Genomic DNA, 269,226 nt, shown 5'->3' on the forward strand with positions numbered 1-269,226 from the left:
TGCTGGAAGCAGGATTGGCCACGCCCCCCTCCCCCAGGATTAATTAATCACCATTGGGCGTTTCCACTAATTGCACTCATTTGCAGGCCTTCGAGGAGGCTCCAAAAATTAAAAAAAGAAATGAAAGACTTGCATTTATACAGCGTCTTTCAAAAAGCTTTACAGCCAATTAATTACTTTTTGAAGTGTAGTCACTGTTGTAATGCTGGAATTTATATTGTAATTTCAAAACAAATCATTTGTATCTGGTTTGCAAATAGCCATATAAACACTGACCAGATTACATCAGACGTTTCACTGTTGGTGGTCTAAATAATGCACGAGCCAAATTTGTGCTCAGCAAGCACCCACAAACAACAATGTGATAATAACCAGATAATCTGTTTTTAGTGATGTTGGTTGTGAGATAAATATTGGCTAATACACCAGAGATTATGGGGCCAAGTTTTGGCCTGAGTTGCTCCTATTTTTTTGGAGCAACTGGTTTAGAATGGAGTATCTTAGAAATTGCAATTCTCGGCATTTAGTTTGCTCCAGTTCTAGTCAGTTAGAACAGTTTCAGTTTGGAACAGATCTTTTTTTAAAGGGGGCGTGTCCGGCCACTTACGCCCGTTTTGAAAGTTTAGGTAGTGAAAATTTATCCAAACTAACTTAGAATGGAGTAAGTGTAGATTTTTGTACGCTCAGAAAAACTTTCTCTACACTTAGAAAATCAGGCGTAGGTTACAAATCAGGCGTAGGGAATGGGGGTGGGGGGGGTGTTTAAAGGGAAGTTTACAACCATTAAACACTTCAGTTTTACAAAAAGAGCCATCATCAATAATAAATGATAAATACATCATTAAATCAACCAATAAATCAATCAAAAAAAATTAATAAAAAATAATTTTTCTTTAAAAAAAATCAATAAATAAAAAATTTTTTACTTACTGACTGCAGCACCGGGAGTCCTCCAACAGCGTGCTGGGACACCCTCCCCCCCCATGTGTCTCTGTCTGTCTGTGTGTGTCTCTCTCACTCTCTGTCTGTCAGTGTCTGTGTTTCTGACAGCGAGGGGGGGAGGGGGAGGGGAGGAGGGGGGAGAGGAGGTGGGTGGAGAGGGGGCTGAGTGAGGGGAGAGTGGGGGTGAGTGGGGGGAGGGTAGGATGAGAAGGGAGGGAGGGGAGGGTGAGAAGGGAGGGAGGGGAGGGTGAGAAGGGAGGGAGGGGAGGGTGAGAAGGGGGGGAGAGAAGGTGGGGCAGGGAGAGAGAGAGAGAGAAGGGAGAGAGAGAGAGAGAAAAAAAGAAAGGAGAGGGAGGCTGAACGGGCCGGGCCCAAGACTTCGAGCTTAGACTTACCGGATTGACAGGTAGGTGGCGTCGGGTCCGGGGTCCGGGGGGGGGGTCGTCAGCGCGGGTCTGTCGGTCAGTCGGGGGGGGGTGGAGTCGGTCGGTCGGTCGGTCGGTGGGGGGGGGGGGGCGGAGGTCGGTCGGGGGTGGGGGGGCGGGAGATCGGGAGCGGAGGTCGGTCGGCGGGGGGACGGTTGGGACCGGAGGTCGGGTCGGGTGGTGAGTGGGGAGCGGAAGTCAAGTCGAGTCGGGTCCCGGTCCGGAGGAAGCAGGAGCTGGCCGTGGGAGGCAGCCTTATACACGCAGCCCCAGTGAGGCCATTCGGCCAGGGCTAGGGGCTGCGTGCTTCGGGCCCCTCCCACACAGTTTTGGGCGCCTGGAGCTACTGCACATGCGCGCCCACTGTAGCGCGCCTGTGCAGAGGTCCCGGCACTGTTTTCAGCGCAGGGACCTGGCTCCGCCCCCCCCCACAGCTTGTGCTGCGCCGCGCCCAGCTCCAGAGGGCCTGCGGGGAGCAGGAGAATAGGTAAGTTTTTTTTAGGCGCACTTTGTGGCAAGAAAAATGGGCATCCAGGTCGGGGCTGCGCCGTTCTAGGCGCGGCCCGAAACTTGGGCCCAATGTTTCTGCTCTTCTTTGAAATAATGCACTAGGATCTTTTACATCCACCTGAGAGAGCAGAAGCAACCTCAATTTAACGTCACATCTGAAAGTCAGTACCTCAGATAGTACCGCACTCCCTCAGTAGTACAATGGAGTGTCAGCCTAGATTTTTGTGCTCAAGTTCCTGGAGTGGGACTTGATCCCACAACATTCTGACTCAAAGGTGAGGGTGCTACTAACTGAGCTACGGTTGACATTTAAGCTGGATCTTATGGGTGCAAAGACGCTAAAAAGTATGGGATTGAATTTGCGGCTCCCCACGGGTATGTACCGGGTGCGCACACACCCATAGGGGCCCACAAGTTCTGGGTTTAGGCATGCACTGCGCATGCGCTTAAACCCAGAACTTGCAATCTGTCAATAATCCTCTTGACAGATCATATGAATCTGAAAGAAAGGGACCTTCGCTGGCGGAGAGTTGGGCTATTTGCCCAACTTCTGTCCAGCAAATGTCCTTGAAATTCTTACTCCTGGTAAAAGCAGGCATAACAGTTTTAAAAAATAGAAAAATAAAATGTTATCACTCATTTATACATTAAAAACCCTGTCCATTAAAGTAAGTTTATTTTTAACTCCGATAAAACATAATTTTTTTTCTCCAAAAAATAAATATTTGTTTAAAATATTTAATTAAATGGCATTTTAATGAATTATAAATATGTCATTTTTTTTCATTTATTTCATGTGTTCGTGTATTTTTTAAGTGATTCCCATTCATACTTATAGGGAATTCCGTACAAATGGAATCCCATAAATATGAATGGGGATTCCCTTCAGGGCCCCAAATATTCAAGCCCAGGAGACGCAACACCTGTCCTTTTACCTCCCTCCTTCCCACTATCCAGGGCCTCAAACACTCCTTCCAGGTGAAACAACTTGTACTTTTTTCAATTTAGTGTACTGTATTTGCTGCTCACGATGTGGTCTCCTCTACACTGGGGAGACCAAGCACAGATTTGGTGACTGCTTTGCGGAACACCTCTGTTCAGTCTGTAATTGTGACTCTCAGCTTTCGGTCACCTGTCACTTTAATTCTCCGCTCCACTCCCACTCCGACATCTCTGTCCTTGGACTCCTGCACTGTTCTAGTGAAGCTCAACGCAAGATCAAAGAACAGCACCTCATCTTTCGTTGAGGCACTTTACAGCCTTTTGGACTCAACATCGAGTTCAACAATTTCAGAGCGTAACCACTGCCAATCTTTGGCTCCTTCCCTCCCCTACCCCTCGAGCATTTATATATTTTTTCTCTTTGTCTCCAATGGCAGCTGTTCATTATTCCGCCATTCACACCCTATCTAGACAAACCTTTTTCTAACTCCGTCCATTACCATTTCAATTCGGCCCACCATCCCTTTTGTCTCTGGACTCTCCTGCCTATCGCAGACCTTCCCTTTTGTTCTTTCTTCCCCTCCCTCTTTCAGTGCTTCTTAAGAATCTGTTCTTTTCGAACATTCGCCAGTTCTGACAAAGGATCGTCGACCCGAAACGTTAACTCTGTTTTTTTCTCCACAGATGCTGCCAGACCCGTTGAGATTTCCAGCATTTTCTGTTTTTATTTCAGATTCCAGCATCCGCAGTATTTTGCTTTTGCTCTTCTTTTATTGGTTGGGCCAGCCCACACGGTCCCAGTGGGGCTTGCGAACCCACATGCGCCGCTGGGATACGTGGGCCTCTACGCACATAGAGGCCCAGGAGCGCAAAGTTATGAACCTCTCGAACCACCAGGTAAATTTGTAGATTTTATTTGAAGGCCGGAGGCATCCGCCTGCAGGAAGCCTCTGACCGCAATTTCTACCCCGATGTTTCAAAAGCTTTTAAATGTGATTTATGTTTTAATTTACTACGATACTGACTAATGTACCCCAATATAATTAGAAAATAGTTTTTTTCTAAGTGTATTTCAGTAAAAATAAGGTTACTCAGAGGTGGTGGATTGAAACTGTGATTAAAAATGCTTATCTCCTATTTTCACCTGTTTTAATCGAACTTTGCCAAGTTACCCCTTTTAAATATTTGACGGAAATTTTTTTACAACAAATTTTTTTTTAAAAATTCCATTCTAAAACGCTGCCCGGTTACTCTGGTTCATGGCAGGTTTGGTGGTATGCAAATTAGTTTGAGGGGGAACTTGGGTGGGGGGGGGCGGGGTGGGATAGGGGGAAACTTCTCAAAATGGACACAATTTGTGTCGGAATCAGCAATTGTGGCCAAAGCAGAAACTCTACCCCAACCTATATTTTCAATTACTTTGGTTCGGGAAAGCAAAGTAAGAAAGCCATGCCTTCGAGTCATCTTGATTAATCCTTGCCACTGGACCATAATCTAGCTCTGTCAAGCCCGTGTGGTGGCTGGTGTGCAACGGCCACCAAATGTTAAAAAAATCTACCCACAGGCATCTTTCCCACTTCAACATGTAGTTCGGGACCTGGAATATTAGGTCCTTCATTGAAACACCTGTGAACTCATCCCTTTTTGGCGTGGAAGCAAGTCATCCTTGATACGAGGGACTGCCTATGATGGCCTACTCCTGCTCCTATTTCTTATGTTCTTATGATGATGATGATGATATCCTACAGACAAATCAGAAAATCTGCTCCCAAATGAATGCATGCTCTCAAGTTAAATAGGATACAGGTGACTGCAGGAAATGTCTAAGTAGTGTCAGGATAGCTGAAAGGAGATCTCTTACAATAGGAAGTTACAATGTACTGCTGAGGGAAAATAATCTTACTGAGAATCTGCAGATCTGTAAAAATTTTCTTTAAGCAACTTTGTTCGGTAAAACATCCAGAGACTTGAACACAAAATCAAGTCTGATACTCCAGTGTAGTACTGAGAGTGCTGCTCTGTCGGAGGTGCCATCTTTAGGATGAGACATTAAACTGAGGCCCCGTCTGCTCTCTGAGGTGGGTGTAAAAAAATCCCATGGCACTATTTCAAAGAAGAGCAGGGGAGTTTGCTCCTCTGGCCAATGTTTATCCCTCAGCCAACACCACTAAAACAGCTCATCTGGTCATTGTCACATTGCTGTTTGTGGAACCTTGCTGTGCATAAATTAGCTGCCGCGTTTCCAACAATGCAAAAGTGACAAAAAATTTTTTTTAAGTTCTTCATTGGACCTGCTGAGATCATGAAAGTTGCTCTATAAATCCACGTCTTTTCTTTATGTTAGTAAATTGTCTTTATTCAGCACACCTCAGACACAAATATTGACGTATAATAATTCTAAGAGCGAATCAATTATTAACTAATACATCACACTCACAAAGTCATCTTTTGTTTCTTAAATTTTAATAAAGATAAAAAGTCACAAAACCAGCCATTTAGAATTGATCTAAACACCAGTCAACCCTCAGCATGAACTTTATTACATGAAGAAAGGGTGCCAAATGGTTTCCTTCTGTTGAATGAGCACTCTGGTGTCCTTGTAATTTGTATCTGTAAGTAGCAGTTACCCTAGCACATAGCACATTTCTCCTACAGTCAAAGGTTTCACATGGTTGAACAACAAATCAACTTCCAAGTCTGTTTGGCTCATCGCATAGTGTAATATATAATTACAAAGACGTACCCTAACTTGTGTTCCAAACCTCAATGACAACAACAATAGCTTATATTTAGCACCTTTAGCATAATAAATCCAAGGCGTTTCACAGGATTGCTATTAAAGAAATAAAATTTGACACTGAGCCATATAATGAGATGTTAGGACAGATGACATAAGAACATAAGAAATAGGAACAGGAATAGGCCATCTGGCCCCTCGAGCCTGTTCTGCCATTTAATAGGATCATGACTGATCTGATCATGGACTCAGCTCCACTTCTCTGCCCGCTCCCCATAACCCTTTATTCCCTTATCGCTCAAAAATCTGTCTATCTCTGCCTTAAATATATTCAATGATCCAGCCTCCAAAGCTCTCTGGGGCAGAGAATTCCATAGAGAAGAAATTCCTCCACATCTCAGTTTTAAATGGGCGGCCCCTTATTCTGAGACTATGCCCCCTAGTTCTAGTTTCCCCTATGAGTGAAAATATCCTCTCTGCATCCACCTTGTCGAGACCCCTCATTATCTTATATGTTTCGATAAAATCACCTCTCATCCTTCTGAGCTCCAATGAGTACAGGCCCAACCTACTCAACCTATCTTCATACGTCAACCCCCTCATCTCCGGAATCAACCTAGTGAATCTTCTCTGAATTGCCTCCAATGCAAGTATATGCTTCCTTAAATACAGAGACCAAAACTGAACGCAGTACTCTCGGTGTGGCCTCACCAATACCCTGCCCAGTTGTAGCAGGACTTCTCTGCTTTTATACTCCATCCCCCTTGCAAAAAAGGCCATCATTCCATTTGCCTTTCTGATTACTTGCTGTACCTGAATACTAACTTTTTGTGTTTCATTCAAAAGAACCCCCAAGTCTCTCTGTACTGCAGCACTTTGCAACTGTTCTCCATTTAAATAGTAATTTGCTTTTCTATTTGTTCTGCCAAAGTGGATAACCTCACATTTTCCCACATTATACACCATCTGCCAAATTTTTGGCCACTCACTTAGCCTGTCTATATCCCTTTGCAGATTTTTTGTGTCCTCCTCATAATTTGCTTTCCCGCCCATCTTTGTATCATCAGCAAACTTAACTACATTGCACTCGGTTCCTTCATCCATGTCAATAATATAGATTATGACCAAAGGCTAGGTCAAATAGGTAGGTTTTAAGGAGAGTCTTAAAGGAGGAAGATAGATACAGAGATGGAGAGATTTAGGGTGGGGATTCCAGAGCTTAGGACCTAGGCTGTTGAAGGCACATCCACCAATGGTGGAGCATTTAAAATTGGGTATGTTCAAAAAGCCAGAATAGGCAGAGTGCAGAGGTCTAGGGAGACTATAGGGCTGGAGGAGATTACAGAGATAAGGAGGGGCGAGGCTATTGAGAGATTTGAAAACAAGGATGAGAATTTTAAAATCAAGGCTTTGCTTAACTGGGAGCCAATGTAAGTCAGCGAGCACAGGGGAAATGGGTGATTGGGACTTGGTGCGAGTTCACACGCAGGCAGCAGAGTTTTGGATCACTTCAAGTTTATGGAAGGTAGAACTAGGGAGGCCGCCCAGGAGTCCATTGGAATAGTTGAGTCTTGAGGTGATAAATACATGAACGGGCGTTTCAATAGCAGATAAGTTGAGGTAAGGGTGGAGACGGGCGATATTACAAAGGTGGAAGTGAGCAGTCAGTGATACAATGGATATGAGGTAGGAAGTTCAATTTGTGATCATCATTATCCTCTAACCACAGATTTTGCTTCTTTATCCATTTCCCCCATTCGGCATGGGCTCGACGGGCCGAATGGCCTTCTTCCATGCTTTAACCAATCTATGATTCTAAGGACCAGCTGCTCAAATAGCTCCTCAAACATACAATTGCAGAACAATAACTCGACCAGTTATTTCAGCACATGTGGCTTAAAGACTATGGGGGCTTAATTCCATAGCCACTGAAAACGGGTGCAGGGATTGTGGTGCGCGATTAACACGCATCGATTACTGCTGATGCAGGAAGCACGCAAACTTCGTGCTGCCTGTTAATTGAAATGATTACAGCGTTGAGGCAGCGTTAAATGTGCTATTGAGTGGCTGAGCACCTCAGCAGGGGGCCCAAGTCCGTGCGAGGTTAACACCACTTAAAGCTAGCCTGCACTACTTAGAGCCAGCCTGCACCTCTTAAGGCAGAGGTGCATTCTGACCAGAGCAGGTGCTTAAAGTGGCTGGGGAAGAGAGTCTGACCTGCAAGAACACTGATTAATGGTGCAACAGGGGAGAGAATGTATTCCAAGGTTCTCAAACGCTGCACTGGAGGTCTTGTTAGAGGAGGTGGACAGGATGAGAGAGGTCCTCTATCCACAGGAGGTTAGGAGGTCCTCCAGATAAACTCTGCCAAGGCAGTGACAGCAGGTAGCTGTGGCGGTCAATGCCAGAAATCAAGCCCCGAGGACCTGGATCCAGTGCCACAAAAAGTTCAATGACCTCACACGAGTGGTCAAGGTGAGTGAATTCATCTTCAAATGCCATATCCAACCAACTGTACCACTAGCCTCACACATTCCTCAATGCACCACACCCCCATCACTTACGTACCAACACTCTCTATCAAACAGGACTCGTACCTCACATTCATAGCTTCATCTCACGCTCACACACTTAGCACTGCTGGAAGCTTCTCACCACATCGCACAGCTTGCACGCACTGTTAGTTATTCAACCATAACACATCACCCAAACATATTGCACCAGACTCACAGATGCACTTCCCTCTCTCTTGCAGAACAAGTTGATGCATAACCGACAGCAGCAGGAGGTAACCGGCGGGGCTCAGGCACAGCTGCATGACCTTACGCCGATGGAGGAAACGGTGGTCGCCAACATTGGAGCGGCCACCGCTGAGCCCGTGGCCAGTGGTGGGGTCGAAACAATCGAAGATGACTATCTTCATACATAATCCTCCTTCTCATATCCCATTTTCCCTTCATCTCACAATTTCTTCTGATTTGCAAGCTCTAGATAGTGTAAGCATGCACCTCTTGCTTTCTCCCCTCCCTTGTGCCTTTCTCCTTTCAGATAGCCAAGAAATGCAACCTGGCCAGGCAGTGGTGGAGGAGCAAGAACTGGAATAGTAAAAAGGATGAAGTGATGAAGACACAGCACCATCACTCGATTTCACACGAGCAGCCACCAGCTCAGATACTGAAACTCCTCATACTTTAGAGGATAGATTAGATGTGAGATCTGCACATGGTGAGACACCGAGCACAAGTGACCTGCAGCCAGGGCAAGCGGCAAGTGTAGCGCAGGTGCCAGCTCCCCAGAGGCTGAGGTCACACATTTGTTCTGCTGCAGAGGAGTCAGATGAGGACTTAGATGAGAAGGCCTGCAGAAGAAGGCTGATGGGTATGCACAATGAAATGCTTGGTGCATTGGCAAGCCTGACAGAAAGCCTGAGTGCAATGTCAAGGAGCATGGAGGCGTCTGACACAAACCTTGCACAGGGCTTTGCACAGAGCTTGGAACCTATCTTTTCCAGCATGGAAGTGATGGCCAACTCCATTAGTACATTTGTGGACCCGACCAGGCTGCAGCGTCTGCTGGCCGATGTCTCAGCTTGCATTGCAGCACAAGCAGAAGCCACCCAACGTCTGGGTGCTGCAGTGAAAGCTCAGGCTGCTGTCATCGTGGCTGCGTTTACCAGTGTTCAAATGGGCTTTCAGGGTGTCACAGCATTCAGCAATCTGCCCTCCCACAGATTTCCTAGGATTCCTGAGGCACCGCCCCAGGGAATTGGCAGTGGTTACGTGGAGCACAAACCTGCTATCCTCTTTCAGGATGACAGCATTCGTCCTCATACCCCTGCCACTCCGCCAGTGCCCTTGCTTTTTCCTGTCAGCCAGCCAGCTCAGACTGTTGCAGTTCATACCGAGATGGTGCAGCCTGAAGCTGGGCCTTCTAGGCCTAGAGCTGCACGAGGTCATCCTGCAAGACCATCTGCAGCCTCCCCCAATGAAAGTCAGCAGCCTTCCATCAGCCACGCTGCAGTCACTGGGGTAGCACTGCATAGGAGCACTAGGACAGGCAAAGGCATACTGAAGACAGGCACTAAGGTGATTAGTTTATGTTTGTATGCAATATGGCAGGCTTTCATTTATAAATTTGGTTTGGACTGTTTATTTTGTGGTATTTTTGCATTGTGGCCAAATGGACTCTGTGATGGTTGGAGACAGAGGGTGGGACTATTGGTGAATGCGGTATTGGCGTTGCGTTTACTGGTATTGCAGCCGGATGAGTCAGTCACGGCCAGCAAGGGTGTGTCTGGGTTGCCTCCTCCCTTCCTTCTCCTCTCCCTCCACCTCTTCCTGTTCCTCAGCTAGTGACCATACAGCTTGTGGCAAGAGCTGTGGCCTCATGATGGCGAGGTTGTAGAGCATGCAGCAGACCACCATGAATCTCAACCCGCTCTGCCAAGGATTGCAGGGCTCTTCCAGAGTGCTCCAGGCCATGGAAGTGTTGTTTCAGTATGCCAATGCTCTGCTCGATGATATTTTGTGTGGCAGCATGGCTTTCATTGTATGAATGCTGGTCACGTGTGCACGGGTTGTGCACCAGAGTCATGTGTCATATTGTTAGCGGATAGCCCTTTGTCGCCCAGTAACCACCCTCTGGTTTGTTGTGTCATGGCGCAGTGGACTGCTGCAGAATGAAGGCATCATGACTGCTGCCAGGATACCGGGCATTTGCCTGCATGATACTCTGAGTATGGTCGTACACCAGCTGGAAGTTGAGGGAGTGGAATCCCTTTCGGTTGTGGTACATCTCAGAGTTTACAAGCGGCGCCCATAAAGTCATGTGCGTGCAGTCAATGGCACCCTGCACCATGGGGAAGCCAGCAATCCTCACAAAGCTGCCTGTTCCCTCCGTCAGCTGCTCTCTGGGTAGAGAGAAGGAAATGTATTCGGCTCTCTTCAAGTACAGAGCATTGGTTACTGCCCTTATGCAACAGTGCATGGCAAATTGTGTTAGTGGTTGCAGTCCTTTCAATTAGGTTTAAGTATTTGGAAATGAAATGGCAAATGAAAAATACAATCAGAAAAAAAAATGTAAGTTGTTAACCTCTGGTGACTGGACAGTTCCTTGACAGGTGACAGGGGATGAGAGTGAGAGGCGGTGACTGTTCAGACTATCTTGATCAGTGACATGAGTGACCACAGAACTTTAGTCTAAGCTTCAGGACATTTATTTTCCAATACAAAAAAAAACTACGATGAACTCCCTGATGGTTCATTTGGAAGCAAACTCCAATCCCACTAGTATGACTGACAGCAAAAATATCCAGGAATAAAGTGAAGCAATCTTTGCTCATATATATATATATATACATATTTGCCATTGTCATAACAATGCTCACAGCTGTTCCGATAACTGGATTAAACCAAGATCATAGAGTTGTGTTTAAAAGGAAATGTCTTCCTATTTTTATTACAGAAAGAGGAAGAAAGAATGAGAGTCAGAGTGAAAAAAAATGAATGAGTAAAAGCAATAGAGAGAAAAAAAGAGTAGAAATACAGAGAGGGAAGAGAGCAGAGTAGGGATTGGTAAAGGAGTGAAGTGCAAATCAACTGGTTTTATTAATGTGTCATAATGATGCAGCGTGCCTACAAGAGCTATCATCACAAATATTCTGATCCCAAGACTGCAGACGATAGAGGGAAGACCACTGAATGGAAACAAAATCATATATAACAAACTTTAGTGTGCTTTAGCATGAGCTGTGGGCATTGTTTTAGCATTTTACTCTAGAGAACCTACCACAATTATCCAATAAAGTTCTGTCTTCATTTTAATACCCATATATTAAGATTCCCAAAAATGAAGAGTGATGTTAGCACCTATTCCAATAGGAATATGGATTTACTTATTTGGCTTGAATAAGAAGGTGCTCTGGTTGGGGCAAGGTTCAAGTGTGCGGCAGATGGCGCTGTAGAAATGTCATGCACACAAACCTAACTCCCCTTCCAAGTGCAACGTACCTTCGGACAGCTTCGTAGCTTTGCATAGATCGTATCAACGGCGCTTCCGGATCAAGTTTTAAAAAAAAGACATTTCAGCCAACTTCCTCATGCAGTTAAATTGCGGAACATGCAAGAAGATAGTTTTGTATCCATGAAAAACCCACTGCTTGTGGCCGTGTTCGTATGTGTGATGTGATCGCAGAGGTAATTCTATCGTTTCTTGCACCCATCCCCCTTGCAAAAAGTTTACACATGATTGTCATTTTCCTCACGTTAATCTGCACTGTGCTCTGTTGTGTGTTTTACATTCAAGACGCGGCAGTGGAGAGGGAGCTGGACGCGAATCTCGTTTCCTTCAACCTTGTTTGAGTTGTTAAAGCTTAAAATAAAAAGGACGAGAGAGAGAGAGAAACATGTCTTGGAATAGAGACGGGTTGGATTCCATGTCGGAGCCGGAGAAGAGTCAGCTGAAAAGGACTTTGGAGCTGGGCGCTGTTATGACCGTCTTTAGCTTGAAAAAGTCTCAACCGGAGAGGAGGACGTTGCAGGTGATCATGGAAACCCAGCAACTGTCCTGGAACAGGACCGCGGACAAGATCGAGGGTGTCCGTGAGTATCTCATCCAGGCTTTGATGCGGCTCAGTAAATCATGCGGGACTCCCGCCTGTCAGTTTCAGGGTTACTGTAAGTTATTCAACCACGAGTCATCATTCAGTGCTCTGAATTAATTACAGTGGGCCTCTTCAAAGACCAACTGCATATTTCTTATTAGATCCTTACCATTTAGTCGTCATGGTTAAATGTGCCACTTAAAAACAATTCACCATTAATTGCGACTGATCAAAGAAAGCACTTAAAATGCAACCCCTTTCAGAGACCTTGAAGAATTCGCTAGTTCAGATAGATATCCTCTTAATAGGTTTCTTGTTTGGAGGCCGGGTCCAACTCTATGTGTACTGCAAGCTTTGCTAGCTGGAGCGATGGGAGCTAGAGACACATAAAACATTGGCTTTCAAACTCTGCATCTCAAGGAGTCTGAGACAGGTATAGCCACATATAAAGAGCTGGGATGGGGATGGGGGTGGGAGTGGGTGATTTGTGTTATCAGGGCAATTTGGGAATTTGGAATATGGAGGAACGAGGACATACCCATGCCAGAAAAGAATGGAGCTGGACATAGACTTCCTCCCCCCCCCCCAAAAATAGTTGCATCTATGGTTTGCCAGGCGATCTTTGGGGGCCGTGAGGTCATTAGATTTCTCAGTCTTTTTCTGTAGTTACTTGTCTATTATTTGTTGTGTATTAATAAAACCCATTTATTGCAATGATATAATTGTTTTGCGTTGGTCGCTGACTCTTGTCTTTTAGAAATTAATATTTGTAGGTAGCCTCCCCAGAAAAATTTGACAGCAACTTATTTGGAAACAATATGCTGATTTGAACCTGGCTGCAAAAATTAGAATTCTTTGAAAAGGAACACATTTCAAATGTAATTCCTCTGGTGGGTCACCAGTGAATAGTAACGTTAATTTGGCAGTACTCCACCCTGTCATTACAATTACTGTTATATAGGAAAATTCTATGGAAGCCTGCCCATGTAAAACTCCTAGTTTAAAAAAAATTCATTCATGGGATGTGGGCGTTGCTGGGAAGGCCAGCATTTATTGCCTGTCCCTAATTGACCTTCAGAAGGTTAGTGGTGAACCGCCTTCTTCAACCGCTGCAGTCCGTGTGGTGACGGTACACAGTGCTGTTGGGGAAGGAGTGCCAGGATTTTGACCCAGTGCTGTTTACCATCAACATATTGAAGGAGAGACCTCAATACAGTCCAAAATGATTAAAACCAGTGAACTGAATGACAATCATATGCTCCATATTAAAGCTCAAACTCTGTAGCATCTTGTAAACTTTTAAGCAACAGAGCTGCATGAGAGTTGGGTGAATCTGCTAAACGGAGTGACTTGCTAAACATACTGACAACGGGAATTTGGTGCAGAGGAGGAAGGAGGTGCTTAGTGATTTAAACCAAGGGGCAACAGCAAACAACAAGTAGATAAATAATCAGAGTAATGAATTAGATCTAGCGGTATAAAATTAACTAACATTAAACAGATCTGATTTGCATTAAATAAAAATCTGGCGCACGTGAACAATTAAAGGAGTAAGGGGATAGTAACTATAAATATATAGAAACATAGAAAATAGGTGCAGGAGTAGGCCATTCGGCCCTTCGAGCCTGCACCACCATTCAATGAGATCATGGCTGAACATTCACTTCAGTACCCCTTTCCTGCTTTCTCTCCATACCCACTGAACCATTTAGCCGTAAGGGCCATATCCAACTCCCTCTTGAATATATCCAACGAACTGGCATCAACAACTCTCTGCGGTAGAGAATTCCACAGGTTAACAACTCTCTGAGTGAAGAAGTTTCTCCTCATCTCAGTCCTAAATGGCTTACCCCTATCCTTAGACTGTGACCCCTGGTTCTGGACTTCCCCAACATCGGGAACATTCTTCCTGCATCTAACCTGTCCAGTCCCGTCAAAATCTTATATGTTTCTATGAGATCCCCTCTCATTCTTCTAAACTCCAGTGAATACAGGCCCAGTCGATCCAGTCTCTCCTCCTATGTCAGTCCTGCCATGCTGGGAATCAGTCTGGTGAACCTTCGCTGCACTCCCTCAATAGCAAGAACGTCCTTCCTCAGATTAGGAGACCAAAACTGTATACAATATTCCAGGTGAGGCCTCACCAAGGCTTTATACAACTGCAGTAAGACCTCCCTGCTCGGATACTCATATATAAAACATAGGAGATACATAAAATGTAAGTAGTTGAACTTTTAAGCAAAATGATGGGACAGCTGAGACCCATTGCCTGCAATTCCTGTGCCGTGTGGAAACTCCAGGTCACTTTATGTGTCCTGAATAACCACGAGTGCAGGAATTGCCTCCAGTTGCTCAAAGCGGCTGGAGTTACTGCAGGTAATACGGGAGACTGAGAATTTCCTGGAGTGCACGTTCCAGGAGGTGGTCACCCCTCAGTGACAGATAGTTCAGGAGGATGATAAGTGGGTGAACATCCAGCAAGGTAGGAAGAGGCAGGCAGGGCAGGCATCCTTCAGGTGTGTGGAACTCTCAAACTGGTTTTCAGTGCTGAATACTAGTGAGGGTCACAACATCTGGTGATGGGGGGGGTGGGGCACAGTCTAGAGCACATCCACGGCACTGTGGGGGCACAGCAAAGTGTAGAAATGCAGAGGGTTATATGGGATTCGATAGTCGGGTGGATAGACAGGCGTTTCTGCAACTGCTGACGTGAGTCTCGCATGGTATGTGCCTCCCTGATGCCAGGGTAAAGGATATCACTGAACAGTTGCAGAACATTCTGTGGGGGAAGGGGAATAGCCAGAAGTCACAGTCCATGTTGGAACCAATGACTTGAGCAAGGAAAGGGTTGAGGTCCTATTAACAAGAGTTTCAGGAGTTAAGGAGGAAGTTAAAGAGCAGGTCCTCAAAGGTAGTAATCTTAGGATTATGCCCAGTGCCATGTTCTAGTGAATTTAGCAGCTGTAAAATGAGACAGGTTACTGCGTGACTGGAGAAATGGCGCAGGAGGGAGGGCTTCAGATTCCTGGGGCATTGGGATCAGTTCTGAGGCAGGAGGGAACTGCACAAGATGGACGGGTTGTAACTCAACAAGGCTGGGACCAATGTCCTCATGGGGAGGTTAATTAGTCATGTGGGGGTGGGTTTAAACTAATTTGGCAGTGGGAACGGGACCAGGATGAAGCATTAGAGAGGAGATACAAGCTGCACAGAGGACTGGGGGAGACAAGCAACATTCGAATAAAGGATAGTTCAGAAATAGGAGACATCGGACAAGGGAGAAATGCGAGGCGGACTAAGATGGGTTTAGAGTGCATGTGTAGAAGTGCACGGAGTGCGGTAAATAAGATTGGTGAGCTGCAGGGACAAGTAGCCACATGGGATTATAATAAAGTGGCAATAACAGAGCCTTGCCTCAAACAAGGGGAGGAATCGGCACTTAATGTTCCTGGCTACGTTGGATTCAGGAAAGATTGGGAAGGAAAACCAGGAGGGGATGGCAGTATTGATCAAAGACACTGTCACAGCACTAGAAATCGCTGATGTACTTGACGGTTCAAAGACAGATTCTATTTGGTAAAAATTAACGAACAATAGAGGACCTATTACGATGCTGGGTGTGCACTACAGGCCACCAAATAGTGGGAAGGAGACAGGAGCAAATGTGTTGGCAAATTGCAGAAACATGCAAGAACCTTAGAGTAGTGATAATGGAGGACTTCAATGATCCTAATATAGTTTGGAAAAATAACAGCATATAGGGCAAAGAAGGGGATGAATTCCTGTAATGTGTACAACTGGACTTTCTTGATTAGCATGTTTCCAGCCCAAGGGAAGGAAGCAGTGCTGGATATGGTCCTGGGGAATGAAGTGGAGCATGTTTCAGTGGGAGATCCTTTGGGGAACAGTGATCACAATATCATTAGGTGTGGAGTAGTTAAGGAAAAGGACAAGGAAAAATCAAATGTGAAAATACTCAACTGGAGGCGGGCTCATTTCAGTGAGTTGAAAAGGGCTGTGACCCAGGTGGGTTGGAATCACAGACTGGGAGGTGAAACAGTAAATGAGCAATGGGGGCTATCGAAGAGGAGATAGTTCAGGTACAGACTAGACACTTTCCCATGAGAGGGAAAAGAAGGACTAAAGATATAGAAATTAAAATGAAACAAAAAAAGAAGGCTTATGATAAATGTAAAGTTCATAACTTAGTAGAGAGCCAAGCTGAATGCAAAAAGTACAGGGGAGAACTGAGAAAGGAAATAAGAGGGGCAAAGCGAGAGTATAAGAATAGGTTAGTGGGTAACATAAAAGGGAACCCAAAAGTCTTTTATAAGCATATAAATAGTAAAAGAGTAATCGAAGGAAGAGCAGGCCCGATTAGGGACCAGATAGGAGATCTTCTTGTGGAGGTAAAGGACATGACTGAGGTATTAAATGAGTACTTTGTATCTGTCTTCACGGGCAGCATCCTGTTCTTTAATGTCATAGTAAAGGAGAAGGTAGTAGAGAAATTGGCTAAAATAAAAATAGATAAAGAGGAGGTACTTAAAAGATTGGCAGTGCTCAAATTAGAAAAGTCACCCAGTCTAGATGGAATGCAGCATAGGTTGCTAAGGGAAGTAAGAGTGGAAATTGCAGAGGATCTGGTCACAAACTTCCAATCCTCCTTGGATATGGGAGTGGTGTCAGAGAACTGGAGGATTGCAACTGTTGCAACCCTGTTCAAAAAAGGGTGGAGGATAAACCCGGTAACTACAGGCCAGTCAGCCTAATGTTGGGTGGAGAAACTTTTAAAGACATTAATATGGGACAAAATTAATTGGCACTTGGAAAAATATGGGTTAATAAAGGAAAGTCAGCATGGATTTTTGCATGCTTAACGCCCACTTAATGTCTATTTTACTGCTGAAATGACGTATAACGCCAATATATCGCCCATTTAGCCACAGAATGGAAACTGACAGACATTTTTCGGAAACTTATCGCTGAGTATTACTTTCCCCATGTACGTAACGCCGGGAAAAAATAATACCGCCCGCCCAATTTTTTGGGGCGGAATCATCAGAATGGGAGAAATCAACGCCCATAATATCGGCCAGCGTTACTTTCCGCACGGAATTAATGGCGAGATTCAATAATACCGCCCGCCCACTTTTTTTTGTTGTAAAGATCATTTGCCAAAACTAGTGGCCATGAGATCACCCAGTGTCACTTTCACCAGCTCGCACACATAGCGCCCACAATATCGCTCGTCCAAAAAACTGCCCGGAAAAAATGGAACTAATCACAGCGTTCTGGACGCCATGTTCTACATCACATGTCGCATCATTTAAAAGGCTGCTCAGCTTCAAACTCGGGGGAGTTCGGATGTACTCTGGAGGTCGTTGGAGTTGATGTGAACATCTGTACAAACATCTTGACCATACTGTGATCGATTGGAATTTAATAGGTGTCTTCGTCGGGACATTCATTGTTTGTGACCAATCGGTGGAAAACAGATAGCTATTGCAATGGAGCCTGTCCTTTTTCACTCTCTCTTGATGACCAGTTACATGCTGCAGACTCGAGATGGCTCCACAGCATTATGTGCCCAATGTAAGACGTGCCAGACTGATGAGGAGGACCAGACGTTACACCCCCTGCAAGTACAGGGACAAGTGGTCTTATCTCGACTTGCCCGACACCACCTGCCTTTGGAGACTGCGCTTCCACAAAGAGGTTATCACTGAGGTATGCCAACTCATAAGGGCAGATCTGCAGCCTGCCAGCACCATCAGTACTGCACTGTCTGTCGAGGTCAAAATCACCGCGGCACTGTCGTTCTATGCCCCGGGTTCTTTTCAGGCCACAGCTGGTGACATTTGCGGACTGTCTCAGTATGCCACACATTGTTGCATTAGACAGGTTGCTGAAGCCTTGTATGCATGCAGGATGGATTTGATCAGCTTCCCTATGACCAGGGAGGCACAGAGTGAGAGGGCTCTAGGATTCTCCAGAATTGCAAACTTCCCCAAGATGCAGGGAGCAATAGACTGTACACACATCGCGATGCGGGCACCTTTTCAGGATGCAGAAGTTTTCAGGAGCCACAAGGTATTCCACTCCCTAAAGGTGCAACTCGTTTGTTGACCACCAGCAAATTATCATGGCAGTGAATGCTAAATTTCCAGGCAGCATCCATGATGCTCACATCCTGCGTGAGAGCACTGTATCTGACTTGTTTAACAATCAGCCACAAGGTCAATGCTGGATGCTTGGTGACAAAGGTTATTGCCTTGCCACCTGGCTGATGACCCCGCTGTGTGACACCCACGCCGAAGCCAAGAGGCGATACAACGAGAGCCACAGAGCCACTTGCAATATCGTGGAGAAAACCATTGGGGTGCTTAAGCAGCGCTTTAGATACCTGGAACACTCAGGAGGCAACCTGCAATACCACCCTGAGCAGGTAGCTCAATTCGTGGTGGTGTGCTCCATGCTGCACAACTTGGCTATCAGGAGGAAACAAGAATTGCCTGATGAGTCTGACAGTGCACCTCACCAGAGAGAGGAAGAGGAGGACGAGGAGGCGGATGTTGACACCGGTCCAGACAATCAGGCTGACGCTGAAGCCATGCCCCCGCTCCCCTGTAGACTGCATGAAAGGGCCCGTGGTGGCATGATAGCTGCAAGAGCCTTATGTCAGGAGCTCATCAATGAACGCTTTGCCTGAAAGAACGTTGGTATTATTTACAAGGCTGACACACTTCTGGGTGTGCAGGTCATACATCAATGGTGGGCATCACCTTGGTGACAGTTAAAGTTTAAGTTGATTTAAGTTAAGTGCAATTTGATAAGGAATCACCAGCGTGCAACGGTGCAGCTATCTGAGCCAATGCGCAACAAGGTTTTGTTAAATAAAAAACATTTAAACCGAACATTAGTCTGAAATCATCAATATTTCTGTACAAACCAACCCCCCCCTCCCCCCGCTTCTCCTCCCCACCTCTACCCCTTCCCCTTCCCCTCCTGACTCCAAGCCTCCTGGCCGAGGAGCTCCTCAGGTGATGCTTCATTGGGGGAGGTGATGACGGCAGAACCGCTGCTTTGATGGATACGGGAGAGGCTGTCCCGAGGTGGGAACGTGCTCCGAGCCAGAAGCAAATTTTGCTCCTGGCTCTCGTGTGGTTGTCAATGGGGGTGCGGCACCTTGGGGTGCAGTGCCGCGCTCCGGGACCACCAGGAGCCCTCTGCCACCAGTGTTCCTGGCTACCAGCTCCAGGGCCTCCACCATCCCTTCCATGTTATATCTTATTTGTTGGACAAAAACTCGGTGCCAACTATATTCTTGGTAGGCTTTTTGCTGCTGGTGAATCTCCCTCGTGCCTCCCACAACAGCCAAACAAGCACACGCCACAGCCACACATGCCTTCAGTCCCTCTCAGCTCCCTCTCTCTATCTGTCGCCTCTTCTGCGCATGTCATAACCCTTGATCTCCTGAATCGTGAGAATCGAGCGTTGCTATGCCTTTGCTAAGGATGGCGACACTTTGTGGCAGAAGATCAGCGAGATTTAACGCTACCGCCCATTTCATATCGCTCGTGGTAATGCCCAATTTCAAAAATGGAGATGAGGTGCTTTGAGAATGGGTGAGAAGCCGGCAATCTGAAAACCCATTTTTACCGCCCACGCCGGAAATAACGGCCATTTTTGGGCAATATGCACAAAAGTGTAAAATCTAGCCCATTGAGTACAAAAGCAAGGAGATTATGCTAAACCTTTGTAAAGCACGAGTTAGGCCCGAGCTGGGGTATTGTGTCCAATTCTAGGCAGCACACCTTAGGATGGATGTCAAGGCCTTGGCAAGGATATTTACAAGAATGGTACCAGGGATGAAAAACTTCAGTTTCCTGGAGAGACTAGAGAAACTGGGGCTGTTCTCCTTGGAGCAGAGAAGGTAATTGGAGCTTTGACAGAGGTGTTAAAAATCATGAAGGGTTTGATAGAGTAAATAAAGAGAAACTGTTTCCATTGGCAGAAGGGTTGGTAACCAGAGGATATAGATTTAAGGTAATTGGCAAAAGAACCGGAGGTAACATAAGGAAAACCAAGTTACGCAGCGAGTTGTTATGATCTGCAATGCACTGCCTGAAAGGGCGGTGGAAGCAGATTCAATAATAACTTTCAAAAGGGAATTGGATAAATACTTGAAGTGGAAATATTTGCAGGGAAAGAGCAGGGAAGCGGGACTAATTGGAGAGCTCATTTAAAGAGCCGGCACAGACCAGTGGGCCAAATGGCCTCCTTCTGTGCTTGTATAATAAAAAAAATTGATTTGCTATCAGCATTTCTTCACGATTTTAAAAAGTCTACACAGAATACTATTGGTAGTTACACAATGCTTCTCCTGCCTTTGGAACTCTTTTTCTTCCAGATGGTTATTATTCCAGTATGGGTTAAACTTGTGTTATGTGCAATAGTTGATTTGGAGCTTTTCGGCATGAAATAACTGATTTTCCGATGACACATGTCTGATATCCAGGACAAAGTAATGAGGTTGATATCAGCCGCAAAAAAAGGGAAATGATTGCTGAGAGAGAGGCCTCTGACTGATGATGACCTATCACTCAGCACCTTGTAGGGGTGAGTAAGTCTCACAAACGGTATCCCTCTTTCTCCAAGCTCCTTAGATGAGGATCTAGGTTAAGCAGTTGATGACGAATATGTCTGGTACACTGCATGGTAGTTGGACACCTACAAGATGGCTTGCATGCCATGTGCTGTCTTGCTTAGATCCTTCTATCATGTTCTTCCATACAATTAATGAAGCAATTATGTGATGAGGTGGAAGGTACTCGAAAGTGTTATGTGTCTTCGTCGGGACATTCATTGTTTGTGACCAATCGGTGGAAAACAGATAGCTATTGCAATGGAGCCTGTCCTTTTTCACTCTCTCTTGATGACCAGTTACATGCTGCAGACTCGAGATGGCTCCACAGCATTATGTGCCCAATGTAAGACGTGCCAGACTGATGAGGAGGACCAGACGTTACACCCCCTGCAAGTACAGGGACAAGTGGTCTTATCTCGACTTGCCCGACACCACCTGCCTTTGGAGACTGCGCTTCCACAAAGAGGTTATCACTGAGGTATGCCAACTCATAAGGGCAGATCTGCAGCCTGCCAGCACCATCAGTACTGCACTGTCTGTCGAGGTCAAAATCACCGCGGCACTGTCGTTCTATGCCCCGGGTTCTTTTCAGGCCACAGCTGGTGACATTTGCGGACTGTCTCAGCATGCCACACATTGTTGCATTAGACAGGTTGCTGAAGCCTTGTATGCATGCAGGATGGATTTGATCAGCTTCCCTATGACCAGGGAGGCACAGAGTGAGAGGGCTCTAGGATTCTCCAGAATTGCAAACTTCCCCAAGATGCAGGGAGCAATAGACTGTACGCACATCGCGATGCGGGCACCTTTTCAGGATGCAGAAGTTTTCAGGAGCCACAAGGTATTCCACTCCCTAAAGGTGCAACTCGTTTGTTGACCACCAGCAAATTATCATGGCAGTGAATGCTAAATTTCCAGGCAGCATCCATGATGCTCACATCCTGCGTGAGAGCACTGTATCTGACTTGTTTAACAATCAGCCACAAGGTCAATGCTGGATGCTTGGTGACAAAGGTTATTGCCTCGCCACCTGGCTGATGACCCCGCTGTGTGACACCCACGCCGAAGCCAAGAGGCGATACAACGAGAGCCACAGAGCCACTTGCAATATCGTGGAGAAAACCATTGGGGTGCTTAAGCAGCGCTTTAGATACCTGGAACACTCAGGAGGCAACCTCCAATACCACCCTGAGCAGGTAGCTCAATTCGTGGTGGTGTGCTCCATGCTGCACAACTTGGCTATCAGGAGGAAACAAGAATTGCCTGATGAGTCTGACAGTGCACCTCACCAGAGAGAGGAAGAGGAGGACGAGGAGGCGGATGTTGACACCGGTCCAGACAATCAGGCTGACGCTGAAGCCATGCCCCCGCTCCCCTGTAGACTGCATGAAAGGGCCCGTGGTGGCATGATAGCTGCAAGAGCCTTATGTCAGGAGCTCATCAATGAACGCTTTGCCTGAAAGAACGTTGGTATTATTTACAAGGCTGACACACTTCTGGGTGTGCAGGTCATACATCAATGGTGGGCATCACCTTGGTGACAGTTAAAGTTTAAGTTGATTTAAGTTAAGTGCAATTTGATAAGGAATCACCAGCGTGCAACGGTGCAGCTATCTGAGCCAATGCGCAACAAGGTTTTGTTAAATAAAAAACATTTAAACCGAACATTAGTCTGAAATCATCAATATTTCTGTACAAACCAACCCCCCCCTCCCCCCGCTTCTCCTCCCCACCTCTACCCCTTCCCCTTCCCCTCCTGACTCCAAGCCGCCTGGCCGAGGAGCTCCTCCGGTGATGCTTCATTGGGGGAGGTGATGACGGCAGAACCGCTGCTTTGATGGATACGGGAGAGGCTGTCCCGAGGTGGGAACGTGCTCCGAGCCAGAAGCAAATTTTGCTCCTGGCTCTCGTGTGGTTGTCAATGGGGGTGCGGCACCTTGGGGTGCAGTGCCGCGCTCCGGGACCACCAGGAGCCCTCTGCCACCAGTGTTCCTGGCTACCAGCTCCAGGGCCTCCACCATCCCTTCCATGTTATATCTTATTTGTTGGACAAAAACTCGGTGCCAACTATATTCTTGGTAGGCTTTTTGCTGCTGGTGAATCTCCCTCGTGCCTCCCACAACAGCCAAACAAGCACACGCCACAGCCACACATGCCTTCAGTCCCTCTCAGCTCCCTCTCTCTATCTGTCGCCTCTTCTGCGCATGTCATAACCCTTGATCTCCTGAATCGTGAGAATCGAGCGTTGCTATGCCTTTGCTAAGGATGGCGACACTTTGTGGCAGAAGATCAGCGAGATTTAACGCTACCGCCCATTTCATATCGCTCGTGGTAATGCCCAATTTCAAAAATGGAGACGAGGTGCTTTGAGAATGGGTGAGAAGCCGGCAATCTGAAAACCCATTTTTACCGCCCACGCCGGAAATAACGGCCATTTTTGGGCAATATGCACAAAAGTGTAAAATCTAGCCCATTGAGTACAAAAGCAAGGAGATTATGCTAAACCTTTGTAAAGCACGAGTTAGGCCCGAGCTGGGGTATTGTGTCCAATTCTAGGCAGCACACCTTAGGATGGATGTCAAGGCCTTGGCAAGGATATTTACAAGAATGGTACCAGGGATGAAAAACTTCAGTTTCCTGGAGAGACTAGAGAAACTGGGGCTGTTCTCCTTGGAGCAGAGAAGGTAATTGGAGCTTTGACAGAGGTGTTAAAAATCATGAAGGGTTTGATAGAGTAAATAAAGAGAAACTGTTTCCATTGGCAGAAGGGTTGGTAACCAGAGGATATAGATTTAAGGTAATTGGCAAAAGAACCGGAGGTAACATAAGGAAAACCAAGTTACGCAGCGAGTTGTTATGATCTGCAATGCACTGCCTGAAAGGGCGGTGGAAGCAGATTCAATAATAACTTTCAAAAGGGAATTGGATAAATACTTGAAGTGGAAATATTTGCAGGGAAAGAGCAGGGAAGCGGGACTAATTGGAGAGCTCATTTAAAGAGCCGGCACAGACCAGTGGGCCAAATGGCCTCCTTCTGTGCTTGTATAATAAAAAAAATTGATTTGCTATCAGCATTTCTTCACGATTTTAAAAAGTCTACACAGAATACTATTGGTAGTTACACAATGCTTCTCCTGCCTTTGGAACTCTTTTTCTTCCAGATGGTTATTATTCCAGTATGGGTTAAACTTGTGTTATGTGCAATAGTTGATTTGGAGCTTTTCGGCATGAAATAACTGATTTTCCGATGACACATGTCTGATATCCAGGACAAAGTAATGAGGTTGATATCAGCCGCCAAAAATGGGAAATGATTGCTGAGAGAGAGGCCTCTGACTGATGATGACCTATCACTCAGCACCTTGTAGGGGTGAGTAAGTCTCACAAACGGTATCCCTCTTTCTCCAAGCTCCTTAGATGAGGATCTAGGTTAAGCAGTTGATGACGAATATGTCTGGTACACTGCATGGTAGTTGGACACCTACAAGATGGCTTGCATGCCATGTGCTGTCTTGCTTAGATCCTTCTATCATGTTCTTCCATACAATTAATGAAGCAATTATGTGATGAGGTGGAAGGTACTCGAAAGTGTTATGTGGAGGCTAGCTATGTGTATTTATCCAGCCTTCTGAGCCTACCTTGATTGGGTAGTTTGGAGGCAAGCAGCTGCTACTGAAGCTATGCACCTTTAGCTGGTGGAACCTTCATTTGATAGGTACAATATGTCTCAATACTGTGGCTATTTTACAGTAAGTTGTACTTCTGTACTTCAGTGCCACTTTGGAGGACTTATAGGTGAAGAAAGAAAGAACTTGCATTTATTTAAATATTCCAAAGCATTTTAAAGGCAATGACATTTGAAGTGCAGGCACTGTTATTGAGGAAAATGCAGCAGACAATTTGTGCACAGCAAGGTCCTACAAACAGCAGTGAGATACTTTATTGGTTAATCTGTTTTGGTTGAGGGATAACAACAGGAGGACTTCCTTGATCTTTTTCGAATAGTTGCACGAGATCTTTTACATCCACCTTAGCAGGCAGATGGGCCTTTGGTTTAATGTGGCATCTGATATACGGTATTTCTGACAATGCAGCACTCACTCAGTGCTGCATTGAAGTGTCAGTGTAGATTTTGTGCTCAGATTCTGGAGTGTGCCTCTGACAGTGCTATCACTGAGGCAGGCGAATACTGTACTTCTTTATTTATATAGTTGGAATTCGTTTATGTTTCATTGTGGTCATATTTGGTGGGAATGGAGCATTCTTACAGCAGCAACAACTTGCATTTATTTATTAAGAGCCACATAAGAGGATATGTAAATATTGGAGCAAATATACTCGGCCCATCAAATTCTGTACAATTTTATGGATGCACGTACAGATCATCCCAAACACATCGTGGAACAGTGAGGCAGATCACACATATCACTTCGAGCGGGGAGTTCGTGAGGCGGTCTATAAAAGGCCCGACATCGAGGAGGCAGTGGGACTTCGAGCGGGGAGTTCGTGAGGCGGTCTATAAAAGGCCCGACATCGAGGAGGCAGCGAGACGTCGAGCGGGGAGTTCGTGAGGTGGCCGGTAAAAGGCCCGACATTGAGGCGGCAGCGGGACTTCGAGCGGGGAGTTCGTGAGGCGGCCTGTAAAGGGCCCGATATTGAGGCGGCAGCGAGACTTCGAGTGGGGAGTTCGTGAGGTGGCCTGTAAAAGGCCCGACATTGAGGCGGCCTACTGGTGCAACTGCAGAGGCAGAAGGTAAACAAAGAAGTAGAAAGAAATCGAAAGGTGACATCACAGCCAAGGAGGTAAGTGATTGGCTGGTGATTGGTGAGTAGTTTTTCTTTTTCTTTTCCTTTATCAGTAGGTAACCTTTGTCATTGTTGTTGCCAATTAAGTTAATTTAAGGGTTAAGTCATGGCAGGAGAGCTCGGATATGTGTTATGCTCCTCCTGTACTATGTGGGAAGTCAGGGACGCTTCCAGTGTCCCTGACGACTACATGTGCGGGAAGTGTATCTGGCTGCAGCTCCTGACCGACCGCGTTGCGACACTGGAGCTGCGGGTAGATTCACTCTGGAGCACCCACGGTGCTGAGAATGTCGTGAATAGCTCATTTAGTGAGTTGGCCACACCGCAGGGAAAGGTTACACAGGCAGATGGCAAATGGGTGACCAACAGGAAGAGCAGTGGAAGGAAGGTAGTGCAGGGGTCCACTGTGGCCATCCCCCTGTAAAACAGATACACTGCTTTGGGTACTGTTGAGGGGGATGACTCGTAAGAGGAGAGCAGCAGCAGCCAAGTTCATGGCACCGTGGGTGGCTCTGCTGCACAGGTGGGCAGGAAAAAGAGTGGGAGAGCGATAGTGGTAGGGGATTCTATTGTAAGGGAATAGATAGGCATTTCTGCGGCCGCAATTGAGACTCCAGGATGGTATATTGCCTCCCTGGTGCAAGGGTCAAGGATGTCTCAGAGCGGCTGCAGGGCATTTTGAAGGGGGAGGGTGAACAGCCAGCTGTCGTGGTGCTTATAGATACCAACGATATAGGTAAAAAACGGGATGAGGTCTTACATGCAGTATTTAGGGAGCTAGGAGTTAAATTAAAAAGTAGGGCCTCAAAGGTAGTAATCTCAGGATTGCTACCAGTGCCACATGCTAGTCAGAGTAGGAATCGCAGGATAGCTCAAAAGAATACGTGGCTTGAGGAGTGGTGCAGAAGGGAGGGATTCAAATTCCTGGGACATTGGAACTGGTTCTGGGGGAGGTAGGACCAGTACAAACCAGACGGTCTGAACTTGGGCAGGACCGGAACCAATGTCCTAGGGGGAGTGTTTGCTAGTGCTGTTGGGGACAGGTTAAACTAATATGGCAGGGCGTTGGGAACCTATGCAGGGAGACAGAGGTAAGTAAAATGGGGGCAGAAGCAAAAGATAGAAAGAAGAAAGGTAAAATTGGAGGGCAGAGAAATCCAAGGCAAAAATCAAAAAGGTCCATATTACAGCAAAACTCTAAAGGGGCAAAGTGCATTAAAAAGACAAGTCTGAAGGCTCTGTGCCTCAATGCGAGGAGTATTCGTAATAAGGTGGACGAATTAACTGCACAGGCAGCAATTAATGAACATGATATAATTGGCATCACAGAGATAGGGCTACAGGTTGACCAAGGCTGGGAACTCAACATTCAGGGGTATTCAGCATTCAGGAAGGAAGGAAGGGACAGTAGTAGTGATGTTGGGGAGGGTATCAAACAGGAAATTAGGGGTGCATGCAATAAAGGTGCAGCAGTTATAATGGGTGACTTTAATATGCACATAGATTGGGCGAGCCAAACTGGAAGCAATACGGTGGAGGAGGATTTCCTGGAGTGCATAAGGGATGGTTTTCTAGACCAATATGTCGAGGAATCAACTAGGGGGGAGGCCATCTTAGACTGGGTGTTGTGTAATGAGAGAGGATTAATTAGCAATCTCATTGTGCGAGGCCCCTTGGGGAAGAGTGACCATAATATGGTGGAATTCTGCATTAGGATGGAGAATGAAACAGTTAATTCAGAGACCATGGTGCAGAACTTAAAGAAGGGTAACTTTGAAGGTATGAGGCGTGAATTGGCTAGGATAAATTGGCGAATGATACTTAAGGGGTTGACTGTGGATGGGCAATGGCAGACATTTAGAGACCACATGGATGAACTACAACAATTGTACATTCCTGTCTGGCGTAAAAATAAAAAAGGGAAGGTGGCTCAACCGTGGCTATCAAGGGAAATCAGGGATAGTATTAAAGCCAAGGAAGTGGCATATAAATTGGCCAGAAATAGCAGCAAACCCGGGGACTGGGAGAAATTTAAAACTCAGCAGAGGAGGACAAACGGTTTGATTAGGGCAGGGAAAATGGAGTACGAGAAGAAGCTTGCAGGGAACATCAAGGCTGATTGCAAAAGTTTCTATAGGTATGTAAAGAGAAAAAGGTTAGTAAAGACAAACGTAGGTCCCCTGCAGTCAGAATCAGGGGAAGTCATAACGCGGAACAAAGAAATGGCAGACCAATTGATCAAGTACTTTGGTTCGGTATTCACTAAGGAGGACACAAACAACCTTCCGGATATAAAAGGGGTCAGAGGGTCGAGTAAGGAGGAGGAACTGAGGGAAATCTTTATTAGTCGGGAAATTGTGTTGAGGAAATTGATGGGATTGAAGGCCGATAAATCCCCAGGGCCTGATGGACTGCATCCCAGAGTACTTAAGGAGGTGGCCTTGGAAATAGCGGATGCATTGACAGTCATTTTCCAACATTCCATTGACTCTGGATCAGTTCCTATCGAGTGGAGGGTAGCCATTGTAACCCCACTTTTTAAAAAAGGAAGGAGAGAGAAAACAGGTAATTATAGACCGGTCAGCCTGACCTCAGTAGTGGGTAAAATGATGGAATCAATTATTAAGGATGTCATAGCAGTGCATTTGGAAAATGGTGACATGATAGGTCCAAGTCAACATGGATTTGTGAAAGGGAAATCATGCTTGACAAACCTCCTGGAATTTTTTGAGGATGTTTCCAGTAAAGTGGACAAGGGAGAACCAGTTGATGTGGTAAATTTGGACTTTCAGAAGGCTTTCGACAAGGTCCCACACAAGAGATTAATGTGCAAAGTTAAAGCACATGGGATTAGGGGTAGTGTGCTGACGTGGATTGAGAACTGGTTGTCAGACAGGAAGCAAAGAGTAGGAGTGAATGGGTACTTTGCAGAATGGCAGGCAGTGACTAGTGGGGTACCGCAAGGTTCTGTGCTGGGGCCCCAGCTGTTTACATTGTACATTAATGATTTAGACGAGGGGATTAAATGTAGTATCTCCAAATTTGCGGATGACACTAAGTTGGGTGGCAGTGTGAGCTGCGAGGAGGATGCTATGAGGCTGCAGAGTGACTTGGATAGGTTAGGTGAGTGGGCAAATGCATGGCAGATGAAGTATAATGTGGATAAATGTGAGGTTATCCACTTTGGGGGTAAAAACAGAGAGACAGACTATTATCTGAATGGTGACAGATTAGGAAAAGGGGAGGTGCAACGAGACCTGGGTGTCATGGTACATCAGTCATTGAAGGTTGGCATGCAGGTACAGCAGGCGGTTAAGAAAGCAAATGGCATGTTGGCCTTCATAGCGAGGGGATTTGAGTACAGGGGCAGGGAGGTGTTACTACAGTTGTACAGGGCCTTGGTGAGGCCACACCTGGAGTATTGTGTACAGTTTTGGTCTCCTAACTTGAGGAAGGACATTCTTGCTATTGAAGGAGTGCAGCAAAGGTTCACCAGACTGATTCCCGGGATGGTGGGACTGACCTATCAAGAAAGACTGGATCAACTGGGCTTGTATTCACTGGAGTTCAGAAGAATGAGAGGGGACCTCAATAGAAACGTTTAAAATTCTGACGGGTTTAGACAGGTTAGATGCAGGAAGGATGTTCCCAATGTTGGGGAAGTTCAGAACCAGGGGTCACAGTCTAAGGATAAGGGGTAAGCCATTTAGGACCGAGATGGGGAGAAACTTCTTCACCCAGAGAATGGTGAACCTGTGGAATTCTCTACCACAGAAAGTAGTTGAGGCCAATTCACTAAATATATTCAAAAGGGAGTTAGATGAAGTCCTTACTACTCGGGATCAAGGGGTATGGCGAGAAAGCAGGAAGGGGTACTGAAGTTGCATGTTCAGCCATGAACTCATTGAATGGCGGTGCAGGCTAGAAGGGCTGAATGGCCTACTCCTGCACCTATTTTCTATGTTTCTATGTTTCTATGATAGACAGGAACAAAAAGGAGGTGGGGTAGCGTTGCTGGTTAAAGAGGAAATTAACGCAAAAATAAGGAAGGACATTAGCTTGGGTGATGTGCAATTTGTATGGGTGGAGCTGCGGAATATCAAGGTGCAGAAAACACTGGTGGGAGTTGTGGACAGACCACCAAACAGTAGTAGTGAGATTGGGGACAGCATCAAACAAGAAATTAGGGATGCATGCAATAAAGGTATAGCAGTTATCATGGGCGACTTTACATATACATTGGGCTAACCAGACTGGTAGCAATACGGTGAAGGAGGATTTCCTGGAGTGTATTAGGGATGGTTTTCTAGACCAATGTGTCGAGGAACCAACTAGAGGGCTGGCCATCCTAGACTGGGTGATGTGTAATGAGAAAGGACTAATTAGCAATCTTGTTGTGCGAGGCCCCTTGGGGAAGAGTGATCATAATATGGTAGATTTCTTTATTAAGATGGAGAGTAACACAGTTAATTCAGAGACTAGGGTCCTGAACTTAAGGAAAGGTGACTTTGCTGGTATGAGACGTGAATTGGCTAGAATAGACTGGCAAATGATACTTAAAGGATTGACGGTGGATAGGCAATGGAAAACATTTAAGGATCACATGGATGTGCTTCAACAATTGTACATCCCTGCCTGGAGTTAAAATAAAATGGGAAAGGTGGCTCAACTCTGGCTAGCAAGAGAAATTAAGAATAGTGTTAAATCCAAGGAAGAGGTATATAAATTTTCCAGAAAAAGCAGCAAACCTGAGGACAGGGAAAAATTTAGAATTCAGCAGAGGAGGATAAAGGGTTTAATTAGTAGGGGAAAAAAGAGTATGAGAGGAAGCTTGCCAGGAACATAAAAACTGACTTGCAAAAGCTTCTATAGATATGCGAAGAGAAAAAGATTAGTGAAGACAAACATAGGTCCCTTGCAGTCAGATTCAGATGAATTTATAATGGGGAACAAAGAAATGGCAGATCAGTTGAACAAATACTTTGGTTCTGTCTTCACGAAGGAAGACACAAATAGCCTTCTGGAAATATTAGGGGACCGAGGGTCTAGTGAGAAGGAGGAACTGAAGGACATCCTTATTAGGTGGGAAATTGTGTTAGAGAAATTGATGGGATTGAAGGCCGATAAATCCCTGGGGCCTGATAGTCTGCATCCCAGAGTACTTAAGGAAGTGGCCCTAGAAATAGTGGATGCATTGGTGATCATTTTCCAACAGTCTATCGACTCTGGATCTGTTCCTATGGACTGAAGGGTAGCTAATGTAACACCACTTTTTAAAAAAGGAGGGAGAGAGAAAATGGGGAATTATAGATCGGTTAGCCTGAAATCAGTAGTGGGGAAAATGTCAGAATCAATTATTAAAGATGAAATCACAGCGCATTTGGAAAGCAGTGACAGGATCGGTCCAAGACAAATCTCCTAGAATTTTTTGAGGATGTAACTAGTAAAGTGGACAAGGGAGAACCAGTGGATGTGGTGTATTTGGACTTTCTAAAGGCTTTTGACAAGGTCCCACATAAGAGATTGATGTGCAAAATTAAAGCGCATGGTATTGGGGGTAATGTACTGACGTGGATAGAGAACTGGTTGGCAGACAGGAAACAGAGTCAGGATAAATGGGTCCTTTTCAGAATGGCAGGCAGTGACTAGTGGGGTGCCGTAGGGCTCAGTGCTGGGACCCCAGCTCTTTACAATATACATTAATGATTTAGATGAAGGAATTGAGTGTAATAGCTCCAAGTTTGCAGATGACATTAAACTGGGTGGCGGTGTGAGCTGTGAAGAGGACGCTAAGAGGCTGCAGGTTGACTTGGACAAGTTAGGTGAATGGACAAATGCATGGCAAATGCAGTATAATGTGGATAAATGTGAGCTTATCCACTTTGGGGGCAAAAACATGAAGGCAGAATGTTATCTGTATGGCGGCAGATTAGGAAAAGGGCAGGTGCAATGAGACATGGGAGTCATGGTACATCAGTCATTGAAAGTTGCCATGCAGGTACAGCAGGCGGTGAAGAAGGCAAATGGTATGTTGGCCTTCATAGCTAGGGGATTTGAGTATAGGAGCAGGGAGGTCTTACTGCAGTTGTACAGGGCCTTGGTGAGGCCTCACCTGGAATATTGTATTCAGTTTTGGTCTCCTAATCTGAGGAAGGACATTCTTGCTATTGAGGGAGCGCAGCGAAGGTTCACTAGACTGATTCCCAGGATGGTTGGACTGACATGAGGAGAGACTGGATCATTTGGGCCTGTATTCACTGGAGTTTAGAAGGATGAGAGGGGTTCTTATAGAAACATATAAAATTCTGACGGGACTGGACAGGTTAGATGCAGAAAGAATATTTCCGATGTTGGGGAAGTCCAGAACCAGGGGACACAGTCTAAGGATAAGTGGTAAGCCATTTAGTACTGAGATGAGGAGAAATTTCTTCACTCAGAGCGTTGTTAACCTGAGGAATTCCCTATCGCAGAGAGTTGTTGTTGCCAGTTCATTGGATATATTCAAGAGGGAGTTAGATATGGCTCTTACAGCTAAAGGGATCAAGGAGTATGGAGAGAAAGCAGGAAAGGGGTACTGAGGGAATGATCAGCCATGATCTTATTGAATGGTAGTGCAGGCTCGAAGGGCCGAATGGCCGACTTCTGCACCTATTTTCTATGTTTCTATCATTGAATAATATATTGTGGGTTGTACATAATGGAAAATGTTGCAGTGCAGTTGGCTCCACAGGGTGCCAGGGGGAAATTATATATTGTATGAGTTTCATTCATTTTGTTGCAGTGCAGTGAAGGGCGGCCGAGATAGTTATAGTGCTATCTGATTTCCAGGAAAATCCAAGACCCTTTTGGTTTAAAAAATATTGTAGAACAAAATATACTACTTGTTTCATGGTTCAGACTCTGCATGCACCCTCAAGTGCATCATGGACATGTTTTAATATTACGTAAACAGATGGAGGACAATAGTGCACATTTGAATAGGTTCAAAATGTGCTAATAATAATTTGCTTTCATACAGATGTTTAGTGGAAATTAGCATATATTTTCCACAACATCATACATTGATCCTTTATAAAAGTCGTTTCCCTTTCTCAGTTAGTAAGTTGCACTTGCCCACTTCTTTTGCTCTACCTGAGCCACGTGCATATTGCTTTGAATTAGAACCATGAAACAAGTAGTATATTTTGTTCTACAATATTTTTTAAACCAAAAGGGTCTTGGATTTTCCTGGAAATCAGATAGCACTATAACTATCTCGGCCGCCCTTCACTGCACTGCAACAAAATGAATGAAACTCATACAATATATAACCATTTGAGTATGGTATCATAGTGGTTATGTTACTGGTCCAGTAATCCAGAGGCCTGTTCCAATAAGCCTGAAAGGTGAGTTCAAATCCCACCATGGCAGTTGGGGAATTTAAATAACTCTGGAATAAAAAGCTTGTATCAGTAATGGTGAGCATGATTGTTGTAAAAACCCACCTGATTCACTAATGTCCTTTAGGGCAGGAAACCTCTCATCCTCTGGCTTATATGTAACTCCAGACCCACAGTTGACTCTTAACTGCCCTCTGGAAACCATCTCAAGGAAAATTGGGGATGGGCAATAAATGCTGGCCTTGCCAGCGATGCCCACATCCCAGGATCGAATAAAAACAATATGCCAGAAGTTTGCTTCTTGCCTACCCATATGCTGGGAGGTTGGTTCAGCCTCTCTCTGGAGAAGTACCTGGCCTCTTTATATTGGCTTATAAACTCATCCTGTCAGGAATCATTGGGAGGAACTACATAATTGTCTATGGGTACCAACACATCACATCAGAGGGCTACGTTGGCTCCAAAGTCTTGAAGGCTGCATTTAAAATCTCTTGACAGGGTATTTATCACATTCCATACAAGTCGCTGAGCAGAGGTTTTGTGATTTGTACAGTTCATTGTTAACGATTATGTTTATTTACAATGCCTTTTGTTGCGAGGTAAACACTGATGTCCGTCTTCTCATTCATTATTCCCATTAGATGAGTTTTTTTTTTAAATAGAGATTGTCTTCCTGAAACAAGTGTTTAGCAAATCTTTAATTGTATTAGTAAAGCAAGGATTGAAAACTCTCTTATATGGTTCAGAACTACTAATTCCTGGTTGATTTCTTGTTTTGTTTCTATGATTGAAGAGCCTCACTGTAACAATGAGTTCATAAGTTTTCATTCATGGTGGAAACATCTTGAAGTAGTTCATCTTTTTAATCAAGCGTAGATTATTCCTGGTGTTTCAAACCAGAAAAATAATCAAACTGCATATAACTGTGTAACTGGGTACGAAAAAATCTGTCTGGTGGGGTATTTGATTTGTAGGCTACGTGGGAAAATATTGGCCCAGAAATTCCTCTGGGGGTCTTTCCGCGGGCAATTGCCTCCTCTCTGGAGATTTTTTACGAAAGTCCCTGGTGGCCGAGGAGGCGCCCTGGATTCCGGTGGGGAGGCCTTCTCTTTCTGCGCTGTGAAGCGCGCTCCCGTCCCATGCAGAACATGCAGTCACATGTGACTGCTCAGCCAATCAGCTAAGTATTTCACAGATTCCCATTAATGGCACTGACACGTGCGTATCTACGAGTTCTAAGTGCTATTAATGGGAACAAAACAAAACACAAAAAATAATAAAAAATAAAAAACAGACCACACATATTTAAAATTAATTGTAATTAAAGTTATTATGTCTTATAAAAATAAAATATTTTCCCGATTTTTAAAAAGTTTTTAAAATTATGGTTACAAATAAACTTACTGTCGAGGGTTTTTAATAATAAACTATGTGTTTATAATTTAATTTTATTGTGTTTTTGTATGTTTTAAAACACTTGCGCCTGTAAAAGTAGGCTATATGCCTGCTTTTTCAGGCGCAAGATTTTTGAGGACATCTGCTGGACAAGATATGCGTAATACCTGTAATCCTACCCAAGAAATGTCCTCGCTTCAGCTCCACAGATCGGAAAAGCCGGTTTTCAGCACATGCGCAATGATTGCGCGCTGAAAACCAGCTTTTCCGATGCCTTCCCGGGTCCGTAGAAACTTCGTTCGGACCCGGGACATCGGAATTTCTACCCCATTGTTAAATAACTTCTGTTCCAGTAGTATCATATTTCAGACTAGCTTCAATTGATTTTCCTGAGCAAGTGATTATCAAACCGAATTTGACACCGAGCCACATAGGGAGATACTAAGATATGTGAAGTTATCCTTATGTGGCTCGGTCTCACATTTTGCTAATTGCTCCTGTGAAGTGCCTTGGAGTGTTTTACAAAGTTAAAGGTGCTATATAAATGCAAGTTGCCGTTGTTGTAGTATGTCCATTCCACTTCAAAATTTGTTCATAAAATCTAACGATTATAGCAAGTTTTTGAAGTCAACCACAGCAGCAAAGCAACTTTGAATCAGCTTTACTTAACTTACAGGAGTGAAATTAGCCTTCGGCAGAACACAAAATGAATGTTAATGAATCGGCAGCCCCTTTTACTTCAAAAATAAATTAAAGACTTACATTTCTATAGCGCCTTTCACGACCACAGACGTCTCAAAGCGCTTTACCACCACTGTTGTATTGTGGGAAACACGGCAGCCAATTGCATATAGCAAGCTCCCACAAACAGTGATGTGATAATGACCAGATAATCTTGTTAAGTTGATTGAGGGATAAATATTGGCCAGGACACCGAGGATAACTCCCCTGCTCTTCTTCAAAATAGTGCCATTGGATCTTGTACGTCCACCTGAGAGAGCAGACGGGGCCTCGGTTTAACATCCCATCTGAAAGACGACATCTCTGACTGTGCAGCACTCCCTCAGCACTGCACTGGAGAGTCAGCCTAGATTTAGGTGCTCCAGTCCCTGGAGTAGGACTTGAACCCACAACCTTCTGACTCTATGGAAAAGAGAATTGGCAGGGTGTAAAACAAACTGAAAATTCAGTATCAATCGTTGTGCTCTCCTGCACAAGACCAATTTCACCGCCACAGTCCTGCTCCAAAACAGTAAAACTTACTGAAATTTTCACAGATTCCCTTGGTAACGCTCTTAGTTTGAACTTTCATCTGTGTGGTCAAAGTTTATACGTGAAATTGGATATTTCGCAGAGTATTACACTGCCTGGTGAAACAAAAATTGACCAAAGAGCCGAGCTATCAAATAACAATAACATCCATTCTCTGCTTTGAAACCTGAACAGAGACAAAAGAATATTAAAAGATATATTTCACAATTTATTTTTATTGCACCACATTCTCAAGCAATTAGAGATGGACAATAAATGTCGGCTTTGCCAGTGACGCCCACAACCCGTGAACGAATAAATAAATTTAAAAATTAAAAAAACAGTCAATCAAAACTATAGTTCAAAGGCACCCATTACTTCTGGTACAAAGAATGGTCGCTTTCTCCCTGGTGGGCTGACCAGTTGTATTAATGGAAGCCATTTGTGATACTTATTAATTCACCTTGACTCATCCTGCTTTGAAGTGGCACTTATACATGAACGTGTAGTTCATCCAAAATAGAGACAAGGACAGATGTTTGAGAAATTACTCATGGCAAGTATGAGTTCTCACAACAAATACAGAATAATTTGTGATAATTTACTAATACGTTGACGTGCTTTACTAATACTTTAATAAGGTCTCTGCAAGGAGGGACATGAATTATATAGCATTGATGCTTGTCAGAGTATCATAGAGGGCAATGGTATTGATGTCAACAATGAGCTCTTCGGTCTAATTAACAGATCTCTTTTTATTAACAATTGACATATTTGTCATCCCTTATGGAATCATATTTCCAGAGAATCCAAAAAAGCTGGACATGTATTAAAATTCTTCAGTTAAAATCTTCAACATATGTTAATGGGTAGGAGGAAAGAAAGAGGATAATACTGAAATAACAAACTTTTAAATCCATATAGTGAAATCCAATAATGTCCTGACTTCAAAAGCATCCAAAAATGTTGGTCGATGTCTCTATTTTCCAATCTAAGAATGATCTTCAGCACTTGAAGGAGTTCTTCCATCTTGACAGGGATTTTGATATTTAGTGAGTGAGATTCCCACTGAGCATGTGTGTCAGCCGTGGCTCAGTGGGTAGCACACTCGCCTCTGAAGTTGTGGGTTCAAGTCCCACTCCAGGGACTTGCAACACATAAATCTAGGCTGACCCTCTAATGCAGTGCTGAGGGTGTGCTGCACTGTTGAAGGTGCTGTCTTTCGGATGAGATGTTAAACTGAGGCCACGTCTGCACTCTCTGGTGGTCCCATGGCACTACAGGTGCAGCATCGCGAATTCGGAGTTCTGGACTCCGGACCGATCGGTGGCAGGGTCGTCCGGAATCCATAAAATGTTCCGGAATCTGGACCTGCCGACCTCCGGGTCCCATCGCTGTCCGACCTCTGGCCTCACCCCGCTAACCTCGCCGCTTCCCTTACCTCGGGGCATCCTCGGCGGGGCCCGCCCGAACACCTCCTCGGTGGGACCGGCCCGCCCGACAACAACCTCAGCAGAGGCCCACTGACAACCTCCTTGGCGGGGCTCGCCCGACGACATCCTTGGCAGGGCCGGCCTGTCCGATGACATACTTAGCGGGGCCTGACCGACAATGACATCCTTGGTGGAGCAGGACAGACAGCCTGAACGGCTGTTTGGCGGGAATCCCCACCTCCCTCCCCTGCCCTACCCTTTCTGACGTTCTGAAATCCAGAAATACCTGAACCCGAACCTGGGCTCAGGTGTTTCTGGATTCCTGACGTCGGAAAACAAATCAAAAATCTGAAAAAGTCCGGAATCCAGAAAGGCCTCGGTCCCGAGGTTTCTGGATTTTAGGCGCTGCACCTATATTTCAAAGAAGAGCAGGGGAGTTATCCCTGGTGTCCTGGCCAATATTTATCCCTCAATCAACATAACAAAAACAGATTATCTGGTCATGGTCATGTTGCTGTTTGTGGGAGCTTGCTGTGCGCAAAATAGCTGCCACGTTTCCCACATTACAACAGTGACTACACTCCAAAAGTACTTTTTTGGCTGTAAAGCGCTTTGAGACGACCGGTAGTTGTGAAAGGTGCTATATAAATGTAAGTCTTTTATATCTTATGAAAATTCCTGCCGAGATTCACCAAGATCTTTCAAGGAAAAAACAGTACGGTACCATAAAATATGTGTGCAGATAACGTGATGGATTATCTGTGGCCAGTGGGATTTTCAGGATCGAGGGCAAGTGCTTATTGCCAACACAGTGCTGCCGTGGATTGTCCCATCAAGTTAAAAAATGTTTGGCTGCCCAACCTTATTTGAGCTTGAGGAAAAGTGCATGTCTATAAAGTCAGCTAATTGAGGTACAAGCATGCAAAGGTTCTGGATCGTTTGTGCCTGTTTATCCAGGCCTATTAAAGGTCTGTTAATAGCACTCATTGCTCAACATTTAATTATCTCTGCAGTCAACCTATGTAAAGTGTTCTTTGGCTGGAGGTGAGTTAGTATTCATAGAATCATAGAATAGTACAGCACAGAAGGAGGCCATTCGGCCCATCGAGTCTGTGCCGGCTCTTTCGAAGAACAATCTAGTTTGTCCAACTCCCCGCTCTTTCCCTATATCCCTGCAAATTTTCTCCTTCATGTATTTATCCAATTCCCTTTTGAAGGCTACTACTGGCTCTGTATCCAGCACCCTATCAGGCAGTGGATTCCAAATCCTAACCATTCATTGCGTAAAAAAGTTTTTCCTCACGTTGCCTCTGGTTCTTTTGCCAATCACCTTAAATCTGTATCCTCTCGTTATCGACCCTTCTGCCATTGGAAACAGTTTCTCTTTATTTACTCTTATCTAAACCCTTCATAATTTTAAACAGCTCTATCAAATCTCCTTTTAGCCTTCTCTGCTCCAACAACCCCCAGCTTCTGTAGACTATCCACTGTAATCCCTCATCCCTGGAAGCGTTCTAGTAAATCTCTTCACGTCCTTCCAAAAATGAGGTGCCCAGAATTAGTCACAATACTGCAGCTGGGGTCAAACGAATGTTTTATATGCGTATTCTGCAAAAGGAGAGAACAGTTGGTTTGTGCAAGCACTGGATCGTCCTATTCCTTATTGAGCAGTAGACTTCCCCAATAAACATCACAGTTTTCCAGTATCCTTGCTTGCTTTATGGTTCACTTGCCAGGCTCTTTGTGGCACTCATTCCATGTCTCTTTCAGGTGACAGAAGATTCACTCGATACATAGTTATTGATTTTGTGGGCTCAATGTCTCACCCTTTGTACTTGTGAGCTTGTCTAACCATTAGAATTCATTATGCTACATTCAGCCCATAATACATTTATCTGTTCCGGGATGTGGGCGTCGCTGGCAAGGCCAGCATTTATTGCCCATCCCTAATTTCCCTTGAAAAGGTGGTGGTGAGCCGCTTTCTTGAGCCGCTGCAGTCCGTGGCCTATTCCGGCACCTATTTTCTATGTTTCTATGTTTCTATGTGTGGTGAGGAACTCCCATAGTGCAGTTAGGGAGGGTGTTCCAGGATTTTGATCCAGCGACGATGAAGGAACAGTGATATATTTCCAAGTAAGTATAGTGTGCAACTTGGAAGGGAATTTGCAGGTGATGGTGCTCCCATGCACCTATTGCCCTTGTCCTACTAGGTGGTAGAGGTCGCGGGTTTGGGAGGTGCTGTCGAAGAAGCCTTGGCGAGTTGCTGCAGTGCATCTTGTAGATGGTACACACTGCAGCCACAGTGCGCCGGTGGTGGAGGGAGTGAATGTTGATGGTGGTGGATGGAGTACCAATCAAGTGGGTTGTTTTGTCCTGGATGGTGTCGAGCTTCTTGAGTGTTGGAGCTGCACTCATCCAGGTAAGTGGAGAGTATTCCATCACACTCCTGACTTCAACATACTTGATCTCTTCAGTTATTTTCTAGCTCTCCAGTCTACCTATATGTGTGATCTGCTATGTTTTATATTTGGGGAAGAGAAGAAAGGGAAGAGGCTGAACTGTTCGAGCCTATTGTGAACGAGAAGAATAAGAACATTGAACGTGCTGTGTAGTGCCAACAGGGTGCTTGGTGCACATGAATTCCAGGGCCAACTGAATTTTGTAGCAATGTACTGAGCGAAAACTGGGCTGGTACAATGCTGGGAGAGTGCTTGGCAAGCAGCAGTCAGGGACATGAGGAACATATGGTGCATTTGGCATTGGCTCCATCATAATATTAGGCAGTCCCTCGCATTGTGGATGACCCGCTTCCACACCAAAAAGGGATGAGTTCACAGGTGTTTCAATGAGGGACATGACATTCTAGGTCTCGAACTATATATTGAAGGGTGGAAGATGCCTGTGCATGGATTCTTTTATCGTGAGGTGGGTCTATCAATAACTGTTAGAAAGGCAGGATATATCAAAGTGGTGACTTACCCTTAAGATGATTGGGTAAAGCAAAGAACTGTAAGAGAACAAAGGCTGATGACATATAGAACATAGAAACATAGACATCTACAGCGCAGAAGGAGGCCATTTCAACCCATCGTGTCCGTGCCGGCCGACAAAGAGCCACACGGCCCTCGGTCAGCAGCCCTGAAGGTTACATATAAACCAATGGCAGAAAGGTAAAGAGCATCTGGCCTAACCAGTTCGCTTCACACAACTGCACTGAAACATTCTACACTCCACCCCAACCGGAGCTATGTGATCTCCTGGGGGAGGCAAAAACCAGATTAAAAAACCAAGGCCAATTGGGGGAAAAAAAATCTGGGAAAATTCTTCTCCGACCCATCCAGGCGATCGAAACTAATTCAGGAGATCACTCTGGCCGTATTCGATTCCCTGCAGTACCTACCATCGTATCTGCGCCAGCCAACTAGCGGTTATCCAGTCTAATTCCACTTACCAGCTCTAGGTCCGTAACCCTGCAGGTTACAGCACTTCAAGGGTCCATCCAAGTATCTTTTAAATGTGATGAAGGTTTCTGCATCCACCACTCTTCCAGGCAGTGAGTTCCAGACCCCCACAACCCTCTGCGTGAAGAAGCTTTCCCTCAAATCCCCTCTGAATCTTCCACCAACCACATTAAAACTGTGCCCCCTCGTAATTGACCCCTCCACCAAGGGAAATAGGCCCTTGCTATCCACTATATCCAGGCCCCTCAAAATTTTATACACTTCAATGAGGTTTCCTCTCAGCCTCTTCTGTTCCAAAGAGAATAAACCCAGCCTATCCAATCTGTCCTCATAGCTCAGATTCTCCATTCCTCGTAAATCTCCACTGCACCCTCTCCAGTGCAATCACGTCCTTCCTATAATACAGCGACCAGAACTACATGCAGTATTCCAGCTGTGGCCTAACCAGAGTATTGTACAATTTAAGCATAACCTCCCTGTTCTTGAATTCTATACCTCGGCCACAAAAGGCAAGCATTCCGTATGCCTTGTTAACCACCTTATCCACCTGGCCTGCTACTTTCAGGGGTCTGTGGACAAGCACTTCAAGGTCCCTTTGTTCATCTACACTATTAAGTGGCCTACCTTTTAATGTGTATACCCTTTCCTTATTAGTCCTCCCCAAGTGCATTACCTCACACTTCTCCGAATTAAATTCCATTTTCCACTGTTCTGCCCACCTGGCCAGTAGATTGATATCCTCCTGCAGTCCATGACTTTCCTCTTCATTATCAACCAATTTTAATGTCATCTGCAAACTTCTAATTATACCCCCTATATTCATATCTAGATCATTCATGTATACCACAAAAAGCAAGAGGCCCTGTACTGAGCCCTGTGGAACCCCACTGGAAACATCCTTCCAGTCACAAAAACATCCATCAACCATTACCCTTTGCTTCCTACCTCCTAAGCCAATTTTGGATCCAACTTGCCACTTTGCCCTGGATCCCATGGGCTTTTACCGTCGTGACCAGTCTGCCATGTGGGACCTTATCAAAAGCTTTGCTAAAGTCCATATACACTACATTGTACGCACTACCCTCATCGACCCTCCTGGTTACCTCCTCCAAAAATTCAATCAGGTTAGTCAAACACGATATTACCTTAACAAATCCGTGCTGACTTGTCCCTAATTAATCCTTGCCTTTCTAAATGTAAATTGATCCTGTCCTTCAGGGTTTTTTCCAATATATTTCCCACCACTGAGGTTAGGCTGACAGGCCTGTAATTACTCGACCTATCCCTTTTTCCATTCTTAAACAAGGGTACCACATTAGCAGTCCTCCAGCACCATGCCCAAATCCAAAGCTCAACAGCCTGGGATGCATTTCATCCAGGCCTGGGGACTTATCCACTTTCAAAGCTGCCAAACTCCCCACATCTCTTCTCCCACTATGTTTATTTCATCCAGAATTTCACACTCCTCCTCGATAGCAGTATCTGCATTGCCCCTTTCCTTTGTGAAAACAGACACAAAGAATTCATTAAGAACCATACCCACATCTTCCGCCTCCACCCTCATGGTCTCTTATCGGCCCTACTCTATCTTTAGTTATCCTCTTGCTCTTAACATATTTATAGAATAGCTTTGGATTTTCCTTCATTTTACTTGCCAATAATTTTTCATGCTCTCTCTTAACATTCCTAATATTCTTTTTTATTTTGCCTCTAAACTTTCTATATTCCTCCAGAGATTCTACATATATTTAGAAGTACTTGATATTTGTAATTGCAGGTTTAATTTGTGCATAGCAAATTTGTTTAGTATTATGTAACCCAAACAGAGCCTGCAGAATATGCTGACTTGTACTGCATTTATATCTCAGTGCCTATCTATTTACTTATTTTAAAAAAAGCTTTTGCATTATGATAGAAACGTTGACCCTGATTTTTACAGGGAGGGTATTGTGTGGGCGGGACGGGTGCACATGAGCCTGGCAGTGGGTCACTCAGCTGGGCAGGTCAGGGTCATGGAGTCCCTGCCATTAAGATCATTTCAATATAACTTCCCAGATTCAATATCTGGCCAGCGGGCGGCAGCAGGAATCTGGTCGCAGGAGGGAGGAGGGGGTTCCAGGGCAATCATCGTGTGAAATCGGGGAGGGCTGGGGATTCCTTCATGGTGTGCGATTGGTGGGAAGCTAGGGAGGCGCAAGGACCCCTTAAGGCCTAGTGCGGGAGGGGGGCTAAAGGATATTTTTGAAGCTTACCTTGGCCTGCAACTCTTCACAGCCTGGGCGCCAGGGGGTACTTTTGGAATTATTTCGCGTGTCGGAGGCATACTCCAGAGATACGCCTCTGACCGCGATTTCTAGGTCATTATTGGGGCAGAGTTCCATTCCCACCACTTGCGTCCCACACCTTGATGATCTCAAAATATAGGGGTAGATTGTACAATTTAGCATTCGTAGCACAGTGCTTCATGTGGCAGGGGTGCAGACTGGAATTGGGAAACATGCAGGGAGTGTTGATCTAAATGCCTGTGTTCCTAATTTATGCACTTGGTGCACAAAGCTCTGGGCTGGGGTAGTTAATCCATACAATCTACCTCAGAAGTGAATTGCCTGGGCCTTCAGAACTGGATTGCTGTCGTTTGGGGGCAGCATCTCGCCCATGCACCACAGTTTGAACACTCCTGCTCTACGGAAACTAGACCTGGCCTGTGGGGTTGTGTCGAGACAAAAGCAAATAAGGTGAACATTTGAAGGTGAATTATCAAGTTCCCTTTTGTGACATAATGCCAGTTTTCCCACTAAGAAACAAGTATATTGACAATTGGGCAGGTTATTTTCACTGCAATATCTAAAGGACAACACTGACATAATTTCCAGAGGAATTCTGTGTTATTTGATCTTGGGGCCTGATTCCAATTAGCAGCCAGCAGCCGTGCATTGGTTTGCTTCGCTCAGTTTAAGAGCTAAGCCAATTTAAGACAGCTGCACACTTATTATAATTATGACCCTGAACTGGGGGCAGTGAACCACAGAAAGATTATGGGAAAGAAACCTAAAAATTCAAATAGTTTCTGAAATATTCAGCAGTAGATGTAGATCACAGTATGACAACACGTCAGAGTACCTTAATGCATATACATGATTATTGCACATTGAATGAATATTAGCTGTTAGCGTCTTTTTGATTGAAAGCCCCTCCCCCCACATTTCCTTTGCTGCAATAATTTGCTGTGTGTGTTAGTGCTGCTTTTTTATATTCACATTTACAATGTTGGCATACAACATTGTCTAGTTTGAAGGAAAATGTGATTGAAGTTTTCATAGTTTCTGTTATACATGTTAGCAATCACTAACACTTGTTTGAAATCTGTAACTCTGCTGTTCAGTGGTAGCTTGTAATTTTAATTGGAAAAAGTCAGCAAATGTGAAACAGCAGAAGTGGAGGTTCAGTGGGTTAACACATTATTCATTCGCACCTCCGAGGAGCCGGGTTTGAATCCAGCCACAGAGTAATGTGACCAATGCCTCTGCCAGCTAAATAGGTTTACTGTCAACATCTGAACCCATTTCTGAATGAGCATGGATGCACAGCAAAGAAAAGACAACTGTCCGTAATGCAAACTAATTGCACTAAATTAGCAATCTCACTCAAAGACTGCAAAGATGGTTGGTATGGAAATATCACTGGCATTTTTCTGAGGTTTGGGTCAGGGCAGTGTCGAAGGAGCTTTATACTCTGGCCCGGATTTTGCAGTCAGCAGCGAACGGACAGTGCTCGCTCTTCATTACGCTTACAGCTGCCCACAGACCTTCCATAGGCTTTTGAGCGGCAACTTGCAGTCATTGAGCATCAGAAACGGTGCAGCACCCTCTACAGTGGGTCTGGAACATAGAAACATAGAAAATAGGTGCAGGAGTAGGCCATTCGGCCCTTCGAGCCTGCACCACCATTCAATATGATCATGGCTGATCATGCAACTTCAGTACCCCATTCCTGCTTTCTCTCCATACCCCTTGATCCCTTTAGTCGTAAGGGCCACATCTAACTCCCTTTTGAATATATCTAACGAACTGGCCTCAACAACTTTCTGTGGTAGAGAATTCCACAGGTTCACCACTCTCTGGGTGAAGAAGTTCCTCCTCATCTCGGTCCTAAATGGCTTACCCCTTATTCTTAGACTGTGACCCCTGGTTCTGGACTTCCCCAACATTGGGAACATTCTTCCTGCATCTAACCTGTCGAAACCCATCAGAATTTTAAACGTTTCTATGAGGTCCCCTCTCATTCTTCTGAACTCCAGTGAATACAAGCCTAGTTGATCCAGTCTTTCTTGATATGTCAGTCCTGCCATCCCGGGAATCAGTCTGGTGAACCTTCGCTGCACTCCCTCAATAGCAAGAATGTCCTTCCTCAGGTTAGGAGACCAAAACTGTACACAATACTCCAGGTATGGCCTCACCAATGCCCTATACAACTGTAGCAACACCTCCCTGCCCCTGTACTCAAATCCCCTCGCTATGAAGGCCAACATGCCATTTGCTTTCTTAACCGTCTGTTGTACCTGCATGCCAACCTTCAATGACTGATGTACCATGACACCCAGGTCTCATTGCACCTCCCCTTTTCCTAATCTGTCACCATTCAGATAATAGTCTGTCTCTCTGTTTTTACCACCAAAGTGGATAACCTCACATTTATCCACATTATACTTCATCTGCCATGCATTTGCCCACTCACCTAACCTATCCAAGTCGCTCTGCAGCCTCATAGCATCCTCCTCGCAGCTCACACTGCCACCTAACTTAGTGTCATCCACAAATTTGGAGATACTACATTTAATCCCCTCGTCTAAATCATTAATGTACAGTGTAAACAGCTGGGGCCCCAGCACAGAACCTTGCGGTACCCCACTAGTCACCGCCTGCCATTCTGAAAAGTACCCATTTACTCCTACTCTTTGCTTCCTGTCTGCCAACCAGTTCTCTATCCATGTCAATACATTACCCCCAATACCATGTGCTTTAATTTTGCACACCAATCTCTTGTGTGGGACCTTGTCAAAAGCCTTTTGAAAGTCCAAATACACCACATCCACTGGTTCTCCCTTGTCCACTGTACTAGTTACATCCTCAAAAAATTCTGGAAGATTTGTCAAGCATGATTTCCCTTTCATAAATCCATGCTGACTTGGACCGATCCTGTCACTGCTTTCCAAATGCGCTGCTATTTCATCTTTAATAATTGATTCCAACACTTTTCCCACCACCGATGTCAGGCTAACCGGTCTGTAATTCGGTTTTCTCTCCCTCCTTTTTTAAAAAGTGGGGTTACATTAGCTACCCTCCAATCCATCAGAACTGATGCAGAGTCTATAGAATGTTGGAAAATTACCACCAATGCATCCACTATTTCTAAGCACAACCTTATTAAATGGTGAAGCAGGCTCGAGGGGCCAGCTGGCCTACTCCTGCTCCTATTTCTTATGTTCTTATGTTCACCTTGTTGAGCACAAAAAAGACACAAATGGAGGTTATAAAATGAGGAGGATGAAGCAACACAACGTCAAAGACAAGATTGAGGAAATGAGAAATGGGGTTGAGTTCTTCTGTTATTGGGATTTGCAGTTTCTAAGGGCTCAATTTTGGCCAAGCCCGGTTTTTAGCGCACTTACCGGAGTTGCGCCGCTTATGTACGTTCCCAGATGCGCCGAAAATAAATGTTGGAATTTTGACCGCTGTCTGGCCTCTCCACTGCAGTCTCGCAGCTTGGCCAGTCGTTCTGCGCTGGAAAATGTGCCGGGACGTCTGCACATGCGCAGTGGTGCTTCGTGATGTCTGCGCATGCGCAGTAGCGCTGCGATTCTGCAACAACAGTCCCAATTTGTGAACATACCCTGTCAGTTTGAGAATGTGGCGATGTTCTTCCTCCCTCCCGTCAGCCTTGTGCTATTTCTCCCCACACTGCCACTATTTTGCCATCTCGTTGGCGCTAAATTTACATCATTCCCTCTCTTCGAATCTGTGTTGCTGGGCTCCTTTAGGTAAAATTCTCAATCTCATAAATTCTGCCTCCTTTGTTGGGTTAGGGGCGGGCAGGAGAACTAATAGAAATAAGGAGCACTATTAGTTCTCCTGCCTGCCCCTAGCCCAGGCCGAGTGGCCTTCCGGTGCGTTGTCCCGCCTCTAGCCCAGGCCAAGTAGCCTTCTGGTGCGTTGTCCCGCCCCTAGCCCAGGCCGAGTGGCCTTCTGGTGCGTTGTCCCGCCCCTAGCCCAGGCCGAGTGGCCTCCCGGTGCGTTGTCCCGCCTCTAGCCCAGGCCAAGTAGCCTTCTGGTGCGTTGTCCCGCCCCTAGCCCAGGCCGAGTGGCCTTCCGGTGCGTTGTCCTGCCCCTAGCCCAGGCCGAGTAGCCTCCTGATGCGTTGTCCCGCCCCCTAGCCCAGGCCAAGTGACCTCCCGCACCGGCCGCTGCCTTCCCGGGCCAAGTGCAGAAAGGTGAATTGCAGTTTGAAGATGAAGGTAGGACTTCAATTTTTTATTTCTTATAGAATTGTTAGTAGTTCTTGTTTGCAAACATTGCTAAGGATAAGGCTTGGTTGGTTTAGGTGCAGGTCCTCTCCGCTTCCCTTCACGCCCCTATCCCAGGCCGAATGGCCTCCGATGTACCTACCTGCGCCGATTTCTTTAACTCTCTGCAAGGGTTTTCTCAAGTGGCCACATACGCTGGCCTAAGTAGAAATGGAGTAACTATTAGCTGGCCAAAGTTGCCTAAATGGGCAGAACTGGCGTAGGTGGCTGGTAACGCCCCCTTTTGAGAAAAAAAACTAACCTTAAAAAAAGTAATGAAGTGAGTTACACACATCATTTACTAACAATGGTGCCATTGAACATTTTGTTCTGTATTCTGCAGGCCGAAGTGCAAATTGATTGGGGAAACTGGGAATTTTTAAGTTACGCCAGAAAAAGCAGGTTACTCCAAAAAAAACGGAGCAACTACTGGCCAAAATTGAGCCCTAAATCTCAAGGGTCCCACGTCAAAATCATGCAGCTGCAGTGAATGGTAAATCCACTTTAGATAGTAGGTATTGTGTTCCTAACACAGTGAGGCTGCACACAGGGAGGTTAACGTAACAGTGACCTCAGTCTTTAATAAAACACTCCAGAGTGAGGAACAGGCCTTAGGGGCTGGCTTATATACAGTGCTCCCAAGGGATGCTGGGATCCCTTGGGACTTCAGGGGATGAGCTCCCTGGTGGTGGAACATGGGAGTGCATGCTTTTTACACAACATCACTACCCGCCCCACCAAGTCAAAGTGAAAACTATTTATAAGGTGAGGCGATCGGGAGCCTTTCTTTCCCTGGTGGACCGCCTTGGTACAAATGTCTGTTCTGGTGTGTTGGCTGTGCCCTCGCTGGGCTGGCATGTTGTTGGCTCTGCAGGGCTGCTAGGTGAGCCTGGCCTTGCTGGGCTGTTGGGCGTGATGGGTTCGATTTCCTGGTCCGGCGTGGTGTCGTTGATCCTTTGGGTGTGTGTTGTGGGCTCGAAAAAGGTGATGTCTGCTGTGGGTTGTTCAGGGCAGCCTGTGAACCGCAGCCTCGTTTGGTCCAGATACTTTCTGCAAATTTATCCATTGTCTAGTTCGATTACAAACACCCTATTCCTTTCTTTAGCTATCACCGTGCCCGCGATCCACTTGGGACCATGTCCATAGTTTAGCACATACACAGGGTCATTCAGATCAATTTCCCGTGACACAGTGGCGCGACCATCGTTTACATTTTGTTGCTGCCGCCTGTTCTCTACCTGATCATGTAGGTTGGGGTGAACCAGCGAGAGTCTGGTTTTAAATGTCCTTTTCATGAGTAGCTCAGCCGGGGGCACCCCTGTGAGCGAGTGGGGTCTCTGAGCAGTACTCGGGACAGGCGGGTTTGGAATGAGCCTTCTGTGACTCGTTTAAGGCTCTGTTTGATGGTTTGTACAGTCCGCTCTGCCTGCCCATTGGAGGCTGGTTCTGACATGTTTGATCCCATTGCGGGTCATGAATTCTTTAAATTCAGCACTGGTGAAACATGGCCCGTTGTCACTGACCAGTATGTCAGGCAGGCCGTGGGTGGCAAACATGGCCCTCAGGCTTTCAATGGTGGCGATGGCAGTGTTTCCCGACATTATTTCACATTCAATCTATTTTGAAAAAGTATCCACCACCACCAGGAACATTTTACCGAGAAACGGGCCCGCATAGTCGACATGGATCCTCGACCATGGTCTGGAGGGCCAGGACCACAAACTTAGTGGTGCCTCTCTTGGTGCGTTGCTCAACTGAGCACATACGCTGCATTGCCGTGCACAGGACTCTAAGTCAGAGTCGATACCGGGCCACCACACGTGGGATCTGGCTATCGCTTTCATCATTACTATACCCGGCTGTGTGCTGTGGAGATCCAAGATGAACATCTCCCTGCCCTTTTTTGGTAGCACTACGCAGTTACCCCACAACAGGCAGTCTGCCTGAATGGACAGCTCGTCCTTTCGTCGCTGGAACGGCTTGATTGGCTCTGGCATTTCAATGGGGATGCTGGCCCAGCTCCCATGCCGTACACAGTTTTTTACTAGGGACAGCAGAGGATCTTGGCTGGTCCAAGTCCTAATCTGGTGGGCCGTGACAGGTGATTTATCATTTTCAAACACTTCCATGACCATCAACAAGTCTGCGGGCTGCGCCACTATCAACAAGTTTGCAGGCTGTGCCATTTCCACCCCCGTGGTGGGCAATGGTAGCTGACTGAGAGCATCCGCACAGCTCTCGGTGCCTGGTCTGTGGCGGATGGTATAGTTATACGCTGATAGCGCGAGTGCCCACCTTTGTATGCGGGCTGAGGCATTAGTATTTATCCCCTTGTTTTCAGCGAACAGGGATGTGAGGAACTTGTGATCGGTTTCCAGCTCAAATTTGAGGCCAAACAGGTACTGATGCGTTTTCTTTACCCCGAACACACACGCTAATGCCGCTTTCTCAATCATGCTGTAGGCCCTCTCAGCCTTAGACAAGCTCCTGGAAGCATAGGCGACAGGTTGCAACTTCCCCGCAACGTTAGCTTGTTGTAATACACACCCGACTCCGTACGACGACGCGTCACATGCTAGCACAAGTCTTTTACACAGGTTATACAATACAAGAAGCTTGTTGGAGCATAAAATGTTTCTGGCTTTCAAAAGCAATTATTTGTTTTCTTCCCCATATCCAGTTCTCACCTTTGCGCAATAACACATGTAGGGGCTCTAAAAGGGTGCTTAGCCCCGGTAGGAAGTTACCAAAATAGTTGAGGAGTCCCAGGAACAACCGCAGCTTCGTGACATTCTGTGGCCTGGGCGCGTTCCTGATAACATCTGTCTTGGCATCTGTGGGCCGAATGGCGTCCGTCGCGATCTTTCTCCCCAAAAACTCCACTCCGGTTGCCATGAAGATGCATTTCGACCTCTTCCGCCGCAGCCCTACGCAATCCAGTCGCTGGAGGACCTCCTCCAGGTTTTATAGGTGCTCGACAGTGTCCCGACCCGTGACCAATATGTCGTCCTGAAAGACCACCGTGTGTGGTACCGGCTTGAGTAGGCTCTCCATGTTTCTCTGGAAGATCGCTGCAACTGACTGAATTCCAAACGGGCATCTGTTGTAGATGAACAGTCCCTTGTGCGTGTTGATGCAGGTGAGGCCCTTCAAAGACTCCTCTAGCTCCTGCATCATGTAGGCCGAAGTCAGGTCAAGCTTGGTGAACGTCTTGCCTCCTGCCAGTGTTGCAAATAGGTCGTCTGCCTTCGGTAGCAGGTATTAGCCCTGTAGCGAGAAATGATTAGTAGTTACTTTATAATCGCCGCATATTCTGACCGTGCCATCACTTTTGAGTACTGGAACAATCGGGCTGGCCCACTCACTGAATTCCACTGGGGGAGATGATGCTCTTGCGTTGCAGCCTGTCCAGCTCGATTTCCACTCTCTCCCTCATCATGTGAGGTACCGCTCGCGCCTTGTGGTGAATGGGTCGTGCCTCTGGGACCAAGTGGATCTGTACCTTTGCCCCGGAAAAGTTTCCAATGCCTGGCTCAAAAAGGGAAGGAAATTTGTTAAGAACCTGGGTACATGAGGCCTCATCGACATGTGATTGCACTCGGATGTCATCCCAGTTCCAGCAGATTTTGCCCAGCCAGCTCCTTCCAAGCAGTGTGGGGCCATCGCCCGGGACAATCCAGAGTGGCAGTTCATGCACCGTGCCCTTGTAGATGATCTTGACCATGGCACTACCCAGGACAGTGATAAGATCTTTGGTGTACGTTCTCAGTTTCATGTGGATGGGGCTCAGGGCTAGTCTGAAAGCCTTGTTGCACCACAGTCTCTCAAACATCTTTTTACTCATGATGGATTGGTTAGTGCCAGTGTTCAGTTCCATGGCTATGGGTAAGCCATTCAATTTTAAGTTCAGCATTATAAGTGGACATTTCGTCGAAAATGTGTGCACCCCATGTATTTCAGCATCTGCCTCCTCTCTCTGAAGCTCGAAATTGCTTTGATCCACCATGGACCGATCTTCCTCTGCCACGTGGTGGTTAGCAGGTTTTGCAGAGCTTGCAGCTCATTTGCAAGCTCATTGGAGGTGCCCCATTGTTCCACAGCTTTTGCAAACATACCCTTTTGAAACAGCATGAATAGGCTGAATGGAAGCCTCCACAATGCCAACATGGTGTGAATTGCCTTGCATTCATCCTTTGTTGGGGACTCTGAGTCATCTGGGTCACCTGAGGCCTGCTGGCAGTTGCAGACTCGTGGGTTCTGCCCTGTACATTTCTGCTCGCAAACACAGTTCCATTTAATTTATGAACTTTGCTAGCACTTGTGTGCTGAGAGATTTGTTTGGTGTTATCATTGGTGGACATAAACGCCTGTGCTATCGCAATGGCCTTACTGAGGGTCGGTGTCTCTACAGTCAAAAGTTTTCGTAGGATGGTCTCGTGGCCAATGCCCAGTACAAAAAAGTCTTTGAGCATTTGCTCCAGGTAGCCATCAAACTCACATTGTCCGGCAAGTCGCCTTAGCTCTTCAGATCGCTGGCACGTGTAGAACCGATACCTCGCCATCAGCACGCTCTCCCTCGGGTTAAGATGCTCCCAAACCAGTGTACACAGCTCCTCATACGACTTATCTGTGGGTTTCACTGGAGCCAGAAGATTCTTCATGAGGCTGTAGGTCGGTGCCCCGCAGACTGTGAGGAGGACCGCTCTCATTTTTGCAGTGCTTCCTTCTCCGTCCAGCTCGTTGGCTACAAAGTACTGGACATAGCCATTGGACATAGGCTTCCCAGTCCTCACCCTCCTCCAGGATGCCCACAGTTTGCTGCATCTTTGCGTTGGATTTGTATTCTCATCGCCAGTTATTGTGTTCCTAACGCAGATGAGGCTGCACACAGGGAGGTTAAAGTAACAGTGACCTCAGTCTTTAATAAGACACTCCAGAGTGAGAAACAGGCCTTAGGGGCCAGCTTATATACAGTGCTCCCAAGGGATGCTAGGACCCCTTGGGACTTCAGGGGATGAGCTCCCTGGTGGTGGAACATGGGAGTGCATGCTTTACAGATACACAACAGTCGGAAATGTGTATCCCAAGCAAGATGAGTGACTTTATTTTAGAAATCAGACTGCAGGTTAAAATACGTTTCTCAGTAATGCTGAGTGTAAAAGTCGTATACGTATCAGGCCACAATTTCCTCAATTATCATAATTTTTAAATATATATATATATTTAAGATTTATAACATATCTTAAAAGACTGATGCTGTGTTCTTACTAAGCTCCTGTTAGAATGAACCATTCTGTCTGTACCGCAGCTAAATACAGGAGAAGCCTGTTTATTGAGGTGATACCCTGTATTACTTGGGCCAGCACACATCATTTACTAACAATGGTGCCATTGAACATTTTGTTCTGTATTCTGCAGGCCGCAGTGCACGTTGACAAAAATGATAATGTGCAATTCCTGTTAAAAGAACAAAACTTGGTGTGTAGCCTGAATTCCTGTTGCAGGCCGGTAGTGCATGTGAACACACTCCTGATGGTTACGAGGGAAAGGTTTACACTGCTATTTGCTGCGTCATGAACTGTCCTCCAGCAGATCTTGCACAGGTCTCTTCATGACTGCAACTATCTGGCAGTTACACAGTCATTTCAAGATGTCATGATCATCTGATTGAGTGCTCAGTTATATTGTAAACTAGCATAATGGAGCGCTGTAAAATCTATTTGATCCTCTCAAATGTTTAATTGTTTTGTGCTTATCGAGGTGAGGGATGTTATTCCTGGGGATTTGAACATTCTCAGTATCAAGCACTCCTATATCAGATAATGCACAGTAAAACTACCCGACCCCAACAATGGGCCTTAGCCCCAATCTCAGAAGAGCTATTTAACCAGTATGTAATTCTTGTCATTTACCATGGCAACTATCCCAAGGCTTGTCTCACTGACATTGCCAATTAATGCCAAATTAGGGTCATTTTTGTGCGAAAGACCATACCCACCAGGAACTGGACTGAGACTGCCCAAACTCATTTCATATAGGATCAGATAGGGGAAACTTTCATCGCATCATTCTGGACTGGATTTCACCCCAGATGGGTCCCAGAGGTGAATGGTCAATGGCTAAGTCACTGTACCACCCAGTTCATTCTCTGATACTTTAATATGGTGATATTTTTGTACAGGCATCTACTTTTTAAATAGAACTTCTTCTTAAACTGAAATTGCCCATAACAGAAAGACAAAGTTACACTTTGCAGATGGTAAACTATCCTTAATCAATTTGCAATTAAGTACATTGCAGTGATTTGTTAGGTAATCGATGGACAGCTAATAGAGGACATTTCTAGACACAATATATGCTTTTGATTTTAGATGACAAATTAGCTTAATTTCCTTTTCTCCAAGTTGGCACGTAATAGGCATGCTACATCACTGCAGGTACATTGCAGACAATTCGTGATTCTGATCATAGAATCTTACAGCACAGAAGGAGGACATTCAGCCTATCTACCAGATGTTTCACCATTCAACAACAATAACAGCCATTGAAGGCAAAGGCAGCAGACCAAATACAAGTGCAGACCGAGGTCAAGCAAAACTTTGTCATCATACCAACACTCTTCTCAATCTTCGTCGCTGCAATGCTTTAACAAGCTCCTCACTGGAGTGGAGTTAATCTACAGGACAAGCGGGAAATTGTTCAACGTCCGTCGCCTCCAGTCCAGATCCAAGGTTGTTCCAACTCTGTCATTATATTACAGACGACGTTTGTGCACACTCGGAGACCGAACTCCAAACCATCGTCGATCACCTTCACTGAAGCATACGAGAGTCTGGGCCTTACACTAAACATCCGTAAGACAAAGGTTTTCTACCAACCTGCCCCCGCCACACAGTACTGTTCACCGATTATCAAGATCCATGACGAGACCTTCGACAATGTGGACCACTTCCCATAACTTGGGAACCTACTATCAGTAAGGACAGACATCGATGACGAAGTCCAACACCTCCTTCAGTGTGCCAGTGCAGCCTTCAGTCACCTGAGGAGAAGAGTGTTCAAGGACCAGGATCTCAAACCTGGCACCAAGTTCATGGTCTACAGAGCAACAGTAGTGATACCCGCCCTCCTATACGCTTCAGAGACATGGACTATGTACATGGAGTAGTCTCCTCAAAGCACTAGAGAAGTACCACCAACGCTGCCTCAGCAAAATCCTGCAAATTCACTGGCAGGATAGGCGCACCAACGTCCGTGTTCTCTCTCAGGCCACGCTTGATCAGCTCCGATGGAGGGGCCACGTTGTCCACATGCCCGATGCTAGACTCCCGAAATCAGCACTCTACTCCGAGCTATGTCACGGCAAGCGAGCCCCAGGAGGGCAGAGAAAACGCTTCAAGGACACTCTCAAAGCCTCCTTGAACAATTCCCCACCGACTCTTGGGAATCCCTGGTCCAAGATCGCTCAAAGCGAAGGAGAAGCATTTGAGAAGGCACCGAACACTTTGAATCTCTTCGGCGGGAGCACATGAAAGTAAATACAAACAACAGAAGGAGCGTACGACAAATCAAGCACCCTCCGCCCCCCCTCCCCGTCCCTCCAACCACCATCTGCCTCACCTGTGACAGAGACTGTAGATCCCGCATTGGTCTCAACTTAGAATTCATTTTAGTGTGGAAGTAAGTCATCTTTGACTCCTTATGACTGCCTAAGAAGAGAAGGATTTACTGCATTCTGGACTATTTTTATGCTGGATATATTCACTTCATGTGCAGTCTTCTGCTTGAACTTTTTACCTCTGGCTTGGTCTTTGGAGAGCACTACTGGATCAGCTCTACTCAATTTTTTTAAAAAAAGAGAGCACATGGCAGGCCAGTTGAAACATCCTGCCTGGTCTCTGGGGGCCACTGTCAAATCAGGTCTTGAATATTATAATTCAAAAATGCATCGAGAAAATCCAATGGGTCAAATTCAGTCTGTGGAGACTTCAGATTGGCAGGCTGCACTTGAAATAAAAACAATACCGTTCATCAATGAAACCATAGAGATTTTTAGTGCCGTAGACACAAACAGGAAAAATCCTATACAGAAAGAGGCCATTATGACAGTGCCAGCGCTTCAACTGGAGCTATGAGGGAAAACTTTTTTTACACAGCAAGTGGTTAGGATCTGGAATGCACGGCCCGAAAAGGTGGTGGAACAGATTCAATCATGACTTTCAAAAGGGAATTGGATAAATAACTGAAGAAAAAAAAAATTACAGTGCTGCAGGAAAAGGGCGGAGAGTGGGACTAGCTGAAGTGCTCTTGCAGAGAGTCGGCGCGGGCTTGATGGGCCGAGTGGCCTCCTTCTGTGATTCTCCTTCTGGCCATTCTATGACTTACCCAAATCTCATTTCCCTGCTGGTTCCCAATATCCACATTCCATTTATTTTCCCTTTTCCATTCCTGAAGCTCCTGAGCCACGCTGCGATTCAGTCAAACATACTGTTCGATCTTCAATATCTCAGCCAGGTAGTCATTGTTTATGTCTGAATGTGCACAGTGAGTTTCAGCGGCTTATTTGACTATCGGAGCAACACAGCCAAGACTAACTTTGGTTTCAGGAATCTAGAAGCGGTTCTAACGAGTTGCTGGATAACAATTGGGAGTGGAAGCTCTGGTTCAGTTCCAAACCACCAAGCAGCAGCGGGGCCTTGTTAAAATTCCCCCTTTTATGCCTTTCACCCCATTAATTTACTTGGCTTGGAACACAAAATATTCAATGGCCTTCTTGCACTGCCGCTGAATTCAAGTGGCTGGTTTACTGTGCAGCATCTCACTATTCATAGACAAAGCTCTACAAATTAGAGTTTTATTAACTGATTACTGACAACCACAATATTGGATGTTATCTTTCACAGGAAGTGTGAATGGTCAGGCTGCAGTGTCAGTTTATTTAGGGCCAGAGCACCAGGGAATCCTCAAAATAACTTGTGCTGTTAATGGCCTTGTGGCAGGTTCATTTCAAAGTGGGATATATGTATCTCGTTGATCTCATTGAAGAGGGTAGGCAGAGCAGCCTGCAATTCTTATTCTACAAAATAAACTGAAAAAATGTAACCCAAATTATATCAGTTAAACAAAATATTGCAGTAGGCATAAGCAAATGTTTTCATTTCATGTCTGATATAATTATACATAATTTACAATAGTATTTAATTGACATTGGTTTTGCTCACTCTGATAGTAACCAAGAAACAATGGCCTGGATTTGGTGGAGTTTACGACCGTAAAACTGTCAGTACTCGCCATCATTACCCCCTTGAAACTGACCCTAACTTCAGGATTTAGCGCACACACAGATAAACGTGGAAATTCTAAAGTTGTGGTCAGTCATTCCCTGCTCCGTCACAGACTGCGCTGTGGAACTCCCCAGAGCTGGCAATCCATTCAAATCATTTGAACTGACGAAACCTTCGCCTTTTATGATGGAATGTCACTGTTAATAACCCAGTTACACTTTTTAAAGGGGTTTTTAACAGCGTTCTGACTGCTGAACAACTGTTCTGGCCCTGAAAATCTAATTTTATATTTGTGGAATGTCAAATTTTTAATGTCAAATGATTAAGAATTACAAGTTTGAAAATATATATATTTTTAAGTTTGTTTATGATATTTCAGCTTCTACCTTAATCATTTGTGTATGTCCCAATCTTTACTTTGCTCTCTGTAAAATGTATTAAAAGTAAATTATAATCGGTGCATGTTGCTTCCTGGTTTGCTGTCTGTGAAAATTCTACAGTGTGATTGGCTGCTTCGCCAGCTTGTTGACATCACTGGTCAAACTACAGTCGGGAAAGCTGAAATTGATGTCACAGAGATCACTGGATCTTTGTGGCAGATTTCTTCCACGTCACCAGCAATGGCTGTTGCTTCGCTGCTGACTGCAAATTCCAGATCTGTAGATTAACCAGGTGATTGTAGTTTGAGATCTCAATTGACAGGGATATGCCGTTACTGGAGTTCATGTTCAATGTAGACAACCCAGTGAGGTGTTAAGAGGGCATTGACTTTTTCCTTGCTATTTCTTCCAATGTCACACCATTTCATTCTCTTCTTCCCCTGCTCTACTCCTCTCTTGAAGATATTGGCCCAGAAATCCCGGTCGGCTGCTTCCCGCGGGCGATCGGGTAAAAAAACTTTTAAAAAATGCGCACTTACCTGAGGCTGCTGCACCACGCGAATTCCCGGTCCTGAGGACTCCACTGACTGCACGTCGGGACGTGCGCAGGACTGGAGCTTCAGTAACATGGCTCTGGGCAGCCAATCAGGTAAAGTATGTTCTCATTCAAAATAATAGGAACTCCATAAGTTGGAGTTCCCATTATTATGAATGAGAAACAGTCCCCAAACATACAAAATATTTAGTAAAAAATAGAAAAAATACACTACAAATTTAATATTAATTTAAATTAAAGTTATTTATGTATTATTAAAAAATATACCTTTTTTGATTTTAAAAAAAAGTTTTTAAATTATGCTTTAAAATAAATTTAATGTAGTGGGCAGGGTTTAAAAAAATAAAATGTGTTTTTTAAATGTTATTTTTTATGTTTTAAATGTGTTAAAACTCTTACACCTCTAAAAGTAGGCTATGCGTCTGCTTTTATCAGGCGCAAGAGTTTTCAGGACATTTGCTGGGCAAGATATGGATAAATACCGCAATCTTGCCCATGCAAATGTCCTGGCTGACGAGATATGGAAGATCTGTCAAACTCCAGCTTGACAGATTGGAAAAGCAGGTTTTCAGCGCATGCGCATTGTACATGCTCCACGCTGACATGCAAGCTGTGTTCCTGACCAACGGATCCACCACAGACCCAATCCACATCCAGACCAGGGTCCAGCAGGGCTGCGTCATCGTGCCAACCCTCTTCTTGATCTTCCACGCTGCAATGCTCCACCTCACGCTCAACAAGCTCCCTGCTGGAGTGGAACTAAACGATAGAACCAGTGGGAAACTGTTCAACCTTCGTCGCCTCCGGGCTAGATTCAAGACCGTCCCATCCTCTGTCGTCGAACTACAGTATGCGGATGACGCTTGCGTGTGCGCACATTCAGAGGCTGAACTCCAACCATCATCAACATCTTCACCGAGGCGTACGAAAGCATGGGCCTTACACTAAGCATCTGCAACCAAAGGTCCTCCACCAACCTGACCCGCCACACACTGGTCATCAAAATCCATGGCGTGGCCTTGGACAACGTGGACCACTTTCCATACCTCGGGAGCCTACTATCAGCAAGGGCAGACATCAATGATGAGGTCCAACACCGCCTCCAGTGTGCCAGCGCAGGCTTTGGCCACCTGAGGAAGAGAGTGTTCGAAGATCAGGCTCTCAAATCTGGCAACAAGCTTTTCTGGTCTACAGGGCTGTAGAGATACCCACCCTCCTGTATGGTTCAGAGAAGTGGGCCATATACACCTCAAATCGCTGGAGAAATATCACCAACAATGTCTCCGCAAGATCCTGCAAATCCCCTGAGAGGATAGACCCACCACTTTGCTGGAGTTCTTCGAAAATGTAACGAACAGGGTGGATAAAGGGGAACCAGTGGATGTGGTGTATTTGGATTTCCAGAAGGCATTTGACAAGGTGCCACATAAAAGGTTACTGCACAAGATAAAAGTTCACGGGGTTGGGGTTAATATATTAGCATGGATTGAGGATAGGCTATATAACAAAAAATAGAGAGTCGGGATAAATGGTTCATTCTCTGGTTGGCAACCAGTAACTAGTGGGGTGCCGCAGGGATCAGTGCTGGGACCCCAACTATTTACAATTTATATTAACGACTTGGAAGAAGAGATTGAGTGTAACGTAGTCAAGTTTGCTGATGATACAAAGATGGGAGGAAAAGCAATGTGTGAGGAGGACACAAAAAATTTGCAAAAGGACATAGACAGACTAAGTGAGTGGGCAAAAATTTGGCAGATGGAGTATAATGTTGGAAAGTGTGAGGTCATGCACTTTGGCAGAAAAAATCAAAGAGCAAGTTATTATTTAAATGGAGAAAGATTTCAAAGTGCCGCAGTACAGCGGGACCTGGGAGTACTTGTGCATGAAAGACAAAAGGATAGTATGCAGATATAGCAAGTGATCAGGAAGGCCAATGGTATCTTGGACTTTATTGCAAAGGGGATGGAGTATAAAAGCAGGGAAGTCTTGCTACAGCTATTGGTGAGGCCACACCTGAAATACTGTGTGCAGTTTGGTTTCCATATTTAAGAAAGGATATACTTGCTTTGGAGGCAGTTCAGAGAAGGTTCACTAGGTTGATTCTGGGGATGAGGGGGTTGACTAATGAGGAAGGTTGAGTAGGTTGGGGCCTCTACTCATTGGAATTCAGAAGAATGAGAGGTGATCTTATTGAAACGTATAAGATTATCATGGGGGCTTGACATAGTGGATGCAGAGAGGATGTTTCCACCGATGGAGACTAGAACTAGAGGACATGATCTTAGAATAAGGGGCTGCCCATTTAAAACAGAGATGAGGAGAAATTTCTTCTCTCAGAGGGTTGTAAATCTGTGAAATTCGCTGCCTCAGAGAGCTGTGGAAGCTGGGACATTGAATAAATTTAAAACAGAAATAGACAGTTTCTTAATCGATAAGGGGTTATGGGGAGCGGGCGGGGAAGTGGAGCTGAGTCCATGATCAGATCAGCCATGATCTTATTGAATGGCGGAGCAGGCTCGAGGGGCTGTATGGCCTACTCCTGTTCCTATTTCTTATGTTCTTACATTAATGTCAGTGTTCTCGATCAGGCCAACATCCCCAGCATCGACACACTGACCACACTCGACCACCTCCGTTGGGCGGGCCACATTGTCCGCATGCCTGATACAAGACTCCCAAAGCAAGCGCTCTACTCGGAACTTCTACATGGCAAGCGAGCCCCAGGTGGGCAGAGGAAACGTTTCAAGGAGTCCCTCATAGCCTCCTTGATAAAATGCAACATCCCCACCGACACCTGGGAATCCCTGGCCAAAGACCACCCTAAGTGGGGGAAGAGTATCCGGGAGGGCACTGAGCACCTCGAGTCTCATCGCCAAGAGCATGCAGAAAGCAAGCGCAGGCAGCGGAAAGAGCGTGCGGCAAACCAGACTTCCCACCTACCCTTTTCTTCAACGACTGTCTGTCCCACCTGTGACAGAGACTGTAATTCCCGTATTGGACTGTTCAGTCGCCTGAGAACTCACTTTTAGAATGGAAGCAAGTCTTCCTCGATTTCGAGGGACTGCCTACGCTGAAAACCGGCTATTGCGATGCCTTCCTGGGTCCGTAGACACTTAGTACGGACCCGGGAGGCTGGAATTTCTACCCCATTGACTCCTTGCTGTCCCATAGGTGCTGAATGCAGGTTAGTACCTCTCCTGAGCAGTGAGCCAAGACCAGGAGAATCTGCAAGGTATTCACTAGGTCACAAGATATTTAAAGATGAGGAAGGCCATTTGGCCCTTTTGACTTCATCCATCCGAAAAAACCTTTACATTTTCCCCGTTGCGACAGCCAATTGTTTCATTAATGAATTCAGGGTTTTCATCTCCATTTCTCTATCCATGTTGTTCCATGTTATGATCGCTCTCTGTGTAACAACCTTCTGATATCAGTCCCAAATTTACCTTTTTTTTTTTCTAGTTTGAACCTGTGTCCCCTTGACCTAGTCTACCAACTTTGTTTGAAGTAATTTTCTGCATTTAACTGTTCTATACTGTTTACTATTTTGCATACCTCAATAAGGTCACCTCTCAAATGCCTGCGGTGTTATCTCCTCCAATCTTGACCCGACATCTGCACTCTCACGCTTACAGTTTTTGAATGATATAAATTTCTTATCCTAATGATAATGATCTCCTGATGATAATTGCAAAGAACACACAAAACCTCTTTCTTGCCCTCCCCTTCCCTCTCTCCTACCTATGATCCTAGTATTGTGCCTCAGACCCTCCATGTAAATGTTGTTGGAATGTTATGCATGCAGTAGTAATGGAAAAACCCACACGACCCAACTACATGATATTCTATTTTACCACATTCTATCCCAACAGAGAGAAATTTAACAGTGTGTTGCTAACTTCTTACCAACAAAACTAAAAATGGCTGCTGTGGCATTTGGAGGGCAAAGATGGGCATAACTGCAGAGAATTTAAAATATCAGCCATAAGTCATCTCTTCTTGTGATAGGTAAATTGTTATTGGGAGGGAAAGGATTCACTTTCAATTAACTTTAAATGAAAAGCTAGCATCTAACTACACTAATAGTAAAAGATAGCAAGACACTTCCACATTGTTTCAGAATTGTAACTTTTAGAAAAAATCTACAAGGTTTACCAAAAGATACAATTAAGTAGGTTTTGTCAAATCATAAATAGAATTTACAACAGAAAAACAGGCTGTTTGGCCCAACTGGTCTATGCCGGCATTTATACTCCATACAAACCTCCTCCTACCCCTCTTCATCCAACCCTATCAACATAACCTACTATTCCTCGCTCCCTCATGGGCTCATCTAGCTTTCCCTTAAATGCATCTGCGCTGTTTACCTGAACTATTCCTTGTGGTAGCACATGCCACATTCTTGCCATTCATTTGATAAAGAAGTTTTTCTTGAATTCCCTATTTGATTTATTAGTGACTATCTTATACTTATGACCTCTAATTTTGGATACCCCCATGTGGAAACATTTTCTTTACAGCTACACTATCAAACCCTTTTATGATCTTAAAGACCTTTATCGGACCACCCATTAACCTTCTCTTTTCTAGGAAAAGAGCCACAGCCTCTTTAGCCTTTCCTGATGAGTTTATCCCCTCAGTTCTGGTATCATCATTGTGAATCCTTTTTACTTATGGAGACCAGAACAGTGCACAGTACTCCGAGTGTAGTCTAACCAAATTTCTATACAAGTTTAACACAATTTCTCTGCTTTTCAATTCTGCCCTTCTAGAAATGAGCCCCAGTGCCTTTGCTTTTTTATGGCCTTTTTATGACGTCGCTACTTTTGGTGATTATGTATTTGTACCCCTAGATCCCTTTGCTCCTTTACCACATTTAAATTCTTATTATACAGTATGTAGCCTCTTTATTCTTCCTATCAAAATGCACCATCTCACACATCTATATTGAAATTAATTTGCCAATTATATGCTCATTCTGCAAGTTTATTAATATCTTTCTGTATTTTGTCGCAGTCCTCCTTTGTATTAACTATATCCCACAAATTGGTGTCATCTGCAAATTGTGAAATTGTACTTCCAACTCATGAGTCCAAATCATGAATGTAAATTGTGAACCACAGTGGTCCAGGCACCGATCCCCGTGGAACACCACTTCCCACCTTTTGCCAGTCTGAGTAGCTACTTTTAACCCCTACTCTCTGTTTTCTGTTTTGTAGCCAGCTTGCTATCCATTCTGCTACCCATCCCCTAACTCCATATGTTCTGACCTTAGATATAAGTCTATTATGTGGTGCCTTATCGAACACCTTTTGAAAATCCAAATATATTACATCTACTACATTTCCTTTGTCTACTCTCTGTTACTTCTTCAAAGAATTCAATAAGATTGGTCAAGCATCACCTTCCCTATTGAAATCCATCCTCACTGCTCGTTATTATATCATCAGTTTCTAGATGTTTTGCTATGACATCTTTGCATTAAAATTCCATTATCTTTCCTATCACCACTATTAAATAGAGAAATAACATTAGCTGTCCACCAGTCTTCTATTCCCTTTTCTAATAACTTCATATATATATGTAATATTGCCTCTGCTATCTCTACCCTAATTTATTTTAATATGTGTGGATGCAATCCATCCAGACCAAGGGTTTTAACCTGATAAGGGTCCTGAGAATGTTTTCTGATTTTTTAATTTTATGTTTTCTGTAAAAAAATATTTTTTGTGTTTTTCCCCCCTCATAGGCCCAATCCGCAGTAATTAATGCCCATTTTGTTTAAGAACCGTCCAATTGGCCCAATATTCCATTTTCCGCCGAGAATTGGGATGTAAGATCCATTTTTTTTCGCCGGGTGGATTTGTTTCCTTTTTTGTAGAATTTTTCGCCAGTGGCAATCTTAAAATCTTAGTGGTAATTTGGACGGCAATCTGACGCTGGCGGATTTTTGGGAAATTCTAGCCCAAAGTAACTATTCAATATTTCTGCCATTTCACTGTCATAACCTGAGTTTATCTTGTGCATCCGTTAATGGCCCTATGTACAGTAGACACCAAGTCGCTGGAGAAATACCACCAGCGATGTCTCCGCAAGATCTTACAAATCCCCTAGGAGGACAGACGCACAAACATTAGCGTTCTCGTCCAGGCCAACATCCCCAGCATTGAAGCACTGACCACATTTGATCAGCTCCGCTGGACAGGCCACATAGTTCGCATGCCAGACACGAGATTCCCAAAGCAAGCGCTCCACTCGGAACTCGTCCACGGCAAACGAGCCAAAGGCGGGCAGAGGAAACGTTACAAGGACACCCTCAAAGCCTCTCTGATAAAGTGCGACATCCCCACTGACTCCCGAGAGTCCCTGGCCAAAGACCGCCCTACATGGAGGAAGTGCATCCGGGAGGGGGCTGAGCTCCTTGAGTATTGTCGCCGAGAGCATACAGAAATCAAGTGCAGGCAGCAGAAGGAGCGTGCGGCAAACCAGGCTCCCTGCCCACCCTTTCCTTCAACCACTATCTGTCCCTCCTGTGACAGAGACTATGGTTCCCGTATTGGACTGTACAACCACCTAAGAACTCATGCTAAGAGTGGAAGCAAGTCTTCCTCGATTCCAAGGGACTGCCTATGATGATGATGATGATAATGCTATCCCTATCCTGATTTGTCTTTTGTTATTTGTATGTCTGTGGAAAACTTTACTATTTCATTTTATATTCCTCGATAATTTGATCTTGGTCAGATTAATGCTTAAAGATATGGACTGAAAAAGATTTTTTGAAACAACATTTAATTAAATTAGTCTTGTATCAGTAAAAGGAAGTTAGTTTTATAGTTTAAAAGCAGTGGTATGTTTTGTACTTAGTCTGTGATGGAGGTTGTGGAATTTAGTTACAAATTAACAAAGCAGTGAGAAATGTAGACTAGCAACTTTTTCACATCAGATTAAATACTTCTCAGCAGCTGTCCTCCCAGTCAGATGTGTATAAAATGCATTTTCATAGATGTACTCCATGTAAAGGCTTCTACTGTCAGCCCTTCCAAAACAGGAAAGTAGGGAATTGTTGGATTGTGTGGTAAGCTTACTGGCCAACTCATTGCAGAGGTACTAAACGATCAATCTGAACAATCTGTCTTTTCATGCATTACATCCTGCACGAGCCTCCAACTGCATGTATAAAATGTCCGCGTAAATCTTGTAAAATAGATTTTTGCTTACTTGGTGAGCAACTTTTCCAGTTCAGTAATGAACACTTAAAGGGGCACTGTCCCTCAAACTGTCTAAATGAAAACATTTTTGGCAGACCTCTGTTTGAGGAGAGAGAAAAGTCAGAGCCACAGGCAACATTTTTTTATGAAAAAGTTGTTTTTTACTGAAAAGACTGTAAGATAGCCACCATTTTTCACAGTTGATGTTTTTTACCCTGAGCTTCAGTTTAAGTGGCATCATTTGAATTTAATAAGTACTAGTGGATCTCCTGTGGCATTACTCAAAGTAAGTTGTTGGGAGTGCTTTTCTTATCTTTCTCTCTCATCTATATGTTGGTGTTACTTCTTTTATCTGCTGTTCTGCTTTCCTTCTTTCTCTCTTTTTCTTTCTCTCTCTCTCTCTCTCTCTCTTTCTCTCGCTCTCGCTCTCTCCATCTCGTGTTCCGATTCTCTCTGTGCAATCTTCCAGTTTTATCTGTGTTTTCTTCTGCCATTTTGGGCAGGAATTGGCAGGCATCAGGGCATTGATGCGCAGAGATAAAATGGTTACACTGTTTACTGATACACTCCTGTGCACCATATCACACTTTGCAGTACACTGATTACTGATATGCCTTCCCTTTGTCACTCATACCACATTCTTCATTTACTTCCCTTGACCCCAACTGCTTCAGTTTATCAACCGCCATTTACTGAGAGTTTGAGGTATGGACTGCCTTCTCTAACCATACCTCTTTGCCTCTTGTGCTCTCATGGGGCCCAAGTTTGCCCCGACGCTTAGAACGGCGCATCTCTGTGAGGTGCACTGACTTTCTGGAACAAAAAGGCGCCTAACACTTACCGAGGAATTCTCCCCGCTCCTCCGGACGTCTTCGAGCTCGGCGTAGCACACCACATCCAATTGGGGGTGGAGCCAGGTCACGGCGATGAAAACAGTGCCGGGACCTCTGCACATGCACGCTAGAGTGTGTGCGCATGTGCAGTAGTTCCTCGCCCCCACAAACTCTGCAGGCTGTGTTATGGGAGGGGCCCGAAGCACGCCGCCTCTAGCCCTGGCTGAATGGGCTCCCTAGAGAAGGAGCTAGGTAAGAAGTGACTCCAGGCAGTGGGATAGAAAATCGAGCAGCAAGGGAGCGATCAGGGCAGCTGATCACTCTCACTCTCACTCTACTCACTCTCACTTTCACTCACTCTCACTCTCATTCTGTCTCACTCTCACTATCACTCACTCTCACTCTCACTCCAGTTGCATTGTGAAATTTTCCTGCGAATATCACGATACACGCATTCAAACAAACAACTGGATGGTTTTATAATGGCCTCAGACACACCTCCCCAGATGTCGGGCGGGTAGGCCTCCCCCTCCCCTCCTCCTCCCCCCCTCTTCTCCCCCCTTTCCCCTCCCTTCCACCCCTCTTCACCTCCCTTCCCCTTTCCCTCCCTCCCCCCCATCTCCCCCTCCCACACCCCCTTTCCCCCCCACCCCTTCACTGATGCCACGTTGAGCCTAGCCTCCCGGTATGCGTCTTACCGTCCCTAGCCCTGGCCAAATGGGCTCCCTCATCGGCAGAAAGGTAGTACTTCTATTTTTTAATTTGTTATTGATTGATTGATTGCTTATTACTTTGGTCTTGGTGCTTTAGGTATAGGGTTCCTTCTATTTATTTATTTGTTATTGAATGCTTATTTTTGTGCTTTGTTTAGTCTTTAGTGCTTTAAATGTACTTATGCTTCTTTAATGTTGTTGTGAATGTGTTTAGTGCTTTGGAAAATCCTCTAACTTCCCTTCCCTTCCCCCGCCCCATCTCTGGCTAACTGCGCTGATTTCTTAAGTCTCCACAAGGTTTTTCTGAGCGTACAAAAGTGGACACATACGCTGGCCTAAGTTAGTTTGGAGTGACTTTTCGCTGGCTAAACTTGCTTAAATGGCCAAACCAGGCCTAAGTGGCTGGTAACGTCCCCCTTTGAAAAAAAAACTGAACTAAAAAGAAACTGAACTAACTCACACACCGCCCTATGACTTCAATGGAAAGTAAAATCGATAGTGTTGTTAAACAGCACAAAGAACACAAATGGCAGGAGATGCAATGGTTGTGATAGACTGAGTCCCAAGATACCAGTTAGTAGGAAAGTGTGTGGGCAGTCTGTCAGCAATAGGAGCCAACAGAATGCAATTCTATCGGGGGAGGGGGGGCGGAGGGGAATAGGAGGATGCCCCAAGGTTTGTGATGGCAGGAGAGGATGTGCTTCAGTGGCCTAAGGCTGGGTAAGTGAAGCATGAAGCCTTTCTATCTCTAGCCCTGATTTGAACTGGTGGCAAGGGGCAAGTGATAGGGGGCTTAGTTTAAGAATAGGGGGTCGCCCATTTAGAGCTGAGATAAGGAGAAATTTCTTCTCTACCCCAGGGAGCTGTAGAGGCTGGGTCATTGAATATATTTAAGATGACAGATTTTTGAACGATAAAGGAGTGAAGGGTTATAGGGAGCAGGCAGGGAATTGGAGCTGAGCCCAAGATCATCTCCTCATCTCCGTCTTAAATGGACAACACCTTATTCTGAAACTATGCCCCCTAGTTCTAGATTCCCCCACGAGGGGAAACATTCTCTCAGCATCTACTATGTTAAGCCCCCTAAGAATCCTATATGTTTCATTCTTCTAAACTCCAATGAATATAGGCCCAACCTGCTTAACCTTTCCTCATAAGACAACCCCTTCATCTCCGGAATCAACCTAGTGAACCTTCTCTGAACTGTCTGCAATGCAAGTATATCCCGGCTTAAATAAGGAGACCAAAACTGTATGCAGTACTCTAGTTGTGGTCTTGCAAATGCCTGTACAGTTGTAGCAGGACTTCCCTACTTTTATACTCCATCCCCCTTGCAATAAAGACCAACATTCCATTTGCCTTCCTAATTACTTGCTGTACCTGCATGATAACTTTTTGTGTTTTATGTACAAGGACACCCAGATCTCTCTGTACCACAGCATTCTGTAGTCTCTCTATATATTTAAATAATATTTTGCTTTTGTACTCCTCCTACCAAAGTGGATAACCTCACATTTCCCCACATTATACTCCATCTGCCAAATTTTTGCCCACTCAGTTAACCTATCTATATCCCTTTGCAGACTCTTTGTGTCCTCCTCACAACTTGCTTTCCCACCTATCTTTGTATCGTCAGCAAATTTGGCTACAGTACACTCGGTCCCTTCATCCAAGTCATTAATATAGATTGTAAATAGTTGAGGCCCCAGCACTGATCCCTGCGGCACCCCACTAGTTACAGTTTGCCAACCTGAATAGGACCCATTTATCCCGACTCTCTGTTTTCTGTTCGTTAGCCAATCCTCTATCCATACTAATATATTGCCCCCAACCCCGTGAACTTTTATCTTGAGCAGTAACCTTTTATGTGGCACCTTATCAAATGCCTTTTGGAGATCTAAATACACTACATCTCCTGGTTCCCCTTTATCCACCCTGCTCGTTACATCCTCAAAGAACTGTAATAAATTTGTGAAACATGATTTCCCTTTCATAAAACTACGTTGACTCTGTTTGATTGTGTCATGATTTTCTAAATGTCCTGCTACTACTCCCTTATTAATGGATTCCAGCATTTTCCCAATGACAGATGTTAGGCTAACTGACCTATAGTTTCCTGCTTTCTGTCTTTTGCCTTTCTTGAATAGGGGGTGTTACACTTACAGTTTTCCAATCCGCTGGGACCTTTCCAGAATCTAGGGAATTTTGGAAGATTGCAATCAATGCATCCCCTTTCTCTGCAGCCACTTCTTTTAAGACCCTAGGATGCAGGCCATCAAGTCCAGGGGACTAGTCAGCCTTTAGTCCCATTAGTTTGCCGAGTGAAAGTGATTGTTTTCAGTTTCTCCCTCCCATTTACCCCTTGATTATCTACTAATATTGGGATGCTTTTAGTGCCTTCTACTGTGAAGACAGAAACAAAATTCTCGTTCAAAGTCTCTGCCATTTCCTTGTTTCCCATTATTAATTCCCCAGTCTCATTCTCTAATGGACCAATGTTTACTTTAGCTACTCTCTTCCTTTTTATATCAAAATTGTCTGTTTTTATATTTCTTGCTAGTTTACTCCCATCTATATTCTCCCTCTTTATTATTTTTTTAATCATGGTTTCTTAAAAATTACCAATCTTCTGGTCTACCATTAATCTTCACAACATTGTATGCCTTCTCTTTCAATGTGATACCATCCTTAACTTCCTTAATTAGCCAGTGATGGTTCATTCTTTTCATAGTCTTTCTTTCTCACTTGAATATATCTTTGTTGAGAGTTATGAAATATCTCCTTAAATGACTGCCACTACTTATCTACCGTCTTACCTTTTAATCTATTTTTCCAGTCTACTTTGTCTTCATACCTTTGCAATTGCCTTATTTAAGTTTAAGACACTAGTTTCAGACCCAAGTTTCTTACCGTCAAACTGAATGTAAAATTGTATCATGTTATGATCTCTCTTCCCTAGAAGATCCTTTACTTTGAGATCCTAAATTAATCCTTTCTCATTACATATTACCAGATCTAAAATAGCCTGTTCCCTGGTTGGTTCCACAACATATTGTTCTGAGAAATCATCCCAAATACACTCTATGTTCTTGTCCTCAAGGCTACCTTTGTCAATTTGATTTGTTCAGTCCATATGAAGATTAAAATTGCCCATGATTATTGCAGTACCATTCTTACAAGCCCCCATTATTTCTTTATTTATACTCTGTCCTACAATGTATCTACTGTTAGGGGGCCTATAGACTACTCCAAAGAGTGACTTATTTCCCTTGCTATTTTTTATCTCCACCCAAACTGACTCTACATCTTGATCTGCCGAGCCAAGATCATTTCTCACTGCTGCACTGATCTCATCCCTTATCAACAGAGCTATCCCATCTCCTTTTCCTTCCTGCCTATCCTTCCAAAATGTTAAATACCCCTGAATATTCAGTTCCCAGCCTTGGTCACCTTGCAACCACGTCTCTGTAATAGCTATCAGATCATACCCATTTATTTCTATTTGTGCCGTCAATTTATCTATCTTGTTACGAATGCTCTGTGCATTCAGATAAAGAGCCTTTAATGTTGTCCTTTTACCATTTTCCCTACATTGACCCTATTTGCTGGAGCGCTTTATGCTTGTACACTCTGTCCCTTCCTGTCGCACTCCGGTTATCATTACCCATATCGCTACCCTACACTATTGCCTTGTCCTTTCTCTTTAAATTTCTAAATTCCCCCCCCCCCCCATTATTTAGTTTAAAGCCCTATCTACAGCCCTAGTAAATCATCCTAGTGCCTCACCCCTCCCTATCTCTCTAATCGCCTCCAGCCCCACAACCCCCCCAAGATGTCTGCATTCCTCTAATTCTGCCCTCCTGAGCATCCCTGATTGTAATCGCTCAACCGTTGGTGGACATGCCTTTTGTTGCCTAGGCCCCAGGCTCTGGAACTCCCTAAACCTCTCCGCCTCTCTACCTCTCTTTCCTCCTTCAAAACGCTCCTTAAAACATACCTCTTTGACGAAGGTTTTGGGTCACCTGTGCTAATTTCTACTTGCACAGCTCGGTGTCAAATTTTATGGGTATAACACTCCTTTGAAGTGCGGTGGGACATTTCACTTTTTTAAAGGTGCTTTATAAGTACAAGTTGTTGTAGTTATGCGATTCGCCAGATAGTGTCTGGAGACCACTTTGAGCTGAATAACACCAGGATGACACACTGGTGGTTACAGTTGATGGTATCACACAAGAAGAACATTGGCAGATTGAAGTGTTACTAGTTTAAGCACTTTTTTTCTTCAATAGCCTGGTGACAATGCTGCTGATCTGACGATTGATGTGAGTAGGATGTTCTTGATGTGACAAAGGCTTGCAGTTGATGTCACTGGAGGGCGGCAGTTTACCGGCCTCCCTACTCCCTCCACTAACAGGTGAAGGATCCAGGCCCAACCCTCAGTTAACATGCCTTAGTACATTTATAGATCAAAGGAACAAAACCAATTGAAGAATAAACCCTTCAAACCACAAGAAAATAATGTATACTCTCTTCTCCAACAATCACTGTGGAGTTTAGGCACAGATAACACCTGTATTCTGATAATGGAGCTAGTTTTAAAACAATGGCTCTATTTGGGTTTCTCTTTTTGCAGTTACTCATCCATTACTGTTCCAATAAACAGAAGGTTCTTGGGTCAGTCTGACATTTTTTTAAGTTTTTAAAGTGAGTGTAGGCACAGCTTCGAGGTTTCATTTGTGATTTCAGTGGGTGGCATTCTGTCTGGGCGGGGTCCTCGGTGTGAGAGAAAATAAATAAAGTGCTACTGGAACTAATTAAAGGGGAACCATATTCATCTCAATTGCCACACAATCCGAAACATTACAAAGGGAGCTATCTGTCGACAGACTTGTGCTGCTCAGTCACTCTTGTGTTTTGCTGTTTGAAATTGCTGATCGTTGGGAGACCAGCACACAGGCACCATTTGGTGCTGAATTTCTTCTGTAATGAATTTGTGAAGTTCTACTTTTAAAAACATCATGAATGTAAAGGGCTGCCTTTAGCATCTAGTCCCTGTTTGTGATGGTATTTGAGTGGAGCTTAGTGTCCATGCAAGTTAGTTCCAAATGTCTGCTCCTAGGCTACTTCTAATCATCGCTCTTAACACATAAACCAAAGGAGCAATACATGAGATACCAGAAGATTTACAGGTTATTTCATTTATAGCACTTGTACTTGTATGGCGCAGCGCAAGTTATTTAGAACACTGTTGCCCAATAGAAACAGCTGTCTTGTTACAGATATGGCTGTGGTGACACCGTTTTAGCCACATGCAGAAATTTCGTAGAAAATGCCTTGCATATGCTCACACGATGCAGGTAAATGTACTTTATGTGTATATTTACTTAACCAACATCTACCACCATTCAATAACCAAGAAAGTGAAGTGCTCACAATGATCAAAAACATATGGACTATCTGCTTTTTATCATCCCATTTTACCAGGAAACGCACGATAGGATTACATGTATATGCCATGTGAATATGAGTATTGAGATCATATGCCCAAAGAGGTTGCGTATTACTTATTTTGCTTACTAATCAGAAATGTAGTTAATCCTACCTGGATTCCCAATTAGCCACATGTGGCTAGTGGCTAAGATATTGGACAACACTGGTTTAGTACAGACTAATTGGTACAGCACTGTTTCATCTGCTACAAATGGCTTTCCATTACTTCATGTCAAGTGTGACATTGGGGGGCAGTGGGGGGGGAGGGGGGCTGGGGGTGCGGCAGTGATGATGTGGGAATCAAAATCATGAGAATTAGCAGTGGAGATGCCTCAGGAACTAAAATATGGAATCTAGGCACCCGAGATGCCAAAAGCCAGAGAAATCATTGCCTCGTGGGGAAAAATTATGCACACATCATTGATGTGATCCTGTTTGACAAACCACCAATGCATGCATTATATTTAATGCATTATGCCTGGACAGATACAAAAACAGAAAACACTGGAGATACTCAGCAGGTCAGACAGCATCTGCGGAGAAAACACAAGTCAGTTGATATTTTGGGTATAAACCCATCCTCAGAACTGAACATTTCAGATTTTCAGCATCTGCGGTATCTTGCTTTTTTGGGGCAACAGCAATTTGATTTACTCAATTAACCAGACCAACCATGTTCACTGTAAGTGGAGTGCCTAGTGTAAATCAGAAAAATATGTTTCCCCATTAAAAAGAATTCTGACATCATCATCCAACAGAGTGGAAAATTGTCATAATTGAAGGAAAAAGTAATCCAATGTAAAGTACTCCATCTTTTGACATGAAAAATAAATAAATATTTTTAAAATCTTCAATAAGGGTAAGAGCTTTATTTTAAATGGTTCGTGCCTTCACTTGTCTCCTCCCTTAAGTACTCAAATAGATAAACACTGGAGTGTTCACTGGTAGACTAGATTAGACAGTGCAGCCTTCTGATTCTGTGCTGATTTAAAAGCAAAGCTTATTTTATTGTTCCAGATTAAGGAGGTCTGTCCTCGGATCTCCAGTTGAATTTGTGCTAATAGTTCTTCAGCATACACTTCCTTTTGTATTCGTCTTGTGGTTTGTATACCTGGTTACATAATAAAACAGTAGCACTGAAAATATGCATGCATATAGACAATTGTATGATTAGCAGAGAATCTGCATCAAAGTGCATCTCCGTGATGAACTTTGCCAAAACAATTAGATCTCAATTCAATCTTTTTTTATTGAAGTTCATATCGATGAAATATTAGTGGCACAATATGTATTTCAAACCGCTTAGAATAATTTCTATCTATTTTATTAACCAGACTGTTTGCAACTTCGGCGTCTTATTTGATTCCGAGCTGAGCTTCTGACCCCATTTCCTCTCCATCACATTACTTGCACTTCCGTAACATCACTGATCACCGCCCCTGCTTTGGCAGTCTGCTGCTGAAACTCCCATCCATACCTTTGTCACCTCCAGCCTGGGGTATTCCAAAGCTCTCCTGGCCAGCCTCCTGGTTCCCCAATGCCTCAAATTGATCATTCTGACCCTTGTGTTTGAATGCCTTCTTAGCCTCACCCCTCCCTACCTCTGTAACCTTCTCCAGACCTACAAACTTTTGAGCGCTCTGCATTCCTCCAACTCTGGTCTCTTGTGCCTCCTGAAATCCCTTTGCCTCACCCTTGACAGTGGTGCCCTACACTCTGGAATTCCCTCCCGGAACCTTTCCGTCTCTTCACCTCCCTCTCCTTCTTTCAGACCCTCCGTAAACCCCACCTCTTTTGACCGAGTTTTTGGTCATCCCTACCATCTCCTTTTTTGGGCTCAGCATCGATTTTTGTCTGATTATACTTTTGTGAAGTGCCTTGGGACATTTTCTTGCTGTCAAAGGTGCTAATCAAATGTAAGTCATTGTTCTTGTAATGTGACATACCTGAAATATGAGTTGATTTTATACGTTAAGTGATAGGGGATTCAATTGTAAGGGGAATAGATAGACGTTTATGCGGCCGCAACCGAGACTCCAGGATGGTATGTTGCCTCCCTGGTGCAAGGGTCAAGGATGTCTTGGAGCATTCTGAAAAGGGAAGGTGAATAGCCAGTTGTTGTGGTGCATATGGGTACCAATAATATAGGTAAAAAACAGGATGAGGTCCTACGAGACAACTTTAGGGAGCTAGGAGCTAAATTAAAAAGTAGGACCTCAAAAGTAGTAATCTCAGGATTACTACCAGTGCCATGTGCTAGCCATAGTAGGAATCGCAGGATAGCTCAGATGAATACGTGGCTTGAGGAGTGGTGCAGAAGGGAGGGATTCAAATTCCTGGGACATTGGAACCGGTTCTGGGGGAGGTGGGACCAGTACAAACCGAACGGTCTGCACCTGGACAGGACCGGAACCAATGACCTAGGGTGAGTGTTTGCTAGTGCTGTTGGGGAGGAGCTAAACTAATATGGCAGGGGGATGGGAACCTATGCAGGGAGACAGAGAGAAGTAGAATGGGGACAGAAGCAAAAGATAGAAAGAAGAAAAGTAAAAGTGGAGGGCAGAGAAACCTAAGGCAAAAAGCAAAAAGGGTCAGATTACAGCAAAATTCTAAAGGGGCAAAGAGTGTTAGAAGGACAACCCTGAAGACTCTGTGCCTCAATGCGAGAAGTATTCGGAATAAGGTGGACGAATTAACTGCGCAGATAGCAGTTAACGGGTATAATGTAATTGGCATCACAGAGACATGGCTCCAGGGTGACCAAGGCTGGGAAATCAACATCCAGGGGTATTCAACATTTAGGAAGGATAGACAGAAAGGAAAAGGAGGTGGGGTGGCATTGCTAGTTAAAGAGGAAATTAATGCAGTAGAAGAAAGGACATTAGCTTGGATGATGTGGAATCGGTATGGGTGGAGCTAGGGAATACCAAGAGGCAGAAAGCGCTAGTGTACAGACCACCAAACAGTAGTAGTAAGTTTGGAGTCAGCATCAAACAAGGAATTAGGGATGTGTGCAATAAAGGTACAGCAGTTATCATGGGTGACTTTAATCTACATATTGATTGGGCTAACCAAACTGGTAGCAATGCGGTGGAGGAGGATTTCCTGGAGTGTATTAGGGATGGTTTTCGAGACCAATATGTCGGGGAACCAACTAGGGAGCTGGCCATCCTAGACTGGGTGATGTGTAATGAGAAAGGACTAATTAGCAATCTTGTTGTGTGAGGCCCCTTGGGGAAGAGTGACCATAACATGGTAGAATTCTTTATTAAGATGGTGAGTGACACAGTTAATTCAGAAACTAGGGTCCTGAACTTAAGGAAAGGTAACTTCGATGGTTTGAGGCGTGAATTGGCTAGAATAGACTGGCAAATGATACTTAAAGGTTGATGGTAGATAGGCAATGGCAAACATTTAAAGATCACATGGATGAACTTCAGCAAATGTACATCCCTGTCTGGAGTAAAAATAAAACTGGGAAGGTGGTTCAACCGTGGCTAACAAGGAAAATTAAGGATAGTGTTAAATCCAAGGAAGAGGCATATAAATTGGCCAGAAAAAGCAACAAACCTGAGGACTGGGAGAAATTTAGAATTCAGCAGAGGAGGACAAAGGGTTTGATTAAGAGGGGGAAAATAGAGTACGAGAAGAAGCTTGCCGGGAACATAAAAACTGACTGCAAAAGCTTCTATAGATATGTGAAGAGAAAAAGATTAGTGAAAACAAATGTAGGTCCCTTGCTGTCGGATTCAGGTGAATTTATAATGGGGAACAAAGAAATGGCAGACCAATTGAACAAATACTTTGGTTCTGTCTTCACGAAGGAAGACACAAATAACCTTCTGGAAGTACTAGGGGACCGAGGGTCTAGTGAGCAGGAGGAACTGAAGAATATCCTTATTAGGCGGGAAATTGTGTTAAGGAAATTGATGGGATTGAAGGCCGATAAATCACCAGGGCCTGATAGTCTGCACCCCAGAGTACTTAAGAAAGTGGCCCTAGAAATAGTGGATGCATTGGTGATCATTTTCCAACAGTCTATCGACTCTGGATCAGTTCCTATGACTGGAGGGTAGCTAATGTAACACTACTTTTTAAAAAGGGAGGGAGAGAGAAAGTGGGTAATTATCAACCGGTTAGCCTGACGTCAGTAGTGGGGAAAATGTTGGAATCAGTTATTAAAGATGAAATAGCAGCGCATTTGGAAAGCAGTGACAGGATCAGTCCAAGTCAGCATGGATTTATGAAGGGGAAATCATGCTTGACAAATCTGCTAGAATTTTTTGAGGATGTAACTTGTAGAGTGGACAAGGGAGAACCAGTGGATGTGGTGTATTTGGACTTTCAAAAGCCTTTTGACAAGGTCCCACACAAGAGATTGGTGTGCAAAATCAAAGCACATGGTATTGGGGGTAAAATACTGACATGGATAGAGAACTGGTTGGCAGACAGGAAGCAGAGAGTCGGGATAAAAGGGTCCTTTTCAAAATGGCAGGCAGTGACTTATGGAGTGCCGCAGGGCTCAGTGCTGGGACCCCAGCTCTTTACAATATACATCAATGATTTGGATGAAGGAATTGAGTGCAATATCTCCAAGTTTGCAGATGACACTAAACTGGGTGTTGGTGTGAGCGGTGAGGGGGACGCTAGGAGGCTGCAGGGTGACTTGGACAGGTTAGGTGAGTGAGTAAATGCATGACAGATGCAGTATAATGTGGATAAATGTGAGGTTATCCACTTTGGGGGCAAAAACGCAAAGACAGAATATTGTCTGAATGTCGGCAGATTAGGAAAAGGGGAGGTGCAACGAGACCTGGGTGTCATGGTTCATCAGTTATTGAAAGTTGGCATACAGGTACAGCAGGCGGTGAAGAAGGCAAATGGTATATTGGCCTTCATAGCTAGGGGATTTGAGTATAGGAGCAGGGAGGTCTTACTGCAGTTGTACAGGGCTTTGGTGAGGGTTCACCTGGAATATTGTGTTCAGTTTTGGTCTCCTAATCTGAGGAAGGACGTTCTTGCTATTGAGGGAGTGCAGTGAAGGTTCACCAGACTGATTCCCGGGATGGCTGGACTGACATAAGAGGAGAGACTGGATCAACTGGGCCTTTATACATTGGAGTTTAGAAGGATGAGAGGGGATCTCATAGAAACATATAAGATTTTGACGGGACGGGACAGGTGAGATGCGGGTAGAATGTTCCCGATGTTGGGGAAGTCCAGAACCAGGGGACACAGTCTTAGGATAAGGGGTAGGCCACTTAAGACTGAGATGAGGAGAAACTTCTTCACTCAGAGAGTTGTTAACCTGTGGAATTCCCTGCCGCAGAGAGTTGTTGATGCCAGTTCATTGGATATATTCAAGAGGGATAAGGGGATCAAGGGGTATGGAGAGAAAGCAGGAAAGGGGTACTGAAGGAATGATCAGCCATGATCTTATTGAATGGCGGTGCAGGCTCGAAGGGTCGAATGGCCTACTCCTGCACCTGTTTTCTATGTTTCTATGTTTCTATGCACTCCAGGTGCAGAGCTTCACACAGCAGGGCTGTATATTGGGAATTCAGGTACAGAAGTAATGGAAACTGTCTGATTGTGCATTAGCTGACTGAAAATTAAGTTGACTCCGTTATCAATGTATGATCCTCCCCATCCGATCTTTCTCTGTGCGCTGCTGCAACACACCCAAGTGCAATAATGGGAAAATTTGCCTCCATATTTTTTATATTTCTTTATTACAATACAGGCCAACCAGTGGTATATACAAAGCTGTAGATCATAGCTATGTAAAAAGGGTGTTTTTGAGTTAATTTTCTTTACGAATGTGGGGGCAGGCGGACAGATAGAATTAAAGTGTTATCATTCTATGTTCAGATAGTGAAGCTTTCAGAGCCAAAGCTTTTGTCAGCTTCTTTCCCAAATAAATCAACATTTCGCATTTCATATTCTGAGAGGTTTATGGCCGTAGGATTCACCACCTAATCCATTCATGTGTGAGTTTTGCCTTTGAGCTTCAGAGCACTAAGATAGAGGGATTGATGAGATGCTCAAGATTTCAAGATATATTCTCCCCTTTCCCATTTCCTGATTTCCTCACAACACATACTGGGGTCGAAATTCACGGTCCCGATAAGGCCCGTTACCGCCATTTTTGCGGCGGCCATGCGGCGAAATAAAGCGGCCGCCGCATTGCAGTCGATTGGTCGCCACGACCCAAATTCAGGTCGGGGTTTTTTCGGCCTGTCCCCATCTCCGCCTCGCTACTGCCGACCGCCGCAAGCTCGTCATCAAAGCGCGCACCCACCGCTCTCCCGTACCTATATCGCAATCTGCCCGAAATTTATCTCTAAAAATCCACGATCCGCCGCGCGGTACCCCCGACAGCTTTCTTTGTCGGTACACCTGGTTTCGTGTGTGTGCGGCACGGCAGCCCTTCAAGGGCCGCGCGCACTGTCGCGGTTGACATGTTTGTTTTTCGCCAGCCAACTTCCCGATCGGCTGGACAATTATTGCCTCGGGTTCGGCTGGGCTGCCAATAGGGTGACAGACCGCTGGCCTGGACGAAATCACCCCCCCTCTGGTGGCCCAGTGGCCGAACCTACAAGTTCGCTGGTTCTCGCCCCTTTAAATAAGAGGAGCGACGTGGTGACGCACACGCACAATGACGTCATCACCGCTCCACCGCTGACTTGGTTCCGCCCCAACTTCCGCCTCTCACAAACACTTACCGTCCCACTTCTGACCCCATTATGACCGGCTTACGGTCCGATGCGAAAAAACTTCAAAGTGAAGAAAATCGATCGGAAGCCCACTTCATCGCACCCGCCGGTAAAATCTTCAAAAAAAGGTAGGTGCACCAGCTGAATTTCGGCCCCACTATCTATGAACAGATGAAGCTTTCCCAGGCTCAGTGAATCATAGAATCATAGAATGATACAGCACAGATGGAGGCCATTCGGCCCATCGTGCCTGTGCCAGCTCTTTGAAAGAGCTATCCAATTAGTCCAATTCCCATGCCCTTTCCCCATAGCCCTGCAGTTTTTCCCCCTTCAATTCCATTTTGAAAGTTAATATTGAATTTGCTTCCACCACCCTTTCACGCAGTGCATTCCAGATCATAACAACTCGCTGTGTAAAAGAATTGTTCCTTATCTTGCTTCTAGTTCTTTTGTCAATGACCTGCAACCTGTGGTACTCTGGTTACTGACCCTTCTGCCACTGGAAACAGTTTCTCTATCAAAATCCTTCATGATTTTGAACACCTCTATCAAACCTCCAATTAACCTGCTCTGCTGTAAGGAGAACCACCCAGTTTCTCCAGTCTCTCCATGTAACTGAAGTCCCCTATCCCTGGTAATCATTACAGTAAATCTTCTCTAAGGCCTTGACATCCTACCTAAAGTTTGGTGCCCAGAACTGGACACAGTACTCCAGTTGGGGCCTAATCAATGATTTACAAAGGGTTTACCATAACTTCCTTACTTTTGTACTCTATGCCTCTGTTTGTTTATAAAGCAAAGCATCCCATATGTTTTTTTTATAACAGCCTTCTCAACTTATCCTGTCACCTTCAAAGATTTGTGTGCGTACACCCAGGTCTTTCTGTTCCTGCACTCTCTTTAAAATTGTACCATTTAGTTTATATTGCCTCTCCTCATTCTTCCTACCAAAATGCAATACTTGACATTTCTCTGCATTAAATGTCATCTGCCAAGTGTCTGCCCATTTCACCAGTTTGTCTATGTCTTCCTGAAGTCTGTTACTAGCCTCTTCATTGTTTACTATATTTTCAAGCTACTATGAAACCAGCTGTTGGGAGTCATGCAGCAGCAGAGTTGTCCATGATGATTTACCTGCTCTTGCTGCCACATGTGACCAACAAAGCACCACCAGATAGTCAGTTGAATATTATAATCTGCCAACAACAGCAATAACTGAAAATGGAATACACAATGGGTATATGCAGTGTTCCCTCTAATTTGTTTTTGGACTGCGCATGCGTGTTCTTTTCCATTTAAAAGCCAGTGATCCAGTGGCGTTGGACCTCCAGAGCTGCGCAGCTTGAAGGGAACATTGGGTATATGTATTTACAGTGCAATGCAGTAGTCCCTGCCAAGAAGAAAATCAAAGCCCCTGTCCCCATGCTGTGGGACAGAACTGTTTTCCTCTGTTTGTATCCGATGGCCATATGAGAAAGTCCAAGGTCAGCTACAGCATGGATTAGCTGCAAGATAACATATCTATAATTTTGTGCCAATAATATAGCTTAACCACAACTTCTGAGAATGATCATCCACTATACGACACCTGCATTTCTCATACCAGTCATCCTTGTAACCTCTTTGAGTTGGATTGCCAAATAATTGAAATTAGTATTAAAATGTTGGCAGTCTTTTGCTGTAAACTCCTTCCACTACGAATTGGACTGAAATTTCTTCAATTCATTTGCTTTAGCGTGCTCATGCCACTTTTATTGGTGAAGTGTTATCTGATCATTAGTCCCCTGGGGAGGAAATTCTGTCCTGTTGGACAGATTGTGGTAGAGTAGCCTTTATCATCAGGATAGGACCCTACCAAGTGGACAATATGTTTGCAAAAATAATTTTTGGTTTGGCAATATAGATTCCTGAAAATGCTGCCGCTCAGTAATTCTACAATAAGGCTCCATCTTATCAAAGCAATACACTTGAGTTTCAACCTCGATGTGTGAAGTAATAGCAGATTATTCATCTGTACCATTGATTATTAGTCCTTATGGAATACAAAGGGATTTATGTTTCCTTAAATAGATGCACCGATAGCTGATTGAGATAAAAGAAAAGGGGGGATTTCAGTTTAGAAACTGTTAAGAAAGCTCCCAATAGTTAAGGGAATGTGCAAACAACAAATTCTTTCTCTGTGCCTCCAGAATGTGCGGCGGGAATTTCCTCATGAATTCTCCCAATTGGCCACGTAACATTGCCGGAAGATTACCAGAAGCTCCATTTACAGCGGCCGATCGGGAGAATTCCTGAAGAAGTTCCTGGTGACCAATGTTCCCTGTAAGATGCCCTTTGTTCTGTGCGGCCTGTTTCTTTAAATGTGCGGTCCCTTTAAATTTCTGCCCATGCCCGGTACTTACAGTGTAAAAGCCGGTGAGCAGCCTGGGCATCGGAAGTACATCTGGTGCGGTTCGAGCGCGGGATATAGCTGAGCCATAATGTTTTGTCCCCAATATGCCAGGATGCAGCATTGGGAATCTGCAGGGGAACATTTGCTCATTAAATTGATGAATATTGGTGCTAGAGAATGAATCATTTGTCTCTGTTTTCACCCAGTTTCAGTATGCGACAATGCAAGGACAACTACATCATTGATTAGCTGTAGGATAAAGCTTCCAAAATGTTGTCCTACTAATATATCTTAAGTGAGGCCTCTTAAAAATCACCAACCATTCTAATAATGCAATACTTGCTTTTCTTTTCCCTGTGGCCGCTTTGAGTTGGCTTGCCAAGTAAGTGCAATTAGCACGAAAGTGTTGGCAGTTTTTGAATCTTCTTGAACTCAATTGTCTTAGGGTGTCTCGTATTAATTTGATGGTACTGAGCTGCTTTCGAAATGAGTTCTAGACATTCTCAGTTTGGCTCTCCTACTGGTTTCACCACCAGGAAGGAGAAAACAGTGTCCAGGAAACGTGACCACCAACACCACCCCGAATGCCTCTTGTCTGCCGCAGGTCCTACTGGTGTCATCCGTCCTGCAATTGAAGCAGTTTTTGGAGAACTTAGCTGTGCTGTAGCTCCTCTGTCTGACAGAATGAAACTGGCTGAGTTTCTTTTTCTGTGTGTAACCGTGCGTACGTGCATGTTACTTAGTGGCACATGTCCAGTTGAAAAAGTTTATCACCGGACAATTTTATTCTGTTTCATAGCAAAAGAAACAGCTGCAAAGACTGCTTCAAACTGTAGTAGGAGCAAAAAAAAAGATTGTGGTCGACTTAGGAGCAGAAGAATTTTAAAAAGAATAAAGAGAAATGAGTGTAAGAGCCTCCCCTAATAGCTCGATCGGTCAGTGCACCATATGGTGTGGTTCAGAAGTTTAGAAGCTAAAAGCATCTCTGTCAAGATCCTTGCACTTTGTAGAATTAGCTGAGAGTGATGTCCTTACTGTAACTAGGTTGGTAACACATTTGAATTAACTAACTCTTGAGCACACCCAGTTTCCAGCGCTCCACCGTTGGAGCTCTAGAATTCTCTCCCTAAGCCTCTCTGCCTTTCCACCTCTCTCTCCTACTTTAACTCTCTCCTTAAAACCTACCTCTTTTGACCAAGCTTTTAGTCACCTATCCTGTTTTCGTGGTTCGGTGTTATATTTTGCCTGATCACGCTCCTATAAAGCGCCTCCAGATGTTTCACCATGTTAAAGGCATTATATAAGTGCAAGTGGTTGTATCTGGTGACCACTGTTAGATTATGCACATGCATCAACAGTGAGTGAAGATTAGCTGCGATACTTCCTCATGGTCAAGTTACTTGCCAAAAATGACTGGGCGCACTCATGGCACGGTATCAATGAACCTGCGCACAAGCATAAATCACTGCCTTCAAGAAAGGGAGGAAATAATGACAGAAGTTGAACCAGGAACAATGTATCCTTTTTGGGTGTGAAAGGATAATAAAACCTTAATTGTGGATTTAAAACACCACCACAAAGTATGGAAATGAGGCGAGCTTTACAAGCGATGAATGATAAAATGTGCGTAACGACTCACTGCATCCAAAGGTAGCAAATGATCAATATTTTCCATTTTCTTGCTAGACTGATTGATGCGTGTTCCGTTGTTCTGCTCTTCTCATTATCTTCTGGAACATTCACCTTTTGGACAAGTGACGTTTCTGGAGGTGGGCAGGAGTATTGTGATGGAAAACATTGATTTCCCTGAAACTGACAAAAAGCAATTTCCGCCCTCAAAGAGTTAACAGAAGTTGAAGTCGGTAGAGGAAGTGTGGTGGCTTTGTGTGCAGGTGTGATGTACGGACCGTAGATAACTGCACTCAACGCGTTTGAAACCAAAAAGGGAGGGCGTGCGTGCCTTCTGATGCAAATCATATGCAAATCAAAGATGAATTGGGCAGCCTGTAAGGAGTTTATTCTGGTGGCCCAGCAGCAGGAAGTGTGTCATATATTCTTACTGATGTCAACTTTACAGAGATTCTTCCATTGATCGGTTATGATGCATACTTACCAAGAGACAAAAGACCCAAGATCTTAGACATAGGTTGAAAATTATCTTGGTTCTCAGAATTATTGTTTGCCTCCGTATGTAAAAGTTGTTTTTGTACAGCACTGAAATGACCCTAAAGAGAATCACAAATGTCACCCTCTGTGACCGTGACCATATTGCATTATCCCTCCTCAAGCTCTGTGCAGCCTTTGAGGCATTTGACCAGACCATCCTCCTCCAATGCCTTTCCTCCATTGTCTTACCTATCGGATTGTAGCCAGAGCTTCTCCAACAATGGTTTCTCTTCTCGCTCTCGCACCTTTGCCTCCAGAGTCCCTCAAGGATCTGTAGTTGGCCCCCTCCTCTTCCTCACCTACATGCTGCTAATTGGTGACAACATCCTCGGATATGGGGTCAGCTTCAACATGTACACTGACGACACCCAACTCTACACCTCTCAACCCGTCCACAGTTCTGTGTTGTCAGGCTACTTGTCTGATATCCAGTCTTGGATGAGCTGTAATTTCTTCAATTTAAACATTGGGAAGATCTAGCCCGTCGTCTTTGATCCCACCATAAACTCGGTACCCTCGCCCTGATTTCATTAGCAATTGTCCTGTGCTGAACCAGACTGTTTGCAATCTCAGCATCCTATTCCATCCCGAACTGAGCCTCTGACCCCATATCCTCTCAAATTTAATAAGATCACCTACTTCCAATTCCATAATATTGTCTGCCTCAGCCCATCTGCCGCTGAAACCCTCATCTATGTTTTGGTCAGCTCCTTACTCGGCTATTCAATGCCCTCCTGACCACGTTACCATTCTCTGCCCTCCGTAAACTTCAACTCATCCAGAATCCTGCTGACTGTCCTATCCCACTCACACATCACCCCAGTTCTTCCTGACCTACTTGGTCCCCCAGCACCTCAGATATAAAATTATCCTCCTGTATTAATCACTTCATGGCCTTGTCCTCCAGCCCAACAATCGCTCCCGTCGATCTCACCATTCCTCTGACTCTGGCCTCTTGTGCAACGCTCTGCCTTCACCCCGCTTTGGAGTCTGTGCCTTCAGCTGTCTCGGGCCCATGCTTTGGAATTCCTTTAAGCCTCTCCACCTCTCACTTTTCCTTTAAGACCCCCCTTAAAACTCACCTGTTTGACCCAGATTTGGTCACCCCCTCCAGTGTCTCCTCCTTTTCTCAGCATCCTTTTTTGTCGAACTCTGCAAGTTGTTACAGTTGATTGCTCTGTGAAGCACCTTTGGGACATTTTCCTACACCCTATATAAACACAAATTGTTGTTGAACGTTGATATTTTAATTTTTGTTTGTTTGACTTATGTCAATGTTGTGGATTTTTGTTAAATACTTACTGCGTTCATCTCTTAATCACTTTAAATCTGGCATTCTTGTTCGGTCACCTTCAGTGTCACTTTCCACCAGTCAGTGAACCATAACAAATTACTAATGGTGAGCTGTGGAGGCTGGGTCATTGAATATATTTAAGGCAGAGATAAACAGATTTTTGAGCAATAAGGGAATAAAGGGTTATGGGGAGCGGGCAGGGAAGTGGAGCTGAGTCCATGAACAGATGAGCCATGATCTTATTAAATGGCGGAGCAGGCTCGAGGGGCCAAATGGCCTACTCCTGCTCCTATTTCTTATGTACTTATGTGCACTACGGTGTCCCTACATGGCAAGTTAATTCATTCATAGTCTCGTCACCATTGTGCTAATTTTAAGATAGCTTTACGTCATCAACACGTTCGGATACCATCAGTGAATGTAATGGAGATATCAGCAGTAAACCTGGAGGCTGCAAACACTCTAAAATTCGAGAAACTAATTTTCAGAATGTTATTTTTAAATGGGTTGAGAAGAATTATTATTGGACAATAAATATATTAACGTTGTGAACTGTATGTTTGACCCAGTAGTATAAAGAATAAATTGCTTGCCTCTTCACTAATGATCATGGTTTATAGCCTCAGGGTAGTACATCCCTCAAATTCACATTCGTTTTACTAGTTCTTTGATCATAGAGGTTAACAGAAAAGCAAATTGTTTTGGTAGTGAGAGTAGGAAGATGTGAGAGATGAGCAAGGTTGAGGAGGCATTGTGTGGTTGGAGACACTGTGTGGGAGAGTAGTTTAAGCATTTTCAAAATAAAAAGTAACTAAAATTAACCAGGAGGCTCATTATAAATGGAGCGCTTGATATAGATTTATTGTAAAGCTTTTAGTGGGCTGTTTTAATGTTTTAATGAGGAACCCAGTAGTATTTTCAAATATGATTGCTAGTACTCTCGTAGAGAAATTGCATTCAAGCACTGTTGAATCATGGCTCCAAATACTGGAATTATATTTCCATGACTTGGTGCCATGAGATAAGCTATAGGGCCCAAGTTTCCACACAGTCACGACCTGGACACCCGTTTCTCGCGCCACAAAGTGCGCCTAAAAAAACCCTCGGTATTCTCCACCTCCCTGCAGGTTCTCTGGCCCAAGGCGCAGCCAGCACGAGCTGTGGGGGGGCGGAGCCAGGTCCCTGCGCTGAAAACAGTGCCGGGACCTCTGCACATGCGCGCTACAGTGGGCACGCAAGTGCAGTAGCTCCAGGCGCCGAACTGTGTGGGAGGGGCCCGAAGCACGCAGCCCTTAGCCCTGGCCGAATGGCCTCACTGGGGCTGCGTGAATAAGGCTCCTCCCACGGCCAGCTCCTGCTTCCCCCCCCTACCCGACCAGACCCGACACCCGCTCCCCGCCCCCCCCCCCTGCCTCCGGACCAGACCCGACACCCGCTCTCCCCCTGCCTCCGGACCAGACCCGACACCCGCTCCCCGCCCCCCCCCCCTGCCTCCGCTCCCCCCCCCCCCCCCCGACTGGACCCGACCCGCGCTCCTGTTCCCGCTCCGCCCTCCCCCCCGACTGGACCCGACCCGACCCGAGCTCCTGTTCCCGCTCCCCGCCTCCCCGACTGGACCCGACCCGACCCGCGCTCCCGCCCCCCCAACCCGACTCCCGCTCCCGGACTGGATCCGACCTGACCTCCCCCCTCCCCCCCCCTCCTCTCTCCCTCCCTCCCCTCCTCTCTCTCTCCCTCCCTCCCTCTCTCTCTCTCCCTCCCCCCTCTCTCCCTCCCCCCTTCTCTCTCTCCCTCTCTCTCTCTTCCCCCCCCCCCACCCCCCCCGAACCGAACCGAACCTCCCCGACCCAACCCAACCCAACGCCACCTACCTGTAAATCTGGTGCTGGGGACGTGTACCTGCCCGAAGTCTCGGGCCGGCCCGTTCAGCCTTCGGTCCCGAAAGGCCTGCCTGAAGCACTTTCACACAGGTAGGAAGATGGTTTATTTAATCTTTTCTTTGCTTATAAATGTTTATTCAGGTTGGATTTATTTGTATAATATTTGTATAAGTATAAATAAGGATTTATTATAGAATTTAATGACTTCCCTTCCGCCCCCCACCCCCCCCCCCACCTCGTTCTGGACGCCTAATTTGTAACCTGCGCCTGATTTTTTAATGTGTAGAACAGGTTTTTTCAGTTCTACAAAAATCTTCACTTGCTCCATTCTACTTTAGTTTGGAGTACGTTTTCACTGTGGAAACTTTCAAATCAGGCGTCAGTGGCCGGACAAGCCCCCTTTTGAAGAAAAAATTCTGTTCCAAAGTAGAACTGTTCTACCTGACTAAAACTGCAGAAAAAAAAATGTGGAGAATTGCGATTTCTAAGATAGTCCGTTCTCCACCAGTTGCTCCTAAACATCAGGTGCAAATCATGTGGAAACTTGGGCCCATAATATGGTAATCAATAATATAGTAATCAGTAAAGCATGTTAGATCTGCAAGGCCCGATACAGTGAGCTTACAATCTTGCCCTTGCCATGCGATGGAGTTGCTGAGTGAAGGTCAGGTGTTTAAACAAAATTAATGCACAAAATTTGTGCTCCTGTCTTTATATAGTAACCTAAGTGGGACACTATAGGACAGGCAATGGGAGATCACACTTATACCACACAGGAGGAAGCCCTTCATAATTTGCTAGTGACTCCGCAACTATCCTTTTCCCTAGAATATACATGTGTCGAAAAAGGTGCAGAGACAAGCAACAAGATTGGTTGTTGTAAAGGGGTTGATCTATAAGGAAAGATGAGAGAAGCTTAAGCTGTATGGCTTATGAGAGAAAGTTAGGGAACTGAGACATGTAGGGGGTAGTTTTCCACACTGGTTCCCCTGCTTGTCTACCATTACTTCGGCAGAAGATCTGTGGAAGCCCCAGAGAAGTGGCATAAAGTATTAAATGGTATAAAGATGGGATGAACTGAGAATATTATTTTCAGAACAATTAAACCAGTCAAAGTAGAGGACATAATTTTTTTACTTAGTGAAAAGTAAATCTAAAGCAGGTCTCAGAAAATGTTTTTCTTCACTCGAAGGGTTATAAATGTTTGTAATGGTGTTCCAGGTAATTTAATCGAATCAAAGATATCAGGCCTGAAATCCGGGTCGGAGGCTTCTTTCGGACGAGCGCCTCTGACCCGAGAATTTTTGCAAAATTACCTGGTCCCGGAGATGCCTGCGATTCCGGTGGGGAGGCCTTCCCTTCCCGTGCTTCGGAGCATGCTCCCGTCCTCGAGGTTCGAACGCAGCAGGTGCAGTCACGTCACGTGTGACTGCTCAACAAATCAGGTACAGCATACTCATTAATAGTAACGAGAACTCCATATCTATGCGTTCTCATTGCTAGTAATGAGGAAAAAAAACAAACACACTGAACACAACATAAAAAAAAAAATTTTAAACTCACATAATTAAAATTAATTGAATTAAAGTTAATAAATGTGTTAGAAAAAAAACTTCTTCCGATTTAAAAAAAAAAGTTTGGGCATTATTGGTGAAAAGGGTTTCTAACATAAAATGTGTTTTTAAATTTTATTATTATATGTTTTAAAACACACTGCTATCGAAACATAGAGACATAGAAATTTACAGCGCAGAAGGAGGCCATTTCGGCCCATTATGTCTGCGTCAGCCGACAAAGAGTCACATGGCCCTCGGTCAGCAGCCCTGAAGGTTACATATAAACCTATGAACAATGAACAATGGCAGACAGATAAAGAGCATCTGACCCAACCAGTCTGCCCCATCATCATAGGCAGTCCCTCGGAATCGAGGAAGACTTGCTTCCACTCTTAGCATGAGTTCTTAGGTGACTGTACAGTCCAATACGAGAACCACAGTCTCTGAGGGAAAGGGTGGGCAGGGAACCTGGTTTGCCACCACGCTCCTTCTGCTGCCTGCGCTTGATTTCTGCATGCTCTCGCCGACGATACTCGAGCTCAGCGCCCTCCCGAATGCACTTCCTCCACTTAGGGCGGTCTATGGCCAGGGACTCCCAGGTGTCAGTGGGGGTGTCGCAGTTTATCAAGGAGGTTTTGAGGGTGTCCTTGTAATGTTTCCTCTGCCCGTCTTTGGCTCATTTGCTGTGGGCGAGTTCCGAGTAGAGCGCTTGCTTTGGGAGTCTCATGTCTGGCATGCGAACTATGTGGCCTGCCCAGCGGAGCTGATCAAGTGTAGTCAGTGCTTCAATGCTGGGGATGTTGGCCTGGACGAGGACGCTAATGTTTGTGCGTCTGTCCTCCCAGGAGATTTGCAGGATCTTGCGGAGATCTCCAACGACTTGAGGTGTCGACTCGTAAAAGATCCTCTCGGAATGAGTGATCACAATATGGTTGAATTTGTAATACAGATTGAGGATGAGGAAGTTGTGTCAGAAACGAGCGTACTATGCTTAAACAAAGGGGACTACAGTGGAATGAGGGCAGAGTTGGCTAAAGTAGACTGGAAACAAGGACTAAACGGTGGCACAATTGAGGAACAGTGGAGGACTTTTAAGGAGCTCTTTCATAATGCGCAACAAAAATATATTCCAGTGAAAAAGAAGGGCGACAAGAGAAGAGATAACCAGCCGTGGATAACCAAGGAAATAAAGGAAAGTATCAAATCAAAGACCAATGCGTATAAGGTGGCCAAGGTTAGTGGGAAACTAGAGGATTGGGAAAACTTTAAGCAACAGCAAAGAATGACTAAAAAAGCAATAAAGAAAGGGAAGATAGATTACGAAGGTAAACTTGCGCAAAAAATAAAAACAGATAGTAAAAGCTTTTACAGATATATAAAACGGAAAAGAGTGACTAAAGTAAATGTTGGTCCCTTAGAAGATGAAAAGGGGGCTTTAATAATGGGAAATGTGGAAATGGCTGAGACCTTAAACAATTATTTTGCTTCCGTCTTCACAGTGGAAGACACAAAAACCATGCCAAAAATTGCTGGTCATAGGAACGTGGGAAGGGAGGACCTTGAGATGATCACTATCACTAGGGAGGTAGTGCTGGACAGACTAATGGGACTGAAGGTAGACAAGTCCCCTGGTCCTGATGAAATGCATCCCAGGGTATTAAAAGAGATGGCGGAAGTTATAGCAGATGCATTTGTTATAATCTACCAAAATTCTCTGGACTCTGGGGAGGTACCAGCGGATTGGAGAGCAGCTAATGTAACGCCTCTGTTTAAAAAAGGGGGCAGGCAAAAGGCAGGTAACAATAGGCCAGTTAGTTTAACATCTGTAGTGGGGAAAATGCTTGAAACTATCATTAAGGAAGAAATAGCGGGACATCTGGATCGGAATAGTGCAATCAAGCAGACGCAGCATGGATTCATGAAAGGGAAATCATGTTTAACTAACTTACTGGAATTCTTTGAGGATATAACGAGCATGGTGGATAGAGGTGTACCGATGGATGTGGTTTTTTTAGATTTCCAAAAGGCATTCGATAAGGTGCCACACAAAAGGTTACTGCAGAAGATAAAGGTACGCGGAGTCAGAGGAAATGTATTAGCATGGATAGAGAATTGGCTGGCGAACAGAAAGCAGAGAGTCGGGATAAATGGGTCCTTTTCCGGTTGGAAATCAGTGGTTAGTGGTGTGCCACAGGGATCAGTACTGGGACCACAACTGTTTACAATATACATAGATGACCTGGAAGAGGGGACAGAGTGTAGTGCAACTAAATTTGCAGATGACACTAAGATTAGTGGGAAAGCGGGTTGTGTAGAGGACTCAGAGAGGCTGCAAGGAGATTTGGATAGGTTAAGCAAATGGGCTACGGTTTGGCAGATGGAATACAATGTCGGAAAGTGTGAGGTCATCCACCTTGGGAAAAAAAACAGTAAAAGGGAATATTATTTGAATGGGGAGAAATTACAACATGCTGTGGTGCAGAGGGACCTGGGGGTCCTTGTGCATGAAACTCTTTTGAGTTTACCTGCAAAACATAAAAACATTAAACGGTGCCACCCGACCTGGGTGACACTCCAGACATTTACAAGGCCCTTTTTTTTCCCCCCCTTTTTTTTTTGTGTTTTTCTTTTTTTGGTTTTTTTTTTGGGCACTAAAATCACAATTTTTCCCCAGTGCCCCCTATAAAAGGGAAGGGGACACTAAAAGCACCGGCAATTAAAACAAATTCAACTTTAAAATGTAAAATCAAATTAAAATTTGGTTGCCGGGCGTGATGATGCACTCCAGTCCCTCCGGTGCCCACCTCTCGCGGAAGGCCGCGAGCGTACCGGTGGACACCGCGTGCTCCATCTCCAAGGACACCCTGGACCGGATGTAAGAGCGGAAGAGAGGCAGGCAGTCAGGTTGAACGACCCCCTCGACCGCCCGCTGCCTGGACCGGCTGATGGCACCCTTGGCCGTGCCCAGGAGCAGTCCTACGAGGAGGCCTTCGGACCTACCCGCTCCCCTCCGCACAGGGTGCCCAAAGATCAGGAGAGTGGGACTGAAGTGCAGCCAGAATTTCAGGAGCAGCCCCTTCAAATAGTGGAACAGGGGCTGCAACCTTGTGCACTCCATAAAAACATGGAACACGGACTCCTCCAGACCGCAGAAATTGCAGGCGGCCTGGGAGTCCGTGAACCGGCTTAAAAATTTGTTGCACGGCACTGCTCCGTGCACCACCCCCCAGGCCAAGTCCCCGATGAATAGTGGGAGGACCCCTGCGTAGAGTGCCCTTCCTTGTGCATGAATCCCAAAAGGTTAGTTTGCAGGTGCTGCAGGTAATCAGGAAGGCAAATGGAATGTTGGCCTTCATTGCGAAAGGGATGGAGTACAAAAGCAGGGAGGTGTTGCTGCAACTGTATAAGGTATTGGTAAGGCCGCACCTGGAGTACTGCGTGCAGTTTTGGTCACCTTACTTAAGGAAGGATATACTAGCTTTGGAAGGGGTACAAAGACGATTCACTAGGCTGATTCGAGAAATGAGGGGTTACCTTATGATGATAGATTGAGTAGACTGGGTCTTTACTCCTTGGAGTTCAGAAGGATGAGGGGTGATCTTATAGAAACATTTAAAATCATGAAAGGGATAGACAAGATAGAGGCAGAGAGGTTGTTTCCATTGGTGGGGGAGACTAGAACTAGGGGGCACAGCCTCAAAATACGGAGGAGCCAATTTAAAACCGAGTTGAGAAAGAATTTCTTCTCCCAGAGGGTTGTGAATCTGTGGAATTCTCTGCCCAAGGAAGCAGTTGAGGCTGGCTCATTGAATGTTTTCAAGTCAAAGATAGATAGATTTTTAAGCAATAAGGGAATTAAGGGTTACGGGGTGAGGGCGGGTAAGTGGAGCTGAGTCCACGACCAGATCAGCCATGATCTTATTGAATGGCGGAGCAGGCTCGAGGGGCTAGATGGCCTACTCCTGTTCCTAATTCTTATGTTCTTATGTTCTACTGTACATGGTCCACGTCTCTGAGCCATACAGGAGGGCGCAGCTCTCGGTCAGCAGCCCTGAAGGTTACATATAAACCTACGAACAATGAACAATGGCAAACAGATAAAGAGCATCCAATCCAACCAGTCCGCCCCACACAACTGTGATAGCCCATGTATCGCAACATTGTAAACGCCACCCCACCCGGAGCCATGCGATCTCCTGGGAGGGGCAAAAAAACAGATAAAAACCCAGGCCAATTGGGGGGAAAAAATCTGGGAAAATTCCTTTCCGACCCATCCAGGCAATCGAAACTAGTCCAGAAGATCACTCTGGCCATATTAGATTCCATAATGTACTTACCATCGTGTCTGCGCCAGCCAACAAGAGGTTATCCAGTCTAATCCCACTTACCAGCTCTCGGTCCATAACCCTGCAGGATATGACACTTCAAGTGCACATCCAAGCACCTTTCAAATGTGGTGAGGGTTTCTGCCTCCACCACCCTTCCAGGCAGTGAGTTCCAGACCCACACAACCCTCTGCGTGAAGAAGCTTCCCCTCAAATCCACTCTAAACCTTCCATCAACCACCTTAAACCTATTCCCCCTCGTAATTGACCTCTCCACCAAGGAAAATAAACCCTTGCTATCCACTATATCCAGGCCCCTCAAAATTTTATACACCTCAATGAGGTCTCCTCACCCTCCTCTGTTCCAAGGAGAACAGACCCAGCCTATCCAATCTGTCCTCACAGCTAAGATTTTCCATTCCAGGCAGCATCTTCGTAAATCTCCTCTGCACCCTCTCCAGTGCAATCATGTCCTTTAATACAGTGGCCTTATCAGAGTACAATTTAAGCATAATCTCCCTGCTCTTGTATTCTATGCCTCGGCCAGTAAAGGCAAGCATTCCATATGCCTTCGTAACCAGCTTATCCACCTGGCCTGCTACTTTCAGGGATCTGTGGACACGCACTCCAGGGTCCCTTTGTTCATCTACGCTTCTCAGTGGCCTACCATTTAATGTGAATACCTTTTCTTATTAGCCCTCCCCAAGTGCATTACCTCACACTTCTTCGAATTAAATTCCATTTGCCACCTGACCAGTAGATTCATATCCTCCTGCAGACCATGACTTTCCTCTTCATTATTAACCACACAGCCAATTTTAGTGTCATCTGCAAACATTTTACATAGCCCCTATATTCAAATCTAGATCATTGATGTATACCACAAAAAGCAAGGTACCGAGTATTGAGCCCTGCGGAACCCCACTGGAAACATCCTTCCAGTCACAAAAACATCCATCAACCATTATCCTTTGCTTCCTACCTCTAAGCCAATTTTGGATCCAACCTGCCACTTTTACCTTCGTGACCAGTTTGCCATGTGGGACTTTATCAAAAGCTTTGCTAAAATCCATATACACGACATCGTACACACTACCCTCATCGACCCTCCTGGTTACCTCCTCGAAAAATTAAATCAGGTTAGTCAGACACTATCTTCCCATAACAACTCCATGCTGACCGTCCCTGATTAATACTTGCCTTTCTAAATGTAGATTTATTCTGTCCTTGAAGATTTTTTCCAATAATTTTCCAATAATTAACCACTGAGGTTAGGCTGGCAGGCCTGTAATTACTCGGGTACCACATTAGCAGTCCTCCAGTCCTCCGGCACCATGCCTGAATCCAAAGGGGACTGGAAAATTATGGTCAAAGCCTCTGCTATTTCCTCTCTTGCTTTGCTCAACAGCCTGGGATGCATTTCATCCGGGCCTGGGGACTTATCCACTTTCAAAGCTGCCAAACCCCCCCAATACCTCCTCTCACTATGTCTATTTTGTCCAGAATTTCACACTCCTTCTTGATAGCAGTATCTGCGTTGCCCCTTTCCTTCATGAAAACAAACGTAAAGTATTCATTAAGAACCATACCAACATCTTCCACCTCCACACACAGATTACCCCCATGGTCGTCAATCGACCCTATCCTTTCTTTAGTTATCCTCTTGCTCTTAATATATTTATAGAACATCTTTGGGTTTCCTTGATTTTACTTGCCAAGAATTTTTCATGCTCTCTCTTAGCATTCCTAATATCCTTTTTAATTTCATCTCTGAACTTCTTATATTCCTCCAGAGATTCTGTAGTATTTAGCCATCAGTATATGACATATGCTTCCTTTTTTTTCTTTATCCTCTCCTGTAAATCCCGAGACATCCAGGGGGCTCTAGAATTGTTATTCCCACCCTTTTTCTTTAAGGGCACATGTTTGGCCTGAGCCTTCTGGATCTCCTTCTTGAATGACTCCCACTGTTCCGACATTGATTTACCTTCAAGTAGCTGTTTCCAGTCCACTGTGGCCAAATCACTTCTCAACTTAGCAATGTTAGCTTTTCCTCATTTTGGGGTTTTTATTCCCAGTCTATCCTTGTCCTTATCGATAATCACCTTGAATCTGACTGAATTATGGTCACTGGCACACAAGTGCTCGCCCCTTGCACCTGCCCAGCTTCATTCCCCAAAACTAAATCCAGAACCGCCCCCTCCCGTGTTGGGCTTGTTACATACTGACTAAAAAAGTTCTCTTGAATGCATTTTAGGAATTCTGCACCCTCGATACCCTTCACACTATATTTGTCCCAATCAATATTAGGATAATTGTAATCCCCTACTATTACTACCCTATGGTTTTTGGACTTCACAGCAATTTGCCGACATATTTGCTCCTCTAGCTCCCTCCCACTGTTTGGGGGTTTATAATACATGCCCAGCAGTGTGATTGTCCCTATTTTATTTTACCAGGCGCAAGTGTTTTAAGGACATTCCAGGGGCAAGAGATGGGCAAATAGTGCAATCTTGCCCAAGCGAATGTCCTTACAGCTGAGATGCGGAGGATCTGTCAAGCCAGAACTTGACAGATCGGAAAAGCTGTTTTTTGCCGTATGCGCATCGCGCGCCGAAAACCAGCTTTTGCGATGCCTCCCTGGGTCTGTACATACTCCATACGGATGCGGGGAGGCTGGAATTTCAGGCCCATTGGGGAGTTTGAATTCAGGTCATAAACTCATCACAGAATTTACAGCACCAAAAGGGATACAATTTTCTTACCCTTTCCTCTGAAATTCCTCAATCTGCTAGTTTAGCAAAGCAAGGTTCTGCTAGTTTAGCGAGGTGCCAACCTGGGGAATCTGCAACACAGGACTACACGCATGCCAAAAATCGGAAGCAGCATGCTATAGACAAGGCTCAGCCATCCCACAACCAATGGATCAGATTAAAACTCGATACTCCTGCCACATCCAGTCATGAATGGTGGTGGGCCATTAATTAACTAACGGGAGGAATAGGCTCCATGAATATCCCCATCCTCAATGACGGTAGAGCTCAGCACGTGAGTGCAAAAGACAAGGCTGATGTGTTTACAACCATCTTCAGCCAGAAGTGCCGAGTGGATGATTCTCCTTCTGAGGTCCTCATCATCACAGAAGCCAGTCTTCAGCCAATTGCATTCACTCCACATGGTATCAAGAAACGGCTGAGCGCACTGAATACAGCAAAGTCTATGGGCCCCAACAACATCCCAGCTGTCGTGCTGAAGACTTGTGCTCCAGAATTAGCGGTTCCTCTGGATAGCTATTCTAGTACAGCTACAACACTGGCATCTATCTGATAATGTGGAAAACTGCCCAGGTATGTCCTGTCCACAAAAAGCAGGACAAATTCAATCCGGCCAATTGCCGCGCATCAGTCTACTCTCAATCATCAGCAAAGTGATGGAAGATGTTGTCAACAGTGCTATCAAGCAGCACTTACTCACCAATAACCTGCTCTCCGATGCCCAGTTCCGCTAGGACCACTCGGGTCCAGACCTCATTACAGCCTTGGTCCAAACATGGACAAAAGAGCTGAAGTCAATGGGAATTGGGGAAATTTCTCCACTGGCTGGAATCATACCTAGTGCAAAGGAAGATGGTTGTAGCTTTTGGACTCCAATCATCACAGCCCCAGGACATCGCTGCAGGAGTTCCTCAGGGCAGTGTCCAAGGCCCAACCAGCTTCAACTGCTTCATCAATGATCTTCCCTCCATCATAAGGTCAGAGTGGGGATGTTTGCTAATGACTGCACAGTGTTCAGTGCCATTCGCAACTCTTCAGATAATAAAGTCATCCATGCTCACATGCAGCAAGACCTGGACGACTTTCAGGCTTGGGCTGATAAGTGGCAAATAACATTCACGCCACACAAGTGCCAGACAATGACTATCTCCAACAAGCGAGAGTCTAACTACCTCCCCTTGACATTCAACGGCATTACCATTGCCGAATCCCCCACCATCAATCTAGTGTCTCTACACTATTATAAAGTCACACGAGGCATATCAAGGTCACTCATGACCTGCACCTTTATTCCCAGGTCCAAGGAGTGCTGAGCCTGCGTGCAATCTCCCTTTAAGTACCTGGCTGACCAGGTGAGGCGTGTCTCCCACAAGTTCACCCCCTGTGGTCAAGGTGTGTATTTCGCAGTTGTATACAGTGTACAGTGTTATTACATATTGGTTACAGTTATGTGAAGGTTACAAACATGACAATCAACATCCTAGGGGTTACCATTGACTAGAAACTTAACGGGACCAGCCACATAAATACTGTGGCAACTAGAGCAGGTCAGAGGCTGCGTATTCTGTGGCAAGTGTCTCACTTCCTGACTCGCCAAAGCTTTTCCACAATCTACAATGCACAAGTCAGGAGTGTGATGGAATATTCTCCACGTGCCTGGATGAGTGCAGCTCCAAAAACACTCAAGAAGCTCGACACTATCCAGGACAAAGCAGCCCGCTTGATTGGCAACCATCCACCACCTTAAACATTCACTCCCTCCATCGTCGACGTACCATGTCTGCAGTGTGTACCATCTACAAGATGCACTGCAGCAACTCGCCAAGACTTCTTCGGCAGCACCTCCCAAACCTGCGACCTCTACCACATAGAAGGACAAGAGAAGCAGGTGCATGCGAATACCATCACCTCCACGTTCCCCTCCAAGTCACATACCAACCTAATTTGAAAGTATATCACCCTTCATCATCACTGGGTCATAATCCTGAAACTTCCACCCTAACAGGTAGGAGTACCTTCACCACAAGGACTGCAGCGGTTCAAGAAGGCGACTCACCTCGATCTTCTCGAGGGCAATTAGGGATGGGCAATAAATGCTGGCTTTTCCAGCGACGCTCACATCCCATAAACGAATAAAAAAATATATTTTTAAATCAACCTATTTAAAATAAAATGAATATGTTCATTACTAACATCATGCACTCGTCTAGTCTAAAACTATTGGTTTGTAAGTTTTTGAGGGAGTCAAAAGTAAACTGGTGACGTCACTGAGCCGTTATGATTCTTGTCACAGTTTAGGGGTCACACTTAGATATTGTTATTATAAATAATATCAAGATCTTCAGCAATTCTTGAACATACAGTACTATGAACAGGCAAAAATATATTTTTTTAAACTGATGTTGCTTGAAGTTTTGTAAATCATTAGATTCTATCTTCCCTGCTCAAGTTTTGGCCCCAGACACTAGCTTTTTGGTTTTATGAGATCATAAATTCACATTAAACTAGTTAAATGTTATTTTTTTGCTATAGGCTTCATTTTTACAGCAGCTTAAGTAATGCAGCCCTGTATTTGTGTTGCACGACAAATATCTCCGAAAGGAAGGCTGACCTGATAACTAGCGTTTATGGTAACCTCATGTCGTTTGACTGACCATGATATACTCTCTTCATTACTCTTCTACTACACTTCAAACAGAAAGTTAGTTGTTGCTGTTTTGTGAGTTCACTCTGTTGGATTTGCTCATAAATGTGATAAATATTTAAACCTAGGCTTGCGTATTGCTAGTCTGATCATTTGTTTTGTTACCTTTGTTATAATGCATTAAGCAAAATATGTGTCAGAGGGACCCAACTGAGGGAAATAATATTGAGGAAAAGAGATAACACAGATCAAAATATAGGTGCAAAAGATCAAAAATAGTGAGTATTTTCTTTTTATATAAATCTATACAAACTAGATTTCATATATAAATGTGTGTTATCGTTTGGTGTTTCAACTTAGCAGACCTTATTTGGGCAAGCTATCCCAACTTTCAGAGCTACTTGACTGAGGAGTTAATGGCTGAAGGTTTCACTTTGAGGGTGGGGAGAAGAACTGTCAGGAATAATCCTACTTCTCAGGAATGTGCAGCTCGCTGACCTATCTACATGTACTAATGGGGAGCAAGGGGTTAATTCCGCTGATAAATTGGTTTGCCTACCCCTTGGTACATTTTAAGAACATAAGAAATAAGAGCAGGAGTAGGCCCTATGGCCTATCGAGCCTACTCGATCATAACTGATCATCCACCGTAACTCCACTTTCCCGCCCGATCTCCATATCCTTTGATTCTCCTGGATTCAAATCTATCTATCTCAGCCTTGAATATATTCAGAGACTCAGCATCCACAGCACTCTGGGGCAGAGAATTCCAAAGATTCACAACATTCTGAGTGAAGAAATTCCTCTGCATCTCTGTCTTAAATGGCCGACTTCTTATCCTGAGACTGACCCCTAGTTCTAGACACTCCAGCCAGGGGAAACAACCTCTCAGCATCTACCCTGTCAATCCCCTTCAGAATCTTACACTATTTTGCACTACGGCTGAGAATAACCTGAAGATTCAAAGATCGTCTGCAGGTGTTGTGGTGCCTTTGTTTAACAGAGGATCTGTCACCTGCTGTAATTAGAGACGGGAATGTCTGGCCTAGTGGATAATTCCAGGTTAGGTTGCAACTTAAAGCAGCTGAAATTTCTTAGCTGTTACCCTTATCCTTCATCTCAGATAACTTTGGAACACGCAACAAGAAGAACTTATATTATAAAGCGTCTTTAACTGTAAAATGTCCCACAGGAGCATAATCAGACAAAATCAAATTGACACCGCTAACCTTCACCTATTAAGGAAATGGCTCCAGGCTTGTCAAAGGAGTGTTGTTCAATTTGAAACAAAATTTAGCTGCGAAAAAAAGAACCAATCTTTACTACTTAAAACATTTAAAAACAGGAGAATTGCGAGGTGGGTGACCAGTTTTCTAGTGTTTTTCTACTATTGGCCTGAAGACTAGGAGCTAGATCATTATATCTGGAGTCCCCATTACTATTGGGTTAAATAACTATCAAGTGGTACACTTACCAGCAACAAAGAATGTCCAGGCCATTGCTGTATTTATTGCACAGAAGTCTCCATGAGATTGTAATTCTGTTTTTTTGATTTAAGAAATTAAAAATTGATTTATGTGGTGCTCAGCTGCATGAATGCAAGCATTTTGCTGAGTCTGCTGTAGTTTTAAGCTATAACATTCTTATAAAATAATGAAAGACAGTTTTTTTTAAATTAAGCATCACAATATTCAGATGCACTTTGCTAAACAGTGCTGCAGCTTAGCAGATGTTCAGCAAGGCCTGGGATCATTGCTGGGAACCCCTCACGTTTCACAGCCCCAAAACATGTGCAATACCATAAAGTTTAGATGATTTAAAAAATAAGAACCCATGAGAGAATGTTGCTGTTTTTTGTGTTAATCTCAGCTTTTAATGCTTGAATGAGTGGCTTTTGGCCTAGAAAGTCCCTGAAGGCCCAGCGTGCGGTATGTGTCTTGTGAGAAAATTCAGATGAAAACTTACAGAATTGAGCTGTGTTGAACTGTGATAAATTTTTCATTTTAAAACTTAGAAGTTCTTACTTCGCACATGGTTTAACACTTGTCGTCAAACTATAAATGACACCAGAGCCATTATTTCAGAAGATTTTTGATGCAGCAATGGTCACAAGGATACGCTCTAACTTCCTACTTCTTGCACAATGAAAAGAAATGCGCCTCACTGCAACTAAAGTGCAAATGCAGTAATGGGGAAATTCATTTCAAAATTCAAATTATTTTGGCTAGCCACAACTAATTTTTTAAACTGTACAATCCTTTCCCATCACAATATTGTCATCTTAATTATAAATTAACCTTTTTTAGGTCTACTACTAAAAAGTAGTGGGGGGAATAGATTGGCTTAGTTGCCTGAAAATGCGCCTTCTTTGGGAATGGTGAACCTAAAAGATCCCATGGCACTCTTTCAAAGAAGATCAGTGGAATTCTCCCGGTGACCTGGCGAATATTTATCCCTCAAACAACATCATTAAAATTAAAATAAATATAATCTGGTCATTATCACAGTTCTGTTTGTGGGAGCTTGCTGTGCACAAATTGTATTACAAGAGTGACTACACTTCAGAAGTACTTCATTGGCTGTAACATGCTTTGGGATGTTGTGAAGTTGTGAAAGGCGCTACAGAACAGCAATTTCATTCTTTTTTTCACCTGTAAATAATGGGAGTTCCTATATGGTGGTGAGCACCTCTTTTTGGATCAGAAGTTTGTGGGTGTAAGCACAGGTGGAAAAAAGTTCCACTGATGGTGACACGGTTAAATAAATAAATGCCCCACAAATAACAATACCCTCATCCAATTTACATGGAAATACAGAAAGCAACCATTCTGCTGTCTAATTTTTCAGGATTAATATTTAATTCACAATACTTAAAGTACATTTATATTGCAGAACCACAGTTCTGTATTTAAACTGTATTTGTTTCCATATGGCTGCATGTAGGGTTAGGCTTCTGTTTCTTTCACTCTTGCCCTAGTTCCATCTGTTGATCTAGTCCTGTAAATTGTGGGAGTATCTACAGAGCACATCAGTGAAGTGGTTTAAGCAATCTGCAAGTCAAATGAATCAAGAATGGTCCTGAAAACTGATACCAGGCCAGTCTTGTTATGCCAGTAATGTAATTGAAAATGCCATTGAGTACTTAACTCTCAGGGCGAAATTGACCCGCGCACCGATTGAAGGCGATAACCTTCCAGGACCGGGACTTTCAGCGCCCGGAGCGGAAGCCCCTCAAAGGAAGCGGAGTGCTATCTCCGGCACTCCGCTTCCTGTAGGGGCGGGCCCTGGGGCGCTACCGCGGCACTCAGTCAAGCGCTACCCAGATGCTCTGTGTAGCGCTGACGTGATACAACGCCCCACCCCTTCGATTAAAGGGGAGGGCCACTGCGTACTCTGCAGGCCCTTTGATGGCCGTCACTGGGCCACCAGGGCAGCAGGAGACCGGACCAGCAACATTTAATCACCGCCCCGAGAGCAAATGTCCGCCAGCCTCACGGCTCGTGGGACAAATTCCCCCGTGTTGTGTTGATGGGTCGGAGGGGCGGTGAGGGGGTCGCCGTGCACGGTGATGACATCATCGCCGGTTACGTGGCAGCCCGGGGCACTAACCACCAAGGCAGCGCCTCCGAAACCTCCCGTGCAATTTCCCAGGGAGCGGTAGCGCCACCCTCCCCCAGGCAAAAACTACCTTGCGCCCCATTAGTGCCCACGGGGAGGTGCTAACGGGACTATAAAAAGGGGCAATTCTGCTCCCTCTATGTATAAGGTTTGAATTTTTATACGGTTTGAAGAGTTCGGGACTCAACGGGCTGGATTTTCTGGTCCTCTGCGCTCTGGGTTTCGCCCCGGAGCGGCGTGAAAGGCGACGTTCAGGTCTCCTGCACCCCACCACGATCCTCCGGTCGGGTTTTGCGGCGGCACTGAGCAGCACCGCCGGGAAGAGCTGCGCCGGGCGTGCAACGCCTCTCGGTGCGACACCGGCAGGAGTTTGCACTTTTGCCTGATCCGGAAGTGTGCTCTCAATGACCGCCTGGGAAATCAGTGTGGTCCAGTAGAGCTGGCAACGCAAAAGAAGGTATAATACTCCAAAGGTAAGTGTAAGTGTTGGTTCTTTTAATTTTTTTAACTATGTGTGTTGTGGTGGCTTGGGCAATGTTTTGGTAATGTTTTTGTGTTTTCTTTTTTAAAAGGACCCCCGCCCGCCCCCACCCCCCCAGGTTTCTCTCGGAGTGCACACGGCCTGGAACTTTAGCTCAGGAGTTTCCCATCCTTGCGCCACAAAAAGTATACAACGCCTCCCTTAGCGCTGCGCCCCCTGTCGCAGGGCCCAGATGCCGAAACTTCCTCACTAAAGCGCAAACTATTCCCGGCCGGTAACTTTCCTGTCCCGCCTCCGTTTTCGCCCTGAAAACAGAAAAGCCTAAAGTCCAGCACATTGACTTCTGAATCTGAAAATAATTTAGGAAGGTGTTGCTTTGCGAAAAATCCACTGGTTTTGCTAATTCACGTTGGGATCGATTTTTGTCTTCATTGTCTGCAATGGAATGAAAGCCAGGTAGATTTTGCAAAGGGCATGAAATTCTCTCTGCCAGCATACTGCCCAGGCAGTGAAGGTGAATATGTTGTCTGATTACATTCCTGTGACGTGCCTTGGGACATTTTACTACATACCCCAAGAGATACTTTTTAAAAAAGGAGGGAGAGAGAAAACAGGGAATTATAGGCCGGTCAGCCTGACATCGGTAGTGGGTAAAATGATGGAATCAATTATTAAGGATGTCATAGCAGCGCATTTGGAAAGAGGGGACATGATAGGTCCAAGTCAGCATGGATTTGTGAAAGGGAAATCACGCTTGACAAATCTCCTGGAATTTTTTGAGGAAGTTTCCAGTAGAGTGGACAAGGGAGAACCAGTTGATATGGTGTATTTGGACTTTCAGAAGGCTTTCGACAATGTCCCACACAAGAGATTAATGTGCAAAGTTAAAGCACATGGGATTGGGGGTAGTGTGCTGATGTGGATTGAGAACTGGTTGGCAGACAGGAAGCAAAGAGTAGGAGTAAATGGGTACTTTTCAGAATGGCAGGCAGTGACTAGTGGGGTACCACAAGGTTCTGTTCCGGGGCCCCAGCTGTTTACATTGTACATTAATGATTTAGACGAGGGGATTAAATTTAGTATCTCCAAATTTGCGGATGACACTAATTTGGGTGGCAGTGTGAGCTGCGAGGAGGATGCTATGAGGCTGCAGAGTGACTTGGATAGGTTAGGTGAGTGGGCAAATGCATGGCAGATGAAGTATAATGTGGATAAATGTGAGGTTATCCACTTTGGTGGTAAAAACAGAGAGACAGACTATTATCTGAATGATGACAGATTAGGAAAAGGGGAGGTGCAACGAGACCTGGGTGTCATGGTACATCAGTCATTGAAGGTTGGCATGCAGGTACAGCAGGCGGTTAAGAAAGCAAATGGCATGTTGGCCTTCATAGCGAGGGGATTTGAGTGCAGGGGCAGGGAGGTGTTGCTACAGTTGTACAGGGCCTTGGTGAGGCCACATCTGGAGTATTGTGTATAGTTTTGGTCTCCTAACTTGAGGAAGGACATTCTTGCTATTGAGGGAGTGCAGCGAAGGTTCACCAGACTGATTCCCGGGATGGCGGGACTGACATATCAAGAAAGACTGGATCAACTGGGCTTGTATTCACTGGAGTTCAGAAGAATGAGAGGGGATCTCATAGAAACATTTAAAATTCTGACGGGTTTAGACAGGTTCGATGCAGGAAGAATGTTCCCAATGTTGGAAGTCCAGAACCAGGGGTCACAGTCTAAGGATAAGGGGTAAGCCATTTTGAACAGAGATGAGGAGAAACTTCTTCACCCAGAGAGTGGTGAACCTGTGGAATTCTCTACCACAGAAAGTTGTTGAGACCAATTCACTAAATATATTCAAAAAGGAGTTAGATGTAGTCCTTACTTCTAGGGGGATCAAGGGGTATGGCGAGAAAGCAGGAATGGGGTACTGAAGTTGCATGTTCAGCCATGAACTTATTGAATGGCGGTGCAGGCTCGAAGGGCCGAATGGCCTACTCCTGCACCTATTTTCTATGTTTCTATATCCCAGGAGAAAGAACAGGTGGACATGATGAGATTAGTAATGAGATAAGAACATATAAAATAAAAAGATGGGGATACATTAAATAAACTCTCAAACTCAGAGGATAAAACCCCTGGCCCGGATGGATTGTATCCACGCATTTTAAAAGAATCTAAGGATTTGATAGCAGAGGCATTACTTCACATATTTAACAAATCATTAAAAAAACGTGTAGTGCCAGAGGACTGGCGGATAGCTAAGGTAATACTTATATTTAATAACAGGCATAGAACATGTCCAGGGAATTATAGACTAGTCAGCTTAACATCGGTGGTAGGAAAAATAATGGAATCCCTACTAAAGGAGAAAATAGAAGAACATCTAGAAACCAAAAATATAATAATGAATAGTCAGCATGGATTTCAAAAGGGAAAGCCTTGCTTGACCAATCTCATTGAATTTTTTTGAAGAGGTAACAGAGAGAAGGTCTTCGATCATGTACCCCATAATAGACTGATGAACAAGGTCAGAAAATGCAGAGTCGGTGGACAAGTAGCAGAATGGATAGCTAGCTGGCTTCAAGACAGAAAGCAGAGAGTAGGGATAAAAGGTAGTTATTCACAATGGCAGAAGATGGGTAGTGGTGTTTCACAAGGATCAGTGCTGGGAACATGTTGTTCACAATTTATATTAACAATTTAGACTTTGGAATCAAAAACACAATTTTTAAATTTATGGATGACATCAAATTGGGGGGGGGGGATAATCAATACTGAGGAGGACTGCAACAAATTACAGGAGGACATTAATAAACTTGCAGAATGGACATATAATTGGCAAATGACGTTCAAGACAGATAAATGTGAGGTATTGCATTTTGGTAGGAAGGTCACTTTTTACTTGGAGGGTGCGAGTCTAGGTGGAGTAGAGGAACTAAGGGACCTCGGAGTACAAATACACAAATCACTCAAAGTAGCAACGCAGGTTAGCAAGGCTGTAAAAAAAGCAAACCAAGCACTGGGGTTTATTTCTAGAGGTATAGAATTGAAAAGTAGGGAAGTGATGCTAAACCTATATCGAACCTTGTTTCAACTACATTTAGAGTACAGCTCACAGTTCTGGCCGCCATATTATAAAAAGGATATAGAGGCACTGGAGAGGGTACAGAGAAGATTTACGAGAATGATACCAGAAATGCGAGGGTATACATATCAGGAAAGGATGAACAGGCTGGGTTTCTTTTCCCTTGAAAAAAGAAGGCTGAGGGGTGACCTAATAGAGGTCTTTAAAATTATGAAAGGTTTTGATAGAGTGGATATAGCGAGAATGTTTCCACTTGTGGGGAAGAGCATAACTAGAGGCCATCAATAATCAATATAAGATAGTCACCAAGAAATCCAATAGGGAATTCAGAAGAAACTTCTTTATCCAGAGAGTGGTGAGAACGTGGAACTCGCTACCACAGGGAGTGATTGAAGCGAATAGTATAGATGCATTTAAGGGGAGGCTAGACAAGCATACGAGGGAGAAGAGAATAGAGGGTTATGCTGATAGATTTAGATGAGGAAAGACGGGAGAAGGCTCAAGTGGAGCATAAACGCCGGCATGGACTGGTTGGGCCGAATGGCCTGTTTCTGTGCCGTATGTAATCCTATGTAAAGGCACTGTATAAAGGCAAGTTTTTGTTGTTTTTGTGCTTTGGTGGTTCACAAGATCTGCAACAGAGTCCTTGCTAGGACTCCAACAATTTTCACCAGATAGCACTGATGCTTTAAAAAAAATACTGAATACCCCAAGAGCAACACAACTGTGAAACTGACTGAACTCCTGCCAAACCATAGAAGCCTGTACAGCTCTGCTGTGACCTCAGATACTGTTGCGAAAGCTTAAGCAAGCAGACCCTGTTCACATTGTCCACAAGCAGTTTGTACAGCGCATTGGCCGCAATCTGACCACAAAGACAAGTTTCTTTTTAAAAAGCATAATTTTACTGTTTGAAAACCTATGGCACTCTTAAAGCCACATTGTGATTACTGAATCATCTGCCTCTTGAATTTCGATGGTACAGTACTTTTCAAATATTTTAAAAACATGCATTATGAAAATTGTGATTAGTCTACACCAGGAGGCTATACGCTACAGTGCCGCCAGTTTGTGTATTTAACGGTACTTGCATATTAGTGTGTTTTTGATCTGGTTTTGGGAGATTGACCTCTGTGAGCCACTCTCCTCTGTTAATTATTTATCTGCCGCTGCTGCCTGGAAGCTGTTGAAGGCTGCTGTGAAATCTGGAGACCGTTCCAATGTGCGGGGACATATGGTTGTCATGCCGTGCTTGCTCCAGGTCACGAAGATCAAGGCACGACAGGCCTGGACAGCATATCAAAGTAAAACGGCCCACAAGAGTTTACTTCAAAGCAAGAAAAAGACGCTTGACCAGCTTTCCCAGCTCCTCAGGGTGCACGTTGCCTTTGTCGCGACCATTGAGCTGGTTCTGGGTGTCAGCAGGTCTGCATCAGGATGTTATTTTGCATCATGAGGCAAACTCTCGAGGACCACCTCAGTATTTTTCTTTCAACCAAACTTTTCAAAACTCACACACTCAGTTGAAAAATCTGAAAGAAACAGCATGCAGCCTCATTAAATTAATAAATGTTTTACCAGATTTTTTTGAAATTTCATCAATATTAATTCTGCTTTAAGCAATTGGTTGTTTTTGTGCAAAGGTACTTGAGGTTTCAGGTATCTATAGGAAGCAATGTGCTACATCGGGAGAGATGGATAACAGCAGCTGATCTGATAGCGCCTGTTTTACACTTTCGCCCAAAGTCAAAATGGCCTCCTTTGTCTTTCAGATTCTTTCACGTCCTCCCTAATTCCAAAACTTCCCTCAAAATGCTATTTTTTAATAACTTAGACTTCAGGTCCACTGAAAGCACTCTCACATTATCCTCTCTGGCATCATCCAAGGCTCTGAGGATTTACTTTTTCTGGTAAGCATTTTTACATATGATCGTTGGATAGACATTTTTTGAAAAAAAGAATGGAGCACTTCAGTCGTAATTCCGAAGAAAACTTATCACTTTCTACTTCATAATCTCATTTGGTGCCTCTTTCTTCTCATAATCGACCATGAACTGTTACAGGTTTTCAGTGACTATAATGATTTGAATTCTGGAAATAAAACCTTTGTCATAAATTCCATATTCTCATGTCATGAGCTCTTTTTTCCCCCCTCCACTAGAAGGAAGTAAATTTGTTATAAAAGAATCATTGTTGTTTCCATTCAGGAAGTGTAACAGTGCCAGAGTTCATTTCTACTGAGATCAGGTCTGGGTCCCCTCATTCCACATTGGAATGGTGTGGTAAGATTAAAGAAGTGTGTTTAAAGAAGGGAGGAAAAAGTTGAAGACTGTAAAGGATTCTTATTATCTTCAGTTTAGCTGTTTTATCCTGTGGTCAGCATAACAGACTTGCTGACTTATGAGAAAATGAAGCAGTAATAGGCCATAATATGTAACAAAAACAAAGTGCATTTATATAGTGCTTTTAACGTAGCAAAACGTCCTAAGGCGTTTAACAAGTGCATGGTCAATAAAAACATTTTTGACACCGAGCCACAGAAGCAGAGACAGGTGTAACGTCCTAAATCCGTAACTCCGAAAACCAGAATTGTCCAAAAACCGGACATTTTGCACATAGCTGATGGTGTCGTCCGGAATCGGGAATTATTGTCCGAAAACCATTTTTTAGGCAAAACCCAAAATCAAGTTTGAAATCCGGAATCCTCGACCGAATCCGTTCCAGATTTCAGGGTTGGCCGGATACGGACCTCGCCGCACAAAGCCCGGCAGGGATTCAGTCGAGGATTCCGGATTTCAGACTTGATTTTCTTGTCTGAAATCCGGAAAAATTTAAAAACCCGAGGATTCCGGATTTCAGAGATTGTACCTGTATCAGGTGACCAAACATTTGGTCGAAGAGGTAGGTTTTAAGGAGTATCTTAAAGGAGGAGGGAGAGATAGAGAGGCGGAGAGGTTTAGGGAGGGAATTCCAGATCCTAGGGCCAAGGCAGCGAATAGCACGGCCACCAATGGTGGAGCGATTAAAATCAAGGATGCGCAAGAGGCCAGAATTGGAAGAGCGCAGAGATCTCAAAGGCTTGTAGAGCTGGAGGAGGTTAGAGAGATGGGGGTGGGAGGGAGGGGGTGGGGGGGCGCACGATCACGGAGGGATTTGTAAACAAGGATGAGCTTTTTAAAATTGAGGTGTTGTTGGACCAAGAGCCAATGTAGGTCAGTAAGCACAGGGGTAATGGGTGAATGAGACTTGGTGCGAGTTAAGATACAGGCAGCAGAGTTTTGGATGAGCACAAGTTTAGGTAGGGTGGAAAATGGACGGCCAGTCAGGAGGGTGTGTAGAAAGCAAATAATGGCTGGAAATTCATTATTAATGATGATAATTCCTAATTGCTCTGGGGCACACCCACATTATTGGAATGGGTCCCCAACCCTGTCAGATTCTGCTGGATTAAATATTTTGCACACTGTCCCTACACAACTAGAACCTTGTACAGGGACCATTGCTACACGTTGGAAAGGAAAGCCTTGTGGGGCTGCTGCTCAAATTTAAAGGGAAGTGGCCATATATAGAAAGAAAGACTTGCATTTATATAGCACCTTTCACGACCACCGGTCGTCCCTAAGCAATTTGCAGCCAATGAAGGGGCAGTGTAGTAACTGTTCTCTTAAAGGGGAGGGATGCTCGGGCCGGCTCCATGGCGCCCACTGGGTCACCAGGGAGGGTTTCGGCCAAGCCAGCGGCCCAAGTCGATCCGACAATTGAATTAAGATTGTGGCCGTGGCCCTCCCGCAATATCCCCCGTGGGGCGCAAAGGGGTCGGCGCGGCGCGACAAGGGGTCGACGCCCACGGTCATGACGTCATCGCCCTGTGCGCTGCCGCCCGGGATGCGGCAACTATGGAGCGCGGATCAAAGACGATTTTTGCCTGCAGCATTCCGGGGGCAATTCCGGCTGGGTTGCTTCTGCCGCCAGTACCCGCGCAAAGCCTTTATCGTCCCAGTAGTGCCGGCCAGATGTCCTAATGGGCTTTGCGCAAAGGAGCAATTTCGGCCCCTTGGTATTTAATCAATGGCTGCCTTTCATCTGTAATTAATCTTATGATTATTTAAACACCTGTAACACTGCAATCTCCCACTTTCAAGAGTAAACATAGATATTGGCCTGTTATCAGTATAATGTAGTCTTTATTCTCGTGTTCAAGACACATGAATCACACAGGCATGACGGAATTGTGTAACGTTTCTTATGTGAAACAAATCCAGAAATACAGATTTGATATTTTTGTTCAATTGGGGCAGATCTTGATTTTGTCCGATGGTTTAAAGCGGGTGGTAGCGAGTAGGCAGCCCGTTTTACATCTTGTATCATTGAAGTTAATGGAAATAAAAATCGTGTGAGATGTGAAATGGGCTGCCAACTCACTGTCACCCACTGTACTCTAGTGCACAAAGTCAAGATGTAATTAATTTTAATATTTTAAAACATAAAAGAACCAACAATGACATGAATTTGAATATTTCCTAAATGTTGAACTTTGAGACACTTTACTTGTAGAAGGAGGTCTGCAATGTTAAATCCTGTCGATAAGGATTTGCTCGCTGATTGTACCTTTCATATTACTGAAGGATTGTTTGTGGTATCAATGGTTGTGCTGGTATTTTCCCCAGGTGTATCATATCATTTTTAGCTTCGCTGGTGTGAAATACCAAAATGGGGGAGTGTGAAAATACCATTAAAGCTCATAAAATAAAGTCTTCACTATTTCCTACACTTCAAAAAATACTTCATTTGGCTGTAAAGGTCCTGAGGTCGTGAAAGGCGCTATATAAATGCAAGTCCCTTTTTAAACTAATTCGAAATTATTTGATTCTGTTTTTTTTCCGCCACTAAGTGCTTGCTTTTCCTGTGTTATTTACGTTGCTTGACCCAAGGCTCACCACCACATTCTTGGCAACTAAGGATGTGCAATAAATGCCAGCCTTGCCAGCAATGCCCACATCCCGAGAAATAATTTTTTTAAAATACTGAATAATTGAGCTTTTTAGAGTAAACAATGAAGTTTGTACTACCAGGAGTCGACTAAAAGGTGATTCTCCAATAAATGTTGAAATATGGAGAGAGTGTCGACTGACTTTCGCCCTTTGAGACCTGCAGCCTTCTTGAACCATTTCCAAACGGTACAAGATCAAAGTATCTCACTTTCCTCATACACTGGAAGACAGAAATATTTGGAATTTTTACCACATTCTCGCTGCACTGCATGAATTCTCGATGACTTTCGTACAGAACATTCTGAAATAAAGTGATATTCCATACTAAAGTCTACAAAACTGAAGCACAAATCTGAATTGAGACAATCTGGATTTGATCCAAGTTGATCCAACTTAAGATCAATTGGGATCATCTCTGACTTGGGTATGCCTGTCTCTTAATAAAAATGGCAGTGCACATGTGTAGAGGGATGATGAATTCTTCTGTGAAGCTACGCTGGCTTCAGGCGGGAGTCCGCGTTGGGAAATTTAAATGAAGCTCCGAAGTTAAAATCTCCTGGGCCTCGGGCTACGAGAAGTGATTGGATCATCACTCACCTTGGCCCCTGCACTTATGTGCTACATCAAAATTGGGGCTATCATTTTTAATTTTATTATAAAAAAGAATAACTGGAAGAAGTATTTAGGGGCACCAGTATCTGGAACTTCTTTCTTAAACCTCTCTGCCTTTCCCCTTTTCAGCTACTCCAAACCCATCTTTTTGGCCAAGCTTTGGTCCAGTGTATAATCTCAACAACAACAACAACAACTTGTACTTATATAGCACCTTTAACATAGTAAAACGTCCCAAGGCGCTTCACAGGAGTGTTACCAAACAGAATTGGACAGCGAGCCGCATAAGGAGTTATTAGGACAGGAGTTAGGTTTTAAGGAATGTCTTAAAGGAGAAAAGAGAGTTGGAGAGGTTTAGGGAGGGAATTCCAGAGCTTAGGGCCTAGGCAGCTGAAGGCATGGCTAGCAATGGTAGAGCGATGAAATTCGTGGATACGCTAAAGGGCAGAAATGGAGAAACGCAGAGATCTCGAAGAGTTGTAGACCTGGAGGAGGTTACAGAGATGGGGTGGGGCAAGGCCATGGAAGGATTTGAAAACCAGGATAAGAGTTTTTAAATTGAGGTGTTGCTGACAGCAAGCACAGGGAGAATGGGTGAACGGGGTTCGTCATCCATTCACCTTTCTCCATTGTGAGGCACCTTGGGAAATCTTTCTGTGAAAGCCGCGATATGTTAGATGTTGTTCTGTCAGATTGTACTAACTGTCTTCTTCTTTCTGCTATGGATGTTAATGTGTTAATATTATTGATTGGTGCCAATAAGCAGAAGATGCCTTTCCATTGGTACTCGACTAGACTGGTTAAAAAGGGTCTTTTAAAAAAGATATTTCTATCATTTGGAAAAGACATTTATCAATGTTGACATGTTTTTAGGTTTTGAGACTTACACTCCGAGAGCTTTTAGGGAAGTTACATCACAGGCCTCAAACAGGTCGTGAACACTCTCCTATCAAGATAAGCATCAACTTCCTTCCGACTTGGACGATAATAAAAGTTGAGTGCAATTTATATAAATAATTGACCAATTGTTGTTATATTAGACCCATTTCCACCATTTAATTAAAGAGGATAAGGGAGAAGCACTTAGGTTTGGCAGAGGATAACGAAACATTAAATATAATACTGCTTTGAATTTTACTTCCCCTATTATAAAAGTCAGCAGTATGGTTTTGCAGAACCTTGGCCTTGTTGGTAGTGGCTTATTTTTAATTACTAGAAGCATGACAAGGTCTTTAAGTATTGAATGATTACCAAGCGGGTTCTGGCATCCTAGTTGTCTGCACACGTTTATCCAAATGCTTGTCACTAGAGTTGATGAAAATACTTTTACACAGGGCAGAAGAAAGCTGTGCTGGGAGCCTGGTTGTGTGCACGGACAAATGGCGTTGATACTGAAATATCTGATGGTCATGCATTTTTGTCTACAGCCAGCAGTATGATAAGCTTTGCTGTTCTCTCATGGCTGCTCGTGTAAAAGTGTTTTTTTTCTCTTCCAATTTCCTCTGCCCCCCCCCGCCCCTCCGAAGGTGATGACTGTTTCACTGTGGTACAGTTCTGTGGTCGCCATCTGGTACCTCACTCAAGGGGCCTTTATAACTTATCACTTTATAGTAATGAATAGTGCGAACCCTGCCCAGTTCCTCAGTTAAGGGTGCTGCAGCCATTTGTAATGTCCTGTCTCTACCCTGACTGAGATCTGCTAACTAAGCCCAGCCCAGGCAGTGATCCTGGTCTGTGTGACTTAAAGACAAAGATTTATCTTCCGAGGCATTTGGGAATGCTTTAGAGGTGTATTTCCGACATAAACTTTAAAATAAAACCCTGAGTCCTCTCCACTCTCCTTCCTTCCACCCTTCTTCCAAATCCTTGGCTAGTTCCTTGTGTTATTTCATAATTAATGACTGGATAAAGAAATCTAGACCTCTAACTTATAAACATAGTTCTTGCAACAGCCTGCACCCTCGGTATGAAGCGCATGCACAATGATGGTTTACATGAGCACAGATCTCTGATGTGGCTTTCTATCTGGATAAATATAGAGCAGAGCCGCACAGATACATCAAAAATTGCATCATGTGACTAAACACAAGGTTTGAGAATATTTAAAGCAAATATGAGCTTTTAAAATTTACATAGAGAATCTAAGTGGAGTTAATAGCTGTAAACATTTGCAACATGGGACTACAGTTGTACATCCCCGTCTGGAGTAAAAATAAAACAGGGAAGGTGGCTCAACCGTGGCTAACAAGAGAAATTAAGGATAGTGTTAGATCCAAGGAAGAGTGTTGTAGGCATTAGGCACCTGCTGAATATATCAAAACACTAGGCATTAGGCACCTGCTGAATATATCTAAACTCATATAAGTTTAAAGTGGCCACATATAAAATGGCTGCCCAAGCATGATGGGAACCCCGTTAGTCAAGTAATGAACTGGGCTGACCGAGCAATGACCCTGTGAGGCCCACTACCAGGAATGCCTTGCTTACAAGATAATTATAACGAACCATTATAGTACACTGGTATAATCAGTGACTTCACACAGCCGAACCCCGAGGAACAGAGATAAGGGGAGAACCTGCCTCACATAATGAGGTCATTAATCAGCCCGAGCTGACAAAAACCGAACGAGGTATCAGGGGAGTTCTATTGGGTTAAAGAAACCTATATGTAATCTATAATCGTTATGATTGGATTGTGTCCAGCCGAAGTGGGCTGAGTAACTGTAAAGAACTATTGTAAAACATATAAATATCGATGAGTTTCTTTGTTCGTTGGGGAGAAGTGCCTGGATCCAGTCCTGAGGCTTCCTCCCCGCTAGCGAAAATAAAAGTCACATTGGCGTTGGAACCGACTCTGAGTATAGAGTGATTCTTCCGAGAAAACATTCACGCTAACAGAGAGGCATATAAATTGGCCAGAAAAAGCAGCAAACCAGAGGACTGGGAGAAATTTAGAATTCAGCAGAGGAGGACAAAGGGTTTAATTAGGAGGGGGAAAATAGAGTACGAGAGGAAGCTTGCTGGGAACATAAAAACTGACAGTCAAAGCTTCTATAGATGTGTGAAGAGAAAAAGAGTCGTGAAGACAAACATAGGTCCCTTGCCGTCGGACTCGGGTGAATTTATAATGGGGAACAAAGAAATGGAAGACCAATTGAACAAATACTTTGGTTCTGTCTTCACGAAGGAAGACACAAATAACCTTATGGATGTACCAGGGGACCGAGGATCTAGTGAGAAGGAGAAATTGAAGGATATCCTAATTAGGCGGGAAATTGTGTTGGGGAAATTGATGGGATTGGAGGCCAATAAGTCCCTGGGGCCTGATTGTCTGCATCCCAGAGTATTAAGGGAGTGGCTCTAGAAATAGTAGATGCATTGGTGATCATTTTCCAACAGTCTATCGACTCTGCATCAGTTCCTATGGACTGGAGGGTAGCTAATGTAACACCACTTTTTAAAAAAGGAAGGAGTAAGAAAACGGGTTATTATAGACCAGTTAGCCTGACATCCGTAGTGGGGAAAATGTTGGAATCAATTATTAAGGATGAAATAGCAGCGCATTTGGAAAGCAGTGACAGAATCGGTCCAAGTCAGCATGGATTTATGAAAGGGAAATCATGCTTGACAAATTTTTTGAGGATGTAACTATTAGAGTGGACAAGGGAGAACCAGTGGATGTGGTGTATTTGGACTTTCAAAAGGCTTTTGACAAGGTCACACACAAAATCAAAGCATATGGTATTGGGGGTAATGTACTGGCGTCGATAGAGAATTGGTTGGCAGACAGGAAGCAGAGAGTCGGGATAAACGGGTCCTTTTCGGAATGGGAGTCATTGACTATTGGAGTGCCGCAGGGCTCAGTGCTGGGACCCCAACTCTTTACAATATACATCAATGATTTGGATGAAGGAATTGAGTGTAATACCTCCAAGTTTGCAGATGACACTAAACTGGGTGGCAGTGTGAGCTGTGAGGAGGATGCTAAGAGGCTGCAGGGTGACTTGGACAGGTTAGGTGAGTGGGCAAATGCATGGCAGATGCAGTATAATACAGATAAATGTGTGGTTATCCACTTTGGTGGCAAAAACACGAAGGCAGAATATTATCTGAATGGTGGCAGATTAGGAAAAGGAGAGGTGCAACGAGACCTGGGTGTCATGGTTCATCAGTCATTGAAAGTTGGCATGCAGGTACAGCAGGCGGTGAAGAAGGCAAATGGCATGTTGGCCTTCATAGCTAGGGGATTTGAGTATAGGAGCAGGGAGGTCTTACTGCAATTGTACAGGGCCTTGGTGAGGCCTCACCTGGAATATTGTGTTCAGTTTTGGTCTCCTAATCTGAGGAAGGACGTTCTTGCTATTGAGGGAGTGCAGCGAAGATTCACCAGACTGATTCCAGGGATGACTGGACTGACATATGAGGAGAGAGTGGATAAACTGGGCCTTTATACACTGGAGTTTAGAAGGATGAGAGGGGATCTCATAGAAACGTATAAGATTCTGACGGGACGGGACAGGTTAGATGCGGGAAGATTGTTCCCGTTGTTGGGGAAGTCCAGAACCAGGGGACACAGTCTTAGGATAAGGGGTAGGCCATTTAGGACTGAGATGAGGAGAAACATCTTCACTCAGAGAGTTGTTAACCTGTGGAATTCCTTGCCGCAGAGAGTTGTTGATGCCAGTTCATTGGATGTATTCAAGAGGGAGTTAGATATGGCCCTTACGGCTAAAGGGATCAAGGGGTATGGAGAGAAAGTGGGAAAGGGGTACTGAGGTGAAGGATTAGCCATGATCTTATTGAATGGTGGCGCAGGCTCGAAGGGCCGAATGGCCGACTCCTGCACCTATTTTCTATGTTTCTATGTTTCTACAGTATTTGTGTTCTCATCTGAATTGGATTTGTTTGTCTTATTTGTTACTAATGTACACAGTGCATAGTTATTTAGAGATTCTTAGCTCTGTTATACCTTGCCATCCTTTAGTAGCCTATCTAAACACTAATGTTGCTGCTTCATATCTGTTATTAGTCGGCTTTTCCATATAGTGCAGCCTGATAGTGCTATCCCTTCTGAGGGACATAACCTCCATTTTGGAGCTATCTGCTGGCTATTACCGCATCTGATTTTTGCTTTTGAAAGCACGAGAAAGATTACATTTATTGATAAAGCACATTTTGGTGTGCAGCAAATGTCGCACAGACTTAACTAAACACCTTGACAGATTTCATCCTAAGTTTATTACACTTCCGCATAGATTCTAATACCTCTTGTAGTATAATGGAGTTTGGATGACCTAATTAGAATATGACTAGTTTATAGCTGCTCCAAAAGCAGTGACTTTGCAGGTTTTTCCCGAGGACTGTAGGCTCAATCTTTACATAATTTGATAATAGTTTTCACTAGTCCTGAGAGAATTGTAAATGCAAAGACAGACCAAAAATATTAGCATGTTGCCACCAATTGGATATGGAAGAATACTTTCACATCTAATTGCAAAACAGACAAGGAGAGTTAGAATGATCAGAAGTCACTACAATTCTAGTAAATTAAAAGTCCTTGAAGTTAACATTGTAAACATACCGCATTACCATAACAAATATAAAACAAGGAAAGCTCTTCCAGAACCCATCCCTTTGTGCGTGTCTCTGTTTCGACCATGTATTTTGGTGGTGTGCATGGTATGCAATGTTAATGACACTTGTATTCAATTTAAGAAGCTGGCGTGCACATGTTTGCTGCCTTTGGGCATTTGCCTTGACTGTAGTGAATACTGTGCAATTTACAGAGAATTCTTCCAGTTCCAGATGCATCCACCCCACAGGTTGTAATATTTTGTTTGATTTTTACTTTTTTCGTGCATATGTTTCAATTTATTTTACTTATTGTTAGTTTATCAAGTCCCATCTCTATGGCGTTCAGTCTGGTTGCCACTCTGTCACCATGCCCACCCTCATCACATTTGACTGCTGTTAAAGCGTACTATGCCTCCACTGTTTATATCCAACATCTTTCACCTTGTGTACTACTATTAGCTTGGCCTTGGGCATTTAATTAACTTTTATTCAATAGCACTGGTCTTTATTCCCAATTTCCGTACTAGCCTCCATTTCCATGTATAGTTTACTGTTCTGTCTCTCAATGCAACAGTGGCTTCGTGAACCTTGTTGTGTTTTTCTCCATGAAGCAGTCTGGCCAGCTCTTTGGTCTTCCATGCCTGCAGGACCCTCTTCTTGCCTAATTGTCGTCTCCGCCAGATCCGCAAAGTGGTTCCTACTGTTCAGTTTTAATAGGACAGTAGGACTTGGTTCATTGTGGGAGATGGAGAGCTCCCCAGACAACTGAGCCTCATGAAAGATCCTGGTAAGCCTGTCAGAATGGTTATAATGCATAGGTTATCTCCTTGTGCACTTTGCCTGCTGATATTTCCTCTTCACATTGTCTTTATTGTTCCCTCTACTGGGGCTTCCATTCCAACCTTTCTATCCTTGTTAACTTGTTTAATATCTAATGATCAAAAGAAGCCTTTGTAAGTGTTTTTGATGATTCGTTATACATATCCTGATAATATTTCTTGAAAGCTTTGTTACATCCACTTTAAATTCTTTGCTGTTTCCCCAGTTTTTCTAATCTATATTGAATATATTCAAAAGACGTTTGTCCTAAATATGTCATAGTTGTCCTCTTCAATGCAGTTATATTATTCCTCCTCTAATTTTGACTTTCCCACCCATCCTCATCTTGTTTATCTTTGGAGCAAAATATATATCCACTTCCTTGGTTGCTGGCACTTTAAGAAATAGGGGCAGGAGTGGGCCATTTGGCCTGCTCTGCCATTCAGTAAGAGCATGGCTGATCTACCTCAACTCCACTTTCTCGCCCTATCCCCATATCCCTTGATTCCCTTAGTATTCAAAAATCTATTGACCTTCACCATGGAATCAAAAAGTTGTGGGTTCAGGGATACTCCAGAACTTGAGAACATAATCTAGGCTAACACTGAGTGCTGCACTCTCACTTAAGCTGAGGCCCCAGCTGCCTATTCATGTAAAAACATAATAGATTCTATGGCACTATTGAAAAAAGACTGGGAATGTTCTATCCAACATTCATCCCTCAACCAGCACAACCAGAAAGATTAAGATCGTTTATCTCATTTGTTGTTTGGAGGACCTTCCTGTGCACAAATTGACTGTCATATTTGCTTGCAAAACAACAACAACTGCACTTCAAAAGTAATTTATTATCTGTGAAGTGTTTTGAGACATCCGGTGGTCATGAAAGGCGCTATATGAATCCAAGTCTTTCTTTCTTCACTCTTCAATAGGTGGCAATTTGCTGGCTGGACCTATCTGATCAATCTAATAGACCATGAGATACCAGATTCCAATCTCCATCTCTCCCATGGGCATCCATTCTTCCTGAATCCTTCCATTGCACTATTCAACTAGATCTACAACCCTGGGTGGTTCACATTCACACCATGTACAATTTCTCTCTACAGTCCTGCAAGAGGAACTGAGTCTTTGGTTCCTTCTCTCCTGAAATATTTTTGCCAGCAGTTTCCTCCACTTTTTAAAAAAGATAGTTCTTCTTGTCATTCTAACAATGCATTCCATAACATACAATAACAGTCAATAAAAAGGAACAAGCCTTTTATATTCTATTCCACACAGTTTGAAACATCATCATCATAGGCAGTCCCTCAGAATCGAGGAAGACTTGCTTCTACTCTAAAAGTGAGTTCTCAGGTGACTGTACAGTCCAGAAGGTTGGCATGATGACGCAGCCCTGCTTGTCCCCGGTCCGGACGTGGATTGGGTCTGAGTTGGTGGAATTCACTTTTAGAGTGGAAGCAAGTATTCCTCGATGTTGAGGGACTGCCTATGATGAACAGTCTAATACGGGAACTACAGTCTCTGTCACAGGTGGGAGGAAAGGGTGGGTGGGGAGTCTGGTTTGCCGCACGCTCCTTCCACTGCCTGTGCTTGCTTTCTGCATGCTCTCGGCGACGAGACTCGAGATGCTCAGCATCCTCCCGAATGCTTTTCCTCCACTTAGGGCGGTCTTTGGCCAGGGACTCCCAGGTGTCAGTGGGGATGTTGCACTTAATCAAGGAGTCCTTGAAACATTTCCTCTGCCCACTTGGGGCTCACTTGCTTTGGCAGTCTTGTGTCCACGGCGCGGCCCTGGACAACGTGGACCACTTTCCATACCTAGGGAGCCTATTATCAGCAAGGGCAGACATTGACAACGAGGTTCAACACCACCTCCAGTGTGCCAGCGCAGCCTTCGGCCGCCTGAGGAAGAGAGTGTTTGAAGATCAGGCCCTCAAATCTGGCACCAAGCCTATGGTTTACAGGGTTGTGGTGATACCCGCCCTCTTGTATGGCTCGGAGACGTGGACCATATATAGTAGATACCTCAAATCGCTGGAAAAATACCAACAACGATGTCTCCGCAAGATCCTGCAAATCCCCGGGAGGACAGACGCATCAACGTCAGTGTTCTCGATCAGGCCATCATCCTCAGCATCGAAGCACTGACCACACTCGACCAGCTCTGTTGGGTGGGCCACATTGTTCGCAGTCTGAAACAATAAGGTCTTCAGGATGCAGACCAGGCACAATGATGTGAACAATCTGTAATGGCTACAAGTTTTGAGGTGCTGGGTTAAGTAAGGACAGAAATTGAAACATTAGTGGTCCCACCAATTCCCCAGCTAGTTGGATATAAATTATAGCCTCATTATCCCAATGCCAGTGTTATACTTGGCTAGTGTTTTTAAGAATCCATTGAAGTGTCCATTTCATAAGATTCATTTTTTTTTTTGCAAGGCATCTCCATTTTAATCAGGATCACTGTATCAGTTGCGTTTACTTGATCCTGCTGTAAGCTGTTCTCAAGTTCATCCTCCATGTAATCTAATTCCATCTATCTCTTGCTAACACATTACCTGAAGGTGAGCTATTTCACAGTCCATCTGCTCCAAGTGATCCCCAGTCTATTATTCTGATTATTGGTGTGCAAAACCCTTGCATTTCAAATGAGCACCCAATATAAGCAGTGTATTTCTTCATTGCCCCTTACTCATCTTGCGAATAGTTTGAGCACTTGTGCCCTTTGTCAACTCTCTTGATCATTGTTCAGTTCTCTAAGCATGTGCAATATCTTGTAAGTCGCCATCAGCTCAGGTACTAGTATTCCCAAAGTACCCTTTCTCCTGTGTGTCTCCACCACCCTCTCTCCCCTCCCCGTGGCTTGTCTACACTTAGGGGGCGAAATTGACCCTTTTTATAGCCCCATTTGCACCTCCCGGGAAAGTAAGACACTTTGCGCCCCGGAAGAGAGGGTGCGCTACTGCCTCCCGGGAAATTGCCCGGGAGTTTGCGGAAACTCTGCCGCGGTAACGCTGCGACACGCGGTTAGCGCCCCGAGCCGCCGTGCGATTGGTGATGACTTGGCTGTGCGCAGCGACGCCTTACCGCACCGCGCCGACCATTTAACGCCCTGCAGGGTGAATTGTCCACAGGCCGTGAGGTTGTTGTGAGCGAATATCAACGCCAGTGTCGCAGGTCGCTGCCGTTGACATTCGGGTTGGCTCAACGATGACGGCCCTAACGATGACGCATGCTGCTCTGGTGGCCCAGTGGATACCATCGGAGGCCTTGCAGAGTGCGCAGTGGTCATCCCCTTTAATCGAAGGGAAGGGGCATTGAAGCGTGTCAGCACTATGCGGAGCGTCTGCGTAGTGCTTCCTTCAGCCCCCCAGTAGCGCCCCGGTTACTGCCCCTAAAGAAAGTGGAGTGCACGAGATTGCACTCCGCTTCCTTTGAGAGGCGGTAAGGGCAATTCAGCGTCGGGGGCGCGACTTCTGCGCCGGGCAAAAAAAGTCCCACTCTCGAAGCTTACCGCCTCCAATTGGGGCACAGGACAATTTTGCTCCCTTAATCTCTCCCAGCAATCTATTTTAGCTTAAATTTTGGGTCTTCTTTCCCTCTCTTACTGCTTTCCAGATTGTACTGCACTGCTTATCCCAGCAAAGATGCCATTTATTAATAAAATGTACATTATAAAAAGATGTGGAAAATAAAATTGATAAATATGTTCCTGGTACAGACTTGCAGTTCACTTTGGAATATAAATCATATCCTCCGGGTCATCACAATCTACCCCCCATTTAATCAACTGCAAATTACTTACTGTCGATGATTCTCACTGGCATGCACACGAACGTTAGAGTTGACTTTAGGACACTACGATGAAGTGAGTCCTGGACTTTAACTTTAAGCACATGAGTCTTATTTGGCATCGAAAGAACAAATTTGAGTTCCTCAAAAGATATTTTTTTAACTGACCTGAAAAACTGGGACAATAAAATAGCTGTAACAATCTAACCGTAACATACAGTCGATCTATTAGCATCAATTTCAGAACAACATATATTTGAAAGGAGAGTGATCTCATTTAAAAGTGAAACCCATTGTCAGTATGTACAACTGGTGAAAAATATTCTTTCATTCTACCCTACTGGAGTGGTTGACAAATGACACTTCAGAACAAAGTCTTAAAATACATCATTTAAAACAGAAACAATAACCCTGCCCCCCCCCCCCACAAAAAGGACATGGGAATTAATTTGCATCTGTATCCATCACATTGGAGATTTAGCAGGCCAGCGTTTGCACAAATATATAAAGTGCAAAAGTTTAACACGCTGAGAAAGGTTGAAACGTTTGAGAGTGAAATGCAGTTGGATTGTGGGTCACCCGGCTGGTGATCGCCCTGTGGGCGTCATTAAATAGTACATATGAGGATAGATTTTACAACAACAACAACTTATATTTAACGAGCGCCTTTAACGTCCCAAGGCGCTTCACAGGAGTATTATGAGATAAACATTTTTACACCGAGCCGCATAAGTAGAAATACAAGGCCCAAAATTCCACATGGACTTTTTTTTAGCGCAGTTGTAGAGCTACGTCCGATTTTTTTTTTGTGGCCCAACTGCACCAAAAAAAAGTTCCAAGTTTCGCCGGCATAACCTTTCATTTTGGAGCGACGCAGATTGTCCTCAATCTCTGTGGGTGAAAAACTGCGGTTGCCAGGGGTAACGAGGGACACTGAATTTATCTTGTAGTGTCGTTGCTGATTTTTCTCTCTCCAAAAACTTCTATTTTCATTACAGGTGTAAGCATACAAGATCCTAATTTTTTTAAATTGATTTTTCTCTTTGTAAAATCAACCATGACCCCGTGATGGCTTTCTCAACCCCTCCCCTCCTCCCTCCTACACCCACACCCACAGCCGGTGTCTGCCGCTTCTATCCAGCCTGCCTGGTGCCATGTCTTCAGCTCCGCTGAAATAATGGCTTCTTTTCTCCATTGATTTTCTCTTCTCTGCGCCAATTTTCTTAAGTGTAGGTAAGGTTTTTCAGAACAGTGCACTGCGTCGTTTTAGTAAAAAGTCCTACTTGGCGAAACTTGCTCAAATGGCCAGAAGTGGCGCACCAGGCAGGTTCCGCCCCAGTGATGTCAAAAAATCGGGAACAAAAAAATCGGACGTACCTGCTTTAGAATGGCGCAGAAACTTTGGCGAAACTTGCAAATTTTAGTCTACTCCTAAAAAAGAAAGCGTAGGCCAAAAAAAGGCGCAGAATGGTGGCGAAAATTCAGCCCTAACAATAAGGGGCATCTTGAAGGAGGACAGAGAAGTAGAGAGGTGGAGAGGTTTAGGCTGGGAATTTCAGAGCTGAGGGCCTAGGTAGAAGGCACGGCCACCAATGGCTAATCAGGGATACTCAAGAGGGCAGAATTAGAGGAGTGCAGACATCTTGGGAGTTGTGGGGCTGGAGGAGATTAAAGAGATAGGGAGGGACGAGACCATGGAGGGATTTGAAAAAAAGGATGAGAATTTTGAAATCGAGGCGTGGCTTAACCGGAAGCCAATGTAGGTCAGCTAGCACAGGGGTGATGGGTGAGTGGGACTTGGTGCGAGTTAGGACATGGGAAGTCGAGTTTTGGATCACCCCTTGTTTGTGGGTAGAATGTGGAAGGCCAGCCAGGAGTGCATTGGAATAGTCAAGTCTAGAGGTAACAAAGGCATGGACATGGGCTTCAGCTGCGGATGAGCTGAGGCAAGGGCGGAGACGGGCGATGTTACGGAGGTGGAAATAGACGGTCTTAGTTATGCTGTGGATATGTGGTTGAAAGCTCATTTCACAGTCAAATATGACACCAAGGTTGCGAACAGTGTAGTTCAGCCTCAGACAGATATTAGGGAGAGGGATGGAGTCAGCTAAGGAACGGAGTTTGTGGCGGGGACTGAAAACAATGGCTTTGGTCGTCCCAATATTCAATTGGAGACAATTTCTGCTCCTCCAGATGTCGGACAAGCAATCTGATTTTTAAAAGGAAAGTAAACTTGCGTTTGTATCTTTCATGTCAGCCAGTGACTCAGTGCGTAGCACCCTTGCCACCGAGTCAAAAGGTTGTGGGTTGAAGTCCCACTCCAGAGACTTGAGCACAATAGATTAGGATAATACTCCAGTGCAGTGCTAAGGGAGTGCTGCACTGTCGGAGGTGCAGTCTTTCAGATGAGATGTTAAACCGAGGCCTCGTCTGCTCTCTCAGGTGGACGTAAAAAAATCAAATGGTATTATTTAGAAGAAGAGCAGGGGAGTTATCCCCGGTGTCCAGGCCAATATTTAACCCCCAATCAGCATCATTAAAAGAGATTATCTGGTCATTATTACGGTGCTGTTTGTGAGAGCTTGCTGTGCACAAATTAGGTGCTGCCTTTGCTAAATTACATCAGTGACTACACTTCAAAAGTACTTTATTGGCTGTAAAGCGCTTTGGGACATCCTGAGGTAGTGAAAGGTGCTATATAAATGCAAGTCCTTTCTTTACCTCACAACAGTTGGAATGAGCTTTGAACCACATCAGTGCATTCTGAGCATGCACAGTTTGTAGACATTTCCTGCAGGCAATCAGTGCATTTTGAGCATGTGCAATTCTTCAGAATTTACCAACCTGCAATCTTTGCAGTCACAGGAGCTGAAGGATGAACGGATGTGACCACCTCATCCTGTGAGAATGTGAGAGTTTCTTTGCTTTTTCCAAAAGACTTTGAAAAGAAGTAGAGATTGAATTCTTATGAATTCGGTGGACAGCAGCACCTGTGATTGTGACCATTGGAAAATAAAACAAAGGGATTGTTTGCAAAGGATGGATTGCTGGTAAAAATAAAAATCTATTTTAATCTTGTGGCCCTTCGGAACCACTTTTGAGGCTTAAGGAATTTAAAAAATATATTTATATAAACTTAGAAACAATGGAAACAATGGACCTTTGAGTGTTTTATGAACATTTTGATTTGTTTCTGGAGATTTATGCTCATTAGAGATTGTATAAGTCAACATATTCACTCACCATCATGCACTAAACGTTTTGCTTCTGTATTCCTGACACAGGCCCAGGGTTCACATTCGGAAGTATCCCCGTCCCCGCCCCCCCTCCCCCCGATGCACCCCCCCCCTTCACCAATCCTCTAGCACATGATTTTCTGTCTGTTAATTTTAGCAAGCAGAAAATTTATCCTTGAAAGCCTTGAGTCAGGAATGTAAAGACAAAACCCATCTAATAATGGGGTAAGTGGTGGGGATTTTTGAGGCAGCAAAAGGGTCAATAGTCGGGTTGGGGGAGGGGGTTAGCAGACAGTATTATGGTGGAGCAGGGGGATCTGATGGTTTGAAAGGAGCCAATGACGATGACTATTCTCCTCAGTCCTCCTCCGTCACAGGGCAGCTTGACCCTGTTCCTATCCAAAGCTACTAAATCCCAGCAACCCTCAGTACTACTAGCTCTGGTTTCCCAGTGCTCCAAAAACCCTAGCCCCTGTTCTCCTGGACTCCAAGACAGCCTTCCCCAAACTTCTCCCTCGCCACTCCCATATCCTGGTACCCCATCAGTAAGTTGCACCCAAAATTGCACCTGAAGTTGCCCCCAAATTTCCAATGTCAAGTTACACCCAAGTTTTGTGGACGGAGATAGGTTCGGACGGAAGGTTTGATGGACGGACGTAAAAGATCGAGGAGACTTGGGCGTATTGTAGTCATGCGAGTAACTCACTTACGCCCAAAATTCGTCGATCTTTTAAACCACGTAATTGATTTGAGCCCAGATTACGCGGATCTCTGGCCGAAAATGTGGAGGGAACACTTGGCCCAAAAACGTACTCCACATCTCGTGCTACATGTGAGTAACTGCACAAGAGATTTGCTAGTACTTTAGAAATGTCTACACAGCACACTGAAAACAGTGGATTGTCCAGTCCTAAACCTCATGAGTGGGAATTTCGCTCTGTGCCCAGCCGGGTCTTTATTTGACCCCTGTCTAGTTATGATCTGATCTTGGCAAAACTCTACTTCTCATTATATTTTTCAGTATGAAGAAACACCTTGTACCACCCTCTCTTTAAAATGTATTGACTCCAGACACCAACAAATATGCAGAAGCCTAGCTTTTGCTGAACAGCAGACCTCAGCTCCATATTTGCTTCCATGGACAGCCTTGACTGAAAACTGACTCTCTAGCTCCCTCTGTGATGTAAAACCTGAGCTACAGAATCCATAGAGCGCCAGAGGACAATATTTTGATGTCTAACTTTTTTCAGCTCCTGGTTTTCAGAAATACTTTTTTTTTCACATGAAGCGATTGTGCACCATTTCCTGATCTCAGGGAAAATGCTTTAGTTTTGTATGAGCAGTTCTAGAATGCAGTCTTGACAAAAATTGTTGGCCGAGACAGTCGATGGCGCTTGTCCGTTTTACAAGCGCAAAACGGCCGCCAAAGCATCCATTATGGGGGGGCAACATACGTTCCCTCATTCCGTGTCAGAAGTGCGTCACCCGCCATATTGGTAAAGGCTCCTCGTAGGCGTGCAGGGACCGTACCCGAAATAGTCATTAGGCCCTTTGTGTGTGTAAATAGAGGGCCTAATGCATGTTTGAGGCTCCCTTTGCAAAATTTGTTTGCGACTGACCGCTTCATGCATGTGTATGCTGCAGTCAATATTCTCAGGCACTGGTCAGCCTTAAAGGAAGCACTGAAAGCTGCCTTCAAAAAGGAATGTTTTAATTTTATTACTTGCCTTATTGTGGAGTCGAGAGGAGCAGGATTTTGGGCACGATCCAATTTCTAATCCGTTGAGTCAATATTTTATTGAAAGCTGTGTTGATTTAAATTTTGTCAGCTCCTCATAATGTAAGCCAAGGTTATCCAAGAGACTGACATATATCAGCAAATATTTTACGTGCCACTGTGAAAGCATCCATGGCTCTTGTTATTTGCATAGACGTATGGATAGGTGATCTTTCATTCATTGCAGTGTGTCATTTCTCCATTATATGGTGATACATTAAAATAGTGTTTGTCTTTCTTCAGTTATTTTGTGATTTAATCCACAGCCAGTCCCTGAGTTCTCATTTTAAGTGCCAGTGATTGTTGTAATGTCTATTGTATTCTTGGAATGGACATTTTGGGAAAGTTCACACTTTACACTCACCTTTTGATCGTCTGATAGTCACATCCTCCAAAACCAAAAGTGAAGTCTAGGGGCTGGATTTTACGCTAGTTTGCGCCTCGTTTAGCGACACAGCGGGGTGGCAAATGGTATTTCAGGGTGTCAAATGGGGCGTCCAGGAGATTGCGCCCGGGCGGAACTTTTGGCATTGGTTTTGCGGTGGCGTTAAAAGTTACCGCCCCGCCCGACCTCCGTTTAGACCATGATGATGATGTAAATCGTCGTACAACGCTGTGCTAGCGCCCCAGACAGAACTTTCAGACCTAACGCCTGATTTAACGTCCGGCCGAAGAACCGACAAGAAAAAGCTGGCGTTCCCATGCTGCAGCAGGCGCTGTAGCGGCATCTTTGAAATGAAGTCGGACCATCTCATATCGGAGTTGTCACACACTGTGAATTAACTCTTTGACAGCCAGGTCGCAAGGGCACAGTACGCATGGCAAGTGGAATTTAGAGTTCCCAATGAGCAGGGACTGCCAGACTGAGGGGGCTATAGGCTGTGAGCGATTTGCTTGAACGGGGAAGGGGAGGTTTGAGCGAAGCCTCGTGACTCAATGCCACCACTTACTCTGCAAATGACACACAAGACAACAATGGTTAAGATGAAGGAAATATTTTATCAAAAATGTAATGGTATCACCCCCGCACCCCCCCGCCCACAACATAGCCCACATAATTTAATGGATACACACATATAAAAACTCAGGTCTGTATCCTGCAGTTAACAACATATATTGAAAAATAACAACTGCATCCTGCAGTGGACAATATGCAGCATTGATTAACAAGGCATACTGCAGTGCTCTACATTCTTGGGATAACCTACTGCTTGTGGCTAATGCTTTTATCTCCCCTTCCCCTCATCCCCCGCCCATGCCTGCTGTTCCTCAATGTGGTGTCAGAGCATGCAGCAAGGCTGCTAGAGGGCTGCTGTCTTGGGGACTGAGACAATGGAGACAGCGCCTGAGGATGCACTGGACCAGCTCCTGGCCTGGAAGGCCCGGCTTCCGACTGGGTCAACTCTTCCTCGGCCTTACCAGTCACAGGTAATTTGGGTGTCAACCATTAGTGCTTGGTTGGGGAGTGAGTGGTGGGAGATGGAATGCTGTCATTCTGAGGAATGCCAGCACCTCCCATCTCCCTGGAGCCACTCTGTCGTCGATGGGGCTGGGCCTTAGCAACTGGAGCACAATGTAAAAGAACACCTTGCTGGCCTGCTTCAGCACTGTCACTACCCCATGGGACAGTGGGCAACACAGAGAGTATGGAGGCAAACGTGGACTGCATCACTTGCTCAAGCTGAAGCAGAGCTTGTGCCTGTGATGCGCCTGAGTCTGTGACGTGCTCAAGGGCATGTGCCACACTCTCTGGAACTCCACTGTCACTGCTCGGGGCCACCAGCCTCTGTGTGTGGGCAATGATGGCCTCGCTGGACTCACGGCTCGCAGCGAAAATCTGCGACCCTACCTCCGTAACTCTCACAGTGAGCTTGTCGATGCTCATGGGGATCCGTCCCAATGCAGCAATGATCCCAAGGTGCATCACTGTGGTTTCCCTGGACATTGCCACCAGGTCCAGTTCTAGGTCTGCCTGTCTGTCGATTTTGCCGACTCACCCTCCGGAGAGCTGGCCTGCGAGATTCCACCCCAGCACTGTGTTGCTGCATGCCACTGGGCCCAGGAGCCTCCGAGTCCTCAAACCCCGGGAACGCAGCCTCGTCCCCAGATGAACTCCGTCCCGATGGGACATCAGGTGGGCTGGGATGTTCCGCCGGAGCTGTCTCATCCATTTCCTCGTCCTCTAAACCATGATCTGACATGGTGGGGTCCCTCAAGGGATGCTGCGCCTCTGGCTGGTCATCTGGAAGTAGAAAGCAACAAACGAGTGGTTAGCAGCAGGGGAGGGGGCAGGGTGACCTGAGGAAGGTGGAATAGCACAGGCTCATTTGAAGGACCGCCGCTATTCCATTATATGTCTCAATGCAGTGTTTGAGTCACGCGATCCATTTGTTTACCCTCCGTATCCGAGGGGGGGCTTAGCAACTCCATCGGCAACTGTCCGACCTGTGACTCCGATAAGGCTGACACTCTCTCCTCCACATCAGTCAGAGTAAGTGTTTGGGACGGACCCCCGCCTGTCCTCAGTTGCTCTCCGGTTGTGGGAGTGCTTCGACTGAAAAGATAAAAATGTGAATGGTTAAAAAAGAGTCCATCTGCTGTTGTGGCACAGATGGCCTCCAAAGTAGTTTAGGCCATACTGTGTGAATGTTCTAGGGGCCTCTGTTTAATGCGCTTGGGTCTTGAATGTGTTTCGTCAGGAGGTTATCGAAATCTACAGGCATCTAACATGAGGGGTGTAAGAGATGTTTCAGAAAGCGATAGGAGCAGTTGCAGTGTATTGCGATGGACGATGTTAATTATGTGCATAGATCATTCAACGCAAATAGGGTGCCGAAGTAAGCCTTCCTTTCTGTTATGCATTGTGGGAGGCAACCCACAGAGTGTTGAGAAGCACAAAAAGCCTGAGAACAATCCCATAGTGTCTCCGATTTAGTCATGGAGGGTGATGGGTGAGTGAGATTTGGTGTGATATATCGGGTAAAGGTAGCACAGTTTTGGACAAACTGGAGTTTATGGAGCTGGAGGCTGGATGGTCAGCTAGGAGAGCACTGGAGTAATCAAGTGCAGACAGGGCAAAGGCAAGTATAAGAGATAATGGGATATATTTCTTGAGAGGGGAAGAATATGGTAAGAAGGCATTTTTGTGTGGCTGGTCTATTGAAAATAGATTGTATGTTTTTCTACTGAAAATTCATTTTTTTATACTCAAGAAACTAAATAATTTGATGCCGCAGTGCACGGTGCCAGGGGGTGATGAGAAGCAGGTTCACGCCTGCTATTGTTTCACATGGAAGGCTCCCAATCTTATCTGTGCCAAGTTGTGGTTAGGGTTCTGCTTGGATGGAGGGAGAGAAGGAGAAAGAAACTCCAAGGTAGCGGGCGCGTAATCCTGGACTTACCTTGAGCTCTTCCTCACGGCTGCATCATGAAAGGCTTCGGCGATGGCTTCAGAGCAGATCCTGTGCAACATTTAATGGTTTCTTAGTATTTCAGCACAATACAAAAGCAAAATAATGCGGGTGCTGGAAATGTGAAATAAAACCAGTAAATGCTCAGCAGGTCAGGCAGCACCTGTGGAGAGAGAAACCGAGTTAACCTTTCGGGTCTGTGACCTTTCGTCAGAACTGGAAGAAGTTGGAGATGTAACAGATTTTAAGCAAGTGCAGGGTCAGGAAAAGGGGGGAGAGGAGGAAAGAACAAACGGGAAGGTCTGTGATCGGCTGGAAGGCAGAAGAGATTAAAAGACAAAAGGGATGATGGTGCAAGGCAAAAGGAGATGGTCATGGGACAATTAAAGAAACAAAATATGAGTCTAGAAGAGGTGTAACTGAGAATGGCTGAATCATCAACAGATGCCATGTCAAAAAAATAGGGGCGGGGTTATGTTCCGAAATTGTTGAACTCGATATGGAGTCCAGAAGGCTGTAAAGTGCCTTAATGAAAGATGAGGTGCTGTTCCTCGAACTTACACTGAGCTTCGTTGAAACAGTGGAGGAGACTGAGGACGGAGAGGTCAGAGTGGGAGTGGAGCGGAGGATTAAAGTGACAGGCAAAATCCAATTCCGCATTTCAGCATTTTAGGTGTGATATTACATGGGTTTTTCTAAATTCCTTAAAAGGGGCAACTTGCAGGGCTATGGGGATAGCTCTTTTAAAGAACCAGCACAGGCATGTTGGGCCGAAGAGCCTCTGGTGCTTTTTGATTCTATGATTCTATTCTAAATTAAATGCATCTGGGAACACATGCACATCCATTGGGGAGCATTGTAACAGTTTGTATTTTCTAGTCTGACCTCAGCAAGAGCAGTGTCAAAAGTGGAGTGGTGGATCCACATCATACAAGAATGGGACTAGACTCAATGCGCTCAATAGGTTCCCGGTGGGAAATCCTTCTGGCCTGTGTCATTGTTGAATCTACTGGATTAACTGAGATTTGCTGGGCTCTATTTGTGATTTAAAACCTACCACACAGCAAGGCACACAGCATTAAATATGTATTTCTATACTTTTGTAGTGACAAAAGCTTTGCAACAGTCCCTTACAAATTCTGACTTCCAAGAGCCCATGATGCTTTTTCGCTCTCTAACATTTGCTATTAAAATTCCCCATGATTTGCACAACGGTGAAAGTTTGAAGGTCCACATTAGTGTGAGAGACAAAAGAGTGAATAAATTTGCATTATTGCAGGGCTGCATGTAATATCCTTTCACAGTAGCCCAACTTCTTTTGCATAGGACTCCTACGGTTGTCTGAATTCCGTAAATGTTTTTTTTACAAATTGTAGCCAGTCGGTGGACGATCTTTATAAGTCTCAAAAACAGTTTTGTTTCTCCCCCACTTCCCCCTCCCCCCTCCCCCCATTTCTTTCCCGTTTTTTTTTGCATATCTCTGATGGTCTTTGTTGGTGTAGCACCAGTGTTTATATATTTATCTGTATGCCTCAGATTCAGAAGGGAGCCAACTAATGCGTTATTTTCATCTCATCAAAGTGCAAATTTACAACGCTGCTGGGTGTGACGGGAAAGCAGTTTGGGGGCACCGCACTGCTGTGTGTCTGTGTCGCTCTGTGTCTGTGTCGCTCTGTGTCACTGTGTGTCTGTGTCGCTGTGTGTCGCTGTGTGTCTGTGTCGCTCTGTGTCGCTGTGTGTCTGTGTCGCTGTGTGTCTGTGCGTCTGTGTCGCTGTGCGTCTGTCTGTGTCGCTGTGTGTCTGTGTCGCTGTGTGTCTGTGCGTCTGTGTCGCTGTGCGTGTGTCTGTGTCGCTGTGTCGCTGTGTCGCTGTGTCGCTGTGTCGCTGTGTCGCTGTGTGTCTGTGTCGCTGTGTCGCTGTGTCGCTGTGTGTCTGTCTGTGTCGCTGTGTGTCTGTGTCGCTGTGTGTCTGTGCGTCTGTGTCGCTGTGCGTCTGTCTGTATAGCTGTGTGTCTGTCGCTGTGTGTCTGTGTCGCTGTGTGTCTGTGTGTCTGCGTCGCTGTGTGTCTGCGTCGCTGTGTGTCTGCGTCGCTGTGTCGCTGTCGCTGTGTCGCTGTGTGTCTGCGTCGCTGTGTGTCTGCGTCGCTGTGTGTCTGCGTCGCTGTGTGTCTGTGTCGCTGTGTGTCTATGTGTCTGCGTCGCTGTGTGTCTGCGTCGCTGTGTGTCTGTGTCGCTGTGTGTCTGTCGCTGTGTCGCTGTGTGTCTGCGTCGCTGTGTGTCTGCGTCGCTGTGTGTCTGTGCCACGGACTTTGTGCTTTTGGGGGAGAAGGACCATAGCAATCACCCGCTCTCTCGCTGTAACTTTGGCGGAAAAATCCTGAGGAAACTGCAGAAACAGCCATTGGTATTGTTTCTCCCGGGGTTCCACCAATCTGCAGCCTAAATTACAGCGGGAGAAACCCACTGCAATCCCAGTCCGTAAAGCGGCAATCAATGGAAAGGACATTCGGGCGGGTCGTTTGCTGCCAAAATGCAACTTTTTATAAGGAAAATTAAATTTGAATGTTAATAGAAACTGCCTGTCTACCTTTCTTACTATTTGTATCTTTCTTTCTCTTTCTCTCTCTCTGTCTCTCTATGCCCCCCTCGATCTCATACGTTTAATAAATTAGAATCCCTTGGGGCAATATTCATCGGCTGAGTGATAACCTGGAGGAACAGATCACCCGCCCACTAGAGCACCCTTCCCCTCCGCCCCCCAATTGTAATCACTGGGTTCCCGGGTTAGACACGGGTAAATGACTCACTCTGTCAGGTTAATGCCCAGGTAGCAGTTCAAAATGACTCCCTTAGCTTCACAGTTGTACACTTTTAGAGTTGGTCTTTTCTAACTGTCAACAGAGGACAGATAATTAGTCGGAAATGAAGTAACATGAAGGACAACACACTGGGATAATTTTAACCCTCAAAAACAGATGGGTTGGGTGAGAAGAATAAAATTTTTAAAATTCAAACCCAATCCCAACCCGCCCACTTCTGGTTTTAACGGGCAGGTGATCAATCCACTCTCGGGGCAGTAAAACCTTTTAAGGAGGCCGTGTGCCTCCATTTTTACATACTTTTTAATTTTTACCCAACCCGGCCTCAAAATCTGTCAGGTTAAAGGAGGAAAGAAGGGCCGGATCCAAAAGATATGTGCCCTGGCACCGCTGCTCATGGCCCAGGAGAATCAGGAGTGTTTCCTCCAGGCCCAACAAGCTTACCTTCTTCCCTCCCTGCTCTCGGCTGACCATCCCTCCTCCACGATCTCCCCCTGACCTCCGACCCCCCCCCCATCTCCCTCCAATTTGCTAGCGCCCATTTTACACCATCATGCAAAGTCAAAATCTACCCCAATGCGTGCCAAAAAGGAAGTCAAGTGGTGCAGACAAGAAGTGTGTACAAACAGAAGATTTTTCATATGTTAAAGATGATCTACAGAGTAACATATTTAACAAGAAGTAGATAAAAGTATCAATATGATAAATTAAGCAACAGGTTTATGTCTACACAAGTATTTTGCTTCCCTTGTGCCCCAGATATAAATATTCATGAAGCGAGTGATCTTCCTGAAGGATCACTGTTGCCTTAGTAAAGTGTTTACCCCAGCCATTGCCATGTCTATGTCCCGAACAGTGACGCCAGGGTAGCACCTGACAGTAATGCCGTAAATTGCCGTATTATGCAAAACAAAAATTAAGATTGCAAAGTGAGCACCTCTGCGCTCACTAGCCTGCGGTTCATCCTCAATTCCGAGGGACTGCTTAAGAAGAGAAGTGGTTAACTATTGCCACCATCATTTAGAAAGCTTTTGCTGCTACAGATGCATCTGGTGCAGCCGAGATGGCAGAGTTTTCAGAGTAGGCGCGTCCAGGAACTGAAACTCTTCAAGTGGCAAAGGAAGTAAAGGAGGGAAGAGAAAGTAGAGGGAGCTAGAGCTGTAACAAGAAAGAAGAGTCAAATTTACAGATGATACAAAACCAGGGAACAGTCAAGTCTGACAAGACAGCCAAGGGACTGCAGTAAGACTAGACTTATAATTGTGAAGCAGTTGGAGTAATCTCCACAATTTTATGACAGGATAGAGATCCAGTGAGCACTCTGTTAATTCCATTGAGATGGCAGTTAATTAATTAGCTTGCCGTCAACTCTTGAAAATACTTAGTTTTAACTAAGCTGAATTATGTAACCTTAAAAGGTAATGCATAATGGTTAAAATATCATAAATTCCCTTTTCTTTTTAAAATGTGTGCATTCAAGTCATCATCATCATAGGCAGTCCCTCGAAGCGAGGATGACTTGCTTCCACGCCAAAAAGAGATGAGTTCACAGGTGTTTCAATGATGGACCTAATATTCCAGATCCCGAACTACATGTTGAAGGGTGTAAGATGCGTGTGCGTGGATTTTTTTAATGTGTGGTGGCCGTTGCACACCAGCCACCACACGGGCTTGACAGAGCGAGGTCTTGGTCCAGTGGCAAGGATTACCCAAGACGAACTGGAGACCAGCTCTGCTGCATGGACCGAGCGTGCACACATTTTAGGCTGGCCCGTGCTGCCCTCGCTTCTTCTGGGCCTCAGACTCACACCTCTCCTAGGCCCCGGTCACTTCCTTCTACAAACTCTTGCCGCTCCTTCGCCCCTCCTGCTGTGCCTGCCCGCACTGCAATCAGCGACCTGACTTCGCAGCCGTTGCCCTCCTGCAGTCACTCGCTGCTCCGTCTGATGGCCCTGGCCTGCTGATGGTCTTGCAGGCCGGGACTGTGCCGATTTCCGTGTCGGGCCGCCGCACCCTGCTCCCTCTAATGCAGCCTTTCAATCACAGTAAATCCTCTTCAGTTCACGATTTAAAAGGGGAAAGGAATTTATGATATTTTAAATTCAACCATCATGTATACATGTATTGTCAGCTGTGGCTCGGTGGGTAGCACTCTCAGCTCTGAGTCAGAAGGTTGTGGGTTCAAGTGCCACTCCAGGGACTTGAGCACAAAAATCAAGGCTGACGCTCCCAGTGCAGTGCTGAGGGAGCGCTGCACTGTCGGAGGTGCTGTTAAACCATGCCTCGTCTGCCCTCTCAGGTGGACATAAAAGATCCCATGGCATTATTTCGAAGAAGAGCAGGGGAGCTATCCCCTGTGTCCTGGCCAATATTTATCCCTCAATCAACCCAACAAAATAGATTATCTGATCATTATCAATATGCTGTTTGTGAGAGCTTGCTGTGCGCAAATTGGCTGCCATGTTTCCCACATTACAACAGTGACTACACTCCAAAAGTATTTCATTGGTTGTAAAGTGCTTTGAGATGTCCGGTGTTTGTGAAAGGTGCTATATAAATGCAAGTCTTTCTTCTTTTCATTCGTCTTCCGTCCCCACTGAAAGCTCATGAAACTTGTCCAGTAAGAAAGGGAGTTCAAATAACAAGTGAATCTGAGGTTTGAAGTGATGTACTCTGTAGAGGAAATCAGAGTCTTGTAAATTATTTCAACTGTTAATAATTGTCTACAGTTCTGTAATCTTCCACTAAAATGGGTGATATTGAAACTTTGTTTAGTCACCCCTCTGCAATATTCCTGAAGTAATACAGGTAGTGTGATTGCTCCTTTAAGAAGACTCATGGTGCTCCAGCGGTTACTTGACTTCATTGAGAAATTGTCTTTGGTTCGCAGCATGAGTTGACATGAGCCTCAGGCATTGTAAATCATTGATCATCTCGGCACAACTAGCAGCTCCATTGCCCAGTTTTTCAGGATGACAGTCGATGTGCTTGTCTTTCACTGTTTGTTCCGATCTCTTCACATACCAATTCTTGACGATTCAGGTTTGTCTGAATAAATGATTGAAAGTGACAAGTCTTGAAGTAAGGTAGAACTCAGGAGACTGAAATTAACTTTGCCCGAGGCACTGGTTCTTAAGTTTTTCATAGCAAATAGGTTTTGGCTGAATACCTTTATTGTTTCTCTGTACATTTTCTAAACTTGGGAAAGGAGAGAGGCTGAGACACGAGCTCACAGGCATTGAATGGACAGCTATTAATAACATGCTTTCACCAGACAATTGACCGTTCCTTCCAGTATTTTTTGTTGCTCCCTGCTTGCTATGAATTGTCTATCTAGAGGCCCAACCAATTGAGAATGTAGCACACAAAGCATCACAAGTGTGGCAGATGAATCTGAAAGTACTTTTACATTATCATGGCCTGTGAGAGAGCAATGCAAAAATTATGCAATGATTTGGCCACCAATTGGCCTGGAAAGAAAGGGAGGCCGAAGTTTGGGGGTGGTAACCGAGGTGAGGTGGAACTTCCTGCGCCAGGCGCGGGCATCCCGCCCCGGCAGCTAAATTGGGCTTACCGCCCCCGAGAGGAAGTGGAGTGCAATGTCGCGCACTTCACTTCTTCTCAGGCACGGGACTGGGGCGCTAACTACGGCAATGTTCCAGCGCTACTCAGAGAGTCGTGAAGTGGGGGCTGAGGACCCTCCCCTTCCGTTCATGCTGCGGACTCTGCATCAGGGAGAAGGGGCCACCACTTCACCACCAGGGAGCGGGGTGCCGTGGCAACAGCCGGGCACAGAAGCAGAGTGCCGGGCTGCAACATCACGGCATGGACCCTGCCAATTCGACAAGGCAAGGCCGCGACCGGTAAGTCGTCCATTTTTGAAAAATTGCGCGTCACACCTCCCCTTTAATTTTCGCCCTGTGAGCGGAGTGCGGCCCGGTTTGAGACCAGCGAAGCTGGCGCGGGCATTGTGAGCAGCGGCTTCACCGAATCGCTCCGGGGTGAAAACGTGTCGCTGCGCTGTGACAAGGGCCAGGGAACCAACCCGCTCCCAGAGGGCCGGTTGCCAATTCAACTATTTTAATGAGGCTGGAAGCCTGTGATTTAAACTGCTTCGCAGGTATAGCTGTGGCCGGCTGCATTTCGCAGACCTCGGGGAAACCTGGCTGCTGAAGGGAGGCGAAGGCAGCATTGGGGAGAAGTTAAGTGTCTTTACATCATTGCTTGTGGGCCCGGAGGAGCAGGAGTTCTTCCCCATGTCCTCCCAAGCTCCCAGCCCCACCCCACCCCCATGCAAAGACCGCCTGGAGTCGGGTATCTGACACCGCCAATCCCCTGGGATTGGACCCCCTCGCGTCGGGGTATGGACCCACCACCAACGCTCCCTGTAGCAGCGACAGGCACCTTACCTGGGGCTGCAGCCTGTTCCGGAGCTCTGCACCCGACTGGAAGCCAATCCCGTCGATCAGGCTGACTTCCGGTCAGGGAGCCTACAGGGATAAAACCCTGCTCGCTGTGGAGCCAAAACTCCCCAGCTTGCAGGGAAACATGGACTTTTGTGTTTTTCCAACTGTGACTGCGCCCCCACACCCACTGTTGCAACCCACCCCTGTCAAGATCGGGGCCTCTGTTTCTTCAAATTAAAATCAGAGTCATGGGCCTTGCCACTTGTGTTGAACCAATCCGGTGATTAATGTGGACATGCATCGTGACCAAATTTTACGCCATGACACAAGCACACTAACACAACACTGGGGTTGAAAGTCATATGTCTGCACTGATGCTAGGCCTTTGGCGATTGCCATATTTATCTTTAGTGAGCTGTCGCCTACAGAAGGCCTCCATGTCAGCCGTCAACAGGCCTTGAGTGACTCGAGGACTGGTGGCTGACCTGTGACTATCCGGATGTGAATCCTCTGTTGTTACACTACCCAGCTTCCTTTGGTTATTTCACAGCGCTACTATTGAACATTACTGGGTTATTTGTGCTAGATTCATCTGAGTGAGTATGTATTGCTGATTCCCAGCAAGGACAACTGCCATTTATATAGTACATTTAACATGGGCATGAAGAAAACGGATGCTTTGCCAAGAAATAAGTGATTAGAGGGGTGACCTTGGTCAAAGAAGTGGATTACAAGAGGGAGTTAAAGGAGGAGAGAGGTGAGGAGGTGGAGAGCTTTAGGGAGGGTTTCCAGAATTTGGGACTGAGGCAACTGAAGGATGTGCTGCCAGTGGTGAGGTGGGTTGTGGGGGGGGGGGGGGGGGAATGCAGTCAGAAGGGCATAGACTTTCAGGGAGGGTGGAGTGTAGGGCTGGCGAGGTTATGGATTTAGGGAGAAGTGAGGCAGTAGAAAGATTTGAAGACAAAGGTGAGAATCTTAAAGTTGAAGCACTGTGGGATTGGGAGCCAGTATAAGTCAGTGAGACTGGGGGTGATGGGCGAGCGGGACTTGGTGTAGAGTAAGATAGAAGCAGCAGAATTATGGATGAGCTAAATACTGCATTAATGATTACGTAGTAACACACATTCAAATCTAGTCCATAATCTCACCTTCACCCTTCCCATCCCATTAACAATGCTGTAAGATTCCCATGATAATTGCTGTTTTCAGATTTGGGACTAATCTCCAATACTCCAGTGAGGGGAATGTTGATAGGAAAATGTTAGCAATTTATAGGATGATGTTTAGGCCAATCCAGTAGTAACTTTAATGGTTCGGCCATATACAGTCATTCACAAGTCTTTTCATTAGTACTGTGTGAACTGTACCATAGTGGTAATGTTACTTTACTAGTAATTCTGAGGCCTGGACTAATGATCCAGAGACGTAAGTTCAAATCCCACCACGGCAGCTGGGGAATTTAAATTCAATTAAATAAATCTGGAATAAAAAGCCAATAACAGAAATGGTAACCATGAAGCTACCGGATTGTTGTAAAGACCCATCTGGTTCACTAATGTCCTTCAAGGAGCTCTGCCGTCCTTACCTGGTCTGGCCTATATGTGACTCCAGACCCACAGCAATGTGGTTGACTCTTTAAAATGGCCTAGCAAGCCACTCAAGGGCAATTAGGGATGGGCAATAAATGCTGGCCTTGCCAGCGACGCCCACATCCCAGGAATGAAAGGTTTCAAGTTTTGACCAGTAAATAAAAATTGCTTCAAAGAAACAAATGCTTGTGTCCCAGCCTGGAGAAAAGGCGGAAATGATACAGAACACATCATTATTTGAGTAATACAGACAGGAGAGGTTGTGCTGTAAACCAAACTGTGTTTCCCCAAACTGCAGAGACTGAGCATGTAGGACCAATAACAGGTTTACATGCCTTTAAGGCAAAAAGAAATGAATGCCCTCCCTCACTCCATCCTACTTCTATAAGGAAGTACACAGCCTCACAGTTGTGACTTTTGTGGCACAAACCACTTCCTTGTGCTCTTCCTAGTACAGTACTTCAAGCGTTCATTTCTTATCTGCTTGCTGCAACTTGCAAGCTTTATTTTAGCAGCATTTTTTTTCGATGTTTATTACAATGCTTATGTGAGCAAAACCAATCGAACTTGAAATGAGTTTGCAACTTTTTCATGTGCATGTCAACGGGCATTGGGGTACCTGTTACCATTAGGATGGTAGCCAATGAAGTCTTTGGGCCCATGTTCTTCCTTTTCGGCCTAAAATTATTTTGCAACTTGCAGCGTGCAAATGTTTCATCAGGGCCCAGACTTCATGAAAACAAACCTGTGGTTAGATTTACCATGTGGCAGAAATAAGAGGACCAAGATATTAAAGCACAAGGTGATTTCGGATGCCTTCGATGCAATGGCATAATGAACCCTACTCACATGTGATGGCCAGTAATAATACAGACCGTTCAGGTAAAACCATCTGTACCTTTAATTAAGCGTAGCTTTTTTGTTCTGCTTGATTTGTGTTGACAGATAAACACTTTGGGGAAGAAATTCGGCTGTTTAGCAGCACCACCATTAGCTCCAGAGAGGGGCACTAAGGGCCCGCTAAACACCTCCCACCCGAACGGCGCGCTGTCAGCTCCTGCCGCAGACCTCAGTGAAGGTGTAGTGGCGGCGCTGACAGATTACGCTGCGCTCACTAGCTCCGCCCACTCGGTGACATCACTGAGTGTGCAATGCCCCCGTAGTCCCGCGTTTGCTAAATTGACTCTGTTTTGCCTGCGGTAGCGCCTGACGCTGAGACCGGGTGGGGAAAGCAGTCGGTTCAGCGACGATCCCGGGATGGTATCATCCGGAGAGCAAGGTAAGTTTTTAAACTTCAGTTTATTTGTTGAGTAGTGGGGAAGTGTGGGTGCAGTTCATTGAAATTTTCACCAAGATTTTTTGTTTCATCCTCTGGCGCTATCCTAGCGCCAAAATATTGAGTAGGCCTCCTGTGCTATCACTCTGCTAGCGCCCAAAGAGGAGTGTGGAACGCTTCTCTTGGTGCTCCACTCTCCTCTTGGGGCGATACAACTGAATACCACATTGTGAGGTGGCAGACATCGCCCGGCACTAAAGGTAGCGCCCCGGCACTGTCACCGCCTCAAAGCGGGCGATACCGAATTTCTAGCTTTATGAATTTAAAGAAAGAATTTGCATTTATATAGTGCCTTTCATGAACTTTGGGGTCTCCCAAATGCTTTACTAATATATCGGCATCCGAGCACTCAAAGAGAAGGTTTGCTGGAAAACCTAAAAACTTTTTTATAAATTGCAACGTGAGTAATTTACACATCAGGAACACCAAACAAAAATAGCCATTGGGGTGAAGTACCAGTGGGCATTTGGTGCCTGTTGTACTATACCCCAACAAAGGTTTTCTTCATTGACATCCATCTTCTGGCCCACTGAAAAGCTGAAAAGAAAATGGAGGGAGGCATAACGCTGGGCCCAAGTCAGGTAAATACTTCAGAAATGGGCGGTTCTGATCTCAGAGATAAATGGCGGTAGTGGGCTTGAAAAAAAACGTTCTCTTTGAAATTAGTGCTGGGAGGGAATTTTCCACTATTTCTAGGGGTCCAATGTGGGCGGGCACTTTGCAGCAACGCTGGCGGTCATGGTCGGCCAAAATTACCGCCGGCGATAATTGGGAGGTGAAACGGGCGCTACAGGGCACTATTTCACAAAACGGGCGCTAACTGGGTGTTAAATCGGCGATCAGAAGGGAAATTCTAGCCCACGCCAGAACTTCAGTGTGTGAGTCCAGTTAATATAAGCAGGCTTTTCAATTGGAGCGACATCTTGGTCATGCTTCATCCTATCGTTGTTCAACAAAGTCAGGGGTCAGAACCTTCGCTGATTTACAGCACCTTACCACCCCCTGACCTCAACACCACCTTCCCTCCCTCGTCATGTCTTGATAGCTGGCGTGAATTCAGAGACACACTCAACTCAGACGCTCCCAATCGAAACATTATTCAAAAAATAAACCCAATTGGATTGCAGATGTTTCGCGTCTGTTTGAATGGAGTAAATGACCAGTACCTGTGTAACATGCCGAGAGGCTGATTTTGTGGGTGGTAGGGTAATGTATTCTGTAAAATATATAACACCACTCAGGAAGAAGCCATTGGAGTCATGCCTTCTGAGCTATTCATTGCTGACCATGAATTATTTCTGGGAAATTTTCTCCCCTCCGCCCCCCCCCCCCCCCCCCCCTTTACTGATGCTGGCTGTAGCGAGACCGCGGAGGGGGGAGAGGTTGTGTCCACGCAATGGGGCCTCATCCAAGTCACTGTATGTACAGAACGACCTTGGCGGGGGGGGGGGAGGGAGAAGGGTGTCAGTCACTGGGTGTATAAGGAGACCTGAGGGGAGAGAGCGGGGTGGGGGGAAAGGGTATCAGTCACTAGGTGTACATCCAAGAAACCATTCTTCGCGTGACTTGACAGTGTGGTCGTGACAACTGTAATGTATACACCTGTGAGAATGCTCACAGGTTGGTTGAGTTACTGCATTGTGAGTGGCTTACCCAGTCACGTGATGTTCACAAGACTCAAGAAACCCCGTCAGTTGAGTCTAGGTCATCCAAGATAAGGCATGAGTTTGCAAAGGACACCGTCAATCACACATTTAAAGTTGTCTTTCCTAAAAGTTGTCAAATGGGATATATTTTCCCCTTCCCAGTAGTGAGTGAGACACAATACAAGAATGGTTTAGTTGAATAAAATTTTATATAAAACTTGTAATTTGTATTAAACATTAACAATGTAATAAAATTAAAAAGTTTATGAATACAAATTTTGGCAACAAAAAACATTATGATGAACAACAACAACAACAACATCAACATCAACAGCAGTATAAACATGACTGAAAACACCCTGCAGCCTCTCACAATTCTACCAACGGCCACCTTTCCCAACAGCTTTCCTCCCCAATCCTCCCTGACCCTTGGCCCTGACCCCCTCCTCCTCCTCCCGCTAACAATACCCCTGGTCCTGCCCACATCAGGACCAGTACCTCGTGCACCAGCAGAGCACTTGGAGCGTGACTGCTGAGGGGGTGGAGGGTGGGGGGGGGGCGACAATGGCAGCACTATGGTTGGGGGTTCTGGAGGAGCTGGAGGTGTTGAGGACCCATCGTCAAAGTTGGAAGAAACTAGTTCCTCCCGACGATCAGGTGCTGTCGCCGTTGGTGGTATGGCACCTTGGGGTGCAGTGCCATATCCCACGACCGTCGATTGCCGTATAGCATTGACATTGGCGGTCCGGGTGTTCTCTCTCACCGCTGCAATCAGCTCCGCCATGTCCTCCGATTGACGGCTGCTAAAGCCGCAATATTTTCGGACAAGCCAGCAATGGCCTGGAGGAGCTCTCGAATCAAGTCGATACTCATCCTGGACAGTCCCACCATGTCCAGGCTAGCATCTGCCTGTCGTGCAGCGTTCCCACTTTGGCAGATCAGCCGCCGTGGATTCACCATGGAGGTCGGTGTGCGCCGTTGCAGTCCACTTGGTCCCGCTCCCTCAGGCCGGAATCCAAGAAAGTTGGATTCCGACAAGGAACCAGTGGCCGCAGGTAGAAAGGACCCTTGAAGTCCTACCACCCCTCCCTCCTCATACACCACCACTGTTACAACACTTTAAGGAGTATTCTCCTGCAGCACCATCTCCTCCATCTCCTCCACCACCATCCCTTCAGTTGGTCTTACCTGCAATGACTCCTCTCTGGGAGGGGCAGGTGGCTCCGCCTGTGCAACTGTAAAAACATAACATTAATGGTTGGCAACGGGGAGGGGTCAGAGGTAACATCAGAGCAATTCACTTTGCGCAGGCTTATGTGGAGAAACAAATATTTTTTACTGAGAATCATTACGTGAAAGTATCATAAGCAAAGTATAGAGAAAGTACATGACAGGACATAAAACTTCAGTCCCAAACAGTTTGGTTTCCAAGTGGCACAGTGTGATCAACCAAAAAATCATGTCACAACTAACAACATTTCTTGCTGCCAGCATTACATTACATTCTACATTATATTGCCATAAGATTAAATTACATGACCTTAGTACAGACCAGGGATTATGCAAACTTGCCCTCTGGGAGAACTGGTTCGGCACCAACACACGTGGCAATGCGATCATACACCCCCATCAGGGCTGCAGCTAGTTCCTCGAGGTCCGTGAGAGGAATAGTCTTCGGCGGACCACCGCCCATTTTGCGAAGCTCCACCCTATTGCCGGCTAGTTTTTTCGGCAAGGGTGACAAAAAATATGTGTGAACTAATTTGACAACTACTAATACCGAACACACACACACACACACATACATTATATATATATATAGATACGCATCCCCAATTAACCGTCCCCCAGTCTTTTTGTCAATGAGTGCACGATTTAAGTATTGTTAGCATCCAAATGTTGCATGATGAACACATGCAAATACAGAACACTAACACAATGAGATCGATGATGGAAAATAAAAAGGGCAGCAAGCTTTACAACATAATAAAACATGGCACTGCTTAAGATTAAATCGTCAATGCATGATAAAAGTTAGTACTTACTCTCGCAGACCCAACGATGTCATTCCACCGTTTGCGGCACTGGTTCGGCCCCTGCATCACGGGCACGACGGAGGACACTGCCTCAGCGATCTCTCGCCATAACCGCTGATACATGGACGGTGACGATTCCCCTCACCCACCCCGTGTTAACTCGTTCCAACGGGCCTCCACTTCGTCCACCAATGACTCCTGGGCTTCCTCTGAGAAACGGGTGGCCCTTTTCCTGCCACCTAACGCCCTCTCGACCTCCAGGGCTTAATTTTCCATTTTGTTGATATTTATTTATATATATATATATATTTGAATTTAATTAAATATTTGTTATTATTATTACTATTATTTTTTAAGATTTTAAGATCTATTATTATAATAATAGTTATATTATTAATGATATTATTTTATATTATATTAATTGTAAATATACTGAATATAATCAATGTACTCCTCAAAACGCCTCACAAATCCACTCACAGCTCTTCTCTCACTGACCTCAACCAACCTCTGCAGCTTCGAGATGTGCAGTGCTGTCCTACTCTTCTCTGTGCATGTGCAGGGTCACCCTTGACCCCAAAATCGCGGGAGAATGACTGCGCATGCGCAGAGAAGGTTTTCCGGATGTTTTCAGCAGTGGTTCAGTTTCCCTTACTAAAGGTAAGGAGATCGCCGACTTTTCTCCCGTTCTCGCTGCCCGCTCGAGTCCGCTATCGCTCGGCTTCGCCACCGCCGACATCGAGGACCCAAAAACCACGGGAGCGCCCACCGGTGGTATTCCAGCGGTTAAAAAGGTGCCAACGCCAGAATACCACTAAGGATCCGGTGCCAGGAATCGGAGTGGAAATTCTAGCCACTGGTGGTAGTTCTGAAGTGGAATCGCGGTTGTAAAGTAGGAAATGTTGTAGCGAAATTGCAAGCTCCCACAAACAGCAATGAAATAAATGACCAAATCATGTTTTAGGTATTCATTTGACGGATAAAATGTTATCCAGGAAACTGGGAGAACCCTGCCTCTGTTCTTTGAATAGTGCCGTGGGATCTTCTATATCCACCTGAGAAGGGAGACAGAGCCTCAGCTTAATGTCTCATCCAAAAGATGGTGCCTCCAACAGTACAGCACTTCCTTAGTACTGCACCGAGTTGTCAGCCGAGATTATTGCTTAAGTCTTTAGTTTGGAGCCTGAACTCACAACCTTCTGACTTAGAAATGAGAATGCTACAACTGAACCAAGGCAGACGCCGTTATTCTCAGAACATTGGAGGCAATTTTAACGTCGCCCGGATCGATGGGAATGGGGTGGATACACAGATAAAATTGTCTTCGAAAATGTACCGCCCAGTCCCGTTCCACTCCCCCCGCCACCACAGGCGTTTTATAGGTGGCTGAGATGCCCCCCTGACTCAGGCAGGAATCTCATTAATACATGCAAACCGGATTGGACAGAATTGGACACCAGGTCAGGCCAGGTTTGAGATCAAATTCAATGGCCCCTACGGTTAAAAATCTCAACAACCCTCTATCCAGGCTAGTACGTGAAGAATGATTGCTTGATCGTGGTTGCACAGGTTTGCCACTACACATGGAACCTTACCCAGGAGCTGCAGCAAAATGCACAAAAATAATTGAAGCCCAACTGTTAGAGCATCTGTTGCATTGCATTGCTTTTTTGTGTAAAAAGACAGTATGGTCTGATATGTCCTTACTATATAGTATAAATGCACACGAGGCCCATACTTGAGAGAAGGTCACTCTGTGACCAGTAACCTTTATTAGCCAGCACTGAAGTGATGAAGGTGGGTGGAGCTTCCCTTTTATACCTGAAAGTCCAGGTTAGGAGAGTCTCCCACAAGTTCACCACCTAGTGGTCAATGTTCTCACAGTGTACAACTTAGGTCAGTTTATACATGGGTTACAATGATAGTTGAATACATGACATCACCTCCCCCCCAAAGTCTTATTGGGATCACAGGTTAATCTCTCTGGTGGTTTATGCTCCCTTGTAGAGCGCCTGAGTTGGGGCTCCGGTTGTTGGGTGCTGGCCTGAGTGTCTGCTGTTTGTGGTGCCCCAGGCCAGTCCGGACTGCCCACAGTGACTGGGCTCTCCTCCACTTGGTTCCGGTGTTCGGTCACCTGTGGTGGAGTAAACTCTACGTCGTGTTCTTCCTCTGCTTCTTCTATGGGGTTGCTGAACCTCCTTTTAGTTTGATCCACGTGTTTGCGGCAGATTTGTCCATTGGTAAGTTTAACGACCAAAACCCTATTCCCCTCTTTGGCAATCACAGTGCCTGCAAGCCATTTGGGCCCTGCAGCCTAATTAAGGACAAAAACAGGGTCATTGACATCAATACATCGCGCCCTCGCATTCCTGTCATGGTCGTCACATTGTGACTGACGTCTGCTCTCAACAATTTCTTTCATAGTAGAGTAACCTGATTTTGAGCGTCCTTTTCATTAGCAGCTCTGCGGGTGGAACCCCTGTGAGCGAGTGTGGTCGGGATCTATTGGCCAACAGGAGGTGTGATAAGCAGCTTTGTAGGGAACCCCCTTGGATTCTGAGCATCCCGTTTGATTATCTGTACTGCTCGTTCCGCCTGGCCGTTTGAGTCCGGCTTGAATGGTGCCGTTCTGACATGGTTGATTCCATTGCCTGCCATGAAGTCCTGGAATTCAGTGCTTGTGAAGCACGGGCCATTGTTGCTGACCAAGACATCCGGTAGACCATGGGCGGCGAGCATTGCCCGTAGACTTTCTACCATGGCAGAGGATGTGCTTGAATTTAAAATGGCACACTCAATCCATTTGGAATAGGCGTCTACTACAACCAAAAACATTTTTCCCATGAAAGGACCTGCGTAGTCCACATGGATGCGTGACCATGGCTTGGCGGGCCATGAACAGGGGCTAAGGGGGCTTCCCTGGGTGCGTTGCCCAGCTGAGCACACGTGTTGCACCTGTGAACCAAAAGGTCCAGGTCTGCATCTATCCCTGGCCACCAAACGTGTGACCTGGCAATTGCCTTCATCATGACAATGCCCGGGTGCTTATTGTGAAGTTCTCTGATAAACACCTCTCTGCCCATCTGGGGCATGACTACTCGGTTTCCCCACAGTAGGCAATCGGCCTGAATTGAGAGTTCATCCTTGCGCCTATGAAACGGCTTAAATTCCTCAGGGCATGCCCCGTACGTGGCTGCCCAGTCCCCATTCAGGACTCACTTCTTAACTAAAGACAGCAGCGGGTCTTTATTTGTCCAGACTTTAATCTGACGGGCTATCACGGGCATAAGCTACTGGCTGCAACTGACCATTGGCATTCACATGCTGCAACATAGACCCGACCCCATAGGACGATGCATCGCATGTTAAAACAAGTTTCTTACACAGGTCATATAACGTTAACAGTTTGTTGGAGCATAACAAATTGCGTGCTCTATCAAAAGCCCTTTCCTGTCTGTCCCCCCCAGGTCGTTTGCCGCATTTGAGCCAAGATTTTTGTCATACATCATTCTGGCCTCTTCCTCCCCTGATATAAATGTCTGGGCTATCATAGCCGCCGTTTCCAAGGTCAAGTCTTTGGTCTCAATCAGTTTCCTGAAAACCCCAGCGTGCCCGATGCCCTCAATAAAAAGGTCTCGCAGCATCTCCGCTCTGCATGCATCTGGGAACTTACATAGGCTCGCCAGTCGCCGGAGATCTGCCACGAAGTCTGGAACACTTTGCCCTTCTCACCGCCGGTTCATGTAAAACCGGTGTCTCCCCATGTGCATGCTGCTCGCCGGTTTAAGGTGTTCCCCGACCAACTTACTGAGCTCTTCGAATGTCTTGTCCGCCGGCTTCTCTGGCGCTGGAAGGTCCTTCATCTGGGAGTACGTTCTGGATCCACAAACCGTCAGGAGATGAGCCCTGCGTTTGTCGGCCGAATCCTGTCCCAACCATTCCTTAGTGACAAAACTTTGCTGTAGTCTCTCAATAAAGTCGTCCCAATCATCACCAACACAGTACCTTTCTTCTGTGCTGCTAGTGGCCATGCTTGCGTGGTTTAAATCCCAGTTTCTCGTCGCCAATGATATGTCCTTATTATACAGTACAGATGCACACGAGGCCCATACTTGAGAGAAGGTCACTCTGTGACCAGTTACCTTTATTACCAAGTCCTCAAGTGATGAAGGTGGGTGGAGCTTCCCCTTTTATACCTGAAAGTCCAGGTTAGGAGTGTCTCCCACAAGTTCACCCCCTTGTGGTCAATGTTCTCACAGTGTACAACTTAGGTCAGCTTATACATGGGTTACAATGATAGTTGAATACAAGACATGGTCATTTCCAAACATGTTGTCCTTTGGTGTGAAGAATTTGCAGTATTGGATTCATGGCTAGATTAGCTAATATTTTTGCTTTTCAACAACAAAAGCTTGCATTTATGTTGCACCTTTAAGATGGAAAATGAGGATGTTTCCCCTGGCTGTGGAGTCCAGAACCAGGGTGGTCACAGTCTCAGAATAAGGAGTCGGCTAGTTATCACTAATTTAAGGAGAAATGTCTTTACTTAGAGTGGTGAATCTTTGGAATTCTCTATCCCGGAGGGCTGTGGAGGCTCAGTCATTGAGTATATTCAGAGATCGATGGATTTTTGAATATTAAGGGAATCAAGGGAAAAAAGGAAAAGAGTGGCTGGAGTAAATGTTGGTCCCTTAGAGGACAAGACCAGGGAATTAGTAATGGGGAACATGGAGATGGCAGAAACTCTGAACAAATTTTTTGTATCGGTCTTTACTGTAGAGGACACTAACAACATTCCAACAGTGGATAGTCAAGGGGTTAGGAACTTAACACAATCACAATCACTAAGGAGTTGGTACTCAGTAAGATAATGGGACTAAAGGCTGATAAATCCCCTGGATCTGATGGCTTGCATCCTCGGGTCTTAAGAGAAGTAGCAGCATGGATTGTGGATGCATTGGTTGTAATTTACCAAAATTCCCTGGATTCTGGGGAGATCCCAGCAGATTGGAAAACTGCAAATGTAACGCCCCTATTTAAAAAAGGAGGCAGACAAAAAGCAGGAAACTATAGACCGGTTAGCCTAACATCTGTAGTTGGGAAAATGTTGGAGAGCATTATTAAAGAAGCAGCAGCAGGACATTTGGAAAAGCATAATTCGGTCAGGCAGAGTCAGCATGGATTTATGAAGGGGAAGTCACGTTTGACAAATTTGCTAGAATTCTTTGAGGATATAAGGAAGAGGGTGGATAAGGGAGAGCCAGTGGATGTGGTATATTTGGACTTCCAGAAGGCATTTGACAAGGTGCCACATAAAAGGTTACTGCACAAGATAAAAGTTCACGGGGTTGGGGGTAATATATTAGCATGGATAGAGGATTGGCTAACAAACAGAAAACAGAGATGAGGGATAAATGGTTCATTCTCGGGTTGGCAATCAATAACCAGTGGGGTGTTGCAGGGATCCCAACTATTTACAATCTATATTAACGACTTGGAAGAAGGGACTGAGTGTAATGTAGCCAAGTTTGCTGATGATACAAAGATGGGAGGAAAAGCAATGTGTGAGGAGGACACACAAAATCTGCAAAAGGACATAGACAGGCTAAGTGAGTGGGCAAAAATTTGGCAGATGGAATATAATGTGGGAAAGTGTGAGGTCATGCGCTTTGGCAGAAAAAAAACAAAGAGCAAGTTATTATTTAAATGGAGAAAGATTGCAAAGTGCTGCAGTACAGCAGGACCCGGGGATATTTGTGCATGAAATATGTTTCTAAACACAAAAGGTTAGTATGCAGGTACTGCAAGTGATCAGGAAGGCCAATGGAATCTTGGCCTTTATTGCAAAGCGAATGGAGTACAAAAGCAGGGAAGTCTTGCTATAGTTGTACAGGGTATTGTTGAGGCCACATCTAGAATACTATGTGCAGTTTTGGTTTCCATAATTATGAAAGGATATACTTGCTTTGGAGGCAGTTCAGAGAAGGTTCATAAGGTTGATTCCAGATATGAGGGGGTTGACTTATGAGGAAAGGTTGAGTAGGTTGGGCCTCTACTCATTGGAATTCAGAAGAATGAGAGGTGATCTTATCGGAACGTATAGGATTACGAGGGGGCTTGACGGGATGGATGCAGAGAGATGTTTCCACTGATAGGGGAGACTAGAACTAGAGGGCATAACCTTAGATAAGGGGCCGCCCATTTAAAACTGAGATGAGGAGAAATTTCTTCTCTCAGAGGGTTGTAAATCTGTGTAATTCACTGCCTCAGAGAGCTGTGGAAGCTGGGACATTGAATAAATTTAAGACAGAAATAGACAGTTTCTTAAACGATAAGGGAATAAGGGGTTATGGAGAGCGGGCAAGGAAATGGACCGAAGTCCATGATCTGATCAGCCATGATCGTATTGAATGGCAGAGCAGGCTCGAGGGGCCGTATGGCCGACTCCTGCTCCTATTTCTTATGTTCTTATGTTATTATATAGGGATAGGGCAGGAAAGTGGAGTTGAGATAGAAGATCAGCCAGGATCTTATTGAATGGTGGAGCATGTTCGAGGGGCTGAATGGTCTACTCCAGCTTCTATTTCTTATGTTCTTAAAAATGCCCAAGACATTTCACAGAGACATAAAAGACAAAACAATAGATGCCATGTCAAAAAAAGGACCTATTAGTGTGACCAAACGTTTGGTCGGAAAGGTAGGTTTTCTTGGGAGTCTTACATGAGGAGAGCCAGAGAGGTTTCGGGATTGAAACCTTGGGGCCCATGCAGTTGAAGGCTGGCATTGGTGGGGGGAAAGGCGAGTCAGAGCAGAATTGTCAAGGTAAGCTAAGTTTCACTTTTCCCATTGCATTGTACGTGCAGTTGGGTGGTTCTGTTGGTTTGGATTTGGCTGCAATTTGAATTGTATTCCACTGGCGGATGTTTGTTCAGTTCGATTTGAATAGCAGTGAACCCTGAAACACAGGGAAGACCTATCATTACCTTGCCACACCAAAATAGTTATTTGTAATCTGACTTTCAGACTTGGTTCGCTATTGTGCACCGATTAAACCAGCAGAGTTTAGAGAGAGCTGCTTACGTCAGAAATTTGCATATGTTTGTTTAATAAATATAACTTGTAAATTTTATGCCGATCATCCTTTATACTATTATGGGTGTTGGGGACTTAACACGACCACGTCGCAGGGTTTATTTTACTGCAGCACAGTGGCCAATGACGGCTTGCAATTACCATGAAATCAAAGATGCAGCATTATATTTGCCTCTGTTGTACGTGTAAGGTGCCATTGTGTTAAATAGATAGGGGCATTCAAATGTAAAATAGTTCATGTATTCCAAATGAAAGTATTTTAAAGAAATTCAAAATAGTGTAATCCAGACAATTTTGGATTTGTAATTCTCTTCTTATCCTATCTCCAGGTGGTCGCAATACTTAAGATGCTAGAAAGTGATGGTTATAGTGGTTGGGATTCCCTGATGACAGGAGACAGTTTTTTCAGTAGTTGGCAGAATACAACAGAAGTTATGATGCAAGTCCTCATTCCACATCACATGCCAGGAAGATACAGTTTTACAGAAATATTTCTCACTGTGGGATGAGGGGAATGGGAGAATTGCTCTGGTTGCTGTATATATCAAAGTCGTAAAGATGTACTTTTCAAATATATTTAATATTAATTTGCAGGGCAACAGGGAAAGATAGTGAGACTAATTGGAAAGCTCTACCAAAGATGGGCATGGTATACATGCATGATGGGCCGAATGGCCTCCTTCTGTATTGTATCATTTATGATTCCATGTTGCCATTTGCAGAGACTAGAGAATTTCTTTCCCCCATGTGTTACTGAATTTAAACAGGTGTTGTATATTTATACTGTATAATATTATATTTTCAGGTCTGTAAGTTTTAACGTTTTAACTCTAGCTTACAATGGACCCCTTCCTTTTGAAGCAGGTAACATAGGATGACAATATGATTCCTTGATGAGGTCCCATATTCCTGGATATAAAAGAAGTCTGAGATCTCAACCGATGTAAACATAATCAGCAGACTCAGAATCCAGCAGAATTCTGTAGCACTAGATAATAGGACTTGTGTTCTTATCAATGAGCATGCCTTCCCCACAAAAGAGACAGGCTCGCATAGTTATAGAAAATGTGGTCATTCTACATAGGGAGGGAGAGAAAAACAGTGGGTATCTTCTTGTGGCCAATTACACAACTGCAGAGATCAAAGCCTGGGAGAAAGACACAACTCTGAGCCTCTTGTTCAGGAAATGGCACATTGTATAGAGGAACTTAAAACAAAACACATTTTAGTAGGGGAAAAACATTAGTAGAATGTTTGTGAAAGCCTAACATAAGCACCAGGTACAAATATAAACATAGCATTCAATAAATTTTGAAAAATAAACCCTCTAAATTAAGATTAAAACAATACTGTCTGCTTAATGGAAATCCTTGTTCTCTTTATTCAAATGATTCATGAGTGTGTTAGTCAAATATCATTGTTTTTCTTCAGCGTGCTATCTGTCATTAAAAACAGTAAGCAAACCCTATCAATGAATGGCAAAGTCCCTTTCACATGTATTTATCTTCGCTGACCCTTTTTCACTACTGTTGCATTTTATGTTCTCTTGAGTATCCTGGGAGCTATGAAATGTTATCCGCCATAAGTCAGTATACAGTACCTCATATAAATATTTTGTTTGCTTTTAGTTGATTTACAAGAGATCAAAGAACTCCGTCTTGGGAAAAACGCGAAGGACTTTGAGCAGATTTCAAAAGATCAGAAAGACAAATATAGCAATGATGTCTGCTTCACAGTGTTCTACGGTTCTGAGTTCGTGCTCAACAATCTCAGTTTGGCAGGTGGGTGCTACAACTGGTACAGAACAATCCCCAGTCCGGTCTACATTCCTGTGTTCTGGGTCAATGCACTTACCAGAAACTTGAATACACTCTCTATTTTGAAGATTAAATTTGAATTGTCATCAACGCATGCTGCCAGGAAGAGCAGAAACTTCTGAATTAAGGACATGGCAACAATTTGGAAGGGAGATATTATCCAAAATGATAGCAATCCTGAGGAAATCTAACATGATTTTTCAAAAAATATGCAATTTCACTGATGTGACTGTATGCATCTGGAGCACTGCATCGTATCAGGAGTACTGCATTCAGTTCTGGCCACCACACCACAAGAACAATATATTGGCTTTGGAAGGGGTGCAGAGCAGATTCACCAGAAAGATACCGGGGATAAAATGGTTAAATTTTGAGGAGAGGTTGCATAGACTGGTCTTATATTCCCTTGGGTGTAGAAGATTAAGGGGTGATCAACTTGAGGTGTTTAAGATGATTAAAGGATTTGATAGGGCAGAAAGAGAGAAACGATTTCCTCTGGTGAGGGAGTCCAGAACAAGGGGGCATAACCTTAAAATGAGAGCCAGACCGTTCAGAGGTGATCTTAGGAAACAGTTCTTCACACAAAGGGTAGTGGAAATCTGGAATTCTCTTCTCCCCAAAAGCTGCTCAGGCTAGGTCAATTGAAATTTTCAAAACTAAGATAGATTTTTCATTAGGTAAGGGATATGAAACCAATGCGGGTAACTGAAGTTAAGATTAAGATCAGCCATGACCTAATTGAATAGCAGAACTGGCTCTAAGAGATGAATGGCCTACTCTTGTTTCCTATGATCTAGATTGCAAATTTGAAGCTGGAAAGGATGGCACAATGGGTTAGCACACTTTCACCTTTAAGCTCCTGTAAGGAAACAGGGCAAGTGCCTTTATTAAATGCTAAAACCTTTGTCCAACTATCAAAGTCTACAGAACCTTAGCTGCTGTGGTTGTGGATGTATTTGATGTCCATTGGGGAGGCAACGTCCCGGCAGCGGCGTGCCCTGTGGTTAGCACCCTGGGCCAGCATGCAACTGGCGATGACGTCATCGCCATGCGCCCCAACCCCTCACTACCCCACACCGACGCCTTTCCCCGCCGCGGGGTAAATTTCCCCCTTCGGGCCGCAAAGCTGACGGACATCCACCACCAGGGCCCTCCTTAAAAGGGAGGCCTTTAGCGCCCCTGGCCGCCATCTTTATTCGTCCTGGCCCCAGAAGCTTACCGCCCCCAATCGGAGCAAGGGGCGATCTCTAGCCCATTATCTCTCGAAGAAACTGTACTAGAATCCCAAGTCCCCAGAGAATGACAGAAATGGAGTATATTCACATCAGGGAACACAATAATCTATTTCCTAGATTAAATGGATCTTTGCTGCTGCATCACTTTATCATTCCATATTATTTTTTTCAGGTGAAATTTTACTGTGCCTGGTTTGAATCAATTCTTTTTAAACACTTTGGCAAGCTTTATAATGTCTTATTGGTGCTTGGAAATTGTCCAGTTTTATTAGCCGATTTCATTGCAATTTAAAGTGTATCCAGGTAAACACTTTGGAGGAGAGCGACAGAGAAATGGGTGAAATTGATTGGTGAGGCCTACAGCCGCCTCACTGGCCTGACCTACACTTCCATTCCCCCTGCCCCTTCCAGGGTGCTCCATCCCCGTCTGTCACCTGCAAATAGTGGCAGAGAGAGCGGGGCCCAGGTTCCTGGCCCGTTTCCTTTCCTTCTGCCCCTAATCCTATCGATCACCAGGTAAACCATGGTGCTAGGCCTAGGGTAGTGGCGGGAATGGCCCAAATGCAGCAAATGGAAGGAGAGGGTCTTGTGGCAGCCTTCTCTCCCTCCAACTCTCCATGTTGCCGTCTGTGGATGACCCAGTTTAGGCTTCAGGGCTCCGTAGCCCCTTTAAGATGGTTTTAGGCCCAGCATGCAACATCACCTATATCCTCTTTGAGGCCGATGGCAGGTTTCTGCTTATTCACAGGAATCCTGCCGGGAGCCGACCATGAATACATAATGACCCCTGACTCTGGATACTTGGCCGAGGTTGGGTCAGCAGATGCTAGTCCCAACCTGACCCTGTGGGAGAAGCCTTGGGAAAATCCAGCCCTTTTACTCCACAGTTAAGCTACAGTGGACCTCTCAATGATACCACACAATCTCTGATGTGGTATAAACTATTTGTGGTTCCCCAGTAAGAAAAGAAAGAACTTGCATTTATATATCACCTTCATAACCTCATGATGTCCCAAAGTGCTTCACTGCCAATTAAGTACTTTTAAGGTACAGTAATGCAGGAAAACACAGCACCTGATTTGTGCACAGCAATATCCCACAAACCGCAATGAGATAAATGACCAGATTATCTGTTTTAGTGATGTTGGTTGTTATTGAAAAAATATATAAAGCACCCTGCTATAAAGCTTGCATTCTTAATAACAGTTTACAGTTTTGGAAGATACCATCATAAAAGATTCCATTGTTCATTGCTGTATATGTTGTTTTTACAATAGTTCCTATCCTGTATCTGTAAGTGAACTGGCTGACTGACTGACAATGCATGAATGAAGGTTTCACAACTGGTTTCTATTCTTGCAGCTAATTCAAAAGAAGAAGCTTCCAAATGGTTAAAGGGACTGGAAATTCTGTACAAAGAGGCTCAAAATGCACTGACCCCATTACTAATAGAAAGGTAGAGGAACGCAAGACCGTCTTTATCCATTCTGCAATTAGTTGTTGTATACAAAGAAATTTGAAAAAATACTGAACGTGCGAATGATATTTAAGTAAACAATTAGTGTGTTGGAGGCTGCTCTTCTCTCACAAAACATTACAGATTGTTTTTTTTTAAATTAACATCAATCATGTTAGAGCATCTCAATGAACTATTCTTAAATATTGTGAAGAGTTCTCGGAAATGGTGAAAGTAATCAATTGTTGTTCGACATTCACCACTTCAAACTGCAGTTAGTTCACATGTTCTCTCGATATTAATGAGTCGCTAGAACTTCATCTCGAGAACTTACGGCATCATTGGGCTTCAATTGTCACCTTGTGATTTGCTGACAGAAGTCTCTTGGTGAAAGTGTAGCAATGTATCTGTGACCTTGTTACATTCTCATGTTTTCTACGGTTTACAGCTGGCTGAGAAAGCAGTTTTATTCGGTGGACTGGACAAGAAGAAATAGGTAAGACTCACTGAATTTATGTACTACTTTAACCACGGTGTTGATATGGCTGGTCCAGTTAAGCTTCCAGCCAGTGGTGTTCCCTAGATGTTGATGGTGGGAGATGATGATGACGTTGAAGACCAGGGTGAGGTAGGATTTCTCTTGTTCGAGATGGTCCTTACCTGTCACTTGCTGGTCATGACTGTTACCTGCCACTTGTCAGCTGCAGACTGGATGTTATCCAGATCCTGCTGTAGACTGGCATGGGCTGCTTCATTGTGGAATTGTCATCAAATAGCCCCATTCCTGAATGTATGACAGAGGGGGAAGGAAGGTCCTTGATGAAGCAGCTGAAGATGGTTAGACTGAAAACGACTCCATGAGGACCTCCTGGCATTGCAATGATTGGCCTCTGACAATTAGAAGCATCTTCTTTTGTGTCACGTATGATTCCAGCCAGTGGCGGATTTTCCCTTTGATCCCCATTGGACTCAGTTGTTCTAGGAATCCTTGGTTTTATACTCAGTCGAATGGTGCCTTGATGTCCAGGGCAAGTACCGTCACCTCTCCTCTGGCATTCAGCTCTCGCATCCATATCTAGATGAAGGCTCTGATGAAGTTTGGAGCTGAGTGGTTCTGGTAACATCTAAGCATCAGTAAGCAGATTTTTAGTGGGTAGGTGTTTATTAATGGCACTGATGTTGACTCCTTCCATCACTTTACTGATAGCTAGAGTTCGTTCTCAGGCCAACATCCCCAGCATTGAGGCATTGACCACACTCAACTAGCTCCAGTTGGCGGGCATATAGTCCACATGCCCGATGCTAGACTCCCAAAACAAGCACTCTACTCCGAGCCACAGTACGGCAGGCGAGCCCCAGGAGGGCAGAGAAAACACTTCAAGGACACCCTCAAAGCCTCCTTGAAAAAATACAACATCCCCACCGACTCTCGGGAATCTTTGGCCCAAGACCACTCAAAGTGGAGGAGGAGCATCCGAGAAGGCGCTGAACACTTCGAGTCTCTTCGCCGGGAGCACTCGGAAACCAAGCACAAAAAGTGGAAGGAGCGCTCGGCAACCCAAGCACCCCACCCACCCATCCCTTCAACCACCATCTGCCCCATCTGTGACAGAGACTGTAGATCCTGCATTGGTCTCATCAGTCACCTTAGAACTCATTTAGTGTGGAATTAAGCCATCCTCGACTCCGGGGGTCTGCCTAAGAAGAAGAAGAAGGATAGCTAGGGGAAGTTGATTGGCCAGACTAGATTTATCCTGAATTTTGGGGATAGAGCACACCTTGGAAATGTTCCACATTGTCAGGTAAATCAGAGCTGTACTGGAACAGTGTGGCCAGGGAACTGTCTAGTTCTGGTGCACTATCTCCAGCACTACCGCCAGGATGTCACTGGAGGCCATAGCCTTCGCTGTGTTCAGTGCACTCAAGATCTGGCTATTCAATTGTTATCAATTTAGGATCATACCTTACACAGCGAGTTATTGTGAGCTGGAATGCGTTGCCTGAAAGGGTGATGGAAGCAGATTCAATGGTAACTTTCAAAAGAGAATTGGATAAAGACTTGAAGGGGAGGAAATTGCAGGGTTCTGGTAAAAGAGCAGGGGAGTGGGACTAATTGGATAGCTCCTTCAAAGATAGGACACTGGAACGAAGGGCCAAATGGCCCCCTTCTGTGATGTATGATTCTAGGTCGTGGCCCACGTAAAGATGCCGAGAAGCTGTTTCCCCTGACTGGAGAATCTAGAACGAGGGGTCATAGGGGGAAAAATTGAGTACCGCCAGGCACAGAAATCTCACCTTGCACAAGAAATTGGGGCTACCGCCCCCAAAAGAAAGTGGAGCACAAAATAAAGTGCTCCACTTCCTTTCTGGGGGGGTAGTAGGGCGGACGGGTCGGGAGCGGGGCGCAGCGCTACGCACAGGGCCATGTAGCGCTGCCGCATTGGATTAAAGGGAAGGGCCCAAGCTGCAACCTCTGCATTATGAAAAGGGTCCTCCCTGGACCACCAGGGAGCGGGGGTGCCGTGCCAACAGCCCGGCACAGAAGCAGAGTGCCAGGCTGGCCGATTGCGGCACAAACCCCGCGTTCAAAGCGCTGACGGGCGCACCAATAATTCGGACCTTTTTCTTTAAAACACTACACCTCCCCTTTAACTATCGCCCCGCGAGCTGCTGGCCACCATGGTACGTGTTGCTGTCATCGCCCAGCTCCGCTTCAGGGAGCGATTCCCAATTTAGGGTCCGGGGCACTAACGGGGCGCTGTGCGCGCTGATGACGTCGTCAGTACCAGCGGAGTGTGGCGTTACGGGTTACTGCCGCCGCTCAACTCCCACGGAATTTAGCGGGAATCGTTAGTGGCGTTGTTTGCGCATCGTTAACGCCCCCCAGGAGGCACAAATGACTCAAATTTCTAGGCCACTGTCTCAGGATAAGGGGTCAGTCATTTAGGACAGAGATGAGGAGAAGTTTCTTCACACAGAGGGTTGTTAATCTTTGGAATTCTCTACCCCAGAGGGCTGTGGATGCTCAGTCGTTGAGTGTATTCAAGACTGAGATGGATAGATTTTGGGGCACTAAAGGAATCAAGGCATATGGGGATAGGGCTGTAAAGTGGAGTTGATGTAGAAGATCAGCCATGATCTTATTGATTGGTAGAGCAGGCCCGAGGAGCCATATGGCCTACACCTGCTCTTACTTCTTATGTTCTTGTGCGTTATAGATACTGATACGTGTTGTGGAAAGTGATGTGATTGGTGAAAGGTACAGTGCCTGAAACAGGCCAGCTTCTTCAACTCTTACCCAAATAAAGTTAAATCAGAAAATGCTGTGGAGACACAGCAGCTTCATCAGTATCTGTAAAGAGATGATAGGTGAACATTTTAGTTGTAGAATCTTCAGTTATGTCATTATGAGGTACTGAAGCTGTATGAAACAGCTTCTGCTAATCTGATTGACTCAAATTCTGTTCTGATGAATTTATATATATATATATATATATATGTATGTAATAAGAATTTGAGAGTTGCAGTTAACTATTAATACGTATGCTGTTGAATAAGAATTCTGGATACTTTGGACTTGTATATGAAGATGTCTAAAATTCTAAAAGTTTTCTTGTTTTTAACTTGCTATGTTTACATGGCATGACATAAGATGTAACTTTTTTTTTAATCACTTGTGATATACTTTAACAGGAAGAAGCAGTTTTAAATATTTGGATCAGCAAATGTGATGGTGCGGGCACATAGGAAATAGGGCAAATTCAAAATATTTGCCTCTGCTTTTTGAGCGTAAAATTAATGTCGGTAGTCCAAATTTCCTGTGCTCGTGCTCCACTAGCAGAGTCAACCATTCCAGTCAACCATTACACACCCATTCCTACTTCTGGTGGCACAAAAAGCGGCAGGGGCCTGGTGTAAAGAGGTCCCATCCCATTTTATCACCCCACTGTGGCCAGATAATGTCAGTTTCCCCTGACACAAGAGCAGAGGAAATTCAGGACCTACATCTTTTGTACTGATTTTCAACTCAGTCAACTGAAAAATGTATTAGTTACTTGCTTAAGTGTTGTGTAAGATGCATATTTATTTTGGTTGACATTCAACAGCTTCATGCCATCTCTGATATGTTGCATGCACAGACACCACACAGTGGTGAAAAGATAATAAGCACTTTGGAATAAGATATTTGGGCTCAATTTTCCTCTGTTATCTGCGCTGTTTTTTTGGCACGCGCCTCTTTTTTGGCGTAAATTAAAATATCAAAGTTTCTGCACCAGCGTAACTCAGTTAGTTATGATTTTTTTGGGTTAGTTTTTTTTGCGTCATAGGGGGTGTAACCTGATGTCTGTGCCAGTTTGGCAAGTTAAGCAAGTTTGGCCAACTTACATTTTTCCATGGATGGCATATCTGACTGCTCCCAAAAAACATTCTGGGCACTTAAGAAAAGCCAGTGCACATTAAAAATCGGCACAGAAAGACACCATTGTTTTTAGGCGAAGTTTTGGAGGGAGTCAAGAAGGCAAAGAATATGCATCATGAAGCTTAATTTTTTCAAAGTCAAAGGGGAGAAAATGGAAGTCTAATGCAATTCTTTAATTTTTGATTTTTTTCAAAGTACCACCCCACCACCGAACGTCTCCTCACCGGGCTTGAGGGTCGGAGCGTCGACTGGCAGAATTGCTCCCTCGCCCGGACACATGGACTCTGGGCTCGGCTTCAAAAGAAGCCCAGTGGGGTGGGGGGGGTAGGTGGGGGTGGGGGTGGGGTGGGGGAGTGGAAGCCAATCTGAAGGTCAATGCTCTCTGCACTCATTGCCATCATCTGAATGACATCTGTTAGATCCTGCAACTCAGGAGAGCACTGTCGAGCTCTCCTTCCCCTCCTCACCCTGGGTGTGGCTCGCTGCATCCCACTGGGACACGCAGCCTCGGACGGTGGGGCCCTGGTTGTGCCTCGCTATATCCCATTGGAATCCCCAGCCTCGGACTATGGGAAATCATGGAATGCCCCACCAACACTTGTACCACTCAGGAAAGGGGCTGGCATCTCAATGGGCAGCACCTGTACCTCCTCCAGAGTGAGTACAACAGTGGGGTCTCCATCCTCACCCCTCCCCTCTCCCTTCCCCTCACCCCCATGCTCTTGGTCTGGAAGGTGGGATTTGGAAGATGTTCTCCTCTTCAGGCTCGTCTGCATCTGAATCTTCTTCTGCATCGGCTTCAGCCTCGTCAGGGTTGGCCTCAAGTTCTACAAAATATAACAGAACAGACAAATGGTTAGCAGCAGAGGAGGGGGCAGGGTGGGTGGCATGAGTAGGCTCACACAGCACAGGCAGCAGGCTGATTTGAAGGACCACGGTGAATGATAGCACATTACATCAATCGAAGCGTAGCTGACGGATTCATCCCCATGAACCGAAGCAGGGCTAGCCCGCGCAGTACTTAACACTTAGCAAACCCAGACTGTGGAATTTGCAGGACTTATCCTCTCTCTCAAGTGTTGGCCCAGCTTGTGCAGTGGTGGCTGCTTTTCTCCAGGCAGGACCCGTCAAAGCAGCGACTCCTGTCTCCCAAGTGTGTCAGTGGGTGCAGATTTGCCGGGCCTCCTCCTGTTCGAGTTCTTTCTCGTTTGTTGTGTGCCACTTTCCTCTGCAAAGATGAAAATATAACTTTTTACAGAGGGTGTCTTTCTGCTGGGTGGGACATATACAGCTGGTCACATTTACAATTGCAATTCCAGTGAATAAATGAAAATATTACTTACACTAACTACTTAAGCAAGGTCCAACCACTTCTCTTTGCACTGGCCTCCAGACCTCAGGGTGGTCACCATTGTACAGTAATCTTCTGCAAGTATGTTCCAGCATTTCTTCATTTATTTTGCTGAAACTTTTATGTGACCTCTGCTGGTGTCCAGCTCGTGCCATCTGGCCTCAATCACAGTAACTAGTGCCTCCACTTCGTCCCGTGAGAAATTCTTGGTCCTTGAGCCGCATTGCATATTGCAGCTCCGATTTTTCCAATGAGAATTAAAGTTCTCACACACAACAAGCTCTTTAAAAATGGCCGAATGCAGACCGGTAGCTGTACTGGACATGCGTGCCCATAGCAGTCACGTAAAAAACATCATTTTTTTTTCACGCCTGTGCAGAAGTGGGGGGGGGAGGCATCGCTTTTTTGGCGCAGACATTAGGCTCCACCCCACAAAGCTAACGGACAGGCTGCGCGCCGCCAATTTCAAAAATTAGAACGAGGAAACTTGCAAGTTATTTTTTGGTGTAGTTGGGGCCCAAAAAAAAAGGGCGTAACTCTTGTAACACGGCAAAAAACGGCATTGGGGAAAATTGAGTCCTGTGGCCCTAAAATTCCATAGGGCTATCACCCATCTCTCCCCGTAACAGCCGGTTATTGCTCTTTCCAATGGCCTGGGTGTTTTGCAGTTGTAGCTGTCGTCACTATTTGGCAACTGTCTATATATCATTATGATGGACTCAGGACCAGTCACATTTTATTTCAAGACAAATTTTTAATTTGTTCCTTTTATGTACAATTGCAGATCGGTGAATTTAAATTAGTTTCTGTAAGCTGCAGCTTAAAGGAGTTTGCTTTTTATAGACATGTGAATTCACGCTGCTCCATCTGAAGCCATTTCGGTTTAAAATTCCATCAGGAATTTGCTCCTTGTTGTGAAAACTTGGGTTGCCTTTGACCTACAATTAATCAAATTATAGATCCTTTATAGAGCAATGCATGGGCTAATTTTGTAGTTTCCTAGCGGATGTATATGGTCCCTTTGGACCAAGGTATTTGTGCTGCCCAAGAGGATGCAAAGCTCCCCCAAGTTGATAGTAAGATCAAGTTGGTAGTAACATAGATCACCAGGCTGCCAGCTGCCTGTAATTATAGCCTAGTGTAGGTGATTTGTTCCGGACCTCTGAAAGGTTAAACACTGGGTGACCCATGAGGCCGCTGATAGTTTTGCTTTACCTATCTATTTTAAAATTGGACCTATCTTCCCTTATATCTTTAAAATCTATCTTGATTGACAGTTCCGTAGCCAGCAGGTTCCTGAATCTGGGCATTAGTATGGAAAATTCTCCCAATTCTTTAGTTCAGTTAACATGTCACTGTGAGGCAGGACTCTGCAAAAGGCACCTCAAAAGATCTGTGTTGTTTTCATTTGAAGAACAGCTTTAAAGCAATAGTGAAAATTACAATTTTTTTTTAAAGACAGCAAATTTCATCTTGCTTTCTTTACAATTTTACTTTTTCATAAATTCACATTTTTTTCAGCCTGAGCCACATGATCTGTCAGCATTGTGTTTTTTTTGCCAGTTTGGAAAGATCTATGGGCTTGAAGTTGTCCCTCTCCTTTATGGGGTGGTAAGGCCTTTCCGACTGGGGGCAGGCAGATGGGCCAGCCCATCAGAAATTGCCCCCAGGTCAGGGGCGGCAGATACGGGATTCCACCCCGCCTGTGTTCCTGCCCCGTCGGGCAGAAGCCAACCCCTTCCCACCTGGCGGCGACCACTTTCTGCCCCGCGAGAGAAATTGCCCCGTGGGAGCAGAGCAGCCACCACTCAGTGCCTCCAACAGCTTTTCCCGACAGGAAGCTGCCAATGGCTGGGCAGCGTGTCCGCCCTTAAAGGGGAGGGCGCTCCGCCGCGGCCACCATTTTATTTTAATTGTCGGCCGACTCTGAAGTCACCCCGACACTGGCAGCCACGGGTTCGGCTGCACTGCCAACGGGCAGCCTAGCACCCTCTCTTGGGTACCAGGCTGCTGGCCTGGCCGAAACCCTCCCTGGTGGCCCAGTGCGTGCCACTAAAGTAGCTGCAGGACTCGCAGCGGCCTTTACTGAAGGTGAGGGACGTTGCTACGCATCACGACCACGTCGTGCTGACGTCATCAGCGTCACGTTGACATGCTCAGCGCAGCGCTGATGACACCACCTGCTTTCCACCCCACTCCCGACCCACTTCCTCCCCTCAGCATCCCTAAACCACCGCTCGGACAGATTAAAAAATTTTAAGATGCCAATTTCCACTATTCTCCGCCCCATGGATGAGGGCGGAGAATAAACATTTATTTCGAAATGTGCGTCCCGTTTGGGGCGGAGGGCAATTTTGGCCCCCTGGAGAGTGTATTGCAAGGGGCGGTATTATTTCTGATGTATACCCCAATGTTAGAAAGGTTCACTGTTGATCCAGTGGCAGTGCCATGCCAGAGGTTTAGCTAATAACGTCAAGCTTCAGTCCATGGGCAGTGCTGGCTTACCAATGGAAGCTGACTTTTGCAGTGTTCGTAAAATGCTTTGGGAAGTACCCCAAGGTGAAACATTTATTTTCTCACTCCCTGATTTGTTTTTCTGGTTTGGATTGGCTAAACTTTCGTTTGACTGTTATAAAAACCTTCAACTGAATATTAAATTTGCATTAACTTTCATTTATAGCTTAATTATCCATGTAAGTGCTCGCGCTCATATGTTAGCACAGTCTGTCTCGAAATATAATTTTGGACCAAAGCTTTAAGTGGAATAAAGTGCCACTTTTGCAAAGTGGAAATGAAATATTGATAATCATTTTAGAGTTAACTTGTGGTGTGTGTTTTCACACGACTCTAGCAGGATTCTGACGAGGCGGAGGAAATGGCTTTTCAGAGTTCAGCACACGGTTGAGAGTATTTCCTCCTTGCAATGAGAAAGGAGCAGGCGGAGGTATAATACCATAGACACTGTCCTTTTGGGCCTCTCAGGGGCATTACAAGGTTTAGTAAAATTGCCACCTGTTTCCACACCTCGTGGAGGGAGTATTATGTGTGTTAATTATTTTTAAAATGCTCGAGTACTTTCTCTTTCCATCCTTTTCCACGGTTAGTTGTCATCAATATCCCATATCCGAATAGGGTGGGACAGAATTCATCTGTTCACTTCACTTGTGACAAAATGTTTTGCATTAGTTTGAACCAGTACGTGTCTGTTAATAGTTTGTCTCCGACATTATGGAGTAAATTCCATGCTTGTGGGCCCTCAGTGAGGACTTGCTGTCAAAGAGAGGGCAGATTGCAAAGCCCTGTAGCCCTCTCTCTGACCTGTACTCCGTTGGAGCACGGGATCAGAGAATTTACCCTTTGTATGTAGCTCTTTTTTAATTTGGTTGAATAAATTGATTTCTTTTTTTTTGCAGCATCTCGCTCAAGGAACTGAAGCTCATGCTACCTCAAGTAAACTTCAAAGTGCCAAGTGTGAAGTTCCTCAAGGACAAGATGGGGGTATTTATCCTTTAAGCTGATTGTCAGTTATGTTTTCATGACAAATCAAAAGAGCACAAAGAGTTGTATTTTGTTCACCCTCTCCGAAAATGTATGCTTTGTATCTGTCTAAAAACGTATGTATTGAGCATTATTTCCCGAGGCTCGTTTCTCTGTTGGGTTTTTAACCTAGCATCCTCTACTGTAGGTGCTAAATCCAGTACAGAATATCCAAAAATTGAGGTGACAATTGCTGTTGCAGTCAAAGGTTTGATTTCTCCAGTGGCTTCAAACCAGAGCTAAAATCTTCAACGGGAAATGTTGTTTTTTTCTGCTTTCAAGCTTCAGGCCAATGAAGGCCTGTTTGGTGCATAACTGATCCCACCAATGTTGCCCTCTGCTGAATTGCACTTGAATAGTCCAGTCATTGTTTGCCTTTACTCTGAACTGAGGTAAAAATAACAGGATTACTGTTAATGCTAGACAGATTACACAATGACTATCATTGACAGTGCGTGTTTGTATTTAGTGCATTGGTGCAAAGGACAGGAGGCTCGGATTGCACAGAACCCTCAATAGTCTGTAGCATCACAAACCCACAAGAATGCATCTACCACCTCCAGTACATTCAAAAATGTAGCTGCCTGGAAAATAGGAGTTGGCTCTGCTTGCTGAATTTGGAGATATGCAAACTAAACAGTTGCTCAGAAATCTATGGGACCGAAATTCAGCCTCCTGAAAAGGCCCCTTACCGCCAGAAAGTGTCGGCCAAGCGGCAGAGCCCAGTGGTCGCCGATTTGCGGTCGAATGGCCGCCGCCAGTGAAATTCACCTTGGTGGATTTTCCAGCAGTTCCCACTTCTGCCCTGCTGCTGCCAACCGGTCCTAAGCGCATAATCAAAGCGCACACTGCTGATCTCCTGCACCTCCATCTAAATTCAGCTTGAAAAATCTTTGACGTGCTGCACGGTGCCCCCTGACAGCTTTTTCTGTCGGGATTTAGTTACGTGGCGGCCATTAAAGGCGAGGGCCCACTGCCGTGGCCACCATTTTATTTTTTTTGCTGGACGACTTCCAGATCGGCCGGACAAATATGCGCCCCCCCCCCCACCCCCCCCCCCCTCCCCGGGTTCGGCCAGGCCACCAACAGGCAGCCTGGCACTCCCTCTTGAGTGCCAAGCCGCTGGCCTGGCCAAAACCCTCCCTGATGGCCCGGTGGTCCTAACTAAAATCTTCGCAGAGCTCGCAGCGGCTCTCGACTTTAAGTGAAGGGGAGAGACCTGGTGACGCACATGCATCATGACGTCATCACCGCTCCGCTGATGATTGACAGCAGCGGAGATGCCGTCCCACCTCCATTTCCGCTCCTCTAGTTGTCGATCTGCTGCTTACCATCCCTCTTCCACCTCCATTAGGACCGACTTCCGGTCCACTTCAAAAAAACGACAAAGAGCTGAATTTCGCGAAAGAGGCCACCTCATTCGACGCGGCGGAAAAAACACTTCAGAAGCGTTAGGTGCGACCCGTTTCGGGGGCCCTGAATTTTTACCCCTATGACTGCACATGAGACATGCCAACATGAGGATCAAGAGCAGCATTGCAGGCACTCTACTGCAAATGGTGATTCAGACAGTGCCAGTGGGGCTGCCCAAGCCACTTTGTCCATTCCCTGAGGCTTCCCAGTCTTTCCTCTGAAGAATCAAAGCCAGCCTTAACAGCTTCTTGCACTCTGACACCCGAGCCACCCAATGCAGCTTTGTGCACAGACACCTAGCATGCAACTGCTGTGACTGTGTCCTTAGAGGTTCAGCATTCCATTTGCATCATGTCAGCAGATATCTGGAGAACTGCTACTCCATGTTTCTAATCAGTTGTCCCACACTGAGGAGCGTGCTCGTGCCCGCTTAGCACCGACCCTCGTACTCTTTCTGCCCTCTATGGAGCCGACTGATCTTGTCATGCCCACAACAGGTTCGAAGGGATCTGTACAGATGGCTCCTGCCTAAGTTACACAGTACACCGTGGTTGTCCACGCCCGTTCTTGAGTTGTACCATCACCGGATGAAGGTCTGGATTTCAGGCTTGTTGCTGCCCCTGTTAGTGCCCCAGAGGGGCAGCAATGGCGGTGGTAAGCATTTCCGGGCGGGCAACCAGCTTCCAGCACCCCGCCGGGACATTCGGTGCTGGTTTGGAGGGGGGCGCAGAGCATTACTGCCCAGAAGAGGCGAGCCGGTGTGAAACGCCCCTGGTTGCGACACCGGCTCGATTTGTGGCTGCCGCCCGATTCGTAGCACTCCGTAGAGTGCCATGCTGGGAACGCGTGCGGTTCAAGCTATAGCAGCCACGGTGAGGTAAGTTATGTCAACCTCAGGTGAGTGTGATTGGTTTTTTTTGTTGCAATTAATGTTGTGGTGGCGTGGGCTATATATTGGGAATGTTTTTGATGGGTTTTTTTCAGTTTTTTTTTTCCCCCTAGACCTCTCTCCGAGCGCTCCGAGGCCGGCTGTTTAGCTCGGGATTTTTGCTTGCTCAGCCGGCCTCGTGCACTAAGAGAGGGGTGCAACGCCTCCCTTAGCGCCCTGCCCTACGCTCAGGGCCCAGCTGTTGAATTTTGCTGATTGAGGCGCAAACTGTTCCCGGGCACTAACTTTACTGCCCCACCGCCATTACCGCCCCGAAATGAGCAGAACCGAAAATCCAGCCCGAAGAGTGCTAATGCGGAGAAAATGATGATGTATTGCCCCTAGAACTATAGAAAGTGCTCTGTGGATATCAGTAAAGTGTATTTTCCTAGTGTTGATATCAGTCACAATCTCTCCTGCTTTATCCGCTCTCCACATCATGTTTAAATGGTCAGAGCCGCTTTTAACAGAATTATAAGGACCGCTAAGGCACTTCATAGGTGTATTAACACCATTACTGTCAACAACTAAAGAAGCAGAGGAATTAACCCTAGGTATTTTTTTGTACTCTTGTGAAAGTAGTGATGATTATGAATAGCCCCATTACTGAACTGTTCATTTGTGCACAAATCACAGCATTATGAATACATATAAATGCAAGTCTTTCTTAAATGATATAGGCCTTGAAATTACTCTTAAGATTAGCATACGAAAGCATTTATTGCACTTATTTGTCTTTTTCAATGGTTTTGGCAATGCAATAATTTTAATAAATGTGGGGAGGAGTAAGTGCTTTGATTATCCTTTTCCTGAAGGGAACTCATTATTCTGATGATTGTTCACTCTTCGATTAATCTACAGAATTCTTTATTAGATTTTCACTGTGCTGAAATTGATCTTTTTTTAAGAATTCCCTATGGTTCTTTAAATTCTCCAAAGGCTCCACACCGCTTTAAGTGATAGAATAGATTCTGCTGTAATTCTACCACCAATTTTGCTTATTGAAGGAGAGACAGGCCAAGAAGGAATATTTTCATTTAAAAAAAAAATAATACTCCCCAGCTGTTAAAACTTAAAAAGGAACCAGTGTATTACCGCAACACACATGCAAAATACTGCGGATGCTGGAAATCTGAAATAAAAACAGAAAATGCTGGAAATACTCAGCGGGTCAGGTAACCTCTGTGGAGAGAGGAACAAAGTTAACGTTTCAGGTCGATCACCTTTCGTCAGAATGTTACCCCCGAGTGCATTACTGACCTCGTAGGAATTATCTTTCCAACAGTAGCACATTCTCTGTTGATTTGGACGCCAATCTGCACCCAGGGATATGCTGCAATGATACAGGTTACGAGGCAGGCTCTGTGCATCCTGGAGCAGCATCATTCACTTGCATTGAAGCCAGCACTTTGCACCCGCTGGAGGATATGGTTTGGAGGTCATTTCAGTCAGCAATGTCAATGCTCTCCAGGTATTCCTATGTGAAGTAACGAAATGTCAATCCTTACAGGACACGGGAAATTCCAAGGATGACCTCAGCTTTGAACAGTTTCACCAATTCTACAAGAACCTGATGTTTGAAAGCCAGAAGATAGTAAGTATATTTTGTCATTAAACATTGAAGGATTTGTATATATTACCTGACCTTGCTTACTTATTTCCTATTGTTTCTAAATTCCTTTTTCCTGTCATGAAGAGGAGCCACAAGAATTGATGAGAAGACCTGAATATGTTAATGTCCTCTACTTAATTCCATGAATCTATAGCATAAATATGTCCCAATTATGTAACAATAATGTGTTGCTCAGTTAAAGATCAATGGAAGCCTTAAATCTTCATTCAGTACAAAGCAAATCCTGGTCCCCATACATTCGCTGCTGCCTAAACCCAAACTTTCCTAATATTTCTAAAAGTCAATATTGAGCTAGATTTTCGGTTTTCGGCGAAAACGTTAGTTTTACACCAAAATTACCGTTTTTGCTGCGCTACTGTTTTTAGGTCTAATTTTCACCCTTTACGGTGCATCGGTAAAGTCATCGAGGCACAAGGATTCACGGCACAAATTTTAGTCTGGGGCCGGTAGCTCTGCGAGAGAGGCCTTGGGAGGTGGGAAAAACAAAGAAAATTGCATAATTCACAAAACATTCAAAAAACCCTTACCTACTAAATCGCTGAAAAATAATTAAAAAATAAAAACTTTAACTTACCTTTTTACGGGTCTTCATACTTACCCCTGCTGGCGGGGCTGCGTCGACAGGTTTGACCCTATCAGTATTCTGGGCGTGGCGTGTCGAACGTACGACGGTAACGCCGAGGGTCAAATCACGGCGAAAAGCCGGCAAAAATCCAGCCCGTAAATTTGATGTACCTACATGTTTTTATGTATTTAAGATTTTTTTAATCTTTCGACGCATTCAAAATCAAAAATGGCAATGAGATGTTTTGCCGAATCTCTCTCTCCAGTCGTCATCATCATAGGCAGTGTCTTGAAACGAGGATGACTTGCTTCCACGCCGAAAAAGGATGAGCTCACAGGTGTTTCAATGATGGACCTAATATTCCAGGTCCTGAACTACATCCTGAAGGATGGAAGATGCCTGTGCATGGATTTATTTAACGTGTGGTGGCCATTGCACACCAGCCACCACACGGGCTTGACAGTGCCAGTCTATGCTACCTAGACCACAGCTATCTATGCAAATGCCTTTGGTGCCACCTCCCACTGACCAAGGTAGAAAGACCATTTAGTCAAAACTGATTCAACAAACCCTCAAGTGTAACTGATAGTTAGTACCAAGGGGAGAATTGTAACTGTCCATCACCCTGCAGGAACTGGGCAGGTGTGCAGTTAAAATTGGCCAGGTCACTTACGCACCATGGAGAAGCCAGGAGCTGACCTTCCTCGATTTTCTCCAGCTCAACTGAGCAGGTGGCAAGGCCACTCACCCAAAGCTGGTGGGGTCCTTATTAATATTGGGACCCAACTTCAATTTTTACTAGGCTGCCTGAGCAGGAAGTGGCACTGAGTTTTCCACCAGAAAGCGGATCAGGACCAGAAGAGGCCCAAAAAAGTAAGTTTGAAATGTTCTTTTTTTTTTTACTTTCCTTGTGGGACCAGCAGTAAAGAGCACTGCTTCTTTGGGCCCCACAAGGAAAACTTAGGCCTCCCTCGCCTCGACTATGCCATTCCCTCCCCCCTCCCACCACGCCCCACCAATTGTGGGGACCCCACACGATGGCCCAACAGCCAATCCTGCCATTTAACTGCTGTTGTCGGGTGATCTCCAGACTGCCTAATTTTGCACCATTAGCTGCCCGGAATGGTTGGGAAGTTGGCTGACAGGAATTAATTGGGGCCCAGGAGTTAAAATACTTTGGGCCTCACTTTTGGAGCGATGGGTGAATTTCTAACTCACACCGCTGCTCGCCCGCCAAAAACTGGCCCGCAGTTAAAATCGGGGCCTACGATTTAAGCTTAGGTCTCCTATTTAGGAGTCTGTTATGTAGCATTGTAGTTACTGTCCATGATGAAATTTCAATCAGTGCACTTGTAGGATTACACAAATTACTAGAGGTTATAAGTGCAGTGTTTCTATAATGTAGTTCCACTCTGTATCCTTGTCGTTACTGATGCTCATATTGACTGTATCCTTCCTGCTGAGTAAATAGTAATATTTTAAAATATGATTGTTAAAATTAAAGCTCATCAATCAAATGCATTTTTTCCAGATTCTTGAGACCTTTAAAATAGAGGGATCTGTATTTATTCTCGGGTAAGGAAAAAACCCTTTGTGTTTTCTTTTTAAATCTTGGAAAGGTGAAGTCTCATTCCAGTGAATCCTAGGGTCTTTTGATCACAAGGTTAATACAGATGATGGAGCCATTTAGTCCATCTTATTTAATCAATGCAGAATTTTTAAAAAAACTACAGATTCGCAATCATGTCAACTGACTGTATATTGAAGAATGTAATGTTATCATCTCCACTACCTGACCTAGCAGGCCATTCCAAGTTTGATCAATCTTTGCCTGAAGGTAGCCTTCCTCATGTTTGTCCTAAATTGTCCTTTCACCAGTTTTATCCTATGCCCCCTTGTTCTAGTGTCTTGGCACATCTTACAGTAGTGCTCCAGAGTTATCTGTACCACATAGTATCTTGTATACTTCTATAGCGTTCCCTTTCAGTAGCCACCTCTCAAGGCTAAAGATCTCTTGCCCCTGAAATTCTGAATCGATTCTCTCAGCCTTCTGCCATAACTACTGGGAGGGGCTTCCACTGGTCTCCCACCATTTTATCTGTCACTGATCTGCTCGATTACAGATTTTATTGACTGCATTTGTAAATCCCTGGATGCTTCCTTTGACTTTGGCTTCCCAGTCCAGTCTCACCTGTGAATTTGACCAGTTTGCATTGGCTTTTGAATCTGCATTGTCAATGTATACTCGGAACACGGCCAATCCATACACACTCCACTTAGTATTTTCACCCCCCAGAATTTCACCTTGACATCATTTCCCTAACAAATCCCCAATCCTTTGTTCCCTTCAGCCAATCCTTATACTTACCCACCTTTTACCTTGTGTTGCCAATAAGGAAAAAAAGACTTGCATTTATATAGCGCCTTTCACAACCTCAGGACATCCCAAAGCGCTTTACAACCAATGAAGTACTTTTGGAGTGTAGTCACTGTTGTAATGTAGGAAATGCTGCAGCCAATTTACACACAACAAGGTCCCACAAACAGCAGTGTGATAATGACCTAATAATCTGTTTGTGATGTTGGTTCAGGGATAAGTGTTGGCCAGGATACCGAAGAGAACTCCTCTGCTATTCTTCGAATGGTGCCAAGGGATCTTTTATGTCCACCAGAGAGAGCAGATAGGTTTAACGTTTCATCCAAAAGGTGGCACCTCTGACAGTGCAGCACTCCCTCAGTACTGAAGTCTCAGCCTAGATTTTATGCTCAAGTCTCTGCAGTGGGACTTGCTGCTGGCAGTGTGTATCACAGATGAAAAATGTTCCATTCCCCAGAACATAAGATTCACAGAACAAAAAAACGATGTCTTCCACTAAAGATGTAGTGTAGTATCCAGCGCAGTTACTCATATGACAGATACTTCATATCAACTTCATTTGATCTTAATCCCTAACTTTTAGTTTGTTTTCTGCTTGCAGAAGAACAGATAGGTCCACTGCATCAGTTTTGTACCTGCATGATTTTCAGCGGTTTCTACTCCATGAACAGAAGGTAAAATAATAACATTTAGATTGGCACATAAGATATGATCCAACTTGTGCTTTAAAAATAAATTGCATCTCACTTGAAAGTTATGAAGAAGTTCAAAATTAGACTAATATTATAATCAAGGCCAAATGACACATTTGAAGAGTGACAATATGAAGGGTATTGTCCATGCATTAAAACCAATTGGTGATTATGCTGGTAGTAGACACCCTGGGGGGTGATTTTAGTCTGCCTACCAGCCTGTTTACACTGGAGATGGGGGTGACCTCAGATGAAAATTTGCTTGAGGCCCGTCCGAATTGATTTTCAAGCAGCACTCAAAGTGGGCAGCCAGTGTTCCTGTTTGAAACAGGTGGGAGCCTTATATCAATGCTTAAATCGGGGATCTATTCCGGTTGTAGGACCCCAATGCCACTCCCATGTACCGGGGGCGGACCGCTGAGCGGCCTAACTAGTGGTTCTTACAGTGACCGCTGGAGCCTGCTCCTCAAACAGATATGTCTTAGGTTTTTTTTTTTAAAAGATTTTTGTGGGGCCAGGAGAAATATTAATGCTCCTTCTGGCAATGGCCGAGCTGGGTTTGAAGGATTGGGGAGGCAGGGAGGCTTGAATTCCAGGTTTAGTTGACCTGGCCCTCAGAATTGGCCCCAGAAATGTAAGCGACTCCACTCCTCTGCTTTCTCTCTGTCAGTATAGCTCTTCCTCCTTTTCTAAAAGGCTAGAACGTAAGCTGAGGAAACAATGGTACAGCTGTTCTCGCGGCAAATTTATCAAGTTAGGGATCCCAGCACAGAGTTTTAATGAATGGAAAATTGGCAGTCGGCAAATCGGGCGAGTTGACCTCCACACATGAACTGTTAAAATTGACTCTCGAGTTCTTCTTCCCTCCCAAACAACAGAAGGTGGGCTGAATATTCATGGAGATGATTCATAGAAAATAATACAACGGTTCTAGTCTAGGTTTAGAAAATGTTTCCTTTTTCACATAACAATAATCATGTAATTTGATATGTAATTTTAGTGCAATCTCATGTGTATCTTTTCCACAATATAGGAATTATGGGCCAGTGATGTTACGAAGGTTCGCGAGCTGATGACTAGGTGTATTTATGATACTTGCAGAGAAACAAATGAACCCTTCTTCTACATCGATGAGGTGTGTAACCTTTTATGATGCGTAAGAAGATTTCATTATCTGTGGTTAAAAATTACAATCCATTGTATGCAAGTTAACTTTCTCAGTTCCTGTTCATATCAAATCATGTCTGGTATGCTGACTGCTGACCTTTCCCTAAGATTTCCTTTTTTAGGTGCATTCCTTTGCTTAAAGGTTGCTGATTGAGTGGGATGACTTGCACTTTCTGGCTTCCATAACTGACTTGCAGCTGGTACAATTCTGCCACATGAGTCTAATACAGACAGTTTCTGCTTCCCCACTCCTTACTGGTTCATGAGATCTGTGCAAGTCTCCATCCAGCGTCTCATCTGGTTTCCATATTTACGAAAGGATATACTTGCTTTGGAGGCAGTTCAGAAAAGGTTCACGAGGTTGATTCTGGGGATGAGGGGGTTGACTTATGAGGAAAGGTTGAGTAGGTTGGGCCTCTACTCGTTGGAGTTCAGAAGAATGAACGGTGATCTTATCGAAACGTATAAGATTATGAGGGGGCTTGACAAGGTGGGTGCAGCGAGGATGTTTCCATTGATGGGGGAGACTAGAACTAGAGGGCATGATCTTAGAATAAGGGGCCGCCCATTTAAGACTGATGAGAAGGAATCTCTTCTCTCAGAGGGTTGTATATCTGTGGAATTTGCTGCCTCGGAGAGTTGTGGAAGCTGGGACATTGAATAAATTTAAGACAGAAATAGACAGTTTCTTGAGCGATAAGGGGATAAGGAGTTATGGGGAGCGGGCGAGGAAGTGGAGCTGAGTTCATGATCAGATCAGCCATGACCTTATTGAATGGCGGAGCTCGAGGGGCCATATGGCCTACTCCCGTTCCTATTTCTTATGTTCTTATGTAACTACTAATGTTCCATTTGATAAGGTGATTTCCTAAACATTATGGAACATTGATATTAATGTAGCTGATCATTCAGAATTATTGATTTCTTCCTTTTGTTTATAGAATCATACAGTACAGAAGGAGGCATCTCAGCCCATTATTCCTGCACTGTCTCTCTGAAAGAGCTGCCCACTTAGTCCCATTCCCCTGACCTCTGCTAATACTCTTTTAAATGTTTCATTTATCCCTTTATTCTTTTGGTGATGATAAATTTATACCCTCTGATCACTAACTCACTAATCAGTAGAAATTGTTTTCCTCATTTACCCTATCAAAACCCTTCCTCATTTTTAACATCTCCATCAGATCTCCTCCTAACCTTCTATATTCTAATGAAAAGAGCCTCATTTTGTCTAGTCTCCCCTCATAACTAAATCCTCTCCTCACTGGTATCAACCCAGTGAATCTCTTCTGCACTTCCTCTGTGGCCTTGACATCATTCTTAAAGCAGGGTGACCAAAGCTGGAACCTGCGCTCACCCATAACTAGGCAAATGTTGTTAGGGGTGCAGAGCCAGAGGGCAGAGAATCAATAGACCAAGGTGCACAGACATAATTCAGTCCTCATTTTAAAGCTTTTATTTTTATAGGATACTTTGATTTTATATTATTATTTCTGGTTAAATAGCAAAATGTAAGGCAATTTGGGAAGCACAGTAGAGTTGGTTGGAGAGTAGGCGTTTCGTCACAGTACAGGCTGAATGAGACACTCAGGCGCTATAGTGCCACCACTGGTGAGAGTACAGTCTGACAAGCTCACGTCGGCAGTGTCCAATATAAATATGGACTTGGGCAATATTTGTCCAAAATGTGAGAATAGAAACTGCATGAAGATGCCAGAACAACTTGCTCATAACTCCCTCATATCTGATGTGCTGAAGGAAAAGAAGAACTTGCATTTATACAGCGTCTTTCACAACCCCAGGATGTCTCAAGTTGCTTTACAGCCAATGACGTGCTTCTGACGTGTATTCTCTGTTGTAGCGTAGGAAGGATGAAAAGACTGGCTGGGGGATTTTCACTTCTGCACTCACCAACCCATGATTTTCCTTCTTTCACTTTTAAGGATGGAAAATTGCGTGTTAGCAAGTGCAGAATCAGAAAACCATGGCTCGTTGAGGCCAGTTTCAGTTTTTCAGTGTCAGTTTACGATCAATGTTTTGCACCCATTAACATCATTTAACAGTTATCTACAGAAGTTACCAGAGTTGTGCATCGGCACTAATGGCAATCAGCATGGGAGCAGTTCCAGTAATGGGATGTTTCACCGTTACAGGAATCTTAGCACAGGCAGTTTCAGTTCTGGGGGCAGCTTCCGCACTGGAGGAGGTTCAGCACTAGGGGGAGTTTTAACATGGGGGAGTTTCAGCACTTGCGGAGACTTAGTCAAGGAGATTTTCAGCATTTGTGGAGTTTCGATACTGTGGAGTTTCACCTCTGGGGGAGTTTCAGAATGAGGATAGTTTCGATATGGAAAATGTTTTAATATGGGGGAGTTATAGATTTCTTCTTTCCTAATTGCAATTGAAACAATCGACACCATGTTTGGTGATTTTTGAGTTACATTTATCATAGTTCAAAACAAATCAACTGTATCCATATATTTGGGAGCAGGTGTAGCCAGGAAATTTGGGTTTTTCTTACTCGGTTCAAATAGAAATCTTCAGTAGGTTGGTTATGAATTGATCAAGACAAGTCAAAATTCCTGTTCTGAGGAAAGTTGATCTCATCACAGATGCTGCCTGACCTACTGCAGTATTTTGCTTTTTGTTTACAGTATCGGGATGTTTCATATTCCACGGAAACTCCTCGTTTTATTTTGAGATAGCGTAGTTTACAGTGGTAGTTTTCGAGATTGGGAGGAAGGTGTCAGTTGGAGTATAAAGCGCAGGAGGTGCCCCTCACAACTTCCCTGGATGACAACTTGCTGATCTTGCTGTGTCCAGCAGGGGGAGACACACAACAGTGATGCACAAAGTGATTTTCGTAGACCAGGCAGCCCAACTAAGTATCATTGAAAACGATGAGAGAAAAACAAAGTCAAAGATGTCCCACTGGCATAATTATTAAATGAACAGTTCTAATTGTGAACATGCGATAATGAGCATGAATTTAAATTCTGTGGTTAATTTGTAGCATAAATCCCAGCATAACATTGCAGTGAAATCACAGGAATATTAATTCCTGCATCAAGAGAATGCTTGAACAAATTTCCACTGGCTTATAAAGAGAGGGACAAAAATCTGATGCCTGCAATGTCTTCTGGGGATCAGCCGTTGCTCAACTGGGGTGCAGGACTGGCACAACACCTGTTTACACATTTTTGGGGTTTTTCCTGAAATCACGTCAACCGATTGGGAGAACCCCCAAGAAATGTCTTGGAATGTGATTGTAATTACAGAACAGTGACAGTTAGCCTTATAATTTCTATGATGGGCTGCAGATCACACTAAGAGCTCATGGAGAATTCCCTTCCAGGTGTAATCATTCAAGGAGCAAGAATTAAACATTTCCAAGGGCATAAGTGGTTCACCCTAGAATCCTGAGATGTGTCACTCAAAGCCCAAAGTGTCTTGCAGCTGAATGCTGACCTGTCTGGACAGGAACCTTGTGATGGGAATTGTTCTTTGTCTGGTTATTTCACATTTGGCTCATTTAGAAACAAACCATGATGGTTAAAGTCTTCTTTGGGATGCCGTGTAACTGGAATGTGATCCTTTTCATTTTCTTAGAATTTTTTTCTCCTCTCCTCTCCCGTCAGGGTTAATTCCTCACAGATTTACAGACCTTTGGTGGTCTTTAGTACCTTATCTAAGTGGCCATGATTGATTTGCGGGCTGTAGACAGGGAATGTTGACAAACCTTTTAACTGTTGAGGGCAACTCAGCTGACCCCGATTCTGCTTTTTGCTGACTTCCACACATGTGCAATCCCAATCGGGGTCACAGCAGAGGGATCCTTAGCTGATTTTTTCCCTCCTAACACAGAATGCTGGACCCAATTATATAACATTCCTACAAAAGCAAAATACCGCACATGCTGGAAATCTGAAATAAAAACTGAAAATGCTGGAAACACCCAGCAGGTCAGGCAGCATCTGTGGAGAGAGAAACAGAGTTAATGTTTCAGGTTGATGACCTTTCGTCAAAACTGGAAAAGTTAGAGATGTAATAGATTTTAAGCAAGTGCAGGGGCAGGGAAAGGGGATGGGGAGGAAAGAACAAATGGGAAAGCAGGAGAGACTAAAAGTCAAAAGGGATGATGGTGCAAGGCAAAAGGAGATGGTAACGGGACAAAAGATGAGTCTAGATGAGATGTAAATGGGAATGGCAGAATCAACAACAGCTGCCATGTGAAAAAATAGGGTCAGAGGTTATGGTCTGAAATTGTTGAACTCGATGTTGAATCCAGAAGGCTGTAAATTAGCTGATCGAAAGATGAGGTGCTGTTCCTTGAGCTTACGTTGAGCTTCATTGGAATAGTGTAAGAGGCCGAAGACCGAGAGGTCAGAGTGGGAGTGGAGCAAGGAATTAAAGTGACAAGCGACCAGAAACTCGGGGTCACGCTTACGGACTGAACAGAGGTGTTCCGCAAAGCGATCACCCAATCTGTGTTTGGTCTCCCCAGTGTAGAGGAGACCACATCGTGAGCAGCAAATACAGTATTCTAAATACTATAAACATCCTTTCTGAGAACAGCTAGTGCAGTTTGGTGATCAAACTTGGGCCGATCTTGGTCTGCATGGCTCACTACTCTCTGGGACAGTTTGTGAGCCATCGGAGGAAGCTTTTGGGTTTTAATTTCCATTAGTCATTCCATTCACTGTGGTTTTATATCAAAATTCAAAAGCAGTGGCTTTAAAATGCACCCTCGCTTCAGATTCATTTTGCGTAAAGGTTAAATTGCTGTAATGTCTGTTCTTCATCTTCATTGTTTTTCAGTTTTTGACGTATCTGTTTTCAAAAGAAAATACAATCTGGGATACCAAGTATGATTCCATTTGTTCCCAGGATATGAACAACCCATTATCACATTACTGGATCTCATCTTCACATAACACGTAAGAAATTATCTCGTCCGTTTTTAGAGGACTTTTTCCATAAGTTCGAGACTAATGTGTTTTTTTAAAAGTTTTTTTGAGATGATGTTGCACCAGTTAATGAATGTCCTTCATTTCCTGTTCCCTGAAACTCTGAATGGGACTGCCAGTCACTTGGCAGCCTTTAACCGCATTGTCCGGGGAATGACTTGACTTTCAAACATGGCTGGACATGTTCGTTAAAATATAGTATGCAGTATAGAATCATAGAATGGTTACAGCACAGAAGGAGGTCATTCAGCCCATTGAGTCCGTGCCGGCTCTCTGCAAGAGCACTTCAGCTAGTTCCACCCCTCCCGCCCTTTCCCCGTAGCCCTGAACATTTTTTTCCTTCAGATGTTTATCCAATTCCCTTTTGAAGGCCATGGTTGAATCTGCCTCCACAACCCTTTCAAGTAGTGCATTCCAGATCCAAACCACTCGCTGCGTAAACATGTATTTTCCCCATGTTGCCTTTGGTTCTTCTGCCAATCACCTTAAATCTGTGTCCTCAGGTTCTCAACCCTTCTGCCAATGGGAACAGTTTCTCTCTATCTACTCTGTCCAGACCCCTCATGATTTTGAACACCTCTATCAAATTTCCCCTCAATCTTCTCTGCTCTAAGGAGAACAACCCCAGCTTCTCCAGTCTATCCATGTAATTGAAGTCCCTCGTCCTTGGAACCATCTTCATAAATCTTTTCTGCACCCTCTCTAAGGCCTTCATATCCATCCTAAAGTGCGATGCCCAGAACAGGACGCAATACTCTAGTTAAGGTTCATCATAACTTCCTTGCTTTCGTACTCTGTGCCTCTATTTATGAAGTCCAGGATCCCATTCGCTTTTTTAACCGCTTTCTCAACCTACCCTGCCACCTTCAACAATTTGTGAACATATATGCACCTAGGTCTCTCTGTTCCTGCACCCCCTTTAGGATTGTACCCTATAGTTTATATTGCCTCTTCTCATTCTTCGTACCAGAATGTTTTCGATAATACTCGAAATCATTGACATTGATTAACAATGATCACTTATCAATATTATTTGGAACATTTAATGTATGTTATTAGGGCTAGGGGGTTCGACTCTAATTAAAGTACTGAACTTTTTGAATCTGCAGATCATATTTGGTTTGAATGAGTTTCATTATCGTAAAATGCCGATCAGAAGTATGGCTCAGTTCACCAACTAAATCTTGTTCTTCTATTAATGAAGGATTGAGGAATGTTTGATATTGTTTCAGTCCTGCAGACACAAATCCCACACGCTCGCTGCTCAGGTTTCCCAGAGTCCTGCCATGAGCCGGCACAGGCTCAATGGGCCGAATGGCCTCCTTCCTTGCTGTAAATATTCTATGATTCTATCCTACATACCATATTTTAACCAACATGTCCATGTTACTTTTTCAGTCTCCTCTAACAACATTTTTAATAAAGATTAAAACCAATCGTATCAGAAAAACGGAAAACCTTATCAAGTGATCTTTCAGGTTGTATAAAGGGCTTTGGGCCCGAGTTTGGTGAAACCTAAGCTTCGCCCAAGTACTATCCATAGGACGGCTAAGATCCTGACGGTACTTTGGGCGGAAGTTTGGTGAAAAAATGTGGGGGAAACTGCCCGGTGGCAAAAATGGGCCTTGCACGCCGATTCTGGACGGCAGCGGGCGGTAGGTCCCATTCTGGGCGGCAAATGCAATCCTCGGCAAAGTACCACCAAAGGATAGAGTCGGGCGCAGGGAGGGGGGGAACGGCAAAATTAATATATTTACAAAACAATTAAAAAAAACTAACAGAAATCCTTCAGGGGATCCCATCGACCTAAATCCCTGCAAAAAAAATGCACAAATCTTTTCTTGCAGGTCTTCATACTTACCATTCAGGTAAGACCTGCCTCCATGCGGCAGTCTCTTCTCCTGGTGGAGCGGAGGACCGCCCGGACCAAACTGGGGATGAAGCGGGCGCTCCCCAGCGGGTCATCTCTCCCCACTGGTGTGAGGACCAGACCAAACTCGCTCGGAGGGGAGAGCACCCCAAAAAAACATCGAGACCATCGAGAAAACTAGACCAAACTCAGGCCCTTTGAATTATCGAATGTCACCACACAGAAACATGCCATTTTTCCATCAATTCTGCATTGTTGTTTTTCTCCATGTGAACTATCTAGTCTAATCCCATTCTCCTGCTCAAATTTTGTCAAATTCAACCTGATTTGGATGATTTAACGGTGATCAAGTGCCTTTCTATTCATACTGCAATATTATTAAATATTTAAAATAGTGTACGTGAATTCTTTTACTAAAGTAACTTGACTGTCACTGTTTTGGTCACAGGTACCTCACAGGAGATCAGGTTCGGAGTGATTCATCTACAGAAGCGTATGCTAGATGCCTGAGGATGGGATGTCGATGTATAGAATGTAAGCTGAATATATAGGAAAAGAAAACCAAGCCCTCTGCTTTTGTGCTCTCGGTCCATGTTAAATAGCCATAATAGATCTACCTCATCAATACATTCAATATTTTAAAGGTCTGAACCATTCCCTCCTCAACCTCCCTTCATACAAAGCTCACGTTTTAGAGTGGACTGGTTTCTGTGATATTTTATGGCATATACTCATTCTTTTATGATATTAATGTTGCATTTTCTTTTAAATGTTTTAGTGGATTGCTGGGATGGGCCAGATGGGAAACCAATTATTTATCACGGCTGGACACTTACTTCCAAAATCAAGTTTGACGATGTTGTTGACACCATTAAAGCTCACGCCTTTGTTTCATCAGAGTAAGTTCCAGCTGCTTATTTTACTCAGTGCTATAGCTGCCTGATCATAGTTGTCATTGCAGGCTGCATCAACCACTACATCAGGCATTCTTGCCATTCATCAAAATGAAAGGTCTGAACAATGGAACAATTCTCAGTTCTGATGAAGGGCATATATGTGTCGTTTTTTTCTTATTATTTACAGGTACTGACCGACCTGCAGTCTATTTCCAGCATTGCCTTTTTCTGTTTCAGAATTTCAACATTTACAATTTTTTTTAATTCAATGCATTTTCCAATAAGCGCTATGCCAGTCTACTTCCTCAGAATGCAACTGAATTCTGCTATAAGGTCTGCAGCTTTAAAAAAAAATGCTCTTGGGATGTGGGCAACGCTAACAAGTCGTCATTAATTGCCCATGCCTAGTTGCCGTGAGGGTACTCTCAGTACTGCACTGAAGTGTCAGCATAATTATGTGCTTAAGTACCTGGCGTGGGGCATGAACAGTTAACCATCTGACTTAGAAACAAGAGTGCTACCACTGAGCCAGGGCTGACACCTAGAAATGTACTGAATTACTGCAAAGTCATCTCCTTGCCACTCCCACCATATGTGGTAAATGAATGCTCTCCTCATGTATAGGTCTCCTCAAAACACTTCGCATTTCTCTGCATGGCTTTTGAAAAAATCTTTTCGAATGCGAATGTTCTGTTTTTTTTTAAAGTAATGGAATTTCACTGCTGCTTTCAAGTGTTTGATTTTACATCACTTGTCAGTAATTACAGTTCTTTTTGTGCTCATTAAGGAGACAGTTTAGTGCCAGTGTATTTCAGGCACCCTGGTGTCAACATCAAGCACTCCGAGTACAAGTAGGTGCGGAGAGAAACACTCTCTCTGTTACTCCAGTAACGTGCCTCAACCCCAACCTCGGACAGTAGGTCCCATTCTGGGCCGGTGCACTGGGTAATTTGCTCAGCTGGTCGCTAGGCAATTAGCTCAGCTGGTCACTGGGCAATTAGCTCAGCTGGTCGCTGAGCAGTTAGCTCAGCTGGTCGCTGGGCAATTAGCTCAGCTGGTGCTCTGGGCAATTGGCTCAGCTGGTGCTCTGGGCAATTGGCTCAGCTGGTCGCTGAGCAATTAGCTCAGCTGGTGCGCTGGGCAATTAGCTCAGCTGGTCGCTGGGCAATTAGCTCAGCTGGTCGCTGGGCAATTGGCTTAGCTGGTGCTCTGGGCAATTAGTTCAGCTGGTGCTCTGGGCAATTGGCTCAGCTGGTGCTCTGGGCAATTAGTTCAGCTGGTGCTCTGGGCAATTGGCTCAGCTGGTCGCTGGGCAATTAGCTCAGCTGGTGCTCTGGGCAATTAGTTCAGCTGGTGCTCTGGGCAATTAGCTCAGCTGGTCGCTGGGCAATTGGCTCAGCTGGTGCTCTGGGCAATTGGCTCAGCTGGTGCTCCAAGCAATTAGCTCAGCTGGTCGCTGGGCAATTAGCTCAGCTGGTGCTCTGGGCAATTAGTTCAGCTGGTGCTCTGGGCAATTGGCTCAGCTGGTGCTCCAAGCAATTAGCTCAGCTGGTCGCTGGGCAATTAGCTCAGCTGGTGCTTCAAGCAATTAGTTCAGCTGGTGCTCTGGGCAATTAGCTCAGCTGGTCGCTGGGCAATTAGCTCAGCTGGTGCTCTGGGCAATTAGTTCAGCTGGTGCTCTGGGCAATTGGCTCAGCTGGTCGCTGGGCAATTAGTTCAGCTCCTCATGCGCCAATGGGATATTTATTTTCAATTCCCTACACCAGTTATGCTTAGACCTGAATGACATTATCAGTTGGTGCCAAATTTGTGTTTGGGCCCATGTCCCCCACCCCTCCCCCTAGAAACTGGATTGAATTTTTCCTCCCGTCAGTCCGGTCTGAATTTGAAACCAGGTCCCAGAGGTGAAATGTCAGTGTCTAACGCACTGCACCACCCAGTTCACAATTACAATGGGCCGGAATTTGCGGTCGGATGCCTACCTCCGGAGTATGCCTCCGACCCAATTAAATAAATTTGCGCTTACCTTCAGGCTCCCAGGGTTCGGAGATGCTGTGCATACACTGACATCGAGACCGCAAAATCTGGGCCAATGTTCTTGTACTTAGCTCTGGGCTATTAGTTTGGCTGGTGCTCTGGTCAATTAGCTCAGCCGGTGTTCTGGGCAGTTAGTTCGGCTGGTTAGAGCGTGGTGCTAGTAATAGTAAGGTCGCGGGTTCAGTCCCTGTCCTGATGAGCTACGCTGTTCGCTGCTGCTTCCCCCAAAGGATTGCGAATATTTCTCCTCGGAGCAGAGAAGATTGAGAGGAGATTTGATTGAGGTGTTCAAAATCATGAGGGGTCTGGACAGAGTAGATAGGGAGAAACTGTTCCCATTGGTAGAAGTGTCGCGAACAAGAGGACACAGATTTAAGGTGATTGGCAGAAAGGCGACATGAGGAAAAACTTTTTTACGCAGCGAGTGGTTAGGATCTGGAATTCACTGCCTGAAAGGATGGTGGAGGTCAATTCAGTTGTGGCTTTCAAAAGGGAATTGGATAAGTACCTGAAGGAAAAAAAAATTCAGGGCTACACTGAAAGTGCGGGGAAGTGGGACTAACTGAAGTGCTCTTAGAGAGCTGGCATGGGCTCGACGGGCCGAATGGCCTCCTTTGCTATAACCATTCTATGATTCTATTTTCTTGAACTGATTTGATTAGCCATCAAATATATATCATTAAAAATATTTTATTGCAGTTACTCATTGCATACACGTCATACCATTCAGAGTATACATGGTACAGCGACTGTGGTACTAATTCTATCATTGACTTTCTAAGGTACCCACTCATACTTTCAATTGAAGAACATTGTGCAGTTGAGCAGCAGCGACATATGGCCACCAAGTTCAAGGAAGCTTTTGGGGCTATGCTTATTACCAAACCAATTGAAGCTAATGCAGAGCAGTTGCCATCCCCGGCACAGCTTACCTATAAAATTATTATTAAGGTGAGAATGTCACATTGGATTTGCCATTTTCAAATGATTTAAATGTATGTGCTACAGCACTGATATACAGGGGAAGTTAGAAGAAATGTTCTCATACACAAAAAAATATGGAAAACGTTACCACAAGTGGCCACTAAAGCTGAGTCAATCATAGTGTTTAAGAGGGAATTGAGTAAAAAAAATGGAGAAAGGTTTTACAGAGAAAGCAAGAAAATGGGATTAGGATAATAGCTTCAATGTGGAGCTGCCACCAGGTCAGACACAGTTGCCTGAAAGGCCTCCTTCTATGAATCTGATACTTTTGAGATTTAATTCTCACCTTGTAATAGACTGATACCGACCAATAAGTAACTGACGACTCTGAATCAAAGTCACATTTAATCTTTGACATTCTTTACTGAAGCTGACCATTTTATTTGAGTTATCTTCAAACTTCGGGCACTACAAGGGATGAACATTTTTTTCAAAAGCATATGAAAACCAGTGAAGATATGGTGTTAGATTGGGAGTTTACTCCAAGGAAATTTCTAGCCATTTTTCAGCTTTTAATTGATTATTCGTGCACAGATAAAACATCTATCCACAGAATGAAACATTTTTTAAATGTTTGTCTGTAATGTTGTAAGTTGTAATACTGTAATGCAGGAGTGAGCCTGCAATATGGCTGACTGGTCCATGCTGACTGCAAACCAGTCAGATCCCAAATTTGGTCTGTGCTAATCACGTGACACTGCAGCCCAAACAGATTCCACAAAGAATGTACAAGGCAGCCATGTTGGATGTTGCCCCTTTGCTGCAAAAAAATAATTAACGTTTTCAGCTCGTTGTTGTTACAACTGAGCTCCCAACTTTACTTTTTTTTGAAGCACGTGACCACGGCATACAAACAGAAAGTAAATCTGCATAGGAGCCAAACCAGAAAACCTGTGGAGTGGAGAGGAAGCATTTTGGACTAAAATTAGCAACAGTGAGAGAGAGGAAGGGAATAAGCTCAGAGTGGAAGTAAACGTGTTTATAGGTGGAGGAGGTATGGTGAGATAAAGAATGAAAGACTTGCATTTATATAGTGCCTTTCACGACCATCATATGTCCCTAACAGCTTTACAGCCAATGAAGTACTTCTTGAAGTGTAGTCACTGTTGTTGCACAATTTGCGTACAGCAAGCCCCCACAAACAGCAATGTGATAATGACCAGATAAGCTGTTTTTAGCGATGTTGATTGAGGGATAAATATTGGCCAGGACACCAGGGATAACTGCCCTGCTCTTCTTCAAAATAGTGCCATGGGATCTATTACATGGGAGTCAGAGGAAATGTATTAGCATGGATAGAGAATTGGCTAGCTAACAGAAAGCAGAGAGTCGGGATAAATGGGTCCTTTTCGGGTTGGAAATCGGTGGTTAGTGGTGTGCCACAGGGATCGGTGCTGGGACCACAACTGTTTACAATATACATAGATGACCTGGAAGAGGGGACGGAGTGTAGTGTAACAAAATTTGCAGATGACACAAAGATTAGTGGGAAAGCGGGTTGTGTAGAAGACACAGAGAGGCTGCAAAGAGATTTAGATAGGTTAAGCGAATGGGCTAAGGTTTGGCAGATGGAATACAATGTCGGAAAATGTCAGGTCATCCACCTTGGAAAAAAAAACAGTAAAAGGGAATATTATTTGAATGGGGAGAAATTACAACATGCTGCGGTGCAGAGGGACCTGGGGGTCCTTGTGCATGAATCCAAAAAAGTTAGTTTGCAGGTGCAGCAGGTAATCAGGAAGGCGAATGGAATGTTGGCCTTCATTGCGAGAGGGACGGAGTACAAAAGCAGGGAGGTCCTGCTGCAACTGTACAGGGTATTGGTAAGCCCGCACCTGGAGTACTGCGTGCAGTTTTGGTCACCTTACTTAAGGAAGGATATACTAGCTTTGGAGGGGGTACAGAGACGATTCACTAGGCTGATTCCGGAGATGAGGGGGTTAACTTATGATGATAGATTGAGTAGACTGGGAATTTACTCGTTGGAGTTCAGAAGAATGAGGGGTGATCTTATATAAACATTTAAAATAATGAAAGGGATAGACAAGATAGAGGCAGAGAGGTTGTTTCCACTGGTCGAGGAGACTAGAACTAGGGGGCACAGCCTCAAAATACAGGGGAGCCACTTTAAAACCGAGTTGAGAAGGAATTTCTTCTCCCAGAGGGTTGTGAATCTGTGGAATTCTATGCCCAAGGAAGCAGTTGAGGCTAGCTCATTGAATGTATTCAAGTCACAGATAGATAGATTTTTAACCAATAAGAGAATTAAGGGATAAGGGGAGCAGGCGGGTAAGTGGAGCTGAGTCCACGGCCAGATCAGCCATGATCTTGTTGAATGGCGGAGCAGGCTCGAGGGGCTAGGTGGCCTACTCCTGTTCCTAATTCTTATGTTCTTATGTACATCCACCTGTGAGGGCAGACAGAACCTCGATTTAACGTCTCATCCAAAAGACGGCTCCTCCGGCAGTGCAGCGCTCCCTCAGCAGTGCACTGGAGTGTCGGCCTAGTTTCTGTGTTTAAGTGTCTGGAGTGGGACTTGAACCCACAACCTTCTGGCTGAGTGCCACCCGCTGAGCCACAGCTGATACACATATAGTAGGTTTTCCACTTCCAATCATGGTGCACTGAACACTCCTTCAGTAGTGGCCGAATAAAGTGTGAACATCACGGAGAAATCGGGCAGTATATGTTTGCTTATTTTAATTTGCCGCATTATTCCTGTAATTTTCTTCATTTATTTTTGATTCCATGCACCATTCTGTAGTAGTGAGGCAACCTACTAAAAGTTAATAAGGCCTAGAAATTGTTGTAATGTGTGTTGTAACTATTTATTGAATTGTCATTTGGCTATTATTCTGAAATGTCTGCCACTGTTTCAGCACAAAAAATTGGATTCTCAGCAAGAGAATAGTACTTCCACCATCTACACCTCTTGCAAGGAACTGGAAAAGAAATCTGGATTTCTCTACCTGCTGGATCCAATTGATCTGGTAAAACCACAAGCATCACAATTTATTTATAACAGGTCTTTGTGTTTTGTAGTGGATTTATAGCTAACGTTTTCAAAAATAAAGTTAGCAAAGATGCATTGAAATACTAATATGACTGAAAGATACTAAATCAGAGATGCGTTACTATTGACCAAGTAGCTCTGTGAGGATCCCTCTCAAAAGCAATGTTCTTAATAGTTCATGAAATTAGCAAACTGCTATGATTTGAATATAGCAGCTGATCTGAGGCCAATTCGAAATGACTCGAAATGAATGAGCTTGTACAATGTCTGTGCTTCTGTCCCTTGTGTTTTGCCCCAGGGCAGGTCAGAACGCAAACCTCACACATGAGATTCTTGAGCCGCTTACGAGAGAATAGTAGCTGAGGTGGTTTTCCGTTGCTTTCCTCACATAAGATGTGTATCTATCCCAAAATGTTCTGCACAAAACAAGACCTTTCTTAATAGAATTGTGCAGTGTTCTTAGAATGCATCACTAGCTTCGGATCTCAGTACCCTTTTAAAATATCAAATGCATGAAAGGTTAGGTGCTACGTGACATTTGCTCTGTATTATTGGCATTGTATAATTGTCTGTAATTTAACCAATGTTTGATTTCTTTCTGCAGATGTGGTATAAGCACTACTGTGTCATAGTAGATGGCAAGCTTTATTTTGCAGATCCAAGTGATGATGATAATGAATTTGCTCGAACGACATCCCAGGTATTGTTCCGTTTAATCTGCTTCATCCTTTGCTCCTTTCCTTCCTCTCTTCTCTTGTCCGTTCCTCTCCTCCCGGCACAGGCTTCCACCAGGTTTCATTTCTGTTGGCTTTTTCATGCTTTCAATATGTAATCAAGCAATAAAAATGCCATCAACAACTTTGGCACCGATAGTTTATTCCTCGTCTTACCGCCCCCCCTATCTCTCCAACTGACATGTCTACACAATGGCCCTGATTGGGGGCGGTAACCTTCTCGGGCCAGGACTTCCTGCACCCGGCCTGGACGTCCCGCCCCTGACGCAGAATTGGGCCGTACCCCCTCAAACGAAGCGGAGTGCTATCTCCGGCACTCCGCTTCCTTGGAGGGGCGCTCCCGGGGCAGCAACACGGGGCTGAGTCAAGCATGGCAAGGAGGAGGCCAGCACTACGTGGAGCAGTACAATGCCCCTCCTCTTTATTTAAAGGGGAGGGCCGCTGCGCACTCTGCAGGCCCTTTGGTGGCCGCCACTGGGCCAATAGGGACGCGATCGACCGGGCCAACAGCCCGTCACGCAAAACGAAGTGCTGGGCTGCATGGTTGCGGCCCGGTCAATACAAGGGCCGCCATAGTCACCAGTCGGCCACGCCAGCCTTGTGCCCCGCAGGGCAATTTCTCCTGCAGGGTGCAAAGGGGTTGGCGTGGGGCAGTGAGGGCTCGGCGCGCACGGTGATCATGTGATCGCCGGTTGCACGCTGGCCGGGGTGCTGATCACGGCGCGCAGCGATGCCGGGACAATTTCCCCGGAGGCCCACCCCTGGCGAAAATGCCCTAGGGTGGTAAAGGGGCCCCAATGTTTCTCAATTGTGTGCGTAGTGCTGTTCAATCCATAGGATCATCCACAGAGCTGGAGTTGACCTGCTTGGGTGGTCTGAGAAGAGAAGCAAAACACAGCCAGTTATCTTTCCATTCCAAAATGACATTGTGAGAGTTGGAAAACTCCCTCTCCACCAGACGCCAGAGCACAATTGCAAACAAGAGTAAAATTGGGACTTTAGTTTCCATGTTGGAAGCTCAGTACTCTTGTGATATAGCTTCTCGACTCTCTCAATGTATGACTGATTCAGCAGTATTCTGATTTGCTTTCACTTATAACTTCTACCATAACGCAGCAGCAAACACCAGAGGACAGGCTTATTTCAGAGAGTTTGGTGATCTCTGCTGCAGAGACAGGATGGGGGGAGTTTTAACTTCTGGACCCACCGGGAACGGAGGGGACCAGTAGCGTGCAGGAAACCCGGAAATCTGGAAATCCGGGTCACCCCGCTTGCTGTGGAGTTTTAAATCCCATAGCATGCGTGTGACATCAGTGGCAGGTTCCCCGCCCGAAAGTCAGCCTGATTGACAGGCTTGGCTTCCAGTCGGATGAGGAATGATGGAGAAGAGGTCGCAGCCCCTGGTAGGTCTGAGCCCTAACCCCGGGGCGGGAGTCGAGGGGGGGGGGGTGGGGGATGTACGACCCTGGGGTGAGGAGAGGTTCCAATCCCTAAGCAGTGGCGGGAGGTAGGATTATATGGGGTGGGGGCTGATGGTGCAGGCCCTTGGGGGTCCAGGGATGGGGGAAAGTATTCCTGCTTCTCCCAGCCCACAAGGACTGCTCCCCGAGGCTGTGGTCGCCTTGCTGCAGCTGCCGGGATTCCCGAGGCCCGGGAAGTGCAGCCGGCCACAGTTAAACCTGCAAAGCACAATAAATCCAAGGCTTCCAGCCTCATTAACATATTTAAAGTACCAATCTGTCTTCTGGGACTGGGTTGGTTGCCCGCTCCCTTTCCCCCCCCCCCCCCCCCCCCCTCCGTTAAAACCTGAAGTGAGCCGGTTGGGGTCGGGATTCAGATTTTTAACACTTTAACCTCCCACCTGACCTAAACCTGTTTTTTGGGGTTAAAATCCCCCCCAATGTGCTGCATGTTACTGCTCAAGTACTAAAGAGCATCTTATTTCAGTAACAATCATTGCAATGATGTTGTATTCACTTATGCTGTTCTTAAGTAAGTTAACTGTTTATTCAAAGAACTACTTTAAGAAATGATTGAAGTGCTTCATTAGGACATCATCCTCTGACAGACAAAGCCTGGGATTGCATCCAGCACCATCACCACACAGGATTGAATCTGCCTCCTCTGTGATGACTATTAATTAACTTAAGAGTTTTAGTCCACGATGTCATGGGCCTACGGTATTAAACTGCCCATAATTCAACCCCCATCATCATTTAGAATCATAGGATATTACAGCATTTACACATTTCCCATTCTACCCATCCTGTGTAGAGAACTATATTCTAACTTCCCTTGAATTTCTTTTTCTGTTTATCTTAAATTTGTGTCCATCTCACTGACCACTAGAAGCAATCTATCGTAATCTTAACCTTCTCAACTCTAGTGAACAGCAGCCAATTTCTCAAGTTTAACAGTGTAGCTCAAACTGCTCATCCCCAGTAACATCCTGGTGAATTTATGCAGCAGCATTACTTTTATATCCCTCCTGTAATGGGATACACAATATTCCAACTGCAACCTATGGTTTTGTACACATTCTGCCTTTTGTACACTTCTAGATACAATACCAAGGATTCCATATGCCTTAGGCATGGCCATTTCTTAACATTGTTATCCTTCACCTTACCATTCTGCTGTGCTTACTATTTGAGTAACCTGCACATCGCTACCATATCAATTTGCTTTTCATAGAATTACACAGCACCGGAGGTCTGTTCCGGCTCTTTGAAAGAACTATCTAATTAGTCCTACTCCCTTCTTCTTTCCCCTTAGCCCTGCAACTTTTTTCCTTTTCAAGTATATATCCAGTTCCTTTTTGAAAGTTACTATCGGATCTGCTTCCTTTCAGGCAATTCATTCCAGTTCATCACAAATCCCTGCGTAAAAGAATTCTTCTCATGTCCCCTCTGGTTCGTTTGACAGTTATTTTAAATCTGTGTCCTCTGGTTAAATACCCTCATTCCAGTGGAAAATAGTTCCTCCCTATCCACTCTATCAAAACCCTTCATCATTTTAAACACCTCTATTAAACCTCCCCTTAACCTTCTCTGCTTCAAGGAGGACAATCCCAGCTGCTTTAGTCTCTCCACACAACTACAAGTCCCACACCCCGGTATAAATCCGGTAAATCTCCTCCGCACCCTCTTCAATTTCCTCTGCACCCTCTTCAATCTTCTCCGCGCCCTCTTCAATCTCCTCTACACTCTCTTCCATCTCCTCCCCACCCTCTTTAAGGCCTTGATATCCCTCACATTCTTGTTTTCTTCCCTTCCCTATAATTGTCTCTTCACATCAATACTAATGAAAACATTACTTTTATTTAGGAAATTAATAGTACAAATCGTCACTTTAATGAGAAATGGTTTCATGGGAAAATGGGCAGAGATGGCCGACAAAGGGCAGAGAGGTTGCTCCAGGAGTTTTGTACGGAAACAGTGGGAAGAGATGGAACGTTCCTGGTTCGGGAGAGTGACACATTCCCTGGAGACTTCACATTGTCATTTTGGTATTGCTGTTTTTCTTTTAAGTTAAACTTTATGGCACAGAGTTTCCACTTGGCTGCGCTGTTTTTTATCGGTGCAATTCACCCGAAATCAACCAAACTAACGCAAAAGATTGTGGCATTTTAAGCTCAAATTACATTCAGTGCGAATTGAGTTTTTGCGGTCTTTTGAGCTAGTTTTAAAAACATCGCCATCACAAAACTGGCCATGAACCCCAGGGTGAATTAAACACCATTCGGCTAATGACGTTCGATTGCAGGGCTTTGAGGAGGCTCCAAAAATTAAGCTGGATATGTTAGGCGCAGGGACACTAATAGGTGCATTTTGAAAGGTTGTGAACTATTCTTTTAATTTGCTACAGAAATTTATTGTACCCCAATCTAACTAGAAAATTGAACTAGAAAATGTCATTCACTTTGCATCCAATTTCCACCCTTCCCTCACCTTCACATGGTCCCTCTTCAAATCTTCTCTTCTCTTCCTTGACTTCTCTGTCTCCATTTCTGGGGATAGAATATTGACAAATATTCATTATGACCACAGCTACCTGGACTACACTTCCTCTCACCCTGTATCCTGTAAGGACTCCATTCCATTCTCCCAGTTTCTCCGTCACCGCACATCTGCTCTAATGATGCCACCTTCTGCACTAGTACCTCTGACATGTCTTCCTTTTTCCTCAACCGAAGATTCCCTTCCACCATGGTTAAAATGGCCCTCGACCGCGCCAATTCTATTTCCAGCACCTCTGCTCTCACCCCTTTTCCCCTCTCTCTCAGAACCATGACAGGGTTCCCCTTGTCCTCACTCACCCCACCAGCCTCCACGTTCAACGGATCATCCTCCGCCATTTTCGCTACCTCCAGCGTGATCCCACTACCGATTACATCTTCCCCTCTCAGCATTCCGATGGACCGCACCCCCCCCTCCCACGACACCCTGGTCCATTCCACAGTCACCCCCAGGACCTCCTCCCTTTCCCATGGCACCTTCCCGTGCAAGCGCAGGAGATGCAACACCTGCCCTTTTACCTTCTCCCTTCCCACTGTCCAGGACTGCAAATACTCCTTCCAGGTGAAACAGCAATTTACTTGTACTTCTTTCAATTTAGTATAGTGTATTCGCTGCTCAAGATGGGTCTCCTTTACATTGGAGAGACCAAGCGCAGATTCGGTGATCGCTTTGCGGAACACCTCCGTTCAGTCCATAAGCATGACCCTGAGCTTCCATCGCCAGTCACTTTAATTCTCCATTCCCACTCCGACATCTCCGCCTTCGCCTCCTACACTGTTCCAAAGAAGCTCAATGCAAGCTCAAGGAACAGCACCTCATCTTTCATTTAGGCACTTTACAGCCTTCCGGACTCAACATCGAGTTCAACAATTTCAGACCATAGCCTCTGACCATATTTGGCTCCCTTTCCTCTTTTTTTTTTAAACTCCTCCCCCCCGCCCCCCCCCCCCCCCCCCGAACCTATATATAAAATAATTCTCTGTCTCCCATGGCAGCTGTTAATTATTCCGCCATTCGCACCCTATCTAGACTAACCTTTTTCTAACTTCTGATATTACCATCTCAAGTTGGCCCATCATCCCCTTTGTTTCTCTAATCTCTCCTGTCTTCCAGGCCTTCCCTTTTGTTCTTTCCTCTCCTTCCCCTTTCAGTGCTCCTTAAGACCTGTTCATTTCGAACATTCGCCAGTTCTGCCGAAGGGTCATCGATCTGAAATCTTAACTGTTTTTCTCTCTACAGATGCTGCCTGACCCGCTGAGATTTCCAGCATTTTCTCTTTTTGTTAGTAACTGGAAAATTGTTTTGTATTTTTTTTTTAAAGTCATTTTCAGTTATTTAAAATCAGGTTACTCACAGGTGGTGGATTGACACTGTGATTTAATAGGCTTATATTTTGAGATAAACCCATTTTCGGCTGTATTAATCAAACTGCAGTGTGTTACCACTCCGGGGCAAAAACAGGTTGATGAGCATGGTGATGATGTCGTCATTGCCAGCGCAGTGGCCTGGGGCGCTACCGGTTAGCAATGCCGTTAAACTCCCGTGGAATTTTGCAGGAGGTGATAGCGGCACCGCAGGAGCGCTAACGGGAGGCACAAAACGATCCGAATTTCCCCCCTTTGTGTTTGCCAATATGCAAATGAGTTTGAGCAGAAACTCGAGCAGGAAAAACACTTTTCAAAACCAGCGAGCACCAAAGCGGAAACTCTAGCCCTATATATTCTTACTGAGTGGAGATTATTGTTTAAAAAGCCACATTAAAAAAACAAGACACCATTGGTTACAAAATTATTTGGAAAGAAGACAAAATAACAAAGGCAAAAGAAGTAAAGTGGCAAAAGGATTAAATAAAAATTAAATCTTGACATTCAACTCTCCTGTGGGCAGCATCTTCAGAATGGATTGAAACTGTTACAATAAGCTGTTAAATAATAATCGAAAGTCCGACAGGTATACTGGATTACAAATGAACCAAAGCCTAGAAATTGTTGTCGGTCTTGAGGGACAGGCTGATATTGTCAAGATAGGTCCTTGTTTTTAATCCTAGCTATATTTAAAATCCTATAAACTAAAAACAGAAAATCATGTTTTCTTCACATTAGCCATCTTGTGGCCACTGAGAGGATCGGGGGTCGGGGAAACAAGAAATCAGGGCCATCGAGGGATCGGGGGGGCGGGGGCGGAGGCAAGAGATCGGGGACGGTCACTGGAGGATCAGGCAGGCCTCCAGATCATTGGTGAGGGGGGATCGGCCCAGGAAGGTGATCGGAGGACTCATGAGGCGGTCACCGATCGCGGGGGGGAGACTAGACAGGGATCCAGAAGGTAGATGTAAAGGCACGTAGCTCCAGGATGGAACAGTCCCCAAGGTGTGTAAAACCTGACCAGATGCAGCTAAATATGAAATGGAGGTTAAAGAAGAGGCTACTAACTTCATCAGAATATTGAAATTGACCTCCTGGCAGTGGGTTTGCTGCCCGCCCTCCCGTTCCCCCTGCTCCCCCCCCCCCCCCCCCCACAGTCCCCCAGTCCCACCTCCGTTAAAACTGGAAGTGAACATTCAGGTCGGGAATCTGATTTTTAACAATTTAACTAACTCCACGCTCCAAACACACCTGTTTTTTTTAGATTAAAATCCCCCCCTGATGAGAGGACAAGTCACTTCAGGCTACTCGTGTACCCCCTAATGGCTGATAACAGAACAGTGTTAGAGGTGAGAATCTAGCCACCCTCTCATTCATTGAATAAGGCACGGAGGCTTTAAAGGGGGGAAAAGTAAAATAGCACTAACTGTGACATGATTGAATTAAAAATAATAACTCACATTCTGAATCTATATTTTTTGCATTTATCCAACCAGGAGAAACGGAAGAGTTCAGCACTGCCGTATTCGCTCTTTCACAGATGGAGAAGGCATTAAATATTTCCTGACTGATAATTTAACTTTCAGCAATGTCTACGATCTAGTTCAACACTATCAAAATGCGCCTTTACGATGCAGCGAATTTGAATTACGTTTAACTGAACCAGTGCCTAGCCCAAATCCTCATGAATCTCAAGAGTAAGTACTCCAACAGAAAACTTAAGCAGTCAATTTAAGAACATAAGAACATAAGAAATAGAAACAGAAGTCGGCCATTTGGCCCCTCGACCCTGCTCCGCCATTCAATAAGATCATGGCTGATCTGATCTCGAGATTCTCAGGAACAGAGAAAAGCATAACAATTAGTGGAGTACATTGGAAATGTATAACATTCTCATTGTTTAGTTATTTTCTAATAGCAATGGATGCAGTTTAAGGGCAAACTGCCACTGTAAAAACCTGGCGCTACGGATTCCTGAGCTCCTGCTTAGATGTTGTCAGTCTTGAGGAACAAGCTGGTACTGCCAACATAGGTCTTTGGGCCTGAAACTGATGATGGTACCGCCGGGTGTTTTGGCAGTATTTCCTTGTTTTGGGCGGTGAAAATTCACTGGAAGTTTCATCAGGGTCTTACGCCGGCGGTTTCAAAATACTGCTGGGGAGCGGACTGCTGGCATGCAATGCTGGGAAAACCGCTCCCGCCCATGTTTCCATACATCTGGAATAAAACCACCCAGTCGGACCAGCCTCTCGATGGACGGTAAGTATGAAACCCTGCAAAAAAAGGTAAGTGAACGTTTTTTTTCTAATTCTTTTGCAACTATTCAGTGGAAAAGGGTCCTCTGAATGTTTTCCGATGTTTTACTTTTTATTTTTTGAAAAAATATTTTTCGCGTTTTCCCCCCTCCCTAGGCCGACTCTAGCCTCGGACTTAATTTGACCAGGTCCACCGAGAATCCACGTGCAACGGCCATTTTTCCCACCGGGCAGTTTATTTTCTATTTTTTCGCCAAACTTCCGCCCAAAGTACTGTCAGGATCTTGGCGGTCTTTTCGGCGGAACATGCCTTTGATCAATTTTGGGCCCTAACTATTCTTTTAAATCCTATAAACAAAAAGGAGAAAATCATGTTTTCTTCATGTAGCCATCCTGTGGTCTCTGTGAGTGAGGTTGCTAATTTAGAGCCAGGTTTGGGGCAGTTTTGTTCTGTGGCCTCGTGAGGAACTGGATTTAGGCTATGGGTCCTTTGAATAATTTCTGATAAGACTATTATAGCAGCAGACAGCGGAGATTTTCATCTCATCAGTCTAGGTGGTACTTGCACCTACGTTGGCCGCTTTTTGACCAGTCCAAAACTGATGTGTTTTTTAAAATGCTTGTGCACATGTATATAATGGGCCTAATCATACATGCACAAAATCCTTCATGTGAGAAATAGTTTCAATAGCACCTGTGAAAAGGGTTCAGTTGTGTATGCATAAGTACCATTTTTTGTTATAAAGCAGCAGTCAAACATTCATACCTTAAAGTTAGCAGTTCCATAACTGACTGCCTGGTTGAAGATCATACAATTGGGATCTGCATTGAGATAGGTTGACCAGAGATAAAAGACCAGTTCCGAATGCACTGCATCTCTCAGGCTCGAAAAACGCATCACCCAGGCTCAAAAATGGAACAATGTACTTTTTTGCTGTCATTTTCAGATGGTACTATAAAAATCTAAGTCGCGGAGAAGCTGAGGACATGCTCATGAGGATACCCAGGGATGGTGCCTTTTTGGTTCGAAAGCGGGACGAGCCCAATTCATATGCCATTACCTTCAGGTAAGACTACAAACCATTACTAAAAAATAATTTAAAATAAATTTATATGTGGAATGTGAAGAGAATCTATAACTGCACCATTTTAAAATTGTGACCTTCCCCAGGGCTGAAAGCAAGGTTAAGCACTGCCGCATTAACTATGAAGAAGGAAAGTACATACTGGGGACCTCCGCAGAGTTTGACAGCCTGGTGGAGCTCATCAGTTATCATAGAAAACACACATTATATAGAAAAATGAAACTGCGCTATCCAGTCACGGAAAAGATGCTTGAGCGTTACAGTGCGGTAGGTGTTTTTTCATTTTTCTTTTCCTGTAACTTAAAAATTCAATTTTTTCCACTTTTATGGTACATTATTGCTGATATGCTTCCTGCTTCAGGCAGGAAGAGGGTAAAGAAAGGTCCTAAATGCTACGGTTTACTGGCTGCCTTTAGTACCAGTGCATGATCATCCAAGAGGAGGGAGTGTCCTGATCCTCACAGCTTGCCCTTCTTGCCCAGGAAGGTACATCTGCGAAGTACTCCCTTTAGTAACTTGCTTCAAACCTTAGAGAAAAATCTCAACCAATGGAGATAAGAGATTCAGAATGCTGAGTTTGGGATTCTGGACGAGTGTCCAACTTCAAACATAGTAACTGGATGGCTTCATTTTATTTATTCTTTGCAATTGAGTCTTTGCATTTTGTAATTGTCTTCCACCTGTAAATTATTTTAGATTATCTCAAGGTTGCTCTTGAACTATACCCCAGAATCACTTGTAAGATTGAGACCTGTATCTTTGCTGCTTAATTCCATGATCCACCTACAGCAAGATGTCATTGTGAACTCGTCTCCAGCCTATATGGCCGTGCCCTGCCACTGGTAGTCAATGGCATTGTTACTGGCAGGTACAGGTTCACCTAACTTCCTGGTGCAAATCCAGGCTGTGTTTTCCTTCAGTTATTTCAAAAGGAAGGGAAAATCACTGCATGATTTTGGACTAGGGCCAAAATATTCGCCTTCAGTGGGGTTTGAAAGAATACCAAGGTGATGTAAAAGAAAGACCTCACCAGAAAGGCCTCACCCTGAAACTATCCACTCAACAATCAGCTATATTCTGTATAATGAAAATATTGGTCTGCTTTCAGGAAAAAGACTATGGCAGTCTCTATGGTGTTAATTATGTGGATCCGAATGAACTGGCACCGACTAAGGTAGGATTCTGACGTAGACTTGTCTTGTGCTTAATATAGTATTCAATAAATCTCTGTGTGTAACAGGCAGGAATAGGAAATTCAAAGTAAAAACCTAGTTCTGGGTTTCCAATCTCTGTCCGGAACCTGAAATGAGTGTTAGTACAGGTCTCTGGAGTCTTCCTGGCCCAGGGCCCTTCCCTCGTTGCGATCTCCTTTATTACTAGTAAATTTTAGTTGAACATTGAGGGGGTTGTGAAAAATACGTTATTAATAAAACATAAGATTTAAAGAATATTTTATAACTGCTGGTAGTTCTCCTATAGTACACTGCCATCTGCACGCATTTCAACCCATTAGTTCTAGTCAACATAACCTGGGCCTTGGCTGTGAGAACCCTAAATAATTCATCAAGAGCATTATGTGAAATACTCAACAACAACTTGGATTGATATAGCGCCTTTAACGTAGTAAAACGTCTCAAGGCGCTTCACAGGAGTTTTATAAGACTAAAAATTTGACACATAACGAGAAAAGTATTGAATGGCTTGTGAGGCTCAAGGGGAAACTCCTTTACTAAATTGCTATTGTCATTATTCTGCTCAAATGCTGCATCTCCATGTACAGTGAATCCTCAGAATCTGGCTGAAGAAACTTCTGCAGAACTTTCCATTGAGGGGTTTTTGTCCAGTAAGTGGAGTGAACGCAGGGAGATTCCAGTCTATGGTGCGAGATCTCTGATGTTACCCTCCGTGGTTGCCAACCCCGAGAAGATTAATTAGATGCCAAACAGGAACGACGCATTTTCCCCAAATAAGTCTTGAGGGAGAAATTTGCATCGCTAGTGCCCCCAGGGAGCGGTAACGGGGTGCAAACAATTTCTCACCCCGAGGGAGGTGAGGTGGCTACCACCTTCCGTGACAACGTGCGGGAGTTAGGGGAGGCGCAAACCAGCATCGACCCGCTCCCACCGGTGGCGCCCCGAGCCGCTATGCCGGTGACGATTGCCATCCGCATTCCTGGTGGCATGGTGGTTACCCCTCACCCCACTGCAGAGCTCGCAGCGTGCCCTCGCTTTTAACGGAACTAGAGGGCCCTGTTCTCGCACCAGTACTACGCGGTCCGCCCCGGTCCCCCACCCAAGAGGAAATGGAGCGCCCGACGTTGCGCTCCACTTCCTCTCGGGGGCGGTAACCCCTATTTCGCAGCCGAGGCGGGGCTTCCGCGCTGGGCACAGGAAGTCCCACCTCGCCTCTGTTACCAGCCCCAAATGGGGCGATACTGAATTTCGCCCTCCTTGTGTCCCAAACTCCAAGAGAAAACAATCAAATATAAAAAATGAACATATGTGGAGCTTTCTTCATTGATCAAGTTAGCAATACCAACAATGAAAAAAGAGCTGGTCTTTGACGCACCAACTATAACCAGTGAGTGGGCAAACATTTGGCAGGAGTATAATATGGGAAAATGTGAGATTGTCCACTTTGGCAGGAAAAATAAAAAAGCAAATTATTATTTAAATGGAGAGAGATTACAAAATGCTGCAGTACAGAGGGACCTGGGGGTCCTTGTGCATGAAACATAAAAAGTTAGTATGGGGTTACAGCAAGTAATGAGGAAGGCAAATGGAATGTTGGCCTTTATTGCAAGGGGAATGGCGTATAAAAGCAGGGAAGTCATAGAACCATAGAAACATAGAAAATAGGTGCAGGAGTAGGCCATTCGGCCCTTCTAGCCTGCACCGCCATTCAATGAGTTCATGGCTGAACATGCAACTTCAGTACCCCATTCCTGCTTTCTCGCCATACCCCTTGATCCCCCTAGTAGTAAGGACTTCATCTAACTCCCTTTTGAATATATTTAGTGAATTGGCCTCAACAACTTTCTGTGGTAGAGAATTCCACAGGTTCACCACTCTCTGGGTGAAGAAATTTCTCCTCATCTCTGTCCTAAATGGCTTATCCCTTATCCTTAGACTGTGACCCCTGGTTCTGGAATTCCCCAACATTGGGAACATTCTTTCTGCATCTAACCTGTCTAACCCCGTCAGAATTTTAAATGTTTCTATGAGGTCCCCTCTCATTCTTCTGAACTCCAGTGAATACAAGCCCAGTTGATCCAGTCTTTCTTGATAGGTCAGTCCCGCCATCCCGGGAATCAGTCTGGTGAACCTTCGCTGCACTCCCTCAATAGCAAGTTAGGAGACCAAAACTGTACACAATACTCCAGGTGTGGCCTCACCAAGGCCCTGTACAACTGTAGCAACACCTCCCTGCCCCTGTACTCAAATCCCCTCGCTATGAAGACCAACATGCCATTTGCTTTCTTAACCGCCTGCTGTACCTGCATGCCAACCTTCAATGACTGATGTACCATGACACCCAGGTCTCGTTGCACCTCCCCTTTTCCTAATGTCCTGCTACAACTGTACAGGTTATTGATTAGACCACACCTAGAGTACTGCATACAGTTTTGGTTTCCTTATTTAAGGGGGGATATACTTGCATTGGAGGCTGTTCAGAGAAGGTTCACTAGTTTGATTCCTGAGATGAAGGGGTTGACTTATGAAGAAAGGTTGAGCAGGTTGGGCCTATACTCATTGGAGTTTAGAAGAATGAGAGGTGATCTTATTGAAACATATAAAATACTGAGGGGGCTCGACAAGTTGGATGCAGAGAGGATGTTTCCACGCGTGGGGGAATCTAGAACTAGGGGGCATAGTTTCAGAATAAGGGGTCGCCCATTGAAATGAGGAGGAATTTCTTCTCTGAGGGTTGTAAATCTGTGGAATTCTCTGCCCCAGGGAGCTGTGGAGGCTGCGTCATTGACTATATTTAAGGTGGAGATGGATAGATTTTTGAATGAAAAGTGAGGAAATGGTTATGGGGAGCTGGCGGGGAAGCGGAGCTGAGTCCAAGATCAGATCAGTCTTGATCTTATTTGAATGGTGGAGCAGGCTCGAGGGGCAGTATGGCCTACTCCTGCTCCTATTTCTTATGTTCTTATGTTCTGCTGTGAGTCTACCCATGAAACATTAACTCAACTGTTCTCAGCATAGATGCTGCCTGACCCACTGATTGTTAGCAGCATTTTCTGTCTTTGTTTCAACTAAAACCAGTTTCCAGTGCAGATTCCTTTTCAGAATGATTAGTTTAATTGCCAGTCAGAAAGATTTTTTTTTAAAGAATGTAACTACAGAGTGAAAATTTTTATGAAAGCCAGTAATTTTTCTGAGGTCGAACAGGATTGCTCACTGTGTCAAAAGGTAGTACAGGTATTACATTGAGACAGTGGTCCCTTTTGCCTGGCCCTTTGCAAGCAGCTAGTTAGACAGAGTGAAAGACTGACACTGCCATCCATCAAAAGTATGCTTATCAACAGGTCATCCATCATGCCTACCCGCTGGCCTGTTTTTCTGATTTGATCTGTACTCTCATTCTGTTTTAATAGATTTGCACTTTATTGAGAGTGTGAATATAAAATAATTGTACAGTATTGACTGAAAATGTAAACAATGTTACATGATTTGGAGAATTAAGTATCAGGGCAGTAATTACTCCATTTATGGACGGTGATAATGTACGACTCTTTTGACACAAATCCGCTTGTAAATGGCAGACTAATCTTGAACAGTGAAGGAAATGCAGTTTGATTTGAAGCAGTTATTAACTGTTAGTATTTAAATAGTCAACAAGATAAAAGTTGACGGGATTGGGGGTAATATTTTAGCATGGATAGAGGATTGGTAAAATAACAGAAAACAGAGAGTCGGGATAAATGGTTCATTTTCTGGTTGGCAATCAGTAACTAGTGGGGTGCCGCAGGGATCAGTGCTGGGACCCCAACTATTTACAATCTATATTAACGACTTGGAAGAAGGGTTTGAGTGTAACGTAGCCAAGTTTGCTGATGTTACAAAGATGGGGGGAAAAGCAATGTGTGAGGAGGACACAAAAAATCTGCAAAAGGACATAGACAGGCTAAGTGAGTGGGCAAAAATTTGGCAGATGGAGTATAATGTTGGAAAGTGTGAAGTCATGCACTTTGGCAGAAAAAAAATCAAAGAGCAAGTTATTATTTAAATGGAGACAGATTACAAAGTGCTGCACTACAGCATGACCTGGGGTTCTTGTGCATGAAACACAAAAGGATAGTATTCAGGTACAGTAAGTGATCAAGAAGGCCAATGCATTCTTGGCCTTTGTTGCAAAGGGGATGGAGTATAAAAGCAGGGAAGTCTTGCTACAGCTATACAGGGTATTGATGAGGCCCCAGCTGGAATACTGCATGCAGTTTTGGTTTCCATATTTACGAAAGGATATACTTGCTTTGGAGGCAGTTCAGAAAAGGTTCACTAGGTTGATTCCGGGAATGAGGGGGTTGATTTATGAGGAAAGGTTGAGTAGGTTGGGCCTCTACTCATTGGAATTCAGAAGAATGAGAGGTGATCTTATCGAAATGTATAAGATTATGAGGAGGCTTGACAAGGTGGATGCAGAGAGGATGTTTCCACTGATGGGGGAAACTAGAACTAGAGGGCATAATCTTAGAATAAGGGGCCGCCCATTTAAAACTGAGATGAGAAATTTCTTCTCTCTTCTCTTTTGAAAATCTGTGGAATTCGCTGCCTCAGAGAGCTGTGGAAGCTGGGACATTGAATAAATTTAAGACAGAAATAGGCAGTTTCTTAAACGGTAAGGGGTTATGGGGAGCGGGCATGGAAGTGGAGCTGAGCCCATGATCAGATCAGCTATGATCTTATTGAATGGCGGAGCAGGCTCGAGAGGCTGTATAGCCTACTCCTGCTCCTATTTCTTATGTTCTTATGTTGAGGCGGTGAGGAAGTTGATATGGTTTAAATGAATTTATTGTCGTTCTAAAATTAATAAAAATGGCAGTTATTAGAAATTAAATTCTGGAGCAAGACCACATTTTCTTTATTTGAGTAAATTTCACATATACTAACATAATTACCGGATGATGTGAAGTCATGCTGTCCAATCTTTTTTGTCATAATGGGCAATTGTTTGCCTGTTTTTTTTTGTTTTGGAGCACATGGGCTGTGTGGTTCCGGCGCACACTGGAAGTCCCGCCCTGCGAGATCAGCTCGGGTAATGCCCGTGCCAGAAGGTGCACATGGTAGAAGAAAACTTCGTTTTTTTTATTTTCAATGCTGAGAGGCCAAATAGAAACGGGCATCCAGTAAGTGAGCACCATTATTTTTTATTAGGGAAACTTGGGCCCCATAACACCTCTGGCAGTACCGCACCTGAATTGTCAGCCTGGATTCTGAATGCTGAAGTCTTAGAGTGGGGCTTGAACCCACCAATTTCTGACTCAGAGGCGAGAGTGCTACCACACAGCCACGGTTCACACCTTCTCACGACCAATAATGTACTATAAAGAGCATTAACCTTCCTCCTGGCAACTTTCTCGTCTCTCAATTGGTTGGCTATTGTCAATTTCAGACCAGGGCACTCATGCCTTATATAATAGCTTCACTGTTTTTCACCTAAGATTTCTTGGAGGGAAGAGAATTTCTTGTTTTCGAACATGTTTTTCAGAGAGTTCAGAAATGTTCTGTTTTTTGTGTTTATTTTAAGAGTACAGAATTCTCTTTGGCAGTTATCATCCAAAAGCAAAGGAGACCTATTAAGTAAGGTTTAATCAGTACCATCAACGATTAGAGGTCCTGAACGATTAGAGGTAAAATCACCGTCTATGCGCTGCTCAGAGGAAGTAATCTTACATCTGATCCCTGCTGTGTGCTGAGTTATCTGATCTTGGCCAAAGCAGCTGTAGTGGTGCAGCAAATGGCCTGGATTGGGGAAGTGAAAATCAGCCAGGGTTCCTGTTTATAATCATTATACAACAAGCCCAACTGAAATTGTGCACGCGTGGAAATTGGGTGAAGGAATGATCGACCAGCTGTGGTCTCCTCCAGAATTGAACAGCATGTACCAAGCCTCAAAAATGAATAGCGGCCATTTGGACAGGGTAGTATAAGGTAGCCGTTTCTATGGAACTGCAATCTCATGAAAGGAGTGGAAAAATTGTAGAAGGTAATTGAAGAAGAATGGAAAGAAATGATTTAAACTTGAGCGGTACAGAGTTTAACATGAATGAGGTTTGTGATAATGTTCCAATCTGTTTGTCCAACCTGGCACAAAATGATCAAATTAGACATTTGGGCATTTGACATTTGGTGGGTATTTGATCATTTGCATTTTCCTAGACCAGAAATAAGATGTGGTTAATGGTCTACATAGTGTTGATAAATAAGTCTTCAGACCTCCTGACCTATTGGTACAAATGTTTGGTAATAGAAATAGAACTAGAGCAGTCTTTGATTGCTCTGATTAAACATACATTTGACCTGTTACAAGTTAGGTTTAAGTCCATTATCCACAAAGGATAATAACTTCATATTATAAAATCAGAAAGATTTCCAGCTTACACAAAATCACTGGTAAGATACAGGCTGGAGCACCCAGCCAAGGAATGTGATCACACAAAGATATGGTGGAAAACCCAAAGGATCCATCTTTAATAAAAACAGAAAATCCAACATCAAAAAAGAGAAGAGACATGCCAATGTTTTGGGTAATGACCTTTCATCAGTTCTGACAAAGGGGGTGGATTTTCCTTTCATTCGCCACCTATTTTCAGGAACTTTTGTGGTGCTAATAAAATAAAGTAAAATGTAGTAGTAATAGCTATTACCTTAACTCCAATGGTAAATAAATTGCATCAGAATTCGTCTCCAGAAGGAAGACCATCCCTTTTAATACGCAAAGTCTGTCCCGCTGCATTTAAATATAGCTAACCCTCCCAGTCTATAGGCTCATTTCACCCAAAGCTGTTTTTTGGCGTACTTGAAGAGTTACGCCCGTTTATTTGGGGCTCAACTACGGCAAAAAAAAATCATCCAATTTTCCCCATTTGAATTGTTGATTTTGGCGCCGCATAGCCTGTCCTTTAGCTTTGAGGGTGGAGCCTCAGATCTGCGCCAAAAAGATCAGGTTGCCAGAGTAACGAGGGACACACTGTGGGCTGAGGCTGGAAAGTGAAACATACAACATATTCTGGCTAGCTCACAGCAACCTACACAAACACCTTACACATTGCAGCAGCTTACCAGCATGAAATTATTCAAGAGTTTATGCCAAAAGTCGATCCCCCTTCCCACACTCCCTCCCCCCCACCCCCCCCTCCCGGTGCTGGTTGCCACTCCTAACTCTGCCTGCCCCTCTCCTCTCCTTTACCCCCCCTCACCCCCCTACCCCCGCTCACCCCCCCCCCCCCCCCGCGCCCCCTCTCTCCTCTCCCTCTCTCCCTCTCTCTCTCCCTCTCTGCTGCTGCTGTCCGGGCCGTGGAACTGCATCTGCTGCGCTGATTCCCTTACCTGCGCCGATTTTGTTAACTGCCCAGAAGGTTTTTCCAGAGTGGTCACATACGCCGTCCTAAGAAAAATTGAAGTAAGTCGGAGCTGGCCAAACTGGCCAGAATTGGCGCGGATGGCAGATTACGCCCCCAGTGAGGTAAAAAAAAATTGTAGCCTAAAAATAACCTACCTACGCTAGCGCAGAAAATTTGGGGAAACTTGGAGATTTGAATTTACTCCAAAAAAAAAACGGTGCACGCCAAAAAGACGGCGCAGGTAATTGGAGAAAATTGAGCCCATAAATCTGGCCCTACTTATTACGATTATTATATAAGTGGTGGTCTGAACAGCACAGTGGTATTCCTGAGGTAGACACTGCATTGAGGAAGCTATTATTTTTGCTGGGGGTGTCAGGCAGCAACTCACCGTTGCGTTTAGAAGGTAACTGATGCTGTCTTTGGGAGGGCGGCGTGCTTCTTATCCTTTCCAATAGAACCAGTGAAACAAAGCGAGAAAGCTATTAGAGTCTACAGGTTGGCAGGGTTCCCACGGGTACAAAGAGCAATTGACAGAATGCATGGGTTCAGAGCTGTCCACTGCAGTCATGACTCATGACTCCAGTAAGGCTTCCGCAGACAGAGGAGGACAACAACTATAATGAGGTTCATGCCAGTACAAGAAGTTTAATAGAGCAGATTGTACAGTCTCATTTTGGTGCCAAGATAAATTAAGTGGAGCTCTGCAATACAGCTCAATGAGAGTCTGCAGAATCATTGTAGCATGCTGCATACTAAATAATATCACAATGAAGAAAAGCTTGATGCAGCTGGAAGCTGAAGGGGATGAAAGTCACTTCGCACCTACCTGTTTTCCCCACACCTCAAAAGGTGCGTCACTATCAAAGACTTCTGTCTTGTTCCTTCATAAGACAGAATTTATATTTCCCTTGTCATCAACCAACTCCCAAAAATTCCAACAAATGCAGAAATGAACTGAGAACTCTGGTCAAGCCATGTTTACTTTGCAGACCAAGAGGCGACAAAAAAACCATCCACCCCATGGGCCCAAGTTTGCCCCCAGGGTTAGAACGGCGCATCTCCGTGTGGTGCGGCGACTTTTTAGAACAGAAACGGCGCCTATTATTTGCCTTGGTATTCTCCCCTCCGTCCGGTCAATCCAGGTCCTTGGCGCAGCGAAGCAGAACGCGTGGGAGGCGGAGCCAGGTCCCGGCACTGAAAACAGTGCCGGAACTTCTGCACATGCGCGCTAGAGTGTGCGTGCATGTGCAGTAGCTCCAAGACCCCGAGGCTGCATGGGAGGGGCCCGAAGCACGCTGCCCCTAGTCCTGGCCGAATGGGCTTACCAGACGAAGATCGGACTCGGCCTCCCTCCCTCACGCCCGTTCAGCTCCCACTCAACCCCCCCCACTCCTCCTGTTCAGCTCCCGCTTCCTCCCCTCCCTCCCTCCTGCTCAGCCATTCCCCCTCCTCCCCCCTCTTCCTCCCTCCCTTCCTCCACGTCGTCGGCGGCAGTGCCTGCCCGCCGGGCCTCTCGCTGGGGACGTGTCCTGCCCGAAGTACTCCATGGGAGCCGGCATCGGCGGGGCCCGCCCATCCGGCCTCTCGCTGAGGACGGGCCCCATCCGAAGTCCTCCGTTCAGTCCCCCCCACCCCATTCAGCCTCCCTCCCACCCCTGTTCAGCCCCCCTCCCCATTCAGTCCCTCTCCTCTCCCCCTCCCCCTCCCCCCTCCTCTCCCTCCTCCTCCCCCCTCCTCTCCCCTCCCCTCTCACCCTCCTCTCCCCTCCACTCCCCTCCCCACCCCCTCCGCTCCCCCCTCCCGCCCTCCTCTCCCCTCCCCCTCCTCTCCCCTCCCCCTCCTCTCCCCTCCCCCTCCTCTCCCCTCCCCCTCCTTCCTTCTCCTTCCCTCCTCTCCCCCCTTCTCCCCTCACTCCTCTCCCCTCCCCCCTCCTTCCCTCTCCTCCCTCACCTCTCCCTCACCTCTCCCCCTCCTCTCCCCCTCCTCTCCCCTTCACTCCACCCTCCTCTCCCCTCCCCCTCCTCTCCCTTCTCCCCCACTCTCTCCCCCCTCCTCCTCCCCCCCTCCCCTACCCCCTCCCCTCTCTCCCCCCCCCACCGCCTCCTCTCCCCTCTCCCCCACTCTTCCCCCTACCCCTCGCTGTCAGAAAGAGACAATGACAGAGAGACACTGACAGAGGCAGAGAGAGAGACACTGACAAAGGCAGAGAGCGAGGCACTGACAGAGAGAGAGACACTGGGTGGGGGCTATCCCAGCACGCTGTTGAAGGGCTCCCGGTGCTGCAGTCGGTGAGTAGAAACTAATTTTTTATTTATTGATTGACTTTTTATTATTATTTTTTATTTTTTAATCTTTTTTGATTGATTTATTGGTTGATTTATCATTTATTTTCGATGATGGCTCTTTATTTGTAAAAATGAAGTGTTTAATGTTTGTAAAGCCCCCTTCCCCGCCCCAACTCTCGTTCCGTACGCCTGATTTATAAGTGTAGACAAGGTTTTTCTGAGCGTACAAAAATCTACACTTACTCCATTCTAAGTTAGTTTGGAGTAAGTTTTCATTGCCTAAACTTGCAAAACAGGCGTAAGTGGCTGGACACGCCCCCTTTTAAAAAAAAATCTGTTCTAAAATGGAACCATTCTAACTCACTAGAACTGGAGCAAACTAAATGCCGAGAATTGCAATTTCTAAGATGCTCCATTCTAAACTAGTTGCGCCAAAGAAATAGGCCGAAACTTGAGCCCCATGTAACTACTTTTTCCCATGTCTACTTTTTTGCCAGCTACGTTAATTGCTTGAGTTGCTAGTCTGCTATTTTTACACGTTGCTCCCTGAATAAGGCGAGTTTGAGCATTGGGTGGCTGGGATGGTTCACCTGGAGCCTTTGAGACCTGAAGTGTTTCTCCTTTCAGCTATTGGCAGATTACCACCCACGATTACCATAGTGACCGTTTAATGTACCTTGGTTCCATTCTGGTTCCACTACATTTAATTGGACCATCGTATTTGATATTTGATACTTGAACATGCAATGCAAGTAAAATATTAAGCATTTCGTTTTTGCATCAAATCTCCTTGAAAAAAATGTAGGCAAAATGAATTCCTTAACCTAGTGCAAGAATAATCTTGCATCATTCAGATTATAATTTGAGTTCGTGATGACAACTAAAATGCACTACTATCTGTTGTATCAAGTTTAGGTTCTGCTCCACGGGAGATTTCTGTTCTTCCTTAACTCACTTTAGACAACCTGCGTTACAGTATGGACCCACTGACACTAAAGTCTATTGTATAATCGTAGTATATCTAAATCCATTACTTCGTTGATAATTAGCTCTAAATACAAGATTGAGATAGTTTCTGTGTTGATTTGTCTCAAAACCTGGTCATATGAATGTAATGTAATATGACATGGCCAAGTGTGTAAATGTATGTTAACGCCTCTGTGAGTCAGAGAAGAGTTTGCTGAACTGGAAATGTCAGAAGACTGGAAAATATTTAGATTCCTAAAAAATTTCCTTCTGTATTTGGAAGAAGCCCACAATAAAGGTAGACTGAGTGAAACAGAAACAAGGATAAACTGTAACTCAAAATAGATTGAAGTGTTTCAAGCAAATCAGTACCTTACTGAAGATGGAATAGCTAAGTGTAACTTGTTGAACTGAATTGTTGGTCTTGCTGAACATCACCCCTGGTTATTTGGGCCATAATTTGCTGTGCCATTTCAACCATGTTTGGGACAGACTCAACTATGTCTGAACAATTGATGCCTGGATAAAAATTTGCACTTGCATTTAGTGTGAAAGCCATTAGGTCTGTAGTGATGCGTGAATTCAGGAGCAGATCACAGGCTAAGGTAGATTAGCTAGAATTTTAGTTTATTCTTAGTGTGGCTGTCAGTAGTGTATTTATAGGCAACTGCAAATCGGATTACGACAAAACGCGGAGTGGTGCAATTTAGCCAAAGGCAGTCATGTATAACATTAACTGCTTGCATTGTTATTGTATCTATTGATATTTTGACCTTACTAGGTTGCTAAAATATTAAATTTCTTGTTGCATTTTTAAATATATTGACAATAGTTCCATAATCTGTCCAAAAAAAAATCATACTTGAAGGGGAAGGTTTCCTCTGTTCACTTTTATCCTGAAATGATAAACTCATTGTTTATACTCTGCTGATAAGAAATGCACTTTATTATAATTACATTTCTATGCAGTGTTAACCATTTGTTTCTTAACCAAACAGGGTTCAGTAAAAGCTTTATACAAGTACCAGAGTCAACAACAAGATGAACTGACTTTTCCTCGAGGTGCCATCATCCACAATGTCAAAAAACATGATCAAGGATGGTAAGGATTTTTTTTTCTTCAGCTAACATAAATAAGTTTATTATTTGTCAGGATTTTTTTTATCCAGTTACAATTTAAGTGGTGAAAATCAAGAAAGGATGGGTGTGGTGAGTTAGGAAGGCCTGCTTGTGCATTGCACACTGAGGAAGAGGCATTTGTAAGTATCAGGTGACACTGGATGGAAGAAGGCTTCAGAGGTTGAGAGTACTGTTCTAGAGCACCATGAGGGTAATGAATTAAGGAGTGACACATATACTAAAGACACTGCAAGAAGGGTCAGGGTGAGCAGTTAGCTTACCTTGGCAACCTGGTAATGTCATTATACTTTTTCTGGCACTGCAAATCAGTTCTGAGAGTCAAGAAGCTGGCAGTCATTGCCACAGCCACCTCCCTCCACAGACGGTGCACCACATTTTTGATAAGTCTCCAGTCCCCAATCCCAAGCAACACATTCCTTCTGCACCCTATCTCTGTCAGGAGGGCATCCCAGTCAGAATCCCTGAAGTTTGTCAATCCTTTCTTTGATTTTGTTTCTGTCCTTATTGCCCAGGTTGCCTGCCTCTCCAGAGCTGCCATTTCCCCCTTAAGCAGCAGCAGGTTTTACATCCAGTTATTACACCAGGTTTACATTTCTCCCAGCTCCATTTTCTGCAGCCATTCAGGGCAAATTTGGGGCCTAACTCACGCCTGTGCAGTAGTTTTTGCCCCGCCCTCCGCACCTCATGTGTTTGCAAATTTGTAGGCTGCACGCATCTATATATTAAAATCGTCTGACCTGCAATTTAGAATAGGGTCTGGGAACAGGGGAAGACATGCTGAGCCCTGCGTCACTTCTGGTGACATACCAAATTATTCTTATAACTACAAATCTGAAAATTCTTTCTGTTACTGCAGGAAAGGTTCTGAAAGTACTTTATTTCTTTCTGATCTTCACCTTTTCTTCTGTCTTCCAGTTGCTGACTGCAAACTACCTGATGATTGCTTGGCTGTCTGACTGCTTTCCTGCCTATTCTGTGTGAGGAAGAGCAAGAGATGGCACCCTATATCTTAAATCTCACTGAAACAACCTTCTTTCCAGACTTAAGCCTCCTTGTCCAATTAAAAAGGATTAACTGGGTCATGTGAGTCCATCCCACTGATTGGCATATGCCAGGACTTGCTATTAATTTTCATACGTTTTCCTAGACTTCCTGGCCTGTTCTCACCTTTTAACATTCCATAACAACTAGCTATACTCAAGGACCAACATTCTGATTTTATTGTTTCCTTAAAGGCCATTCTACTTATTCACAAACAAATCAGCTTCCAGGCTGACCAAGGGGAGAGCTTTATCATTTTATGTATCATCCTTGGCTCAGTTGTAGCACTCTCGCCTCTGAGTCAAAATGTTGTGTCCCACTCCAGAGACTTGAGCACAAAATCTAGGCTAACACACTGTTGAAGATGCCATCTTTTGGATGAGACATTAAACCGAGGATGTAAAGAATCCCGTGGCACTATTTGAAGAAGAGCTGGGGAATTCTCCTGGCACCCTGGACAATATTTATCTCTCAACCAACACCACAAAAACATAATACTTGGAGAATTATCATATTGCTATTTGTGGAAGCTTGCAGTGCACAAATTGGTTGCGTCTTTCCCTACATTACAACAGTGACTACAATTCAAAAGTACTTCATTGGCTATATGGCACTTTGTGATGACCAGGGGTATTGAAAAATTCTATATAAATGCTTTTAATCGTTCCATATTTTGTCAATTAGACATTTGGGGAAAGAAATTGGACACCGCCCCTTAACACTTGCGAGGTATGAGACTTTGCGCCAGGCACAGCAGCCTCACCTTTCATGAGAAATTGGGGTTACCGCCCCCGAAAGGAAGTGGAGCGCTAAATAATGCTTGTTCTTGTGTAAAAATCTCTTTGACACTTCCTCACAAACTCTGGACTTCAATATTAATGCTTTGGGTTTATCAGATTTTCATTACGTAGTTCAGTTGTCCCCTATGATACAACGTCCATCTTACCACTCTGTGGCATAAGTTTGGAGCGCCTTGGAGCTGCTGGCTATTCTCTTATTCCTGCCTTTTCTGTCACTCTTTACAATTCTGTTGGTGTCTGGCCTCGGGCCTCCATCTTGGCTTTACAGTAAATTGGAAGTTTTGTTCTGCTGGTTTATGATATTTCCCAAACCACTTGAAACAACTCCTAGGTCTCCATTAATTTCTACATGCTAACTCTTCTCTTTCAGACAGACAAACACTCCTATTAATGGCTGGTCGATCTCAGGCTTTAAAGCAGTAGATGAAGCTAAAAGTCTATGCCATATATGAATTTCAGCTAAGCACCACAGAATAAGAGTCACTCACTGAATAATTGTTTTTTTCTTCTCTCAGAGCAAACGCAATGTTGAAAAACTTAAAACAAGAAACTAGGATTATTCATAAGAAATGTCATAACTCTATGTGTATGGTATGTTTAGGTGGAAGGGGGATTATGGAGACCAATCACAAAAGTTTTTTCCAGCCAACTATGTGGAAGAAATAGCTGCTGAAATTCAAGAAGACTTTAGCAGCCAGGTACGTTTTATTCATTTAGTAATTGTGTTTATAAATTTATGGTAGTTGCGATTTGATTAATTTGGCCCCAATAATCTATTTAAACATGCCAATGCTATCCTGTGAATGGATCGGTCTATTTGTTATATTGCCATTATTGTAGTGCAAGTTGAGTCAGCTTAACCAATAATTGGGCACCGCACTTTAGGAAGGATGTGAAAGCCTTAGAGAGGATGCAGAAAAGATTTACAAGACTGATTCCGGGAATGAGGGAATTCAGTTATGTGGATAGACTGGAGAAGCTGAGGTTGTTCGCCTTAGAGCAAAGAAGGTTGAGAGGAGATTTGATAGAGGTGTTCAAAATCATGAAGGGTCTGGACAGAGTAGATAGAGAGAAACTGTTCCCACTGGCAGAAGGGTCAAGAGGACACAGATTTAAGGTGATTGGCAAAAGAACCAAAGGTGACTAAAGAAAAAACTTTTTTAAACAGCGAGTGGTTAGGATCTGGAATGAACTGCCTGAAAGGGTGGTAGAGGCAGACTCAATCACTACTTTCAAAAGGGAGTTGGATATGTACCTGAAAGAAAAGAAATTGCATGGCTGCGGGGAAAGGACAGGGGAATGCGACTAGCTGAAGTGCTCTTGCAGAGAGCCAGTACGGGCTCGATGGACTGAATGGCCTTCTTCCGTGCTGTAACCATTCTATGATGTTCTAAAACTGGTTTTAATAGGTTTGACGATCTATTCCTTGAGCTTATTTATTATTTTGTTGTTCAGATAACGGAAGATAACCCCCTAGGAGTAATATGCAGAGGGATTGTGGAACTTGCCAAGTGTTCTGTTGGTACGTATGAACTGTGCCGCGAGGTGCACTGGTGAAAATATGTGATCGTTTAGTTGTCTTTATTTCACTTGTTCTAATGGTTTTGAGTTCCCACATGCATGGCTACTGTGAAAACTGAAATGGTGCTTATTTTGAAAACAGTTAAACAGGCAAATGGGATGCAAGGGATGGCATTTGTCTTTACCATTCAACCTAAAGTACCCGAAGATGCACCGCCCCTAGATATTGCCACTGAAACGTTGGAAGATTTGTTTTCCTGGTACTATGAAGTGATACAGTGTTCTCAGAAAATATATGTACAGGTATGTCTCTGGCAAAATATTTATTTTAAAATAGAATCAAATCCAACTGTAAATAAAGCATTCCCGATCTCTGACAATGAGATCTGACTTTAGTCTAATGTGTCGACAACATTGGTTCATTTGTTGCATTTGTACATTTGTGTTCGAATATTGCAGTTCAATATAAACAGGAATTCCTATACACTGTGGTTCTCTGGTTGCAATGGTTGGTGACTATTTTCCTCTGTTCCTTTTGTTTTAAAGCATTTACAATTTATCTAGACTACCAACCAAAGTAAATCTTTACAGCTGCGCTCACAATGCTGTGAAGAGATTAATTTTCACTGCAGCATTGGTTTTAGGACAACTTCAGACACTGGGACATTTTAGATCATCTTCCTGTGTCCTTCACCCAATGATCACTCTAAACATTTGAATCTAACTAGTGATTGTGGCCAGGCTGTTCAACATTCTGGACCATCACAGTCAACCATGATTTGTCCTTGCCTAATACCCACACACACACACTCTCCAGCATTTGCCACTGGAATCCTGACTGATTTCCCCATTTTCTTGTGTTGAGGCCAACTGATCGCAAGATTATATGATAGTTACAGATTAGGAAGACATTTTGGCCCATCCAAATTTCTTCCATCTAAAAATATTCCAACGTCCCCCATCGCAGCATGCAATTATTTCTTAAATAGTTCCAGGATTTTCATCTCCATTATTCTTTCTGGAAGTGTAGTCCATACATTGATTATTCCAATTAAATATTGGGAAGTCCAAAGCCATTGTTTTCGGTCCCCGCCATTAACTCCGTTCCCTAGCCACTGACTCCATCCCTCTCCCTAAAATCTGTCGAAGGCTGAACCAGACTGTTCACAACCTTGGTGTCATATTTGAGCCTGAAATGAGCTTCCGACCACATATCCACGTCATAACTAAGACCGCCTATTTCCATTGCCATAACATCGCCTGTCTCTGCCTTTGCCTCAGCTCATCCGCTGCTGAAACCCTCATCCATGCCTTTGTTACCTCTAGACTTGACTATTCTAACCCATTGTCCTAACTCGCACCAAGTCCCATTCATCCATCACCCCCTGTGCTCGCTGAATTGCATTGGCTCCAGTTTAAGCAACGCCTCGATTTCAAAATTCTCATCCTTATTTTCAAATCCCTCCATGGTCTCGCCCCTCCCTATTTCTGTAATCTAGTCCAGCCCCACAACACCACCACAAGTAGTAATGGGATTAATACTTGTTACATGCACTTTGTGGAACAGGGTGAAGTAAAATAATGAATAGATTTGTGGAAGATAGATTGATTAATATGTGTAAAATATGTCACAGATATGATCATAAGGTATTCATTTTCTTATGAATGGAACAAAAACTGATTTGAGCTCTGTTTTAACAGGAGGAAAATCGAAATGAGATGGAGAGGAAGCAGCAGATTGCCAAAGAGTTATCTGATTTAGTTGTATACTGCAGACCAGCAAAGTCGAAAGAATTTTTTCCGAATGGTAATTTTTTTTCCACACTGAAAAGTAGCAATTGGCCAGCACTATTTGGTGGATTTCTGACACCGATGTCTCATTTTCCCATTTATGCAGAGACATAACTGTTCCTCCCGTCAGAATCATTTAACTGATATTTTCCATTATCCGTACCAACACAGCAGTCATAACGTTGGTTAATTTATACAGCAAATGCTATAATGATTCTTATCATTAAATCATTCATGAGTAGGTAGTGAAGTAATGCTGAGTGTTACTGCATTAGTTGTCTGTGCCCTGGAGTGGGAATGGATGCATGTTCAAGTCCCACTCTGCTCAGTTTCTGAAAAAAGCTCTCTTGAGTAGGGAGATGTTGAACAAAGGTTTCCTGCAGGGAGAGAAACAAAACACAATGGGAGAGCAACACCTAACTGGCTACACAGAGTGTAGGTTGCATGGGAGCAAGATCATGATAATTACTGATTAGAAAAGCCATTCAACCCACCTTTGTTCAGGGAAATCTTAATGCTTCCTCTGTCATAGTAGCATCTATTTGTTTCTTAAATGATTCTGAGGATTTTGCCTCCACTGCAACATCTGGATGTTTATTGCACAAGTTGGTCACTCTTGTATACACTATCAGTCATAAAATTATTTTTACTTACCCATGTTGCTTAGTTCTACTTCCACAGTTAAATTTAAAGTAATATTCCAGGTTAACTTTTTCTATACCCTTAACAATCTTATATACATCTATCCTATGACTTCCTAGATGCCTCCTGTCTACGCTGAGAAGCTTATGCTTCTCTGGTCCTTCCTCATCACTCAGACTCCTGACATTAGAGATCAGCTTTATGGCTCTTCTCTGCACTGCTTCCAGGACTTGACTGTCTCTTACTTTTTGGCGACCAGGACTGGGCGCAGTATACAAGGTGTGGAGGGACCAGAGTGCTGTAACGATATATCATTACCTCCTCTGACCCATATTCTGTTGGTTTGGCTTTGTGGTATAGCATCCTATTGGCCTTGTTCATTGTTGCTGTGCGCTGGTTGAGCATGTTTCGCATCAAATCTGTAAGACTCCTAGGTTTCTTTCAGCCTCATCCTTAGCTATTTCAGCATCATTCATAGAGTTTGCATGTTGTCTATTTTTCATTTCTATGTAGCACTTTACACTTTTCTGCATTAAATTTCATCTGTCATGATTTTGCCCTCTTATATATTTTGCCCAGCTCATTACCCGGAACTTACAACTTCAGCGGGGATGTAAAACAGGCGCTATCGGTTTGGCTGCACGTTATACACCCCGCTCGATTTTCCATTGGTAACGCCTGTTTTACGTCTCTGCCAAAGTGGAAAGTTCCGCCTATCCTGTAACTTGTGCACTTGCCCTTTAACTGTAGAGGTGTTAAGAAATGACGAGGAGAAAGGGGAAAATTTAGCAATTACTCACAAATACAATCTGTTCTTTTTAGTTAGAGATGTCACAGATTACAAGGAAATCAGATCATTTGCAGAAAACAAGGCAGAGCACATCCTCAAACAAAAGTCAAAAGAGTTTCGAGAATACAACCGCAAGCAACTCTCCAGAATCTACCCCAAAGGCCAACGCATCGATTCTTCCAACTATGACCCAGTTGTGCTGTGGCAACATGGATCCCAAATGGCAGCTCTAAATTTTCAAACACCAGGTGAATTATATTTTTCATAGTGATTCACTTGAATACTTGATTTGTTTTGATCCAAAGGGTTATGACATTAAAACAACAAGGGCTGGATTTTCGATTTGTTGCTGCCTCGGTTTTCGCGACGGAGGAGCGGTAATGGCGGTGTAAAGCATTTCCGAATGGACGGCCAGCTTCCAGAGCCCCGCCGGGACATTCGGTGCCGGGTTTGCAGGAGCCCAGAGCATTACCACCCAGGAGGGGTGAGCCGAGCCGGTGTACAACACCCCTGGTTGTGACACCAGCTCGGAATTTAAAACTCGCCCGATCCGTAGCGCCCTGCAGCGTGCCCTAGTGGGACCACCTGTGAAAGCCGGCGGTCTCAGCTGTAGCGGCCGCAGTGAGGGAAGGAATATCTACCTGAGGTACGTTGTTATTTATTTTTTTTATTTTTGCGATTCATACGGATGTGGCGTCAGTAAAGTACTGGGAATGTTTTTGGTGTTTTTTTTTTCCAGATTTTCTTTTTTCATGGAAGCCTCTCTTAGGGCGCACCAAGACTGGCTGTGTACCTTGGGATTTTCATTTGCTCAGCTGGCCTAGAGCCCTAAAAGAGGCCTCCCTTAACGCTCCGCTCCACACTCGGGGCCCAGCTGGTAAATTTTGCGGCGGGAGACGCAAACCATTTCCCGGCGCAAAACTTACCGCTCCGCCCGAGATAACGCCGATACAGAGCCGCGACCGAATTTCCACCCCGTAGTGTGTTAGCAAAAAGAACCATGTTGGTTATCCTTTATAGAGAAATTCTAAATGTGTACAAGGAATGAGCTGCAATTTCCTCGATCCGACATGCCGAAATTGACGCTGGTTTCTACGCCGATCTTGTCGACAGCAACATACGCCGAAATTTGCTGAAAATCTCATTAGCACACTCCAGATTGGAAAAATCTGGCGTTAAACAAGCGGCCATCAGCGTAAACAATTTGGGCTTGAGGAAAGCACTAACATATGCTAACTTTCTTCTTTATAGAAGCACCGACATTTGATAACTTTCTTCTTTATAGAAAGAAAGAACTTGCATTTGTGAAGCATCTTTCATGATCTCAGGACATCCCAAAGTTCCTTACAGCCAATTAAGTACTTTTTTGAAGTGTAGTCACTGTTGTAATGATTATTATTGATGTTATGAAAATTGAAGTTTGAAGCCATCAATCCATCATTTATGCACATGAAGCACATGTTCAAGAAAATACAATCCTGGAAGCTTTTCTCTTTTTAACAGATTCTATTCGCATAAATAAGCATTCAACGATATAGGAAATACAGAGCAGGTCTCAATAAAGAGATTTTTTTAAACATTCTCTGGTACACACCAGGAATAGTGATTTTGGGTCCTCCAGTACCTAAAATTTTGGGTCAACAATTTACGCGTATTCAAAACAGGCGGAAATGCAGAGAATTTTCATTCTCCAGTGTTTTGAATGGGGCCGTGGCTATGTTAATAAGGTAAGTAGGGTTTTGTCAGACAGATCTTGGCAGCGGCTGCTGCAAATGATCCAGAAAATTGATGCGTAGTGATATTCTAGCATAAAACCAGTGTAAATTGCTTAGGAGAGAATTTCCTCAGGAAAATAACAACACAATGTGGCTCTTAAGCTGCTGTTGCACCAAAAATGATGAGAAAATGTGTTAAAAATGTCACTTTGAAAAGTGAAAATTTCCCCCCCCCCCCCATAATTTTATTTGAATGAAATTAAGAACATAAGAATTAATAGCAGGAGTAGGCCCCTCAAGCCTGCTCTGCCATTCAATAAGATTATGGCTGATCTTCTACATCAACTCCACTTTCCCACCCTATCCCCAAATCCCTTGATTCCCCTAGTGTTCAAGAATCTATCGATCTCAGTCTTAAATTGATTGATTGATTGACTCAGATTGTTTGAATAAACACCTGCTGCGAATTGACTAAAGGTTGGAATTTTAAAAATAATTAACAGTAGGATATGCAAGAGAAATTAGAGGGCATCAAGAGTTAGAAATACCTCATAATTCACAGGTAAGATAAGCTGTGTATTTTGCCGTTCCACATTACATTTTATATGCCACAAAAATTAAGTGTCTTCCAGTGGTATTTAATTACCAGAAAGTGTTATGTCTTTGCACACAACAACCTCTAGATGGAGCCACTGCTCTGACATAAAATTGTTGGCAAGATATTTACTGTATGGCTGTATATCATTTTACAAGGAATAGGGATAACCTTACAAACTTGTGGTGCTAGACCCAGGATACACACACACTACTCTTCTTAATTTGAAGTTGCTTAATGTGAATTATCTATAAATTCTAATTCAAATCATGCAAATAAAAGTTCCCATGCTGTTTTGTTCAAATTGCTTAATTTGTACTGCTGGATCCTAGAATTATACAGTCCAGAAGGAGGCCGTTCAACCCATTGTGCCTGTACCGGCTCTTTGAACGAGCTGTCCAATTAGTCCCGCTCCCTTGCTCTTTCCCCATAACCCTGTAAATTATTCCTTTGAAGCAAAATACTTTGAATTACAAGAATAGACAGTGTATGCGTGAGTGAGAATAAGAGCAAGTTTTCATGAGAAATAATATAGGTAGCATCATCATCATAGGCAGTTCCTTGGAATCGAGGAAGACTTGCTTCCACTCCTAAAGTGAGTCCTTTGGTAGCTGAACAGTCCAATACGAGAGCCACAGACCCTGTCACAGGTGGGACAGACATTTGTCGGGGGAAGGGGGGGTGGGGGGTGGGACTGATTTGCCGCACGCTCCTTCCGCTGCCCACACCTGACCTCATCATGCTCGTGCCATTGAGATTCAAAGAGCTCAACGCCCTCCCGGATGCACTTTCTCCACCTAGGGCGGTCTTCGGCCAGGGACTCCCGGGTGTCAGTGGTGATGCCGCACTTTACCAGGGAGGCTTTGAGGGTGTCCAAATAAATAAATAAATTACAATGGATGCAAGGCAGAGAATCAAACTGAGGTTTCTGAGAGGATATAAACGTATTTTTCAGCGTATTTGGAAACAAAAGATTATCGGTTAAGAACATAAGTTCTGTTGAGCTTGGGAAATGTCTGGGGAATGTCAGTTCTGCAGTGCATCACCTTCCTGTTCCGTAAAGTGAATTGCAATGTTTAGCTTCAGATCCTGGATTTTTCTTTTATCTTGGGGATGGGGAGAAATTTTAATCTTCCGTTTTAAGATATTTTGCTTGATTAATCAACGCCATCATGATATTGAAGGAAAGTACAAATTAGAGGTGACTTATGAGATTGATGGAGTGAAATGACTTTCCTCATTCCATGTTTTGTTATGTGCTTTTACACCGATTTTATATACCTGTGGCTAGGACATGAGTGTTTGGGATGTTGAGAATCTACAAGCTTTGTGCCCAATATCTGAGAGAGGGCAGGGACTGTATGCACCGTTTTCAGGGGTTTGGTGTCGTCATTGTACCTAACGCTGTCCTTCAACAAACCGTTCCAAATCTTGTTACAGATAAATCAATGCAGTTGAATCAATCTTTGTTTTCTATGAATGGACGAACTGGTTTTCTGCTGCAGCCTGAATCTCTGAGGAGTGATAATTCAATTCAGCACCGACCATATTCCGTCAAAATAAAAGTAAGGACATTGATTCCACATTTGGTAGTATTGTGTCATTCTCTTTTCAATAATCATATTGAAATATATTCATAGAATAAAACATCGAGACGGAGAGATTATTTTAGAACTAGGGTGGTCAATCATCCACTTTTACTAGTGACCGCCTTGTTATTTTGGTCATTGAAAATAGGACACCAAAAACCTATTTCTTATAACATAACATAAGAAGATAAGAATTAGGAACAGGAGTAGGCCATCTAGCCTCTCGAGCCTGCTCCGCCATTCAACAAGATCATGGCTGATCTGGCCGTGGACTCAGCTCCACTTACCCGCCCGCTCCCCATAACCCTTAATTCCCTTATTGGTTAAAAATCTATCTATGGCATTTTTAAAGTCACTCCGGTAGATTTTAACATTTGGGCATGAAATTATTCTGTAAACTTGCAATGTATTTGCTTCAAGGGTTCTTTGCTTAAGAATTCATTGCAACACATTGCCATTAAGAATGGTTTATTAACAAAGGTTTAACAATCTCATAGTTCATCCACCAACCACCTGCCTCATCGTGGATTCCCTGAACCCAACTGGCTGGGATTTTTGTGAGTCTTGTGAACATCACGTGACTGGCTAAGCCACTCACAACTCAACAACTCCACAACTCTTTTGGAGTAAACAATATTAAACATTAAATCGTGCCCACCCCCCCCCCCCCCCCCCCCCCCGATCTGGGGGACACTCCAAACATTTCCCAAGGCCCTTTTTTATTGTTTTTTTTGTGTTTATTTTGGGGCTCTAAAACCATAATTTACAAGTGCCCCCTATAAAAGGGGATCAACAGGTGCATACATTACAAAACTGAATAAAATCTGTGACTTTTTACCACATTTATATGTCTACCTCAGACATCACACTCCAGATACCACACTTTGTTGTAAATGCTAAACAATCTTAAAGTGGTGGGTGCTTTTGAACAATAGCTTCAAGCTGATGAGCATGTTTTTCAAGATGCTGAAATCGCTGACCAAACAATAATCACATTATGATTGCCCTGCGATTTTGTTTACTGAACAATTGGCCTGTGCGGGCCACCGCTCTACCTTACGACAACAACTTGCGTTTATATAATGCATTTAACATAGTAAAATGTCCCAAGACCCTTCACAGTTGTGTTATCAGATAAACCAATTGACACCAAGCCAATGAAGGAAATATTTAGTTTATTATTACCACAATAATACATTGTGCACTGTTACACACTTTGTAACATTCCAATCCTTAGAAACATTGCATGAGCAATGCCATGGAAGGTTTACTAGTGCTATACTTAGAACCTTTCTTCCACCTATTTAAAATTCAGACACACGTTGTTAAGCAAATGGTGGAGTGCTTCAGGGTGATATCACAAGGTTTACGAATGGTTCACTTATGCCACAACTAACAGTCTGCAGTGATAATTTCAACCTCATCAATACCACCTGACTCTAATTGCAATTCTCCTGCTCCGGAGAGAGCTCTGCATGTGCCAGCTTACAGGCATGTGCAGTTCCTCCCCGACTCCAGAGTTATATTGCAACATTTGCGCTGCGCACATTGGAAGCTGCTTTTCAGCGATGTCAAAGCAAATCTTAAGAAGTTACATGACGTTAGTTAAAGTTACAAATTGTGACATGTATTTAAGTGAAACTGTATCACTGTTGAAGATATTCACTGTAGTCATTGTGCTCCCATCACAAGGGATAAAGGTCATGGGTTGGTTGTCCAAGTAATTCTCAGCAATGCACTGTAAAGTAGTTCTGCATCTTCATGGTGTATCCTATTTTATAATACTGTTGATTAGATATCAGGATTTCTTATAATATGTTTATTGTTCCATTATCTTTGCAGCTTCTTGGTGCCCGACATCTACCCAAACCTGGCAGGAGTATAGTCTGCCCTTTCGTAGAAATAGAACTGTGTGGCCCTGAGAATGAAAACAAGAAGTTCAAGACAGTAGTGATAAGTGAGTGCATGTGTGGGAGCGCATGTATGAGTGCGCGTGTGTGAGTACATGCGTGGGAGTGCGTGTGCGGGCGGGTGTGTGCGTGTGCGAGTGCGCGTTTGGGAGTGGGTGGGGGGTGCGTGTGCATGTGTGGGCGTGCGGGTGGGGGAGTGCGTGCGGGTGGGGGGTGTGTGTGCACATGTGGGAGCGGGTGGGGGGGGTGCGCATACGTGTGGGAGTGTGCGTGGGTGTGCGGGTGGGGGCTGCCTGTGCACGTGTGGGAGTGTATGTGGGTGTGCGGGTGGGGGTGGTGTGTGCACGTGTGGGAGTGTGTGTGGGTGCGCGGGTGGGGGATGTGTGCGCACATGTAGGAGTGCGTGTGGGTGTGCGGGTGGGGGGGTGCGCACACGTGTGCATGGGTGGGGTGGATGTGTGTTCACTCTGGAAAAACGTGTGTTGAAGTTTGGATAAAATGACTTCAGTAATGTGAAAAGTGTTCCTGATTGTTTTTTTTTTAAACGTGCTTAATTTACTCCAATCTCAGCAGAGGCTGATTCCCACCAGCAGTGGTAGCCTTCTAGTACTTTGTCCAATTGGCCGCCTTCATGTGTGTACCTGAACAATGAGTGTGAGCTGGCTATTCAACTGCGATGGCATAATGGGCGGTGCCATTGCTGAGCCCGAACCTACTCTCTCGCAATGTCCATATACGTGAACCTTCCAGCAGGAGTCACTAGATTGCAGCCTGGAGCAGGAACCTTCCCCCCTCCCCCCTCCCCCCTCCCCCCTCCCCCCTGTCCCTATCCCAGGAGTGCTTCTAATCGATTGCAGCACCCCTACAACTGCTGCTCGAACAGAGATCAGCTAGTTCAGCACAGACATCAAACCTGCTACATCACAGTGTCTTTACCAAATCGGTCACGATACCTTGTGGTATAGTTACATTAACAAATTACAAAAGGAAAACGGCAAACATGCAAATGCACAGCAGGTCAGTCAGAATCTGAATGAGCAAAATAGTTTAATCTTTTTGCTTTCAGGTTTTTACAGAGTTTGCAGAGCCGACATAATTGTATAAGTATCTTGTGATTTAAATATATGTGTATATATACACACTCTAATAGCAAGCAAAAGGCCGAGTTCTCAACAGCCTTGGTAAAAGGCAGAAGGTTAAACCAGTAGATAGCAAAGCTATGTCTTCTACAATGTAAAAAATGATTCTGTTTCAGTATTACAAGTTATTTGTGCTATATTTATATGCTTCTTAAAGAGCCAAAAGTATGAAAATTAATATGCTGCGATATATAAAATGAGGTAGGAATAATATAGAAGTTTTATATCTTGAAGAAAGTGTCTTGTGACTCTTAAGTGATTTAAATCATGTGTTTGTTTCTATTCCAGATGATAATGGCCTGAACCCAGTTTGGTCAGGAGGAGCTGAAGATGCCAATGAGGAATTTGTCATCCAAGATCCCTCTCTAGCTTTTCTCCGATTTGTTGTGTATGAAGAGGACATGTTCAGTGATCCTAACTTCTTAGCTCATGCCACTTTCCCCATCAAAGGAATCAAAACTGGTTAGTTTAACAGCTCAGAAACTTAGTGGAATTACATCTTGTATATCAGGTGGCATGACAGGCTTGAACCAGATACAACTAGGACAAAGACAGATATCTTGCTAAGTTGACCCTGCGAGCAAAAGAAAGCTTGGAAAATGTGTACTCAATTTCTAATAGGCAGGCCTGAGGTTTCCCCAGGCATGCTCTAGGGATCTTGATTTTTATCCAGGTTTAATTGTTAATTCTCTATTTTAATGAAAGGAAAGGGCTCCACAGACAACAAATTAAACCTAAGAATTTACTGCTGGTATTGGCTGTAAATGTTTTAGCCTTCAAAATGTGCCCTCCAGCTCTGACTCCTTGGCTTCTGTGGTGTCAGTGGGAGGGCACCTCATTTTCATGGAGACGGCAGGAACCCCCACCACTATAGACACATCTCAGGCAGCTACTGTTAATAAAGCAGGCGGGATCCTGGGATTCATAAATTGAGGCCGAGAGTAAAAAAGCAAGGAAGTTATGATGAACCTTTATAAAACACTGATTCAGCTTCAACTGGAGCATTATGTCCAATTCTGGGCATCGCACTTTAGGAAGTAGAGGGTGCAGAAAAGATTTATGAGAATGATTCGAGGGATGAGAGACTTCAGTTATGTGGATAGACTGAAGAAGCTGGGGTTATTCTCCTCCAAGAAGATTGAGAGGACATTTGATAGAGGTGTTCAAAATCATGAGGGGTCTGGACAGAGTAGATAGAGAGAAACTGTTCCCATTAGCGGCAAGGTCGAGAACCAGAGAACACAGATGTAAGGTGATTGGCAGAAGAACCAAAGGCGACATGAGAAAAAATTGTTTTACACAATGAGTGGTTAGGATCTGGAATGCACTGCCTGAAAGGGTGGTGGAGGCAGATTCAATCACGGCTTTCAAAAGGGAATTGGATAAATACCTGAAGAAAAAAAAAATCAGGACTACGGGGAAAGGGCGGGGAGTGGGACTAGCTGAAGTGCTCATGCATAGAGCCGGCACAAGCTCAATGAGCCAAATGGCCACCTTCTGTACTGTAACCATTCTATGATGCTATTTGCTCCACGCTGCCAGAAACTCTGACACCTGACCACCATCTAGGTGGGGTTCTCGGCCTCCCCACACACTCTCAGACTTGTGTATAAGGGCGATGATTCTTATATTTTTATATTTTTTTAAAACCTGCTTATTTTCAGAGGTCCAGTCCACTTGCCTGGGCTGATTATTTTGGAGTCTACATTTTGAAAATATGCCGATTTAAGCCATTAATTCAATGAAATCCACCCTTTATTTGAACTTCTCTTCTGGTCATACTCGCATTTGTGTTCAGTGTGGTATTGCTGAATTTTATAATGAATTTAAATAATTAAATTGTGAAGTTGTTTATTTGTCAGGAGTCCAAGTTATATTTAGATTTAGAACAACAATCTCTGAAATGTCTTGAGGGCAATGTGTGGCTGGAGTATCATTTGAAGTATAATTGTAATAATTGAGGCAGCTAAGATTCTGGTCAGTTGAAGTTTATGTACAACGTACACAATACTCATCAGTGAATACAGTAATGCTTTAAAGTGGTGGAGGTCTGGAACTCACTACCTGAAAGGGTGGTAGAGGCAGAAACCCTCACATTTAAACAGTACTTGGATATGCACTTGAAGTGCCGTAACCTACAAGGCTATGGACCAAGAGCTAGAAAGTGGGATTAGGCTGGATAGCTCTTTGTTGGCCGACACGGACACAATAGGCCGAACGGCCTCCTTCTGTGCTGTAAATTTCTATGATTGTATGAAGTTTCTAATGAGGAACAAATTTACATCTGATCTGGTTTTTAGTTGTCTATATGTGAATGAATGTTTGCAGCATTTCAATTTGATTCTGAAGATGTACAGATAAATCTTACCACTGCGTCTGGTATGATGAACATAAAGTCAATTCGGTGAGCAGAATCTTCCATTAATATAAAACGAGCTATGAACCATCTGCACATTTTTATAGCTAAATACAAATCTTCAATTGTTTATTGTACAGGAAAGGAAGATGAATCATATTAGTCTAGTCTTTAATGACGACTATTTATCTTTATTATATATATTCTAGTAATAAATGTAATTAACAGTCTCCATCACAGTGATTGTCACTCACCACAAAATCATGCTGCACATATCCTAATGTCTTCATTCCTTTACCACACCTGGAATCAGTAATTCACATTGGTACAATTGTGCTGTCTCTCTACTTTTCATTCATGTGCACCATCCCATGTCTCCTATGATCCATAACATGCATCTTTATGCGTGCTGTGAGTGGGAGAATGAATACGAGACCATAAGCCCGCATGCATTAACATCTCAAAACTATGAGAGGATTGTTGAGGCAGTCAACAGCACTATGGGATAACCAGCTAGCCATCGCCCCCAACCCCCCAAATCCATGGCTATCTCTGGAGAGATGTGTGCATGTGTCATTTCCCCCCACAATAATATAAAAAAAATATTTTTAGAAGTTCTATTTCAAATTCACAAAATCTTCACTTTTATAAAATGTCATATGGAAATACATATTAGAATTGTTAGAATATAAAGCAGGATGAGGTTTTACTCCCATTGCACACACCAACACTCACCTGATTTTGTTTTCAAAGGGTTTTGGTGCAAACTCAGTTTGTCAGTGTAATTGAATTGCTTGTGCTGTCTAATGTTTGGAGTTTGAATATTTAGTAAATGCTTATTCATATTTTTTCCAGGATACAGATCTGTTCCTCTTAAAAATGGTTACAATGAAGATATTGAATTAGCAGCTCTTCTTATCCAGTGTGAAGTGAACCAATTAGGGGTAAGTAATGTCTATTTTTATAACTCTAATTATATGCTTAATGAAAGTTAACTTTTAACCTGTTGCTTCAAGTATTTATTGATGAGAACATGAATACATTTCTGCATTTTCCAGGTAAGCAGATAAGGGAAAGAATTTACGTAGCACCTTTCACGACCTCTGCACATTCCAAAGCATTTCAAAGTCAATGAAGTACTTTTGAAGTGTAGTCACTGTTGCAATGTAGGGAAACGAAAGGATGTGAAAGAGACGGAGGGTAGATTTTCATCTTAACCGCCTGTGGATGCAGATCGCACATGCTGAACAGAATGCCTAATTTTTCATTGCATTCATTTCAATGGAATAAAAATCTAGTTGGACTTTGTAGGGGCCTACAATTTCTCCCCACTAAATTACTATTCAGGATGTGAAGACAGAAATCTACCCCAGAGTGATCCATATTCAAAAAAGATGAAGTTCTGTTGCACTTTTCAAAGATTCTCGGATCTAAAAAAATGGCCTGGATTTTGTAGTGGTAATGACAATGAAAGTGTCAGTATTCGTCATCATTACCGCTCTGAAACTGACCGTAACTTCAGGATTTAGCTCATGCGCAGATAAATACAGAAAAATGAAGTTGCGGTCAGTCATTCCCTGCTCCACCGCAGATTGCGCTGTGAAACTCCCCAAGCCGGCATTCACTGAAATCACTTGAACTGATGAAAATGTAACCTTTTTCACTCTAATATCGCTGTTACAAACCATATAAAATGTTAAGTCTTGTTTAATGAGGTGTAACTGGGTTTTTAACAGTGTTCTGAGTAATAACTACTGCTGAACAACTGTTCTGGCCCTGAACAATTAATTTTATATTTGCGGAATGTCAAATTTCTCCATTATGATAAAAACAATTAGATTTTTACAGTAATTGTTTTTTTTCTATATTTCATGACTTTAATGATATTTTAGCTTTTGCCTCAACCCCATGTGTATGTTGTACCAATCTTTATTTCACTTTCTGTAAAAAAAAAAAAAAATTGAATGATAAAAGCTGCTTTTTATTTCTTGGCTTGCTGCCTGTCAGAATTATTCAATGTGATTGGCTGCTTAGCTAGCTTGATGAAAGACATCACTGCTGCTGGATGCTTGAGATCCTGCTATAGACAGGGCTAGAATCAAATTAATGTCTATAAAGCTAACATTTCTTCCAGAGATCGCAAGATCTTTTTGGGCAGATTTCTTCGAGGTCAGTGGCAAGCATCGTTGCTGCCCACTGACTGCAAATTCTGGGCCCCGATAACTAATATAGACTCGAAAAAAGAGTAACCAATAGACAAAACCATGAATGAGCGTAAGGAGCTCTTCAGCGACAGTGGAAAGATAACCATTAAGTTATTGAACATGCTCATTAATATCTTTACTACTGTTTTTATCTGAATCAGCCTGATAGTACTCCATGGTTTCAGTATATTGCATACTATTCTGAAATTTTACTTGCCTGAACAGTTAAAATGTTTTTATTATAATCTGACACCCTATAACCATTTACCCATATCCGATTGAAATAAGTGTGATTACCTAGTCAGTTCGGGGCTTCTGCATTGTTTCATAACTCCATGTCTTGTGGATCTACCACAAGGAGCAATGTGCTAATAGAAATTACTATTAGTAACAGCACTAAACAAACGCTAAATGCTATTGTATGACATTCCTTTGTTCACTATTTTAATGCAGGCATTATTTGAAATGGACCCACTAAAATAGTGGACAGAGAAATTTATTTGTCCACTAATATTGCCAGAAGTTGAGGTAAACTAGTCGATTTAGAGCAAAATTGTTCAGATTCTGGGATCCACATACCTAAATTGTCCTTTTCAGTTGTTTTTTTTCTTTGAGAATTTCTCATTCCTGTTTTATACTATTTTCCACTTTATCAATACTTACTGCTGTATCTTTGTGTTGTGTCATATTGTCTTTAACTGAGAAGAATAGTAGTCACATAAATAAAATCTAATTGTTTATAAAAAATATAGAAACATTATTACATGTACATTAAGAAACATTCAGGATTCAATAAGAAACTTCTAATAGCCACTAAGCATGCCTGTGAAATGGTTTATAGCGTCCATTGTACAAGCAGGCCAGGAGCAACCCAGTAGAAAAATAGGTAATTGAATTAATTACAGTAGTAGAAGAATACAAATAAGAGATAACATTTTAATAGGTCAGAATTCATATTCCAAAGCTGTCAAAATAAAACCTTGATGTGTTTTATTATTTGCCTACATTTGCCTCCTGCCTTATTGGTTGAGTGAAACAACCACAGCAAATTTAGCTCAAGAAAGTGGATTATACTCTTAATTTAGCAACAGATCACACTTCAGCCTGATGTGAATTAAGGAGTTTGTAAAGTGGAGACCATTTCTCCCTCCAGAGAAACAGCACTGTTGGGAATTGATGCACCTGAAAGGCCACATTCTACTAAGATACAGATTTAGACCAATGGGATATGCTTTATTTATGTTATTCTGCTGTCCCACAACCACATCCTTGAAAAATTACCATATGACTTTTAGCTGGATTAGACTAATTTTGCATTAAAAAAACATTTGATTTCATCATTACAGGAAGGTGAAGAGGAACTTTACTCCTCGCGTCAGCAGTTACGGCAGCGACCGGTTGAAGGGTTATACGATACCACCCCAATTAGACAACGGACTTTAGATGGATTATACAATAGCAGTGCACCCCGGCACCGAGGTGACCCATTGTTATATGACTCCTCCACATTGCAAGCCGGCAGGAGCGGAGGCCAGAGGGAGCAGCTGCCAGAAGTCCCAAAGCGGAGGCATGTATATGAAATCTATAATCCTTCAAAGTCTCTGGGAAGCTAAATGAAAGGGTGATTGTAGATATCGCACAGATGTCAAATGGTGTTGTGGGAGGTTTGGCAGCTTTACCGCCCCATTAGCCCCAGCATTATTTTGAAAAGGGTCTACCACTGTGCACCGAAAGCATATGCCTGTTCCAGGTGGAAGACCTCTTTTAATATCTCAGGGCCCGGATTGCCATTTTATGTTGGGACTGGTGCCCTGTTTGCTCCGATCAGTTGCATGGGCGATAGAGCTGAAGAGGCCCAGCAAATGTAAGTTTGAAATTCTTTTTGTGGTGCTCAGAGGAAAAGGAGTGCCCCACAAACATAATCTGGCCCACAGCCACCTCTGAATGCCCACTCCGCAATTGTAATCCGTCCCCCCCACGCACTTACCTTGCTGTTGGCCAGGACAGGCCGATATTGGTGCCAGTTTGGCATCCCGTCCCCTTGATGCAAAAGAGGCTGAGGTCTCAAAAGTGCAGCCACCTCATTGCCGCGGTTACGGGTGACTGTCCGGCGGCGCGCTCTGCTGATCGGGTGCCTAAATGTCGAAACCAACCTCGTTGCCTTTGTCAATCTACTACCACCTCAGGTCTAATTTGCACCTACCAAACACGAAACCTCCTTAATTGATGTAATGATGGAATAAGCTACTGCTTATATCTACATGGGCATATAAGGATTGTCCAATCCACATGATAAAAAACCCAACAAAGTTGGAAGACAGATGTAGAGTGGGTAGATTTAGAACTGTAAACTTGCCTTTGAACAACATCCGACTTGTGCAGAGCAGCATTAGAGTGGAAATACATTACAGAGCAGCTGGCTGTTCTGATCAACCTTTCTTACTAGCAGGTAAACAGAAACAACACTGGGAGCTGCTGCAACCTTTAGGCCAGTAGGGCATAGGCATGTGAAATTGTACTTATGGCTCATCTAACGATTTAGTTTAAATGCTACTAAATAACTGTAGGGCAAAACACTTTTCTGTGAATTGTCATTTATAAATTTTACATTAACTTCAGTTATATTATAAATAAAAATATGAATATACAATTACGTGTCTAATATATACTGCTGGCTTTGTCTACATGTAATTTTAATTTAATACCTTCTTGGATTTCACCCTGTATATTTCCTCCTGTATGTCGATCGTAAATGCAATTGAAGATTGAGAAATATCAGGGTCAGTTTTATCCTATGTTTCTCGATATTACTATTTTCATTTATATGCAAAGTGCAATTATATCAAAGCAAATAGCTGGCCAATCTGTTGGCTACTAAAAGTATTATCATGCTCCCAAATGGAAAGGCTTTGGGCACTCTAAATGCCGAATATAGTCTTCTCGTAAATCTTTTATCAGCCTCAACTTGTTCCATACAAGTTATCTACATACGGTCTGTATCACTATAATGGGATTTCACTGCACCCACACACAGCACACTGTTTTGTGATGCAGTAAGGTTAGTCATTCAGATGAGAGAAAATCATAGAGCACAGGTGGCTATTCAGCCCATTGTACTGTGCAGGCTCTCTGAATGAGCTACCAATTAGTCCCACTATCCTGCTCTTTCCTCGCAACTCTGCAATGTTTTCCCCTTTAAGTAGAGATCCAATTCCCTTTTGAAAGTTACTTTTGAATTTGCTTCCACTACCGTTTCTGGCAATCCATTCCAGACCATAATAACTCACTAAGTAAATACATTTCTCCTCATTTGCTCACTGGCTATTTTGCCAATTATTTTAAATCTGTGCCCTCTGGTTACCAACCCTCCTGCCAGTGCAAACAATTTCTCCCTATCTACTATATCGAAACACCTCATAATTTTGAACGGCTCCATTAAATCTTCCTTTAACTTTCTCTGCTTGCGGGAGAACGATCCCAGCTTCTCTTGGCTCATCATCCCTAAAACAAAACACACTGGTGTCTTTTTTGGAGTGCAAAACTGTCACATTGGGAATTTTGAAATAATGTTATGTTTGATTTTTGCTAGACTTTTACGATAATGAGTTATCAAAGCTCAAGTTGAATAATTAATAAAACGATTTTCTGCTATTTTCCTTTTTCAGAGGTAAAGACAAGGAAAAGAAACTTGGTAACTGCAGCAAATTTTATACATAAAAAAGACTGCCTTTGCCATCCATCCATGATGCCAACATGAACATCATATTGTGAATCAAAAATGATGATTACTGTAAAGTAAGGGATCAGCAAATTTTGGAATCAATGTTTAATAACAGACCAATACATTTAGTGAATTTATTGCACTATACCTAGTTATTATTTTTGTCAGGTAATTAGGATCATGAATTATAGTGAAAAACATTGACTATCTTCCCACTTGCATAAAGCACTTTCTTTTTCTCACCTGATTAAATGGCCTATTGACCCCAAAGGCTTTCAAGGAAATCTGTAATCCAACAGTCAATCAATTAAAAGATATCACAGTCAATGTTAAGAAAAAGCTCATGGGATTTTGTGTAACTGTAGAATCAAATAGAGTGCAACTCTATCCCCCTCGTGAAATGTCATTTGTTTCCTTCAGGTCAATGTGAAGTTGAGTTGATTTATCAAATTTGAACTCTGGTAACAATAAATAAAAAGACAGAACCCAAGACTTCAAAGTTATTGCTGATTACTCATTAAAGCAAAATTAAGTAAAATATTTTACTGAGATCTGAATAGATGTGAAGGATTGAGACTGACTTAATACATCATGTGTTGAGTAGCAAGTTCACACAAAATTGAAAATGCCTTACTGTTAGGGTTGCCATCTTTTGCCAATTCCAAAACTGGAGGGGGAGCAATGGAGCAAGATAGAGGAGGGACATGATGTGGGGTCATGACCCAAGTTCAAATATTGGCACCTAATGAAAATTCATTGAAAGACTTAATAACTGTTGCCATCATATGATGCAGAAAAAATTGACCTTTGGTGCCTTGTTTTACGTCAGAAGCATTCGGAAGAGAAAAAGGAATGCCCAGTACAAAACCAGAGAAGTGGCAACCCTGCCAACTGCTAAATTACAACACTGCAACATACTAAAAGCTCAGTCAGTTCACGATTCCATCAATGTAGGAAATAGACTACAATCCCGTAAGACATCATTTATCTTCAAGATTATGATTAGCATCTCAGTTATTTCCAAGAAGTGCATTACATGGCTTAGGAATTAATTCTTTATTAAACTGATACAGTAGCATCATAGGATCGAGATGGAAATTCAAAGTACACAGCATATTGTGTAGTTTACACCAGCCATATCAAAAGTTCAATGTTTCAGGTAAACAGAGTCAAGAAAGCCAACTGCCTTTTTGTATTTACAAGCCTGCATGTACATATTAGTTTATAGCACCGTGCTGAATCCTAAGAGAATTGTTTTTCCTATTACAATGAAGCATTTTAAAAAGGAAGGTTTTTTTTCTATTTGCGAGGCTCAATTTATGTGGCCATGCAAAACTTCAATTTCCTCTTGCCAGCAACATTACTCTCCAGTATAAATGTACTTTGAATTGCCTGCATGTTTATTTTGTGCAGTTGACCTCTGGTGGAATAAGGCACACAGATTATCCACCATAAAGAGGATTTTGGTTAATTTATTCAACTTCAAAAATATTAAATATTTTCTTCCTTTGCCTAATGCTAAAATGTTTTGTTCACTTAATATGGTCCGTTTGTGGCGCGGCTTATGATATATGTTCTGATAAACGTTGTGATAATTTCTCTCCGAATGGTATTATATGTCTATTTTGGAACTAGTCCTGCCATCTTGGAATTAGTAGCACGAGGAGGGGAAAAAACTGCAGCAATTAATTGCAATACCAGAAGTTTTCTTGGCCCAACACCCACTGGTTTGTCTCCTCCTATGAGCCTTTCTAATAGCTCCCAAAACATCAAGCTAATTGGTGACACTTTCTTTGCGCTACAATTGGGTATAGACCCCATTTGCACACAGTGACTAACATTTGTGCCAGTCTGCTAGGGGAAATCTGCAGTGCAAGTATTTAAGAAAACTGGATTTTATATCTTCAATGGGACCTTCAGCCACAAAAAGGGAAATTATTTTCCAGATAAAAGTCCGAATCACAATCGGGGAAGAATTGCTACGGTCTCCATATGTAGTGTAATCATACATACATTCTTTTTAAATGCATTAACAGTATCACTACATACAAGAACATAAGAAATAGGAGCAGGGGTAGGCCATTTGGCCCCTCGAGCCTGCTCCGCCATTCAATAAGATCATGGTTGATCTTCTACCTCAACTCCACTTTCCTGCACTGTCTCCATATCCCTTGATTCCCTTAGTATTCATAAATCTATCAAATTCTGTCTTGAATGTACTCAAAGATTGAGCCTCCACAGCCCTCTGGGGTAGAGAATTCCAAAGATTCACCACCCTCTGAGTGAAGAAGTTTCTCCTCATGTCAGTCCTAAGTGGCCGACGCCTTACTCTGAGACTGTAACCCCTTGTTCTAGACTCCCCAGCCAGGGGAAACATCCTCCCTGCATCTAACTCTGTCAAGCCCTATACGAATTTTGTATGTTTCAATGAGATCACCTCTCATCCTTCTAAACTCTAGCGAATATAGTCAGCAGAGCAATTATTTCCACAATACATATTCACAGAATTACTTTCATTGTAAACATAATACTTAAGTTATTTGTCCTATGTACATTTTAATTATAAATGTACTGTGTAATTTCTTTGTGAATGTATTTTTTGTCCACTTTAAATCCAAATTATTGCAATTAAATCCAATCAAAGCAGCGGAAAATGTTAAATATATGTAGAATTCTTACATGTTTGCAAATTTATAGAAACCATGTTAGCTAGTTACTCTCATGTATTTTGTTGTTTTTCACATTAGAAACAAAATTAACAAAAAAGTAGCATTTTAAGGGTGATAGTAGTTTGCAATATGTAATGTAAATTTCAATGGCTGTTCAATACTGACATGAAGTGTGCCAAGTTAGTGTGGGAGGCACTGTTTATTGTTTTCTTGTTTTAAGCTAAATTTAATGTGAGGAGTGCAAAGCCAAATATCTCTAACAGGCATTTTCCTGTAATGTATCAAAAGTCTGCAATTTAATTCCTTATAAATGTAGAAATCAATGTTAAACATAAAACAGAAAATACATTATAATTTTTAATCATTCTTTTTAAAAAAAAAACAAGTGTTTACTTGAACATTTCTCTGAATACATTTGGCATACGCTATAATTGTTAAATTTCACTTTTTAATTTAGAAAAAAATGCCATTGAATTCTAAGGTAGTGTTAGTTCCAGCATTTCAAAAATAGAACTAAGAATCATGCCCCATTTGTTGATTTTACTAATAGGGTTCAACAAAAACTGATGGATTTTCATCTCCTTTAGAGTCCAACTTTTCAAAATGCTGTGCTTTTTGGATCATTCTCTGCAGAAATTAATGTGGAAAAACTTAGTTGTTTTTCTCATTTCCAATTTGAATAAATATAATTAATGTTAAGATCATGTTCTATTGAAATATGATTTTATCAAATATCATTCAAGTTGAATAGTGAGAAAATGGCTCACATGATGCAAAGTGCTGGGTAAATGCAGTGCACTCAGGGAGGCAATGCTATTTTGTAGAAAAACGCACTCGCACAGTAAATAGGTGAGATATTTTACTGTTGTATAGATAAGAATCCGTTATACAAATACTGGTGCAGAACAAGAAAAAAAACTGCAATACTGGAAACCTGAAATAAAATGACAAAAGTTGGAAATACGCAGTAGGTCCACGTGTGATGAAGGGTACACAGCAGAAACTGCATAACATGTCTTTTCTCGTTACAAGTACTGTGTATTTCCAACATTTTATGTTTTTTCACTATAAATATATTGGTGTTGTTTCCCCTTTCTGTCCAGTCTTTCATTGTAATCATTTAAGAATTCAGTTGAGGTATAAAAACTGCCAGTGAAGAGCATTTGGTGCAAAAAAAAATCCTGGGGATACAGATTACTTAGTATTTAAAACAGAATGCCTTTGGACTGCTCAGAGGACAGCGCTGTATTTATATTTTCCTTCATGTTTTACTTTTTGACTTATCTGTTGTCTTCTGTAACTTCAATTAATGTATTTTCTGGTTAATGGCGATTTAACAGTTAAATTTAGGGTGGGCTGTTTCTTTCACCCTATGAAGAATAAAAATCTTTACAGATTGAGGAGTGGGTCAGTGGACAGGCAATGTTCTGTTAGCAAGTGATAATTTGTTTCAATTATTTCTGAAATAGTGAGCCATGTTCTATAAGGGTAGTTTGTTTTCTGAAACTGGATACTGCATTTGAATATAATGGGAACAGTCACACGATGCTAAAGTGGTTCTGAAAATCATTTTCGATAGAAGACACAAAACTTAGCTTTTTATGCCGGGGAGAATCAGTTCAGTCGGTTTATTTTGCAGCCGTGCATGGAAATTTAGATAGTTTTAAGTTATCTTAAAAAGTGAAATTAATACAATCCAAAGGAAACTTAACAGTTCTGAACATTTTATGAATTTTGCTTTTTATTGTCAATTATTTAATGTGTGCAAATAAAGAAACATTCATATATTCATGCGTCTGTTTTAAAGTATGTTTATGAAGCATTCTAAATATTTATTGCTAAAATGATAGTTGCAAATATTGATTTGTGCTGGTAGTTGTACATATTAACAACTGCCATAACTGTGTAAGGATAGATAATTGCATAGATAAAAATATACCATGTAGATTCAACTGTAAAGGCTCTCTGTAGGTAAATTTACCATGAGGCTCCAGTTTTCCCTTAAAGACCACATACCAAAACTATCGATTGTGAACACACCAGATTTTTCAGTCAACTGGATTAGTAATTGTGAGAGGGCCAGAATATCAAGCAGCCTAAAGTGTCCTTGCAGGTTTTGTGTGAGCTTTATTCAAATTGCTCTTCTGTCCAGTGGTAGCTAGAGAATCGCCTACAATAGCTTTTCTTCTCACTCCTGCACTGTTGCCTCTGGTGTCTCCCAAGGATCTAGCCTTGGCCTCCTCCTATTTCTCCTCTATGTGCTGCCTCTTGGTGACATCATCCGAAAACGCAGTGTCAGTTTTCACATGTATGCTGACGACATTCAGCTCTACCGCACCAACACCTCTGTCGACCCCGCCACTCTCTAAATTGTCTGACTGCTTGTCCAACATTCAGTAGTGGATGAGCAGAAATTTCCTCCAGCTAAATATTGGGAAGACCGAAGCCATTGCCTTCGGTCCCCGCCACAAACTCCGATCCCTAGTCACCGACTCCATCCTTCCCCTTGGCAACTGTCTGAGGCTGAACCACACTATTGGCAACCTTGATATTGTATTTGACCCCGAGATGACCTTCTGATTACATAGCCGCGCCATCACCAAGACCACCTATTTCCACTTCCATAACATCGCCCGTCTCCGGCCCTGCCTCAGCTCATCTGCTGCTGAAATCCTCATCCATGCCTTTATTACCTCTAGACTTGACTATTCCAATGCTCTCCTGGCCGGCCTCCCATCTTCCACCCTCCATAAACTTAAGGTCATCCAAAACTCTGCTGCCCACACCCAAACTCAGACCAAGTCCTGTTTACCCAGTACCCCTGTGCTCTCGGTTAAGCAACGCCTCAATTTAAAAATCTCATTCTCGTTTTCAAATCACTCCATGGCCTTGTCCCTCCCTATCTCTGCAACCTCCTCCAGCCCTACTACCCTCCGAGATATTTGCGCTTCTCCAATTCTGGCCTCTTGCGCATCCCCAATTTTAATTTGCTCCACCATCGACTACCGTGTCTTCAGCTGCCAAGGCCCCAAGCTCTGAAATTCCCTCTCTAAACCTCCCTGCCTCTCTTTCCTCCTTTAGGACCCTCCTCAAAATCTAACTGTTTGAACAAGCTGTTGGTCATCTGCCTCAGTATCACCTTATGTGGCTGTGTGTCAAATCTTGTTTGATAACGCTCCAAAGGGCCTTGGGACATTTTACTAGTTAAAGGCGCTATATAAAATGCAAGTTGTTATAGGTAAGTCCCTGCCTTTTCTGCCGCCTCCTCGTGTCAGACTAGAGTATCTGCCAGTTTGCTGCCCATGCATGTATCAAATTTGTCAGCATTCCTAGCACTCCCTGGGGAACAACCCTGGTTCAATGAAGAGTGTAGAAGAGCATGCCAGGAGCAGCACCAGACATACTTGAAAATGAGATGCCAACCTAGGGAAGCTGCAACACAGGACTACATGCATGCTAAAAAGCAGAAGCAGCATGCTATAGACAAGGCGAAGCGTTCCCACAACCAATGGATCAGATTAAAGCTCTGTAGTCCTGCCTCATCCAGTCATGAATGGTGGACCATTAAACAATTAACAGGAGGAGAAGGCTCCATGAATATCCCCATCCTCAATGATAGTGGAGCCCAGCACGTCAGTGCAAGAAAGGCTGAAGTATTTACAACCCTCTTCAGCCATAAACACCGAGTGGATGATCCATATCAGCCTCCTCCCGAGGTCCCCACCATCACAGAAGCCAGTCTTCAGCCAATTCAATTCACTCCACGTGATATCAAGAAAGGGCTGAACGCACTGGATACAGCAAAGTCTATAGGAACATATGAAATATGAGCAGGAGTAGACTATACACCCCTCTTACCTGCTCCGCCATTTAATACAATCATGGCTGATTCGATCATGGACTCGGGTACACTTCCCTGCCCGTTCCCTATAACCGCTTAATCCCTTATCGCTTAAGAAACTGTCTATCTTTGTCTTAAATTTATTCAATGTCCCAACTTCCACAGCTCTCTGAGGCAGCAAATTCCACAGATTTGCAACCCTCTGAGAGAAGAAATTCCTCCTCATCTCAGTTTAAAATGGGCAGCCCCTTATTCTAAGATTATGCCCCCTAGTTCTAGTCTCCACTATCAGTGGAAACATCCTCTCTGCATCCACCTTGTCAAGCCCCCTCATAACTTTATATGTTTTAATAAGATCACCTCTCATTCTTTTGAATTCCAACGAGTAGAGGCCCAACCTCCTCAACCTTTCCTCATAAGTCAACCCCCTCATCTCCGGAATCAACCTAGTGAACCTTCTCTGAACTGCCTCCAAAGCAAATATATCCTTTTGTAAATATGGAAACTAAAACTGCATGCAGTATTCCAGGTGTGGCCTCACCAATATCCTGTATAGCTGTAGCAAGACTTCCCTGCTTTTATACTCCATTCCCTTTGCAATAAAGGCCAAGATTCCATTGGCCTTCCTGATCACTTGCTGTACCTGCATACTAACCTTTTGTGTTTCATGCACAAGTACCCCCAGGTCCCGTTGTAAGCTTTTAAAATCTCTGGCATTAAATTGACAGTGAGACTGATTCTTTTAAAACAATTTGGGACAGTTTATTAAAACACACATACATGCATGTACATTTATCAGCAGTCATCAGCTATCCTACAGATCTTACTTAGTTACTGTTATATATGCAGACTCTAGATATACTCTCTGTGTAGTCACTGTATAGTTGCATAAGATGGAGACTTGTTACCTGATGTACTATCAATAAGGTTTACACTGTATATATACTATGCTGGCACTACTAGAGGGTGCAACTGGTAGAGACCAGGGTTTCCTGCTGCTGAGCAGAGGCTGTCTACCAGAGGGCACTGCGGTGGGAGACCTGAGGGTCACCTGCATAGGTATGCAGGGCCCAGTATAAAAGGCTGCCCACCATGCTTATGCCTCGCTCTGGAGTTACAAATAAAGGACCAAGGTCACTACAGTTTGAGTACAACACATTACCTCATGGAGTCATTCATAAGTGCATTACAGACATAACAACTGGCGATGAGAATACGGACTTTCACGTGATTATGGCTACCTTTGGCACACTAAAAGACTTCATAGAGAATGATGATTGGGATGCCTTCACGGAAAGGCTCGAGCAATATTTCGTGGCAAACAACCTGGCAGGCGAGACGGACACATTGGCGGAGAAGCACAAGGCTATACTACTGATCAGTTGTGGGCCCGAAGCCTACCGCCTCATTAGGGACTTGCTGGCACCCACGAAGGCCAAGGATAAGGCATACGATGAGCTGGCTGAACTAATTCGCGACCAACTAAAACCAAAACAGAGCATCCTCACGGCCAGGCACAGATTCTACACGCACTGCAAACCTGAGGGCCAGGATATTGCAAAATATACTGCTGACCTCAGGAAACTTGCGGCACCATGTGATTTCAGCATGCACCTCAACGAAACATTGCGAGATATCTTCATTATGGGAATTGGCCACGAGGGCCTCCTTCACCAGCTATTATCTACCGACACCACAGTCAACCTGCAGAAGGCCATCAACATCAGTCAGGCGTTCATGACCTCGACCTGCAGCACCAAGCAAATTATTCTTCCTGTGGACTCAAACCCGGCAAGTACTGTACACAGAATGGTGCCTTTCACAGGCAAGACTGTAGAACATGGCTCTGCCCAGGGCAGAGAGCACAGACCTCAGGGTTCCAGAACTTGGAGTCCGCCGAGGGGTGCTAATTGAATAACACCATGCTGGCGCTGCGGAGGAAACCATAGGGCTCACCTGTCGGTTTGCTGAGTACTTATGCAAAGCCTGTAACATGAAGGGCTACCTCCAGCGTATGTGTAAAAGAAATACGACTCACCAGTGCTCAATTGTGCTGTGCTCACCATACTTTTGCGTGGGTTCGTATTTGCCTCATCGCCAGTTGTGGTGTATGAAATGATACAATGAACTCCGTACTGTGAGGTAGTGAATAGGTGTAACCTGGTCAGTCTTTAACGGCTTCCAGAAGTGAAGATACAAAGGTGAAGTTCAGGTTATATACCCGGCCCAGCACGAGTGTATCTATGACCCTAAGACCTCCGACGGTAGTGCCCCCTGTTGGTGGGCAGACCTTATGTACATACATTACACTTCTTTTTCCCATAATTTGCAATCATTACCGAGTCTCCCACCTCGTATACAAAGGAACATATTTTCTTTTCAAAGTACCTTTTAATTTGTCTTTTTGACTTCCCCAATTTGGTGGCCACAAATCGATTGATCTGATCGGTGTGATTTACCACTTGTTCTAGCCACTGGGAACTACATGTTTTCATTGTCAGGGGACTCATCCCTGTTACTGTTAGCTGGCGTGGTGTTCTCACGAGCCGCCCCGTCATGGTCTGATATGGGGAGACCCCTGTTGTTCTATGAGGTGTGGACCTCATTGAAATTAAGCACATTGGCAGCATGTTAGCCCATTGAGTGGGGTGGTCCGCGCGCAATTTTTTTAACTTGAGGGTCCTGTTCCCCCTTTCGACCCCTCCGGATGACTGGAGATGGTGAGCAATATGTAATTTGTTATTTATCCCCAACATTTTCTGCAGGTGGGTAAAAATTTTACCAGTAAAGTGTGAACCTTGATCTCTGTCCACTTGCACTGGTACTCCCCACCTACAAAATACATGATTCAATAGTGTTTTGGATGCTGTGATTGTGGTGTTGGAGCGGCAGAGGAATGCTTCGATCCATTTAGTGAAAAAATTGATGGTATTGAAGGCAGATAAATCCCCAGGCCTGATAGTCTGCATCCCAGAGTACTTAAGGAACTGGCCCTAGAAATAGTGGATGCATTGGTGATCCTTTTCCAACAGTCTATCGACTTTGGATCAGTTCCTATGGACTGGAGAGTAGCTAATGTAACACCACTTTTTAAAAAAGGAGGGAGAGAGAAAATGGGGAATTATAGACCGGTTAGCCTGACATCAGTAGTGGGCAAAATGTTGGAATCAATTATTAAAGATGAAATAGCAGCATTTTGGAAAGCAGTGACAGGAGTGATTGGTCCAAGTCAGCATGGATTTATGAAAGGGAAATCATGCTTGACAAATCTTCTAGAATTTTTTGAGGATGTAGCTAGTAGAGTGGACAAGGGAGAACCAATGGATGTGGTCAATTTGGACTTTCAAAAGGCTTTTGACAAGATCCCACACAAGAGATTGGTGTGCAAAATTAAAGCGCATGGTATTGGAGGTAATGTATTGACGTGGATGGAGAACTGGTTGGCAGATAGGATGCAGAGAGTCGGGATAAACGGGTCCTTTTCAGAATGGCAGGCAGTGACTAGTGGGGTGCCGCAGGGCTCAGTGCTGGGATCCCAGCTATTTACAATATACATTAATGATTTAGATGAAAGAATTGAGAGCAATATCTCCAAGTTTACAGATGACACTAAGCTGGGTGGCGGTGTGAGCTGTGAGGAGGATACTAAGAGGCTGCAGGGTGACTTGGACAGGTTAGATGAGTGGGCAAATGCATGGCATATGCAGTATAATGTGGATAAATGTGAGGTTATGCACTTTGGGGGCAAAAACACGAAGGCAGAATATTATCTGAATGGCGGAAGATTAGGAAAAGGGGAGGTGCAACGAGACCTGGGTGTCATTGTACATCAATCATTAAAGGTTGGCATGCAGGTGCAGCAGGCGGCAAAGAAGGCAAACGGCATTTTGGCCTTCATAGTTATGGGATTTGAGTACAGGAGCAGGGAGGTCTTGCTGCAGCTGTACGGGGCCTTGGTGAGGCCTCACCTGGAATATTGTGTTCCGTTCTGGTCTCCTAATCTGAGGAAGGACATTCTTGCTATTGAGGGAGTGCAGCGAAAGTTCACCAGACTGATTCCCGGGATGGCAGGACTGACATATGAGGAGAGACTAGATCGACTGGGCATGTATTCACTGGAGTTTAGAAGAATGAGAGGGGATCTCATAGAAACATATAAAATTCTGACGGGACTGGCCAGGTTAGATGCAGGAAGAATGTTCCCGATGTTGAGGGAGTCCAGAACCAGGGGTCACAGTCTAAGGATAAGGGGGTAAGCCATTTAGGACCGAGATGAGGGGAAACTTCTTTACTCAGAGAGTTGTTAACCTGTGGAATTCTCTTCCGCAGAGAGTTGTTGATGCCAGCTCGTTAGATATATTCAAGAGGGAGTTGGATATGGCCCTTATAGCTAAAGGGATCAAGGGGTATGGAGAGAAAGCAGGAAAGGGGTACTGAGGTGAATGATCAGTCATGATCTTATTGAATGGTGGTGCAGGCTCGAAGGGCCAAGTGACCTACTCCTGCACCTATTTTATATGTTTCTATGATCCACCACCACTACGGCATGCTGAAAATTGCCATGCGCCTGTGGAAGTGGCCCAATGAAGTCTATCTGGAGGTGAGTCCATTGCCCTTGAAGTGGGGATGTGCTTTGAAGCAAGGCTCAGTTCGTGCATGTGGAACGATTGTGTTACAGGCACGGTAGGCACCTTGCCACGTATTGGTTGATTGTTTCCCTCATGGAAGGCCACCAAGCTGTGGATGCTACCTTTTCGAAGGTTACCAGGGCCGAATAGTGCCGTGCAGTGGGGTGGGAGTGAAAGAGGGAGAGCAGTTCCTGACCCACCTCTGGTGGAACACACGCCACCGGGCAAGTGTTTGGCTTTCTTTTGAACATCGGCAACTGCTCATATGGTCAGGGGCAGTGGCTAGTATGGTATTGGGAATCCAGGCTGTTGGTTGAGGAAGGGGTCTGCCTTCCTCGTGCCAGGCGCTTACAACAGCATATGACCAGTATTGCTGCTGCAGGGATTTTAAATCCAGGTGATCTGTTGGGGAGGCCTTGCTAACAGCATTGCAGGGCTCAACAACTATATCCTCTATCTCCCCAACAATTGCAGCGTCCTTGGCTGCTCTGGAATTTCCCTCACTATGTGGACCCCCTTTTCTATGGGCTGCTACCTTTCCTATGAAGCAGGGCAGGGATCGCTGTTTAAGGTATAACCAGGGCCCATGGACCAGGGCCTTACCATCTAACGTGCAATAGTCATTTTTGTGGTATAGGGGAAAGGAGAGCATGGTGTTTATAGCATAGGCACTATCGGCCCAAATATTCACGGGTCTGTCTGAGGTTTCCTTCACAGCAATTAGAAGTGCGGCGATTTATGCATATTGTGAAGATTGTCTGTTGCATCTTCGCTGGATGGTTCTTTCTAGCAATACCACAGCATATCCGGTGTGAGGGGATCCTTCAATGTGATATGAGGACCCATCGATGTAGACATCTGGGGTGCCCTGTATGGGCTCGTTCTGCACAGGATGGGTCTCAAAGTTAATCACGGGTGACGGACATTCATGCAGGTTCCCCTCATAGATCAAAAATTGTGGCAGCAACGTGGTGGGTTTGGAAATGGTATCAATGCCTCTTTCCATAAATTTCAATGTCCATTTGTTGAGGTGCAGTGAGGAAACTAGCGAATCTCCAGGTTTTATCAGTAGTTTCAGAGGTGTGTGTCTGTTGTGCAGGATTATAGCCTGTAACCTAGTAATAAAGGTAAAGTGATGTACTGACCAGAAGACAGCCTGTGGGTGGCGCTCGCATGCGGGATACCCTTTTCTGCCCCCTGCAGGATTTGAAACATATATGCAACGGGCTGTAGTCAATCAGCTCGCATTTGGCTCAGAACTGCAGTGAAGCCTTGCTCTGTGGCCCCGACCTCCAAATGGAAGGGCTGTGTGGGATCAGGAGTGATCAGACATGCAGCCTGTATCACTACAGTTTTTAATTTAGCCACGGACTGCGTGTGGGCATCAGTCCATGCGTTTGAGATAATATGGTGGGAGTTTCTCTTACTACCGGTGAGCAGGCTGGTGTTACAGAATGTAACTTTCTGTAATCAATAGTCCGTCGCCAGCTGCTATCAGGCTTTTTAACCGGCCATGTGGATGAATTGGTCGTGAAAGTACCTATCCTAAGACCCTGCTGGACTAGGGATTTTATGGTGTCTCAGATGTAAGGGTGACTCTCCCTTGGGATGGGGTACTGTTGAGTGAATGAGTGGGGGGGTCCCTCAGTAGATTCCTCGCCTGCCATTTTTCCACAGTCATGCTTGCATGTGGCAAACACCGTTAAGTGTTCCTGAATTAGTTTTGCCACAGCTTCATTTTCACTCCCCGGAGGGTCATAGTCAGATGGCTTTTTAATAGTAAAAACCGAGTGACCATCAGAAATTTCTATCACTCCTGCTTTATCTCTCAATCCCATCCAAACACAGTCCTGATTATAATCTATCACCGCGTCATACGTGATCCAACACATCATCCCTAAAATTCCCCTTCCGTCGGGGGTGGACATTACCAGTGAGGCCTCCCAACTGAAGTTCAGTGGCCTTCCCTATATACATGGTGGTTGTACCGTTAAACCCTTTAAGGGTCATACAACCCTTGCCCGCCACTGTATGGCATTCAGGGTATGGTGTGTGGATGATGGTAAATGCTGAGCCAGTATCGATAAGCATAATCTGCTGCCTGCCCCCTTTTAAGACAACAAAGACTACTGGTCCCCCACTACCATCACGTCAGAACCCCACTTCCGACCAATCTTTGGGGGCCAAACCCTGTCATAGGGGCGATCCTTGAATGGGTCTCCCTAATGAGTGTGCATCGGCGATTGCGTGCACCAGTAAATAATTTTGCATTCTCCCCGTGGCAATTTGGGTTTGTAAAAGGGTTATCAATTGATCCAATCATTGATCTGTCCCAGAGGGCTTGGATTTGTCCCTCAGGAGGTATCCATGCATTACATCATGGTTAGGTGCTGATCTGGGTCTGCTGTAGTCTTTTGCTAGATGGCCTACCTTCTTACAATTAAAACACTGTCCCTTAAAGGGGTAGTTTCGAGATCCCTCTACCATTGACACTGGTTTATTTGCAGTGGGTGGTGACTTCACCTTTAACTGGTCTTTTACCATCTCAGTCGCTGCAAAGGCATGATGGGGAAGAGCCACAGTTTAAAGTCCTTCCGCCACGGTAAACCCAGGGGATGGAATCAGACCCCCCTCGGGCTGTACTTGTTAATCTGCTTGTATACATAGAGCACCATGTACTGAAAAACACCTGTGTTGTGCCATGTATAATGAAAGCCTCTGAACTGTTTAGTAACTTGTAAAGAAATGTAAATATATCCCCATCCGTTCTGTGTTGTGATTCGTGATCGGTATTGAAATGTATCCTGGAATGAAATGCAAACCTGTTCTTATCTGCTCCACATAATATCCTTATTTGCACAGTACTACATGTAACCTGATTTACGGATTGTACTAAACTGTACCTTGAAATGAAATGCACGCTAGCGCATTGTATGGAACTGCTGTCAGCCAAACGAATTGTATGGAATTGCTGACTGCAAGGTACTGAGCTATTTTCCAATGTATTGTGAAAATTTTATATGAATAAAGTATATTTTTGGAAAAAAAAAATCTCCCAGGCTATTTGAACGCTGGTCTCTATATCTGTCCACTGATTGATGGGCCTCATAGCTATGTGCAGGGTAGTTTTAACTAAAGGGTGGAGTTGGGTCAGGAACATCGATTTAAATTGTTCCAGATTCTTACCTACTGTAGCATTTGTGCGTGCCTGGTTCTACGTACGTTGATCGATATCGTACAGGCAATTACTGAAGACTCTAGGGGTCTCTTCTGGGTGCTGCTTGGTCTAATTGAGCAGAGCCACTAAGTTCAAATTTTGGATCCCTAAATGGTTTAGGATCTCGGTCATGAGTGTATCGGCCGCTCCGCCAGGCTGGAGGACTGCGTCTGGCAGATTATCTTTTAGGGAAGTGGAACAGGCGAAGAGGAGGACTCGTGTTAAGTCTCTCTCTTTCAACTTGGGGTGACCCCTCCTGAAATTTGCCCACCTCCTATTAACTTCTAGTGGGTCACCCCATCATTAATGGGCCCCAACTTGTGGCTACACGTCATGGCGTCAGCACCAGAAATGGGCTGTGAATCGGTATGGTTACTGGTGATGTGGCCATGCGCATTACGTCGTGAAGAAGTGGTTACTACGGCTACAATTGGCTCTTGTGTCTCCAAGGTATCCCATCCTACACCACCCTCCTGGGGATTATACTGACTGCCTTCCTCTTCCCAAGCTGTCTCCTCCTTGTCAACTGCTGCTGTCTCTGTTATGGCTCCCCATGTTACTGCGGATACCAGAGCCCGCTGCTCCGCTAACTTACTTTTTAGCCTCGCTATTTCTAGTTGGCACTGGGAGTGATCTGCCTCCCTATGTGGCTTCTGAATTACTTCCTTTAATGCACCCCTAGCATCTTCTATCTCTTGCTGGAGCCTCATGTTTTCCAATTTATATATTTTTAACTCTAATTTGTTTTCATTTGTTTCAACAACGACTGCTGTGGCATTTAAATTTGAGAGGCTTTGTTGTAGCAATGAAGCTGTCTGTTTGGCACGTCTTTCTAATTGCCTAATACTGTGGTTTAATTGACCAATTTATTGTCTTAAATGCTGCATTTCTCCCTCTTTTAACTGCTTCACAAGTTGGAGGCCTTCTTTCTTTTGTTGTTTTATACCTTCAATCTCTTTCTTTTAGTTGAATCTCTTTTACTTGCAATTCTTTTAAATTTTGCATCACTTTGGCCTCCTGCCTCATTAATTCCTCATCTCTCCAGGCACAATAAAATGCGCTGAATGCCACGAGACTGTTTGTTTGTTTTGGCCTTAACTTTCCCTTATCTACTCTCTCCTGGATAAGTGCCACCAGCTCCCCGAAGGACGCAGGTTGAGGTACTGTGCCTGTGCCTTTAACTCTTCTAGGTCCTGTATCGGGAACTTTTTGGACAACTTCTCCTGATAAACTAGCTCAACATTTCTTTTTATTGTTGGCTTTCTGTTCATGACCGATCCCTTCATCCTGTGTCTTTTGAATATAACTACTGGTGGGTCTCCACTTAAACAGTCACAACTGCTCCTAAGACGCAACTCTCCCAATCCGTTTAATCGTTTATAAGTTATACTTTGCAACATAGGTTAGAATCGCAACTCCCGAAATTTGCAATTGTTCAAAAGAATCATCAAAAAGCTGTCTTGCCAGCTGCCCGCATTCTCCACCAATTTGTAAGATTTTTAAATCTCTGGCATTAAATTGACAGTGAGACTGATTCTTTTACATAGAAACATAGAAAATAAGTGCAGGAGTAGGCCATTCGGCCCTTCGAGCCTGCACCACCATTCAATAAGAGCATGGCTGATCATTCACCTCAGTATCCCTTTCCTGCTTTCACTCCATACCCCTTGATCCCTTTAGCTGTAAGGGCCATATCTAACTCCCTCTTGAATATATCCAATGAACTGGCATCAACAACTCTCTGCGGCAGGGAATTCCACAGGTTAACAACTCTCTGAGTGAAGACGTTTCTCCTCATCTCAGTCCTAGATGGATTACCCCTTATCCTTCGACTGTGTCCCTTGGTTCTGGACTTCCCCAGCATCGGGAACATTCTTCCTGCATCTAATCTGTCCAGTCCCTTCAGAATTTTATATGTTTCTATGAGATCCCCTCTCATCCTTCTAAACTCCAGTGAACAGAGGCCCAGTCGATCCAGTCTCTCCTCATATGTCAGTCCTGCCATCCCGGGAATCAGTCTGGTGAACCTTCGCTGCATTCCCCAAGAGCGTCCTTCCTCAGATTAGGAGACCAACACTGAACACAATATTCCAGGTGAGGCCTCACCATGGCCCTGTACAACTACAGTAAGACCACCCCGCGCCTATACTGAAATCCCCTAGCTATGAAGGCCAACATACCATTTGCCTTCTTCACCGCCTGCTGTACCTGCATGCCAACTTTCAATGACTGATGTACCATGACAACCAGGTCTCATTGCACCTCCCCTTTTCCTAATCTGCCGCCATTCAGATAATATTCTGCCTTCATGTTTTTACCACCAAAGTGGATAACCTCACATTTATCCTCATTATACTGCATCTGCCATGCATTTGCCCATTCACCTAACCTGTCCAAGTCACCTTGCAGCCTCTTAGCATCTTCCTCACAGCTCACACCGCCACCCAGCTTAGTGCCATCTACAAACTTGGAGATATTACACTCAATTTCTTCATCTAAATCATTAATGTATATTGTAAATAGCTGTGGTCCCAGCACTGAGCCCTGCGGCACCCCACTAGTCACTGCCTGCTATTCTGAAAAGGACCCGTTTATCCCGACTCTCTGCTTCCTGACTGCCAACCAGTTCTCTATCCACATCAGTACATTACCTCCAATACCATGTGCTTTAATTTTGCACACCAATCTCGTGTGGGACCTTGTCAAAAGCCCTTTGAAAGTCCAAATAGACCACATCCATTGGTTCTCCCTTGTCCACTCTACTAGTTACATCCTCAAAAAATTCCAGATTTGTCAAGCATGATTTCCCTTTCATAAATCCATGCTGACTTGGACCGATCCTGTCATTGCTTTCCAAATGTGCTGCTATTTCATCATTAATAATTGATTCCAATTATTTCATCTTTAATAATTAAAACAATTCAAAACAGTTTATTAAATATGCATGTATGTGTGTGTTTTATCAGCAGTCATCGGCTAGCCTACAGATCTTACTTAGTTACAACAGATACAATGTTACAATGATGTATAAAAAGGTATACGTCACTTTCCTCTGGCTGGCTGACTGAACACACGGCTTGCTGCAGGTCTCGCTGGACTGCAGCATTTTGCAATCTTTCTCCATTTAAATAATAACTTGCTCTTTCATTTTTCCGCCAAAGTGCATGACCTCACAATTTCCAACATTATACTCCATCTGCCAAATTTTAGCCCACTCACTTAGCCTGTCTACGTTCTTTTGCAGATTTTTTGTGTCCTCACACATTGCTTTTCCTCCCATCTTTGTATCGTCAGCAAATTTGGCTGCATTACACTCGGTCCCTTCCAAGTCGTTAATATAGATTGTAAATAGTTGGGGTCCCAGCACTGATCCCTGCGGCAGCCCACTAGTTACTGATTGCCAACCCGAGAATGAACCATTTATCCTGACTCTCTGTTTTCTGTTAGTTAGTCAATCCTCTATCCATGCTAATATATTACCCCCAACCCCGTGAACTTTTATCTTGTGCAGTAACCTTTTATGTGGCACCTTGTCAAATGCCTTCTGGTAGTCCAAATACACCACAGCCACTGGTTCCCCTTTATCCACCCTGTTCGTTACATCCTCAAAGTATTCCAGCAAATTTGTCAAACATGACTTCCCCTTCATAAATCCATGCTCACTCTGCCTGACCGAATTATGCTTTTCCAAATGTCCTGCTACTGCTTCTTTAATAATGGACTCCAACATTTTCCCAACCACAGATGTTCGGCTAACTGGTCTATAGTTTCCTGCTTTTTGTCTGCCTCCTTTTTAAAATAGGGGCATTACAGTTGGAGTTTACCAATCTGCTGGGACCTCCCCAAAATCTATGGGTCCTGACAACATCCCGGCTGTTGTACTGAAGACTTGTGTTCCAGAATTAGCCTCTAGCCCAGCTGTTCCAGTACAGCAACAACACTGCCATCTATCGACAATGTGGAAAACTGCCCAGGTGTGTCCCGTCCACAAAAAGCAGGACAAATCTAATCTGGCCAATTACTGCCCCATCAGTCTACTCTCAATCATCAACAAAGTGATGGAAGATGTCGTCAACAGTGCTATCAAGCTGCACTTACTCACCAATAACCTGCTCACTGATGCCCAGTTTGGGTTCCGCTAAGACCACTCAACTCCAGACCTCATTACAGCCTTGGACCAAACATGGACAAAAGAGCTGATTTCCAGAGGTGAGGTGAGAGTGACTGTCCTTGACATCAAGGCAGCATTTGATCGAGTGTGACATCAAGGAGCCCTAATAAAACTGAAGTCATTGGGAATTGGAGAAAACTCTCCACTGGCTCGTCATATCTAGCACAAAGGAAGATGGTTGTGGTGGTTGGAGGTCAATCATCACAGCCCCAGGACATCGCTGCATAAGTTCCTCAGGGTAAAGTCCTAGGCCCAACCATCTTCAGTTGCTTCATCAATGACCTTCCTTTCATCATAAGGTCAGAAGTGGGCATGTTCGCTAATGACTGCAATGTTCAGTTCCATTTGCAACTCCTCAGGTAATGGAGCAGTCCATGCCTGCATACAGCAAGACCTGGACAACATTCAGGCTTGGGCTGATTAGTGGCAAGTAACATTCGTGCCACATAAGTGCTAGGCAATGACTATCTCCAACAAGCGAGAGTCTAACCACTACCCCTTGATATTCAACGGCATTACTATCGCCGAATCCCTCACCATCAATATTCTGTGGGTCACCATTGACCTGAAACTTAACTGACCAGCCACATAAAAACAATGGCAAAAAGAGCAGACCAGAGGCTGGGTATTCTGCAGTGAGTGTCTCACCTTCTGACTCCCCAAAGCCTTTCCACCATCTACAAGGCACAAGTCCGGAGTGTGATAGAATACTCTCTACTTGCCTGGATGAGTGCAGCTCTCATGAAGCTCGATACCAGCCACGACAAAGCAGCCCACTTAATTGACACATCATCCACCACCTTAAACATCCACTTCCTCCAACACCGACGTAACGTGCCTGCAGTGTGTACCATCTACAAAATGCACTGCAGCAACTCGCCAAGGCTTCTTCAGCAGCACCTCCCAAACCCATGGCCCCTACCACCTCGAAGGACAAGGAAAGCAAATGCATGGGAACACCACCACCTCCACGTTCCCTCCAAGTCACGCACCATCCTGGCTTGCTGTGTATTTCCAGCATATTTCTGTTTTAATACAAGTTTACTGGTGTTGTTTTCCATTCTTGTCCAGTTTTTCACGTTTAGGTGGAATGGAATGAAATCTGAAATAAAACAGAAAATTCTGGAAATACACAGGTCAGTCAACAGCTGATGAAGGGTACACACCAGAAATATAAATACAGGCAGTAATGTATGGCAGCTAAGCGCTCATCAGGTGCTTCCTTCTCATTGCTGGTGCATTCCAGATATATTTAACTGTACTGATGCTTCAAACCTTTGTGAAGGGAAGGCACGAAGGGAAGGGAAGCCTTATTCTGGGGCCCTAGCAATGCTGATAGCAATTTCAAGTGGGATGTCCCTAAGTGGAATGTCGATTTCTTGCCTGAAAACTGGGCAAAATGCAGATGAATATGAAAGCCAAGAAGTAATGATGAGGCTTTATAAAATCTGAATTAAACCTCAATTAGAGTTGTGTGTGCAGTATTGGGCTCAACACAAAGGATATTGAGGTTTTAGAGAGGAGACAATGCAGATTCACTAGGATGGTCCCTGGTATGTTGTATGAACAAGGATTTGAAAATTTGAGCGTTTTTTTGTTAGAAGAACACAGATTATGAGCTAAATGGCCAACTCGCATCTGACCAAATTGACTCAACATTCACTTTTTTTCCTTGCGCTTGGGAAGTGGCTTGGGATATTGATGAGTATAACCAAATGCAAACTGTAGAAATAGTATTTTAACAATGAACAAATTTTACTTTTCAGCATCTGAAATAATGGCGATTACTTTGTTGTGTTATGATTACTTTTGAGTTATTGTAGATTAAATATTGGGGGTTTGTAAAAGAGAAGGAATATACATTTAAAAGAAGGAAGTTTCAATTTAGTCAAAGCAGCTGATCAGAACCCTTGAGACTGATCAATTTCATTTACTTTTTAATCTCAAATTCTGTGATTAAAGTGTCATCTACAAAACACTTAAAATATTAGCTTGAACTTCCTGCTTAAACAAATGTCTTTAAAATGTACATACATGTTAACTTTATAACACAATAGATCATGTTCACAAGATAAATTTATTAGTAATAAAAGTAAAGAATTTGTACAAATATCTTTACAAAATAATGCACACATATCCAGAATAACTACTTGCTAAACAAAGGAAAAGTAGTTACACTTTTGTCAATTGTATATAAAAAAAAATCACACCATGCATCTGCACAGATGCTATATTAAATCTCTGTACATCAAAGAAGCAAATCTTTAAATGGTCACATTTAAGTTTACTTTGCTATTTCGATCCACTGGTGCACATACTGTATACACTGATTAGGACACTATCTCAAATCCAACATCTCTAGTTAACAAAAAAATGATTGCAAGATATTGCTTGGAATTTAAAATAAGAATCTAAAAATGACAGGTGCTTTTCATCAGAATGGTTACATGATTTACAATATTTGAGAAAAAGCTAAAGAATTATCCAATTTCTAACATTTCCTTTCACGTTGGTAATTTAATCTTTGTTATATTAAATACATTTTAATAGCTTCAGCATATCTTTCACTTGTTTGACTGGCTGAACACACTTCAAGAGTTTTAAATCACGTTAATATGTGATTATGTATACATTTAAATTTGTGTATCAGAGTTTGAGGAAGATTGAGGGAGAAGGAGTTACTCGTTACAGGCTAACCAATCCTTTGCTTTCAGCAATATGTCAGCTTGCTTCAGTCACATTCTCATCTCTCAGTCAGAAAATTGATTTCAAGCTCCATAACAGACATTGAGCTCTTAATCTAGGCTGACACTTCAGTGCAGTTCTGGGTCAGTGCTGGAACTGCCACAGATCCCGTTTTCCTGTTCTTAGTTAAGGATCTTGTGCCGCCATTCAAAGAAGAGCATGGAGTCATTCTGGTTTACCCTGACTGGCATGCTTCCTCCAACCAATTCCACCAAAACAGAATTAACTGGCTGCCATTTTTGCCTACATAACAAACACTGCACTTCAAATAGTAATTCATTATCAGAAGCACTGAATTATGCTGAAGTGATATATGGAAGTGTTATCTCATTTATCATATTAAATGGTCACTATGGTGACATAAATTGTCATTCTGTTTTAGAGAATTATAGATACACGCAAGAGCATTAATTTAACTTGAACTTAACCTTCAAACCACTTAAACCGTTTCACACACATCTCAATGTGAAGGGTACAGTGCTTCATGTTATGAATATCTCCACGAATGAACTAGAATACAAATAACCTTGATATTTAAGTTAATCTTAATTATTACCCATTTATTAAACTAACTCCAACACCCTTGCATTATCACTTTATTTTACAGTGCTCCTGTAGTTTGTGTTTTAGAAAAATATTTGATTAATTTCCTTCAGTTCATCTTTAACTTTTCTTCATTTTTATATTAATACATATAAACCTGTTCATAAGAACATAAGAAATAGGAACAGGAGAGGACCATACGGCCCGTTGAGCCTGCTCTGCCATGTAATACGATCATGGCTGATCCGATCATGGACTCAGGTCCACTTCCTTGTCTGCACCGTTTAAGAAACTGTCTATTTCTGTCTTAAAATGTATTCAATGTCCCAGCTTCCACAGCTCTCTGAGGCAACGAATTCCACAGATTTACAACCCTCTGAGAGAAGAAATTTCTCCTCATCTCAGTTTTAAGTGGGCGGCCCCTTATTCTAAGATTATGCCCTCTAGTTCTAGACTCCCCTATCAGTGGAAACATCCTCACTGCATCCACCTTGTCAATCCCCCTCATAATCTTCTACGTTTCAATAAGATCACCTCTCATTCTTCTGAATTCCAATGAGTAGAGGCCCAACCTACTTGACCTTTCCTCATAAGTCAACCCCTTCATCTTTGGAATCAACCTTGTGAACCTTCTCTGAACTGCCTCCAATGCAAGTATATCCTTTCGTAAATATGGAAACCAAAACTGCACGCAGTATTTCAGGTATGGCCTCACCAATACCCTGTATAACTAGCAAGACTTCCCTGCTTTTATATTCCATCCCCTTTGCAATAAAGGCCAAGATTCCATTGGCCTTCCTGATCACTTGCTGTACCACCATACTAATCTTTTGTGTTTCATGCACAAGTACCCCAGGTCCCGCTGGCATCAGAAGCTTTAACTGGAAGAGAAGCATGCCATCATAACTTGACAGGCAAAACGCAAAGTAATTCAAACCAATTGCTGCTCCTTCACTGAGGTCAAACCCACAACACACATTCTGGGAGGGCAAGGGCAATTCCAATCTTCCCCATTATAAACTACCCCCTTTGTTGCAAAATCAAGGCAATCTGCTCAGCTGCCTCAGTCCACTCCAACCCCTCCAGCTTTCCTGACCAATTCTAACCTGGTTTCGGAGGTGTACCACGCTACAGCTTTTCCTCTAGCCCGACCCCAGCCCTCGTCTGATTAAATTTTTCCACAGGATCGACCTCATGCTTCGTTGACACCTTCGCATCCTACTTCTTGACCAGTCAACTACCCTTCCTCAGTCCAAGACATTAATTGCTCAAATTCCTCAACAACTTCCTCACAAAACCACCAGACTCTCCCACTTCTAAAATAAAAGTCTTACCTCAACCTCCAATTACTACCTCATCGCCATAGCTTCTCTTTCTCTCTACGTTTTTGAAGCATGCCATCACTAACTAAAGCCATTTCCTTTTATGCCTCTTCTGACCCGGGCTCCTCTTCCCACTAGGTTACTCTGGTGGGGAAGCCACGACAGCTTGCCTGCGCAGGCCTTGGGTTAAAACTACTATCCGTGCCAATGACATAACTGAAGCCCAATCTGCATACTTAAAGAAGAACCCTTCCGGCTTCCAGTGGTTGCCCCTCCCATCCCTGCAAGAAGATAATAGGACCTCAATGGATGATGCCCACAAGTAATTTTATCTGCCTGTCTGTACAGTTTCTGCCGGACAGGCAGGGTTAAAATGGCATTTGATGTCTTTGAGCAAAGAGGGGGGGGGTCGAGAGGAGGCGGGGGTATAAACATTAAAATTGGAGCAAATTTTGGCTCATCTGGATCTTAGTATTGGACAGGCAGTTGAAGAATGTAGGAACAGCCTTTGGATTATTGAAGGAGATAGAGAGATTGAGTTGGTTTTCATCAGTGGTATGTGGAATCATCATCATAGGTAGTCCCTCGGAATCCAGTGCATTTGCAGGATCTTGCGGATGGTACTTCTCCAGCGCTTTGAGATGTCTGCTGTATATGATTCACGTCTCTGAGCCATATAGGAGGGCGCGTATCACTACTGCCCTGTAGACCATAAGCTTGATGCCAGATTTGAGGTCCTGGTCTTCGAACACTCTCTTCCTCAGGCTAGTCCAACGCCGATCCCGGAGTCCCTTCGGCCAATCCAACGCCATCCCGGGAGTCCCTTCGGCCAATCCAACGCCGATCCCGGAGTCCCTTCGGCCAGTCCAACGCCATCCCCGGAGTCCCTTCGGCCAATCCAACGCCGATCCCGGAGTCCCTTCGGCCAGTCCAACGCCATCCCCGGAGTCCCTTCGTCCAGTCCAACGCCATCCCCGGAGTCCCTTCGGCCAATCCAACGCCATCCCCGGAGTCCCTTCGTCCAGTCCAACGCCATCCCTGGAGTCCCTTCGTCCAGTCCAACGCCATCCCCGGAGTCCCTTCGTCCAGTCCAACGCCATCCCCGGAGTCCCTTCGGCCGGTTCAACACCGGCCCTGGAGTCCCTTCGGCCAACTCAGAGCTGATCCCGGCGGCGACCAGCAACCCAATCTGTGGAAGCAAAAGTAACTGAAGCAGAGCCACTGTCGGGCACGTGGCAATGGTGGCAGCCACTCTGACTTCTTTCACGACCCCTTGAGAAGCTAAAATGGAGCAGGGCCCCAGTGTCCCTCATCCCCACCCCACATCACACCTCAGATCTCCCACCACCTCTCCTGATGGCGCTGCCCAGTGCCGAGCTTACAGCTCACATCCCATCATAGGCATGTGAAACATGGCTGGGCGGCAGAGGGCCAGACAGCACTGAAGATGATGTAATGTCTATGTGGAGAAAGCCCTCCATTTCTTTAAATTTTCCTCATTCAAAAACATGTTTTAAAACTTAATACATTAAAATTACTTGTCTACCATATAAACAAAGCACTATACAGGCCTTCCGAACAGTATGGCATATTTAAACAACTTGCAAGCTGAACCCGACATTTGCAACTTGGTCTGTCATGTGCTATGCAGTCGGGTTAATTTATTTAAATGTGGCAACAGAGAAATTCATGTTGTAGATTCAATGTCCAAACTATCCCAATTAGAGTCGAGGCTACTAGGAATGTCCATTAGAACACAAACTATATAGAATATTATGCTGAAACTACCGGAAGCCAAGACATGATAACGGCAGACAGCAACATTAAAAAAATCACGTCCCACAAAAAGCGTTTAACACTGTATGTGGTCAGCTTCCGCCCATGACCACGAGCTTTGAACCACTCCACTATTTCACTCAGGCTATGTTCCTGCGGGTTGTACCCGAGTTCTTTTCTAGCCTTCTGTAGGCTGAAGTAATGAGTGACCCCCGTTTTATAGACTTCAGTGCGAGTCAGAAATGGTTGAAAATTATAAATGCGGCCGACAAAAAAATGAACGATTTCGGTGAGAAAGGCAAAGAAATAAATCAGTGTGAGTGGCAGCCGAATTGTGGGGTACTTGTAGCCCAGGCCTTCCACTAATGGTCTGAAAAATTCAAAGTTGTTCACTGGCTTGCCATCAGAGATAAAATAAGCCTGGCCAGCAGCTATGTAATTTTTTCCTCCTGTTAAAGCTTCTGATGCCAGTATGTGTGCAGAAACAAGGTTGTCAACATGGACAAACTCTACCAGACTATCTGCTGCCCCATACACAAACTTGAAGAGCCCATTCTCGATATAATTCACTATTCTTGGAAGGTGCCTCTGCTCGCCAGGTCCATAGATGCCTGCCGGCCGTAGGGCGCAGGTCTGTAAAACACCAGTGCCTTTCTTTAGCTTTGTACCATTTGCATGTAGCACCTCCATCTCTGCTAAAGATTTGGTCCTCGAATAGTGATCTGGATGAAGATGCAGCGGAAGATATGGGAGCGATTCATTCCCATTTTTAATGACTTGGCCCCCAAACACAACATTGTACGTACTTGTGTAAAGTAGTCTTGGTATCCCATTCTTCAGGCAGGCCTGGATCACGTGCTCTGTCCCTTTCACATTGATGTCGTCTATGAGCTTTTTATTTAACTGTTCCCTTCCAGACATGCCATATGAAGCTAAATGGAAAACACAATCTACATTCCTGAACGCACCCTCCACCTCCAGGTAGTTGCAGATATCTCCCTTTATAAAGACTACTGCATCAGGCACTTGCTGTAATGGTTTGTGGATGTCAAAGAGGATCACTTTTATGCCTCTTTTGTGCAGGGTGCAGCCCAATCTGAAACAGAAAAGATAATTGGCAGTATAAAACTATTTCCTTCAAACAGATCATTACATACAATTATAATTTTGTATAATTACATACAATTATTGTACAGAACATGCACAGGCTATTATTTGCTAGTATAAATCGGATTTAAAAACAGGGACAAATTTACCTCAAGCTGGTGTACATTTCAGTATTTTTGTGCATGCATTTTACAAATTCCTATAATTACAAAAGTCAACTTGGTTCAATTGGTAGTACTATCACTTGAGTCAGAAAACTGTGGGTTCAGGCCACACTTCAAGAAATAAGCATTAATCTAAGCTGATGCTTCAGTGCAGTACGGAGAAAGTGCTGCATTGTTAGAGGTGCCAGCTTTTGAATGAGACTGTTCAGGTGGACATAAAATAAATATTTGCATTTATATAGTGCCTTTCACGACCACCAGATGCCCCAAAGCACTTTACAGCCAATTAAGTACTTTTTGAAGTGTAATCACTATTGTAATGTAGAAAACATGGCAGCCAATTTGCGCACAGCAAGTTCCCACAAACAGCAATGTGGTAATGACCGGATAATCTGTTTCTGTTATGTTGATTGAGGGATAAATATTGGCCAGGACACCGGGAATCACTCCTCTGCTCCTCTTCGAAATAGTACCATGGGATCTTTTACGTCCATCTGAGAGGACAGAAGGGGCCTCGGTTTAATGTCTCATCTGAAAGACGACACCTCCGACAATGCAGCACCCCCTCAATACTGCACCGGAGTGGCAGGCTAGAGTTTTGTAATCCCACGACCCTATTTAAAAGAGAGTATGAGCGCTTTTCCAGTGGGCTGGTCAAGATTCATACTCAAGCAACACAGGTTAACTGGTCAATTATCTAATTTGCTTTTTGTGAGACGTCATTGTACGCACATTGGCTGTCCTGTTTACCCCCATAGCAAGTGACTGCACTTCAAAAGTAATTCATTGAATGTGAAACGCTTCGGAATGTCCTGAAGATGTAAACAGTGTGAGACAAGTACTTTCTTTCCACTCCTATGGAAATTTATGGATCAACTATTTGGCAACTTGTTGACCTCACAGCAGAGGTTCTATGGGATTCCCCACTACACTACACTGACTTCAACTGCACATCGAAAAAAGCAAACTTCTTGCCACAGAGATCACAAGATCTTTGTGGGCAGCTTTCTTTGGGGCCAGCGGCGAACGCCTTTACTCCACCGCTGACCGCAAATTCCGGGCCTATGTTAAAACTAGGCAGAATTCAAAGTAAAGAGAGACACAGATCCAGCACAGTTTATCCCTTCCTGGCGGCGCCACCTCACCTGGTATCTTCCTGACTATTCACTACCTCACAGCTCCATGCCTATGCAGGCTTACAGATTGCCTGTGAAGGAGATAATCTGGCTACAAAAAAAAGCCACGGTACACTACAACAGTATCCATCAAAATACTGGGAATCTGCCCAACAAGCTTGAGCCAACCACAAGCATATAACTTTCATCATGGGGTTATTCTAAGGTAGACATTTGATTTCCAAAAGGGTTTGCATTTTGGGAATTCAGAAGGTGTTGTATTATTGTTAAGGTAATTCTAATTTGAGCATATACCCAAGATGTTGTCCAAATTCTAATGTCAATTTATTGGTGTATTAATAATAAATGATTGTTTTCTTTATAAAGCCATGGTTTGTGGTGAAGTTTCTTTAGGAAAAAGAGCCCATTAAGTTAGAAAATAAAATTAAACCATGTGGAGATAAAAAGGCAATTCCCCAAATTAAAGTGTAAAATCACATTTTGTTCCTACAGCTATCCAATTAGTCCCACTCCCCTGCTCTTTCCCCATAGCCCTGTAAATTTCTCCTTTTCAATTATATATCCAATTCCTTTTGCGAGTTACTATTGAATCTGCTTCCAATATCCTTTCATGCAGTGATAATTTCAAAAGCAAAACAAATTCTTGCCAATTTTTTACATCTCTTTCCTGAAAGTTCTGACTTCTTGCTAAGGTTCAGTTTCACAAATTTAGGCTCTCTCCAATACTCCACCTAGGTGGCCATTCTTCATGTACCAGGCTTTTTGACCAAAGGGATACATCACAACAACAATTTGTATTTATATAGCGCCTTTAACATAGTGAAACATCCCAAGATGCTTCACAGGAGTGTTTTAAGACAAAACAAATAAATCTGACACCGAGCCACACAAGAAGAAATGACAGCAGGAGAGGTAGGTTTTAAGGAGCATCTTAAAAGGAGGAAAGAGAGGTAGAGAGGTTTAGGGAGGGAGTTCTAGAGCTTGGGGCCTAGGCAGCTGAAGGCACAGCCACCAATGGTTGAGCAGTTATAATCAGGGATGCTCAAGAGGGCAGAATTTGAGGAGTGCATGCATCTTAGGGTCGTGAGGCTGAAGGAGATTACAGAGATAGAAAGGGGTGAGGCCACGGAGGGATTTGTAAACAAGGATGAGAAATTTGAAACTGAGGCGTCGCGTAACCGGAAGCCAATGTAAGTCAGCGAGCACAGGAGTGATGGATGAGCGGTACTTGGTGCAAGTTAGGACATGGGCTGCCAAGTTTTGGATGACCTCAAGTTTACGTAGGGTAGAATGTGGGAGGCCAGCCAGAAGTGTGTTGGAGTAGTCGAGTCTAGAGGTAACAAAGGCATGGATGAGAGTTTCAGCAGAAGATGAGCTGAGGCAGGGGCGGAGGTGAGCAATGTTACGGAGGTGGAAATAGGCGGTTTTAGCCAAGTTTGAACTTATGCTCATCCAATATCCATATACATATACCTTCAATAGGGGCCGCTGGATAGTAAACAGAAGTGGGTCCCTGGATGACTTTCCCTTCTCTAATCCAAGGATCCGAAAGACAATTATAGAACTCTACCACCATCCTTAATGAGATTAGAACTGGAATTGAACCTAGGACCTTCCTCATCTGTATGGCTCATACTTATTGGACAACTCCTCCTGCATTCACTCTCGCATTCAATTACTCGAACATGAATTAATCCATTCATAAAATCATCAATGCGAGCCATAACTGTAGTGATAAAAGTAGAAACAGATTGTGCAATGTGGCAACAAAATGGGCCTGAAATCTGGAAGAAATAAAAAAGTTAATAAAGAAAAACAGAAAGGAGTTAATCACAATACAAGAACTCACAGATGGTGAGGTAAAACTTAAGCTAATGAGTACAAAACAGATGGTACGTCCTTTATTTCTGACTTGTGTGCTACCATTGCAAGTGCACCAGGAGGACTGTTTACTAGCTGCACGGTGCAATCTTTACCCGCACTGATACCATCGCTGTGTTTAACCGTGCAACTCCAGATTACCGACAAGAAGACAAGTCAAATATCGGAGAGAATTTTGCCAAGATCTTTGATAAGATTGTTGGGTGAACTCAAGAGGTTAATTAATGAAATATGCAGAAGTGTTTGCATCTACATGACATGCATGTATTTTTACCAATAAAACAGATATAGCACATGGTGTTTCAATGTTTCCATCTGGTCTTTATTATTGCTGAACACTAGATTTATTGTTGATCCAGCACTCCGGCCTCTATACTGAATCCAAGAAATGCAAATTTGATCAAATTGAGGTGTATGAATGAAGCATAAGAAAATGATTCTGCTTTATTACGATTGATGCATTGAGTAAGACATTTGCATCTGCCACTGAAGCAAAGGCTGTGTTTTTTTAATATATAAACAGTTGCCTTTTTCTGACTGGACGATCATCACCAGATATCCATTTTAAGTGTAAGGAAACAGTGAGGTATCAACAGAAATGATCTCTAAATGGTTGTTATAAAGCAACAGCATACTTGCAAATCTCAACCAACTATGATTAGGAGTCTGGACAGGCTTATAGCAAAATTAACTGCAACAAGAAAAGAATGTTTTACGACAAATACTGTATTGCGTTTTACAGAGAATATATATTTTCAGCTATAGAAAATGCTGGAAAGACACAACAGTTCAGTTAGCATCTGTAAAGAGAGACAGGTTATGACTTCTTCGGCAATATACTCTTCATCAGAACTGAAGACTGTGAGAAATTCGAGCGAGGTTGCAAAAGTGTGTGTGTGTGGGGGGCTGTGGGGGGGAGGGGCGCAACAACGAGAATGAAGATACATCAGCCACAGAGTTTTTGTTTGTGCATTTTCACCTCACTTTTTGTGCATTCCTTTGCTCTTTTTATATCTGCACATCGTTGCATTGATGACTTTATATTATCTAATGGTGTGTGTTAAGCAATTTATAGGTCTGTTAAATGTTTCAATGATTCAGTGTTACCAGTCACTCCAGTCAGCAGACTTTGCATCCACTATAACCTGGAGAGTACCTTTAGAATCCAATATCTAGTTACACTGCACCATGATCCAGGGGTCTTAACAATAATACTTGTGTGTACTGGATTCTGCATCCTGGCAAGTGCCACCGGGTGCGTTTCTCCCATCTTCCAGAAGGCGAACTGATAAATCTCTAAAACTGGCAAACTGGTTTATCTTACATGAAAGAGCAAAGCGCAGTCTTCTAGTGAATCACAATCCATTTCATGTTGCTTTACCACTCTACTCCTGTTAATGGGATACAGTCACTTCAGGTTGTCCAGTTTTGGTTCATTAATGCTAATAGATTCAGATGGAACAGAAACTTCAGAAGCAAAATGGCATACAACTGCAATTTTGAATTGGGTTTATTATTTTCCATAATTTAAAGGCAATTCCCCACAGAGAAATACCACTGAAAAATGAAGTTATTAACTGCCCCACTTTCGAATAGAATTTTAAGACATTGGTCCTGTGTGTATTTACTATTTAATTCATACTACATAATGATTGCTCTTACCTATATCCTAGATAACCTCCCCCACCAGTAATCAGGATAGTTTCTGTTGCTGAGATTCTTGTTGAGGGTTCCATTCCTTTAGACTAAATGAACGAAAGTGTGGTGAGCTGTTGAAAATAAAATGTAATGACTGCACTGAAGATAAAACCACTTCACAATGTCTAATAGTACCGTTATACTAATGAACAAAGCAATTTATCCAAAATTTGGCTGTTAGATCCATATAAGCCAATCCAAAAAATGTAACCCTATGGAAGTGGTGGTGTTAAAGCTGGCCAGGGACTCCCAGGTGTTGGTGGGGATGTTGCACTTTATCAAGGAGGCTTTGAGGGTATCCTTGAAATGTTTCCTCTGCCCACCTGGGGATCGCTTGCCGTGTAGGAGTTCCGAGTAGAGTGCTTGCTTTGGGAGTCTTGTGTCAGACATGCGGACAATGTGGCCCGCCCAAGGAAGCTGGTTGAGTGTGGTCAGTGCTTCGATGCTGTAGATGTTGGCCTGATCAAGAACACTGACGTTGGTGTGGCTGGTCCCTGGCCAAAGACTGCTCTAAGTCGAGGAAGAGCATCCGGGAGGGCGCTGAGCACCTAGAGCCTCGTCGCCGACAGCATGCAGAAAACAAGCGCAGGCAGCGGAAGGAGTGTGCAGCAAACCAGACTCCCCACCCACTCTTTTCTTCAACAACTGTCTGTCCCACCTGTGACAGAGACTGTAATTCCCGTATTGGACTGTACAGCCACCTGAGAACTCACTTTTAAAGTGGAAGCAAGTCTTCCTCGATTTCGAGGGACTGCCTATGATTATGTTAAAGCTGATAGTCTATCAATTGTGAATGCAAGTAAAATGCAAACTAAAAATCCAACTGATTTGCAACTGTTTCTTTTTATAACAGGAGCAGTAAAAACATTCCTTCAAAGGCATAGAAGCATAGATTGAGATTCAGTAAACATTAATCTGCTTAGAATTATTTTTGTAAATCAGTTTGCACATATGATTAAAAAAGCAATGTTCCAAAAGACAAACATTAAGTAGCCATTTGCTAACATATTAAAAATATTGTGTATAGTACACACTGTAACCATTATACTTACTTCCAGTCACACTTCAGATTTCAAACTTAAAGCGTGTCCTCTGACTAACTGTGAGCAATGCCACGGGAGATCTGTCCAAAACAGAATAAACATGGGTGGTGGAGATCATGTGTATGATTTCTGACAGTAGAAAAAACGATTAGTATTTTCACACACAGGGCTAGAAATTGACCAGCCTTGCGCCTGTTTTGTTGGTGATATTTCGCTTTTTTTGACGGACAAAGGTGTTCATCTAAATTGGCCAACGAAAAAACGCGATATCGCTTTAAACCGTTCGGTGCACCCATATTCTGGATGAAAAAAACCGTCCGAGAAAAGCATGCATTGCAGCCCCAGAAACAGCGATAAATATGAAGACCTGCAAAAACGGTAAGTTAAAGTTTTTATTTTAAAATTCTTTTTCAGCGATTCGCTAGCTAAGTGTCTTGTGAATGTTTTATGATTTTTTATTTTTTGTTGTGTTTTCCCCCCTCCCCGGGGCCTGTCTTTTTAGCGGCAATCGGCCTCGGACTAAAGTTGGCGAGGACTGCGGTTTCCACTGTGAATCCTCGTGCAATGCCGAATTTTACCGTCGAGTGCATTTTTTTTGCCAATTTTAGGTCTTTTTAAAAAAGCAGTATTTTAATGGTACTTTTAGCAAAAACATAGAAAAATAGGTGCAGGAGTAGGCCATTCGGCCCTTTGAGCCTGCACCACCATTCAATAAGATCATGGCTGATCATTTACCTCAGTACCCCTTTCCTGCTTTCTCTCCATACCCCTTGATCCCCTTAGCCGTAAGGGCCATATCTAACTCCCTCTTGAATATATCCAATGAACTGGCATCAACAACTCTCTGCGGCAGGGAATTCCACAGGTTAACAACTCTCTGAGTGAAGAAGTTTCTCCTCAGCTCAGTCCTAAATGGCCTACCCCTTATCCTACGGCTGTGTCCCCTGGCTCTGGACTTCCCCAACATCAGGAACATTCTTCCCGCATCTAACCTGTCCAGTCCCGTCAAAATCTTATATGTTTCTATGAGGTCCCCTCTCATCTTTCTAAACTCTAGTGTATAAAGGCCCAGTGATCCAGTCTCTCCTCATATACCAGTCCAGCCATCCCAGGAATCAGTCTGGTGAACCTTCGCTGCACTCCCTCAATAGCAAGAATATCCTTCCTCAGTTTAGGAGACCAAAACTGAACACAATGTTCCAGGTGAACCCTCACCAAGGCCCTGTACAACTGCAGTAAGGTCTCCCTGCTCCTATACTCAAATCCCCTAGCTATGAAGGCCAACATACCATTTGCCTTTTTCACCACCTGCTGTACCTGCTTGCCAACTTTCAATGACTGATGAACCATGACACCCAGATCTCGTTGCACCTCCCCTTTTCCTAATCTGCCGCCATTCAGATAATATTATGCCTTCGTGTTTTTGCCCCCAAAGTGGATAACCTTACATTTATCCACATTATACTGCATCTGCCATGCATTTGCCCACTCACCTAACCTGTCCAAGTCATCCTGCAGCCTCTTAGCGTCCTCCTCACAGCTCACACCGCCACCCAGTTTAGTGTCATCTGCAAACGGAGATATTACACTCAATTCCTTCATCTAAATCATTAATATATATTGTAGAGCTGGGGACCCAGCACTGAGCCCTGCGGCACTCCACTAGTCACTGTCTGCCATTCTGAAAAGGATCCGTTTATCCCGACTCTCTGCTTCCTGCCTGCCAACCAGTTCTCTATCCACGTCAGTACATTATCCCCAGTACCATGTGCTTTGATTTTGCACACCAATCTCTTGTGTGGGACCTTGTCAAAAGCCTTTTGAGTGTCCAAATACACCACATCCACTGGTTCTCCCTTGTCCACTCTACTAGTTACATCCACAAAAAATTACAGAAGATTCGTCAAGCATAATTTCTCTTTCATAAATCCATGCTGACTTGGACCGATCCTGTCACTGCTTTCCAAATGCGCTGCTATTTCATTCTTAATAATTGATTCCAACATTTTCCCCACTACGGATGTCAGGCTAACCGGTCTATATTTACCCGTTTTCTCTCTCCCTCCCTTTTTAAAAAGTGATGTTACATTAGCTACCCTCCAGTCCATAGGAACTGATCCAGAGTCGATAGACTGTTGGAAAATGATCACCAATGCATCCACTATTTCTAGGGCCACTTCCTTAAGTACTCTGGAATGCAGACTATCAGGCCCCGGGGAGTTATTGGCCTTCAATCTCATCAATTTTCCTAACACAATTTGCCGCCTAATAAGGATATCCTTCAGTTCCTCCTTCTCACTAGACCCTCGGTCCCCTCGTACTTCTGGAAGGTTATTTGTGTCTTCTTTCGTGAAGACAGAACCAAGGTATTTGTTCAATTGGTCTGCCATTTCTTTGCTCCCCATTATAAATTCACCTGAATCTGACTGACAATCTACGTTTGTCTTCACTAATCTTTTTCTCTTCACATATCTATAGAAGCTTTTGCAGTCAGTTTTCATGTTCCCGGCAAACTTCCTCTCGTACTCTATTTTCCCCCTCTTAATTAAACCCTTTGTCCTCCTCTGCTGAATTTTAAATTTCTCCCAGTCCTCAGGTTTGCTGCTTTTTCTGGCCAATTTATATGCCTCTTCCTTGGATTTAACACTATCCTTAATTTCCCTTGTTAGCCACGGTTAAGCCACCTTTCCCGTTTTATTTTTACTCCAGACAGGGATGTATAATTGTTGAAGTTCATCCATGTGATCTTTAAATGTTTGCCATTGCCTATCCATTGTCAACCCTTTAAGTATCATTTGCCAGTCTATTCTAGCCAATTCACGTCTCATACCATCGAAGTTACCTTAAGTTCAGGACCCTAGTTTCTGAATTAACTGTGTCACTCTCCATCTTAATAAAGAATTCTACCATATTATGGTCACTCTTCCCCAAGGGGCCTTGCACAAAAAGATTGCTAATTAGTCCTTGACGAAAAAATACCAGTCACCAAAAGACCAATTTCTAGCCCACAGTATCTGCAGAAGTGACTGAGATCAAGGCCATTTATGGAACTATATGCAGGAAACACTTTTTAATGCTTGCATGTTGTCACATTCAGTGTGCATATAGAAGCCTGAGCCATATCAATGTTTCATTTATAGACATCCCTTCACACGCTTTCCCATTTACTGAAGTACTTGTCTCCATAACCTAACATTTTGTTTTTTTCAAATACCCATCTCAAAATTCAACAAAAAATATTCGCAGGTCACTGCTGCCAAATCATTAATCAGAAAGTATATTACTTGAGGGTTTGTTTTAGTACCGCAGGCAGATGGCAAAGACATCTCGATGCACACAGACCTTATGTCCAAGCCACTCTGAGTTCCAAGAAACCTATTAACAATCGATCACTATAACTCGCAGTGACACCACCGCAAGACCTCATTTAAAATGCACGTCCTGCATTTTCCAAGCAAATCATTACATATTGGTAAATTTTCACTGCAATGACACACCAGTCCTCCTCCGTGCCCATTCAGCTGCTATGTGATCCCATTATACCAATGGAAGTGCAGCACAATAAATCCAGTTACACACACCATTACACTGAAAATAGATGAGGGCTCTGTTACATGTCACAGTAAGCTCTAAAATAAGAAACACCTAGGGCTAGAATTTCCAAACAATCAGCCAGCGCCGAATTGCCGCCCAAAATACTAAGATTCCCAAAATTATCACCGGCGAAAAATTCCAAAAGAAAAAAGAAAAAAATCCACCTAGCGAAAAAAATAGCCCTTACACCTCGATTCTCGATGAAAAAATGGAATCTTGGGCCGATTGGGCGGTTCTTAAAAAAAGGGCGATAATTACTAAAAATTTACACCGAGGCTGCAGGTTGGGCCGAGGAGGAGAAAAACACAAAAAATATTTTATCAAAAAACATAAAATGAAAAAAAATCAGAAAAATATCCTCAGGACTCTTCACTTAAATCACTGCAAGAGAAATTTAAAATAATTAGCAAAAACCCATTTACTTCCCTTTTTTTTTGCAGAACTACTCACCCACCACTCAGCTCCGCTGATTCTCGTGGGCGTTTTTTTTTCAACTTACTTACAGGTCACCACTGAGCCAAAAATCGGGCCATGGCAATCTGTGGACGGTGCACGCCAGCGGTCCGCTCCCCAGCGGTACTTCGAAACCGCCGGCGGAACTCAGCTGGGGAAAATTTCGGCGACCCGGTTCTCGCCCAAAATGGCCAATACCGCCGAGAAACCGGGCGGCGAAGCAATGGAAATAACACAAGACAAGTCAAGGGCCAGAAAAGGCCATTCAACCCACTGATGTTCATCCCTCTAGTACCTTAATTTTTCCATTACAGCATCCACCTGCACTCTGAATGTTCTTAATATTTCTGATCATATTACATTGCCTGGCAGATGATCCCAAACATTTATCTGAGTAAAGAAGCTTTTCCTAATATTGGTTTTAATTATACTTAAATTTACGTCCTCTGGTTCTACTGGCTTAATTTGAATTAATATTTTTTTTCAATATTTTATATACGTACTTTAATAAAGCTCCCCCCCCATTAATTGCTCTTCATTTCCCAATTTGTTACCATCTTCCATTCTGCATTTCTGTCTCCAAGTTTAATTACAAATGCTTCATGCAAAACTTCATCAAAACCTTTTGGAAAGACCAAACCATATATCTAAAGTCATGCTCATTTGGAAAGCTACGAGATCATAGGAGGGTACGGTTTGGGGTATCAATCAATGGGTTGAGGCCTGCTCAGGCTTGCCTGATTGAGAACATAAGAACATAAAAAATAGCAGCAGTAGACCATTCGGCCCATCGAGCATGCTCCTCCATTCAATAAGATCATGGCTGATGATCTACCTCAACTCCACTTTCCTGTACTATCCCCATATTCCTTGATTTCCTTAATATCCAAACATCTATCGATCTCGGTCTTGAATATATTCACCGACTGAGCATCCACAGCCCTTTGGGGTAGAGAATTCCAAAGATTCACCACCCTGAGTGAAGACATTTTTTCTCATCTCAGTCCTAAATGGCCTTAATCTGAGACTGTGACCCTGTTTCTAGACTCCCCAGCCAGTGGAAACATCCTCCCTGCATCTACCCTGTCGAGCCCCTTAATAATTTTGTATGTTTCAATGAGATCACCTCTCATTCTTCTAAACTCTAGAGAATATAGGTCTAGTCACTCAATCTCTCCTTATTGGACAATCCCCCCATCCCAGGAATCAGTCTCGTGAACCTTTGTTGCACACCCTCTATGGCAAGTATATCCTTCCTGAGGTAAGGAGACCAAAACTGTACACAATACTTCAGGTGTGGTCTCGCCACAGTCCTATATAATTGCAGTAAGATATCTTTACTCTTATACTCAAATCCCCTTGTAATAAAGGCCAACATACCAGTTGCTTTCTTAATTGCTTGTTGTACCTGCATGTTAGTTTTCAATAATACAAGGACACCCAGGTTCCTCTGAACACCAACATTGCCCAATCTCTCACCGTTTAAAAAATACTCTGCTTTTCTATTTTTCCCAACAAAGTGGATAACTTCACATTTTTCCACATTATGGCCCCAAGTTTCCACATGATTTGCTCCTGATTTTTAGGAGCAACTGGTGTAGAACGGAGTATCTTAGAAATCGGAATTCTCGTCATTTAGTTTGCTCCAGTTCTAGTCAGTTAGAACAGTTTCACTTTGGAACAGAATTTTTTTTCCAAAAGGGGGCGTGTCTGGCCACTTACGCCTGTTTTCAAAGTTTCGTCAGTGAAAACTTACTCCAAACTAACTTAGAATGGAGTAAGTGAAGATTTTTGTACGCTCGAAAAAACCTTGTCTACACTTTAGAAAATCAGGCGTAGGTTACAAATCAGGCATAGGGAATGGTGGGGGGGTGTTCAAAGGGAAGTTTACAAACATTAAACACTTCAGTTTTACAAATAAAAAGCCATCATCAATAATAAGTGATAAATACATCAATAAATCAACCAATAAATCAATCCAAAAAAATTAATAAGAAATAATTTTTTTTAAAGAAAATCAATAAATAAAACATTTTCTACTTACTGACTGCAGCACCGGGAGCCCTCCAATAGCGTGCTGGGATGCCCCCCTCAGTGTGTCTCTGTCAGTGTCTCTATCTCTCTGTCTGTCTGTGTGTCTCTCATTCTCTGTCTGTCAGTGTCTGTGTTTCTGACAGCGAGGGGAGGGGGGGAGGAGAGGGGGAAGGGGTAGAGGGGGAGGGGGGGAAGGGGTAGAGGGGGAGGGGTAGAGGGGGAGGGGGGGGAGGGGTAGAGGGGGAGGGGGGGAAGGGGTAGAGGGGGAGGGGGGGGAAGGGGTAGAGGGGGAGGGGGGGGAAGGGGTAGAGGGGGAGGGGGGGAAGGGGAGAGGGGGAGGGGAAGGGTGAGAGGGGGAGGGGGGAAGGGGTAGAGGGGGGGAAGGGGTAGAGGGGAGGGGGGAAGGGGTAGAGGGGGAGGAGGGGGGAAGGGGTAGAGGGGGAGGGGGGGAAGGGGTAGAGGGGGAGGGGGAAGGGTGAGGGGGGAGGGGAAGGGGTAGAGGGGAGGGGGAAGGGGTAGAGGGGGAGGGGAGGGAGGGGGAGAGGGAGAGGAGGGAAGGGGAGGGGGAGAGGGGAAGGGGAGGGGGAAGGGGAGGGGGGGAGGGAGAGGGGGAGGGGGAGGGGAGGGGGAGGGGGGAGGAAGAGGGGAGGGAGGGGAGGGGGAGGGGAGGGGGGAGGGAGAGGGAGGGGAGGGAGAGAGGGGAGGAGGGGGAGGGGAGGGGGGGGGAGGGAGAGGGGAGGGAGGTTGGGGGAAGGGAGAGGGGAGAGGGAGGTGGTGGGGGGAGGGGGAGGGAGGAGAGGTGGGTGGGGGGGTGAGGGTGGGGGGAGGAGGGAGGGGGGAGGGGGGGGGAGGGGAGGGGATGGTGGGGAGAGGAGGGTGGGTGATTGTTGAGGTGTTGGTTGGGGTGGTGGTGGGTTTGTTGGTGTTGTTTGTGTGTTGGTGGTGGGTGTGGTGGTTGGGGTTTGGTTGTGTGAGGTGGTTTT

At 44.3% G+C, this 269,226-nt stretch overlaps 2 protein-coding genes across 7 annotated transcripts in view; one reads left to right on the forward strand and one right to left on the reverse strand.

The window, feature by feature from the left end:
* Window positions 1-11,861: 11,861 nt before the first annotated feature.
* On the forward strand, window positions 11,862-231,045 carry plcg2 (phospholipase C, gamma 2). Its single transcript, XM_070897010.1, has 32 exons — window positions 11,862-12,155; window positions 151,255-151,407; window positions 154,041-154,134; window positions 154,583-154,630; window positions 163,319-163,403; window positions 167,294-167,377; window positions 169,513-169,556; window positions 170,960-171,032; window positions 172,084-172,185; window positions 177,036-177,154; window positions 179,503-179,588; window positions 179,833-179,953; window positions 182,770-182,938; window positions 185,851-185,961; window positions 186,589-186,684; window positions 190,045-190,226; window positions 193,598-193,798; window positions 195,304-195,423; window positions 195,528-195,708; window positions 196,550-196,615; window positions 208,266-208,369; window positions 210,850-210,946; window positions 211,704-211,770; window positions 211,912-212,072; window positions 213,471-213,576; window positions 215,025-215,240; window positions 218,743-218,867; window positions 220,734-220,848; window positions 222,229-222,402; window positions 225,152-225,240; window positions 227,847-228,067; window positions 230,166-231,045. The coding sequence occupies exons 1-32, from the start codon at window positions 11,960-11,962 to the stop codon at window positions 230,215-230,217; spliced, it is 3,858 nt and encodes a 1,285-aa protein (XP_070753111.1). The 5' UTR covers window positions 11,862-11,959; the 3' UTR covers window positions 230,218-231,045.
* Window positions 231,046-250,805: 19,760 nt separating this feature from the next.
* The window catches only part of sdr42e1 (short chain dehydrogenase/reductase family 42E, member 1), a 21,588-nt gene continuing 3,167 nt past the window's right edge, over window positions 250,806-269,226 (reverse strand). For 2 of the 6 annotated variants that reach the window (XM_070898234.1, XM_070898232.1), the window contains exons 2-4: window positions 262,172-262,242; window positions 261,084-261,190; window positions 250,806-256,229 (exon numbers count right to left, since the gene is read on the reverse strand). In XM_070898234.1, coding sequence (XP_070754335.1) covers window positions 255,131-256,229; window positions 261,084-261,157 — 1,173 coding nt within the window. In that variant the 5' untranslated portion in view covers window positions 261,158-261,190; window positions 262,172-262,242 and the 3' untranslated portion in view covers window positions 250,806-255,130. Of the gene's footprint in view, window positions 256,230-259,013; window positions 259,325-261,083; window positions 261,191-262,171; window positions 262,243-263,655; window positions 263,731-269,226 lie in introns of those variants that run through there. The other 4 variants (XM_070898233.1, XR_011596389.1, XR_011596388.1 and 1 more) reach the window with 4 other exon arrangements.

Source organism: Pristiophorus japonicus, chromosome 13, assembly GCF_044704955.1.
Source record: "Pristiophorus japonicus isolate sPriJap1 chromosome 13, sPriJap1.hap1, whole genome shotgun sequence".
In the NCBI taxonomy this organism is placed as follows: Eukaryota; Metazoa; Chordata; class Chondrichthyes; family Pristiophoridae; genus Pristiophorus; species Pristiophorus japonicus.

Coding starts and splice junctions, on each gene's coding strand:
- plcg2 (XM_070897010.1), top strand. CDS start 11,960: ATGTCTTGGAATAGAGACGGGTTGGATTCCATGTCGGAGCCGGAGAAG. Junction 12,156..151,254: donor GGACAAGATCGAGGGTGTCC/GTGAGTATCTCA, acceptor GTTTGCTTTTAG/TTGATTTACAAGAGATCAAA. Junction 185,962..186,588: donor TGCTGGATCCAATTGATCTG/GTAAAACCACAA, acceptor TTCTTTCTGCAG/ATGTGGTATAAGCACTACTG.